Source organism: Microcebus murinus, chromosome 18, assembly GCF_040939455.1.
Source record: "Microcebus murinus isolate Inina chromosome 18, M.murinus_Inina_mat1.0, whole genome shotgun sequence".
Lineage (NCBI taxonomy): Eukaryota > Metazoa > Chordata > Mammalia > Primates > Cheirogaleidae > Microcebus > Microcebus murinus.
Window position 1 is genome coordinate 7,436,138 of NC_134121.1, and position 287,253 is coordinate 7,723,390.

Sequence of the window (287,253 nt, forward strand, 5' to 3'; positions counted from 1 at the left end):
CCTTCCACGGCCCCAGGGAGCCCCGATCCCCGGAGGCCGCGGCTCAGCCAGGTCCGGATGTGTGGCCTCTCCCAGGACCCAGAACACCCACAGCCAGGTCGCGGGCCAAATCTGGGAGCCCGGCCGCAAGCCCCTCCCCCTCTGGGAAAATTTTCCGACCTAGGGCCGGAGCCGGGCCCTTTCCCCACCCAGTCCCTGCCCACACGGACATCCGATTCTTCCAGGGAAAAGACCAGGAGAGAGGGATGTTCAGACATCTGGGGGCAAAGAGCAAAGGGGCACGGGGGCTGAGTCGAAGCAAAAATGGGGCGGAGGCGGGAAGCGCAGGTCCCAGAGACAGTCAGGACAGCGAGAGACGCAGGCTGAGGCCGAGACCCAGAGACACACAAGGCCAGAACCAGCGCCAGCGGCAGGAGGCAAGGCCAGGCACAGGCAGGGGGTGGCGTCTGGTCCGAGGATGCGTCGGACTGAGGCAGAGCGCGACTGGGGCTGCAACGGAGGCCCAGTCAGGGAAGCCGCGGCTGAGGACGGAGGGACCCAGCGGGGAACGCGGGGGGACGCTGCGCCCCTCCCCCACCGTCCCCCACCTCCCTCCCAGCCTCGCTTAGCCGCGCCCCCACCGCGTCCCTTCGCCTGTGCCCCCACGGCGCTTCAGCTACGCCACCCGGCGCATGCCCCCGGGCGTCCCCGCACGCAGCTTCAGCCGCGTCCTCCTCCCGGCGACTCCCCAGCCTCACGGGAACCCCTCACTCCGCGCCTCGGCCGCGCCCCCTCACCCCTCACCGCCCCCCGACCGCCCTCCCAGCCTCGCCTAGCCGCGCCCCCACCCCGTCCCTTCCTTAGTCCTCCCACCGCGCTTCAGCTAACCCCCCACCCGGAAGCTCCCGCACCGCGCCTCGGCCGCGCCCCCCACAGCTGCGCAGCCTCCCGCTCCGCCCCCACCCCGCGCCCCCGACCGCCACCGGCGAGGCCCCGCCCCCTGGCCCGACGCGACGAGAGTCTCCGCCCTGGACACGCCCTCCCGGGGCAGGTCTGGGCCGCCTGTCCGGCGCCCCCTGAGGGATCCCGGGTCTGGGGTAGGGGCACCGCCCGGCCTCGTGTCGGACGTGGGCGCCGCGCTCCTTTCGCCCCTCTCCCCTCCCGAAGTCACAGCAGGACAAGTGAGGGTGTCAGGGCCTGTGGCCTCGGCCGCCCCTCCACCGGCGCGGGTGGGACACTGGAGCACCTCCCTCGGCTGGAGGGGCCCTGGGGCAAACCTGGCAGCCCGCGCGCGCTGGAGCCGCGAGCCAGTCTCTCTAGGGACGTCGTCTTTTTTAATCCTTACCACAGTCCTGGGAGGTAGATCCTATTGTTATCTGCATTTCGGGAAAGAAGAAAGTCAGGGAGGTAGAGTAGTGACCCGCTTGCTCTAGATGCCGGCACAGTTCGCGCGCGGTGGCGGAGGGATTTGAACCCGGACAGTCTGATTCCTATAGACTACGCTGTAGTGCTCTCTTCTTTTTACCTTCCCATCTCCTTCCATTTCTTTAAAAACTCGGGTTTATTGTGGCATAATTTACATCCTTTTAGGTTTTTGAAAATTTACACTCTTAATTTTTTTTAAAGTTTACACCTTTCTAAGTGTACAGTTCAAAGAATTTTGACAGGCGTCTACAATTGTGTGACCAGCACCACAATCGAGATACAGAGCATTGGCTGGGTGTGGTGGCTCATGCTTGTAATCCCAGCACTCTGGGAGGCCAAGGCGGGAGGATCGCTTGAGCTCAGGAGTTGGAGACCAGCCTGAGCAAGAGGGAGACCCTGTCTCTACTAAAAATAGAAAAAACTAGCGGGACATGGTGGCGCATGCCTGAAGTCCCAGCTACTTGGGAGGCTGAGGCAGGAGGATCACTTGAGCCCAGGAGTGTGAGGTTGCTGTGAGCTCTGATGACGCCATGGCTCACACTCTACTCAGGGCAGGGAGTGAGACTCTGTCTCAAAAATAAATAAATAATAAAAATAAAATGAGACCAGTCAGCTTAGTGGTGTGATTCCCCCCCACCTGCCCCCCAGCAGTTGGGCGCATACAGGCTTGGGTTTTGCCAGGCATGAAAGGTGATCATCCAAATTGGGTCAGTCTTGTCAGACTCAGCAAAATCAGAGTTGAGAAGCCAGGGGGGGAAAGTGCTCAGGCCACATGGCATCTGCTCCAAGAATTGAATTTTCTACAAGCCCAGCTGCAGAAATAGCTTGCTGTAACCCTAAGACCAGTTTTACCTAGTAGCTGCCGAAATGACTGGTCCTGACTTTGACTATTCTCACTTACTACCTGTCACTCGCTATCAGAGCTTGCCAACTCCCAGAAGCTTCTCTAGTACCAATGAGCTTTCTTTCAAAACAGTAGGTAACCTTTCTCTTTCTAATACAACCCTCAGCCTTTTTGGCCTGGCACGGTGGCTCACGCCTATAATCCTAGCACTCTGGGAGGCCAAGGCAGGCAGATTGCTTGAGGTCAGGAGTTCAAAACCAGCCTGAGCGAGACCCCATCTCTACCAAAAATAGAAAGAAATTAACTGACCAACTAAATATATATATAGAGAAAAAATTAGCCGGGCATGGTGGTACATGCCTGTAGTCCCAGCTACTCCAGAGGCTGAGGCAGATGGATTGCTTGAGACCAGAGATTGAGGTTGCTGTGAGCTAGGCTCACACCACGGCACTCACTCTAGCCTGGGCAACAAATTGAGACTCTCGCTTTGTTGCCCAGGCTAGAATGAGTGCCGTGGCGTCAGACTAGCTCACAGCAACCTCAAACTCCTGAGCTTAAGCGATCCTACTGCCTCAGCCTCCCGAGTAGCTGGAATTACAGGCATGTGCCACCATGCCCGGCTGATTTTTTCTATATATATAGATAGATAGATAGAAAGATTATAGATAGATAGATATAGATTATATATATATGCATATATATATTAGTTGGCCAATTAATTTCTTTCTATTTTTTTAGTAGAGATAGGGTCTCGCTCTTGCTCAGGCTGGTCTCGAACTCCTGACCTCGAGCAATCCGCCCGCCTCGGCCTCCCAGAGTGCTAGGATTACAGGCGTGAGCTACCATGCCCAGCCTGAATCCATTTCTGTATCTCTAATCTATAGATGAGCCACCTCGCCCGGCCTTGCAATGTTTTTTATTCACTGATAAACTAAAGCTCATTTTTCGATGTTTCTTTCCTCACATATGTTTCATTTGTTTTATTAGTAAGCAGAGCCCTGTAAGGAAAGACTTCCCCTGGTCCTCAGACTCTGATCCATCTTCATCTTGACTAATCTGGAAGTAACAAAGCTCACAATTCTCCTTATCAGATGCAACCACTTGAAGCCAATCACGAAGATTGTTCTTCTTAAGGTATTTCTTGGTAAAGTATTTCAAGTACCTTAAGGCCAGGCACGGTGGCTCATGTCTGTAATCCTAGCCCTCTGAGAGGCCAAGGCGGGTGGATCATTTAAGCTCAGGAGTTCGAGACCAAGCCTGAGCAAGAGGGAGACCCCCTCTCTACTAAAAAAATAGAAATAATCGGCCGGGCGCTGTGGCTCACGCCTGTAATCCTAGCTCTTGGGAGGCCAAGGCGGGCGGATTGCTCAAGGTCAGGAGTTCAAAACCAGCCTGAGCAAGAGCGAGACCCCGTCTCTACTATAAACAGAAAGAAATTAATTGGCCAACTGATATATATATAAAAAAAAAAATTAGCTGGGCATGGTGGCACATGCCTGTAGTCCCAGCTACTCGGGAGGCTGAGGCAGAAGGATCGCTTCAGCCCAGGAGTTTGAGGTTGCTGTGAGCTAGGCTGACGCCAGGGCACTCACTCTAGCCTGGACAACAAAAGTGAGACTCTGTCTCAAAAAAAAAAAAAAAAAAAATAGAAATAAATTAGCTGGACAACTAAAAATACATAGAAAAAATTAGCCGGGCATGGTGGCACATGGCTGTAGTCCCAGCTACTCAGGAGGCTGAGGCAGGAGGACTGCTTGAACCCAGGAGTTTGAGGTTGCTGTGAGCTAGGCTGACACCACAGCACTCTAGCCCGGGCAACAGAGAAAACAAAATCAAGTACCTTTTAGAGAACTGTTTCTCAGAAACAACTGTGATTTTATTCTTGAAGTGTTCAATATGAACATTCCCAAGAGTTCTGGTTTTTCCATTGATTTTAACCTTCTCCTGTAGAAACTGCTCAGAATTTCCAGAATCAAAATTTCCATCGTCTACTGGATGAGTAAGGTCCAAATGAAACTTTCAGGTTGACCTCTGAGGATTCTTGTCTTTCTGAGGGGCCATCTTGAAAGCATGCCATGCAATCAAAGAGCAAAAAAAAAAAATTTCATATGAGGAATAATTTGTGCACAGATCTTGTGTTCACATTTCATCTTTTTTCCTAATTCCAAGAAATTTATCTCCATTGTTAAGGCTAGTCAAGTGAAGCAGTGGGAGTGGAGAAGGAACAAAGGAATCTGTAACTGGTTGTGAGCAATTAGCTGTAAACACCACTGCACTGGGGCCAGCCTATATTTTTTAAATACTTCCTCCTCTCCATTTTTATCTCTATCTTTCCAGGACTCCTATCACTTCTTTCTTTCTCATATCTCCTTTTTTTTTTTTTTTTTGAGACAGAGTCTCGCTCTGTTGCCTAGGCTAGAGTGAGTGCCATGGCGTCAGCCTAGCTCACAGCAACCTCAATCTCTTGGCTCAAGCAATCCTTCTGCCTCTGCCTTCCAAGTAGCTGGGACTACAGGCATGCGCCACCATGCCCGGCTAATTTTATATATATATATATATTAGTTAGCCAATTAATTTCTTTCTATTTATAGTAGAGATGGGGTCTCGCTCTTGGTCAGGCTGGTTTCGAACTCCTGACCTCGAGCAATCCGCCCGCCTCGGTCTCCCAGAGAGCTAGGATTACAGGCATGAGCCACCACGCCCGGCCTCCTTTTTTTTTGAGACAGAGTCTCACTCTGTTGCCTGGGCTAGAGTGCCGTGGCATCAGCCTAATTCATAGCAACCTCAAACTCCTGGGCTCAAGCGATCCTCTAGCCTCAGCCTCTCCAGTAGCTGGGACTACAGGCACGCACCACCATGCCCAGCAATTTTTTATATATAAATTTTTAGTTGGCTAATTCATTTTTCTATTTTTAGTAGAGACAGGGCCTCGCTCTTGCTCAGGCTGGTTTCGAACTCCTGACCTCGAGCGATCCCAGAGTGCTAAGATTACATGCATAAGCCACCACGCCCAGCCTCCTCTATATCTCTTAACTTTTATATTTCCTGTTCTTTTGTTCTTCTTCTTTTAAAATTTTTATTTATTTATTTATTTTGAGATGGGATCTCACTCTGTTGCCCAGGCACGATCACAGCTCATTGCAACCTCAAATTCCTGGGCTCAAGTGATCCTTCTGCCTCAGTGTCCCAAGTAGCTGGGTCTGCAGGTGCATGCCACTGCACCCAGCATTTCCTACTTCCTTTTTGGGAAATTTCTGTAATTGTAGTACACTGATTCATTCTTCAGCTCTATCTATTCTGCTGTTTATTCAATCATGTGTGTTCTTTAGTACAACTGTATTAATATGTTTTCAACTTAGCATTTTTTTTTAGTTCTTTTTGGTGTTTTTGTGTTTGTTTCATAGTTCTAATATCTTCTTTATGTCCTTTCACATGTTTATTAGGCTAATTTAAAATTCTTGTTCTGAAGATAATATACAGTTTATGGTTTTTCTTTTGCCGTCTGGGCACAGGTGGCTCACATCTGTCATGCCAACACTTTGGGAGACCAGATAGGAGGATTGCTTGATGCCAGGAGTTTGAGACCAGCCTGACCAAAATAGGGAGACCCTTGTCTCTAAAAAAAAACCATTATTAAAAGCCAGGCACGGTGGCTTGGGAGGCTGAGGCGGAAGGATCGCTTGAGCCCAGGAGTTAGAGGCTACAGTGAGCTATGATCAGACTACTACACTCCAGCGTAGGCAACAGAGTGAGACCCCGACTCTAAAAAAATTTAAATTAAAATTTAAAAATAGATTTTCTTTTGGAAGTGGTGATGCTCTTGAAATATCTTGTAATTGTGGCCTTGAAATTTATTTCCCTGGGGGATTTTTTCTGTTTGGTCAGGCAGGCCCCCCATAAGGTCAGGGCATGGGGGTACCTGAGCTCCAGAGCACAGCCAGTCACACCTCACTGCTTGAAACAACTCCTCAAGTCAGGTTTCCACACTGTGCTCTCCACACCTCTCTGCTTAGGAGGATTCACCCCTTAAAATGTCACTCTCAGGCCTGGGTGTTTGAAACGGGAGGGATGAGAAGGCAACTGCTGGAGTCAGTCAGTCTCCATCTGTTTTTCTAAGCATCTCACAAACACAGGATGTCTGGGCCGCCCTGATTTGCCTGCCAGTGAGCCCAGAGCGAGAGATCTGAGTCATTGCAGATGCAGCCCGTACTGTCTGTTCCAAAGCGATGGTGCAGAACCTCCACTGCTCCATTTTATCTTCCCAATTCAAAACAGCACACCTCTCCCCATCATCCCAAGAGATGTTTTTACACCTTTCCCTGCTGGAAAAGCCGGCAGTTGTGCTAATTCAGCGTCTTGTTTGGCTCTGATGCGGAGTTGTATTTATCACGCTGCCACGTTGCGTGTGCCTGTTGACTTGCCTATCGCCCTCTGTGACTGAGGGCATTTATCTGGTAGCCTGAGCACTTGGCACAGGATCAGAAAGACCAATTTTATTTCTGCAAATAGGTTTTAGGGTAAGGCTTAGAAGAACATACTCATTTACTCAGTAGTATTTTGGACCCAGATTCTGACAGGGAGCTCACTCCCCACACAGAGCTGTTTGACCCCACCTTTCAAGAATGGAAGGGGTGATAGTTGCCTGTTGTGGGCGTACCCAAAGCATGACCTGAAGAAAGTGTGCGTCTCCACTTGCCCCCCTCACATTCTGTGGTTTGAGGTCACCCAAGAGAGCCTGCTCAGTGTCATATTTACTTTGTGATGTATCTTCAGGTACTGCCTCTTATTTCATTATAAATTTCCATATTAGAAGATCTGTTTCGGCCAGGCGCAGTGGCTCACGCCTGTAATCCTAGCACTCTGGGAGGCCGAAGCGGGCAGATTGCTTGAGGTCAGGATTTCGAAACCAGCCTGAGGAAGAGCAAGACCCCGTCTCTACTATAAATAGAAAGAAATTAATTGGCCAACTAATATATATATAGAAAAAATTAGCCGGGCATGGTGGCACATGCCTGTAGTCCCAGCTACTCAGGAGGCTGAGGCAGGAGGATTGGTTGAGCCCAGGAGTTTGAGGTTGCAGTGAGCTAGGCTAACTCCACGGCACTCACTCTAGCCTGGGCAACAAAGTGAGACTCTGTCTCAAAAAAAAAAAAAAAAAAAGAAGAAGAAGATCTGTTTCAGGCCCTGCTCACTTGAGCCCGTGGGACACAGCTTGGGGCCACACTGTGTTGCTCTGGTCTGAGATACAAATGGAGGGGACAAAGCTGAAAGTGAAACAAGTGAATTATCTTAGGTGCATGAAGTCAGTTTGCAGAGGAGCAGCCCCTTAGAAGAAATCAGCACATTACTGGAAGCTTTTGAACAGCACTAACCTCAGTGCTGTGGTTTTGAGAAGAGACTGCAGAGGTATCAGCTGCACAGCGGGCAGCTGAGGCCTGGGACCTTGAGGAGGAAGAGACATGCTCCTATCCACGCTTCTCCAGACTCTTCTAGCACCCACTTTTGCCCCTTCAACCTCTGCCTCCTTGTCTCTGGAGGTCCAAATTTTTCCAAGCTCCCCTGGCGGTGTCCTTGGCTGGCTCTCCCTTCTCAAGGTCTTGGCTGAGTGGGGGCAGGAGCTGTATTGTGCCAGTAAACCCTGCCAGGCTGCTGCCAGGAAGAACCCAGTGGGAGGGAGAGGAGTGGTCAATCTGAAAGGCAATCCAAATTTCCGTATCAAAGTGTTGGCAGCAAAAGAAGAGCAGGCTACTTCAGCTTCTAAAGCAGATTGCGCCCAGGCCTGCGGCTCACTGGCGCAGCTCTCACGGGGCTGCTGCAGGGGGTCAGTGCGTGTTGGAGGACAGTGGCTAATCCACAAGTGGGGGCGGGCCCTGGGTCTGCGGAAAGGCTGCCTGGCACACGGGAAGATGGAGCCAGGCCTTTGGCACACACGCCCTGAAGGCCCTTTTCTCCCTTCTGCTGGACGCAACAGTCAGTATTTTCTACTCTGACTCAGGGTGAGCTGAGCGGTTCTGAAAATCGGGAGCATTCCCTACATTCCTCCAGGCTGGTTTCTGGGAGGCCTGGGCTGCACACTGAAGGAGCCGGAGGAGGAGGGCTGCTGCGCTCCTCCGTGCCTGGCAGAGCCAGCTGGGGCCAGAGCTCCTCAGCGCTCTTGCAGCAACCAGTTCATACCCGTCGCTGCGGTAGGATCCAGGCCAGGCTGGTGGATGCTGCACTGCTGCTGAGGTTCACCTTTCTTCAGGCACCTTTGCACAGCAGAATTTCACCTGGTGCCTGGACCCTTACTCCAGTTCCAGGAGCAGGAAGGATGGGTGCAGCTCAGGGATGACGCAAGGAGCTAGCAAACACCACCAAACTGTAGAAATACACACTGGTATGGGTGGGAAACAGTGTAAAAAGATGGGGCTGTATCTTAAGGATCCTGGAAAACTGCCTGAAAGTCCCATAATAATGAGAAAATTCCTGAAATTTTAAAACTCAACCACTAAAAAAAAATGCATATCTGAAGCAAAGGATTAACGTTCTTGACATATAATGAGCTCTTCTAAATCAGTAAAAGACAAGTGAACAGAATTTTTAAAAAATTGAGCTGAGGGTATGGACAGTTCACAAAAGGAAAAAAAAATGAAAAGCTGCTAAACCTCACTCATCAAATAAATGTGAATTTTTAAATTATTTAATAGGTAATACCTGCGGTTCATAAGACATTAAATAGTGAAAAGGATGTATCTCCTCCCACTTCCTTTCTCTGAACCAACCATTGTTAGCAATTTTTTATGTATCCTTCTGAAACTATGCTATGTGTATACAAAGTCATTGGTATATAAATATCTCCCTTTTCACATACCTGGTACTACATGTACACACTGCAATTCATATTTAGGTTGTTTTGAGTGTTTTTCTATTATTAACAATATAGCAATGAACATCTGTGTTCATACTTGTTTCTTCGCATCTGTAAGAATATTTGTAAAATTCGTAGAAGTGGAATTGTTGGATCAAAGGGTAGGGACATTCAAGATTTTCATAGCTACTTACCCAACTGCCTTCCAAAGAGGTTGTATCAGTTTACACAGACCAACAATGCATCAGGATGTATTTCTCTATGCACTTGGAAATAGAATATTAACAGTCTTGTTTTACCTTTGTCAATCTGATAGATTAAAAAATGCTATGTGCAGTTTACTTTTTTACATGTGCAGTTTACTTTTTTAGATGAAAAAAACAAAAAAGAAAAAAATGCTTTCTCATACCTTTATGATCATTTTTCTTACAATAGGTAAAGCTGCACATCTTTTCATCTATGTAAGAACCATTTTCTTTTCTGTGAATTGTTTACTCCTGTCCTTTGCCCAATTTTCCATTAGGTTATTAATCTTTTTTTATATATTTGTAGGAGCTATGTGTATTTATATATTGAAGAAATTGGTCCTTTATATGTGTTGTAAATATTTATTCCTAATTTGTTATTTATAAAGTATGTGAAGAGATGCATTTATATAGGGGCATGTCTTTTCACAAAAATGTGAAGAGAGGCCGGGCACAGTCCCTCACGCCTGTAATTCCCAGCACTTTAGAAGGCTCAGGCAGGAGGATTACTTGAGGCCAGGAGTTTGAGACCAGCCTGGACAACATAGCTAGACCCCATCTCTACAAAAACTAAAAAAGTTAGCCAGGCATAACGGCACGTGACTGTAGTACTAGCTACTCAAGAGCCTGGGTCACAGAGGGAGACCTTGTCTCTAAAAAAAAAAAAAAGTGAAGAGATACATATATACAGGAATTGATCATGGAGTTGTTTACAAATGCCCCATTAATATAGGTTAGATAAATTATGATACATACAGTAGAAAGCTATGCAGCTATTTAAATGAAGATTTATATTTATTAACATAAAACAAGACCGGGTGAGGTGGCTTACACCTGTAATCCTAGCACTCTGGGAGGCCGAGGCGTGTGGATTGCTCAAGGTCAGTCTCTACTATAAATAGAAAGAAATTAATTGGCCAACTAATACATATAGAAAAAATTAGCCGGGCATGGTGGCACACGCCTGTAGTCCCAGCTACTCGGGAGGCTGAGGCAGGAGGATCGCTTGAGCCCAGGAGTTTGAGGTTGCTGTGAACTAGGCTGACGCCACGGCACTCACTCTAGCCTGGGCAACAAAGCGAGACTCTGTCTCAAAAATAAATAAATAAATAAATAAAACAATATGAATAGTAAGTAGAAAAAGTAGGATATAAAACAGAAACCATTATAGATCCCCTTTTAAAAATAATCTGTGTTATCAGTAGGTTCCTCTAGATGGTAGGACTTCAGGTAATTTATTCAGGTAATTTTACTTTCTTCTTTTTATCATTGTAGATTATCTAAATTTTTTAAAATGATGAACATGTGTTGTGTTATTCTTTTTTACCTGGAGAGGGTATCACTATGCAGCCCGGGGTGGAGTGCAGTGACTGAGGTTTGATCACAGCATGCTGCACCCTCTAACACCTGGCTTCAAGGGATTCTCCCACCTCAGCCTCCTAAGTAGCTGAGACTACAGGCATGCCACTGCACCTGGTGTGTTGTTCTTTTAACATGACAAAAAGTATGAAACTGCCTACACAACATAATGAGAACCCATCTCTACAAAAAATTTAAAAATTAACCAGGTATGATAGCATGCATCTGTAGTCCTAGTTACTCGGAGGCTGAGGCAGGAGGACTGCTTGAGCTCAGGAGTTGGAGGTTGCAGCAAACTATGATCACACTACTACACTCTAGCCTGAGCAACAGAGTGAGACCCCATCTGTAAAAAAGAATAAAAATAAATACATAAATAAAATGAATCAACTATTTCCATTTTGAAAACATAAAAGTAAAAATTCAGTCCCAAAACATCAACAAGGAGATAACAAAATTTATCAGTTTGACCAACAAAGAACTGCACTGTTCCCTCTAAAATGTTGATATGAATCCTAAAGCATATTTGTTGTAGCACCCTCATATGTCCTCAGTGTTTATAATGTCATTATAGGTATTTGAAAGTCTTGCTATTTTTAAATGTATTATAAACTTATAAAGAAGCATGGGACTATCACATGGGTAGTTAACAATTATAACAGTGTTCAGTATGCTTGGCAAAGTATAGTCATGTGATATAAAAGACATCTGTCAAAGCCACTATTGACTCTGGGGTTAAGATAGGCATTCATGGCCGGGCACGGTGGCTCACGCCTGTAATGCTAGCACTCTGGAAGGCCGAGGCGGGAGGATCACTCAAGGTAAGGAGTTTGAAACCAGCCTGGGCAAGAGCGAGACCCTGTCTCTACTAAAAATAGAAAAAAATTAATTGGCCAACTAAAAATATATATATAAAAAATTAGCTGGACATGGTGGCACATGCCTGTAGTCCCAGCTACTCGGGAGGCTGAGGCAGGAGGATCACCTGAGCCCAGAGTTTGAGGTTGCTGTGAGCTAGGCTGACGCCACGGCACTCTAGCCCAGGCAACAAAGTAAGACTCTGTCTCCAAAAAAAAAAAAAAAAGATAGGCATTCATCAGTAGAAAGTTAATGGCTCCAAAGAGTCTCTCTGTCACTGGTCTGTTAATCCCTGAAGGGAAAAAGTACTATTAGGGTTTGGGAGTTGTGGGAGGCCAGGTTTCTTCTTCCTGCAACATCCTTCCCCCAGAAAGGTGTAGAAGCATTAATATGATCCTGTTGTTTAGAAATATGTGTTATTAATAGTTATCAACAAGTCTTACACCTCTGTTTATTTCTCTGACCCAGAAGTCATAAAGAAAAAGATTGTCAGATTCTTTTTCAAATTGAAAACTTCTATTTTTACAAAAGACATCATGTACTAAAATTGGGCAAAGGATATGAACAGATAATTTGCAGTGCAAATTAGTGTCAAATAAACATTGAAAAAGTATACAATCTCACAAGAAATCAGGGACATACATGCAAATTAAAGCAATACAGTGTTTTTGCCCCTCAACTTGTCTAAAATATTGCAATGATTTATAATGTATAACATTAATGAGGGTGTGGAGGATTAGGTATTCTTATGTGGTATTGGTGGGAATTTGTATAGTCTTTTTAAAAATTGTGATCAAATCACAAAAATTGTGATCAAATATATGTAACATAAAATTTACCATTTTAGTCGTTTTTAAGTGTGTAGTTCAATGGCATTTGAGTACATTCATTGTCGTGTAACCATCACCACCACCCATCTCCAGACCTCTTTTCATCTTAATCACTAACTCCCCAGTGTATCCTTTCCTAGCCCCTGGCAACCACCATTCTCCTTTTTGTCTCTATGAATTTGACTACTCTAGGTTCCTCATATAAGTGGAATCATACAGTCATGTCTGCCTGGTTCATTTAGCATACTGCCTTCAAGACTCATACATGTGGTAATATGTGTCAGAATTTCCTTTCCTTTCAAGGCTGACTAATACTCCCTTGTAGGTGGTACTTTTTGAAGGGCAATTTTGTAATAATTACAAAATTTTAAATGCCATATTCTTTGATAGAGCAATTCCACTTCTAGCATATCCTGAAGAAATACCTGCACATTTGCAACAAGGCACATTTACAAGGATAATCATTGCAGTATTGTTTTAATGGCAAAAAATTAGAAACAATCTAAATATCATTAGGGAGATGGGTAAAATATGGTATATATCCATACTATGAAATATATTGCAGCAGTCCGAAAAGAATGAGGTATATCTATATGTATTAGCATGGAAATATCCCCAAGAAAGATGGGTATGTTCTGTATGGTTCTATTTCTATGTAATTATAAAAGCATACTTTTGTATAACACAAACATATGTAGACACATTGAAAACAATCTGGTGGTAAATACACTTTTACCACGTGGCACTGAAAAAGATGTGTGGGAAGAAGAGAGCTGAGGAGAGACACTGAAAAAAGACTTTGACTTTCAGGTTTTACTCTACATAGGTACCTGTTGATTCAGTCTTTACAACTGGATTGAATTAAGGTTATTTTTGTTTTGCTTTGATTTGGTTCTTTGTAGAGACAGGGTCTAGGTATGCTGCTCAGGCTGACCTTGAACTCCTGGCCTCCCAAAGTGCTGGGATTATAGGAATGAACCACCGTGTGTGGCCTTCTTTGTTATCTAAGTAAAAATTAATACTGGGAAAATAGGAAATATGTCAAACTGAATATACTTGGATTGTAGGGCTAATAGTTGCTTTCCTTTTCTGTATTTCCCAAATTTCCTACATTGAGAATTATTACTTTCATAAAATAAAATTATTTTAAGGAGAAAATGCTATCTCTACTGTGAGTTACTATGCAACCATTAACAAATTAATCAATATATGGGGACATTTATACACATATGCATGTTTGTATTGGCCTAGAAGTCCAGAGGGACATCTACAAATGTGTGTCTTTATAGCATCCGTATGTACCAATAAACAATGTTCCTATCATCTCCTTGATTTAATTTCACTCTACTCTTCCTTGCTCAGACAGTTCCTGCTGCACAGGCCATCTTCCTCTTCATTAAACTTAACCTCCCTTCCATCCCAAAACCTTTGTATTCATTGTTCCCTTTGCCTGGAACACCCTTCCCCCAGATATCAAGGCTTGTGGCCTCATTTCCTCCAGACTTTTGCTCAAATGTCATCTGATCCCTAAGGCCTTCCCTCATCACCCTGTATTCTTTATTCTGCTGTTTCACTATAGTATCTTCCACTAAAATATGACCTATTATTTGTCTGTCTCTCCTCCTCTATACTATAAACTTCATGAGCGCAGATAGTCAGTTTTGTTCATTGCTGCATGTCCAATGCTGGAAGCACAGTGTAGACACCTAATAAGTATTTGTTGAATGAATAAATAAATGAAAAAAGACTGTTGTTAAGTGGATTCCTCTCGGGGCACGAGGAGAGGTGAGAGAGTTTTCACTTTTTACTGGATACTCCTTATATATCATTAGATATATTTTTATCAAGAGCTTGTATTACTTTTGTATTTTACAGATAATTCTTTTAAATCACATGTCCAAATTTGGCTATTAATTAGTCTGGTAACACTTGCTTGAAGACAAGCTGTAGCAGGCACCAACTGATTAAGATAACCCAAAGAGGACAAATTTCACCTGAAAAAAGCTTTATCCATATGTATTGCTCTAGTTTAGCAGAATATCCAGGCCCAATCTGTGGCATGCCTGGAATCCACAGCAGCACATTGCTGTCATGAGAGCCCAAGGACCAAGCGCAATCAGCAGTACTAAATACAAAGACAGGGACAGGGTATGGCTTGAACACTGTTAAAGTGTGAGGGTTATGAACTGATTGAAAAGTAAAACAAATAGTGAAAATGAAAATTGGAAAACATTGGATTAAACACTGTTAAACCAGTTCCTTTAAGGTAGCACTTCTGGGATACTTAAACGTGCTTATGTACATTTTAAGTCTTCAAGAGGGAGATAACAAAGATTCCTGAGCTTCTGTGACCACAGCATCCTTTTCCACAGTGGTTGTAATGTTTGGAGGACACAGTTTGGAAACAGTGACATCAGAAATTTCTGAAGTCATAGGTGTTCTTTAAGAGGCATCCTGGTTGGTGCATGGTTAGATTGTGTTCTAGAGTAAATTATAGGAGCTGCCCAGGATCTACAGCAGAATGAACTTTGCCATCCAACTTTTGATGACCAAAAAAGAAAGTGGGAAGGATGGAATCAAGAAAGTATGAAAAGAGGCCAGGCGAGGTGGCTCATGCCTGTAATCCTAGCACTCTGGGAGGCCGAGGCAGGTGGATCGCTCAAGGTCAGGAGTTCAAAACCAGCCTGAGCAAGAGCGAGTGTCGCGCCCGCCTCGCCAGCAAGGAAGACGCGGCAACAGGAGTCCTTCTGACAGTGCTTTATTGGGGGATCCCTTAGGCTACATTTTACGGAAGACCCAGAAAAGGGGAAGGGCAGTTTCTTATATACACTGCAAAGCAGGAAACTCATATCATTGGTTACATTCGACACACAGGCGCAAAGCTTGTTTACCAGCGGGAGAAGCAAGGGCGAGGCACCGGATATCAGCGCCATTTTTTAATGGCGCTGCCACCGCGCCCAACAAGCGAGACCCTGTCTCTACTATAAATAGAAAGAAATTAATTGGCTGACTAATATGTATAGAAAAAATCAGCCAGGCATGGTGGCGCATGCCTGTAGTCCCAGCTACTCAGGAGTCTGAGGCAGGAGGATCGCTCGAGCCCAGGAGTTTGAGGTTGCGGTGAGCTAGGCTGGCGCCAAGGCACTCACTCTAGCCTGGGCAACAAAGTGAGACTCTGCCTCAAAAAAAAAAGTATGAAAGGAGAAAACTCAAAACATATTTATCTGTTAATATTGCTGTTCCTTTTGCATGATCCTTTCCCAGAACTCAGCATGGGTCTACAGCTTCCATTTAGAGTTGGCTTGCCCCTGCGATTCTTTTAGGAATAAGCATAACTAAGATGAAGTGTGTTGAGGTTCAGGAAGTCTCTTGAGATAGTTTCTAGAGGCCTGAGCCAGAGACTTGTGCAAAGTGTCTACTTTACCCAATTCAGAAACAGTCTGACTTCAGAATTACATTGCTGGCTCTTGGCCATGGGGTACTTGTTGTGAATGATGCTGATGCTATATAGGTGGCAGATTTGAAAATATCAAAAAAGGGGCTGAAATATGCCTCCCTTCATGACCACTCTTCCATTCTGGAGCAACAATTGTTAACCTTGGCCTATGCTTCTTTGTGCTTATGCACACACACATACAGTTTTCCTATAGCTTTTACCACTCTATTGAATATTGCTCCATGACAGTTCCTATTGCCCTCATTGTTCATTATCGTAATCTAACTACTCTCTTTTCATAGGTAATTTCCAATTTTATTACCAAAAATAGCATAGTAAGCACCAGGCATGTTTTTACATTGTTTTAAGCACTCCAGATGTAATCATAACTGCTCTGGATAGGTATAATTAACCTCAATTTAATAGATAAGGAATCTGGGCCGGGTGTGGTGGCTCACCCATGTAATCCTAGCACTCTGGGAGGATCGCTCAAGGTCAGGAGTTCAAAACCAGCCTGAGCAAGAGCGAGACCCGTCTCCACTATAAATAGAAATTAATTGGCCAACTAAAAATATATAGAAAAAATTAGCCTGGCATGGTGGCACGTGCCTGTAGTCCCAGCTACTCCGGAGGCTGAGGCAGGATCGCCTGAGTCCAGGAGTTTGAGGTTGCTGTGAGCTAGGCTGACGCCATGGCACTCTAGCCAGGGCAACAGAGTGAGACTGTCTCAAAAAAGAAAAAGAAAAAGGAATCTGATGTACTGACAGGATAAATTAGTTGCCCAAGGTTACAAGCTAGTAAATGGAGCCAGATTTGAACTCAAGTAGTCTTTTTTTTTTTTTTTTTTTTAATGAGACAGACTCTCTGTTGTACGGGCTAGTGCCGTAGCGTCAGCCTAGCTCACAGCAACCTCAAACTCCTGGGCTCAAGCAATCAATCCTACTGCCTCAGCCTCCCAAGTACCTGGGACAACAGGCAAGTGCCACCATGCCAGGCTAATATTTTCTATATATTTTAGTTGGCCAATTAATTTTCTATTTTTAATAGACAAGGTCTCGCTCTTGCTCAGGCTGGTTTCAAACTCCTGACCTTGAGGTCACCTCGGCCTCCCAGAGTGCCAGGATTACAGACTACAGACGTGAGCCACGGTGCCCAGCCCCAAGTAGTCTTGTATCCACAGCCACACTCAAATCGCTATATTAGACTGCAACCTTTTTACAGAGGGCATATCAATCTTTTAATTTGAATACATTTAATTTTATGTGAAATCCACCATGTTAGTCTCATTTTTCTTATTTCACTGAAAGCTGGCAAAAATTGGCATCAGGCTATAGACCAGCACCTGGAACCTACTTTCACTTATACCAAGCAAGTAGTCTTTAACACACAGGTGCAAGCATTCGTTCATGAAAGATCACAAGAAATAGATTAACAGAAATACTTTTAAGGCCAGGCGTGCTGGCTCACACCTGTAATCTTAGCACTCTGGGAGGCGAAGGCCAGTGGATTGAGTTTAGGAGTTCCGACCAGCTTGAACAAGTGCGAGACCTCGTCTCTACTAAAAATAGAAATTACTTGGACAGCTAAAAATATATAGAAAAAATTAGCTGGGCATGGTGGTGCATGCCTGTAGTCGGGAGGCTGAGGCAGGATTGCTTGAGCCCAGGAGTTGGAGGTTGCTGTGAGCTAGGCTGACGCCAAGGCACTCGAGCCCAGGCAATAAAGTGAGACTCTGTCTCAAAAAAAAAAAAAAAAAAAAAGAAATGCTTTTTTAAAAATCTAATTCCCAAGTAGAACGGAAACACTGAGGATTACAATTAGGGGTGGTTAAGTGGCAGCTTGTTCTGCAGTCTCTGGAATCTCAAGGCGCATGATGTGTAATCCAAGTAGGTCTAATAAATACATGCAATTTGTTCTTCAGAGAAAGCATAGGTCCAAAATACAATGGGTTTAAAATATATTGGAAAAAAATAAAAAAAAATAGATTATTGGTATACTGATGCATATACATCTGGGATACCAGCCTCACAAGTCACTAAGGTCCCACAAGCAACCCTCTGATGCTATTTGTAGCATTGATTCTGAGGTTTATAAGGGGAAGAAGAAATTCCAGAGAAGACATTTCCTCAAGGGCAGACAGAAGTATTTGCACCCAGGGCTATATAAGAGTATGTTTTTTCTTCCCATGGGCCCTTTATTATCTGGACCAACACTGCAATCAATAACTATGTTCCTGGCAGTTAAGAATCTAGCTGGACAATGAACCTTAAGTTGGATAGGACCGAGTTATCCTGGAAGCAGATACCCGAACAAATCTTTTTTTTTTCTTTTTTAGCCATTCGAGAAAGCAGGAACCGAACAAATCTTTATCAACTCTCCGAACCCTCCTTTAGGCCGTACCAAAGTAAAACTCCACCTCCTAGTGGTATTTCTCTAAGGTATTGCTGGCACCTCATCAGCAATCAAAAGTGAACTTAGACCACAAACTACAATTGACCTCTATTTGATTCAGTGTAGAGTAGGGTTTGAGGCTAGAGTGTCAAACCCAATTCCAAAAATTGATAGCATAGGCTTTTGAAACCTTGCTCAAATTCCAATTTGTGTGCCAAGTGATTTGCTGAGATTCATGAAATCTTTATGGGATCCCTATGGAAGAGATATCCCAAAACAGAACTAAAATCAATAAACTAAACTTTCTTACTGAGGAATTCACCAGACTACAGAATTCACCAGCTTGTCAGCTCAGGCAGTATTTGGAAGAAAGAGTTTAGGCCCTATTGCCCAAAATATGAGTCTAGTTTAGCAATTCAGTGAAATGCTTTCATTCTTCAGATTTACAATCAAGAGTTTGCAGACTGGGGGTGGGAGGTCTCATTATGCTGCCTAGGCAGCCTTTTAACTCCTGACCTCAAATGATCTTCCCCCCTTTACCTTCTGGAGTAGCTGGGACTACTCACAACTTCAAGTAGAAAATATAAAGAACTAATCTTTAAAATTCAGCTTTACTAGTGAAAAGCTGATTTTAAATCAGCTTAATGAACATTCAGCAAAAAGCCTGCTGAAAAAGCACTGGAAACATCTGCAGGGTTAGGAAATTCATAAAACTTCATGGGTAAGTCGTCATTGAGTTGACAGTCAGGACATGGATTCCAGTTCTTAAATTGCCCCTAATAACAATCAGGCTTTCGTCAAGTCCCATTCAAGACTGAATTCCTAGTCCAAAATGCTAGGAATGGAGAGGATGTTATCCTCCAATCCAATAGTGAGATGTATTCCCTTAAGGCTAAGGTTTTCTGGGGTTTTTTTGTTAAAGGTTTGATTTCTCACTACTACCTCCAAGAACTGTTTTCTCTTCTAGCTGCAGTATTTTACTACTCCAAGGAGTTGAAGCATTAACTCCCTAAAGAGTGTAAAATGGCCTAATATCTTTACAAAGTATAGAAAATCTCATTTGTCATTGCAGACTCTTCAGTAAAAGAAAATCGTTAGTCATTAAGAAACAATTGTGTGAGCAACCACTTTGATACCTGAACTGACGAAAATGAGCAAGTGTAGATCAGTATATCCTTTTAACCCTTAAATGCTTCCAAGCTATTTTTCTCCTCAGCCAGTCTTCTTTCAAACTTGTGATTAGTGCTCCATTTGCTTCTTGGCTCAGCAGTTAACACACATACAGCAAAGAAACAGGATTATGATTCTTTTTTACTACCTAAGGTTAAACCCTGGTGTAACACAAAAGCGATCAATAAAAGCACATTCACAGCAGATAACCAAGCAATAATTAGAAGACTTGGAAGCACTTACCACCATTCAAGCAGTCTCAACTAAAACTTACAAGTTTGGCTATTGCTGTCTAGCAGTCTTTGATTTGTTTAAGTCTAAGAAAGTACATTCGCTTACCCTCAATTTAAAGAAAATGCCTTGATAGTCAACACACTTCCAAAATGGCTCACCTTTAAACCAGGATCCTAATTTTTAAGTGACTTGGAGCAAAGAAAGCTTACACCTCAGCACTAAGTGTATATAAACTGACTTAATTTTGGTCACATTCCCAATTTTAAGTTAAATTCCTTGACATAATTGTAAACAGTTAAAAGAGTATTCATTACATTACAGAATTTCATGACGACAGACACCAAATATGCTACCATGCAACAAAACCTTTATTAACATTTTGAACAGGTTCAGCTACTACTGAAACCGGTAATTTCTAAACTTAAATTGGGGCAAATGGCTATAGTGCAGAGTAACGCCATCGTTGGGCACTGTGAATGTAAGACTGAAGAATTAACAGCCACCCCTCAAGCGGAGGACCAGGTGCAGGGTCGACTCTTTCTGGATGTTGTAGTCAGAAAGAGTGCGGCCATCTTCCAGCTGCTTGCCTGCAAAGATGAGCCTCTGCTGGTCAGGAGGGATCCCTTCCTTATCCTGGATCTTGGCCTTCACATTCTCAATGGTATCACTGGGCTCCACCTCCAAGGTGATGGTCTTGCCGGTCAGGGTCTTGACGAAAATCTGCATACCACCTCTCAGGCGCAGGACCAGGTGCAGGGTCGACTCTTTCTGGATGTTGTAGTCAGAAAGAGTGCGGCCATCTTCCAGCTGCTTGCCTGCAAAGATGAGCCTCTGCTGGTCAGGAGGGATCCCTTCCTTATCCTGGATCTTGGCCTTCACATTCTCGATGGTATCACTGGGCTCCACCTCCAGGGTGATGGTCTTGCCGGTCAGGGTCTTCACAAAGATCTGCATACCACCCCTCAGGCGCAGGACCAGGTGCAGGGTCGACTCTTTCTGGATGTTGTAGTCAGAAAGAGTGCGGCCATCTTCCAGCTGCTTGCCGGCAAAGATGAGCCTCTGCTGGTCAGGAGGGATCCCTTCCTTATCCTGGATCTTGGCCTTCACATTCTCGATGGTGTCACTGGGCTCCACCTCCAAGGTGATGGTCTTGCCGGTCAGGGTCTTCACAAAGATTTGCATTTTGACCTAGTTTAAAAGTAAAACATCGTATAATCTCAGGATCTTTACTTCTTACTTTAACATTTAATAAATTCTTGAAACCGAAAGGTTTCTTCCAAAATGCCTACAAACGCGCTAACATTTCACAAGCCTCCTTCTATCTTTACCAGACTTAAAATCCGCAACTTAATAAAAAAATTCGTTAAAGTGTAACAGCTAGAAAATAAACGCTTTCTAAACTAGCTAAACCCAGAGCTTTCTCTCCTGACTGTTCCGGATATTTAACTCTCCCCTTTCCCCCGACGCCGCACTAAATTTCCAAAAATCTAAGCACACTGGTAGATAAACCGGAAACAAAACCGAACCCCCAAGACCCATGAAGTAAAACTTCCCCTTGAAACAGAAGAGGACCACATTTCCCACATTGGGATTAGAAATTTACAGAAGCCACACAGACTACCTCTTTTCTGCCTTCCCCATCTGAAGTAAACGCGACGGAACTTCCATCGGTTAAGTGTCCGTTAGCTTCTGTCCGCGCTTGCGCCAGCCGCCCCGCTCCCCCCGCCCCACGTAAACAAGGCCGACTCCTCCCGAAAAGCGGGCGCCGCGTCACTTCGTCTTCCCCTCCCCCCACGTACTTCCCCCAGAGACCCACCCAGCCCGAGTAAACCGACAACTAGACCTCTGTGAAGCCCTCTCTACAATCCTCCCAGATCTCCAAGGCTGCGGGCCAGTACCTGTTTGCAAACGCGAGGACGCTACGAATCGCCGAACACGGCCGGCCGCCTCAACGCCAGAAAACAACCACTCCACAAATTCAGTCGCCGCTGAATACTTCGGTTCCGCGGCGCTGGAATTTATGCAACGTCTGTTACGTAACTGATCACTCCTACGTAGCCGCCGTCTCCGTGCGCCACTAAAAGTAGTTCGCTCTGCCCAACCTCCTCAACACAGTTATGCTTTTCGATTGAGCCCCAAATTTCTCACAGCTATAAAAAAAGGTTCCTAAAAAATTAGCTCGCTTATCCTCTAAGCTCTCTTTTTCCTCCTTTAGGAAAATATAGGAAAATTATCAGGCGGATGAATTCGAGTTAAAGGGACCTTCCTCGAAAGCTCTCGAAACTTCCTTGCAGCGCCGGCGATGATTGGTGGGGCGTGTGACGGCCAGGCTGGCGCTGATTGGTAGGATCGCAGCGGGTTCGTTGTTGCTAGGCTCTGGCGGGGGTGGCTAGGCGCCGTTGTTGCTAAGTTACTGAGTGCGCGTGCGCCACAGAGGCGCGCCTGCCTGAAAGAAGGTATTTCCGGCCGGAGGTGGAGGCGGGGGTCTTTCGCTCCCGCCTTCAAAACCCAGGTTCCGTACGTTCCGCCTTTTTGCGCGGTAGGCCGGCAGGAAGCGGGTTATGTGGCGAGTTTCCCGGGCAGGCCGCCACGGCTCGAGTTTGGAAGTGCCTAGATCGGGGCGGCGCGGTACCTGGTGGCTACTGTGAAGCACAGTCCCCCATCCCGTCTTAAAGAAGGTGCGCACCTCACGCACTGGCCGGGGTTTATTTTTTATCTTGGTTAGTGCAGGGTTGTGGAGCTTGAATCACGCTTCTGTGGTATGAATGGTCTTAGTTGCTTTGTCTTACTCAATTCTCATAACTGCCTGAGGACAAACTAAATCTGGACTTTGAAGTGGGACCCTCTCCGTTGCGGGGGCCCTTTGTCCCCAGGCCCAGGGAGGCGAGGCTCGGGCTCAAGGTGACACGGTGGCCAGGCTTAGCTCTGGCTCCGACAACACATGCAAATCCCTCTCACTCTGTTCTGTTTCTCCAAACTGGTAGTAAAAAAAGCGGATTAGGGAGCTGAAATCCCGCTTCGGGAAAGGGGAAATTGCCAGAAAACAGTTATTGCTCCCATTGACATGCTTGCTATGCAAAGGACAAGAAAGGTGGGGACCAGCTAGGACCACGCGACTGGTCTCCCTACACCCTGGGTGTGGCCACTCGTTCCCCAAGGAGATGACTCAAGGAAACTGAGTAAGGTAGAGGGGTTTGGATTCACGATGCCTCGGGGAGTCTTGGGGTTGGGGTGTAAATAAACATGAAAATGACTTTTTCACGTGACACAAACTGTCTTAAAGGTGGAAGTCTAGAAATTTGCATATTAATACAATTAGGCGAATGTCACTTAGCGACCAAGGTCGCTAGTCTTTAAATTTCAACATATCTGAGCATAACATTAAGAAACTATGTCTAGCCAGGCGCGGTGGCTCACGCTTGTAATCCTAGTACTCTGGGAGGCCGAGGCGGGCGGATTGCTCAAGGTCAGGAGTTCAAAACCAGCCTGAGCAAGAGCAAGACCCTGTCTATACTATAAATAGAAAGAAATTAATTGGCCAACTAATATATATAGAAAAAATTAGCCGGGCATGGTGGCGCATGCCTGTAGTCCCAGCTACTTGGGAGGCTGAGGCGGGAGGATCGCTTGAGCCCAGGAGTTTGAGGTTGCTGTGAGCTAGGCTGCCGCCATGGCACTGGCTCTAGCCTGGGCAACAAAAAGAAACTATAAACAAGCAGGTCTATTGGATTGACTTAACACCTAGACTGCTTTCTACTATGACCTACTACCTACTGACTTAAATGTGCAGCAGATAGAAATGAACAGTTTCTTTAAGATAATTTTGGAAATGAATTCGAAGGATTTTGAGATAGCTTATAAAATGTCTGCTTGACGAAGTACGAATTTTTATTTTTGTTAGCCTAACAGTGAGTCCGAGTTTGTTTCAACCACGGGGAACTCCTCCTGAGTTGTACATGTTGACGGGTAGATTGAGCGAGAATGCAGGTGTCATGACTGGTATGATGACCTCACTGTGGGTTCTAGTAGTTGCCAGAACTAAGTTAGTCATACAGCCTCGTGGGTTAATGTTTTCCCAAAATAGGTCATTTGGTAACCTCAACACAGCAACATTGTTTCAGAAGGAAGGTATATGTTGTCCTTGAACAATAAACAAGATGAATTTTGTTAATGGTCTGTTAATAACCGGAACTTTTAGTAATAACACATCATTTCTCGTAATAAATTGTAAAAGGAAATTTGTAAACAAAGAATAGCACAGTGAACTTTCTAAGGTCAGGAATTTGATACAATGCTTGGCACTGTGCTCAATAAATTTTTTTTTTTTTTGAGACAGAGTCTCACTTTGTTGCCCAGCCTAGAGTGAGTGCGGTGGCATCAGCCTAGCTCACAGCAACCTTAATTTCCTGGGCTCAAGCAATCCTACAGTTTCAGCCTCCCGAGTAGCTGGGACTACAGGCATGCTCCACCATGCCTGGCTAATTTTTTGTATATATATTCCTAGTTGGCCAATTAATTTCTTTCTATTTTTAGTAGACAGGGTCTTGCTCAGGGTGGTTTCGAACTCCTGACCTTGAGCAATCTGCCCACCTCGGCCTCCCAGAGTGCCAGGATTACCTACGTGAGCCACCACGCCTGGCCAGTAAATTTTTATTCAATGAATAAAATGAGATTTTCCCTTCTGTTCAACTGAAGGAAAAAAACTGCTTAAAACACAAAGCAAAAAGGTGTATAGCACTGTATTTTCTTTTTTCTTTCTTTTATCAGCTCATAAGAATCCAAAGCACTGTATTTAATCTCCATAGGCAAACAGTTGTTTTTTTTTTGAGACAGAGTCTCACTCTGTTGCCCAGGCTAGAGTGCCACGGCATTAGCCTAGCTCACAGCAGCCTCTAACTCCTGGGCTCAAGCAATCCTACTGCCTCAGCCTCCCAAGTAGCTGGGACTATAGGCACGTGCCACCATGCCAGGCTAATTTTTTCTATATATATTAGTTGGCCAATTAATTTCTTTCTGTTTATACTAGAGATGGGGTCTTGCTCTTGCTCAGGCTGGTTTCGAACTCCTGACCTCAAGCAATCCACCTGCCTCGGCCTCCCAGAGTGCTAGGATTTTTTTTTTTGTTGTTTTTTATTTTTGAGACAGAGTCTCACTTTGTTGCGCAGGCAAGAGTGAGTGCCGTGGCATCAGCCTAGCTCACAGCAACCTCAAACTCCTGGGCTCAAGCAATCCTCCTGCCTTAGCCTCGAGAGTAGCTGGGACTATAGGCATGTGCCACCATGCCCAGCTAATTTTTATGTATTAGTTGGCCAATTAATTTCTATTTATAGTAGAGACGGGGGTCTCACTCTTGCTCAGGCTGGTTTCGAACTCCTGACCTCGAGCAATCTGCCCACCTCAGCCTCCCAGAGTGCTAGGATTACAGATTTGAGCCACCGCTCCTGGCCCAGAGTGCTAGGATTACAGGCGTGAGCCACTGTGCCTGGCCTAAATTGTTTATTTTTTGAGGAACCACTATACTGTTTTCCATAGCAGCTGCACCATTTTACATTCATACCAACAGTAAAAGCATCCTTTTATGTATATCCTCATATATATAGGGGTGGGTGCGTGTCTGTGTGTGTGTGTGTGTGTGTGTGTGTGTGTGTATAAGAACACCTCTGGAAAATATATCTAGAAATAGAATTGTCGAGTATCTTCAACTTATTAAACTTTCCCAAATACTGTAGTTCTCCAAAGTGATAGTACTAACTTGACATTCTTACCAGCAATGTAGGAGAGTTCCTACAGTTCTGTATTCTCAGCGGCACTTAGTATTATCGCATTTAAAAATTTTTTTCCAATCTGATGGGACATCTGTCTTTTAGAAAATAAGATTGATAAAATCCCCTTCAAGCTGGGCTCAGTGGCTCACTCCTGTAATCCTAGCACTCTAGGAGGCCGAGTTGGGAGGATCCCTTGAGGTCAGGAGTTCCAGACCAGCCTGAGCAAGAGTGAGACCCCTTCTCTACTAAAAACAGAAAAATTAGCTGGGTGTCATGTTGCATGCCTGTAGTCAGAGCTATTTGGAAGGCTGAAGCAGGAGGATTGCTTGAGCCCAAGAGTTTGAGGTTGCTGTGAGCTAGGCTGGTGCCCTGGCACTCTAGTCCCAGGTGACAGAGTGAGACCCTGTCTCAAAAAATAAATAAATAAAATAAAATCCCTTTCAGGTTTTTCTGGGCTTTTTCTTTTTTTTTGAGTTAGAGTCTCACTCTGTCACCCAGGTTAGAGTGCAGTGGCATGATCATAGCTCACTGTAACCTCAAACTCCTGGCCTCAAGTGATCCTCCTGCCTCAGCTTCCTGGGTAGCTGGGACAACAGGTGTGCACCACCACGAACAGCTAATTTGTTTTATGTTTTTGTAGAGATGGGCTCTCATTATCTTGCCCAGGCTGGTCTCCCAACTCCTGGCTTCAAGCAGGCCTACTGCCTTGGGCCTCCCAAAGTGCGGGGATTACAGGCTTGAGTCACAGCGCCTAACCTTCGGTTTACTTTGTAGATATGAGTGTATCTTTGTTTTCAGATAGGATTTGACAATAAAGAGGAAGACACTATTGGGGCATATCTGACAAGTTGGTAGGTCTGGCCATCAGAGGCCTGTTGGTATGAGGCTCTCAAGAGCCTCTTGGGAAGAACTGTAAGAAGCGGTGAAATATGATATACACCGTTAATGTCAGGGTGTATGAGTAGGAAGGAATGTTGGGTTAGTTCCTACAAACAAATTGCCTTTTAAAATCTTGCGAATATTTTTTAATTTAAAAAGTTGGCAATTATGTCAAATTTATTAATAAAGCCTTCTAGGAACATAAGGCTGTGTTGCAGGGAAAAAAATATGAGATTTGAAATCAGACACAACTATTAAATATATTGGATTCCAGCTTGCTTTCATACCAGCCCTGTGACTGTGTATCATGGGGTTGTTTTTTTTGTTTTGTTTTGTTTTGTTTTTTGTTTTTTATTTTAAGAGACAAGTCTTGCTATGTTGCCCAGGCTGGCCTTGCACTCTTATGCTCAAGTAATCCCCCTGCCTTAGTCTCCTGAGTAGCTGGGACTACATGTGTACAATTTTATTTAATATTATTAGCCTTAAGTTTCCATATTTGTAAACAAAACAATGTGGATTAGGTGTCACCTGCTTTATCAAATTAAGGTGAATCTTAAATCTAGGTAAATCACGTGTAATTTAGTTCTGAGCAAATGTTATTCCTGTCCTTTTCTCTTTTGCTTAGTTTCCTTTGCTCTTTTCATAGCTACCCTTTGGAAAGCTGGTATTTTCTTTTCTCCTATACTTTTCTTGGAAATTGTCAAGCCTAGTCAACAAATCTGAGAATCAAAAAACTGAGGCTTGCTGTACCAATTTGCCAAGCTGTTAGAAAGTTGTATTAGGTACCCAGAACTGATTAGGTCGTAATAGCTATTATTTGCTTGAATAAATAGATTTTTCATCATTCTCTAGACCTCAAGAAGTTGTTGCAACATCCTGGTTACTTATTTTCTAACAATTTCATGTTTATCCAATCCATTATTTCATTGTTTCATTTCTTTTTGTGATCACCATTGACAGCTTCCCAATTTGTTTTTAAAAGGGTTATGAACTTATTCTGAGATTTATTTTTATTTTTTATTTTTTGGAGACACGGTCTCACTCTGTCGCCTGGGCTAGAGTGCCGTAGCATCAATCTAGCTCACAGCAACCTCAAACTCCTGGGCTTAGCGATCCTCCTGCCTCAGCCTCCCGAGTAGGTGGGATTATAGGCATGCGCCACTATCCCTGGCTATTTTTTTTCTATATATTTTTAGTTGTCCAGCTAATTTCTTTCTATTTTTAGTAGAGACCGGGTCTCACTCTTGCTCAGGCTGGTCTTGAACTCCTGGGCTCAAACGATCTGCCCGCCTTGGCCTCCCAGAGTGCTAGGATTATAGGCGTGGGCCATGGCACCTGGCCTATTCTGAGATTTAAATTGTACTTTAAACTTTTCTATATTGTGTCTGATATTTGCTGTTGAGTGAAAGAATAGTTAGACAAAATTTATAGGTGGTTTATAAGTTGATGTGTCAGTTTTGTTGGCTGTGTTGCATTTAGATGCAGATTAGACTTCTTATGGGAGTTGTCCTGAAAGCAGCCCTTTACCCTTATTTTGTCAGAGGAATTGGTTAGTACATCTTCTAATATATAATACAGTCTCTAATACATAGATGAATTAATCTCACATTTGAAATACAGTGAACATACATATTATTACAAATCAGCCTTTATATTATCAGTTCTCATTGGTGTGTGTTTACTACAACACATTCATAATCCATTATCATAAATCTCTCCAATCAACTGTTATCAGCCATTGTATACTCTTGAAGTTTGAATCCTAGGCCAAGAGAAGCTACTAGGTCATTCATTCATTCAGCAGGCATTTGTTGAGCATCTTCTGGGTGTGGGAGGCATTGCCATTGATGACTGGGACAGGATATAGGCCTCGCCCAAGAGAGCCATGATCTTAGTAAGGGCAGCTGTGTAAGGACTAAGCGTATCTACCTCAGAGAATTATTGGAGAACTCAGTGAGTTAATTCACATCAGGTGTTTAAAAGAAAGCATGGCACATAGTTAGTGCTTAATAAATGTTAGCTATTATCAGCCTTGAAAGACAATAGAGTTTAGTAGTTAAAGTACAAGTACAAACTAGACTGTTTGGGTTCTAACTGGCTCTGTCAGAGTTTGTGCAACCATGGGTGAATTACTTAACTTCTCTGGGCCTCAGTTTCTTCATCTATATGATAACAACAGTAATAATACCTAGCTCATGGAGTTTTTGAGGATTTTCTTTTTTTTTTTTTTTTTTGATACAGTTTTACTCTGTTGCCCTGGCTAGAGTTCCATGGCATCAGCTCACAGCAACCTCAAACTCCTGGGCTCAAGTGATCCTACTGCCTGGGCCTCCCGAGTAGCTGGGACTACAAGCATGTGCCACCACGCCCTGCTAATTTATATATATATATATATACATATATATATATATATATATATATATATTTTTTAGTTGTCCAGCTAATTTCTTTCTGTTTTTTTTTTTTTTTTTTAGTAGAGACGGAGGTCTCGCTCTTGCTCAGGCTGGTCTCGAACTCCTGAGCTCAAATGATCCACCCTCCTTGGCCTTCCAGAGTGCTAGGATTACAGGCATGAGCCACCGTGTGTGGCGGTTTTGAGGATTAAATGAATGGTTGAATTAATACAGGTAAAGTGCTTAGAACAGTGCCTGGACTTAGAAAGCCCTCGATAAATGTTAGCTATATGAAAAAGGAGAGGTACATACAAACTTCAGTGGAGGCGCAAAGGAGGAAAGAGCAGTTTAGCTGCCTGGAGTAGGGCAGGAGGGGAACCAGAAGGTTTCAAATAAGGTAGTATTTAATATTTAGAGACCCAATCACATGATGGTTAGGATTGTCCAGGCAGGAGGGCACAGGTAGAGAATGAGATGGCATAGGTATTGAGGAAATAGTGGGTAGCTATTCATGGCTGGAATTTAAGGTGGCTGCATGTGGGCTGTGGTTTGGGGAGTAGGCTGGAGAAGCAGGCCAGGCTCAACTCTGGCAGCCTCACCACTTCCAGCTGTGCTGGCCACCTGTAGTTCCTGGGAAACACCAAGCTTTTTCCCACTTCCGGACTTCACTCTTGATGTTTCCTTTGCCTAGAACTCTTCTTACAGCCATTTCTGTTTCATGTTTTAGGCAGAGTAAATGTTGCCTCCTTCAAAAGGCCTTCTCTGCCATCCACCTCTGCTCCTGTGACTCAGTCACAACACCCTGGTTATCTCTTTCATAACAATTTCATGTTTATCCAGTCCACAGTTTTGTTGCTTAATTGATTATTTATCCTTTTGCTTCCCCCCAGCTAGGATGTAAACTCCATGAGAGTACAGGCCATGTCTATCTAGTTTATCACCGTATCTCCACACTTAGCCAGCTAGCATACTGCCTGATATGATACATAATCAGCACTTAGTAAATGTTTATTGAGTGAGTGACTAACGAAGGGCCCTGCCTTGCTATATTAAGGACTTTAGACTTCTTCCTGTAAGTATTTTGCATAGGAATGACATTATCAGTTTTCTAATTTAGAATGATAACTTGGTGACATCATAGCAGATGAATAGAAGGGGGATTCGATTAAAGCATTTAAGACATTGTGGCACTTGTCAAAGTAGGATATGATGAGCTTCTGTAAGTCAACAAAAACCACGATCCCTAAACAAAGCCGAAAGAAGGAATTGATAAACCAAATAAAAACAGAGCATATTTATTTGTACTTGGTCCTTGCTCCAGAAAAGATGCAAGATGACTGGCTTAAGGGTGTTTAACAAAATAAAATAAAAAATAGATGGATGGGGAACATATACAAAGGAAGAGGAAAAAAGGAAATGAAGTTAGGAGTAAGATTAGCTTACAAAGTTTGTCTTTAAATTCTGTCCTTTGCTAGAGGTGGGCTGTAGATTTGATGAAGTTTTTGGGGATTGGGTTTTTTCCTCCAGCCAATATAAGAGAGAGGCACAGTCGGTTACATGATTCATAAGCCATGTGATAAAAAATGAACTGTGGCATATCCAATGAAATACTACTCAGCAATGAAAAGAAATGAACTATTGATACATATAACAACATGTGTGAATTTCAAAATAATTGTGTTGATTAAAAGAAGCTAGACCAAAAAAAGAGCATAAACTTTATGATTTCATTCCATATCAAATTCTAGAAAATGCAAACTAATCTATTGAAAGAAAAAGCAGATCAGTGATCATTTGGGGATGGAGGTGGGGAGAAGGAAGGAGGTGGGATGGGTTATAAAAGGCAGCAGAAACTCTTGGGGATATGGAAATGCTTATTATCTTGATTGTGGTGATGCTTTTATAGGTATAAGCATATATAGAAAATTATCGATTTATATACTTTAAATATATGCAACTTATTGTACATCAGTTACACCTCAGTAAAGCTGGAAAAAATTAAATTAGAAAAATCTCTGGCAAAGCAATCTCAGAGATAACTCAGATAAACCCTTGGTAAGCATGAAGATATCTCAGAAAGTAAAAATAAACTGACTTCAACAATAAAAATTTTTTTTTTTAATTATTTTTTTGAAACACAGTCTTGCTCTGTTGCCCTGGGTAGAGTGCAGTGGCATGATCATAGCTCACTGTAACCTCAAACTCCTGGGCTCAGGCAATCCTCCTGCCTCACCCTCCCAAGTAGCTGGGACTACAGGCACGCACCATGACAACCAGCTTATTTTTTCTATTTTTAGTAGAGATGGGGTCTTGCTCTTGCTCAGGCTGATCTTGAACTCCTGAGCTCAAGAGATCCTCCCGCCTTGGCCTCCCAGAGTAGTAGTATTATAAGCGTGAGCCATCACACTGGGCCATAAAAAGATTTTTAAAAGATAAATATCAGAGTCTTTTTTGTAAAATAGATATTTACCTAATTTGAGACTTCTTAAATTATGCTAATGTACCAGACATTAGCATCACCATAATGTATCCTTTTTGTTTGTATTTACTTGACGCCAAATTGAAGCTAAAGGACAGATTCCTTAATTACTTTGGAATGAATTGCTGCCCTTTGTATCTAAACAGATACACTGTCAGAGGATGTGTTAGACGACATCAACGGTAATGACCCGGTGACTTTGAAGGGTGTTGCATCGCAAGTGTCTCAAGCAGGATACACATCTTTACCATGTCTTTCTGATCCTGTCAGACCTATCAGATATTTTACCTCAGTATTCTGAGGGAGAACCTCCTGAATGCAGATATAATTTTCACCATGGCAAGTTTTCCAGAGAGTCTTATCTGTGGGGTGTGTTTAGCAGATTTTATTTTTATTTATTTATTTATTTATTTATTTTTTATTTCAGCATATTATGGGGGTACAAATGTTAAGGTTATGTATATTGCCATCCCCCCTCCCCCCTTGAATCAGAGCTTCAAGCGTGACCATTCCCCAAACGTTGCACATCTCACTCATTATGTTTCTATATACCGATCCCCTCCTCCCCCCTCCCACCCGATAAATGTTACTCCTAAATGTCCACTTAGGTGTTGATCAATTAATACCAATTTGCTGGTGAGTACATGTGGTGCTTGTTTTTACATTCTTGAGATACTTCACTTAGTAGAATGGGTTCCAGCTCTATCCAGGAAAATACAAGAGGTGCTATATCACCATTGTTTTTTTAAAGCTGAATAGTACTCCATGGTACACATATACCACATTTTATTAATCCACTCACGAATTGATGAGCACTTGGGTTGTTTCCACAACTTTGCAATTGTGAATTATGCTGCTATAAACATTTGAGTCCAGGCGTCTTTTTCATAAACTGACTTTTGATCTTTTGGGTAGATGCCCAGTAGTGGAATTTCTGGATCAAATGGTAGATCTACTTGTATCACTTTAAGGTATCTCCATATTGCTTTCCACAGAGGATGAACTAGTTTGCAGTCCCACCAGGAGTGTAGGAGTGTTCCTCTCTCTCCACATCCAGGCCAACATTTGTTGTTTGGGGACTTTTGGATAAAGGCCACACCCTGTATGATGAGTCAATAGGTGCCATAATAGGGTGTCCAGAATGTCCTCCCTGTCAGTAGGTGGCGCTTGCTCAGAGGAACAGGCTCCACTGTTGCTTTTGGGTCTTGTGTCCAGTTCTTGTTCCTCTAGACAGGCACTCTAGTGCCTCAGGTGGTGGGTGGGGCCCTGGGACTTCTAGGTGTGTCCTTATTCTCCACCTCAGTGAGGGCTGGTCTGGAAGTGAGTCTAGGGGGAGCTGGGTTGGGTAAGCCTACCCTCAGGCACCGTGAATGCCGTTAGCAGGGGTCAAAGTTCTGTTCTCTGCTTAGGGGAATAGCTGTCTGGGAGGCTGGAATGGCCCCGCTCAGTCAGAGAGCCTGTGTTTGGGGTGGTGCCATCTGAGACCCAAAGTCTGGAGCAGGCCTTGCTCCTTTCTACCCTCCCCAACTCCGCAGCTATTCTTGGGCCTCTGTCAGCAGGCCAGACCTCATGCTACCGGGTCTCCCCTGGCTGGATGCTGGCTGGGAGGTTCCTTGTGCAGCATCACTGCCTGGGCTGAGCACACGGCCTCCCTTTGGGAGGAGGGCTGCCCTCTAGGACATTCATCTGCCCCTGAAGGCACACACACCTCAGCAGGCTGTTCACGTTTATCCCTTCTGTGTCCCAGGCAATGCGAGACCTCGGTGTACAGGATCTGGTCCGCAGGTCTGACCTCTGGGCCCCAGAGTTCAATCCCTATCCCCACCAGGGTGAGGAGTGCCTGTCCTAATTCACTCACAGGGAGCCCAAGCTGGGTGGATTTCTCTCAGCCTCAGGGTCTGCCCTGTTCTCCTGGGATCACCATGCCAGCAGCACCTGGGAGGGCTGGCGGGTAGGGAGCTTACCATCTGAGTACCCCTCAGTCAGCTGTAGGGCCCCAAAAGGGAAGGTCCCATTCCCTGGCGATGCCTCCGGCTGGTGGCTATATTGTCTCTCTTGGCAGCCGCAGTTGGGGTCAGGGGAGAGGAGAATGTAGCAATATGGCGCCTGTTGCGCGGCTCAGGTCTGTGCACAGGGAGGTGCCCCGCGGGAGTTGGGAGCCTGGTGCCGTGTCTGCTACTGGCTTACTGCTCAATGGCTGCGGCCATCTCTGGCCTGGTGTCCACAGGTCTCTCCACCCGCTGGGGAGCCCATCAGCAGTCCGAGATGCAGGGGAGGGGAGAGTTAACCGCTCAACCTACCCTTGCCGCTGGTCTCCAGGCTGCTCCGGAGGTCTCTGCTTCCAGTTCTCCTCTGCAACCTCCTCCCCTGGAGTCTCCCGTGGTCTCAGGTACCCCTCCCTCCGACCCTCGTCCAATGTATGCTCATCTGCTTGCTTCTTTCTTCTAATTTCTCCTGGAATCTGTCTTTTCTGTAGAGACACTCTGTCTGGCAGTGTTTCTCATCTGCCATCTTGCTCCACCGGGCTTTATTTATCTTCTTAATAGAGACGGGGTCTTGCTTTTGCTCAGGATGGTCTCGAATTCCTAAGCTCAAGTGATCCTCTGAGTTGTTCTCCCAGAGTGCTAGGATTACAGGCATGAGCCACTACTCCCAACCAGTTTAGCAGATTAAAAAAAATAATAACAATAATGGCCGGGAACGGTGGCTCACACCTGTAATCCTAGCACTCTGGGAGGCCGAGGCGGGTGGATTGCTCGAGGTCAGGAGTTCGAAACCAGCCTGGGCAAGAGCAAGACCCCGTCTCTACTAAAAATAGGCCGGGCGCGGTGGCTCATGCCTGTAATCCTAGCTCTCTGGGAGGCCGAGGCGGGCGGATCGTTTGAGCTTAGGAGTTCGAAACCAACCTGAGCAAGAACAAGACCCTGTCTCTACTATAAATAGAAAGAAATTAATTGGCCAACTAATATATATATATATATATATATATTAAAAAATATTAGCGGGGCATGGTGGCGCATGCCTGTAGTCCCAGCTACTCGGGAGGCTGAGGCAGAATGATCACTTGAGCCCAGGAGTTTGAGGTTGCTGTGAGCCAGGCTGATGCCATGGCACTCACTCTAGCCTGGGCAACAAAGTGAGACTCTGTCTCAAAAAAAAAAAAAAATAGAAAGAAATTAATTGGCCAACTAATATATAGAGAAAAAATTAGCCAGGCGTGGTGGCGCATGCCTGTAGTCCCAGCTACTCCGGAGGCTGAGGCAGAATAATCGCTTGAGCCCAGGAGTTTGAGGTTGCTGTGAGCTAGGCTAACGCCATGGCACTCACTCTAGCCTGGGCAACAACGTGAGACTCTGTCTCAAAAATAAATAAATAAATAAATAAAACAATAATCAATGTACACAATTCTCAAGTAGAAAATTTGTGTCAGTCTGTCTCAAGAACTGGAAAATAGCAAAGGTGTGAGGAAAATGAGCACACAAAAATGCTTACCATAAAGTGAAAATGATTACATTTGGGATGTGTGTTCAGGCCTTATGCTTAGCAATGTATTCCTTATTCTTCCCAAGAAAATAACTCCCCAAAGTAAATGTGATTATGCCCATTTTATACATTATTACTACTTTGAAAAAGTAGATAATCACCTATAGTTCATATGGCTAACAAGTAGCAGAAGTGAGATTTCAACCCAGGTTTGCCTGACTCCAAAGCCCAAACTCTTAATCATTATACTGGTTGTCTCCAGTGGTCCTTTATGATTACTGGAAATAGGCTGCAAATCTAGCATTAAGCCACCTTATGTGACCGAAGCAAAGAGGGACACATGATTAGACATATGTCATGCCATTTCTAATATCACCCTCTCCCTAATATACAGCCAGATTGATTGTTCAAGAAAAATGTAACTTTTTCTGAGAGAAATGACTCACATAGCTTTTTTTTCCCCCTAACATAGGTTCTTACAGAGTATGCTCTGTGATGAATGGATAAAGCCCTTAGGCACTGCATCCCTCCAGGGTGGAGAATCAGGAATTTTACTATAGCTGTTTCCCTTGGTGGCCTTCCATGTAGAACTGTGCTCCGCTGTTTTGTGAGATTCTAGCCCAGTTTGTCTAATATCTCAGATGGTATGGCTTGGAACAAGGGTAAAAATATCTGTACAGGCCGGGCGCGGTGGCTCACGCCTGTAATCCTAGCACTCTGGGAGGCCGAGGCGGGCGGATTGCTCGAGGTCAGGAGTTCAAAACCAGCCTGAGCAAGACCCCGTCTCTACCAAAATATAGAAAGAAATTAATTGACCAACTAAAAATATATATACAAAAAAAGTTAGCCGGGCATGGTGGCGCATGCCTGTAGTCCCAGCTACTCGGGAGGCTGAGGCAGGAGGATCGCTTGAGCCCAGGAGTTTGAGGTTGCTGTGAGCCAGGCTGACGCCACGGCACTCACTCTAGCCTGGGCAAGAAAGTGAGACTCTGTCTCAAAAAAAAAAAAAAAAAATCTGTACAAATAGATGGATCACATGACCTTGGTCAGTCTACTACCTGTGTCTCAAAAGCAGTCTTTGTTAAAGATGGAACAGCAAGGAGTTGTCTCCAGGAACGTATCCAGAGTAGCTAGCAATACAGGTACACATCACCACGCCAGCTAAATTTTTAATTTTTTATAAGATGGAGTCTTGCTATGTTGCCCAGGCTGGTCTTAAACTGCTGGCCTCAAGCAGTCCTCCTGTTCCTGCCTCCCAAAGTGTTGGGATTACAGGTGTGAGCCTCAGTAACCAGCTGGTTTTTTCTTTTCTTTTTTTATAAAGGTTAGGAAACACTATTCTTTTTTTTTTTTGAGACAGAGTCTCATTTTATTGCCCGGGCTAGAGTGCTGTAGCGTCCGCCTAGCTCACAGCAACCTCAAACTCCTGGGCTCAAGCAATCCTACTGCCTCAGCCTCCCGAGTAGCTGGGACTACAGGCAAGTGCCACCATGCCCAGCTAATTTTTTTTTCTATATATTTGTAGCTGTCCAATTAATTTCTTTCTATTTTTAGTAGAGACGGGTTCTCGCTCTTGCCCAGGCTGGTCTCGAACTCCTGAGCTCAAACCATCCACCCACCTTTGCCTCCCAGAGTGCTAGGATTGCAGGCGTCATTTTTTTCTTTTAAGTAATTGGTCTAGGAAACAAAAATTTTGTGTATTATCAAGATAATTTTTTATGCTTGATATTGTCTTTTATTAGGTCTTTGATTATTTAAGAAAACTAAGTTTTCTTAAATTCATAAAGCTAAGTTTTTTTTTGTTTTTTTTTGAGACAGAGTCTCACTCTGTTGGCCAGGATAGAGTGCTGTGGTGTCAGCCTAGCTCACAGCAACCTCAGTCTCCTGGGCTTAAGTGATCCTTCTGCCTCAGCTTCCTGAGTAGCTGAGACTATAGGTATGCACCACTATATATATATATTTTGTTGTTGTTGTTTTTGTTGTTGTCCAGCTAATTTCTTTCTATTTTTTTTAGTAAAGATGGGGTCTCGCTGTTGCTCAGGCTGATCTCTAACTCCTGAGTTCAAACGATCTGCCCACCTTGGCCTCTCAGAGTGCTAGGATTACAGGTGTGAGCCACCACATCCGACCAAAAGCTAAGTTTTTTTAATCACAACTATGTAACCTTTCCTTTAAAACCTGTATTGTTTCTGTGAAGATAAAACATGAGGAGAAAAAAAGAAAACTTTTATTGTCACTTTGATTAAATAGATAACCAAGATTGTATTTAATCGAACGTTTTACACTTTTGACATATTTTACAAACTTCCCCAAATCAAATTCTAAATTAAATCTTTTTGATCTCTAATTAACTTTGGAATTTTCCAGTTTGGCCCCTAGAAAAAGTTGAAGGTTGTGTTCCTCACCTTGTAAAAGAGAGATTTTAAACTAATTAGGCTTATTTGGTATATTAAATTATATGGAAAGCATTGCCAAATAATAAGTGATGCTAAACCATAAATTATATTTATGGGTATGTTATTGATATGGATGTTCCAAAAAATTATATGAGTTTCCTAGAAAACTGTTATCAGTTATAATTTTGGTCATTATGTTAAAATGTTATACACCACAGAAATAACCAAATTTCTTTGTCAATTACTGGTTATACTGAACTCTCATCAGATATTTAACCATGGCCATCCTAAGTCTTTGTCATTCAGTTATTGTTTTGATTTCAGTCATGAGGCAGTGAAATAGTAATACAAACTCACTGGTTTATTACCACTTTATATTTTTATCCAAATTATGTTTCTGACAAAAATGAAACAAGGTTGCCTACTTAATAAAGGCCAAAACCATTTACCAATATTTGTGAAGAAGGCTTTTAAGATTTTTTTCATTTGCCCAATTTCCAAATAGTTCCTTTTTTTTTTCTTTTCAGCACCAGGTGCTTGCTTTCGAGGGGCCCTTGAGTCCCTTGAGAGCCTCCAGTGGAGGGTAGGGGGCCTGAAGTCTAAGTGACTGAGGGGTTGGAGTGGGAAGGGAAAGGGCCTGGCAGGGGTGGACAGAGTTGGCAGAGCACATAGGCAGCTCGGGTTTGAAAAAAGGGGTGTCAGGTGACAGAGAAGTTCCCATGGGAGAATCGAGATCCAATAAAGAGACCAGAGAGAAGAGAGAGAACAGAGAAACTTCACAGAGAAGGGGAAGAAGGATTTCCAGCTCAGGGAGTCAGGTGATAATTCCCACTCAGAAAGAGCCAGGAAGAAGAGACTTCCAGACCAGCAGGTACCTTTCTTTTTTCTTTTTTTTTCTAATTTCAGCATATTTTGGGGGTACAAATGTTAAGGTTACATATAGTGCCCATGCCGCCCCCCCGAAAGTCAGAGCTTCAAGCGTCATTATGTATGTATATACCCGCCCCCCCTTCCCCCCTCCCATCCACCCGACACCCGATAAATGTTATTCCTATATGTCCATTTAGGTGTTGCTCAGTTAATACCAATTTGCTGGTGACAGCAGGTACCTTTCGAAAGAAGCCTGGGACTCTAAACGCAGCTTCAGAGAGTATACTCATACTTTAGGAATTACCAGCTTCAGTGGACATCTTTCCAGAGCAGTGGTTCAGGAGGCTGACTGACCACAATGGATGCCCAGTCAATCAGGAGGGAAGACAGAGGCTTCAAAGGCATGTACTTGGGGTCCTAGGTGAGAGGCCTGGGGGTGCAATGATGAATCTGATCCTGTCCAAGTCATGGCACCGTAACTGTTAAAAAATTATTCAGTGATACTTGTTAAAGCATGGTAAGGAAGACTTTATTCAGGATCATTATGATAGGTGTAGGGACCACTGCAGTGGAGTCTTGCAGTTTGGGAGAGAGGTTGGGCTCAACTCCTAATTGGGCCTGTGGGAGTTGGTAGCCAAGGAGCAGGGTGGAGGTGGGGGATGGAGGGTGGAAATGACTAAGAGGAGACATGAGGGTGAGGGGATTCTGGCTAAACGGACCTAACAGGATTCTTGCTGAAGACAGGCTACCCAGATACCACCTGGGGGATGGTGGAGGATGAGGTATCCGATCAGATATTGAGGGGAGGGGGTTCTGCTAAACTGACCTAGCAGAGTTCTTTTGCTAAAACTGAACTTTATAAGGAAGGGTGCAAATGGACCTAACTGAAAATTCAGAAGCCAAGCAAAGAATCTTTGTCACTAAGCACTCCTACGAGTTACTCAAGTCTGGGTATTCCAATGTGCAAGTACAATGCATGTACTAATAGTTTGTTTTTCTCTTGTTAATTTGTCTTGGGTTAGTCCAATTTACAAGGCCCTAGGTGGAGGCCCTGAGATCCGATAAAGGAAAAGATTTTTTCTCTCTTAACAGCCCAATAAACCACATCTATAAGTCTTCAAATAAGCTGGAATAAGGACGAAAAAATATATATAATAATATGCCCATGCCCAGTCCAAAACTATCCTTAAAAAAGATGAAGTTGAAGGACTTACCTGATTTCAGACTTACTATAGGCCGGGCACAGGGGCTTACACCTGTAATCCTAGTACGCTGGGAGGCCGAGGCAGGAGGATCCCTTTAGGTTAGGAGTTCAAGACCAGCGTGAGCAAGAGCGAGACTCTGTCTCTACTAAAAATAGAAAAATTACCTGGCATAGTGGCGCATGCCTGTAGTCCCAGCTATTTGGGGGGCTGAGGCAGGAGGATTGCTTGAGCCCAGCAGTTTGAGGTTCCTATGAGCTAGACTGATGTCATTGCATTCTAGCCCAGATGACAGAGTGAGTTTAAAAAAAAAAAGACAGTGGGGTGCTGGCATAAAGATAGACCTATAGATAAATGTAAGAGAATACAGAGTCCAGAAGTAGACCTTCCCATTTATGGGCAATTGATTTTCACCAAAGGTACCAAAGAAATTCAGTAGCGAAAGGATAGTCTTAAATGAATAGTGCTGGAACAATTATTGAGAATAGTAACATAATAAAAACAAAATAAACTTAGACCTTTTCCTCACACCATGTAGAAAAATCAGCTCAAGATGCATCATAGACTTAAAGGCAAGGAAAAATTATAAAACTTCCACAAGAAAACATACGAGAAAATTTTTGTACCCTGGGTTAGGTCAAGGCCTCTTAGTTATGACACTATAAATATAATCCCTAAAAAAGTATTGATAAACTAGAATTAATTAAAATCAATCTTCCCAAACTCTCATATAGAAATATGATGAATGATATATTTGCAGATAGGACTCCAAAATCATTATGTGTTTAAATATTGCTCCTGGGAAATCTGTAGGGATTGTGGCCAGTTTGGATGGAGTTTTTATTATAATGGATAAGAACTAGCCAAATGCTTCTCAGACTTTAGGTGGCTGTGGTTGCAAGTACCAACTTAGAGGTCTTGCCTGAGTTTTTTCAACAGCCTCTTGATCATTTGTCTGGTCTTTTATTCATTCAATAAACTTTCTAAGTTCCTCCTGTGTTCCAGGCATTGTCAAGACCCTGAGGACTTAACAGCAAACAAGATGAGCAGAGTTCTTGGTTTATGGAACTGGCTTTCTAGTTGGGAAGGCAGACAAACACCAAATACTTTTTAAGAAAAATTCTTTTATTTTAGATACAGGGTCTCACTCTGTTGCTAGGCTGGAGGGCAGTGGCACAATCATAGCTCACTGCAACCTTAGACTTTTGGGCTCAAGCAATCTTCCTGCTTCAGTCTCCCAATTATCTAGAATTATAGGTACGAGCCACTATGCTCAGTGAATTTTTTTATTGTTTGTAGAGACAGAGTCTTACTGTGTTGCCCAGTCTGGTGTACGAACTCCTGGCCTCAAGTGATTCTCCTGTTTTAGCTTCCTAGGGTGCTGGGATTACAGGCTTGAGCCACTGCACCCAACCCAAATATTTAATATGTTAAGTGATGATGAGTGTGGAGAAAAAGCAAGAGTGCTGCCACTGTTTTAGAGAGCATGATGGCCTCTTTGAAGCAGTGATTATTTGAGTAAACACCTGCTTAAAGTGAGGGAGCCTATTGTGCAAATATGGAGGCGAGCATAGTGGGTGGATTCCAGCAAAACCATGGAAGAAGAATGCTGGATGAGTTCAAGGAATGGCAGAGAACTGTGTGTCTGGAGCACAGAGGGAGAGAGAACAGTGGAAGATGAGTTTGGGGCGGAGGAAAGTAGAAATCATGTGTGGGTTGGTTTGTAGGCTATGGTAAAGAGTTTGAATTTGATGGGAAGCTTCCTTGTCTGTCTTGATTACCATTGCATCCCTGAGGCCCTGAACAGTACCTACCAAAGAGATATCAGGTTTTTGCAAATCAGTCTAAAGATTTAATGCATCTCCAATCAAAACTAAAACAGGGGCCGGGTGCCGTGGCTCACGCCTGTAATCCTAGCTCTCCAGGAGGCCGAGACGGGCGGATTGCTCAAGGTCAGGAGTTCGAAACCAGCCTGAGCAAGAGCGAGATCCCGTCTCTACTATAAATAGAAAGAAACTAATTGGCCAACTAATATATATAGAAAAAATTAGCCGGGCATGGTGGCGCATGCCTGTAGTCCCAGCTACTCGGGAGGCTGAGGCAGGAGGATTGCTTGAGCCCAGGAGTTTGAGGTTGCTGTGAGCTAGGCTGACGCCACGGCACTCACTCTAGCCTGGGGAACAAGTGAGACTCTGTCTCAAAAAAAAAAACTAAAACAGGATAATATAAGAAACTTAAAGAGCAAATCTGAGGTCGGGCGTAGTGGCTCACACCTATAATCCTAGCATTCTGGGAGGCCGAGGCGGGCGGATTATTTGAGCTCAGGAGTTCTAGAGCAGCCTGAGCAAGAGCGAGACCCCCGTCTCTACTAAAAAAAAAAAAGAAATTAGCTAGACAACTAAAAATATATGTATAAAAAATTAGCTAATCACTGTTAGGATGACCTTAATAAAAAAAAAAAAATTAGCTGGACATGGTGGTACATGCCTGTAGTCCCATGTACTTGGGAGGCTGAGGCAGGAGGATCACTTGAACCCAGGAGTTTGAGGTTGCTGTGAGCTAGGCTGATGCCACGGCACTCTAGCCCAGACAATAGAGTGAGACTCTGTCTCAAAAAAAATTAAAAAAATTAAAAAAAAAAAAGCAAATCTGAAACTTATGTGGAAATGAAAAGGGCCATGAACAGTCAATATACTCCTGAAGAACCACAATATTAAGCCTTTATTACATTATCAAGTTATAGTAGTTAAGACAGTGTGGTTGGTGCAGGATTAATGTGATGGAATAGAGAACTCAGGGAAACAGCCATGCACACATAAAACCTCATACACGAAGAATGAGGAAAAGAGGGACTGTGGTGCTGTTAGTTGGAAAAAACGAAAATAGGTCACTACTCTGTACCACACCCCAAACTAAATTCTGGGTAGACCTAGGCCTTAAATGTGAAAGGCAAAATTTTATATGCTTTTTAGAAGGAAATATAGGCAAATATCTATTAATATGACCAAAGTAAAGAGGCTTGATAAATCCTTGATAAATTCAACTACTTTAAAATTAGGGACTTCTGTTTATCAGCATACCTAATAAAAACAGTGATAAGACTGGCCACAAACTTGGAGAAGATACTTGCAACACATATAATTCACAAGGACCAGGAACTAGAATGGGGCTGTCTAATTGAGCATTCTGCACTGATAGAAATGTTCTATATTTATATTTCTGTCCAATAGCTACTAGCTACATGTAGCTAGTGAGTACTTAAATATGGCTAGTGAAATTGAGGAACTTAATTTTTTGATTGAATTTAATTTTAAATTTAAATAGCCACATATGGTTAGTGGCTGCTGTATTGGACAGTGGAGATTTAGACTATATAAAGGACACAAAAGAGAAAATAAGAATAGAAGAAACATAAAAAGTTGGTCAACCAGATTAGTAATCAGGAATATTCAAATGAAAACCATAGCAAGATCCCATTTCACTACCTGCAGATGGGCAAAACTCAGACTATCAAGTATTGGGTAGGATGTGGAGTAGCAGGAACTCTCTCACATTGCTGGAAAGACTATAAATGAGTACGACCCCATTAGAAAACAAAATTAAACATGTGCATATCCTAGATCCAGAAATCCCCCTTCAGTTATTATAAAAGAAAATTTGTTCTAAACCTGGCTTGGGGCAAAACCTGTTTGGGTGATGTAATTTACAACCTCCTCTGAGAAGACAGAATAGCATTACTAATAAAACATTGAAGCAATTTTGTGATAGATAGTAACCAAATTATTATCTGTCTCTTTTGAGAAACTAAATACCCACTAAGATGACTGTCAGCTATCAATCAGGAGTCTAAAGAAGTAGGCCAGGTGCAGTGGCTCATGCCTGTAATCCCAGCACTTTGAGAGGTCAAAGTGGGAGGATCGCTAGCCTGAGGCCAGGGAGTACAAAACCAGCCTGGGCAACATAGTGAGATCCCTGTCTCTCTAAAAACAAAAAAATTAGCTGGGCATCATGGTGCGCCTGTAGTCTTAGCTACAAGGGAGGCTGAGTCAGAAGCTGGAGCCGAGGAGGTTGAGGTTCCAGTACTACAGAGCAAGCATATAGAGCAAGAACCTGTCTCTTAAAAAAAAACAAATAAAAAGTCTAAAGATCTTTAATTAGACATTTTTTTTGTATCTGGTCTTAACAGTGATTAGTCAGTTTTTCCCCTTTAAGTGTTTCTACCATGAGAGAAATCTTTGACATGGTCTGTTAGAGGCCTTTATTACAACAAGCTTATAATAAAACTTTGGCACATGTTCCTAATTAGATTGTCTGAAAAGATTTTTAAACACTTCATATCCTAGAGAATCTCTATGTATGTACCAGGAAATATGAACAAGAATGCTTGTATCAACTCTTGTTCAAAATAGCACAAATTGAAACATATGTTCTATCAACAGTGAAATGGACAATTGTAGAATGTTCATATAATGGAATACAATGCAACAGTGAGCACATACCAACCCGAGCATACACCTCAACATGGATGAATCACAAAAGGAAAGTCTCAGAAGAATACATGCAGTATTAGTTAAACTTACATAGAGTTCAAAAACAGACATGACTAAATAATGTTATTTAGATATACGTACATGTGTGTGATAAAGATTAATACAAAAGTCAGGATGGTGGTTACCTCTTGGGGAGCAGGGAGGGGGATGCCCGGCCCATCAGAGATATTGGTAAAACTCCATTCCTTGACATAGTTGAACATTGCTTTTATTATTTGAACTGTACATATACATTATACACATTAGTATTACAATAAAGAGTTTAAAAAATCACTCTTGCTGCTGTGAGGGAGTAGGCTGGGAGGAGGTGGTTGGAGACTGGTAAATCCACTGCGTGTGGGAAGAAGTCTAAGGCATCTGAGGTCATTTGTCATGAGCTCTAGCTCTTGCTAGCTATGTGAGTTACTTACGCTCACCCATTTTCTCATCAAGAAAATGTGGACAATAATAGTGCCTGCCTTTCTGTGAGAGGTGCAAGACAAGATATGCAAAGTGCTTCTCAGCACAGTGCCTGGTACTTAGTAAGCACTCAGGACCACCATATAGGGTACACAGGGAGAAGGAATGTCTTTTTCTAATTCACACAGAAGCATTGACAAAGACTCTTTGCTTGGCCAAATTTCAGTCAGGCTTCTGAACCTCATCCTAGGCCCATCTGTGCACTTCCTTGTAAAATGGAGTCTTAGCAAAAAGCCCTGCTAGGTCATTTTAGCAAGAACCCCTCATTCTGGATAGCTGGTCACCCTGAGTATCTGCTCGGGTTCCTCATCCGCCACCATCTCCCAGGTGATGTCTGGTCACCCTGGCCTGTCTTCAGCAAGAATCCCCCTTACCCCAATGTTAACTCTTAGTAATTTTCCACCCAATGACCCCTGCTCTACTCCTTAGCTATAAAGTCCCACTTGCCCTTGTTGTTTTCAGAGTTGAGCCCAATCTCTCTCCCTGACAGCAACATCCCATTGCAGTGGTCCTACACCGATGGCAATAGTCCTGAATAAAGTTTGCTTTACTGTGCTTTAACAAGCATTGTTGAAGAATTTTTCCTTTAACTGCATCAGTCAGCTTGCCAAGTCCTCTGCCTACTGGGTTATGTCTGCCCAGGAGAGACTTCTTTTTCTAATTACCACAAGGGTTATTGGGGCCTTTGAAAACTCTGGGAAAATAGCATTTACCACAGGCATGTTGATAGGAGAGATATAAGAAATGAGATAAATAATACCATCAGGGAAAGAAATAAGGCCGGCCATACAAGCTGAGAAATTTGGGTACTCCTGCTATGGTTGAAAGAGGACAGCCTGCCAGTCCCCCCTAACCTTTGTCAAATTCTTTTCCCCCTGGCAGGTAGCTGAAGTAGCTTGCAGGCCTCTCAAGCTTGAGGGCACAAAATCGTGTCCCTTAATTATATTAACTTATTATATTATATTATATAATATATTACATATATTATATAATATATTATTATATTAACTTAATTATATTAACTCCTGGCCTGTCTGTATGACGCAGGGCCTCCTGCTCCCTAGTGGCTGTTGAGGATTCTGCACACTCTGGAGCTAAAACAGAACTGTCTGGAGATAGCCTTACCAGGTACTAGTTATCTCAAGTGCAGACAAATCAAATGTGAAAATTTGCACATGAGGGTACTTCATTATTTACTCTTATATTCTTCTATATTTCTAGCAGTCCTGGCTCCAAAAATAGGCCTTAAAGAGCAGTGCTTTAGAGAAAAGCAAATCAACCACACCGTACCATTTTCAGATTCCCTTTTCTTAAAATCCTGCACAGATTTGCCAGGATTTTTTGTTTTTTCCCTTTACAGTGTTGCATCTGTTCTCCTTCTGTGAGAATATCATATATTGGATCGGTTTCTTCATATCTTGAGTCACCAGAGACCTCATCATGTTGGTTTTAGACACCTAAGCTAGAACCAAAAGTACCTACTTAAAATAAGTTTTTTAATTGTGGTAAAATATACATAAAATTTATCATTTTAAGTGCACAGTTCAGTGCCATTAAGTACATTAACACTGTGCAACCATCACAACCATCCATTTGCAGAATTTTTTTCATCTTCCCAAACTGAAACTCTGTACCCATTAAACACGTCCTGATTCCCCCACTCCCCAGGCAACTACCATCCTACTTTGTCTCTGAACTTGACTACTCTCGATACAGAAATGGCCACTTTTCATGTTCATTTATGGGCCTTTGTATTGTGAATCTGCTGCCATATTATTATACTTCTACAATGTGCATTTATGGGAATTTTTTTAATTTGTACTTTAAAATCCAGGAAGAACTTTTTATTGTGGTAAAATATATACTATATAACATAAAATTTAGCATTTTGACTGTTTTTAAGTGTACAATTCAATGACATTAAATACATCCAAAATGTTGTACAACTACCACCACTATCCATTTCCAGAACTTTTTCACCATCCCAAACAGAAACTCTGTACCTATTAAACAGTAACTCCCCGTTCCCTTCTCCCACAGCCCCTGGAAACCTCTCTTCTACTTTCTGTCTCTATGAATTTGAATCTAGGAAGAATTTAATGTCATTTCTGGTGGGGAAAGTTGCTCATATTATATTGACTACAGATAAATAAAAGCATATTTAAATAGAAGTATATTAAGTAGAAGATATGGGCCGGGCGTGGTGGCTCACGCCTGTAATCCTAGCACTCTGAGAGGCTGAGACGAGAGGATTGCTCAAGGTCAGGAGTTTGAGACCAGCCTGAGCAAGAGCAAGACCCTGTCTCTACTAAAAATAGAAAGAAATGAATTGGCCAAAAATATATAGAGAAAAATTTAGCCGGGCATGGTGGCGCATGCCTGTAGTCCCAGCTACTCAGGAGGCTGAGGCAGGAGGGTCTCCTGAGCCCAGGAGTTTGAGGTTGCTGTGAGCTAGGCTTATGCCACGGCACCTTAGCCCAGGCAACAGAGTGAGACTCTGTCTCAAAACAAACAAATAAATAGAAGTTATGAAGATATTATAGATATAGAAGTTAATAGATATTATAGAAGTTATGATTTAGTGAGTCTTATCAAAATCTAGCAAAATTCATGAATGCTACAAAGAGGGTATGATAGAGATGATGAAAATATTTTCCAATTGAGGACCCAAGAAAGCATATAAAATCCTGTGATAAGTCTTTCGAGTTTATTCTGTTTCTGTAGTTTTATCTTCTCATTTCTAATGTATAGATGTATATTTTGTTTTTTCATTTCTTCTCTATCAGGTTTGGCAGGTGTTTATCTATTGACACCCAGACAGGAGTGATAAAGATACACACATCCTGGCAAAATTCCTGAATTCCATGGGTAAAGAGAGAAGTATACAAGTTTTTCGCATTGAAGGAAGAGGCTGTTTTTTAAAGGAAAGCAAATAAAACTAGCATTAGAATTCTAATTTGCTATACTGAAAATTAGAAGACAATGGAATGACACATCTACAACCTGAAGAGAAAAACTGCGATTAAGAGTCAAAAATTCTTTTCCCAGACAAAATGTCATTCATTCTTTGTGCCCAAAGAAAGACAACTTTAGACACTTAAGTGCACCCTCACTGAGGAAAATACTCAACGTTCTCTAATCAATTGATAATTATATTGGAAAAGAGATCTCAATATTGGGTAGATAATGAGTACAGTACTTATGAACAACTAATTTTGTAATAAATACGGTTATTTCTAAATGAATAGTTTATTCGTTCAACGGATGTTTTGAGTGCCTGGCTTGACCAGTTCTTAGAACTGTGGACACAAAAGAACAAAATTCATCAGCAATTCTTGGAGCTGACATTATGGTTATGATACTAATGAGATAAGAAATGCATAGTGTAAGGCTGGGCGCGGTGGCTCACAACTGTAATCCTAGCACTCTGGGAGGCTGAGGTGGGAGGATCACTCAAGGTCAGGAGTTTGAGACCAGCCTGAGGAAGAGTGAGACCCCGTCTCTACTAAAAATAGAAAGAAATTAACTGGCCAACTAAAAAATATATATAGAGAAAAAAATAGCCGGGTATGGTGGCACATGCCTGTAGTCCCAGCTACTCGGGATGCTGAGGCAGAAGGATCGCTTGAGCCCAGGAGTTTGAGGTTGCTGTGAGCTAGGCTGATGCCATGGCACTCTGGCCCAGGCAACAGAGTGAGACTCTGTCTCAAAAAAAAAAAAAAAAAGAAATACATAGTGTAAATGTTCAGGAAAGAGTCTTCAATTAGAAGGTACACTTATGAGGGGCTGAACATGGGGTCAGTGGGAAAATGAGGAAGTTAAATCTCAGTTTCCAACATTTTCATCTAGGTGAAGGGTTGGGGAGTGAACAGGTAAAATATTTTGGGAAACATGTTTATTGATCAATTTCACATTGCTAGAGGAATACAGGTTTCATCGTAACTAGTAGATGTGGGAAGGTAAACACCAACGTTATAGAAACAAACAATAGAACTTCCAAATCAACAGGAGGGCAAAAAGGGAATGAAGAAAAACATTTCTCAGCTAATATAAAGAAAAAGAATCAACAACTAACTAGGCAAGATATAAAATAAACATAAACTAATAGAATAAAGCAAAGAGATTACAAGTTGATAATTGTAAAAGAGCTCAATTCTATTAAAACAAAGAGAAGCAGGCCCAGCACAGTGGTGCATGCTATAATTCTAGCACTCTGAAGGGCCGAGGAGACAGGAGGATAGCTTGAGGCCAGGAGTTCAAAACCAGCCTGGGTAACATAGTGAGACCCCATCTATACAAAAAATTTTTAACAATAATTAGCTAGGCATCGTGGCCTGTGTCTATATTCTCAGCTACTTGGGAGGATGAGGCAGGAGAATCACTTGAGCCCATGAGTCTGAGGTTGCAGCAAGCTATGATCACACCACTGCATTCCAGCCTGGGCAACAGAGTGAGACCCTGTCTCAAAAAAAAAATATAAAGTATAAAGTAAAATAATTTATTTTAATAAAATAAATATTTAATAAAATAAAATTATTTAATAAAATATACACATATATAATGTAAAATAATATACATTTCCACACTTATAATTGAAATTCATAGTTATTCATACTCCATGAAGACAAGAGTCATAGGTGTTTATGCAGTAAACATGGCCAAACACATATTAATTAATTTATATTAATGTTAATTCATGTTCAGACTTCAACAAATTAGGGAAAAACAAGCAAATAATAGAGGAATTGAATAATACAGTTTATAAGCTTGCTTTAAAGCAATGAGACCTTTATTTATTTATTTATTTTTAAGACAGAGTCTCACTCTGTTGCCCAGGCTAGAGTCCTGTGGCGTCAGCCTAGCTCACAGCAACCTCCAACTCCGGGGCTCTAGCAATCCTTCTGCCTCAGCCTCCTGAGTAGCTGGTACTACAGACATGCACCACCATGCCTGGCTAATTTTTTCCATATATTTTTAGTTGGCCAATTAATTTCTATTTTTAGTAGAGATGGGTCTCATTTTGCTCAAGCTGGTTTTGAACTCCTGACCTTGAGCGATCCTCCCGCCTCAGCCTCTCAGAGTGCTAGGATTACAGGCGTGAGCCACTATGCCTGGCTGAGAACTTTATAATCTACAGAGAAAATATACCCTTCATGTCATAGAAATCAATTATGTGTCTGGCCATAAAGAAAATGATAATAAATTCCACAAAAAGATTTTATAATCCAGAAACTTTATAGCCCAATTAGAAACCAAGCACAAAAGATTTTTTTGAACTTTGCTTAGGGATTAAGAAATAATCTAACACTCAGATCAAGAAGGAAATCAAAATTACTAGGACCAAGAAGTGACTATAGAAGGCCAGTAGATATGAAGTCAAAAATTAGTTTATTTCTATATACTAATAGCAAACAATTAGAGAATGAAAATTTAAAGTACAATAGCAAAGTGTCAAATATTTAGAAATGAATTTAGTAAAGTAGGCATTATATTTATTATAAAACATTGTTGAGAGAAATAAGACTCCATAAATGAAGACATTTAGCATATTTATGGACTGGAAGACTCAATGTTAAGTCAATCTTATTCATGTTGATCTACAGATTCAATGCAACTGTAGCCCAAAATTCCAGCAGGCTTTTTTTGGGGAAAGGGTTATAAAAATATCATAGTAGGCTTTTTAAAATAGCCAAAGACCAGAAACACTCAAATGTCCTTAAACCATAGAGTAGATAAAATATGATGTAGTCATATAATAGAATACTACACAGCTATGAAAAGGAACAAACCATGGATACATGCAACAACATGGATGAATCTCACAGATGTAGCGAGTAAAAGAAGTCAGACACAAAAATACATATTGTATGAATGCATTTATGTGAAGTTGAAAATCAGCCAAAACTATTTTGCGGTGATGTGAGAGTAGTGGATATCCTTGGGGAGGACTGACTGGCAAGGAGGACAGAGGACTTAGATTCTAAGATGCTAGAAATGTCATATACGGTATCTTGATCTGGGTGATGGTTAATGGAGGTGCGTGTCTACATAAAAACACTTCAGTGTATGTAAGTAAGGCTTGGCTCAATTTGGAAATGAAAAACATGAATTAGGCTTTTATTTTAAAGACATCATATTGTTAAGTTGTGGTGAAAACAATTGAATAGTTACTACAAAAGCCTCAAATTCAAGAAGACAATTTAAAATGCACGTGCCTAGAACAGTCTGACTCTAGGAATGAAGTTGACTTGACTCAATAAAGGAGTTGGAAAATCAAGAAGTAACTAGTGGCCGGCTCACGCCTATAATCTTAGCACTCTGGGAGGCCGAGGCGGGCAGATTGCTCAAGGTCAGGAGTTTGAAACCAGCCTGACCAAGAGTGAGACCCCGTCTCTACTATAAATAGAAAGAAATTAATTGGCCAACTAAATATAGAAAAAACTTAGCCGGGCATGGTGGCACATGCCTGTAGTCCCAGCCACTTGGGAGGCTGAGGCAGTAGGATTGCTTGAGCCCAGGAGTGTGAGGTTGCTGTGAGCTAGGCTGACGCCATGGCACTCACTCTAGCCTGTGCAACAAAGCGAGACTCTGTCTCAAAAAAAAAAAAAAGAAGTAACTAGAGTAAGATGAAAAATATTTATTTGTTTAACTCTTAGAAATGTAGTCATGAAAGACGGAATAGAAAAGGAATGAGATTAAGGCTATCAAACTGGAAGAATTGAGAGATTTTCATAGGAGTATGGTTGATACATCACAGCAGAGATTTTTGTAGAAATTAACAGTTGATTATTTTATGTGGACATGCTCATGACTTGAAGGGCAAGGTAGTCTTGAACAACAAAGTGGGAGAACTTGCTCTACCTGATTTCAGAACTAAGGAATTAAGCTAAGTAGTTAAAACAGAGTGGTATTAACGTAAGGATAGGTAAGTAGATGGATGGAACAGAATAGAAGATTGAGACATAGACCCACATGTAATGGATCACTTGATTTTTGACAAAAGTGACAATGCAGTTTATTGGGGGGAAGGTGTATCTTTCAATAAATGAGGATGGAACACAACTGGATATCTGTATGGAGAAAAAAATTAAGCCTGGTCTCTACCTCACACCACATGCAAAAATTAATTTGAGATGGATAATAGACCTAAGCATGAAAGCTAAAACTGTAAAATTTCTAGAAGAAAATCTTCAGTGGTCTTTGGGATACACAAATATTTTTTTTCAATGTGACATAAAAAATACCAGCTATAAAATAATCATAAATAGAACTTCATCAAAATGAAAAAATTTCACTCACCAAAAGACAGTATTAAAGAAGTGAAAAAGAAAGCCACCACTAAGAGAATATATTCTCAGTATATATGTTTGACAAAGAACTAATTTCCAGACATAAAGAACTCCTACACATCAAACATCCCAACTTACAAAATGGACTAACTCTCAGAGAAGAGACATCAGTCACCTCACAGAAGATATCCAAATGGTCAGTCTTCACTGCATGCCCATCAGAAAGGCTAAATTTTAAGACTGATAATACCAAGTGTTGTGAGGGTGTGGGGCAACTGTAACTCTCATATATTGCTGGTGGAGTATAAAATGGCATAGCCACTTTGGAAAACTGTTCATTTCTTATAAAAACATAGTGCTAACCTGTGACCCAGAAAGTCCACTCCTATGTATATCCTGACAAAAAATGAACCCTCAAAAAGACTTGTACACAAATGTCAATGCAAATAGCAGCCTTGTTCATAATTGCCACAAATTGGAAACAACCCAAATATCCATTAACAGAATAAATTTTGATATATTCATAAATATTACATAGCAATTAAAAAATCAATATACAGGCTGGGCGTGGTGGCTCACGCCTATAATCAATCCTAGCACTCTGGGAGGCCAAGGCAGGAGGATCAATCAGGGTCAGGAGTTCGAAACTAGCCTGAGCAGGAGCGAGACGCCGTCTCTAATAAAAATAGAAAGAAATTAATTGGCCAACTAAAAATATATAGAAAAAATTAGCCAGGCATGGTGGTGCATGTCTGTAGTCCCAGCTACTCGGGAGGCTGAGGCAGAAGGATCACTTGAGCCCAGGAGTTGGAGGTTGCTGTGAGCTAGGCTGACACCACCGTACTCTAGCCCAGGCAACACAGTGAGACTGTCTCAAAAAAAAAATATATATATATATCGATATACATAACATGGATGATTCTCAAAAACATGCTGAGTGAAAGATGCCAGACAGAGTACATGCTGGGTTTTTTTGTTTGTTGTCTTTTTTGAAGACAAGGTCTCACTTTGTCACCCAGGTTAAAGTACAGTGTCATCATCATAGCTCACTGTAAAATTAAACTCCTGGGTTTGAGTTATCAAACCCTTGGCCTCCCAAAGTGCTGGGATTACAGGCATGAGCCACTGTGCCTGGCCTACATACTGTTTTTTTTTTTTTTTTTTCCTTTTTACTTTTAGCTAACTACAGTGAAAATGAATACATACTGTTTTTAAATGATGTTCAAGAACAAGCAAAACTAACCTATGGTGATAGAAGTAAGAATAGTGGTCACCTCTGTTTTCTCTTGCCTGTGAGAAACTCTGGTGTGCTGGAAATGTCCTAAATATGAATTGGTGGTGGTTACATAAGTTGTACATTTAAGATATGTACACTTTGCTGTATGTAAACCATAACTCCAATAAATAAAATGGCAAAAATGGAAATTACAGATTATCTAGAAAAATTTAAGAACACTTCATATAAACCCTAATGGATACAGCTAAAGCTATACTCATAGAAAAAAATTATAGCCATTAGTATTTTGATTATTACAGAAACGACTGAAAATAAACTTTGTATTTAATTCAATATACTAACGATAAGATAAAAAAGACAGAATTAATAAAGAAGAATGTCGAAGTTAAAGAAATAGAAAACAAAAAAGTAAAACAAGAGTAAAAGGAAATGCCATTTCTTTGAAGATATGAATAAAATAGAGCAATTAATGGGTTTAGGGATTATCTGGGTTCCAGCAGTGGTTCTTGTCTTTCTGTCTTTAAATTTTGGTGTTGTGTTCAGCAAAACCATACTAATGGAATTTGATGCAGAGTTGATTCATTTAATTAAAATTTTAAAAAATCTGTTGACCATAGATATCCTCAAGACATTGTTTTATAATGTGACAGAAAAGACAAAGTTTAAGAATTATGATTTTGGCTGCTGTTTATCCAGCAGTTAGCAGGTGCTGGGCCGTTTACACAAATTAGCTCATTTTAGGTGCACAATGGTTCTTGCAAGGTAGGTACTGTTCCGCATTTTGGAGATGAAGTTACCCCAGGCTGCCCGCTCACATGTGCCCATTAGTTCAGGCTTGACAAGGCCCCTCCATGTCCGGTAGGTACCAAGAAGCCCTCTGGATTCAGAAGGGGCAGAGGCGCCTTCGCAGGGCAGGTGGGTTCCGGGTGTCCGGGAGAGAAGGCCGAGGCGCAGTCCCGTTAGGCCTGCAGGACGGAGCTGGCAGGTGCCGGGGGCGGCCGGGCGTGCCGCGTCTCCCTCCTGCGGGCAGGCGGCGAGCAGCCAGGTGCGCGGCCGAGCGGGGCAGCCGGGCGCAGCGCCCCCTGGGCCTGAGGGCTGGCGGGCGGCGGGCGCGCGCGGGCCGCGGGGGCGCGCGGCGGCGAGGCCTGCGCGCCGGGCCGCTGGAGGCATGCGGCGGGCAAAGAGCGCGGCGGCTGCCGCCAAGCCGCGCGGGCAGAAGCGGTCCGGGACCCCCGCGGCCGCCGCCCCGGCCCCCAACACCAGCCGCGCGCGGCGCTCGGCGAGCCAGGCCGGGGGCGGGGAGCAGGCGGCGGCGAGGCGGCCGTCGCAGAAGCGGCGGCTGAGGAGCTCGTCGCCGCGGGCCCAGGAGGCGGGCCCCGGGGAGCCGCCGCCGGAGCTGGCGCTGCTCCCGCCGCCGCCGCCGCCGCCGACTCCGGCGACCCCGACGTCCTCGGTGTCCACGCTGGACCTGGGCGAGCAGCGGGAGCGCTGGGAGCTGTTCCAGAAGCGGCAGAGGCTCACCTCCGAGGGCGCTGCCAAGCTCCTGCTGGACACCTTGTGAGTGCGGCGGGCCGGGCGCGCGGGCGCGGGCGCCACGCGACGCCCCTCGGCGCGGAGTCGGGCTCTCCGCCCGCGCGTCTCTGTCTGCGTGCGGGCCTCGGCCACCCGTGTGCCCTGCGTGTCCCGCGTAGCGTAGCCGACACGTTTCCCGCGGGTTCCCGGGTTGGTCCCTAATTCTGAGGCGCGTGCCTCGGTAGGGCAGTGCGGCCCGGACTGGAGGGGCTTTGTCCGGAGCGTGTCTGAGGGCGCGCGGCCGCCCGGACAAAGGGTCTTTCCCGGCCGCGAGCGTCGTGCTCGGGGACGTGTCTTGTCGCCCGAAGAGTGCGGGGGCCTTTCCGAGTGAAAAGGAGAGAAATCCCACCACCTTCCTATCCCCGCATCTCTTTTTGTGTTTCCACACGTGTTTTGGGGGGTGGGAGGCAGGGAGAGGGGCTGAGAGAAGCGTGAGTAGTTTCGAACCGGCCGAGAAGCCAGATCCCGTTATTGTTCCCGGCACTGCCGGGCGGCCGGGGAGGGGCGGTTATTGACCCCCGAGAGAAGCGCGCGAAGAGACGCTCGGGGCTCGCGCGGCCGCGCGGCGCCCGGGGAGGCTTCTGTGTTCCCGCCAGCCGGTGCCCCCGGGGCTCCCTCGCCTCGCCCCGGCCTCTCGGATGGCCACGGGAGCGTTTCAGGGTGTCCGAGATTTAGAAAAGACCTGTGACTCTGGCTAGAGCTGCCTTCTGTCCCCCAAATGTGATCTGGATTCCTGCCGCGGAGAACTAATTGTGCTACAGAGAATTATTTTAACACCCTGATAATATATCTTAATGTCAATTATTTTATGAATTAAAAAGAACAGTCAAAACACTAGGAAAAAAACCAAGACAAGAATAACCTAACAATTGCGTAACAACCTGAGAATTACTCCTTTTCTTGAACGAAAAAAAAATGTTCCTTTGTCCTTGTTCTAGAAGAAATTTCTCTTAGGATGAATCTTCCTAGAAATGCAATACGTATTTGGTTTTCTGTGTCCTTCACTTTTTGACTTACCACCTCAGACTATAAACTGAACATTTAAAAAAATATCCATCAAACATTTGTTTGAGCACCTATGGTGTGCCAGCTACTGCTAGGTAAAGAGGATATAAAGATCCTTAGGAATGTAAACTCATATCTGAGGTAAATTTTTACTTTAAAACAAACTGATAAAGGATTAAGAAAAATTTCTTAAAATGCTGACATAAAAAGATGAGAAGTTTTTCACCCATCAGGTACACTAATTATTTTTTTAAGTCCACTAAATTATATGCAAAAAGTGTGTATAACACTGTACCATTTTTGTTAAAATATTGTATAGAGAAAAAGTTTGGAGGAATATGGAATTTATAGCAAATAGTTAATTGTGGATCCCTCTGGGTGTAAAGATGACAGACTTTCACTTTGACACTGTCAAATATTGTAATGTTTGTATTTTTTACAATAAACATTATTTATGTGTCCAGAAAAAATTTTTAAAAAGATTAACTTACATTCAGTCTTAATCAAATACGTGCAAATTATGACCACAGTGAGCTGTTTTTCCTGTAGTTATTGCTCGAAAATGTATAGTGAAATGTTTTCTCATTTATTGAGTGTATTCAGTCCTTTTGGAAGGTGATTTAATGATATCTGTCAAATCTTAATGTTTGGTTATGGGCTTGGCTTATATATACGTTTTAAAAGGATTAAAATTACATATAATATGTATTACAGCTATATAAAATGTGTATGAAAAATACTGGAGGGGAATACAGCAAAATTATAAGATCTTTGTTACCTTCTCAGGAGGCTTTTCTGAACTGTGGGACTCAATTGGGTGCCCCATCTTACTTTTCCAAAGCAGCTTGTACCACCTTTTTTTTTTTTTTTTTTGAGACAGAGTCTCGCTTTGTTGCCTAGGCTAGAGTGAGTGCCATGGCGTCAGCCTAGCTCACAGCAACCTCAAACTCCTGGGCTCAAGCGATCCTTCTTTCTCAGCCTCCCAAGTAGCTGGGACTACAGGCATGAGCCACCATGCCCGGCTAATTTTTTCTATATATATTAGTTGGCCAATTAGTTTCTTTCTATTTATAGTAGAGACGGGGGTCTCGCTCTTGCTCAGGCTGGTTTCAAACTCCCAACCTCGAGCAATCCACCCGCCTCGGCCTCCGAGAGAGTTAGGATTACAGGCGTGAGTCACTGCGCCCGGCAGCTTGTACCACCTTTAAGCACAATCATAATTAAATATTATTTGGGTAATTCAGTGGCTGCTTAAGGTCAGTAAGGGCAGCAACCATGTCTGCTGTATTTTGTTTACTGCTCTCTCCTTGGTGCCTAGCTCATAACAATTTTTTGGTAAGTATTTGACATATAAATAAAAATGGGCGGTAGGATTAGGATCCTCCTCTCCCCCCACATTTTCTGAAATTTTTGAATGTTCTATTTTGCAGTTTAATAAAATTTAAGAAATAGGGACAAAGACAACACTGAATCCATTCTTTTATGCAGTTGACAGTGCCTTCTTAAAAGCAGAAATGCTTTTGGTTGTCATGTAGAAAATACTTTTGTCTTATCTTCTTTCTTTCAACAACAAAAGAGAAAGCAGGAGTCCGACTATTCAGAAATCTTATCTTTCTGATTTTTGTTTCATTTAGTGAATACCAGGGCCTGGTGAAGCACACAGGAGGCTGCCACTGTGGAGCAGTTCGTTTTGAAGTTTGGGCCCCAGCAGACTTGCACATCTTTGACTGCAAGTGAGTATTTTTCTCTTCCTAAATTGGCTTAGAAGAATTTAAGAGTCAAAATGTAGTGCTTCAAAATAATCTGGGGAGTTGGGGTGTACATGAAACAACATTGGCTACGAGCTGATAATTGTTGAAGTCAGGTGATGGATACATAAAGGTTCATTGTTCTATTTTTTTTTCCTTTTGTGTGGCTTGTCAGAGAGCTCCTACAGCACAGGCCCAGGCAACACAGAGTAGGGTCCTCAGGGGTTGCAGCTGGCTGAGTCACCCTTTAGACTGACACTTATGTGGAGGCAGGGGTGGTTAGCTAGAGGTGGGCCAGGCAGGGCACTGAGTGCAAAGCCTTGGGCAGAATCTTTGTAGGATTCCAGAGTCGGGGAGAGATGGGTGGTACGTGAGTGGAGGGCGAGTATACTTGCAGGCTCCCCATGCTCTGTCCTCTCACTCTGTTCTTTGGATGAAGCAGATAGTGCTGCCAGGGTCTGTGGAAAGCCTGTTTCTTAGCACTGTCCCCAGCACTATGTTAGAACAAGGACAACAGGCTCTGACTTCCGGACCAATAGTTGGTGTGTAGCTAAGATTCAACAGTATCTCGTCCTTTTCGCCCCTAGGTATAAGAACTATATATGAATAATAAATAAGTAAACAAATACAGTGGAGTTACTCAAATGGAGAGCTGACCAGGCTGCTAACAGTAGAGTCCAGATTGGGAAAGAAGCACTGTGGGATAACTTGCTAGAGGAGTCTATACTAAATTAGAATTTTTTAAAAAGATGGCCTGAAAAAAGAGGACTTTGACTTAATTCCAGAGATGGTAATTCTGGGGACCTGTTTTACTTGGAGATGAAGAAAGAAGGAAACCTAAGCTTCCTTGTCCACTTTTGGTGTGGATATCTGAGAGGCATAAGATTGTACCAGTGTTTGAAATTTATTTTCTGTGTGTCTCTGAAGTCCATTGTTTCTCTTCACTATAAAGAACTGGGGGTGGGCAGCAGAAATGTGCTTTTTTGGGTCCTGGTTTTCTGAGTGTTGCAATGGCCTCCACTGCTGGCTTTGGGGCTCATGGGCTCTACTCCACGTGCAGAGCCAGGCCATCTGCCCGAGTTCCCCCTTTTTTGGATGGCACTCAAAGGGGCTTAATCTCTGGGGTCAGCTGGCTCTTGGATCATATTGGGCTTGACCCCTTGGACACACAGAGGTTGCAGAGGGACTGCTCACAATCTAGAATTCGTTTTGTCTTTTTGTAGCTGCAGCATTTGCAAGAAGAAGCAGAATAGACACTTCATTGTTCCAGCTTCTCGCTTCAAGCTCCTGAAGGTTAGTGCTTAAGAGCAGGGTCAAGGAGTGCAGAGCCCATTGGTGAGAATTTACAACACCTGCCCCCCCCCATAAGCACGGCGTACACACACACACACACACACACACACACACACACACACACACACACACACACACACACACACACACACACACACACACACACACACACACACACACACACACACACACACACACACACACACACACACCTTGCCCTCTATAATGTGTGAGGGGTCCGGAATATGACAGGGCCTCTCACAGGATTTAGTTTCCCTGTTTCCCTAGGTTTTATGTTTACTTTTAAAGGGTAATGTTATTTTTTCCCTTTATTTTGTGGAGGCCTATTTGACATTATTGTGTACACATTTTCAAATTCAGAGAATCAAAAAGCAAATTAATAAAATCACCCAAATCCTATCAACCTAAGGTAGCAGCTGTTAATATTTGGTGTGTGTCCTTGTGCATTATTTTCTACACAAATACATCTAAACCTATTCTATATTTTTATCAAAATTGTATTTTACCATTCTTTCTGTTGATAACCTACTTTCATCATTTCCCAATGAAAAGCTTACATAATTTTCTTATTTTTAAGTTTAATTGTCTTATTTTAGGGAATTTTTTATATTTGGTACAAAATTTGAAAGGTAGAAGAAAATATGTATGTACACAATGAAGAGTCTTCCCTCCTCTGTCTCCAGGCTGCTGGTCACCCCCTACCCCACAGCCAACTTCATAGTTTATTTATCCTGTCATCTCTTTGTCTGTATTATTGGATTTCTAGGTGAGTCCAGTTTGTTTCTGATTATAAACAACAATGTGATGAACTTTCCTGTGTATAAATCTTTGAAAATTTAGAAATTGCTTGAGCCCAGGAGTTCAAGGTTACAGTGAGCTATGATCATGCCAGTGCACTCCAGCCCAGATGATAGAGCAAGACCCTGTCTCTAAAAGCAATTAAATAAATAATTTAAAAAATTAAAAGATTTTTAGCACATTATGGGAAATGTAGAGTGGGGTAGGGCTTTAATTCCATCCTTTGTTCCTGTTTCCCTTGTGAAGGTCTGACAGAGCTCTCCATGCCTGTATCAGTAGTTTTGGTGTAATTGTCTGTTTCTTTTACTACACTTTGAGTGTCCCCAAGGCAAGGTAGTAAGATTTAATCCCAAATGCTCTGGGTCAGTCTGTCTCTTCTTTGCCTTACCCTTAGTTCTTGAACAGCACATTGCTTGCTGTGGGCGTGTGGTAGAAGAGGTAGGCCAGGTGGGCAGCCCACCTGTCCCTTATGTTTCCCGTAAGCAAAGTACCCATGTGTGTCCTCCGATGCCTGGTGAGGCTTTGCTCCTAAGCACCTGTGACAGATGGTTTCTGGAGACACCACCAGATCTAACCCTGGGCTCTTCAGTCTCAGAGTTGTTGCTCATACAATTTTCTGATCCTCCTTGAGTGTGTTGACCCACACGTCTTCCTGGTGCTCTGCAGCACCATTTTCTTCTCAGCCCCAGCCCACTAAAGAGAGTTTTCTGCTTGTTTATTTTATGGGCCCAGCACCCTTCCACTGTCCTACTCTGCTACTTGCTTGTTTATTTGAAAGTAAGTACAAAAGTATTCATTCATTCAAGTATCTATGAGGCAGCTGCTTGAGCCAGGCACTGTTCTACTGAAACACAGCAGTTAACGTGACAGACACTGAGCTTACATTCTGTAGGTGGGGAGACAGATAAATAAATAAGAAAAAAATCTGATAGCGTAGGTGCTATAGAGAGAGAGAGTAGAGCGATATGCAAGATAGTAGCCAGTACTTCTGTAGATTGGTTAGGGAGGATCCCTCTGTGGTAGTTAGAACCGACTGATGAGGAGGGCTTGGGTAGGAAGGGTGTCATAGGCAAAGGGAATGGATAGTGCAGAGGCCTTCTGGGACTTACGCTTGGCATGTCTGAGGAGCCAAATGATGGCCATTGTGGCTGGGAGTCTCAGAGGTGGGGAAAAGTGGACTGAGATGAGGTTGGAGAGATGGCAGCACCAGGGAACGAGACAGATTTTATGCTTCATTTAGTGAGGCCCATGGAGGGTGTTAAGCAGGGTAGTGACAAGATCTGATTTAATGTTTTAAAAGCTCATTTGGGCCGCTGTGTGGAGAGTGGATTGTAAGGAGGTAAGCATGGAGACAGGGAAGCAGACAGGGAGTTGTTATGGTGGGCCAGGAGAGGCAGTGGGAGCTTGCATTGGGATGGTTGTCATGGAAATGGAAAGAAAATAGATAACTGGACGTGTTTTAAAGCCGTGGTTCTCAAACTTTAGTATGTTTACGATCACCTGGAGATCATTTTAAAACAGATTATCTGGCCCAACCCCTGATTCTGTAGGTCTACAAGTTCTCAGGTGGTGCTGATGCAGAGGACCACACTTGGGGATGCACTCTTTCAGAGCAAGCATAAACAGAAGTCTAGAAAGCATTGGAGTAGAAATGAGGAGAAGAAAGAGAAGTCGAAGTTACAGATGTCGGGCCTGCGCAACTAGTCATATGGAGGTGCTAGATCCTAGGGGAGAAGCAGGAGTATGTGTTGGTTGGGGGTGGGGGTTGCTGAAATCAAGAGTTCTGTCCCATTCAGCAACAGCGGGCTAAAAAAAAAATTCTGTCCCAAAAGTGAAGTTAAAGGTATCTTTTGAACATTCCTATAGAGGTGGGAAGTATGGAGTTCCAGAGCAAGATCAGAGCTAGAGCTACTACCTTGGAAGTTGTTGGCGTGCTGATGTTGCTTAGAGCCGTGGGACTGACAAGGTCAGCTGGGGAGATGGTGTAGCCAAAGAAGGGATCAGGCTGAGGTCAGCCCTGGGGCTCACAGACCTTCATAAAGAGTGAACAGAAGAGGAAGAGGAGCAAGCAGAGGGCCTGGGAGCCGTGTCCAGTGGAAGGAGGAAGGACAAGACAGTCAGAGGCCAGTGTTTCAAAACAGAAGTGCTACTGAGAGGTTAGGTTAAGAAGAACCCAGCATCCAGAGAAGTGAGCATTGGATTTGTCAACATGGTGGTTTTCAGTGATTTCTGGCTGGCCAAGAAGATGGAAGAAGTGACCAAAGAAGTTGAGTGTCGCAGAGTTTGATGATAGGCTGCGAGTTCTAGTGGGGAGGAGGGGGCATGGGGTCAGGTTGGTGGACCTGGGTGCCACTGGGTAACCTCTTGTAATGAATGAGGTAGACTAGGATGTGAGGTGCCTCCTGGTAATCCCTTGAGAGAAAGTGAATATTCAGGTAACCCTGGATGGTTTGGGACTGCTTGGCAGTTCTTTGCTGTGTCTATGTGGTTTGGTGGCTGTGGAGTAAGAAACGCCCCTCAGGGAACTGTTTTTATATGAAGCACAAAGCTCTATGAGGGTCTTTCTTTCCTGTGGCAGTGGGTGGTGGTCTGGTGCTGGGGAAGTATTAAGAGACTTAACAGTGATGAGGAACCTCCACTCCCCCCAACCCCTCCAGCCACTTAGTTTCCCTTTCTAGAAGTAAACCACTGTTCCTTGCATACCTCTTCAAAGGTACATATAAGGATATAGCCTTTTTTAAAAATTAAAATTGTACTATATTACACACATTGTTTTACACCTTGCTTTTTTTATTTTGTAACCTTGGAGGTTGTTCCATGTCAGTATTTGTAGAGCTGCCTCATTTTTTTCAAAAGTTACAGAATATTCCATTTTATGAGTGTCTATAATGCTTTAACCCATCCTCTATTGATGGACATTTTCTCAATCTTTAGCCTTTATAAACAGTGCTATAATATCTATATATCTATGTCACTTGAGACATCTGAATATGTTTGTAGGATAAATTTCTAGAAGTGGAATAGTTTGCTAAAGCAGTGGTCCCCAACCCCAACCAGAGACTGGTTTCATGGAAGACAAGTTTTACATGAACCGGGTGTTGGGTGGAGCTCAGGCAGTGATGCGAGCGACGGGGACCGGCTGTAAATACAGATGAAGAGATGAAGCTTTACTTGCTCGCCCACCACTCACCTCTTGCTGTGCAGCCCAGTTGCTAACAGGCCAGGAACTGGTACCCGACCGTACATGGCCCGGGGGTTGGGGACCACAGTATTAAAGGATACATATGCTTGAAAATTTTGGTAGATGTTGCTAAATTTTTACTAGTTCATATTCCCATGCCTGATACATGAGGGTGCATATTTACATACTTATCAATGCTGTGTTAACCAACTTTTTGATTTTTGCCCACCTGACAGTGAAATATATCTCATTGCAGTCTATCAGTGTGAGCGTCACTTCCTAGGTTAAAGAACTTTTTTCTTTTTTTTGAAAAAGAAAAAGAATGTTTTTCCTTTTCTCTGAACTGTTCCTTCATGTTCTTTGCCCAGTTTCCCTTTGATGTATCTATTAAGGAAATGAGCCTATTTATGATGTCTAGCAAATATTTTTTTCCTGGTTTGTCCTTTGTAAATTAATTCAAGTACAGTCAACAGTTTTCTTAAAGACCTTGAGCAGTACTGTTTGGGGACATGGAGAGCCAGTCCTTCGGGTGAGCTTCTCTCCATGGGAAGTAGACATTTCACTTCCCAATGTTGACAGGATCATGATCTTGCCGTGGGTCAGAGAAAGCTCAAGGCTGAGTTGTTCTGTGTGCAGTTGACCTAAGGGAAGCCATGAATTGTCACGTTCCACACTAACATGTCTCTGGACAGTGTAGATGGGTCCCTGTCATCAAGAAGCTTCCAGCCTTTTGTGGGACATAGGACATATCCTCATAATCCTGAGAGCCCTATCAAATAACTCCCCCCATAAAGTTAAGATTTTTTTTTTTTTTTTTTTTTTTTTTTTTTGAGACAGAGTCTCACTTTGTTGCCTAGGCTAGAGTGAGTGCCGTGGCGTCAGCCTGGCTCACAGCAACCTCAATCTCCGGGGCTCAGCGATCCTACTGCCTCAGCCTCCCGAGTAGCTGGGACTACAGGCATGCGCCACCATGCCCGGCTAATTTTTTGTATATATATTTTTAGTTGGTCAATTAATTTATTTCTATTTTTGGTAGAGACGGGGTCTCGCTCAGGCTGGTTTCGAACTCCTGACCTTGAGCAATCCGCCCGCCTCGGCCTCCCAAAGTGCTAGGATTATAGGCGTGAGCCACCACGCCCGGCCTAGATTTATTTTTTAAATGACATAAAAAATAATCCCTTTGTAAAAAGAGAACACCTGTCTCTTTTCATCTAGGGAGCTGAGAATATAACCACTTACACGTTCAATACGCACAAAGCCCAGCACACCTTCTGCAAGAGATGTGGTGTTCAGAGCTTCTATACTCCTCGCTCAAACCCTGGAGGCTTTGGTGAGTAAAAGGGTTGGCCTATGAGCTCTGGGGGACACAGAGGCTGTGGTGGTCTGGATTAAAGTTCTGGTGGAACAGGTGGGGTGCCCCCTGCCTGGCTTGGCCCTGTCCCATGCATGTCTTAGAACAGGGCTCTTCACCAGAGCTCTTTTCAAGTGATAGAACATAAGACTGGCTCTGGCCAAACTTATCTAAGTCCCTTAATCTGAATATGGCAAAATCTGATTCAGAATCCATCCAGATGGTGATTCTTACTGGTGCTGCTAGCGCTGTGTGTTGATGACATTGAAGGGCAGAGAGGACAGGTGGGGAGCTGGGCTTGTGGGGCCGGAGGAGGCAACTTTAATAATGACAGGTTAAGGGAGTAAAGCAAGAATGAGGAACATTTATAATGCCGTTTAAAAAATTTGCATTTGTTCAAAAAATGAGCCCCTCTCAGGTCCTGCTTGGTTCTCGGGGTAAATAAAACTAAACCTTGGACTGTTGTCCAGAATAATACCACTCTCAGCGTGAATTGATGGGGAAATTAGAGGTGGAAGATGTTCCCGAGGACTCTTGATCCCTGTATAAATGCAGCCTCCAGAGCTGCAGGGGCGGCTGTGACTGTCTTTTGCCTTATTGGTAGGGAAGGGCATGATGTTATCCTCACGCCCCCGCCACCACCATTTCTTCAACAGCTCCTGTTTGTTCCGCATCGGTCCCATGGAGACCCCTTCCTGCAGGGTTTTGAAAAGTATAAAATCCTGTACAAATGGGGGCATTTAATTCTTAGGAAGTTATCTATCTAAACATAGAAAAGGCCTATGACTTTTTCAGGCTACCAGTCAGAAATTGCTCCAGGCTGAGCCTCTCTGCTATTTTATACTCTTGATTTGGTGTTGAATGGTGTACAGCCTTGGATGTCTCTGGTTCAAGGAGTCTGATCCCCACTGGCAGAGGAGGAGAGAGCCAGAGCCTTCCTGGGTGTCAGGCAGCATCATTTAAGTCATAAGCTATAGTGTGTCAGTCAGAAAGCCTATGTGTAGTACAGTGGTGCTTACAGGTGGGGATTTGTCCAGGAGCCAGTATAGCATCTGTTCTCACCCATACTTGGGCCCCCCTTTCTCTGTGCTGCTTCCTCATAGGAATTGCGCCCCACTGCCTGGATGAGGGCACCGTGCGGAGTATTGTCACTGAGGAGTTCAATGGCAACGATTGGGAGAAGGCTATGAAGGAGCACAAGACCATCAAGAATATGTCTAAAGAGTGAGCTTCTCCCTATCCCTTCCTGAAAAGGAGGAATGATTGGGGCCAGCAGCCGTGCTGTCCCTGCCACACCTGAGTGTTGCTCCTGGATACGGCCACCCCAGGCTGCTGGCTTTGCTGGCCAGCAGCCACCTTGATCTGTGCAGTTTGCTACAGCTACCAGTTTCTTTTAGGCAGCTCTTTGTCTTTCCTTAGCCCAGATTTTGATGTAGGCTAGTTGACATTCTTCCTTTTCTTCCCAACTTTTGTGTGATCTTATAGGGAAAAAAAATAAATATTTTTAACATTAAAGCAGTTACTATGGTTTATCATTTCTTTTGCACTGTGGTTTTGCTTCTAAGGCTAGTCAATTAATAGCAGATATTTATTGAGCACAAGATGTTTACAACCAAATTATGAAGAAGAGATAAGACAGATGAAGCACAGTGATTAAAAAGAAGATTGTGAAGTCTTATAATCCATGTGAGCTGCAAAAGTGATATGAGCTCTAGGAGTTCAAAGAGGAGAGAGCGTGGGCCGGTCAAGGAAGACGTGGGGAGGGTATGATTTGATTTGAATCTACTTCTTTTTTAAAAGGGGAAACAGCTTTTAATTCCTTAATTGTGGTAAAATAGATACAACATAAAATTTACCATCTTAAGCATTTTTAAGTGTATACTTCAGTAATGTTAAGTACATTCACATTGTTGTGCAACCATCCTCGCTGTCTCCAGAACTCATCTTGCAAAACTGAAACTCTGTACACCTTGCAAAACTGAAACTCTGTACACCTTGCAAAACTGAAACAACAGCGTTGGGCCTGTTTCTAAGAGAAGCAACATTTAAGCAGATAGAGGGGAGAAGTGACTGTGAATAGAGGTACAGGTACATGCAAAAGCCAGGTTGAATTAGAGGCTTGGATTTGAAGAAGTAATGAGATGTGAAAGGTATGTTGAAGCTGGACTGATCTTGGATAATAGTCTGAGGACTTTGGCCTTTATTTTATAGGCATTGGGAAGCCTTGGACAGGGTGAATGAAGTCTGACCTGTTAGCCTTCTGATGGGTTCCCCTGTCTCCCTCTTTACTTCATTCACCTTGCTGCATGTCACTATCGGTAACTTTCCTAAAATATTCCTTTCATTACCAAATACTGAGTATTTGTCACACATAATGGTCAATACTTAGTAAATATTTGCTCTTTGCTTTAGGAAAATTAATCATGAAATGATTTGAAAGGTAGACTAGACAAGGAAAAAGAGCAGAGAGGAAATAAAGATGGCCAGTTCCTTGGTTTACTGGTTCTGCGCAGTCACTCTTCTGGGTCATCAATAGCCACATTCACACTCTAAAGTTGGGAGAAGCTGGGCAACCCACAGGACCTGGGTTTTCAGGGACAGAACTCTAGATATTCTTACATTTTTTATTTTATTTTAAAATTATACAGGTAAAACATGAATATATCCTCATAAGGTGAAATGTCCCCTCTTGTCTGCCATTTCTGTTGTAATATTATATAAAAATACATAGTTTGTGTGTCTTAAAAACAAAGAGCATCATACTATACCTTTGTTCTGCACTTTGCATTTTTTATTTAATAATGTCTTGATCTTTTCATATCGATATGTCTGTTCTCATACATACATGTATAGAATTGCATAGCATGGGTATAGTTTTTCTAACCACTTTTTTCCATGGAAATTATGGTTCTTTCCAGTTTTTTGGTATTATAATGAACATCCTTTTAAATATCTTTTATTTATTTATTTGAAATGGGGTCTTGCTGTTCCCCAGGCTAGTCTCGAACTCCTGGGCTCAAGAGGTCCTGCCTCAGCCTCCCAAGTACCTGGCATTACAGGTGCACCACCCTGCCTGGCTCCATACCACTTTATACATAGCGTATGTTATTTAAGAATGTAGAAGTGGGTTCGGGTGCAATGGCTTGTGCTTGTAATCCTAGCACTCTGGGAGGCTGAGGTGGGAGGATCACTTGAGCCAGGAGTTTGAGACCAGCATGAGTAAGAGCGAGACCCTGTTCCTACTAAAAATTGAAAAAATTGGCCAGGCATGGTGGCATGCGCCTATAGTCCTAGGTACTTGGGAGGCTGAGGCAAAAGGATTGTTTGAGCCCAGGAGTTTGAGGCTGCAGTGAGTTGTGATGACACCACTGCACTCTAGTTGGGGTGACAGAGTGAGACTTTGTCTCCAAAAAAAAAAAAAAAAAAGTAATAAGTGGAATTGCTGGGTTGAAGGATATTCATATTTTAAATATTAAAAAGCTGCTAAGTTGCCCTCAGAAAGGGTATGCTAGCCTAAAGTTGCCATCAATCCTGTATATAGCACAGTAAACTCAATTACACATGGTATTATCAGTGTTTTTCCGTTTTTTTCCCTTTTGTTTCCTTTACTTCAGTAAGCTGGTCTAGTTATCCAATATCTTTTTTTGACCAATCTGTTGGGCAAAAAGTTTGATTTTTAAAAATTCTGTTACTGCCAGGTGCAAGTAGCTTGAGCCTGTAGTCCCAGCAGTCAAGAGGCTGAGGCAGGAGGATCATTTGAGCCCAGGATTCAAGGATGCAGTGAGCTATGATCGTGCCACTGCACTCCAGCCTGGGTGACACAATGAGACCCCGTCTCTAAGACAATAAATAAAATTTTCATTATTCTGATCACTTATGAGATTGAGGACCTTTTCATGTTTTTTGGTCATTTTTACTTCTTGTTGGTTGCTTGATCATGTCCTTTGCCCATTTTTCTTTGAGCTGTTTGAAAAAATTAGCAAATAAGCGTATTAGTTAATACATTTTTGGAGTTCTCTATCATGTTAAGGATGTTAATCCTTTGTCGTATATTTTGCAAATATCCCCTTTTAATCTGTAGCTTGTTCTTTGCTCATAGGGTTGTTGTTTTTTGTTTTTTTTTTGAGACAGTCTAGCTCTGTTGCCTGGGCTAGAGTGCTGTGGCATCAGCCTAGCTCACAGCAACCTCAAACTTCTGGGCTCAAGCAATCCTTCTGCCTTAGCCTCCCGAGTAGCTGGGACTACAAGCATGCGCCACCATGCCCGGCTAATTTTATATATATATATGTATATATAATTTATTTATTTATTTAGTTGTCCAGCTAATTTCTTTCTATTTTTTTACTAGAGATGGGGTCGTGCTCAGACTGGTTTTGAACTCCTGATCTTGAGCGATCCTCCTGCCCCAGCCTCCTAGAGTGCTAGGATTACAGGCGTGAGCCACCATGCCCAGCCTCTAATTTCTTTCATGATAATGATTATGACACCTTGCGTTTCTAGTTTTAGACTGCTAGATTTTGATAAAGTCTTTATTATGTTTAAGTTGTTTTATCTCTTTTTTTTCTTAAAAGTTATTAGGAATAGTAGCTGTGTTTTGTTATCTTTCAAAAGTATCTATAAATAGAAGGATGTGTTTTTTCTTAATTTGTTTAAGTAATGAGTTCTATTGATGGAATTCCCAAAGGGGAACCATTCTTGCATTCCTGGAGTAATACGCTACTTGGTTATGGAGTAGTGATTCTTTTGATGCACTGCTGGATTCAATTTGCTAATATTTTCTTTGACATTTTTGCATCTGTATTCACAAAATTGTCAGTAGTTTTATTTTTTGTAGTACATTGTGTTTTGTTATGTCTGAGTCAGAGCACTTTTCTATTTTATGCTTTAAATAACACTGAAATTATCTTTAGATAGCTGTAAAACCATCTAGGCTTAAGAACCTTTTAAAATTGGCACAATTACCTTTCTAATTTCTCCTGTGGTTATTGGGTTTGTTCTGTTTTCCTTCTTTAAATCTTCAAGTAAAACATTAATATAGGCCGGGTGCAGTGGCTCACACCTGTAATCCTGGCACTCTAGGAGGCTGAGGTGGGAGGATCACTTGAGGTCAGGAGTTGGAAACAAGCCTGAGCAAGAGCCAGACCTGTCTCTACTAAAAATAGAAAAAATTAGCCAGGCATGGTGGTGCACGCCTGTAGTCCCAGCTACTCAGGAGGCTGAGTCAGGAGAATCACTTGATTCCAGGAGTTTGAGGTTGCTGTGAGCTATGATAAGGCCATTGCACTCAAGGTGGGGCAACAAAGTGAGATCCTGTCTCATAAAAAAAAAAAAAAAAAAAGAAAAGAAAGAAAAAGAGAAAGGAAAGAAAAAGAAAAGAAAAAAGAAAAATTGATATAGTGCACTGCCATTGGATATATAATCCTGTTGTCCATGGGCACCTGGTCTCTGCTTAGTCCTTGTCTCACAGGCGGGTAGACTGGAGCTGTTACTGGGGTGTGGGGGCGGGACCAGTTAGTTGGGGACTTGCTCCGTTTAATGACAGAATTTTTTACTTTGCAAGGACTCAACAAAAGGAGCAGTCTGAAGCTGTGCAGTGGAAGACCACTACCATGGCAACATCAGTCTGTCCTGGGGCCCAACCCCTGTACAAACCCTGGCTCATCCGTCTTTCCTCCGACCCTGGCTAGCGGCACGTCCACCCCCGCCTTGCAGTCGGTCCAGAGCATCATCCTGCACAGGTTTCCCTCATTCTCTCCTAAACTTGGCCAAGAAAGCACCACAGCTGCCTGCGCAGGAAATCCGGATGGGGCAGCGCCTCCTGCAGGTCTTGGATGCACGTGCTTGATGCCGAGGCCTTGGAACATCAAAAGACTGGGTTGCTGCGCCGCGCTCGCTCGCTGGTAGGCCCAGCCAGCTACCCCGGAGGCTGAGCAGGGAGGATCGCTAGAGCCCAGGAGCTCCAGGCCGCAGTGCGTGATGATCGCCCTGTGAATAGCCACTGCGCTCCCGCCTAGCGAGACCACACGCACGCACGCGCACGCGCACGCACACGCACACGGTTTATGTTAATCTTGCAATAATGCCACCATACAGTTTATGGAATTGAAGTGTTTCGACCTTGTTCATTATATTGTGGTAGAGTTTTGTGGTCCTGTATTTGCTTAGGAAATCATCCATTTCCTCTAGATTTGCAATTTTGTTACCATAGAGTTGTGTATAATCTCTCATCATTTTTTCAGTCTTTTCCATTTTGATGGCTATGTGTCCATTCTGTACCTAATAACGACACTTTTATTTTCTCTTTTCTTAATTAGACTTACCATGTGTCTGCTTATTTCATTTTTCAAAGATTTATTATCCTTTACACTATTTTTTGGTTTCACTTATATTATCTTTCATCTGTATTAAATCCTTCCTATTGGTTTATATTTTTTATTTTTTTAAATTGAATCATGCAGTTCACTTATTTTCAATCTTTTTGAAAATAAAGCATTTAAGACTATAAATTAAATACAGATTCCACATAAAATAAGTAATTTTTATTATTTTGTAGAAATTTGTAATATCAATTTTGATTTCCTCTTTGATCCAGGGGTTATTTAGGAAGGGTTTCTTGGGGCTTTGGGGGTCTTTTTAGAGACAGGGTCTCACTTTGTTGCCCAGGCTGGAGTGCAGTGGCACCATCATAGCTCACTGTAACTTTTAACTCCTGGTCTCAAGGGATCCTCCCACCTCAGCCTCCAGAGTAGCTAAGACCACAGGTGCATGCTACCATGCCCAGCTAAGTTTTTGATTTACTTTTTCTTGTAGAGACTGGGTCTCACTATGTTGCCCAGGCTGGTCTCCTGGTCTCAAGCAACCCTCCCACCTTGGGCTCCTAAAGCACTGGGATTACAGGCGTAAGCCATTATACCCAGCCCAGTAAGGGGCTTCTTGATTTCCAAGTAGGGTTGTTCTCCTCCCCTTTTAGTAATTTTATTATTTATGTGCACATTATCTGATCATGATTTAAAAATGTGGCCTGCAAAATCTCTATGATAGGGGGAATTTATTAAGGATTTCTCAGTTGCCAATAAACAAATGACTTTTGCAAATGTTCTATCACATAAGATGTGAATGTTTACTTTATTAAAATGCTCTATGTTTTTACTTTTTGCCAACTTGATTTGCCAAAATTCTGGAAGAATATTAAAGCCTCCTACTATTACTGTGTTTTTTTTTTTTTATAAAGATCTTATTTTTCTGGGAGGTTTTGTTTCATATATCTGGCTACTGTGATGTTTGGTGCATATCGTCTCATGGAGTGAACCTGTTTCATTATAAAATGCCCATTTTTGTTTAGTTTCATGCTTTTTGATGTCATATTCGGCTTGACCTGGATTTATAGTGTTGCTCTTCTTTTTTGTTTGCCTCCTGTATGGTGTATGGCTCATCCTTTATTTTTAGTCTTTGTCACTTTTAGATGTAGCTAGATTTTGTTTTCTAAGTTAACTTGATGGTCTGTTTTGGTAGGGAAATTTAGCCCATTCATATATTTTTAAAGTAATTATCTGATTTTTATATTTTGTATTAATCCCATTATATTTATTACGCTTTATACTTTCCTTCCTCTTTTCTTTCTATTCTTTCTTTGTCAACTTTTAAATTTCTCTTCACTTTCTGCTTTCTCCTCTGTTAATTTGGAAGCTATAAGCTTTTCAGTTCTGTAGGCAGTTACCTTGCAATCCCTCACAATTCAGACTAAACTCTGTGAACTAAAATAAAAGTTTGAGCCCCCTAGCCAACTGAACAGACTCCTTCTTGCCCAAGAAAACTCCAGAAATACCCTAAAGCTGAGTTGCTGGCTATGAGAAGGGAGGTCAGACTCGCCTTTCCATGCTCCCTCCCTTCTTGGAAATGTCCTCTGTAACTCATTAACAGGCCCAAGGCTATGCAAGATGAAACATGAAACCACACCTCAATTTACTCATGAGTCTATGTCCCTGACTTGTCTCTGATTAGCAGACTTCCTTATCTTAACTTAAAACATTCCAAGCCTTTAATGGTGGCACATGCCTGTAGTCCCAGCTACTTGGGAGGCTGAGGCAGAAGGATTGCTTGAGCCAGGAGTTTGAGGTTGCTGTGAGCTAGGCTGACGCCACGGCACTCACTCTAGCCTGGGCAACAAAGTGAGACTCTGTCTCAAAAAAAAAAACATTCCAAGCCTTTAGACAAAGCTTCATTTCTTTAACTAATTACAAATCAAAGAATCTTTAAACCCACCTATAACCTGTAATCCCTACCCCCACTTCAAGATGTCCCACCTTTTGGGGCCAAACCAATGTACACCTTCCATGTATTGATTTATGACTTGACATGTAATCCCTGTCTCCCTAAAATGTATAAAACCAAACAGTAACCCAATCATGGCAAGACCACTTGCTCAAGGTGTCTTGGGTGTGGCTCTAGGCTGTGGTCACTCATACTTGGCTCAGAATAAACCTCTTTAAATTATTTTACAGTTTGGGTTCTTTTCTGTTGACAAGATAGCACCCAATGTGGGGCCCAGAACCTCTCAAAGCAGTAGCTCAAACTCAGCAACAAGTACTGGCATGGCCTCCTTTGAGCTTCTCCTTGGTCAGAACCAATAAGTCGTCTGAGCTCTGGACCTCACATTCTTGGTTGATGGTCCTGGTTTATTCTGAGCTGTTGGTCCTTTTCCCATGAATGTGTTGTTTGGGCTCCTAATTTTGATTTGGAGGTACATTTTAAAGGGTCTTCTCCATTGCCTCTTCCTCCCAAAATTAATCTCAATTGGCTTTTCTTCATATTTTTGAAAGAGGAAACAAAACTGTAACCCAGCCATGGTAAGTTCACTTGCTCAAGGATTCCTGGGCATGGCTCCAGGCCATGATCATTCATACTTGGCTCATAATAAAACTCCAAATTATGTTACAGAGTTTGGGTTCTTTGCTGTTGAAAACCCTAAATAAGTATACTTGTCCACTATTTGTCACCCTGCACCATGAGGCTCTACCTCCATAGCCTCTCCTTGGCCCCAGAGGAGACCTTTAGAATTCTTTCATTTCTCTCCTCTCACTTGGAACTGAGGAATTTCATAGCATATCTGTGTATTTTTTAAAAATATCAAAGCTGCTTAGGATGTGGTGGGCTCTTGCAACGTGCTGGCTCAAGTCTCTTTCAGATTATGGAATTTCTCCTTTATTACCCCCTCCCCCATCTGTAGCTTTTTCTCCTTCTGGAACTTCCATTATTCACATTAGTTTTCCTGGATGTATTTTTCATTCTTTTCCACCATGATTGCCATTTCTTAACTTCTTCCCCTCTTTGTTCTGAGATATATCTTCTAGTTGATATTACACATTACTGATTTGGCCACCACTGAGATGCACCCTTTTTTGTGTGGGCTGGTGCCTGAGCTTTCATTATTGCTTTTGATAGTTTCTTCGGTTAACTGCTACTTGAGTGAGATCTGTCTGCTCCAGGGAATGGAACTCCCCTCCTTCTGAGCCCCCTCAGGTAAGGGTTCCCTTCTTGGTTTTTGTGTTTCCTTAATGGGTCAGGATTCCTGAGTAGTGGCCAAGTCGGGGGAGCTGGCAAGCCATGAGCCCTGTGCTGAGGAGGGGGTGGGCATGGGGGACTCTACTAACCTCAGCACCCTCACCCCACGGCCCTCCTAGGACTCTAAGCAAGTGGATACAGTCCCTCCCAAGGGGATTCTTAATTGAGATCTTTTTTGGTGGGGAGGGAGGGTTTCTTTCTCTGTTTCTTTTTTCCCATGTTCCTTCAAGGAACCATAAAATTCTGATCTTTGCTCTAGGCTTCAAGGCTGCTGCCTAGTCTTACAGGTTGTTAACTACAAAAGATTAATCTGGCTAAGTGGATGCTTAATTCTGTGCCCCTCTGCCAGGCTGTGCCCTGGGGCGGGAGTGTGTCTGCCTGGAGGAAGGGCTGCTTTTTCATAATTTCCACAGGGACATTTTTTTCTTGATAAGACAAGTGTCCCCAGGGCTATATTCCACCTGGAGGGTACTTTTCCTGCCAAGGCATTGCTAGTGGCTGCCCTACAGGCCTCCAGGGACTTTCTTCCCTCCCGTGCTGCTGTCCCTTGGCTCTCTCCTGGCGCCAAGGAGAGCCTAGCGCTGTTCCAGACCCAGAGTAGACCTGAAGCCTCAGGTGCAGCCACCCTCTGAGCATGCTCACTGGCTGCTGTGTGCCGCCCGAGAAGGTGCTAGGATGGAGAGAGGGCCAGTGGGATCTTGCCCTCAAGCACATCCACCTGGCATTCAGTAAATAGAAACACTGGTTTATTTTTAATTAATTTATTACTTAATTAATATTTTAATTAATTTGTCTTTTTAAAAAGTTGGAATGTACAGTAGAACAAAGGTAAAGAGGCAGAAAGTAGGTCTCAAATCTCATAACCCAGAAGCAACTATTGATAATTCTATACATCTTTCTAAACCCAAAGATTTAAAAATATTTTGAATAGGTAATGTATGGACATGGTAACAAAAATTCAAAAGGACAAAAAGTTATCCATCCCCCTCCTCTCACCCAATTGCCTTCTTCAGAGGCAAGTGCTGTTTGCAGAGATATCCTGTATGTCTACACATGCATGTTTACACATGCATGTGTAGACATACATCTTTTCTCACAAATTGTTGCATTCTCTAACACTGCCCTGCATCTTGCTTTTTTCACTTAACAATATGCCTTGGAGATCTTTCCATATAAGTGTATTGCTTTATTTTTTTAAAATAGCTTTATGGTATTTTACTGCATATACTCACAATTTATTTAACCAATCCTTAATTGATGGAAATTGGACTGGTTCAGTATTTTCTATTGTATTATAAACAGTGTTTCGATGTCTACCCTTTTCTTTTTTTGAGACAGTGCGTCTCGCTCTGTTGTCCATATTAGAGTGCAGTGGTGCCATCGTAGCTCACTGCAACCTCCAACTCCTGGGTTCAAGTGATCCTCCTGCCTCTGCCTCCTGAACAGCTGGGACGACAGGCATGTGCTGCCACACCCAGCTAATTTTTTATGAGACAGAGTCTCACTCTGTTGCCTGGGTTGAGAGAGTGCCGTGGCATCAGCCTACCTCACAGCAACCTCAAACTCCTGGGCTCAGGCGATCCTCCTGCCTCTGCCTCCCGAACAGCTGGGACGACAGGCATGCCACCATGCCCAGCTAATTTTTTCTACTTTAGTAGAGACAGGGTCTCGCTCTCACTCAGGCTGGTCTCGAACTCCTGAGCTCAAATGATCCACTCGCCTCGGCCTTCCAGGGTGCTAGGATTACAGGCATGAGCCACTGCGCCCAGCCAGCATTGTTTCTTTATATAATTGAAATCACACTGGCTATACATGTTTTTTAAACTTCACATTATATCAAAAGTATTTCTCAAATCAAAAGTATTAATAAACAACAATAAAAAAATCCTTTAAAACTATAAATGTTCATTGTCGAAAGATGACCTTTAGTTAGTATTTACCTTTTGGATATATATCCTTTGATATATATATATGTGTGTGTGTGTGTGTTATATTTGTACAAAATGTACATTCATTTAGCAAAAATGGGATTTGTACAATTCCGAACCTGCTTTTAAAAATTTAAGATAGTGCACTGTAATCCTAGCACTCTGGGAGGCTGAGGCAGGTGGATCATTCAAGGTCAGGAGTTCGAAACCAGCCTGAGCAAGAGCGAGACCCCTGTCTCTACTAAAAATAGAAAGAAATTAATTGGCCAACTAAAAATATATAGAAAAAATTATCCGGGCATGGTAGCTCATGCCTGTAGTCCCAGCCACTTGGGAGGCTGAGGCAGGAGGATTGCTTGAGCCTAGGAGTTTGAGGTTGCTGTGAGCTAGACTGACGCCACGGCACTCACTCTAGCCTGGGCAACAAAGTGAGACTCTGTCTCAAAAAAAAAAAATTTAAGATAGTGCAAACATTTACATTTTTCCTTGTTTCAAAATACAATTGCATCCCTGGATTTTTCCAGTTTTGCTATTGTAAGTAATACTCTCATGATCTTATACTGTGTGTATCATTTTGACTTTCTAAATATTCCCTAGGTCATAGGGAATGCATATTTAAAAAGCTCTTAGTACACATTGAGAATTGCTGTCCAGAAAGGCAAGGTCAGTGTCTGCCTTCCCAGTAGCAGGACAGAAGTCAGCCTGTCCTACGACACTCTAGCCAGTGTTTGTGACTTGCTTCTGGTCACACTATATGAAGGCTATTAGGAGCTGTTGACAGTTTTTAAGTAGACAAATCAATAATCAGATCTGCATTTTCGATTGCAGCGTCAGGGCCTAATAGCTCTGTCAGTCTCCTGTGGTCCCTAGGAGGCGTTCTAGACAATGGCGGCACTGAGCAGAGCAGAGCGGGTTTGGGTGGAGAGGCTGAACAAGCAGGTCTCTAACTGCTGCTATGGAGAAAGCAATTCAGGGCTTCCTCTAACAGAGGGAATGCTCACTGGGCAGTGCAGACCAGCCCCTTTCTTACGCACCTTCATGACTCCTCTAGTTCAGTTTTCTGACGTTGAGACTGCTATGATTCTCTCTCATTTTGCAGATGAGAGAACTGAGGCAGAGAAAGGTTCAGCACCTTGCCTATGGTTACGTCGCTGGTCATTGTGGCTTCGAACCCAGGATCACCAACCTGTGCTCTTCACCACTATGGGTCCCTGCCACAGGCCACTTCTGGGACCATTAACTGGACTCTAAGAGTAATTTGCAAGCCAGACCTTTCAGAGAGCTTCTGTTTACAAGACAATTTTTTTATTTTTTGAAGACAGGGTCTCACTCTGTTACCCAGGCTGGAGTGCAGTGGCACGATCATCACTTAATTCCTAGGCTCAAGTGATCCTCCCACCTCAGCCTCCTGAGTAGCTGGGACTATAGGCATACGCCACCATGCCCAGCTAATTTTTTTCATTTTTTTAGAGATGGGTCTCACTAAGTTGCCTGGCTGTTCTCAAATTTGTGTCCTCAAGCAATTCTCCCACCTCAGCCTCCCAAGTTGCTGGGAATACAGGTGTGAGCCACCATGCCCAGCATGTAGGACAATTTTAAGACATCAGGTTCTTGAATGTTAAAAAATGAAAAAGTTCCAAATTTCTCTTCTTATTTCTTACTTCCCCAAAAGACTGAGAGCTGAGAAATTGAACTGTAAGCTCTCTGAGGCAGGCCCATGCAATCGTCTCTGTATAAACCGTGCCCCCTCAGTGCTCTGCACATGGATGCTCCGGTCAATGACTGTCGAGTCAAACAGAGCAAGTTTTCCTTGGATAAAAGTTCTGATAAATAGGCCACAAAGAAAAATTAAAAGAATTATGGTTAAACTAATTCTACATAGACTATTGCATTTTGTGTGTGTGTGTTTGGTGAGCCCACGTTAGAAACTATGTAAAAATCACATCTGTGAAGTGTTTTTAGGGCACTTTTACACTCATTTATGATAACAGTGACCTGCCCAGGCTCTGTGCTAGGTTTTCAACATACACTGTGCCATCATGCAAATCGTTTTCACAAGGACTTGAGACGCTAGCAGGGTACCTATTATTATCCTTGGGTTGCTTTGTTTTTGGTTCTTTGGGTTTTTTCCAGAGGAGGAAGCTGAGGTCTGGACAGCGCCCGGCCGCCATGGGCTCCCTTTTGCAGAGGCTGCTCTAGGTGGGCTCTCCTCTGGCTCAGGCAAATACGCCAGCGCCAGGCCAGGTCCCCTGTGCTTCCTGGTCTCTTTCCCCCTTTGTTCCTTGAATCTGAAAACTCTTCAAGGCTTCAGAGGAAGTGCAGTGAGTTGATTCTCATGTACCGGGAGAACAGAACATAGAGGCGGCGGAACCAGAGGAGCTGGCTGCGGTGGCAGGACATGGCTCTCTAGAAGAATCAAAGAGAACCAGTTATGGAACACTTGCACTCGAGCTGTTTCCATTACTTTCAGTTCTGGCCTCCTCACCTTTAATCCTTCCTCCCACTGAAATACTTTATGCCTTATCCTTATATGGCTTCTTCCTATAACCCAGGAGCCCTCTGGACTGGCCTCCAGTCACCACCTCCCTTTCCCATCCTGCACGTACTTCCCTGGGATTACAGCAGATGATGCTAACAGAAGCCAGAGCACTCATCCTAAGACACCGGGAAACTGGCAGAACAGTCCTCGCGCCCATCTCAACACTAACAACCCAGTAAGTTAAGTACGATTAGTATTGCTTTTTAAAAAATAAACAGACGAGGAAACTCATCAATCTCAAATAGCTAGCAGGAAGTAGAGCTGAGACTGGAACTCAGAGCCTGCACTCTTAATCACTTTGCTCCTCCCCACACGCCCGGACACATCCAAGCAGCGTGTGTCACGCGAAGCAGCCCTGGAGCACCGTGCCCAGCTCCGCCGCGCCAGGTAATCCGGGGAGATACAGCCACCACCCGGAGAAGAAGAAAAGGAATGGCACGCAGGTATGGGCTGCACTTCCCACTCCGTGGGGGAGATGTATATTGTCATTCAGACTTAGTATAGTTCTTTTTTGAAGCAGAATACATTATAGCAACTGATTTAACTAGTTTAAGTTGCTGATGGCTAACAAACAAAAAAGCTCCCCAAGGGATAGCCTAAAAATAAATAAATAAATAAAATAAAAGGTTGCTGCCTGTCTTTCTCTAAGTATTAATACCATAGTTAAACAGCCTCTCTAAGCTAGTATCATTGTGAACTTTTATGTAAAGAACTCATTTTATATTTACTGTTAGAACATACATGACTTTAGAGATATGAACACCTGTAATGACCAAGCTTTAACTGGTAAAGGGAATTCGGGCAGAACTATCACCACAGGAAATACTCAGGCAAAACGCTACACAGCATTGTTTCCACAGGAAATACAACTGAAAAGTTTAAATCAAAGATATTGTCAAATAAAATGGGTTTATCAACTGACAGAATGGTGTTAAAATTTTAAAGACCATAATAAAAATTAAATGTTTAGCAAAACATTGACAGAAGGGATGAACTCTGTAGTCCAAATCACACTTGATTTTTCTACTTGTAATAATTACCAAGTGGCAAGGGTGTTTCATATCATGCTATCTACTGAGACCCCTCATCTTTCCATGACTGTCAGCACTTATTCAATAAGATGGGCACTTACAGAAATTATCTGTTGCCAACGTGGATTTTTCCGAGCTATATTTTTCTATTAATTTTTATTCATATTTTCCAAGGGACTAATAAAACATACCAAATTTTATGGGCGATTTTGTATTTCTGCTTTTTCCCCTCTTTTGAAGCATTTTCACTACATATCCTTCAAAACTGTGATTTTACTGGTTAGATAGTACTGTATCCTTCAGTTCCTATTTTAGCTATTATAAATTATTCTAATGATCATCCTTGCACATATATTTCTGGACATATCTTTGTTCATTTGCTTAGGATTAAATTCTAGAAATAAAAATTATTGGGTCAGAGTAGGTGTGAGTCTATTAAATTATATAAATAATACATGATTATCTTTTAAAATGTTTAAAGATTAAAAAGAAAAAAATTAAACTCACCTAAAGTCACACCATCCAGAGGTAATTAGTTTCTTTGATTTTTTTTCATGTATATGTGTATGTGTAAAATGTATTACATTATATATACATTGCCCTATAACCTGTTTTCACTTAATGTATCAAGAATCTCAAAAAATAGGAACAATTTCTGAGAAGACTTCTACCATTCATTACTATTGCATCCCAGAAAGGCTGTAGCAAGTTTCATACCTATTTCATTTAAATCTTAAACAGGGGGGCATGGGCAATATACGTAACATTAACATTTGTACCCCCATAATATGCTGAAATAATAAAAAAAAAAGAAAAAAAAGTTTAAACAATGGGTTCTATTAATATCATTTGATCCTTTCCACTTTGCTCGCAAAAAGTTATTTTATTTTATTTTCTTATCCTCAAAATAATTCCATTCTTCTGACATGGTCAAGATGAGGCAGAGAAGTCATGTGTTCTGTTCTAAACATACAGCAATGACACCAATATAGACACAACAAGAAAGGCATGAGCAGCTCAGAACTCAGAGCAGCAGCACCCTGAACCCCAGGGACACTAATCTAGGTGTGAGAACGGCCGAGATGGAGGGTGCGTGGGCGGGGGTTCTGCCAGAGAGGGTCCCCACACTTGAAGCTTGGGTCCTGCTAGAACCAGGGTCTCCGTAGCCTCTGAGAAGAGGCTGGTGAAGAAATGCTGTCCACTGGGCGGCCAGCTGCAGTGCACGGCCAGTCCGATGCCTGAGACCGGCACTGAGCCGAGCTACCTACTGGCTCAGAGGCGGCCGGGCCTGCTGTCAGAGGATCCGACTCTGGCCTTCCAGCAACTGCAAACTCTCAGCACAGAGGAAGAGGGTAAAAACGTCCCAAATTCAACAACCAAAAATATCTTCCCGCTCATTATAAAAATTACTAAAGGAAATGCATCAGCAAAAAGTGAACCCAGAGGAAATGTGTGGGACACAGGAACCATAGGGGGCCAGGAGTCCCCTGTGCAACAGTGACAATACTGTGAGCCACAACATCAATGGCAGGTGGTCACGTGCAGTTAAAACACATAATTTCTTGTGCTAAGGAGGACGAATACCGAATAACTCTATACTTCGAATTTTATAGTTATGGATGGTATTAAAATTTTAGCAGTCACACAAACAGCAGGGAAAATGAGGAAGAGGGGCCGTGCAAAACCTGACCAACCCAACAGAAGGCAGGAAATGGGGGAGAGGGGAGAAATGGTTTAGAAAACACAAAATTAGATAGTAAATGTAAGTCCAAATACTAAATATACTCCCTATAAGATATTTCAGAGCAGGATTTTAAAAAAATCCAACTATATGCTACTTTCAGAAAACACAACTAGGCCGGGCGAGGTGGCTCATGCCTGTAATCCTAGCACTCTGGGAGGCCGAGACAGGCGGATTGCTCGAGATCAGGAGTTCGAAACCCGCCTGAGCAAGAGTGAGACCTCCGTCTCTACTATAAATAGGAAGAAATTAATTGGCCAACTAATATATATAGAAAAAATTAGCCGGGCATGGTGGGGCATGCCTGTAGTCCCAGCTACTCGGGAGGCTGAGGCAGGAGGATTGCTTGAGCCCAGGAGTTTGAGGTTGCTGTGAGCTAGGCTGACGCCACGGCACTCACTGTATCCTGGGCAACAAAGTGAGACTCTGTCTCAAAAAAAAAAGAAAACACAACTAAAAATCACAACAAAAGCCTTCAAAATTATGATTTTTACCAGTTATATTGTACTGTATCATTCAGCTCCTGAATATTACTTCCTAATATTAAAGGATTAAAGAAACAAAAAGATAAATCATGCAGATACTACCTAAAGAAAGGTAGTATAGCAATATTATTAAAATAGTATGTAAGTCAGAAACCATTACTAAAGAGAGACATTATAGGGTAATAAAGGGAATAATCTGCTAACAAGGTATAAGAGCTTTGATTTTTTTTCTGCACCTAAAAACACATTAAGTAAAAATTGATAAAGACAAATGGACACATCCTGATTCAAGATGGGAGATCTTTACATACTTGTATCAGAAAGTAATAAATCAAAAGGTAAAAAAAAAGATGCAAAAGTTTTGACCTGTAAGGCTGAGGTGGGAGGATTGCTTAAGGCCAGGAGGTTGACACCAGGCTGAGTAACATAGTGAGACCCCATCTCTACAAAAAATACAAAAGTTAGCCAGGCTTGGTGATGCACACCTGTTGTCCCAGCCACTCAGCAGGCTCAGGTGGGAGGATCGCTTGAGCCCAGGAGTTTGAGGTTGCTGTGAGCTGTGATGATGCCACTGCACTCCAGCCCAGGCAACAGAGTGAAACCCTGTCTCCAAAAAAAGTTTGGACCAACACTAAGCTTGATCTACTAGTTATATCTAGAACCCAGAATGCAACAAGTAGAGAACATATGTTCTTTTTAGGAACACATATTAACATTTACAAAAACTAATCATAAATTAAGGCACTAAGGAAATCTCAATAAATTTTTAAAAATCAGTATTATGTAAACCACATTTCCAGACCACAAAGCTATTAAATTATAAATCAACAACCAAAAGACCACATGCACACAAACATCTATCCAGTCGATTGTCACTATTTGTAGTAGTTATGTTCTATAAAGGCACTGAGGACACTGAGGGAGTGGCTACTAAACCATCGCTCCTAGGGGAAACACAGGGCTGGGTTCTTGTAAGCCTCTGGCCACATTTTCATCAACAGATCAATATCGATCAACATATGACTTTGTTTTATGTGTTTCTACTTCAAAACTTCTTATGTAATATATATTGTTGATTCATTAGCATTGAACTCATGGCCAATAGCACCATGACTCATGCCTAAATGAAGCTTATCAAACACATGTAAGCCTCTTGTGCTTAGGAACACAAGACAACACTTTAGCACCATTCTTAGAGGCCATTTTAAACAACAAAATTTTTTTTTTTTTTTGAGACAGAGTCTCACTTTGTTGTCCAGGCTAGAGTGAGTGCCGTGGCGTCAGCCTAGCTCACAGCAACCTCAAACTCCTGGGCTTGAGTGATCCTTCTGCCTCAGCCTCCCGAGTAGCTGGGACTACAGGCATGCGCCACCATGCCCGGCTAATTTTTTATATATATATATCAGTTGGCCAATTAATTTCTTTCTATTTATAGTAGAGACGGGGTCTCGCTCTTGCTCAGGCTGGTTTTGAACTCCTGACCTTGAGCAATCCGCCCGCCTCGGCCTCCCAAGAGCTAGGATTACAGGCGTGAGCCACAGCGCCCGGCCCAAACAACAAAATTTAAAAACCCACAAAAATGAGAAAAATGGGGCATTAAATATACCAGGAAAAGGACGTCTGTTTACAGCATGAGAGCTGAAACAAGAAGGCGAGTGTTGCCTATTCAACCTTGCTTGGGAGCATGCACGTGTGCATCGTGACTCAGGTTTTTCACTGCTCTGTGTCTGTGAGTGACCACAAAAGCATCCGAGAGTATTGATTTTGAAGTTATAAATGAATTTTAGCAAGTATAGGCACACTCACGAATATGGAACTATGAACAATGAGGACTGACACACACTTTTTTTTTTTTTTTTTTTTTGAGACAGTCTCACTTTCTTGCCTGGGCTAGAGTGAGTGCCATGGCATCAGCCTAGCTCACAGCAACCTCAAACTCCTGGGCTCAGGCGATCCTTCTGCCTCGGCCTCTCAAGTAGCTGGGACTATAGGCATGTGCCACCATACCCAGCTAATTTTTTTCTATATATGTTCTTAGTTGACCAATTAATTTCTTTCTATTTTGGATAGAGACGGGGTCTCGCTCTTGCTCAGGCTGGTTTCAAACTCCTGACCTTGAGCGATCGCCCATCTCAGCCTCCCAGAGTGCTAGGATTATAGGCATGAGCCACCTCGCCCAGCCCATTTGTAATCTATAAACTACACCCCTAAAAACCTCATAGATTAAATAGGAACTCACAATGGAAACTATAAATTACTTATAACTAAATGGCAGTGGGAGAACCATGAAACTTGTCAAGTGTAGCTAAAGGAATACCTCCAGGGAAATTAATAGTATTAAAGTGTATTTTTCTTAAAGATCAAAAATGAAAATGAAGCTAACCTTTCAAGTTCAAGAGATTTAAAAAAAAATAGAATAAAACATAAATGAAGACAGAAATAAAAAAGCACAAAATTAATGAACTATAGAGGAAACGAGAATATGAGATGGGGTGGGGGTCTCACTTTGTTGCCCAAGCCAGCCTTGAACTCCTGGGTTCCAGCGACTGTCCCACCTCAGCCTCCTGAGTAGCTGAGACTACGCATGCACCACCACGCCTGGCTCAGCTCTCAGTTTTCCCTCCCTGCTCCCCTTTCCTCAGCGATGGACTCATGTCCACTGGGGTTGCACCTGGAGACAAACTGGGGAACAAGTCTCCTGCGCTTGCCGTCTCCCTAATGATGGTGGCACTCAGAGCCACCGCCCCACTGACAGCTGAGAGTGTCCCTAGCAGGGCCTCCCTGGGCCCAGCTCTCCCGCAGCTGGCAAAGCGGCTTCTGCGGGCTGCCCCCTGGCTCTCCACAGAGCCTCCCACAGCTCTGAATCCTCCTGGGCTCACGCTGGGAGCACTGCTCTGTGTGTAACAGTGAAAAACTGGTAAATCAACTGTCCGACTATAAGGGATTCGTGATGTATTTTATGGCACAGCCATACAATGGCATAATAGGCAGCCAATATAACTCGAATACTTAATCACACATGAGAAAATGTTCATAACATATTGTTAAAGCAGGTTTTAAACAGTAAGCACTGTGTGATCGCATTTAAAAAATATATATATATATAGCATACATATTAAAAATGCTCAACATCTCTAATCATCAGAGAAATGCAAATCAAAACCACAATGAGATACCACCTAACCCCAGTGAGAATGGCCTGTATCAAGAAATCCCAAAACAACAAATGCTGGCGAGGAGGTGGAGAGACAGGAACACTCTTACACTGCTGGTGGGACTGCAAATTAGTGCAACCTTTGTGGAAAAGAATTTGGAGATACCTCAAACAGCTAGAAACAGAAATACCATTCAACCCAGCAATAGCATTGTTAGGCACCTACCCAAAAGAGCATAAGACATTCTATTATAAAGACATCTGCACCCGAATGTTTATGGCAGCACAATTCACTATTGCAAGGACGTGGAAACAACCCGAGTGCCCATCAATTCATGAGTGGATAATCAAAATATGGTATATGCTCACAATGGAATATTACTCAATTCTAAGAAACAACAGCCAGCTAGCACTGTTTATATATCCTGGATTAAGCTTAAGCCTGTTATCCAAAGTGAAGCGACACAAGATCAGGAAAATGGGCTCCACGTGTACTCGCCATCAAATTGGTGCTGACTGATTGACACTATGGTGCTCACATGGTGGTGGTGCTCACCAGGGATTCGGGGGTGGGAGGAGACCACATCTGAGGGATGTGGGGAGCACTGTGGAGGGGGAGGGCTTACCTCTAACCCTTCATAGGGAGAGGCAAAGATATGAAATGTAACCAAAATGTCAAAAAAAAACAAAAAACGTTTATGGGGGGGCGGGAGGGGAGGGGGGAGGGGAAGGGTGTATACCTACATAATGAGTGCGGTGTGCACCACCAGGAGGATGGACACACTTGAAGCTCTGCCATGGCGGGGGTGGGGAGGGATGGCAAGGGCAATATATGTACCCTTAACAATATTTGTACCCCCATAATATGATGAAATAAAAAGGAAAAAAAATATATATATATATATAAAGAGTAGGATGTAGCCCACTATGTTAACAATGATTACCTCTGAGTGGTGGGATTGCAGGTAATTTTTCTTATTTTCATTTTCTTCCTGATGCTTTTATGTAGTTCTAGATTGTCTACAATGAGCATGTGTTATTTACTTTTTAAAAAAGCATATTATTGTTATTATTATTATTTTTTTTTTATTTCGGCATATTATGGGGGTACAGATTTTAAGGTTTCAATAAATCCCCTTTTCCCCCCTCCCCCCACAAGTCTGAGTCTCCATCATGACCATCCCCCAGATGGTGCACATCTCACTCATTATGTATGTATATACCCGCCCCCCTCCCCCCTCCCACCTGCCCAATACCCTATTACTGTAGTACTTATGTGACCACTTAGGTGCGTTATTATTTTTAATTGAAGCAGATCTTGCTATGTTGCCCCGGCTGGTCTTGAACTCCTGGGCTCAAGCAATCCTCCTGCCTCAGCCTCCTGAGTAGCTGGGACTATAGCCATGAGCCACCACGCCCATCTTCACTTTCATAATCAGAAAAGAAGGCCAAAGTCATTGAAAATCTATGTCTCCCAAGGTCCAGCCTGCTCCTCACAGTCAGGCACAGACGCTGAGCCACCATGGAAGGCCTTCGCTCCGGGCCTCTGCAGGGCAGGGCTTTGAGGAGCCGGGGGTCTGGGGCACGGATCTAAGTCGAGGTGACCAGGAATTTGCCATCCTCACCTTGGCCCGTGCCACTTCTGCGCTGGTGAGCACGAAGAGGACGTCCCGGGCGTGGAGCAGGGACCAGGGCAGGTCCAGGAGGGAGAGGTACTTGCGCAGCACATTCACAGACTGCAGCGTGAGCACGGAGCACCCTGGTGGGAGGGCGGGGACAGTGAGGAGCCTGGTGGCCCCAGCCAGACTCCCCCCAGCACCCTCCCTCTCCCCTGTGGCTCAGAGAAGGGCAGGCCGGTGGCCGCAGGGTTGCCAGGTGTCGCCATGGCACCAAAGCTGCTCTTTGCCCATCATTCCCGGGGCCAGGAAGAACAAAAGGGCCACTGAAGACCCGGCTGGCTACCTGCCACCCGCCACGTGCCCTCACAAGAAGTGGCTGGTTGCTCGGGTTGGGATCTGGCTACCTCAAGGCCAAGGGAAAGGTGATGGGGACAGGAATTGCTGTACCGGGAGGGCAGAGACCTGGCTGCAGCTCTGTCACTCAAGGACTGACGACAGACTTGACATTGTCCCTTAACCACTCTGAGCCTCAAGTTTTCTTAATCCGTGAAATGGTGTTGACAGTGTGAGACCTGCCTGTGTCACAGGGTTGATAAAAGAATGAAATGGACTAGTCACGTTTTTAAGGACCGTACAGTTTGGCGGGCTCAGTCGGCCCACACAGAAAGGGCACATACTACGTTTTCCTACATTGAATCATCAAATCGCTCCTGCGGGATATGACAGACCAGAAACTGGCTCAGAGAGGCTAAGCCTGGTGTCAATGCAGTGAATGGCAGGTGGGGTCAGACACCCTCCCGAGGGTTAGGAAGAGTCCCACTCAAGCACATGAGTCCATCAAGCACCTGTCAGTCATTTACAACCTGGCTAATTAATTGGGGGATGGGACGTGAGTTCGGGGACAAACAGGAAGAATGCCAGGGGTGGAAAAGACCTACCCCGGGAGAGAGCTTGTCGCGAGGGGCAAGCCCGGCTCCCTGGTCATCGGAGGCAGCCCTGCTGCAGGCACGTGCCCGGGACCTCCCGGCCTCTGCGCGGCCTGGGACAGCCCTCTGCATGTTTGCAAATTTCTCTCGGGTAAGTTTTTAGAGGGAGAAAGTGGCAGCCTTTAGAAAGAGGGACAGGCCTTACCTTTAGGTAACTTCCCTTCTGAGTGCAGGGCCCTGGAGGAGGGAAAGGGCAGAACAAGAGAGTGAGATCGCAAGGGGTCTGTAGGGAACAGAGGGGCCGTGGCGGAGGCTGGCCCTGCCCGTGGTCCCCTCCACAGGGGCTCCCAGGTGGTTTCCTTCCCGTAAGTCACCACACAGACTTCCAGGACTCCACACCTCTGGCTATAGCTGAGGGGCCAGGTGGGCACCTTGCCCAAGGACAGCCAATCGGAGGCCGGTCTGTGGCTCCCGGCGCCCTGGTCCCAGCTTCGCCCTTAGAGGATGGAGGTAGCTACTTGGGGCTCTTCAAAGTTTTTCTCTTGAAATTGCGAGTATGGTAGGGGAATATTTTTGAACTCCTGACCTTGAGCGATCCGCCCGCCTTGGTCTCCCTGAGTGCTAGGATTACAGGCGTGAGCCACCGTGGCCAAGTAGGGGAATATACTCTTTCTTCCTGATATTTCCTTTCTCCTTTCCACCTCCCCACTCCACCCTTCTGACAGGGCTGGCCATTCTGCCTGCAGGGGGCGAGGCGGGCGCAGGCGCTGAGGGACAGCTGGCAAACTGTGGAACCGCCTGCCCGCACAGCCTGAGAAGTGGAAAAACCTGCAATAGGTTTCTGGGACCCTGAGAGTGACCTGACTTGTCCCTCACTTTGGGCAGAGCCCTGGGGCCATTCTGAGTATGAGCTGGTCAGGGGACCCAGGAGAGGGGCAGCGCTGGAGGTGCACGCCCCGAAGTCACCCTCCCGGCCCTTAACGCCCAGAGGACTCTGCTCCAAGAAGGGTCAGGTTGGGAGCGTGGCGACCACATGGTTGGGGAGACCACGCGTGGGCTGCCCCATTTTCCCATGCATCTCCACAGAAAACTGCATCTCGCACTGTGACTGGGGGTGTGTCTTTCCTGAACGTGAAGGGACCCGATGCCCTGAGCAGCACGTCTCCTCCACGGCTGCGGCCTCTGGCTGGCCGGGAAGCGGGCAGTCTTTACAAGAGGGGACAGCGGTCTGGCCTGCCCTAATCCCACGGCAGCGGCACAGAGAGCCGTCTGGAGGGACCACATGGGTGACCATTTCCATTCATAGCACCTTCCACTAGGCGATGTACAATTTAGGGACAAGACGGGAGGGTCCTCGGGTTGGACTGGTCACTCGCATCTGACAGAGTAACGAGCGGAGAGCCAGGATGCCAGGGTCCCAGTGCTGCCGCTGCCATCGCTCAGCCGTGCCGTGCCGGGCAGACACGCCGCGGCCGCAGTACGGGAGGTGGTTGGAGCTCCCGGCGGGTGAGGTCCTGTCCAACTCCACGTGTCACCTGCTCTAGCCTGAGAGCATCGGGCCTGTTTAGAAGAAGGTGTCCGATAGGCCCTTCCCTTCAGGAGCCAGGGCGGCCCCCACACCGCTGGTCAGGGGCCCAAGAGAAGCACTTCACTGGAGGACAGGAGACATGGTCCATGTCTGTGTGACCCTATGTCATCACTCAGTATTTTGGGGTTCCATTTCGTTTTTACAAGTAAAACGTACATAACTATCAGTAGAATAGGGTGACTGTGAAGAACAAATGAGATTTCATGTTATCTGTGTATATACTCCTTCTCCAAAGAAAGATTTGAGGTAGTGAACAAAATCCATAATGGAAGATGATGCAATAAGTCATCTTATGGGAAGGGGAAAGAAGCCGGGAGGCAACCGAGTCACAGAACTCATTTGTCAAAGTCTCATCCATGGGCTACAGGAGCTGCAAACGTACCCCATTTTCAGTGTCCAGAGGGTAAAAACAATTCAGCTGCATAGGGGACGGGCCCTCCCGCCAGGACTCGAGAGAGATTTCTCGGACAGGACGTGGTGAGACGTAGTGAGCAACTGGACAATCCCGCAGTGACTTTCATGGGGCTCAGGGAACACGAGGGAAAGTGCTCTAGAAACCGGGAACCCTGAGCAAAATGAGCCACCCATCACCAGAGAGCCATACCTCACAGCCGCGTACAGGGCCACGTGGTTGCTGTGGCCGCTGACTCCCCCTGCGTCGAAAGTCACCACCTGCGGAGAAACACAGGCCCACTCGTGACTGTCTAGGGCTTTCTCCACCGCCCGCTCCAGAGCAGCCCTCCATTCCCTGGGGAGGAAAGGAGCTCGCGGAACCCTGAAACTTGTCACGCCGGGCACACCCGAGCTGACTGCCGAGCAGCTCGGTGGCGCGCCGCCGTTGCTTGGTGATTGCGTGGAGACGGCTCCTGTGGGTTTGGCTGTCTACTCTTGCTCCTGCAGCGGAGCACCTGCAGTTCAGCAAAGGCAGAAATGCGGGGTCAGGTGTCTTTGTTGCTTATCTGCTTGCCGTTTCTCAGCACATTTGTGCTCCTGGCTGGCGCCGCGTGAACTCTGTTCGTGCTCACGTGGCCTGATTTATTTGGTTTCTTTCCCTCATGCCATACAAGGGCACAAAACCTTTGAGGGACAATGTCCACCACACCCCCAGGGTGAGTTCATGGAAAAAGCCTATTATTCAGAGACTGCCTCTTTTTCCATTTTCACAGACTTATCAACATATTTTATTAACCACAAGCTCAGTCTAGGTTCCAACATTTCATTTCTGCACAGATGGATTAAAAGAACCAGGCCGGGCGCGGTGGCTCACGCCTGTAATCCTAGCTCTCTGGGAGGCCGAGGCGGGCGGATTGCTCAAGGTCAGGAGTTCAAAACCAGCCTGAGCAAGAGCGAGACCCCGTCTCTACTATAAATAGAAAGAAACTAATTGGCCAACTAATATATATAGAAAAAATTAGCCGGGCATGGTGGCGCATGCCTGTAGTCCCAGCTACTTGGGAGGCTGAGGCAGAAGGATCGCTCGAGCCCAGTAGTTTGAGGTTGCTGTGAGCCAGGCTGACGCCACGGCACTCACTCTAGCCTGGGCAACAAAATGAGACTCTGTCTCCAAAAAAAAAAAAAAAGAACCAAAGCATAGTTTAAATAATAATGATAATGGTAATAACAATAATAAGTATAACTTGAATAATAAAAGAAATCTAAGACAGTAAACAAGGACTCATGAAAAGAAAGGACGAAGGAACCTGGAACTGGGGTTGGATAGGCTGGGAAGGGATTCACTCGGTCCATTTTCAAACTGTAAAATGTGTCACCTTCATGCATAGGAAATCCCGTGTGATAATAAGAGCAGTGACACTTGCCGAGCACAGGTCCAACCCCCTCTCACACGGCGGAGGCTGAGGCCGCAGAGGCCAGAGGCCGCAGAGGCCAGAGGCCGCAGCCGGGTGGCCTTGCGGGGCGCAGGGGGCCGCGGGAGAAAGCGCGCTCGCGCATCGGCGCCGCGCACGCCCCCTCCGACGGCGGCTGGTGGCTGCGTGGGTTCAGACAAGCCGCCTCGCCCGGGGTCTGGACGTCCCCTCTGTGAGGCAGTGGCCTGGGTGCAGCCACGCACGGGCTAGCAGGGTTCGCACGAGAGCCACGTGGGCCCCAAGTGAAAGGACAAGAACACAGTTGACGTCCTCGTTCGTGGCACCAAACGCACACGCCCGTTTTTAGTCATGCAGAAGACACTTCAGGGTCCTGTCATTGCGCCTCAGCGTCCCCGCCGTGACCCTCAGTGCCCGCCAGCGTTCTCGCCATGACCCTCAGTGTCCACCACAGGTTCCCGCCGTGACCCTCAGTGCCCGCCACGTGTTCCCGCCGTGACCCTCAGTGCCCGCCAGCGTTCCCGCCGTGACCCTCAGTGTCCCCCACACGTTCCCGCCGTGACCCTCAGTGTCCCCCACGCGTTCCCGCCGTGACCCTCAGTGCCCGCCAGCGTTCCCGCCGTGACCCTCAGTGTCCACCACAGGTTCCCGCCGTGACCCTCAGTGTCCAGCACGCGTTCCCGCCGTGACCCTCAGTGTCCCCCACGCGTTCCCGCCGTGACCCTCAGTGTCCCCCACGCGTTCCCGCCGTGACCCTCAGTGTCCCCCACGCGTTCCCGCCGTGACCCTCAGTGTCCCCCACGCGTTCCCGCCGTGACCCTCAGTGCCCGCCACGCGTTCCCGCCGTGACCCTCAGTGTCCCCCACGCGTTCCCGCCGTGACCCTCAGTGTACCCCACGCGTTCCCGCCCTGACCCTCAGTGTCCCCCACGCGTTCCCGCCGTGACCCTCAGTGTACCCCACACGTTCCCGCCGTGACCCTCAGTGTACCCCACACGTTCCCGCCGTGACCCTCAGTGTCCCCCACGCGTTCCCGCCGTGACCCTCAGTGTACCCCACACGTTCCCGCCCTGACCCTCAGTGTCCCCCACGCGTTCCCGCCGTGACCCTCAGTGCCCCCCACGCGTTCCCGCCGTGACCCTCAGTGTCCCCCACAGGTTCCCGCCGTGACCCTCAGTGTCCCCCACGCGTTCCCGCCGTGACCCTCAGTGTCCACCACGCGTTCCCGCCCTGACCCTCAGTGTACCCCACGCGTTCCCGCCCTGACCCTCAGTGTACCCCACACGTTCCCGCCGTGACCCTCAGTGTCCGCCTCGCGTTCCCGCCCTGACCCTCAGTGTACCCCACGCGTTCCCGCCCTGACCCTCAGTGTACCCCACACGTTCCCGCCGTGACCCTCAGTGTCCACCACGCGTTCCCGCCCTGACCCTCAGTGTACCCCACACGTTCCCGCCCTGACCCTCAGTGTCCCCCACACGTTCCCGCCGTGACCCTCAGTGCCCCCCACGCGTTCCCGCCGTGACCCTCAGTGTCCCCCACAGGTTCCCGCCGTGACCCTCAGTGTCCCCCACGCGTTCCCGCCGTGACCCTCAGTGTCCACCACGCGTTCCCGCCGTGACCCTCAGTGTCCGCCACGCGTTCCCGCCCTGACCCTCAGTGTCCCCCACGCGTTCCCGCCGTGACCCTCACGCGTTCCCGCCGTGACCCTCAGTGTCCGCCACGCGTTCCCGCCCTGACCCTCAGTGTCCCCCACGCGTTCCCGCCGTGACCCTCAGTGTCCCCCACAGGTTCCCGCCGTGACCCTCAGTGTCCCCCACGCGTTCCCGCCGTGACCCTCAGTGTCCCCCACAGGTTCCCGCCGTGACCCTCAGTGTCCACCACGAGTTCCCGCCGTGACCCTCAGTGCCCGCCAGCGTTCCCGCCGTGACCCTCAGTGTCCACCACAGGTTCCCGCCGTGACCCTCAGTGTCCACCACGCGTAACCGCCGTGACCCTCAGTGCCCGCCAGCGTTCCCGCCGTGACCCTCAGTGTCCACCACAGGTTCCCGCCGTGACCCTCAGTGTCCACCACGCATTCCCGCCGTGACCCTCAGTGTCCCCCACGCGTTCCCGCCGTGACCCTCAGTGTCCGCCAGCGTTCCCGCCGTGACCCTCAGTGTCCCCCACGCGTTCCCGCCGTGACCCTCAGTGTCCCCCACGCGTTCCCGCCGTGACCCTCAGTGTCCCCCACGTGTTCCCGCCGTGACCCTCAGTGTCCCCCACGCGTTCCCGCCGTGACCCTCAGTGTCCCCCACGCGTTCCCGCCGTGACCCTCAGTGTCCCCCACGCGTTCCCGCCGTGACCCTCAGTGTCCCCCACGCGTTCCCGCCGTGACCCTCAGTGTCCCCCACGCGTTCCCGCCGTGACCCTCAGTGTCCCCCACGCGTTCCCGCCGTGACCCTCAGTGTCCACCACGCGTTCCCGCCGTGACCCTCAGTGTCCCCCACGCGTTCCCGCCGTGACCCTCAGTGTCCCCCACGCGTTCCCGCCGTGACCCTCAGTGTCCCCCACGCGTTCCCGCCGTGACCCTCAGTGCCCGCCACGCGTTCCCGCCGTGACCCTCAGTGCCCGCCACGCGTTCCCGCCCTGACCCTCAGTGTCCGCCACGCGTTCCCGCCCTGACCCTCAGTGTCCCCCACGCGTTCCCGCCGTGACCCTCAGTGCCCCCCACGCGTTCCCGCCGTGACCCTCAGTGTCCCCCACAGGTTCCCGCCGTGACCCTCAGTGTCCCCCACGCGTTCCCGCCGTGACCCTCAGTGTCCACCACGGGTTCCGGCCCTGACCCTCAGTGTCCACGAGTTCCCGCCCTGACCCTCAGTGTCCACCACGCGTTCCTGCCCTGACCCTCAGTGTCCACCACACGTTCCCGCCCTGACCCTCAGTGTACCCCACGCGTTCCCGCCCTGACCCTCAGTGTACCCCACGCGTTCCCGCAGTGACCCTCAGTGCCCGCCACGTGGGCGGCGCTGGCAGAAGGGGGTAATGGAGGGATTTAACAACAGAGTGCTAGAATTCACTCGAGTCTCCTTCTAGTGACCAGTGTGGTTATGTTTCTGTCCCCAACCAGATCACCCTCACGTGCTCATCAACGGAGTTCACATAGGGATAAATGACAATTTCCATGCTTCTACCACTTCTCACCTTCCAAACTCTTTCATGCCCACTTTGTCACCTTGCCCTTGGGGTTCCTGGGAGACTGAGCGGGGACGGGGAGACGGCTGTCTCTCCTAGCGACTGCGCTAACAGACGTGATGTGAGCTACCTGGCGTTACGGAGCGGGCGCTGGAGTTAAAGCCGTACTCACTCCCCTGTGATGGCAGAACGACGTGCAGTACCCAGAGGACACGCGAGTGGACGCGCTGTTGATGTAGCTTTCTCCAAAGCAGTAAACAAGCGTCCTGCCAGCCGAGCTCGGCGTGGCCGCTGCACTCACCGCCACGCGCAGCCGCGGACGCAGGGCGGAGACTTTGAGGAGTCAGGGCTGGTCCAAGGCGCCGGCCCTGCTGCACGGGCCCCTGCTGAACCGGGTCAGGCCGACACCCGCTGGCCTAGCAAGGCCAAGTGTGAGAGGCAGAAACAGTGGAACCACCACCAAACACACGGTCCAGTCGCCAAATATGCACTGGGCACCAGTGCGCTGCGGCCGTGGGGAGACCGGCTAGAATCTGCCTGCCTCGAGATTTGGGAATCTTTGGGAACATCACAAAGAGCCAACACCAACTCAGGTGAACTCTGGGTAATCTCAAGGCGGTCTCGCGGGGACAGAGAAGGGCTCTGCCATGGGAATGCCCCTGCGTTAAAACCGAGCAGCTCTCGACAGAGCCCCCGCCCTTCCTTCTGTCTTAGCCGTGGCTGCAGAGTGTCCGTGGATCACGTGCGCCCCAGGGCCGCAGCCAAAGCTGAGCTTTACTACCAGCATGTGTCTCCCTCTCACCCGGCACCTGCCGATCCCTGCCCTGTCCCTCTCAGAGTCCCAGCCCTTCAGTGCAGAGCTCAGTCCCAGTTAAAAAGTGACTTATCCTTGGAGGGCTGTCACCTCGGTGTGAACGAGGCTCCAGAGAAACATTTCTTGGTAGGATGAATGATCCTCCCCTAAATGTGTCCTAATCACTGGAACCTGTGAACGCTACCTCACGTGGCAAAGGGACTTTGCAAATGTGAGTTAAGGATGCTGACGTGGGGAGATTACCCGGGGTTAGTTGGTGAGCCTGATATGACCCCAGAGGTCCTTATAAGAGGGACGTAGGAGGGTCGGAGTCAGAGGAGAACGCAATGTGACAACAAGCAGAAATTGGAGTGACACGTTCTGAAGACTGAGGAAGGGGCCACAACCCAAGGCACACAGGCAGCCAGGAGACGCTGGAGCTGGCGAGGGAACTGGCTCTCCCCGCGGAGCCTCCAAGGAGCGGCTGCCCACACCCCGATCTTAGCTCAGATCGGGGTGTCCTTGGCAGAACTCTGAAGCAGACTTTGGACTTCTGCCCTCTGGAACCATAAAAGCATAAATCTGTATTGTTTTAAGCTATCAGGTTTGTGGTATTTTGTTTTAACAGCCACAGGAAACTAATAGAAGGAGAAAAACTACCTTGGAGATGAGGTTTGGGACATGGCAATGTCACCAACCTTACAAATCGGTCTAATATTTGTCAACTTCCTGCTCACATAGGCCTTCCGCACACCAAACCATTCAAAACCCATTTTGTCTGCTTCTAAGTGACAGCCTTCCTCTTCAACTACATCCATGGCTCCAAATACTCCATCGCTTGATAGATTTCTAAAGTCATAGGTAGGAATACAAAGAATCGTTGCACCTCCATTTTGCAGTCCCCTAGTCCCACCTGGGCTTAATCCTGTCACCCTCCTTTTTTTTTTGAGACAGTCTCGCTTTGTTGCCCAGGCTAGAGTGAGTGCTGTGGCGTCAGCCTAGCTCACAGCAACCTCAAACTCCTGGGCTCAAGCAATCCTACTGCCTCAGCCTCCTGCGTAGCTGGGACTACAGGCATGCACCACCACGCCCAGCTAATTTTTTCTATATATATTAGTTGGCCAATTAATTTCTATTTATAGTAGAGATGGGGTCTCGCTCTTGCTCAGGCTGGTTTCGAACTCCTGACCTCAAGCAATCCGCCCGTCTCGGCCTCCCACAGTGTTAGGATTACAGGCGTGAGCCACTGCGCCCGGCCCGTCACCCTTCTTGCTCTCGACTGCAGGCTGACCCACCTATAGTCAACTCCCGGCCTTTTGAAGGCTCCACCAGTAGGAGCAATGACACCCAGCGTGTTTACAGTGTGTTGTCCTTGGCAGAACTCTCTCCCATCCTTACCCATTTGGTTCTTACAAGGCTCCTACGAGACAGGCAGGGCAGACGTTACTAAGCCAAAATGACAGTATAAAAAACAGGTCCAGAAACTGAGCCCTTGCCTGAAGTTTCACACAAAGGGCCACCCTGGAGACTAAAAAGCATTTTTAGCTGCTACCCTGTGTCCAAGAGGGTTTCTGGGTGAGAAGGACGATCGCACTTCGCCCCGCTCCACCCCTCTAGGCAGCCTGACCGTCCAGCCATGCGAGAGAGGCTCTTCCTTTCTGCGGCTCCAGGCTCTGAGACGATCTTCCAGGCTTCCGGGCACGACACTGCAATTCTCATGGAACCAAAATGCAACTAAACAGAGAGGTTTTTTTTTCCTACCCAAGTCTCCCCAAACAGGGGAATGACAAAATCAAATCAAATTCATAGAGACCATATAAAAATTATTTATAAAGCAGCTTCAGCTTTTTAAAAAACCTCCAAGTTCTGCCCAAAAGCCAGGTGGGAGTCCCTACTTGTTCCTGTACCATCCCTATAAGTCGCACTTTTGAGAAAGATACCAAGGACATTCCGAATGCCAGCCCTGAGCCTCAGCAAACCCGTCATGACAATATTGAACTCACTTTCTTGGTAAAAGGAAATTAAATGTTTTAGCAAGACAATTGCAACATAGAATGAAATAAAAACATTTCTTTTTAGAAGGTAACTACTTGCAGCGATTTCCTAGCTCTGCCCACTGAAAAGGCCTAGAAACGAAGTTCAGTCTAACCGCGATGAGCGTCCCGCGTGCCCACATCATGGTTTTAGAAATACTGTTTCTCACCGAAAGGAACCAGGGCTCCTTGGAGCGACGGCTGCCTCCAGATTGGGGCAGGAAATGTGTCAGATGAACCTGAACATCTTGTCACACGTGAGGACAGCAAGGAAACTACCAAAAGCTACCTGAGCAGTATCAGAAGGACTCGGGAGCTGAGGTGCCCACTGGCAAAATATGGGACAATGTGAGCAGCAATAAAGGTAATAAGTGAAGGAGACGGCAGCCCCTCAAATATGCTTAAATTCTACTATCATCAATAACGATAAAAGATCAAAATATTATTATTGTGTTTGAAATAATTTTTCTTTTTTAGAGACGGGATCTTGCTCTGTCACCCAGGCTGGAGTACAGTGGCACAGTCAGAGCTCACTGCGGCCTGGAACTCCTGGGCTCAAGCCATCCTCAGCCTCAGCCTCCCGAGTAGAAGGGACTACAGGTGGGCCAACATGCCTGGCTATATTTTAAAAAGTTGTTTTGTAGAGATGGGGTCTTGATATATTGGTCAGGCTGGTCTCAAACTCCTGGCATCAAGCCATCTTCCTGCCTCAGCCTCCCAAAGTGCTGGGATTATAGGCATGAGCCACAGCACCCAGCCTCAAAATATTATTAATTGATCACTATGGCGAGACTAGGCAACCAACTCAAAATTTTGAAAGAATCAATTTTTTTTTTGTCAAGACTGTATGATAGTTGGTATTGTGCTCTTCCACCAAGAAGTACACAAGGAATCAGGCATTTAATTTACCTTCCCTATGCAAAATGTGTCAGTGGGCAACTAAAGGGCAGTTGAGGGTAAGTTTCTCTTTATAGAAATATTCCTGCTAATAAAAGAATAAGTGATAGAAGTGTTATAGCCCTAATGAACTGATATACTTAGGGACTGATCGTCAATGGCTGCTAACATCACCCAAAGACAGAAAGCCAGCCATTATGCACCTCCTAGTGGGAGAAGGCACTACCTATGAGAGAGTCTTGTCAAAATAAATCTGATCAAGTTCTAAAGCAGATCCAACTACCAATTTATAGGAAATACAGAGAAGGGAGCATGTTAAACTACATCACAGAAGATGCCTTCAGCAAAATCCAGACCCTGGGACTCTTCTCAGAACAACCTGGTTTCTTCAACAAATTAATTGCAAGGAAATAAAAGAGATGTGTGTAGGGAGGTGGGGTTGGCTATAGATTAAAAGAAAATCTAAAGTCCTGTCAACTGATCTTGATTCAAATCATAAAAATAACATAAAAACACATTTATGGCATGAGATAATTAGAAATGTGAAACAGTGATATTAATGAATTATTAACTTTTTAGGTGTGATAATGGTACTGTAGTTGTGTTAAAAAGAGTCCATGTCTTTTAGAAATGCACACTGAACTATTTAAATATGAAATATGATGCCAGGGATTTGCTTCAAAATAATGCAGGAGGTGAACAGGTGTTTAAATAAAAATAATGTTGACTATGATTTGACAATTATTAAGGCTGAGTGATTGGAACAAGGAGGTTCATTAAACTATATTTCTTTACTTTTATATGCTCAGAATTCCCTATAATAAGAAACTGAAAAAAAAAAGAGTTAAAGACTTATAGAAAGCTAATCATATAACAGTGGGTGCATTTGTCAAAACTCATAGAACAGAAACACAAGTGAACCCCGGGGTAAACCATGGACTCTGGGTGATGATGCGTCAAGGCAGGTTTGGGATTGTGCCAATGTCCCACCTGCTCCAGACGCTGATGATGAGAGGGGCTGGGTGTGTGGAGAGGGGGTATGAGGGAGCTATTTTTTGTTCAGTTTTGCTTTGAACCTGAAACTGCTCTAAAAATAAAATCTATTAACAAAAAGTTAATTGCATAACTGAAATACCTGGTTTTGATCCCACTCTTGCATGCAACACGATGGGGGCGGGGTGGGGGGACCAAAGTCTCTTATGTCTCGCACTAGTTAACTGCAGCACCCAGGCGAGTCACAGAACTTTACCACCAAAGGTTACTTACTTCCCGCTTGGAATGTCTTGGTTCCTCATGTGTGAGATCAGGAAAGCAATACCTGCCCTACTTTGCTCGCTGGCTTGAGGTGAAGATAAAATGAAATCACGTGCAAGTGTTAAAGACTGTCCTGCAGTAAGTGCTGGAGTGTCAACTGCAAGCCCATTGCCACCGGATGATTATCAGAAGGGTGCTGGGGGCACGCCCGCCCGGCTAAGGGATTTGGAGCCAACGGGAGTTCAGCTCAGTCCCTTTTGAAACTCTCCAAGGCCTTGGTTTCTTCCTCGTCCCACCTCCTCTCATGATCTCCCCCTTTCTTTCTGTGGCAAGCAGGGTGGAGCTGAACTGTAGCCAGCTCTTGGGCTTGTGCAGACGTGTACACGACAACGGCAGCTGTAGGTCTTTACAGCGGCGGTCCCCAACCTTTCTGGCACCAGGGGCCGGTTTCCTGAACATGATTTTTCCAGGGGTGGGGTGGGGGGCTCCGGTGGTGCTGCGTGGCCAGGTTTCCAGCAGGCCACCCACGGCGGGGGACGTTGGACGACTGCCACCAGGAGGTTGGGTGGGGACCTCGGCTTCTGGGAACTGCACCCACTTGTCTGTTGTCCTAACCTGCAGAAGTCTTTGTTCAAAGGAAATCTGACCCAGACCCCAACAAATCAAGGAGGCAGTGGGAGGACTGCTCTGGTTTGTGGGGCTTTGGTTCTCGCCTGGGGCGGGTTTGCCTCAGGGACCTCTAGTGGCGTCTGGAGACACTTTTGGGGTCGCGACCGCAGAGGGGTTGCTAGTGACACCTCATGGGCAGAAGCCGGGGATGCACTGAACGCCCACAGCGCCCAGCGCTCAGCCCCCACGCCTCGCCCGCCCGCTGCAGCTGCGCCGGGCTCCAGCATGGGAGAGGGGACTGCGCGCGGCCGCCCGGCTCCCGCGGGGGAGAGGGGACTGTGCTGCCGCCCGGCTCCCGCGGGGGAGAGGGGACTGTGCTACCACCGGGCTCCCGCGGGGGAGAGGGGACTGCGCGTGGCCACCGCGGCCCCCAGCGCGCGGCCGAGAGGGGACGCCCCACGGCGCTGCCCACAAGTATCTCCTGAAGGCTGGGGGTCCAGGCTCCAGCCTGCTGGTCACCCGGAGAAGACACCGCCGAGCGCCTCCTTGGAGGCGGCTCTGAGCCTTCTGCGCCTCGTCGCGCCGGCCGCCCGTGGCCCTCACGGCGCCCCGCAGCGCGCAGGGCGGGAGGCTGGGCGAGCCGGCGGGGTGGCACCGGCAGGCAGCGCGGTTCCGGCGCAGCCGCAGTCGCAGTGCGGCGGCTCCGAGCGCTGTGCGCCGCTCTCCCGGCACCGCCGGGCGCGGGCCTCTACCCGGGCCGGGCTCCGCGCCCTCCGCGGTCTGCGCCTCCGCGCCGCGCCTGCCACCTCTCCTCGTCCGGGCGGGACCTCCGGGCCGGTGGAAACCGTGTCGGCGTGACGGCCACGCGCCGGCACAGCCCTACACGTCTGGCGCGGCACTGGGCGCAGGCGGGGATCCCTCCCGTCCGCACGCGACGACTCGAGTTCCCTTACCCACAGCGAGCGCGGCGCGAGTCATCTGTTCCGCAAAGAGCTGTTTTAAACGGTTTCCTTCCTCGCAGCAATTACCTCGACGCAAGCCTCCTGACAGCAAGGTCCCCAGTCACTCAGTGAACGTGAGCGCTCGGCGGGGCGGGAGAGGCCGAGAGCTGCGGCACTCCTGCAGGAGCACTCCTGCGGGAGCATCGTCTCTCCTGCGGGAGCACCGTCTCTCCTGCGGGAGCACCGACACTCCTGCGGGAGCATTGTCTCTCCTGCGGGAGCACTCCTGTGGGAGCAACATCTCCCCTGCGGGAGCACTTCTGCGGGAGCACCGGCTGGACCGCTCCAGTTCTTGGAGGTGTAAAGGCGGCAGGCACAGTCCTGGCCGTGCGGACCTGACAGTCTAGTTGGTACGGCGTGCTCTGCACTTTAAAGGATAAATAGCAACACCAGCCCTGTGCGTGTGCTCTGAGCACGTGCTGTGGGGATCCCAGAGGGCTGAATAAGTCAGGGAAGGCTTTTTGGAGAAGGTCTTGAGGTGGGCCTGGACCACAAATCACTCCTCTGAGACCCAGATGTGGGAGACTCTTCTGAGAGCAGGACTGGCACGCAGAGCTGTCTGTGCCCTGAGGTTCCTCCCATGGATGCTCAGGGCCGAGAAAGGGACCCAGACCCTCATGAAGGACCAACGCACCAGCAGCGTCCAGGACTTAAGGAAGGGTCAGGTCAAAGAGGGCCTTGAATTCCAAGTTAAAAAGATCTTATCCCACAAGCCGGAGTAACCGAGGAGACCAACAGTTCTTACGCACTGAAGTAGGGGAGCAAAGAGAGCATTTGGGGACTGGCCCTAGGAAACCACTACCGCTGTCATGTCCAGACCCTGTGGGGAGGGGAAGTGGGGGGTGTGGGCCTGCAAGCTGCAGGTGACCATTTTCCCCACTAGGAAAAGGAACGAAGCCAACACGCGGAGCAAGATGGAGAAGAGTCCCGGCGGGGTCAGGGCCCTGAGCCCCAGCTGTGTCTCAGCCTGTATGGGATTCCCGGCGAGCCAGTTAGGGGCTCGTTTTGCCCGTGTGTACTAAGTTTCTGTTGTAGTCTGTCATTAGAAAACAGAAACAGTCTGATTTAATATATCAGTGAAAATTTGCTCTTAAGAAAGATCTAACAAATCAATTCATTCAGTGAATTTGTCACTGATAAAAGCCTAATATGTTCCTTTGCCAGCAGGATACATCTTTTAATGAAGATTAATCAAAACTTAAACCAAATGAGTGGGGCTTCAAATGGTGGAACTGTAGGTAGTAAGGCAAGAAGGATGATTATTATGCTTTTGTTAGAGGTAGACAGTAAGCCTCTTTGGCAGCTTTAGGGTTGACCATGGGCTAAGTCCAGTCTTGATCCCAGAAGAGCTGGGGTGGGTGCCACTAGGCTTGTCCACTTTTGCAAGTAAATGCGAACCTCTGCTATTGCTCTAATTGCCACTAAAATTTTCTTCCTGTAATGGGTATGAATTCATCTTTGTGTTTTTCTGGAGTAAAGAAACTGAGGCTTAAAATCCCAGCTTCACCACTTGCCTGCCTTGGGCAAGCTACTTGGTCTCTGGGAAACCTCAATTTCCTCAATGTAAAATGAGAATTATAACAACATTTACTTCTTCTTATTTTTTTTTTTTCAGAGACAGGGTTTTGCTCTGTCACCCAGGCTGGAGTGCAGTGGTGCGATCATAGCTCACTCCAGCCTCAAACGCCTGGGCTCAAGCGATTCATCCATCAGCCTCCCGAGTAGCTGCAATCACAGGTGTGCACCACCATGCCCTGCTACCATTTACTTTTAAAGTTAAAATGATACTCCAAATGTGAAAATGCTTGGTGAAAGGTGAAGTTCTGCACAAATGAGTGCCACAGTGTCGGCTCGTGGGGACCTGGGTTTCTAGGTGCAGGACAGAGGTGGGAGTGCAGGGGGTGATTACAGAGGACACAGTTTGGAAAAAACCTCTGCCTCTACCTGAGCAGTGATAATCCAAAAGAGCGAGAAGACGCTGAAAGGCGTGTCGGCTCCTCAGTAGGCTGAGGGGAGCACTGGGTGGGAGGGGCCACAGGAAAAGTTGCACAAACTGTGTGGTGTGACGGGGACCAGGACCCCGGGCTTCCCATTCTGGGACGTGTCCCCTTACCAGGTTGATGCCACTTGCTTCTACATGCTGGAGGAGGATGCTGCCCACGAGCTCTGTGTCCCACTGCACTCCTGGGTCATCTGGGAAATCCCTGCAAGGGAGAGGCATGACTTGAACATGTTTTCTCATCAGGCACAACCTTCTTCCTAAGCTCCAGTAGGTCGGTGCCCAGTTTTGTGACAATAATTATATTGAGGGTGGGTCCCAACCCTTAAGGTACTCAGATTTCAGTTAAAGAAATAAAATTTAAGCCGGGTGCGGTGGCTCACGCCTGTAATCCTAGCTCTCTGGGAGGCCGAGGCGGGCGGATTGCTCGAGGTCAGGAGTTCAAAACCAGCCTGAGCAAGAGCGAGACCCCGTCTCTACTATAAATAGAAAGAAATTAATTGGCCAACTAATATATATATACAAAAAATTAGCCGGGCATGGTGGCGAATGCCTGTAGTCCCAGCTACTTGGGAGGCTGAGACAGGAGGATTGCTTGAGCCAGGAGTTTGAGGTTGCTGTGAGCTAGACTGACGCCACGGCACTCACTCTAGCCTGGGCAATAAAGTGAGACTCTGTCTCAAAAAAGAAAAAGAAAAAAGAAATAAAATTTATAGGCTAGATGCATTGGCTCATGTCTGTAATCCTAGCACTCTGGGAGGCTGAGGGAGGGGTGGGGGGGGCGGATCATTTGAGATCAGGAGTTCAAGACCAGCCTGAGTGAGAGGGAGACCACATCTCTACAAAAAATAGAAAAAAAAAACTATTAGCAGGGCATGGTGGCACATGCCTGTAGTCTCAGCTACTCAGGAGGCTGAGACAGGAGGATTGCTAGAACCCAGGACTTTGAGGTTGCAGTAAGCTATGATGATGCCACTACACTCTAGCCAGGGTAACAGAGTGAGACTCTGTTAAAAAAAAAAAAAAGATAAAATTTACAAACATGAAACAATTAGAAATCAATGCACAAACATATACAACATATTTTTGGAGCTTTGTGTTTGTTGCTGAGAGGAAGAAACAGTATCAATGAGATAAGCCTTGGTCCACAAGTTGAGGAGACAGATGTGTTAACAATGAACCTGAACACAAGGCAGGATGATATGCACTTTATAACAATAATAGTAATAGTGCTTTAATAAAAAGTACAACATAGCAAAACCCCCTATCTACAAAAAGTAATTAGCCAGGCATGGGGGCATGTGCCTATAGTCCCAGATACTTGGGGGGCTGAAGCCAGAGGATCACTTGAGCCCAGGAGTTTGAGGTTACAGTGAGCTATGATCTCGCCACTGCATTCCAGCCTGGGCAACACACTAGATCCCATCTCTAAAAATTAAAAAAAAAAATTATAAAAGTATGATACTTCATTTAAACATGTGAACATCTTTTTAAGGAGCCTTTACAGATGAAGTTAAGTAGCTGCTTGCAAGGTTGTTAGAGTTGGATTTGAACCTAGGTTTTCTTTTTCTTTTCTTTTCTTTTCTTTTTGAGACAAGGTCTCACTTTGTTGCCCAGGCTAGAGTGAGTGCCGTGGCGTCAGCCTAGCTCACAGCAACTTCAAACTCCTGGGCTCAAGCAATCCTCCTGCCTCAGCCTCCCAAGTAGCTGGGACTACAGGCATGTACCACCATGCCTGGCTAATTTTTTCTATATATATTAGTTGGCCAATTAATTTCTTTCTATTTATAGTAGAGACGGGGTCTCGCTCTTGCTCAGGCTGGTTTCGAACTCCTGACCTTGAGCAATCCTCCCGCCTCGGCCTCCCAGAGTGCTAGGATTACAGGCGTGAGCCACTGGTGCCTGGCCTGAACCTAGGTTTCCTGACTGCAAAGCCAAGATGTTGTAGCCCTGGGGAGCCAGCTACGCCCCTCCCCGCCATCGGGAATGGGGCCTGCCACACGTCAGGAGCAGAGTCTCTACCAGAATAATCTGCAACTTTTCCGTGTCTTCACCTGGCCATTCCACAGGCCCATCTCCTTCTCCCACCTGCTGAAATCCTTCCTGTCCCTTTTTTGCACTTTGATCTATGGTGTCAGCTGACATGAGGCCAAGGCCTCAATTTGACCCTCTTTTTGGAAAATATTCACAGTCTCATAAACAGATAACCGACTCTCTCCGTTCAGGTCCTGCGGCAACACCCACAATGCTGAGAGGACATGGGCTCCCTTTGCTCCTACCAGGGAGGCTGCTGTCACCTCCCTGTGGACAAAGGTCATTAACTGACCCTCATAGGACTTGGGCAAAGGAGAGTCACTGGGCGTTTTTCAGCAGGAAAATGACACCAGCCTCAGCACTAACTAATGCTGTTATTTCCTTCCCTCCGTTGGCTGCTCTGCTAACCCCTTAGGCTGCTTCTGCAGAGGGCGGCTTTGTGCTTTTCAGAGCCCTGACTGTCAGCCACTCCATGCGGTTCTCATGGTGCTTGCAGCAAGCAGGACAGACAGCCCGGCAAGGGGGGAGGGACAGGGAGAAAGGGATGAAGTAGGACCAGGACAGAGTCCAGGCTTGTTTCCTGGAATGGAGCTGAACGTGGTGTGTAAAACATGACCTGCTGTGCTCACATGGCTGAAGGAGAAACAGATGCAGGAGCCACAGAAAATTCCCTGGAGTGACAGTAGCTGCATACATACTCCTGCCTTGGGTGCGCCACATACACGGGCCAAGGCATGGTTTAGAAGGGAGCACACCGGCGATATTCGCGTGGAGCTTCAGCACGCAAGAGAAACGGGGAGAGAGGCGGGCGGAGCCTGTTAACGCTCGGTCCTGCAGCGCTGACAGTCGAGCCCCAAGGAGCAGAAGCCGCTGGCTGCTCCATCTGCCCCCAGAGAGCTGGGATCTGCTCTGGGCGGCGGCGGGGAAGCCCCTTGGAGCCAGGCCCACAGGGGCAGGGGCTGCCCCGCCCCACACAGGCGAGGCCAATGTTTGGGGACTGCGGACTGTAAACATCTGCTCTGTGACGGGACACTGCTGACCAGGCAGCTCTGCGTCTGTGACCAAGTCCAGACTTCTTGGTCAGGCATCCAAGTTTTCCCCAGTCTACTGCCTGTTTTGATACACTTCATTTCTCTTCATTTGAGAGAGCAAATGAGATAAGGTGGGTGAGAAAGCATTTATAAACTGTAAAGCGATGTGCAAATGCCAAAACAGTGGCTGTTACTGCTGCATTAGCCTAATTTAAGCCCCTTTAAAAAAATAAAAAATAAAGAAAGAGTTCCCAGTCCTCCTTTCCTGCTCTGGAGTCCCTTGCAGAGCTCTTTGCTGGCCGCCTCTGCCAGCAGCCAGGGTTCCACAGTGGGGATTAGGCATCCAGGAGATGAGTGAGGCGATCCACTGAGGAAAAGAAACCACTGGACTTTTTATTTACATGCTTTTCTATCTGTTAAGTTTCTATTTTGTAGCTATAAGGTGTCATATACTAACAGGGTTTCACATGTATACACTTTAAATAAATAAGCCCATAAATACGAGGCACATTACTCAAATTTTGTTTGTTGTTAGGGGAGTGTGATAAAAAAATGTTTGGAGATCACTGGTCCAATCTACTCCCTCTGCATTTTATTTTTTCCTGGATGTTTTAAACACAACTTTATTGACATAATTTACATAATATATAACTTACCTATTTCAAATGTACAATTTATTGATTTTTTTCCATAAGTGTATGGAACTTCTACACTTCATTTTACTAGTGCTTTGCATGTGTTTAACTCTTGACTCTCCAACCTATCTTAAGTCCCCTGATGGACGGACAGATTAGCCACTTACCAAGGTCCAACAGGAAAATGGAAGCCACCAGGTATTTAAGAAGGAATTTTATACAAGGTCTCGTTTACCCACTTGACAGGAAGAGCTGAGAGGCCAAACAAGGAACAATGAAACAGCCACAGACTGGCAACAGTGGGAGGGCACTGCCGCCTCTAGGATGGGACACCAGGGCCGTGGAATGGGAGTGACGGTGGGAACCAAATGGCAGGAGCTAGCGTCACAGTAAACACCATGTGGCTACGGGACATGCCACCCAAGGTGCAGGGAGAGGGACGTGCCCTGGTTTTCCCCTCCTTGACCTCCCAGTTGTCCATCACTGCCATCTGTTGGTTAAATCTACCCAGAAGCCAATTGGCACAGGAGCCTGAAAGTGTAGTTTCCATTGGTACAGAGCAAAGGGGTAAGATATCAGCCATGTCTTGCTGATGGCCAAGGTTCATGGATATTTATTTTCTCTTGCTGCTTAATATTGGCCCTAAACCTTCAAAGGGATGATTGCTGGATCATACATGGTTCTATTTTTCGTTTTTTGAGGAGCCCCATACTGTTTTCCATAATGGCTGTACTAATTTGCAATCCTGCCTACAGTGTTCAAGTGTTTCCTTTTCTCTCCATCCTTGCCAGTGCTTATCATTTGACTTTTTGACAACAGCCATCCTGACAGGCGTGAGGTGATTTCTCATTGTGGTTTCAATGTGCATGTCCCTGATGAGCCATGATGGTGAGCTCTTTTTCATACACCTGTTGGTCATGTGTATGTCTTCTTTGGGAAAATGTCTATTCAGGTAATTTGCCCACTTTTAAATCAGCTATTTGTTTTTTGGCTAATAAGTTGTATGAGTTCCTTATATATTATTTTCCTATTGGATACATGATTTGCAAATATTTTCTCCCATTCCATAGGCTGCCTTTTCATTTTATTGATCGCTTCCTTTGCTGTGCGGACTGTGCGGAAGCTTTTTAGTTTGATGTAGTCTTATTTGTTCCTTTTTGCTTTTGTTGCCTGTGCTTTTAGAGTCATAATCATAAAATCATTGCCAAGACAAGTGTCAAGGAGCTTTTCCCCATGTTTCCTTCTAGGGTTTTTATGGTTTAGGTTTTACGTTTAAGTCTTTAATCCATTTTGAGGTCATAAGCAATTTCTAGGTAAAAGGTAGGAGCAGAGCTCTTAGACAGTAAATAGTGTTAGGATGGTCAAAACCAGGCTACTGAAATCCTGTCTTCTTTATTTTACCACAGATCAGTCAAGCTTCCAATATTTATAGAGATCTGTTTATATTTTCAAATTTTCCCATTACTGTGTACCTTGCACTTAGAATAGTACCTAAGAGGCACTTATTAAACATTGTTTTCCCTTAACATTTTGTAGTGTTTTCTTCACTATTTCCCTCTGGTAGCCAAGAGTGGGAGGGACTATTCACCAGTGTTAGGAATAATACTGCTTGATTTTAGGCTAGTGCCACTCAGCAGCTGCTGATTTGTGACCCTAAAAAGGGCTGAGCACATATAGATGTTCTCTCCAAAATTCCCGTGCCATCTAGCTCTGTCTGTGGCAGACTCTAATACGACCAGCACTCCCAGAAAGATGCAGACATTGAAGTCAGAAAACAGAGCCTTCTGCTCAATGCCCTGGATCCTCCCTTCTCGTGGCATGCCTGCCTCTGTCCTCCGACAGCTTGGGACTCCTCCCTGCTCTTCCTTCTGCCCGGCCAAATCCAACACATCTTCTGGGGCCTAGCTTCAGGGCCGCCTCCTCCAAGATGCCTTCTGCAAGGAGTTTAGGGCCAACTGTGAAATTTAGAAGGCACAATCCCCTACACTTCCCTCATTTCTGACATCAACTGCAAGTTCAGGGGTTCCCCAAACCCCCTTCCCACTGAAAGCTGTGTGTTATAAGCATAGTTGCAGTGTATATCGGGGAAAGGAGAAAGAATAAAATCAGTCAAAGGAAGAGACACACAGCGCAGAGTCCAGGGCTCCCCACGCAGCGGATCCGTCGTCCTCCCCGTGGAGTAGGGACACGTCACTCGTGCATCAGCGTGTGACTGCACGAGGAGAAGTGCCAGCCAGGGAAGGTTGCCTGAGCTTCGGTGTTCGGAGTATCTGATGGGGCTCGTTACGTAGGCACGGCTAATTGACTGACTGATTGTCCATGGTTGATCTCAGCCCCCAGGTGGACTGACACTGCATGGCCCAAAGCCCCCACCCCAGACAAAGACACTGGTATCAGATGTGACAGAGGTCACCTCCAGAAGCCCAGGGCAAAGGCCAGACTTCTCCGTGGGCAAGGCCAAATTCTTTACTACATTCCCTCCTGGTATTTAGGGGCCTTCGCTGAACCCCACAACCAACTGTGACCCTGACCACCCCACTCAACACCTAATTAGATATAGTATTCTATTACTTTTTTGTTGTGTTTTGTTATGTCTCCTTATCTGAAGTCAAAATATGAGCGTAGGTCTGTGTCTCACTCTTCTATTTCTCAAGCAGTTCTTAGTCTAATTCAAGTCACAGAACAATTTATTTAAATAAACAACAACAAGTAATGGTGCTTCTCCCACGGGCAAGGCAGCGTGCCGGGCAGCTTCACAGCACTAGCTGGGCGACAGAAGCAGCGCGGCTGAGCCGAAGGCAGTCACACCAGCCTCTGGGGCTTATGCCTGCAAGCAAGGGGCTGGAGGACGGCAACTTTATACAACAGGAAAGGGAGAAAGGGGGAAAAGGTATGGGGGAAAGGGTATGGATTGGGTGGGGAACAGGTATCCCAATGGGACCCCTTCTCCTCAATGTAGGAAAATAATAAAATTTGATACTGGGAAATGTCAAACAGACAAATGTAGAAAAACCTCCTTTAAGACCAATAAACAACCTGAGCTGTCCTTTGCCTAAAGTTCAGCCCTAGTCGGTTCAAGGCCCGGACCCGAGTAATAACATTACATGGTTTCTGTCTTCTCTGGCAAAGTTACAGCCTGCCCTAGACAAACGCCTCGGCGGCACGTAAACAGTGTTGCGCGTCAGCCTTTGACCCTTCCTGAGACAGCTGATGAGTGACCTTTGCCGGGTCCCTCTTCTCGCTGGCGGGAACCGCACATGGTGTCCAGAACCGGAGTGACCGCCTGGGTCCACGAAGTAATCCTGGGCATGAAAGCCACGCAGCAGAGTGGCCGAGCGCAGGGAGCCAGGCCCCGAGGCTCCGGGGAGCGCCTGACCGTGCTCCTCCTCCCGCCACGGCCCGCGCGGGCCTCCCGCTATCTGCAGCAGACCCGAATCCTGCTTTGCAGATGCCCTAAGTTCTAAAGCCTCCCTGTGACTGCTCAGGCTGTTTCTCATTTCTACTTTTGTCACAAGGTCGTAACAAGCATCCTTCTACGTAACTCTTTGTATGTATCTCTCAATATTTCCTTGTGATAAAATCATATAAATGTAACTGGAAAGTCCACAGCAAAGTGAAAAGCACAGGTGTGGGTCTCTCTTGGAAGAACCGTTATGAAGAATAGATGGAACTGTGTTAACTCACAAGGAGTGCAGCAGCAAGGGAGTAGGTTTTTTTTTTTGAGACAGGGTCTCACTCTGTTGCCCAGGCTGGAGTGCAGGGGTGTGATCATAGCTCACTGCAGCCTCCAGCTCCTAAGCTCAAGTGATCCTCCCACTTTAGCCTCCTGAGTAGCTGGGACTACAGGTGTGCACCACCACGCCTGGCTCATTTTTCTTATTTTTTTTAGAGATGGTGTCTTGCTGTGTTGCCCAGGCTGGTCTCGAACTCCTGGCCTCAAGTGATCCTCCTGCCCCAGCCTCCCAAACTGCTGGGAGAAGGTAGTATTTTTAAAAAGGAGTGAGAGAGACAGAGAAGGGGAGAGAGATTTGTGCATTTAATAGGCTGAAAGGAAAAACTAATAAGTATAACATATTAAGTGCTCTGTTCCTGCTATAAAATCTTTGTACTTTCTTACCCTTATAAGCCCCCAGAAAAGTTCAATTCATTTACTTCCTTTGACAGTTGGAAAGACCTAGTTAGAAGAGAATTACTCAGTTTAAAAGTCCAGGCAAAGAAGAAAAAAAGAGAATTACTCAGTACACATGGAGTTAGGGCTTATATAGGCACTGAGGGGGCTGCCCGGGAACATAACAGAATACATATGGGCAAAGAGCACAGTTTTATCTTGTTAACTGGCACTCCTCCTTGGAAATCACATTATGTAATTCAAAGCCAATACGAAGTGGAGGCCGAGCCCCGGAGAGGAGAGCAGTCAAGCTTTACACTTGAAGAACGGGCGTCGCCTCCCTGTGTGCCGCGGCTCGGCCCCACGATGGGCTTGCCCGCCGCAGACAGGTGTTCCACAGCGTTCCCTGCCCGCGTGCTGCTGTCCAAATCTAGCCCTTCACAGGCCTACAGGGAATGGTAGTAAGTTATTGAGCTTAGCGTTCCTCGAAACTTCCATTAATTATTAGCAAGGTCCTTCATGGCTTTTACTGCAATTTTAATGAAAGAGTATGGACATTTCTCAGGCGCTGATGTGTGCAGAGACGTCAAGCCGAGCAACTCTGACTGAAACAGGTGTCCATGCGGGAGCAAGCCAAGTTCTGGCCAGGCTTTGCCCAAGTGAAGCGGAGATGACAAATCTGAAGAATGGAGCTGGACAAGGGAGCGTCAGGGTACGAGCATGACGAGGACCGCACCAGGCGACTGCGGAGTCCTCCTTGCTCGACGTGCGCTGTCCTTTCAGGACTCCAGTCCACAGCTCCGTCTTGCCTGGCGCTCTGGGTTCAGAAAGGATGACAGGCGAGCTCTGAAATACCCGCAAGGTTGTATCTTGCTCGACGTGCGCTGTCCTTTCAGGACTCCAGTCCACAGCTCCGTCTTGCCTGGCGCTCTCGGTTCAGAAAGGATGACCGGCGAGCTCTGAAATACCCGCAAGGTTGTATCTTGCACCTAGACTTCAAGTTCGGAGACCTGTGGTCTTTGCACTCCGTGACTTTACATCTCAAAGCAATCAGGTGGTGTGTCCTGATAAGAAACCAGCGAAGGAGAACTGGGAATAAAAGGCAGAACTTCCAAGGCTGTTCATAAAGGAAGTCTGAGGACTATATTTTATAGAACATTAAAAACACATTTTTAAAGAGTGTTTAAAGAAAACAGGAACTTACAAAGGTAGAAATGCAAACTGCCAATGTATATTCTTTCCACTTCTCAGGAAGAATCAAATAAATCCAAGATTAAAGCAAGACGTGTGTTTGGAGAAAGGCCCAGGAAGGTGCACAGTACCTACTGCTGGTGTGAGTTTGAACTGCTGCATCTCAGTAAGAAGGCAGCTTGGCTCTATGCAACTATTCGTGCCCTTTGACCCTATATTTCTAGAAATTTATCCTAAGGAAATAATTAGAGAAGCCTAAAGGCCACTGTTAGCTCAGGCAGAGATATCACTTTCACTGGAATCAGAGCAAAAAGAGGCTAGCAGTTCTGTGGCTCTGCCACCAGAGAGCAATTTATCCAACTTCCTGAAGTGTGTCTCATGAAAAATGCTAGGATAACACAGAGTTTTTTGGGCATGTTCAGAGTAAAAGCAAAGAAAGCACAGATACACCCGAGGTAAGGAATGTCAATGTACAACAGGAAAAACAAAACAAAACAACTCCAAGTCACTAAGCTTTTTTTTTTAATTTTAAAAATTCTGCCCCTTGTCAGTGGGAAATCACTAAACTGTAATTTTGTTTCTGACTTCTCAGTCAAAAAGAATGAGACTCATATGAAAGAGGGACAGAAATATATTGAAAGGAATTGAATTTTGAAAACAAAATAAGTCTGTGAGAGAACTTCTAAATAAAGGGCTGTGAGTGTATTCAACTCTCCAGATGTCCTAGCCTCAGTTCCCCAGAAAGCAGAGCCCTGGACGAAGGCCTGAGCTTGCCGCGTACTTTATTGGGGGCGGGGTGACTGCAGGGAGCAGGAGAGAGGCAGGGAAGCAGGGGGCTTTCCTGACTTGGCCTGACTTACAGGCACTGGCTCCATCCCACAAGATGTCTAAAACCGTAGGAGAAGCATCTTGGAACTGCCACCTGTCCAGGGGAGACAGAGGGACGTGCTTCTGTCCACAGGTGCCAGCGCCCACTACTTGCGGGCTGGGCATGCGGGCCGCCTGCGACTGGCCACGGCGGGGAAACGCTGGGGCGGGAAGCAAAGGGCCTCGGGCCAGCGAGGGGCTGTGGGATGGATCGGCCTGAGGTCAGGCGCAGGAGGGTCTGGAGGGTGTGGGACGACACCAGCTGGGGCTCTGAGCGAGGAAATTACCGCACACTGCGGTGATGTGGACCGCACACCGTGGCACTTGCAACCAGACACGGGGCCAGGTTTTAGGGACACAGACATGAGTACAAGCGGGGTCCCTTCCCGCGGGGAGCTCGGGGCCTATGGGGGGAGGCGTGGGCGACTGCCTTGGCCGTAGAGCTGTGAAACCTGTGGGGTTGTCGGTCTCTTGGTCACCAGATGGAAAGGAGAGAGAGGGCCGGGGAGGAGGGGGTCCAGGCGGGGGCGGCAGCGGGGCTGCTCAGGGCGCTGCCACCGCCAGTGGGTGTGGAAGCCCCTCGAGGAGGCGACGGCACTGAGCCTGGCTCTGATGCCCCGAGGAGAAAGGGACTGGCATTTTGGACACTGCCCCACACAACAGAGGAAGGGGACTTTGGCCAGCCTCTCCTAGGACGCCTATAGCCTGACAACTCCCCCCCACCCTGGGGTGTGTTTGGCAAATACAGTGTGAACACTGCTGGAAAAGGCCCCAGATCTCAGCCCCACCCTACAGTGTGCTCAGCACACAAGCCAGGCCCTCGCCTGTGAGAGTTCATAAAAATAACATTTGCTGAATATCCTCAAACTCTGACCTTTCCTACATATTCTAACGCTTTAGAACCGGGTAGGAACGTCATGGATAAGCTTTGCCAAAATCTGCAGGGTTGCAGGTCCCTTCGGTCACCAGACGCTGGCAAGGGGAGCCCCCTTCCCGCCTCCCCTGAGCTGGGCAAGCCCATGGGCCCAGGTCCCCCCAGACCCAGCCCTGCACGCGGGCAGTCCCCGCAGCCTCTGCTGCTGGAGCCCAGCAGGGCTGGGCGATCGCTTAGCTCTCTGAAAACCCAGCCCCACTTCTGCACACTGCGCTCTGAACTTTAACACCCACGGAGGCGGCTCACGCGCCTTATTTGGTCTTGTGGCTTGTACAGCCCAGGCTAGAAGGTCAGTTGCCCCTCCTCCACCCACCGCCAGCCCTCTCCTAAACTCCATTACTTCCTTTGTCATCCAAAGCAGGCAAAGGTCAGCAGCACGTTAGACTACCTGAGGCCCTGCAGTCCCAGGGGCCTCAGGCCGCTAATGCAGCAGCCCCAGGGCCGCTGTGGGAGGCAGTGACAGTCTCAGGTCCTGAGGCCCAGCTGCAGCAGGGCTGCTGACGTGCAGCTGCCACACGGCGGAGTGCGAAGGAATGAGGCCTAAACTGCTTTGGAGCAGGGCATCCCAAGCAGGGCCCAGCAAGGTCGGGGGTCTCTGCACCACCCAGGACTAACCCAGGAAAACACAGAGAGGGAAAGAAATGGGGGAAAGATGAGAAGGGGAAAAGAGAAGACAATCTGAGAAAAAGAAAGAGAACTGAAAAAAGAGGGATATAAAAATCATAAAAGTCAATCCAGCCTAGCAAGGTGGCTCACACCTGTAATCCCAGTACTTTGGGAGGCCGAGGCAGGAGACTTGCTTGAGGCCAGGAATTTGAGACCAGCGTGGCAACACAGTGAGGCCCTGTCTCTACAAAAAATTTTAAAAATTAATCCACTTTTATTAAGTATCTGCTGTGATAAGGGTGTCCTCCTCAAGCAATTTAGGAGCTCAGACATAGACTAAATTCCCCAAGAGACCCTTGTCTCAAGCCCCCAAACCTAACCATACAATGGATTTTTTCATTTCTCATATGACATAAAGGGAATTAGCAAATCATTCGAGTGTTAGGAGGTATTATACCAAAATCAGTTACTTGCGCTCACCTTTCTCTGAAAGATGCATTTCATATTACTGCAAAAAATAAAGTACATAAAGTTTGCAAAGTTCTTGTTAGAAATCTTTCTTCAAAAATTTCCAATCCCAGCTTGAGCAAGAGCGAGTTCCTATCTCTTAAAAAAACAGAAAAATTAGCTGGATGGTGTAGCAAGCACCTATAGTCCCAATTAATCGGCAGGCTAAGGCAGGAGAATCATTTAAGCCCAAGAGTTTGAGGTTACAGTGAGTTATGATGACACCACTGCACTGCAGCCCAAGCAACAAAGCAAGACCCTGTCTCAGGAAAAATAAAATAAAATTGCCAATTTGCTGTTTAATGTGGCTACTGAAAAGCAGAAAAGAATCTGTTCACCGGACTCATTTCAAAGAGGTCACAGAGTTCTGCTGGCCCTTACAGTCCCAAAAGGGTGGTTTACAAGGCAGATGTCTGTATCCAAACCCCTCTGGCTCTTTCCCGCCGCCCCCCACAAAGACAGTGGTGGTGGGAATGGGTTTGCAAGTATTGTTGGATGTATGAAAACAGGGAAAAATCTCCAAGCAGAAGGCTGTGTAATATTATTTTGAACACAGAAGAGGCAGTAGCATAATCTTTTGACTGGTCTCTAAGTCTTGTGATGCCCCAAATTTCTGCCTCATTCTTTATTTTAAAAGAATTGAAATTAGAGTTATCTCAGAGAAGGGGTTCATCTGTGATTTTGGCAAGCACCTGAAACACGGTCATAAGCTGAAGAAACAAGACAGAAAGCAGTGAGCAGCGGCTGTGGGTCGCCAACTGCTCAAGATAAGCCCTGCCGCCGTTCTGGTTGCTAAGTGCCCGCGGGACCCCCCAAGAGAGCAGAGAACTGAGCGGAGGCCAAAGCGGAAATGGTGCTCTAATATTTAGGTCCCACCAAGCTGCAAGGCACGGTGCGAGACGATATCAGGGACGCAAGTGGACGGTGGATCAGACAAGCCTCAAATAACAAAATCCAACACAAAAGGGACTGTAAGAAAAAGTCAAACCAACTGCTACGGGCTCAGAGAAGGAAACCATAAAGTTCCGCGGTGTGGATCAAAGACCACAGGGCTGGATCGGGATGCACAGGTGCAGGGCGGGGTCCGGGCGGAGCAGAGCAGCCGAGCCAGGTGTGCCAGGGTGAAGGCCGCCAGGCTGCGGCTGCGGGAAGCTCGGTGGCTGGGGAAGACGGCACCTGCCCCCTTGCGGAACACTGCTGCACCACGCGGAGTCACCCAGCGCTTCAACAGGGGGCTGGGGGTCAGGTCAGCTTAGGAAACGGACCTGGACAGAGTCTGAGGGACGTGCTGGGGGAGAACAGTGGCAACCCCAGCAGTCCCGCCCAAAGGCCTGCTGCGGGATGGAGCGGGGAAGCAGCCAGGGTGTTATTGAAGATGCTGCCAGATTCAGCAGCTAACTGGATGGCACAAACGCTCCAGTTTTCACCATGAGGGAATTCCTGTTTTAGAGACACTGCATCCCTTCAAGGTCAAATGCTGTCCCTCTATTTAGTGCTCGCCTGGTAAAACCATCCGAGCCCCAGCATGGGCACTGACGGTGGTGGTGCTCAGCTATAAAGAGCTCGTCCAGAGGCTACTTTACTCTGTTGGTTTAAGGTCATCGGAATTAAAACAGCACATCTAAAAAATCCTCATAAAGAAGTTGTGGCCACAGAGACACTATCTGGGAATTGCCTCAGAGCGCAAAACCCCAGGTGGAAAAACTCCTACCTAAACAGGGACTGGGAGGATGGGGCGTTTAAAGACAACAAAGGGTGAGGTGAGATGGGAGCGGGGGCGAGGGGTCGGCGTGGTCAGCAGGATCAGCCTGCCAGGAGGTGGAGGACACGAGTGCTAAGACTCGGCCGCTGCATTTCACCCTAAGACATCGTCACCAGTGGCCGCTGGACGCAGGGCAGGGAGTGGGGGAGGAGGAAACTCAACTACTGGACAGGGAGGGGCTGAGAGCGAGATGAGAAAGCAGCACCAGTAAGTGCATTCGAAGTCTGGGAGAGATGCCAGGCATGGTGGCTCACGCCTGTAATCCCAGCAACTGGGAGGCTGGGGTGGGAGGATCCCTTGAGCCCCTCAAGGGAGTTTGAGGCTGCAGTGAGCCATGATCCGTCCCCATCATGGGCACTCCAGCCTGGGCGACGGAGGGAAACCCTGTCTCTAAAGAAAAAAAAGTTGGGGAGTGATAAGAAATCGGGAGACAGAATGGAAGCCTAAAGGAAGTTTTACAATCTTGCGGATGTTTGAAGATTGAGGCAAAGGAGTCAGTAGAGTTGGGTGAGGACAAAGCTACCTGAGGGGCGAAATAGCAGAGACAGACGAAAGGAGACACTGGCGAAGGTGCGGGCGGTTTGTGGCCGTGGGAGGGACGTATCAAGCAAGGAGCTACAGCTTTACCCGGGCTAACTGCTCCCACTTCGCCAGGCTGCTGGGAGGATCAAATGGACAGCATTTGAAAAGCACTTAGAAAGGAGCCTGCATGTGGCAAGTGTCCAATAAATGTTAGCTATCGAACTGATTCGTGAGTGGAAGCTACTTCAGCGTGGGAACAAAATGAGCAGTGGGCCATGAGACTTGACAAAGAAGCTGTCAGTAAACAGGTGACAGTCCTATGTGACTAGATGGCAACTGTGAAGGCGAGTAGAGCCGGGCCATGACGGGCCTTCAGGACTCTGCTAGAGTGATCAGACTATTGCTGGGCCCAACAGGACTCAACAAGCCTTCAAGGCTTTTTGGGGATTCAATCTGTGTTTTATTTTTATTTATTTATTTAGAGACAAATTCTCACTCTGTTGCCTGGGCTAGAGTGCCGTGGCATCAGCCTCGCTCACAGCAACCTCGAACTCCTGGGCTCAAGCAATCCTACTGCCTGGGGTCAGCCTCCCGAGTAGCTGGGACTACAGGCATACACCACCATGCCCTACTAATTTTTTCTACATATTTTTAGTTGTCCAGCTAATTTTTTTCTATTTTTTTAGTAGAGACAGAGTCTCACTCTGTTGCTGGGGCTAGAGTGCTGTGGCATCAGCCTCGCTCACAGCAACCTCAAACTCCTGGACTCAAGCGATCCTCCTGCCTCAGCTTCCCGAGTAGCTGGGACTACAGGCATGCACCACCATGCCTGGCTAATATATATATATATATATATATATATATTTAGTTGTCTAGCTAATTTCTTTCTATTTTTTTAGTAGAGATGGGGTCTTACTGTTGCTCAGGCTGGTCTCAAACTCCTGAGCTCAAACGATCTGCCCGCCTCAGCCACCGAGAGTGCTAGGATTACAGGTGTGAGCCACTGTGCCTTGCCTCAATCTGTGTTTTAGAAAGACCTCTGGAACAGGCCGATGAGGGACAAGTCTCCCAGAAGTGCACAGAGGGGGTGGCGAGGGCCTGAATTAAGCTTGTGGGAAGGAGAAGACTGAGACGAATTGGGAAATGGTACGGAACTGGACTCCACATGACGAGAAGTGGGGCAGGCTGAGCCAGAGGACCCGAGGCAGCCGCTAGAAGGACTGTGAGGAGGGTGGTGGCACTGGCAGCCTAGATGTGACAGCTGAAACTGACTAGAAGGGGCTTAGACAGTGCTTTGAAGATCTGCAAAGAAGGAGCTGGCAAAGACAGGAGCCGGCAAAGGAGCCTGAGAAGGAGCCGTCGGAGACGGCCCGTCTGACTTGCCGAGGACACCACGCGATGTTCCCTAGACGCCACCAGGGCGCTGGGGACTGGGTGGGTGCTGGGAACTGATCATAACGCGTGCAGGGCCCGACGCTTTATAGAGCAGCTTTCCTGAGCAATGTCCTGGTGGCCATCCAAGTTCTTGGTGAGGCAGATGCAGGACGTGTGTCCCTCCCGCAGCTATGAGGAGGAGAGTGCAGAGCTCACCGTGAGTTTAATGGCCGGCCAAAAGCAACTAGTGGGTAGTGACCGATCTACTGAGGATCCCTGACGTAGGGCCAAGAGTGACACAGAAGCTGTGGCTGATCTGCAGGGAGTCCTGAGGCAGCCCGGGCAGGCCTGGAGCGGGCTGTGAGATAGGCTTTAAGCTTGCTCAGTGGATTCTGATGGAACTAAAGTGGAGTCTTACTCGAATTCAACAGCGTTAATAATAATTGCTAATGCCTTAATAATTCAACAAGAGCCTTTGTATAATGGGTGATCTAAAGATTATTACAAAATCTTCACACTGTTTCGTTGCTTAATATAGATTAACATCTCTTCCAAGAGCAGTGAGTCTTGAATGAGAGCTTTTGCTCCCCAGAAATACCTTCTGAAGTAGGCATTATCCACTGTTCCTAGTTGCTGGCCCATAATGGAAGCTAAGTCCTATGACCAGCGTGGACGTCTTGCCCAGCTTCTTGCCAACATCAGGATCTCTGCACAAGTGGCGTTTTGCATTGACCATTCCACCAACTTAATGAACACTCTGGATCTTTAATGTTCTTAAAAACAGTGGTAGTTTGGACAGGTATACCTTCCTCCCAACATGATTATTGCTGATTCATTAACCAGAGAATGTAGGCGTCAGAAGGACTTTAGCAGCCATCTAAGCTGTTAGAAAGAGTCAGTCTAGGGCTCTTTTACAAGACCATCACCAAATTTGTACGTTTGGGAGGTAAAATGGCTCGCTTTTCAAGGGGTCTAGGTATGGGTATTTAGGTTACATAGTAATAGGTATTTTCCACACTGGTATTGACTGTCTGATGAAAAAAACCCAGACCAGTCATCAACTCTAATTCCACATTCCATTGTGCCATCTCTCTCCTAAAATGTGGGCTTTTCTGAAGTTGTACAGAACAATAATATGGATTCTTTCTACCTCCTGCACTATGTCTCTGAGCCCCTGGCTGTGGGGGGCGAGGAGGAGACTAAGTCAAAGGACCCTCGGCCATCCCCCTCACACCTAGAACAGGGAGGGCTCTCGGGGGACTGTGGGCAGACAGAGCAGAGGAGAATTCGGGATATGCGCTCTTCCCAGGAAGCCCCTGTCTGCCGGTGGTCAGACAGCTCCTGCAGGGTGAGTTCTTGACCAGCAGCGGTCTTCAGATCAGAGGCCTCCACTGCTGTGAGCTACAGTCCTGATCTGATGATCAGCCCATCTTAGCATTGCCTGTCCCTCCCTCCTTCCTTTGGGGCAAAAGCCGAATCTCTGGGGACGAGCGCCTGCAGGTTTTCATTGCTCTGGTCCCCCTGGCTTGCTGCTTCCTGCCACATCCTGCGACACCACACGGTGTAGCAGAGCACGCCTGCTCTTGCTTCTGCTCTAGGTCTAGGCCAGTGTCTCCCCTAGTCACGGAAGATTCTATCTCAGGCCCCCTTCTTCTTCCTTCTCCTTTAGCCAGTCCTACAAAAATCACCAATACCCACATCCAAATCCTTTTAAAATACTTACATAGGCCAATAACTATAGATTAAATATTGCAGCAGACAATTCACACATCTACAAGATTAGAGATTTATAGGGAAAATATATAAGAGAGAATCCAAATCACTTCAAAATCATTCCCAATTGCGTTGATTCTATTTGGTGTAGTTACTTAAAAGTATAAATACAGACACACTTGCAGGAAGCTAGTCTTAGTTACTCTGAACTTTGTATCTGGCTTTTTAGAGAGCAAATGCATAGACACATTCTCAAGGATGGGATGGCGTTTGTTTAACAATCTTTTGTACCCAGTCTTGGAAACATAAAAACAGCTGATGTTCTCTCAGAGAAATTAAAAAGTGTGTTGACTTTTGTAAGACAAGGCAGAACATTCCTAGAATTAGCATCTAAAATGTGTTAAAATTTAACTCCTCTTGTAAAGAGGAGTTAAAAATAAACTATTGTTCTCCAGCAATGTTTCCAAATGAGGTTACAAATCCCTGACAGCCTGGGGCTAAAATCTCAGGAGTCCATGAGTTCTTAGAAAAATGTTTTACTTAGATAACAATCTGAAAAATGTCATGATCATTTCCTTGACAACTTAAAATAAACACATTCCTGTGATTTTAGCACTTGTATTTACACATGTGGGGACACAGAGTCTTCTCAGAGTACCTGAGATTTTTTTCATTTAAAGACACCCAGAGTGAACCCTAATGCAAACTTTGCACTTTGGGTGACAATGACGTGTCAATGTAGGCTGATCAAACGTAGCAAAGGCAGCCCTCCTGTTAGGGATGTCGATAGTGGAGGAGGCCATGCTGTGTGGGGCACAGGGTGTTTGGGAATCTCTGCATCTTCTGCTCAGTTTTGCTGTGAACATAAAACTGCTCTCAAATATTAAACCTATTAAAAAGAAAAAAATGCCAAAAAGGACCCAATACTATATGTAAGCTAAACATAAACAGAAAATTAAATTAGAAGGAAAAAATGTCCATATATCACTCAAAGCTAACAAATCCTGCTCCTGTTTTGTGTTGGAAACCAGCTGCATTCTCTAGGCAACGGAGGCTCGGCCATCTGTGCTGACCCTCTTCCTCCAGCCCTACAGGGGTTAGCCCCCTCCTTAGCCCCCTTGTGTGGAGTTGACATGGCCCATGCAGGTGCCACTTGGTGGGACTCATCCCCAGGAGCAGACAAGGCCTAGAATTACCAACGTGAAAGCATATTTTAGACTCAGGATCCAAAGGACCCACGGTGAATCTCAGGCCTCTGTGAGTCTTTCCCTCGACAACGCCTGTGGTTTTCCAAGTCCACGTGCCTGGGCTTCTGCCTCGATTCACTTGTCTGTTCCTTTACTGAGAATGGAGCCGGCCCCGGAGGTCAAGACTGTAAAAGCGTCTGGCATGATCGCACATTCAAGCCTGGTACTTGACTCAGTGTTCTCTCCTAGATGCTGGCTATGGTCTAGCTCCAAACAAGGTCAACCCAGAATCACAGCAGGGCCACTTGCCTGCCTTTGGGCAACTCGTTAGCTAGAAACACTTGCTGCCACGGCTTTACTACTAGACTGGGCCTCCCTGGAAGCAGACACCAGTGCACTTCAAGCTGGCATTTGCCCATTCCCAGGCTACTATAATCTGATGACTGACTCACTGGCCTGTGCTGTTGAGGTCCCTGCAGCACCTCTGGCAGACATCTGTCTGAGATATCACAATCTGGAGAGAGAGAGGGACAGTGGGAACTGAATTTAGATACAATAGGAGTAACATTTGTTTTTTGTTTTTGAGACAAGGTTCCACTCTGTTGCCCTGGCTGGAGTGCGGTGGTGTCGTCATAGCTCACTGCAACCTCAAACTCCTGGGCTCAAGCGATCCTCCTGCCTCAGCCTTCCAAAGTGCTAGGATTACAGACGTGAGTCACCACATCTGGTTGGTTTCCTCTTGACTTTCACATGAACCTGGCTCAGTGGGGCACCGGTGTTTTGTAAACAGCCTCAATCATAACTACAGAATGTACATCAAACACTGAAAACCATATGCTTGGTGAAAATGAGGGTGAAAATGAGGAAAGGACCTGAGATAAAACCTTTGGCATCCGTCCAGGACGAGGCAGATGAAATAGAGAGGCTGAAGGCGACAGACGCAAGTGGCCAGGGAAGGCAGGAGGCAGGAGGCCACTGGGGCCAGGTGCTGTTACAGAAGCCAAGAGCAGCCTCCAGGTAGGGGAGGGGTCACCACTGACCAGAGCTGCTGAGAGGCCCAGTAAGATGGGGACGGAAAGTGTCCCCCTCATTTCACAAACAGGAAGTTGCCAATGACCCTGACAAAGAGGAGCTTCAATAACAGAGGAGGGAGGACTGCACGAGCCAGATTTGACGGCCTTGGGGGATGCATGGAGATGAGGGCGTGGGACCGTGAGTGTCGATAATACTTGAGTGTGAGGGACCAGAGAGAGAAGTAGGGCAGTAACGGGGTGGGGAGGGTTAAGTGGAGGTTTCTGTTTGTGTCTAATGATGAGAGAATCTCAAGCAAACAGATTCCAAAACAATGAAATAAGAACAAATAGAGGCAAATGAAAATCCCCACCCAAGCGTGCTGTGGGTGCCGCAGGCTATACGGCCCGGGTCAGGGTCGCTGACGAAGCGTCAGTAACGAGGCTGTACGTACGTAGCAGATGCCAGGCGCAGGCCCGGCAGCTAGTCCTAGAACCAGGTTGTTGGCAACCACGCTGACTGAATTCTGGGGATTTATTTCACAGGTAAGGCAATGGAGTAAGCCCAGCTTGATATTCACAACCTGTTTCAGGCTAAGGATAAAAGGTCACATTAGGAAAGTAGTGAAATTGGCTTTCACAAAATGAGATAAAAAGCAATAGTTTTAGGGTTAGAATTGCCAATACTAGATGCCAGTTAACATTTCAGATGAACAATAATTTTTTAGTATAATTATGTCCCATGTGAAGTTTGGAACATACTTAACATTTAAAAATTAATGTTTACCCGAAATTAAAATTTAATTTGGCATCTTGTATTTTGTCTGTAACCCTATTCAAGGTACATACCTTTTTGCAGGGCAATTATGGTTTACTGACTCACAAAATGTTAGTTGTGGAAAAGACCTCAGGGACACTCTCACGCGGCTCTCTGACGCCGAAGAGAAGCCTGAGTGAGGGTGAGCGCGCGGTGCCTGCCGGCCGTCCCAGGGCGGAGCTGGGCGATCACACACCCGCCAGGCTGCTACACAGGAGTAATTCCCAGTTCTATTTCCGAGTACAGCTTCAGGAGACAAAGTGAAATTCTCTAAGAGGCCTTATAATCAGATTAATTTTAATAGACTATTTAAAAAAGAAATATATATTCATATATTACATGACTTCTCTGGGAGCTACTGAGAAAAGGTACATTGTTAAACTGAGCGATCATTCATAACATATCCCAATTACAAAATACTTTACCCTGGAAGTAAGTCCAAGGCAGAGGTTATGTTTACTTAAGTTTTCGGGGTGACATCTAGCATGCTTGTTGGTAGGAGGCTGATAATTATCTAACGAAACAAAACTGCGTATATCCTTCTCAGGGTTATTTAGTAATCTGAAACTACTTGCAGGATCACGGAGGATCCGTCCAGGAAACCACGTGCGAAATCGGAACCTGGGCAGGATGCTGAAACTGGCGCAGGGATTCCACGGGGCATTGTAGGCAGGTTGGAGAGTGGCAGCGAAGCTGGCACCTGATCAGAATCTTAAAAGTTTAGACTCGTGCTAAGGAAAACTGCTGGGACATGGAATCAGCTCTGTAACTTTGTACAGACTGATGAACGAAACGCAAGATTATGAGGATAATGTTGGTTGAATATTTGGGAGATGCAGTGACTCATTCTTTACTAAACAAATCCCTGCTTCCTCTGTCTGCCAGAAAGCTCAGGGGCCTGGACGAGCAAAGCAAACGCCGGCCACGCTCGCTCGCCAGCCCCAGTTCCTTAGGTCCCGTCTCCTGGCTCTGACCCCCCAGCCCTTCCTGACTCCCCTGAGTGTCAGCCTTGGGTTTCCTTCACGTTTCAGGGCTCCGAGTGCCTCTGGCTCTGGCCTCCCTGACAGTCCCCGCCCCGCCCTGCCCTGCAGAATGCGTTGCAGCCCCACCTGGGGGCCGAGGGATCACAAGTGCCCACACTGTCACCTACCGCACCACTGCTCCCTGCGCTCTACAGACACTTCTGCAGGCTGTGTCATAGGAGTGTCGAGACGTTTAGATTCTTCTTCAGCTCAGCCAGGATCAGTGGAAAAGTGTCTCCATCTCTTACATTACAGATGCAGGGCTTTTCTTTGGGAAGTAGTGATTTCCAAAGTTAAGGATGACACTGGGCTGGAGGGTGAGGAGAAAGAAAAGTGTCCGCAGAGCAGCGCTGTGAAAAGCAGAGGAGCTGCACTCTCCCCGTGAGGCGGGAGGAGCTGAGACGGGCCTGGGCCAGGGGAGCCCGACCAGGAACCAAGACCCCAGAACCCGCGGCCGCTTCTGAGGTCTCGCAGGAAGTAACTGCGGCCAGAGCTAAGGTTATATTATTCTGTACACTGGGTAAGGGGGTGGCATACTTTGGGGTACACGCAGACGTTTCCCCCCAGAACACTGGGTGCCAAGAGATTCCTAGAGAAAGGACTCACCCGTACAGCCCTTTTTTTTCCCCTCTGAGACAGTCTTTCCCTTTCGCTGGGGTCAGAGTGCAGTGGCATCGTCATAGCTCACTGCAACCTCATACTCCTGGCCGTAAGCGATCCATTTACCTCAGCCTTCTGAGTGGCTGGGCTACAGGCATGCTCCCCCACGCCTGGCTAATTTTTGATTTTTTGTAGAGATGGGTCTCACTCTTGCTCAGGCTGGCCTAGAACTGCTGGCCTCAAGAGATCCTCCCACCTTAGTCTCCTAGAGTGCTAGGATTACAGGCATGAGCCACTGTGCCTGGCCCCCACAGTCCTTTCTTAGAGAATCTGCCCTGGCCTTCTCAACAGAAAACTTGCTCCCATGCCTGTTCTCCTAAGCAAAAGACCAAATAATGTTGCCATCCTAGGCCAGCTGACCTGTTGTTCACTCCCGTTTTCTCTGCAGGAATGTGGAATTGCACCTCAGAGACTCCAGCCCAGAGGTTCCCCAAACGTCACTGTGCCTCAGGTTCGTCTGGGGAGTTTGTAAAACAAATTCAGATTCTTGGTCACCCACCCCGTTAGATTCAGGATTGCAGTGGTGCCGCAAACGCCCCAGGTAATTCCACTGTACCAGCCTGCGGATCGACCCCTGTGATTTACAAATACCACTCTAGTTAGTCTGGACGGAGAGTGACCAGGTGAAGCCAGGGCCACAGAGGCCACCTGTCGGCTAACGCAGAGATGAGAGACCACATGGCCCTAGATGTACCTTGGACAAGTTACTTAACCTCTCCCTGACTCAGTTTCCTCATCTGTAAAATGGGAGTAATAAGAGCATCTACTCAAAGGACTGAGAATTAAACAAGTTAATAAATTTGAAGCAGGTAGAATAGTACCGGATACAGAGTAAAAACCGAATATATGTCAGCTATTATCATTTTTAGGCTCCTGATAAGCTTTCACTTAAAAGGGGACAAGGAAGTGGCAACAAAAAGGAAATGGCTCGGAAGAGGTGAAGTGCTCCGTTTCACACCGCTGCCCCGCTGTCGTGCCACCACCCGAGCAGCCACACCACAGCTTGCGCCCCGATGCTTGGGGTTTCTACCTGCCATGCTCCGCTCCCGCCTCTTCCCCAGCCGACCTTCCACGCGCTCAGTCGTGGCTCGGGGCCCACGGAACAGTCAGCACTGTCAACAGGACTTTCCCTAAATCTCGGGCTGGTGAAGGACCTCTCTTCCGAGACCTTCCTCCGCACGCCCCTCGCGCTCTGTCTCTGCCCTGACCATGGCATGGAGACATTTATGTCCTCGTCTCTCCCTAGCCCGGGAGCTCCCTGGGGGCTGTCCTGCTTACGGCCAGCCCCGCTCTCAGCACAGGCCGCATAGACGTGAGCAAAGCAGAAGCGGCCTCCCCCAGGGCTGCCTGGGCCACCTCACCACGGCTAGCCGCGCAGGAGCCTCTGAGCCCCCAGCTGGAGCCCTGGGCTGGCTCTCAGTGACGGTATTGAGTCTGAACTTGGGGTCAAAGAAAGACTAATTGCCAAATTAGAAACCATAAATTCAGATTAATTCCTAAGACCTGAAGGCCAAAGAACTGCCCAGGCTAGAGTGAGTGCAGTGGCGTCAGCCTAGCTCACAGCAACCTCAAACTCCTGGGCTCAAGCGATCCTCCTGCCTCAGTCTCCCAAGTAGCTCGGACTACAGACATGCGCCACCATGCCCAGCTAATTTTTTTCTATATATATTAGTTGGCCAATTAATTTCTTTCTATTTATGGTAGAGACAGAGTCTCACTCTTGCTCAGGCTGGTTTCGAACTCCTGACCTCGAGCAATCCGCCCGCCTTGGCCTCCCAGAGTGCTAGGATTACAGGTGTGAGCCACCGCCAGGCCAGTCAATGAATTCTTATCAAGGGATAAATCAAAACAATGAACTGAGGAACAGATAAACCACAGTAAAACAGACTGATCATACTTCAGCTAATTCAACACAGGATTAACAGTTGTGAAAATTAAACAGTTGTGAAAATCCTGGTTTTTTAAAAGAAAACGTCATAAACCTTGACAGGTTTCTGGGAAGAAGTCCAGGTATGCTCACTTCCTTCAGGCATTCAGTAGAAGTGAGCAATCTGAAACATGGCTGACACCACCACCACCTCACTAACTGTGATCTCAGAACCTTCCATTGTTTTTTTTTTCTTATTTTTGGACATATTTTTTTAGGAATTAATCCATTGTAATTGAATTAGATAGAAACATTTACTGAAGTTTATCTCAAGTTAAAGTTACTCATGTTCACTTCAATTTTTTTCAAGTAACATTCAATTTGATTTGTTTTATTAACTGTATAGCACCTAGGATATTTTTCCATTTTTCTAAAATTATAATTAAGAATTCATCTATATCTTTACGTGCAGATATGCATAGAAATGTTAGCACTGGATATTGACGATTATTTCCAGGTGAGAGGATCTAGATGGTTTTTACTTTCTTTTTCCTACTTTTCATAAGTATGTATTATTAAAAATTAATTATTAAAAAACCATGTACAAAATCTTTTTCCTTTTTCCTTTAAAAAGGGAAAAGGATATTCCTTTGTTTTTAAAAAACAAATATAAAGGCTAAAAAAAATTATAAGTAATATATTTAAAAATAAACCTAGGCCAGGTGCGGTGGCTCACGCCTGTAATCCTAGCACTCTGGGAGGCCGAGGCGGGCGGATTGCTCGAGGTCAGGAGTTCGAAACCAGCCTGAGCAAGATCGAGACCCCCATCTCTACTATAAATAGAAAGAAATTAATTGGCCAACTAATATATATATATATATATATAGAGAGAGAGAGAGAGAGAGAGAAAATTAGCCGGGCATGGTGGCACATGCCTGTAGTCCCAGCTACTTGGGAGGCTGAGGCAGGAGAATCGCTTGAGCCCAGGAGTTTGAGGTTGCTGTGAGCTAGGCTGACGCCATGGCACTCACTCTAGCCTGGGCAACAAAGTGAGACTCGGTCTCAAAAAAAATAAATAAAATAAAATAAAAAATAAAAATAAACCTAATAAAACCTTTGTTTTACAACTAATGTACATTCACTTTCAAAACTATGGAAAATAAAGTGTAAAAAAAGTATATACTCCTTTTTAAAACTGAACATTATATCATGAACATCTGGGTTATTAAATATGCACACAAAACTTGGAATTATGGTTTAGTGTTCTGGACTAGGGTGGGGAACCTGTAGCCTTATGGCCACATGTGGCTTTCTAGGTCCTTAAGTGCAGCCTTTTGACTAAATCCAAATCTCACAAACGAATCTTTTTATTTTTATTAATACACATTTGTTCATCTTATATCTTTTATTTTTAAAAGGAACATATTTAAAATACCAAAGAATAAAATAAGCTTCAACAAAATAATTCTCCCAGATTGACTGGCACAATTAAAACATTAGTAAGCCATTTGGGCTAAATTGACGGCTGCTACACTCATGCTTTAGTTCTAACTTCCCCGCCTGACTGGCGCCACTACCGCATGAGGATGGTTAGCCAGAGTTTAAGGGGTCAAATACGCTATTCTGTTATCAGGTTTTGACACCGGTGCACTGTGTTTCTGTTTGAAGTGGAATTTGTGAATAGTTGCGCAGCTCAACAGTATTTTTTTTTTTTTTTTTTTTTTTGAGACAGAGTCTCGCTTTGTTGCCCAGGCTAGAGTGAGTGCCGTGGCATCAGCCTAGCTCACAGCAACCTCAAACTCCTGGGCTCAAGCAATCCTGCTGCCTCAGCCTCCCGAGTTGCTGGGACTACAGGCATTCGCCACCATGCCCGGCTAATTTTTTTTATATATATATTTTAGTTGGCCAATTGATTTCTTTCTATTTTTATAGTAGAGACGGGGTCTCGCTCAGGCTGTGTTTGAACTCCTGACCTTGAGCAATCTGCCCGCCTCGGCCTCCCAGAGTGCTAGGATTACAAGCGTGAGCCACCGCGCCCGGCCTCAACAGTATTTTTTAATTGTCTGCTTAACAGCCCATCATGTCAAAGGTGAGGAAGAGATCACTGAAGGAAGAAGATTTTTAATGAGGATTGGGAATTGCAATATTATCTTGTTTCTGTTAAAGAATATGATTTGTTTGCTCTGTGATACTGTAATATCAACATTAAAGAAACTCATCAGCATTATAACACTCATAAGGACCACAAATATTTTAAATTATAGAGGCACAAAAGATTGCATTGCAGAAATTAAAAGATGAAGAGCAAAAGCAAAGACAATTCTTTCAAGCAGCAATAAGACCTGGAAATAATGCCACTGAAGGAACTTATAAAGTAGTTTATACCAGTATACTTGGCGGGGAAAGGGAAGCCATTCAGTGATGTAGAAATTGTGAAAGAACGCATTGTCGAAGTTGCAGGATGCTTAGGTCCCGATAACATTTCAAAGTACAAACAACTGCCTCTTTCATGGAGAACCATGACTGATCAGCAGCATGAAATAGCCTTCAACCTAACAGACCAACTTCATGCAATACTTCAAAAGGAAGACAGATACTATGCAATCGCTTTGGATGAATCAACTGATACTAATGACTCGGCACAGGTTTTATACTTCATTCGGGTCATAACAGAAGATTTTCTTTGCTATGAACAGTTACTGCAGACCTCCATGCTGCAACCAAATATTCAAATGCTTTCCAACAAAAAGCAGACAAAGTCATTAAAAGACTAGTAAAAATTAAGATTAATTTAAAATTAAAGTTTTCATTTTTTTGCAATTATTAAATACATAGTAGTTAGATTTTTACAAAATAATGTACATTTTTAAGTATTTCTAATAGAAGTTTCTTGAATGTAGCCTTATTTTATTACAACTAAATTAATGCAGCCTTCCAACATGAAAGGTTCCCATCCCTGATCTGGACTATGGCTACATATCATTATTCACCTACTGCTAGTGCTGAAATGACTATCACAATACACAAAGTCACCCTGAATCCTATTTCTGTGGTATTTGCAAACCTTTTCCAAGCAACCTCTTCCAACAAGTAGTACTGGCCACAAATGCATGCTCTGCTAATGCCACCCCTTCTAGTCCCACTTTACTTCTTTTGCACTGACCCCTCTAGTTATGTTACTTGAAGGCCCAGACTCCCCTCAGTTCCCAGAATAAATTTTTTTTTTGAGACAAATTTCACTCTGTCACTCAAGCTAGTGTACTGTGGTGTGATCACAGCTCACTATAACCTCAAACTCCTCGGCTCAAGTGATCCTCCTGCCTCAGCCTCCCAAGTAGCCAGAATTACAAGCACGTGCTACCAATCCCAGCCAATTATTCTACTTTTTGTAGAGGCAGGGTCTCACTATGTCACTCAGGCTGGTTTCGAACTCCTGGCCTCAAGCGATCCTCCTACCTCGGCCTCCCAAAGTACTGAGATTACAGTCATGAGCCACTGTGCTAGGCCCAATAATCTGACCCTGAAGTAGCATTAAAGCAGTTTTCAGGTTCCACGTACTAGCTGCATATCAGCTGGTTCCACTTTGGTCTCCTTCCCTGGTTTCTTTCCTAGGAAACAATCTTTTTTTTTTTTTTTTTTCCAATTTTTTTCTTTATTTAATTTTAATTTATTTTCTTCTTCTTTTCTTTGTAAGTGCTATGAAGTTGTAAGGAAACAATCTTGTCCTTTGCACCCTTTGGCAGGACTGCAGTCCTGCCTTGCCCTTGCCAACAGGGACTGGAACTATGCCCTTGAGTCCCAGCCTAGTCACTTCTTTGTGTATCTGGAGAAAAGTGCAGCAGGAGGCTTTATTTTAATCTCTTACGGTGAGAGGCCACCTAGTCAGATCCACTTCGGCAGCAATACTGGGAGGCTCTGTGGCTTTTCTTTCACTGTATGATTCACATGGATTTATTGGAAAACACAAAGACTTCCAGGAACTGCTAGCAAGCCAGGCTCATTTGTGTTTCCTAGTAGCTATTGGATTCTATCTCCCTGTTCAGCTAAAATTAGTCTGTAAAAGTCTTGAGTTTTTTAATGCCACAGTGATGTCAAGATAAGCGCTGGGAGAAATGAGATTTTTATTGTGCTGAAACCTTAAGACAATAGAACCAAAATCTATAGAATGACAAAATAAATAAATGTAGTAAAATGCTTTCAAACCAAAGTCCTCATTTAGAACTTTCCAGAAGGTTAAAACGATGCAAGTCAAGGGTTCAGACTTTAATTAAAGAAAGTGAAATAATTTCACCTAAGTCTCAGAAATTGGTTTGCTAATCTCCATTTCTGGGTAAATGAAGAAAAGGAAAGGGGGTTGGATAGCATAGGCATCATTAGAGTTCTCGAGAGACTACACTGCAGAAGGATCAAATCAGGCTAACTGACATATATATCACCTCAAATATTTATCGTTTCTTTGACTACAAACAGCTTTGAGGCCTTGCAAGTTTTGCCAGTCAGTCAGTCATCAGGCCCCAAAGCACGGGCACGGGCTATAATTGGCGGATCTCCTTTGTTCTGTTTCATCATGATCAGTCCTCTGCTGAACCCTCCACTTCCAGACAGCACGGAGGGGCCGTGTCCCGGCCCACCTCCCACTCATCCTCCAGAATGAGGCCCATGAGAAGACCACAGTGTTTATAAAAAGACTTAAGGGCTTTGGTATCTTCTGAAGGAACTCTGTTGTATGTTTTGAACTTATCAAATCAAATATTATCAAATGTACACAGAATTATTTCTAATCTAGCATTCACTTGAATGGATAGAGCGTGAGTGGAGAGAGGGGAAAGTTTTATTAACTATGTGGGATAATCTTTTATTTATTTATTTATTTATTTTTATGAGATAGAGTCTTGCTTTGTTGCCCAGGCTAGAGTGAGTGCTGTGGTGTCAGCCTAGCTCACAGCAACCTCAAACTCCTGGGCTCAAGCGATCCTCCTGCCTCAGCCTTCCAAGTAGCTGGGACTACAGGCATGTGCCACCATACCCGGCTGATTTTTTCTATATGTTTTTAGTTAGCCAATTCGCTTCTTTCTATTTTTAGTAGAGACAAGGTCTCTACTACTACTGTTTCGAACTCCTGACCTCAAGCAATCCGCCCGCCTTGGCCTCCCAGAGTGCTAGGATTACAGGCGTGAGCCACCGCGCACGGCCTGGGATAGTCTTTTAAAACAAAACAAAATATGTATGTATAATTTAAAAGTGTGGCTGGGCGTGGTGGCTCACGCCTGTAATCCTAGCACTCTGGGAGGCCAAGGTGGGTGGATTGCTAGAGGTCAGGAGTTCAAAATCAGCCTGAGCAAGAGCCAGACCCCATCTCTACTAAAAACAGAAACAAATTAGCTGGCCAACTAAAAATATATAGAGAAAAAATGAGCCGGGCATGGTGGCGCATGCTTGCAGTCCCAGCTACTCGGGAGGCTGAGGTAGGAGGATTGCTTGAGCCCAGGAGTTTGAGGTTGCTATGAGCTATAGGCTGACACCATGGCACTCCAGCCCAGGGAACACAGTGAGACTCTGTCTCAAAAAAAAAAAAGTGACATAGGCTTCCTAAACAAAGTTGCACAGAATTCTGTGGAATTAAAGTGATTGTCCCTCTTTCCTTGTCCTAATTAGGCAGCAGCTACAGTTGAAGAGTCTGGTATGTGTCCTTTTATTTATTTTTTTTGAGACAGAGTCTCACTTTGTTGCCCAGGCTAGAGTGAGTGCCGTGGCATCAGCCTAGCTCACAGCAACCTCAAACTCCTGGCCTCAAGCAATCCTCCTGCCTCAGCCTCCCGAGTAGCTAGGACTACAGGTATGCGCCACCATGCCCGGCTAATTTTTTCTATGTATATATATATATTAGTTGGCCAATTAATTTCTTTCTATTTATAGTAGAAACGGGTCTCACTCTTGCTCAGGTTGGTTTTGAACTCCTGAGCTCAAACAATCCGCCCGCCTCGGCCTCCCAGAGAGCTAGGATTACAGGCATGAGCCACCGCGCCCGGTCGTGTCCTTTTAGAAATTATCTATGCATGCAGAGATGTGCGTTTCTGTATTGTTTTGAAATATAAAAAATTCTATAGATTCTTCCTACTATGTTAAAAAGCCCAAAAGCAACAAATGAATCCTAAATCTGTAGGTTGCATTTTCCAATCACATACAATTCCTAAGTAACCCAGGAAGGGTCTCTAATCTCCCTCCTAGGGCCTGACCTTTATATGTGCACAGTGAAATCACTGTCCACAATGCAGCAGTGAAGACTGTCATGCTCAGACCTATTATTCGTCTCCTATACCTTTAACTGTGTTTCTCTGTCTAGCACAGTGCCATTCCAGGCATTTCATAGGCGTCTAAAAACATCTGCAGAACATGCATTTTAATATGACTCAATAAATTAGTAGAACCTTATAGACGGTAAGAAACTGGATAAAGTTATCAAAAATACTCATTTAGTTGTCTAATGACAGATTATGCCTTCTTTTCTTGAGAACTAAATCTTTTCCCCCTCTTTAAGGGATTAGATACGGGGCTTACTTGGGTGAGCTCCTCAGGTTAAACGTTTTGCAATGAAGCTCAGAACAATGGGAAGAAATAGCTGACCATACACGATGCCAACTAAATGTACTCTTAAACCCACCTCGGTCTTTCAAATACAGTAACAAACTGGTGACCTACTTCCCTGAAGAAAGTCAAGAATCAATTGTCTCTCCCTTTCGGTTTCTGAATCCTAGCACTGCCATTTATTAAATGTGGGACCTCAGAGATTCTCTTAATCTCTCTGAGCTTAGTTTCTTCATGTGAAACAAGAAAAGATAATCAAGCCTGTCTTTGCGCAGTCGCCTTTGTGAAAGTGCATGTCAGGCATGCAGCAGGCAGAAAATCCAGGGGTGGAGCACACGCTCTGCAGCCAGACGCTCAGTTCGGCTGCCAGCTCTCCCACTTGCTGGCTAGATGACCCTGGGCAAATTGCCCAGCCTCTCACTGTGCCTCACCTTCTTACTGTAGGATGGGAAAAATCATTGGCTTGAGGATTAAGTATGACTGCATATTCAGGATGGTTTTGGCACTGAAGAGTAATGGTTTAATACACATTTACCATTATTATTATGGGCATAGGTCCTGTATGGAACTTCCTTTTCCCTTCTTCCCCTTCATTCTTCTCTTCAACTCATCTAAATAACATAAAGTAAGATTCCAAAGGTCTGCTTTTTCTGGGTTATGAAAGGAGAGGCTGAAAGGCGGAGGGTTGCATGTAGCTATGGACTAATTGTGATTCCCCCAAATTCACATTAGGTTGAAGCCCTAAACCCAAATGTGACTGTATTTGGAAAGGGGGTTTTTAGGAGGTACAGTAGTACCCCCATGTCCGTGTGAATATGTTCCGAGACCCCTAGTGGGTGCCTGAAACTACAGAGAGTACCAAACTCCATATATACTATGTTTTTTTCTATATATGAATAACTATGACAAAGTTGAATTTATAAAGTAGGTACAATAATTGTGATGGTTGTCTTAGGTGTCAGCTTGACTGGTTGGTAAAGCATTACTTCTGGGTGTGTCTACGAGGGTGTTTGCAGAGCAGACTTGGTGTGTGAATCAGCGAACTGAGAGGAGAAGCTCCTCCCTCATGTGGGTGGCACCATCCCACCTGCTGAGGGTCCAGATAGAACAGAAAAGGGATTTTTCCTCTCCTGGGAGCTGGGATACAATCTTCTTTTGTCCTTGGACACCGCAACTCCAGGCTCTCCAGTTTTGGGACTCCAGGACCAGTGGCCTCCCAGGGTCTCAGACTGAGGCCTTTGGCCTCAGACTGAGAGTTACAACATTGGCTTCCCTGGTTCAGAGGTCTTTGGACTTGGATGGACCATGTTTCCGGCAACCCAGATCCCAGGATCTCCCGCTTGCCGAAGGCCTGTTATGGGATTTCTCAGCCTCCAAAAATCACATGAGCCAATTTCCCTAAAAATTCCCTCTTATTTCTCTCTCTCTCTCTCTCTCTCTCTCTCTCTCTCCCCCTCCCTTCCTCCTATTGTTTCTGCCTGAAGAACCCTAATAGAGTAAGAAATTAACAATAATAAAATAGAACAATTATAACAATATTGTTTTTACAGTTTTATGGCTAGAAGATTTATTCTTACTATAGATCTTAGCAACTATATATAATTTCTTTTCATTCCTCATTAAGTCAAGAACTTTTACCTTTTCACTTAAAGGAAGCACTTTAAGGCTTCTCTTTGGCACATCTGAATTGCTAACATCACTACTCTTGCTATTTGGGGCCATTATTAAGTAAAATAAGGGTTACTTGAACACAAGCACTGCAATACTGTGACAGTTGATCTGCTAACCCAGATGGCTACTAAGTGACTAATAGGTGGGTAGTGTCATAGAACAGAGATGCTGTAGAGGGATGACTCATGTTCTGGGTGGGCCAGGGTTGGACAGGGTGAGATTTTACCATGCTAGTCAGAATGGCACACAATTTAAAACTTATAAATTCTTTGTTTCTGGAATTTTCCATTTAATATTTTGAGTCTGCGGTTGACCATGGGTAACTGAAACCACAGAAAGCAAAACCATGGATGGCAGGGGTGCTACTGTAATTAAGGTTATATGAGGCCATGAGGCTGGACTCTAATCCAATAGAACTGGTGGCCTCACAAGAAGAGGCAGAGGGGCAGAGATCTCTTGCTCTACCTGTGAGAACACAGGGAGAAGGTGGCCATCTGCAAGCCAGGAAGAGAGTGCACATCAGAAACTGACACTGCCAGATCTTGATCTGGGACTTCCAGCCTACAGAACTGTGAGAAAACCGGTTTCTGTTGTTTAAGCCACCCAATCTATGGTATTTTGTTATGGTAGCCTGACAGACTAAGATGCATTTCCCTTGAATCTTCAAACTGGCTTCTAGAAGTACTTATTTTTAACAAATTTACTACCCTTCCACTGCAGCATGTCACAAGTAGGGGATGGATGCTGAAGCTGCATGATTTTCACAGGATATATAAAAAATGTAACTTCCTGTGGGGTCATGTCCCGATAAACCCATCCTAAGTTGAGGAGTGTACTGAATGCAAATCACTTTTGATCAGAGTGCAGACTTGATAACCGAGGTCTTTGGCTTGACCACTGGCTCTCACGAATCAGCTCTGGCCTGAAAAGCACCCCTGCGTTGCTGGGCCAGAGCAGACACACAGGCAGGAGCCTGTGCGCAAACAGCCGCCTGAGCAAACCCCGCTGGCATTAGTAGTAGTGAGGAAACAAATCACAACAATCATTTCTTTCACACATTGGCTCAAAACCATGTGTCTTCCAAGGTTTACAGAGGAGGAGGACATTTAGGAAGAGACATTAAGTAACTTGCCGAGGTCACCCAGCTAATGACCTGGTGAAGCTGGGGCTCAGCCTGCTCTGCCTAGATCTGTGCTCTCCAGAGCCTCACAGCCCCACTGGCACGGACGCAGAAGGAATCCTGCTTCCAGTAGTCTGCCCTGAACTGAGTAAGACCGAGAATAAACCTAAATTTTTCCTTATCTCTTTGTAACTTACTGAAATGCCCCCTCCCCAAATCTAACACAACGAACATCAATTCCCAACAATGCCTAATATGAGAAAGAATATTTTTAACCAGCAACAAGTGTTAATGGTCAAACACTAGATGTGCTCCCAATCAAAGCATATCAAAAACAGATAAATTTGCTGCTTTTACCACTTTGTATAACATAGTTTAAGTAACTCCACCCAAAGCAGTAAGAAGTAGAATAGAAATAAGAGGTATTATTTACAGAGAATAAACTTCAGAGAATCAACAGAATACTGTTAGGCTTTTTACAGATGTTTCATAGTGATGAATATAAAAGATATACAAAAGTGTTGCATATATAAGAATCAATAGGCTGGGCACGGTGGCTCACGCCTGTAATCCTAGCACTCTGGGAGGCCGAGGCGGGCGGATTGCTCGAGGTCAGGAGTTTGAAACCACCCTGAGCAAGAGCGAGACCCCATCTCTACTATAAATAGAAACAAATTAATTGGCCAACTAATATATATAGAAAAAATGAGCCGGGCATGGTGGCGCATGCCTGTAGTCCCAGCTACTCGGGAGGCTGAGGCAGGAGGATTGCTTGAGCCCAGGAGTTAGTTTGAGGTTGCTGTGAGCTAGGCTGACGCCATGGCACTCACTCTAGCCTGGGCAACAAAGCAAGACTCTGTCTCAAAAAAAAAAAAAAAAAAAAACCAAAATATTATTTGCAGTGATAACAAAAAATAAAATGAATCAAAATTACCTTTGCAAGCACTGTTTAGTATCTTGATAAAGAAAACTATAAGAGGTCCTATACTTTCACCTAATAATTCATCATCTAGAAATCTACTTACGGAAAGAGTCAGAATCTCAAAGATTTGTTAATAAATTTTTAAATACTTAAATATTAGAAAGATTTAAATATTCAATAGTAGGAGAATGTTAAATAAGTTATGGCACATTTTTATGATCAAATCTTTACAACCACTAAAGTCTTTTAAGGATCATTTAATGACATGAGAAAATGCTAAAAATACTGTCTAGTGAAAAATAGTAGACAAAATTTCTTATACAATTTGATGCTTATTTTATTTAATACTAGGCAGATAATTCTCATTTTCCTCATAATTTTCTAAAGTATTCTCACCTCCGTGTGTCAGTTTACATGACACCAAACTTGTAATTCTTCTCGTTTCGGTTTGTGATTCTCTTCCTCTGATGATGCGCTACTGTGTTCCCACTCCGGCTAATCTATGGGCAGTTCCATTCACTCCAGAGGCTTTAATCCTCCCACATGCTAAAGACAACTAATCTGTTATCTCCTCATAACCCAATTCTCCTCCTTTCTAAAACTACCCTAGCCAATCTTTATCCACCTAAATATCTAGGTGGGCTTCCATTATCCCAAGTTTCTTCTGTTCCTTGAAATCCTGCCATTTCAACCTCTTAAATGAGACTTGAATTCATCCTCTCAGCTCCATCCCAGCTGCCGCTACTCTAAATTGAGACATTCTCCTTTCACCAGGACAAACGCAGTAGACTAACTGGTCTACAATCTTGATCTCCTCAGTCCATTCTATCATCAGAGCGATGCTTCTAAAGTACAAAACTTGTCACCTCTCCTCACTATTCATAGTTCATGTTGCTGTGCGATGTCACGAAGGTTCAAACAGGAAGAGATGCACATTCAGCTAAGGCTAATTCTCTCACAGCTCACCTAAACTTTTTTCCCTATTGCAGGAGAAAAAAAGCAGCTAACTAAAGCAGATGTTGAAATGAAAAAGGAAACTCTGGGAGAATGACTGAGCTCATGGACAAGGCATGGAGCCAATCTAAGAGTAACAACCTAGCGGGGATTCTTCTCACCAAAGTGGTCTTCACTGGCTTAGAGCCACTGACTGCTTCTTCCCACCCCCAGGCTCTGCTGTGGCCCCTCTACAGGCGCCAGGCGGTATTCCAGGTGCCGCCCACAGAGCTCACTCTGCCTTTCTGACCTGCTTTCCTTTGTTTACTTCTGCTCAACCTACCTTGTGTTAAACTCTGCCATGGATTTGACTTGAAATGCACCTCCTTGCTCTGTATCCTAAGCAGTTCTGTACCTAGGACCCAGCCTAGGCCAGCCCCCTAAGCTTACTTACTAACATAACTGAAGAAAAATATAAGTCCATGTCGGGTATAAAGCATACAGGCTTTGCAACACAACAAAATAAAATAAGCATGTTTTTCCTGCCTATAGCATTCCCAACACTGCTGGCAAATGTCACCTGCCACCACAAAAGCTGAAAATATGAGATCGTGGTTTTCCCAGTACCTAGCAGCTTCGGTGGTGGGACGGTGGTGGAGGTGGTGGTGGGAAGCCAGGCGGGGCAAGAGACCCGAGAGAGTCTGCTGGGCTTCTGTTTTTTCTCCGTAATAGAAAGCAATGTGAGGAGGAAAATAACCCCGCTCTTGGCAGAACGCGGTTGTGTCTGTGACATCTGGACCTGCTGCAGTCACTCGGAACCGTGAGGGGAGGCATGTTGACACGATGAAAACAGCTACACAGAAAGATGGGAAGGATCTGGGACATTGCTGAGCCACCCTGGAACCCTCTTGCTTCTGGATGACTTCACATATGAGAGCGCAGATCTTACTGTTGAAGCCACCTAAACAGATCCAGCAGACTCAGCGCCCATTTGTAATTTACTACTCACCACGTGTGGCTGTGGCAGTAACTCCCTTCTCTCTTCTACTAACGTACTGGTTCTGAACTTCTAAGAGCAAAAAACAAAACCCTAAAAAACCAAAACCAATTGGGACCGAGTTTGTTGCAATGACATAGAAAATAAAACAAATATAAACAAATAGTGAATGAGGGTGGTGGGGACCTTCTTTACGTATGGACTTGGCAGCCTCTTATTTGACAGCTCTTCCCTGGTCCTTAGCTGAGTATCTAGAATCTAGCTCATGGAAACCACTTTCTAGACACATGAGCCGTGTCTTCCTCAGACTCCTCTTGTATGTCCCAGAGCCTAAAGTCAGCTGTTTAGGTAAAGTTATCAGTTTATCTTAGAAATTGGCTATTGTCTACCTACTTGTAGATAGCAACACTATCCAAACTGGGGTTAGTCCCTGGACAGTTTCTGAAAACTGTGACATTACCAGATGTAGGTTATAGTAAAGATATAACTTCTTTTTTTTAGTACTTTTGTCCTATAAAAATAGCAGAGAAAAATTTTTTTGGTTTTATTTTGTTTTTTGAGACAATATCTTGCTCTGTTGCTCAGGCAGTGACACAAACACAGGTCACAGCGACCTCAAACTCCTAGGCTCAAGTGATCCTCCTGCCTCAGCCTTCCAAGTAGCTGGGACTACAGGCATGCGCCCCCACACTCAGCTAATTATTTTTATTTTTAGTGGAAACAGGGTCTTGCTATGTTGCCCAGACTGGTCTCAAACTCTTGGGCTCATGTGATCCTCCCACCTTGGCTTTCCAAAGCGCAGGCTTTACAAGCCTGACCACAAATTTTGTTTTCAGCAATGAACTGAAAAGTAGCAAAACTACTACTTTGGCCATTTTTGTATATTTAGGGTGATGCTTTTCTTTCTTTATCCATATTAAAGGGAACTTGTCTCTTTATTATGTTTTAAGTTGTATTATTAACTTCTTGCATATTACCCAATAATAGAACAGGACATCTCAAAAAAAGCAAGTACAAACTCACTTATAAAAAACCCCAAATGCTATGTTGCTGGTAAGGAGCATATTTTTAAGCCCAAAAGGTCATGCAACTACACACCCCAGATGTCTGAATTTTTTTTTAATTGAAGAGGCAAGTCAGTAAAATATATTCATATATGCCAGAAAATAGTAGGAGGAAGGCATGTGGTATGGCATTTAAAATTGGTTTTATTATAAAAATTTTCATACAAACACATACCTTCCACCAAGTTTCAAATTGTTAATATTTTGCCATTTCAGGTTAATCTATGTAGGTATATATATTTTTTCTGAATTATTTTAAAGTAAATTGCAGGCCAGGCGTGGTGGCTCACGCCTGTAATCCTAGCACTCTGGGAGGCTGAGGCGGACAGGTTATTTGAGCTCCAGAGTTTGAAACCAGCCCGAGCAAGAACGAGATCCCATCTCTACCCAAAATAGAAAGAAATTAATTGGCCAACTAAAAATATACAGAAAAAATTAGCCGGGCATGGTGGTGCATGCCTTGTAGTCCCAGCTACTCGGGAGGCTGAGGCAGGAGGATCGCTTGAGCCCAGGAGTTTGAGGTTGCTGTGAACTAGGCTGACGCCACAGCACTCTAGCCAGGGCAACAGAGTGAGACTCTGTCTCAAAAAAAAAAAAAAAAAAAAAAGTAAATTGCCGGTATCATGATCAGTCATATTATATTTACTCTTGTTTTTTGATATCTGCTATTCTCAGTAAAGATAATATAGGTCCCTTCTCATACATGTTTTATGAAATTCTTAAAAAGATTAAAGAAGAAAATAACTAATTATGTTTATATTGTTGGAAACTAAGACTTTCAGTGTAAGAAGAAAGAGATTCAATTATAAAAATCAGGCCAGACATGGTGGTTCATGCCTGTAATCCCAGCACTTTAGGAGGCGAAGGTGGGAGGACTACTTGAGGTCAGGAGTTAGAGACCAGCCTGAAAACATAGCAAGATCCCCACCCCATAAAAAAAAATTAAAAATTAGCCAGGTCTGGTGATGCATGCCTATAGTCCCGACTGCTTAGGAGACTGAGGTAGGAGGATTGCTTGAACCCAGGAGTTCGAGGCTACAGTGAGTTATGATCATGCCAGCTTGGGTGACAGAGTGAGACCTTGTCTCTAAAAACCACAAAAAACAAACAAACAAAAAATAAAGATGTTAAGTAAAACGACTATAATATTAACTTTGAATTAGAATTATGAGGATATATTCGTGATTATTTTTCTTCCTAAAAAAAAAACAGATACAATTGGCCAGGCATTGGTGGCTCATGCCTGTAATCCTAGTACTTTGGGAGGCCAAGGAGGGGGGATTGCTTGAGGCCTGGAGTTTGAGACCAGCCTGAGCAATTTATCAAGACCCCATCTCTACAAAAAATAGAAAAATTAGCATGGCATCATGGCACACACCTGTAGTCCCAGCTGCTTGGGAGGCTGAGGCAGGAGGATCACTCAAGCCCAGCAGTTTGTGGTTGCAGTAAGCTATGATGACATCACTGTGTTCTATCCTGGGTAACAGAGCAAGACCCTATTTCAAAAACAAACAAACAAGCCAGATTCATCTTAGGTCTGTCCACTATAAAGGTCAAGTGACAACTAGAAATAACACTGTAGGGTGAACAGTCCTAGAGCACTGGTTATGGTCTCTAAATACCATTTCTTACTGAGACAAACCAAGGCTTGTTGGAGAAATGGCTGATTCTAGAACTGTTGCAGGCAAGTAGACAAGACGGTACTGGAAAGTCTCCTTGTCCTTGAAAGCAAGGCAATCACCAAGACTATAGCAGTCATATCAAAAGGACATATAAGGCCGGGCGAGGTGGCTCACGCCTGTAATCCTAGCACTCTGGGAGGCCGAGGTGGGCAGATTGTTTGAGCTCAGGAGTTTGAGAACAGCCTGAGCAAGAGTGAGACCCCACCTCTACTAAAAAAAAAAATAAAATAATAATAGGAAGAAATTAGCTGGACAACTAAAAAAAATTATATATGTGTGTGTGTGTGTATATATATATTATATATATATACACACACACATATATATATAATTAGCCGGGCATGGTGGTGCATGCCTGTAGTCCCAGCTATTCGGGAGGCTGAGGCAGGAGGATTGCTTGAGCCCAGGAATTTGAGGTTGCTGTGAGCTAGCCTGACACCACGGAACTCTATCCTGGGCAACAGAGTGAGACACTGTCTCAAAAAAAAAAGGACATATAAGCCAACAAGAAGAGGCTCACTGGCCAAAGATGAGACAATTTGCTTATCAAAGAACAAAATGACTGAACCTGAAACACCTAATATATAAAAATACATAAGTTCCTAATGAAAGTAAATGGTGCCCTCTTCCATCTACGAAACAACCAACAATGGATCACAACTAGAGGTATGCAGTACACCAACTGTTTATTCTGAAAATGTCAATTACAGGGGAAGAATTAAGCATCTGTCCTGTCTTTCTGGTTCAAATTATATAGCAGGGTAATTAAACAGCTCCAATTAGTAGGGAAAGTTATACTTTATGAAAGAATTACACAGCTGGTATATGTAGAATGCATGAGACAATTAGAAACTCACCATTTTGCAACTTCTAGTTAATTAATGATTCAGGCAATTATCATAAAAACATTACATGAAAGCTTGATGGGGGTTTTTTAATTAAGGGAGCAGCCGCTGCCATCTGAATGCACCGATCAATGGCAGAATCACCATAGGTCAGGCAATCAGACAGCACAAGTCTCCTGACCTGATGCAAAGTACATAGTACAGCCCATGAAGTATTCTCACCTCCAAAAGTTTGACCTAACTCTGTATTTCCAGTGTGCAAGAAATGTGGAAGATAGAAGAGCAACTTAGACAATACCCTGAGGAAGCAGAGAAATCCAGAATGTGGGACATTCTATATGACAACTAACTCCATTTCTTCAACAAATCCATTTATGAGTGGAGGAAAGGGAAATTAAATGCAGAATAACAACCAATTATAATGTGTGGACTTTATTTAGATCCTGATTTGAATAGGCCAACTATAAAAAGACATTTTTGAGTAACTTAGAGAAATTTCAATATGGACTGGGTGTTAGAGGACACCAAAGTATTACTGTTATTGTTAATTTTGTTAGATGTGATGATAAAGGATAGTAGCTATATGAAAAATGTCCATCTTCTTAGAGCTGCATACCTAGGTACGCAAGCAGGAAATAACCTAATGGCTGGGGTTATATTTCACACACATGAAAGATGTGAAGTGGGGACAGATGAAGCAAGTGCTGTGTAGCAAAGTCTTGATAATCACTGGGTTTAGGTATTAGGCATGTGGCGGTTTGTGATACTGTTCTAAATACTTCTGTGTATTTTTGAAATTTATAATAAAAATGTTTAAAAGATGTACATATAAGAGAAGTAACTATGTCTAGACAAAAAACCTGAACAAAAATTGAAAAATTTTCATTATGCTGTCATTTAAAAACAAATGTGAAGCTATTTTAAGTAGACTTTTCAAATTAGATATTCTAATCCACCCACATTAGTTTTTTGTGTCTTTCGAGTATACCGCTGCATATTTATTGCCAGTGAATTTCTATAATGTTAAAATAAATTACCTGTTGTCAATAATCATTACACTGGAGGGTGGAATCCCCAAAACATCACAGCTCTGCAAAAGTTCTTTCTTACGAATCTCTCCTTGATTGTAGTAATTTCCTGAGGATAACAAATATATAGCGGTAGATTTCTTTAACAGTGGAGACCTATCTATTCATTCATTCTTATCCCATTTTGCTCCCTAAAGGATTTAAGCTACCTGAAAATGTGTGGTTACAATAAAGGGAGGAATAGAAATGTAAGAAATAACAGTTTCCTTATACATTGTCTTGGTCAGACAACATCTAGAGAGCATCTAGAGAGTAGCGTTGGATTCTAAGTGCCACTTGGCCCTCAGAGAGAAGGTTGGCTCATGTTAGGCTCTGCAGTCCATTTGGTCTCTGTCTCAACTAAATTCTGTGGTTGTAGCACAAAAGCAGCCATAGATATGTTAATAAATGGATATGGCTATGTTCCAATAAAGATTTATTTATAATCTATTGTAGGACTTTTATCATCCACAATTATTATTTCACTTTGATTCTTCTTAAACAACAGTTTGTGGTCAGCTGCAGTCTAAGGTTTGCTTTTCTAAAAAAATGTTATGGAAAGAACTAAAATTTTATATATATATATATATATATATATATATATATATATATATATATAAAATTTTTTGTTTAAAACATTGCTGATTCTCTTGCTTTGTTTTCCAGGGACTATTCCCTGCTATTAAAAGTACAAACATCCTCCTCCTGTGGGCAATCAGTCCTTTTGTCATCTTTCATTTCAACTTCCTCACCTGCTCTCCACACTTACTCGCCAGCAATTGACCAGCAATTGAGCTGACCGGGTAGCTTCTTAGGGAATGTATAGACACACACCTTCCTGAACCTCAACCTTTGGATTTAAAGAGACAGCAACACTTACAGCCTGGAGACTGGGTCTTACTCACAGATCTCCTGAGACACACAGGCCCCTGACAGCCCTTATAGAAGGGTCCTTTTCAAGTAATTCTTACCACTCCCACTATAGCTAAATGTCTGAAAATTCCATCCTGGATTCATCTCTTGAGGCTGAAGCTACAGATCCTCCAGAGGGGCCTTCTTCCACCTGCTGCAAACTCGCTGAGAGTCTGCCAGCCCATCACAGATATCAGACTTTGACTCACCTGACAAAAAAGTTCAGAACTGTGAGCTTTAATATGGTAAACGTGTATATATACATACATACATACACACACACACACACACACACACACACGGCTTCTTATTGCCCTTCTCCTCTTCTTTGTACTTTTAGTATGGCTCTACGAATGTCACCACAACACAGCTCACATACCAGGCTGATCCTGCTCATGCTGGGAACCTCAATGATAATCGTGTTTTTCACACTGTAGTGTAAAGCCACTACAGGCTTTACACAAACTCTCTCTTTGCCTACAGTCCAGGAGGCCCTACAATATCTCAAAACTGTGGACCCTTCCCAGTCCTGCTTCTACTCTCATTTTTAAAACCAGCTGTTTTCAACCTCCTCTCCCTTCATAACCCAAATGAACTCTCAGCTCAGGTAGGGGAATCTTGACCTCCAAGTCCAGCAGCAAGCAAATACAGAAGATGAGATGTCCGCCCATATTCCCCAGATTTTGAGTCAGTAAACAGAATTTTTTTTTCTACCAAAGAGAGAGGGGAAATAAAAGAACTGTCTCAGGCCGGGCATGATGGCTCACACCTGTAATCCTAGCACTCTGGGAGGCCGAGGTGGGCAGATTGCTCCAGGTCAGGAGTTCGAAACCACCCTGAGCAAGAGCAAGACCCCGTCTCTACTATAAATAGAAAGAAATTAATTGGCCAACTAATATATATAGAAAAAATTAGCCGGGCATGGTGGCTCGTGTCTGTAGTCCCAGCTACTTGCGAGGCTGAGGCAGGAGGATTGCTTGAGCCCAGGAGTTTGAGGTTGCTGTGAGCTAGGCTGATGCCACGGCACTCATTCTAGCCTGGGCAACAGAGCAAGACTCTGTCTCAAAAAAAAAAAAAAAAAAAGAACAAAAAGAACGGTCTGTCATCAAAAATTTACTGTCTGTAAAAAGGTTTTTTTTGAGTATTGTTTAAACAGCCTTGAAAAGTTCCTGAGCGGACAGGAGTATGAACTTTCCCTGCTTCCTCAAAAAGAGAGGGTACCAGATGCCCCCGCTATCAAGAAGAAAGAAGAAACTTATTCCTGTTATCAATCTGCTACATGAGAAACAGAAAAGGCCAACACAGCAATTTCTCAGCTGTCTTCTGCTAATTGGGCTACAGTCATAACCACTCCCTCTTCGGCCTGCCCTAATACAGAGTCAGAGTCCTTTGGCCTCAGTGTCAGCACCTCTCTTATTTCTGGTGCTGTGCCCTCTCTCTTCTCTCTCCATCTCTCTCTTTTCTTGGAAAAATGAATAACCTTTTACTTCTGTATATCCTAATCACTGTCTGCAAATTCTTCTCACCTATGTATGGACTTGGCACCCTAACACACAGGAACCCAGCCACCAGGCTGTGAGGAAGTCTAAGCCACATAGATACACCTGGTTGCTGACTTTCTGATTGACATTTCTAGCTAGATCCCCAGCTGACAGCCAGACATGTAAGTGCATGAGTCTTCAGGTGATTCAGTTCCTAGTCTTTGGGTCCTCTAATAAAGGTACTAAACATTTTGGGGCAGAAACCATACTCTGAAATCATGAGAGAGAAAATATTATGTTTTAAGCCACTAAATTTTGAAATAATATATTATATAGCATTAGATAACTAATATACTTGGGTTTGGACCCTGAATTTACACTACTTCTGTGGCCTGAAAAATATCAATCTAAAATTTTAGAGTGATCTCAAGTAGGCAGTGCCTTTAGCTACCTGGCTAAAGCAAATCATCAAAGTATTACCATGGATATGATTAAAAAAAAAATCACAAAATACACATGGAAACAAGTCACCCAGAATGAATTATGAGAATGAAGAGCAGAATCAGATATACAGACTGCAGAAATTAGAATTACTAGAAGGAGGTATGTTTAATATATTTAAAGAAATAAAAGGATAGCAAAGTAAGAGAAAGTAACAGAGACTATATTTGCAAAAGGAACCCCTAAAAATGAGAAACACATTAAAGGACAAAATTACATAATCATTATCTCAATTCATACATAATACCTTAATTATAAAACTATTAACACACATTAAAGGACAATATAAATGAGGAGGCATACTATAAAATCATAGATGGAAAGACCTTATATTATAAATATGTTGATTCTTATATTAATCAATAGAGTCAGTGAAATTCCAATAAAAATGCCACCAAGGTTTTTCCTTGAACATGACCAAGCCAGTTCTAAAATATATTTGGAAGAAAAAGGTCAAAAACAAGGCCGGGCGCTGTGGCTCACGCCTGTAATCCTAGCTCTTGGGAGGCCGAGGCGGGCGGATTGCTCAAGGTCAGGAGTTCAAAACCAGCCTGAGCAAGAGCGAGACCCCGTCTCTACTATAAATAGAAAGAAATTAATTGGCCAACTGATATATATATAAAAAATTAGCCGGGCATGGTGGCGCATGCCTGTAGTCCCAGCTACTCGGGAGGCTGAGGCAGAAGGATCACTTAAGCCCAGGAGTTTGAGGTTGCTGTGAGCTAGGCTGACGCCACGGCACTCACTCTAGCCTGGACAACAAAGCGAGACTCTGTCTCAAAAAAAAAAAAAAAAAAAGAAAAAGGTCAAAAACAGCAAACATACCCTGAAGATCAGAGGGCTGTTCATACCAGATAATAGTGCCATAAAAGCAACAGTAATTAATACAGAGATGTCAAACTGACTAAAGGAACAAGTATATAGACCAGAAATACATGCAAATCTGGCAGTGCAATCTAGAGGGGATAGGATGGGCTGAATTGGTTTTCTTTTTTTTTAATCCTTTTTTTTTTTTTTTTTGAGACAGAGTCTCACTCTGTTGCCCTGGCTAGAGTGCCATGGCATCAGCCTAGCTCACAGCAACCTCAAACTCCTGGGCTCAAGCAATCCTTCTGCCTCAGCCTCCCAAGTAGCTGGGACTATAGGCATGCGCCACCATGCCCAGCTAACTTTTTCTATATTTATTTAGTTGGCCAACTAATTTCTTTCTATTTTTAGTAGAGACAGGGTCTCCCTCTTGCTCAGGCTGGTTATGAACTCCTGACCTCGAGCAATCCTCCCGCCTTGACCTCCCAGAGTGCTAGGATTACAGGTGTGAGCCACCGTGCCCGGCCTGAATTGGTTTTCTTGACTCCAATTTTTCCTTCCACGCCATTCCCCATATTGCCGCCAGAATGAGCTTTCTAAAACACAGAACTGATTATGTTATCTCTCCAACAAGTGTATTTAATGACAAACTACTATCTACAATATGCATATATTATTAATAATAGGTATTTCAGTGGTTACATAAATTGGAAAAATGCTGGGCAAAAAATATTTTTTTTCTTTTCTCTTCCCCTTAAACTGGAGATCTAGTTAGAATGAATTATTCGTACAAATTCAAGACTTACTGATGCCTTTGCTACTGCCTAGAATGACTTCCCCTACTTCTTCTGTACCTATTCCTATTTTTAAAGCCCTGATCAAAAGAAAACCTACTTGGAGCTTTCCTTAATCTAAAGCCCTGAAAAGGGAATTAATGTTTTTCTCCATTTTGTGTCCGTAGTATTTTCTCCATCCTACCATTATAACTTTCATTAATAATTATTAGCTTCCTGTTTTTTATGTTAGAACGTTAAGTCAGAAGTGTGAGGAATGTTTAGTCCATACGTTTTTGAATAAGTTGGGAATTTTAAAAGGTACGAGAGAGAACAATTTAAAATGGCAAGTTGGATTTAGAGGAAATAATGAAAGACAACAATAAAAATATTAAGTGCCTGCTGGCACTGTGGTTTACACCTGTAGTCACAGAACTTTAGGAAGCCAAGAAGGGAGACTCACTTGAGGCAGTTCAAGCCTTTGTCTCTACAAAAAATAGAAAAAGTAGCTGGGTGTTGTAGCACACACCCGTGGTTCCACTACTCAGGAGACAGGAGGATCACTTGAGTTTAGGAGTTTGAGGTTATAGTGACCTATGATGATGCTACTGCACTCTAGCCCAGGAAAAGAAAAGAAAAACTTAGGTGTCAAGTGGATTTTTTTTTAAATTGTGATTTCAGGTCCCTAATTTTTATGAACCTATTGAAAATGAGAAATTTAGTAAAGAACAGAATGCACCTATATTTTTACAAATAAAATCCAGGTTTCTCTTGCAGATCTTGAAACAAACTTGATTATAATTTGACTCCCATAATTGTAGTATAAAATATAAATAAAATTGAAAGCAAAGAAAAAATGGGGCTATTACTTGCAACTATTTGCAATTAATATCCTTAACACACAAAGTGAGACAAAGTGAGAAGTCCTTAGACTCAAATTCTCACTAAATACAAAAGATGGTTTACTCCTATTGGTGACAAAAGATTTTTCTGGGAAAAAAAATTAATAGAGAAATTTATAGACCAGCCTGAGCAAAAGTGAGACGTCATCTCTACTAAAATAGAAAAAATTAGCCATGTGTGGTGACCTGCACTTGTAGTCACAGCTGCTTGGGAGGCTGAGGCAGAAGAATCACTTGAGTCCAAGAGTTTGACGCTGCAGTGAATTATGACAATGCCACTGCACTCTAGCTGGGTTGACAGAGTGAGACCTTGCCTCAAAAACAAAACAAAACAAAAAAACCCAACCCTCTCCCAAACCAGTCAAAACTTAGAGAGGGTAATATATTAAGACAGATACTCACATTACTGCCAGTAACAATATAAACTGGTATGTTTTGGGGAATGTAATTTGTATGCAAAGCCTTAAAACAGCCAATTAGAAATTAATCCTAACGAATATGAAATAAAGATGTTATTTGTAATGGACAAATAAAGTATTTAAAAAAAACCCTAAGTATACATACAATAAAAGACTAAAAAGACTAAAGGTTTATCTTGATGAAACAATTTAAAAGGCTATATATTTAGCTCTTATTAGCATGAGTAAATTTTTTTTTTTTTGAGACAGAGTCTTGCTTTGTTGCCCAGGCTAGAGTGAGTGCCATGGCGTCAGCCTAGCTCACAGCAACCTCAAACTGGACTCAAGCGATCCTACTGCCTCAGCCTCCCGAGTAGCTGGGACTACAGGCATGCGCCACCATGCCCAGCTAGTTTTTTCTATATATATTAGTTGGCCAATTAATTTCTTTCTATTTTTTAATAGTAGAGATGGGGTCTCGCTCAGGCTGGTTTCGAACTCCTGACCTTGAGCAATCTGCCCGCCTCGGCCTCCCAGAGTGCTAGGATCACAGGCGTGAGCCTCTGCGCCCGGCCAGCATGAGTAAATTTTTAATTTCAAGTTTCATTAAGACACAGACCTTGGCCGGGAGAGGTGGCTCACGCCTGTAATCCTAGCTCTCTGGGAGGCCGAGGCAGGCAGATTGCTCAAGGTCAGGAGTTCAAAACCAGCCTGAGCAAGAGCGAGACCCTGTCTCTACCATAAATAGAAAGAAATTAATTGGCCAACTAGTATATATAGAAAAAATTAGCTGGGCATGGTGGCGCATGCCTGTAGTCCCACTACTTGGGAGGAGGCTGAGACAGGAGGATCACCTATGTCCAGGAGTTTGAGGTTGCTGTGAGCTAGGCCGACGCCACAGCACTCACTCTAGCCTGGGCAACAAAGTGAGACTCTGTTTCAAAAAAAAAAAAAAAGACACAGACCTTATCTAGCTTGTTTTTACTGTTGTATCCCTAGAGCACAGAATAAGACCTAGCACGTAAATGTTAAATAAATATGTGCTAAATATATGAAAAGGTAATGTTAAGTGAAAAGCATATAAAATTTCATAAAATGTGATTTCTGTGAAAAATCTATATAGAAAAAGAATTGGAACCACACACAACCAAATGGGAAAAGATGTCATGGGAAATTCTTAAAAACAGCTTTATTGAGGTATAATTTGACATACCATAAAACTCACCCATTGTATGTGTACAGTTCAATTACTTCATTTATACAATTGTGCAATTATACAATAATCCAGTGTCATGGTCAATATTAGTTTTCTGATTTGTTCTTTTCTATATTGTAAAGAAAGACCTATTCTTTGAAACTTTTACTTAAAGTTGACTGCAGTTGAACTCTAAAATACCTACAAAATCACTGTCTAATCTTCTGAGTTTACTTCTTCACTTTGATACTTGCTAGCTCAAACTGGATTTGAAAAGCAGCAGGGAGGCCATTTGCTATCATTAGAAGTGAAACTTTAAGGCTAGAGCAGGCATGATACTGCACAGATTTCTGTTTGGTGTGCTATACAGTAAGATCACTGTTCTTGATCCTTCCGCAAATAAACGTTGCACAGAATAACTAGTACAGGCACAGTTCCCAACGGAAATGCAGGTTCTGAAGGCCACCAGCTGTGAGCAACTGCTTTTCTGCTCCTCAATTCTGCTAGCAGAGAGTGCAGTGTAAGAGCTGCAGAGGTCCCCCAACCTGCCAGGGAAGCCGGCCGCTTCTGTCCCCGGTCTGTGAGGGGTCCAGAAACAAGGCCTTCCATGTATTCAACTTAGCTCTCTAAAAGAGAAAACCCTTCCAGAAGTGGACTGAGATTGGTTAGCACCTAAGTCCCCTTCACAGGCCCGGCTCCCAGTGCCCCGCCTACAGCCTCCTACCTGCAGAGAAGCAAAGCAAGGACACCTGGTGCCTTAGGCGGGCCAAGCCTAGCACCGTGGGAGCAAAGAACATGGCTTCATCATCGGGGTGCGCGATCACCAGGAGGGTCCGGCTTCCAGCTCCCAGCAAGCCTGCCTGCTCCTGACTCTTCGTTCGTTCTGAGGAGTCCCAAACCCAGAAGCCCCAAGCGAGGACCGCTGCTACCACACATGCGAGACCGACCACTTCCATGCTGGGTAAGTGGCGCTGCGCCTGCGCACTAGGGAAGGCTGCCGCTGACCCTAATTCCGGCGAGAAAACTGCGCCCGCTAACTTTGGGTTCCGCCTTTAAGTCCGTCCCGCCGACCTGCTCAGGAGGCTTCACACTTTAAAAGCAGTTTCTCTTGGGGCTTAACCCAGAATCCTCTCATCACTTCTTTATCGAGCTCTCGCCACTTTTTGAAGCATTTATGAAGTGTTGTGCCGGTTTCAGGGCTGATCCAAGCCTATGTCCAGTTTTCCTAGTCCTACCTTACAGTACAATAGGTACTGTGCTTTTCTTTTTCCTTCTCAATTTTGGGATGTGCAGTGTGGCTTTTCTAAAAGTACGCGGTAACAAGGAACTGTCTAGTCATTTCAATAAAAGAGTAAGGCTGAGGGTGCACTTCGTAGTAGCAGGGCCACAGGCTCCTCTTGCAAGTTACTTTAGATTAAGGAGCGACATCGCATTTCAGTGAGGTTTTGGTCGAATTCCAGCCACCACGCCCTGCTAATTTTTATTTTTTGCAGAGATGGAGTCTCACAATGTTGCTTAGGCTGGGGCAGGGAGGTGACAGTGGTGTGGGATTTCTATCCCAAACTATCAGACCACATGTGCAGGTGTGCAGGCGGCATATCGGCAAATCAAACGCCAGGACAAGGTGATGACAGAGCTGAAGTCTGTGTGAGAGGAAGGCCCTGCCCCACCCCCCACCCGTGCATCAGTCATCAGTCCCCTTCCCATGGCTGGTGGGTGCCTCAGCCCTGCCTTTCCTCTGTGTCAGGTGACCCGAGGGCTGTGCTGAGCCCCCCAGAGCCTCCCATCAGAGCCTGGAGTGGCCTCTGGCCTCCTCGGGAAGCAGGACCCTGCCTGACATCTCAGCCCCTGGACCTGAGTCAGTGAGTTTGTCCAGCAGAGGAATGGTGACAAAAGACACCCCTGGTGGATCTCATATAGAAAATCCCTCCATGCATGTTGCAAAGATAGATAAAAAAAATATATTTTTATCTACTTTAAAAATGAGTAGAAGGCCTGGTGCCGTGGCTCACACCTGTAATCCTAGCACTCTGGGAGACTGAGGCGGGAAGATTGCTCAAGGTCAGGAGTTTGAAACCAGCCTGAGCAAGAGTGAGACCCTGTCTCTACTATAAATAGAAAGAAATTAATTGGCCAACTAATATATATATAAAACATTAGCCGGGCATGGTGGCGCATGCCTGTAGTCCCAGCTACTTGGGAGTGGTAAAGGGTCTCCTAGAAGTGACAACAGCAGTGGGGACCCATAAGCACATATAAATATGAAGAAGGGGAACCTTCCCCCCAATCAGAAGAGGTGTGGTCCCAAAAGAGTGGGGAAACCCCCGTAGCTATTTTTCTTCTCTCTGTTCTCCTGTCACCTGACCCTGGGTGATGGTACAGTTGCAAGAAGTGTACATCAGAGTAGGGTCAATTATACCTCAACTTTCTGGCTGGAGGAACAAAAAGGGGAAAATGCCAGGGAGCTAGAAAGCACTGAGGGCTGGGTGCGGTGGCTCACGCCTGTAATCCTAGCACTCTGCGAGGCCGAGGCCAGAGGACCGTTTGAGCTCAGGAGTTCGAAACCATCCTGAGCAAGAGCAAGACCCCATCTCTACTAAAAATAGAAAGAAATTAATTGGACAATTAAAAATATATAGAAAAAAATTAGCCAGGTATGGTGTCGCATGCCTGTACTCCCAGCTACTTGGAAGGCTGAGGCAGGAGAATTGCTTGAGCCCAGGAGTTTGAGGTTGCTGTGAGCTATGATGATGCCACGACACTCTAGCCCAGGCCATAGAGTGAGACTCTGTCTCAAAAAAAAAAAAAAAAAAAAAAAAGGAAAGCACTGAGGACATCAAAGAGGGAGAGAAGGTCAGGAATGTAACCCCAAAATATTGTTTGTAAGATCTGAGCCTCACATCTCCACACAAACAGATCAGATCACAAGCAGACTACCAAAGACTGAGGACTGAATTATGATAGGCCACCACCCAGGTCCCATACTGGCCACTGGGGGGCACGTGCATAGGACAGAGCCAAATAGCATTCCAAAGGCCTGGGAAAAAGAACTGGCCTTGAAAATACAACATTGGAACTTGTAGCCTGAACCCAACCAGTCAATTGTTTAATAAAACAATAATACCAGCATTCTCCATAGGATTTAAATGAAATTGTCTCATAACATAAAATATTCAAAATATTCAAGATACATACAAAATTGCTCATTATATGGAGGCAAGAAAATCTCAACACACATGGGAAGAGACAATAGGTACCAATGTGAAGATGGCACAGATGTTGGAATTATTTGACAAAGACTTTGAAGGAACAATTAGAAAATACTCCAATAAGTAAGGGCAAACACCATTGAAAATCTCAGGAAATAAACAAAATATAAAGAAGAACCAAATGAATGTTTCAGAACTGAAAATAAAATAAGTTAAAAAAATTTTAAACTCACTGCATAAGCTCAATGGCAAAATGGAAATGACAAAGGAAAGATTCACTGAATCTGAAGATAGTTCAATAGAAACTATGAAATTTGAATAACATAGACAAAAAGATTTTAAAAAGTGAATAGAGCCTCAAAGACATGTAGGATAGTACCAAAAGGTATAATATTCATGTCATCAGAGTCAAAAAAGGAGAAGAAAGAGCATGGTGCAGAAAAAAAAGTTTTTAAAGAAATAATGGCTTACAAGTAAACAGACGAGGAAAAAAAAGAAATAATGGCTTAAAACTTCTTAAATTTCATAAAAGACATAAATCTACAGATTCAAAAATCTTAGTAAATGACCAACATGATTTACAAAAAAGATCCTCTCCCAGGTGTATCACAATCAAACTATTAAAAACCAAAGCCAAAAACTCTTGCAAGCAGGCAGAGAAAGGCAATGCATTTCCTATACAGAAACAACAATTCAAATGACTGCAGAGTTCTCATCAGACACAATGGAGGCCAGAAGAAAGCAGAATAATATTTTTTGAAGTCCTGAAAGAAAATAACTATCAGAGATGGAATCAAGATGGCCAACTAGATGCAGGTAGTTTGTGCCTCTTTCATGCAGAGGAACCAGAATGGTAAGTAGATATTCATATTTTGAATAGATCCTCTAGGGGAGAATAGTAGGAGTCACCAACGCAGTGAGGGGAAGCACCAAAGGTAAGTGAGGCGAGGGTCAAGGCAGCTTGCACAGCCAAGGACTGGGTGAGAGCTGGGGGAGGTTCCTGGATACGGGGAACAGTAACAAAGAAACCCCCAAGTCTCCACACTCCAAAAAGGCTTTTAGGATCTTGGCTTCGGGGAAACCCCTCAACCCACACAGGCCTCGGGGCTAACATAGGGAGCTGCCCAGAGATTGCACAGAGACATTGTCCCAGAGGGGAACTCACATGGGATGCCACAGGCATCTGAGCCTAGAGCAGCTTGAGCTGCGCCCCACTCTGAGAGCCTAGAGGCCAGAGACCACAGCTGCAGCTGCTGCCACCGCGGGGCTCTGAGGAGGGAGAGGGGAGACTGGGCGCCCCCAGAACCCCCGGGGAGGGCCCCACCGCCCTGATGCAGGCTCTGTTGACACTGAGATGTGAGTCAGCTGCACTCCCCACAGCACCTTGCCCACACCGCTTGCCTGGGAGAGGGCCCACCCTCTCCAGCTGCAATCCCCAAGGTGCCATTTTGGGAGTTTCATGCTGGGCTGCAACCCGTCCTTGAGGCAATTTTGGGCTGACACAGCTGCATCCACCTCCTGGCCAAGGAGGACAGGGGAACCAGGCTCTCCAACACATGCCTAGGACAACAGCCACTGCACTGGAACGGGCCACTGTGAGACTGAGATTCATGTGGACCACACTCCTCACAGCTTCTTGTCCATGCTGCCTGCCTGAGAGGGGCTGCACCCTCTCTGGTCACAGGCCCACAGGCAGCACCATTTTGAGAGTTTACTGCTGTGCTGCACCCACCCTTGGGCTGAGTATGAGGTGACTCAGCTGTAGCTGCCACCCACTTGGGAGAAATGGAGGAGGCCAGGCTCTCCTAAGCACACTTGGGACAATACCACTTCCCTGCTGCAGGTGCTGGCTTTCTTACACCTACACACTTCCTCCTCTGCACCTCCTCCAATCATGGCATCAGAGAAAATAATTTTAGCTTGGCCTGGCTGGTAGCCATGGCTCCTCCCCCCATTGCAACAGCGAGACTTCACTGAATCAAGAAGCTGCTTCTCTAGGCCGGGCGCGGTGGCTCACGCCTATAATCCTAGCACTCTGGGAGGCCGAGGTGGGTGGATTGCTCGAGGTCAGGAGTTCGAAACCAGCCTGAGCAAGAGCAAGACCCCGTCTCTACTATAAATAGAAAGAAATTAATTGGCCAACTAATACATATAGAAAAAATGAGCCGGGCATGGTGGCGCATGCCTGTAGTCCCAGCTACTCGGGAGGCTGAGGCAGGAGGATTGCTTGAGCCCAGGAGTATGAGGTTGCTGTGAGCTAGGCTGACGCCATGGCACTCACTCTAGCCTGGGCAACAAAGCGAGACTCTGTCTCAAAAAAAAAAAAAAAAAGAAGCTGCTTCTCAATGGCAGGTGCATGTTCCGGCTGAGCCCCCCACTGAGAGTGGGGCTGCCGCAATTTGTGAGCTTTCTGCCTGGAGGCATTTCATGGGGTTGTGCACAGCTTAGATAGGTAAGCTGGACCAGGTGCCCACAGACACCAGACACAAGAGTGGTGCAGGGAGATGCAGGGGAGAGGTTTCAGTCCCAGACTTGGGTGGTGAGGAAGCCCTTGTGGACATATCTAAATGGGGAAAGAAGAAGTCAAACTATTGCTCTTTGCTGACAATATGATCTTGTACCTAGAAAACCCTAAAGATGCTGCCAGGAGACTCCTGGAATTGATAAATAAATTCAGCAAAGTCTCAGGTTACAAAATCAATGTATGTAAATCGGTAGCATTCATGAATGCCAACAACAGTCAAACTGAGAACCAAATCAAAGACTCAATACCTTTCATAATAGCAACAAAGAAAATAAAATACCTAGGAACATATTTAACCAAAGAAGGGAAAGACTTCTACAGGGAGAACTATGAAACACTTAGGAAGGAAATAGCAGAGGAAATAAACAGATGGAAAACCATACCATGCTCATGGATCAGCAGAATCAACATTGTTAAAATGCCTATACTACCCAAAGTGATCTACAAATTCAATGCAATCTCTATTAAAATACCAATATCATTTTTGCGAGTCTAGAAAAAATAATTCTACACTTCATATGGAACCACAGAAGACCCTGTATAGCAAAAGCAACCTTAAGCAAAAAAAAAAAAAAAACAAATTGGGAGGCATCAATTCACCAGACTTAAAGCTATACTACAAAGATATAGTAACCAAAACAGCATGGTACTGGCACAAGACTAGAGACCTAGACCAATGGAACAGAACTGAGAATCCAGATATAAAACCATCCTCATACAGCCATCTGATCTTTAACAAAGCAGACAAGAATATACACTGGGGAAAAGAATCTTTATTCAATAAATTGTGCTGGGAAAATTTGACAGTCACATGTAGAAGACTGAAATAAAATCCACACCTCTCACCACTCATAAGATTTAATCCATGATGGATAACAGACTTAAACCTAAAGCATGAAACTGTAAGATTATAGAAGAGGTTAGGAAAACTCTTATAGATATCAGCCTAGGCAAAGAATTTATGAAGAAGACTCCAAAAGCAATAACAGCAAGGAAAAAAATAAATAAATGGGACCTGATTAAGTTAAAAAGCTTCTGCACAGCTAAGGAAACTATCATCAGAATGAATAGACAACCTACAGAATGGGAGAAAATATTCCCATGCTTCACATCCGATACAGGTCTAATAACTAGAATCTACATAGAACTCAGGAAAATCAACAAGAAAAGAATCAAACTACCCCATTAAAATGAGAGCAAAGGACATGAACAGAAACTTTTCAAAAGAAGACAGACTAATAAATATATGAATAAATGCTCAACACCTCTAATCATCGGGGAAATGCAAATCAAAACCACAATGAGATATCACATAACTCCAGTGAGAATGGCTGTTTATCAAAAAGTCCCAAAACAACAAATGTTGGCATGGATGCAGAGAAATGGGAACATTCTTACACTGTTGGTCGGACTGCAAACTAGTATAACCACTATGGAAATTAATACGGATGATACCTCAAAGAACTCAAAGTAGAAATACAATTTGAGCAGGGTGCGGTGGCTCACGCCTGTAATCCTAGCTCTCTGGGAGGCCGAGGCGGGCGGATTGCTCAAGGTCAGGAGTTCAAAACCAGCCTGAGCAAGAGCGAGACCCCGTCTCTACTATAAATAGAAAGAAACTAATTGGCCAACTGATATATATATGAAAAAATTAGCCGGGCATGGTGGCGCATGCCTGTAGTCCCAGCTACTCGGGAGGCTGAGACAGAAGGATCGCTCGAGCCCAGGAGATTGAGGTTGCTGTGAGCTAGGCTGACGCCACGGCACTCATTCTAGCCTGGGCAACAAAGCGAGACTCTGTCTCAAAAAAAAAAAAAAAAAAAAAGAAATACAATTTGATCCAGCAATTCCACTACTGCACATTTACCCAAAGGCAAAAAGACATTCTATAAAAAAGACATCTGTACTCAGATGTTCATAGAAGCACAATTCATGATTGCAAAGATGTGAAAACAACCCAAGTGTTCATCAATACACGAGTGGATTAATAAAACGTGATATATGTATACCATGTAATAGATGTACTTCTTTTCAGTGGGTTTTTTTGTAATAGATGTACTTTCGGTGTGTGACAGCCATTTACAGCATGGGGCCATGAAGTAGAGGGAGTGAGCCTGGTATTTCCTGGGGTCAGAGAAGAAAACACTACAATACTTAACCATGTTATTTTTTAAAATATTTTATTATCTTTTTTTGGTCTATAGCCTACAATATATGTAGAATAATAATAAAATCATTCAGACATGTAGCTATTAAATAATTCTACATATATTAGTGGTATGCTCAAATAGTATTTAACTTGTACTGGATTGTGAACCAACCTTAAAATATGGAGGCCATTGAGCCTTAAGTCTACATTCTCCTGGCGCTTCTTTTGAGGGAAACACGGCAGCAGATTCCAACTGAGCAGAGGGTACAGATGTGTGGTTTTGGCAACTACAGGTAGCTTAGTTCTGGCAGTTGAGATCAGTAAATTCTTTTATTAGATTAAGAATTTTGAGGGGATGGGAGGCCGAGGCGGGCAGATTGCTCCAGGTCAGGAGTTCGAAACCAGCCTGAGCAAGAGCGAAACCCCGTCTCTACTATAAATAGAAAGAAATTAATTGGCCAACTAATACATATAGAAAAAATTAGCTGGGCATGGTGGCGCATGCCTGTAGTCCCAGCTACTCGGGAGGCTGAGGCAGGAGGATTGCTTGAGCCCAGGAGTTTGAGGTTGCTGTGAGCTAGGCTGACGCCACTGCACTCACTCTAGCCTGGGCAACAAAGGGAGATTCTGTCTCAAAAAAAAAGAATTTTGAGGGGAGACGCTGCTGACAGGGCAGGAGCACAGAGGCGCGCCTGGGAGCGGACCTAACCCGGCAGCAGACAGAGAAGACAGAGAAGCTGCCGTGGTTCTGGCAGCAGCGAAAACTCCGTGCAGGGAACCCCACAGCAGGACAGGGAGTGGGCCCCTGAGGGAGTGCAGGGCCCTCCCCAGATTGGGCCTGGATCCTTCTCAGACCAGCGGGCCACCTCTCCCCTAGAGACCAGCAGCCCCATTCCCCCTGCCCCTGGGCCTCTATTGTCCCCAGCCTCCCAGACCTCACTGGGCCTGACCGGCTTCCTCTATGCCCCTCTGCCCTCAGGGGGTCAGCTTCCCTGGTTTCCTTCAGCAGCGTCAGTCCCCAACCATCGTTCCCAGCTTGGTTACTAGAGTGACGTTCCCCAAGTCACACGGGATTCCACTGTGGACGGTCTGATTTCAAGCTGCAGGGACAAGGGTCGAGGGGCAGGAGCTGGGGCTGCGGGAGTCCGCAGGCGCTGGAGGGAAAGAGATGGGAGACTTGCAGGGCCCGGCCCTGGAGTGGAGCTCGTTCTCCCAGAGTGCAGGGCCCAAGGCAGCCCAGGCCTCCAGTAGGAAGGGCCCAGATATGTGGCCTTGGCAGGCCAGCAGCTTCCTGGACACCCACTTCCACTGCGAGGGGCCCTCATCTCCCGAGTGGTGCTCACGGCACCAGCTGCTTTGCCAGGTGGGCACAGGGCTGCAAGGGTGAATGAGAGGGCTCCATGAGGAAGGCTCCCTGCCTCGCCCGGCCTTCATACCCTCTCCCCACAGCTGGCCTCGGTCCCACCTCTGCGTGATCCTGGGTCCAGACCAACTGTGGCTGAGTACTTGCAAGATCAAGTCTGGGGTGGAGGAGCTGCTCCTGTCCTCAGGAGGACCCAGGGGCTCTGGTTTGACTGGCATGGCATGACTGGCAAGGCCTCCGTCTCTCACCAGTGCTGTGAAGCCTGTGACCCTGGCCACTCGGCCCCTATATTTCCTCCTCCCATGGCAGCTCTGTTGGGCCCAAGGGTTTGAACTCAGCTTTGGCATGGATGGGAGCAGAAGCCTGGGGTGGTTGAGACTGGGAGAGGCAGACAGCCAGGTGGGGCTCGGGAGCCTGCAGGGGCTCTGGCCAGCTGCTCACCAGCATCAGGGACATGGGCATGCAGTGCAGAGGGTGGCACTGACACCCTGCTACACCCAAGTCGGCTTCCAGCCCACCCCTGCTGGATGGCTGACACTGGGCACCACCTTGCCCACCCTCTCCCTGTCCCCTCCTGGGCCTCAGTGTGTCCCAGATCACAATGGTCTTGAAGTGTCCCTGAGGGGCCTGTGCGAGAGTCCAGCAGAGGATAGAACCGTACTAAGAGTGAGGCGTGTCTGGGAGGGCCAGAGGCCCGGGAAGGGGTCGGGGGTGGCAGACTTGGCAAAATGTTAACAACCACACAGCCAGATGTCAGCTGAGGGCTGAGGGTCTGCCCCACCCCTGTGCAGATCCCTACATCCGGTCCCGAGAGCTGCACAGTGTCCTTCTAAGACCACTGCAGGTCAGCACCTGCAGAGATGGCTTCCTCCTCCCACCCGACCGTGCTGACCTGAAGGGCAGCCTGCCCACGGGCTCCCCGCGCACCAGGCCCTCCACCAGCCCACCTGAACTGGCGGTAAGGATTCCAGCGGGCACTGAGACCCCCTCCCTCAAAGTCTCTTCTGATGTCACTAGACTTGGTAAAGTTAGGCCTGGTCACTTTCCTACCCTACCCTGGGGTCTCCTGTTCCCCCAAACCCAGAGGTTGGGCTTAATTGCATCCCTGAGGGCCACCCCAGAGCTTCCTGCCCCTTTAGGAAACTCCCCCATTGTATCCTATTTGACTGTGGGGCAAACTGTGACATGGCCAGGTTTTAAACCACTGGGAGCTCCTGATTATTTGATAATTGCAAGCATTTTACTGAAAACTAACTTTTGGCTGGGCGCGGTGGCTCACGCCTGCAATCCTAGCACTCTGGGAGGCCTAGGCGAGTGGATTGCTTGAGGTCAGAAGTTCGAAACCAGCCTGAGCAAGAGCGAGACCTCGTCTCTACTAAAAATAGAGAGAAATTAATTGGCCTACTAAAAATATACAGAAAATATTAGCTAGGCATGGTGGCGCATGCCTGCAGTCCCAGTTACCCGGGAGGCTGAGGCAGGAAGATTGCTTGAGCCCAGGAGTTTGAGGTTGCTGTGAGCTAGGCTGACACCATGTCACTCACTCTAGCCTGGGCAACAAAGTGGAGACTCTGTCTCAAAAAAAAAAAACACAAAAAAAACCTAACTTTTGTGCAATACTGAACCTCAAAGGCCACAGGGAGGAAAGAATTGGATGAGACTGGTAGAATCTGTGGGAGAGAGCACTTTAACTGTAAAGAGATGGTGGCAGGGGTGGGGAAGGAACTATGACCAGGCCCCTGGGGAGGGAGATGGCCCCGCACTCAGGCCCCGACCCATCCGGGCTCCCCAGCCTCTCCTGTCAGATGTGTGAACCCTGCTTCCCATGGCCCCTCTCCCCTGGTCAAGTGTCTTTACTCCCCTGGGAAGGGAGTTTCAGTGGGCAGGGCTGTGCCCGCTCCTTCTCTCTTTTGCACAGGTGTCCGATGGGACTGCCCAGCTCTGCTTCCAAGCTGGCAGCCAGGTGCTGGAGGGAGTGAAGACCTGGGGTCCTTGCTTCGGGCCTGGCCTCCCTAAAATCTACACACCTGTGCATCTCTTCATTTCTTGGATCCAAGGTAGGGTCTTTTTTTTTGAGACAGAATCTCGCTTTGTTGCCCAGGCTAGAGTGAGTGCCATGGAGTCAGCCTAGCTCACAGCAACCACAAACTCCTGGGCTCAAGCGATCCTCCTGCCTCAGCCTCCCGGGTAGCTGGGACTACAGGCATGCGCCACCATGCCCGGCTAATTTTTTTTCCTATATATATTAGTTGGCCAATTAATTTCTTTCTATTTATAGTAGAGACGGGGTGTCACTCTTGCTCAGGCTGGTTTCGAACTCCTGACCTCGAGCAATCCACCCGCCTCGGCCTCCCAGGGTGCTAGGATTACAGGTGTGAGCCACTGCGCCTGGCCCAAGATAGGTTCTTAAATGTCTCCTTTGCCACATCAGCCAACAGGCGCCCATGGGCCTGCCCCAGGACAAGACAGAGGAGGTAGTGAAGGTTGTCAGCCTGTGCAGTCCTGGGTTTGAATCCTGACTCAGCTACTTATCTGCTCCTGTGATTATGTCCAAGTTACCTCTGCTGTCTGAATCTGTTTCCTCTTCTGTAAAAAGGAGATGTCTTCAATTATTCATCCCTTCAACAAGTTAGTAGTTACCGAGTGTTTATTATCTGCCAGGCTATGAGGGTACAAGATTGACATGGTCCCAGAACTCATAAAACTGGCAGTCTGTGAGGGAGACAAGCATTAGCCCAGATTATGAAATAACAAACATGCAAATACAAACTATGGCGAGGGCTAATAGGCACTGGATCCATGTGTTCAGCTGTGACTTATTCAGGGCAGCCAGAGAGTAACCGTCATTTGAAGAGGGCCTTAGCAGCTCCCTGGGTTCTGGCCATTGACTCCCCTTAGTGCTGGCTGACTGTGGGGCCAGGGGCTGTTTCTCCGTGGGCCTCAGTTTCCCCAGCTTCACAATGAGGCGTGGTGGATTGGATGTAAGTGTTCTTGAGGTTCCTCAAGTTTGTTTAATAAATTTTTTCTCTGGCTGGGCACCATTGCTCTCACCTATAATCCTAGCACCCTGGGAGCCTGAGGCAGGAGGACTTTTTGAGCTCAGGAGTTCCAGACCAGCCTGAGCAAGACCCCGTCTCTACCAAAAACAGAAAAATTAGCCGGGCGCTGTGTCTCTTGCCTGTGATCCCAGCACTCTGGGACGCTGGGGCAGGAGGAGCACTTGAGATCAGGAGTTGGAGACCAGTCTGAGCAAGAGAAGACCCTGTCTCTACTAAAAATAGAAAAATTTGCCCGGTGTGGTGGCATGCACCTGTAGTCCCAGCTACTCCAGAGACTGACGCAGGAGGATCACTTAAGCCCAGGAGTTTGAGGTTGCTGTGAGCTATGACACCACCGCACTCTAGCCAGGTGACAGAGCAAGACTCTTGTCTCAAAAAAATAAAAATAGAACTTTTTTTTAAAAGTCACAAGGACGCACCCCCTCCACCTGATGCAAGCTGCCTGGCCCCAGCTGGGGACCCTCCTATGAGCACCGTGCCTGCAAGCTTTAGCCGGGGCAGCTTCCCCACGCCATCCCCACGCCCCCGCAGGGACACAGCGCCACCTAGTGGCCGAAGGGTATTTTAAACACGGCTTCCGGCAGGCTTGAGTCATGGGCGTGTCTCCCCGTGACCCCGCTCTTTTCGTCGCCGCGCGTCGGGGCCGAGCAGGGTCGAGTCAGAGTGGACAGACGGCCCTGCGGGCGTAACTGGCTGCGGTGGGCCGGGTCCTACCCCACCCGTCAAGGCTGCCGCCCTAGGTCTCGCGGAGGGTCCTAGCAGCCCCAGACAGGGGTGGGGCGCGGAGCCCCGCCCCGCTAGGCCCCGCCTCTCACGCGGTTCCGCCCCTCCTGGCGGGGCCCACTGACTGCGCTTGCGCATTGCCACACACGCAGGCAGTAGCTTTCGCGAAGGTGTAGCTGCGGAGAAACGCGTCCCGCGCGCCACGCCGTCTGTTTCTAGGGCAACCCTGGCGCCTCTTTAGCAACCGCGCTCGGCCTAGGCCGGTCTTTCGAACCCCCAACCCTCCATGGCGGCCGCGGGTCCTAGCGTTTTCCTACTCATGGTCAACGGGCAAGTGGAGAGCGCCCAGGTAAGCGGCTGTGGACCCCGCCGAGGCCCGCCCCCCAGCACCCTCCAGGGGCCTTTCCCGTAATCCCCTGGGCTGCTGTGTGGTTCCCGGAGAGCCATGTCATTCCTCCGTGCCTCGGTTAGGCGGGGGAGGGGAGCAAGCGTTTGAGAGGCTTGGCGCGAGGTCGCTGGGAATCGCTAGCCTCGGTGGGCAGGTGTGGAAACAGACCTAGCACGGAGATCACACTCGGCCAAGCCTGTGGCCCTGGCTGTTATCGCGCCCACTTGGTTGATTCACGGGCCAGAGCCTCCCGGGTGCAGCAGGAGGATCCTCGCCGCATGCCCTGCGCAGGGAGTGCCCCGCGCTCAGAACCCCCAGGGTGAACTAGAGTTAGAATCTGGATGCCTAGGTTAGTCAGATGCAAGAATTGTGTGCGCGTGTCCAACCATACCCACTCTCCATCCTCCTATGCTTTATAAGAACCACTTATTATAAGTAAATATAAACTAGGCAAGGCTCAGGGCCCCTGTAATCCCAACACTTTAAGAGGTTGGAGGCAGGAGGATCACTTGAGGCCAGGAGTTTGAGACCAGCATGGGGAAGATAGCAAGACACCATCTCTAATGACAACAAAACACTCAACATTCAACAAGTCCTTGCTATGCACCAAACTCCATGCTCAGCACCTTTTATCCAATCCTTACAATAGCCTTGTGCGGTAGGTATCACTAACATCCACCTTTCACATCTGGGAAGACTTCCCCAAAGGAAGTGGCATAGCTGGGAACTGAACCCAGGTCTGTCTGACCTCAAAGCTTTGCTACACTGTCCTTCCAGGCTACTGGAGATAGTGTTTATTATTTATATTATTGTGAGGATTAACTTAGTTCAGGGACAGCTCTGACAGGGCCTTATGCTTAGTAGGTGTCTCCTGCTTTCCTGTTTCATCAGGCGTGCAGCCCTGTGCTCCCCCTCCTCCTCTGCCCTGGCCTCATGCCTCAGACCATCTTCCCCTTTTCTCCTGCTCTATACCATTAGGGGCTCTCATCTGGGCCGGGTCACATGCGTCTGTGCTCTCAGCACCCCACCACCACACTCACACACACAGTTCCTTCTCCCTCTGTGCTGGGCCCCTCCCTCTCTCCAAGCCCTCAGCTCCAGCCAAGCATGTCCTGATGGCTTCCCAGGTTCCCAGACCTTTCACTTCAGCACCATTCCCTTAGTCTGTGCCCACCCTTGTGCAAGGCACTGGGGACACAGAAAGGCATCAAACCTGTTCCTTGTTCACAGTCTAGTAGAGCTGACAGACATAAACACACAGGCAATTAGTGTGTTCATGGAAGAAAGCACAGGGGCTGACAGAGCCAAGAAATAGCCCTTAAACCAGCCTGGGAGTTGGGGCAGGCTCCCAGCAGGATATGTCTTGAGGGATGAACAGGAGTCTTCCGGATGAAGGGCATATCAGACAAGGCTCAAGCCCAGGGGTGGCGGCAGCTCAGGACTCTCCCACATCCGGGTCCCCAGCCCCTCCACTAAACTCCATGTCCGCATCCCCAGCTGTCTCTGAGACGCCAGCCCAGGTGCCTCATGTTCAGAATTGCTATCGGCTGCTAGCAGATGGGCTGGCCTCTGCATGAGTACCAGTAAATAGAATCCATGTATGCTTTTCCCACAGTTTCCAGAGTTCGACAACCTCTACTGCAAGTACTGCTTTGTGTACGGCCAGGACTGGGCCCCCACAGCGGTAAGCTGGACTCTTGGGCCTTCATGACTTGTGGTTTCCAAAGGTGTTTATCACACCCTTCCTCTCTGCGTTCAGAACCCATTGGAGGTAGACACCAAGTTCAGAGGGAACCCAAACCTTAGTTTGTTCCTGGTAAAGCTAGAGCATAGAGCACAGCCACTGTGGGGCTCCCCAGTCCGTCCCCCAAGACTGCACTCACTCACATACCCGATCCTGTGAACTTACGTGTGGCAGCAAAGAAGACCACATGGCCAGGGTCTCCGGGAAGCAGCTGGGCTGTAGACACTCCAGGCCAGTCCCCTCACTGTTTGGCCTCTCCTCACCCGCTGAGGAGGGCGCTGGAGAGTCAGAAGGCAGAACAGGCACTCTCTTGCTGAGACTTCCCAAGGGGCAGCCTGTCTCCACAGGAGAGGGACGGTAGTGCCACTTTGGCCAGCACCACACATTACTATTTGCAAAGCGCTTATTTAATCCTCACGTCAGTTTAAGAAACCGAGGCTCAACTTATTTAACCTCCTGAGCCTCAGTTTCCTTACTTGTACAACTGAGATGATAATACTTATTTTCCCTTCACCCATTCATTGACAGACTGTTGACTGAGAGTCTTCTGGGTGCTGGGGATACAGTGGTGAACAGCCAGACAGAAGTCCTGTCTTCCTGTGGTCTGCTTTCTCTCTTGTTGGGGGGAGGGGGCAGATAATCAATAGCTCATATTCTAGTATTTAGCTAATAAGAAGTGCTGAGGGGAAATGAAGCCAGGAAGCAAGAGGACTAAAGGGTAAGATGGAAGCTGCACTCAAGGCAGCCAGAGAAGGCCTCACTGAAAATGTGACTTTTGAGCAAAGGCCTGAAGGAAGTGAGGGAACAAGCAAGTGGAAAGAACTTTCCAGGCAAAAGGAGCAGAGAGTGCAAAGGCCCTGGGGCAGGGAGGCACAGGGTGGCAGATCCTGTGGGGTTTAGAAGGTCAAAGTAAGGACCTTTACTCAAGGGGAGATGGGACCTCATTGGAGAGTTGTGTTTTTTTTGTTTTTTTGAGACAGAGTCTCACTCTTTTGCCTGGGCTAGAGTGCTGTGACATCAGCCTAGCTCACAGCAACCTCAGATTCCTGGGCTTAAGCGATTCTCCTGCCTCAGCCTCCCGAGTAGCTGGGACTACAGGCATGTGCCACCATGCCCAGCTAAATTTTTTTTTTTTTTTTTTTTTTGAGACAGAGTCTCGCTTTCTTGCCTAGGCTAGAGTGAGTGCCATGGTGTCAGCCTAGCTCACAGCAACCTCAAACTCCTGGGCTCAAGCGATCCTCCTGCCTCAGCCTCCCGAGTAGCTGGGACTACAGGCACAAGCCACCATGCCCGGCTGATTTTTATATATATATATTAGTTGGCCAATTAATTTCTTTCTATTTTTATGGTAGAGACGGGGTCTCGCTCAGGCTGGTTTTGAACTCCTGACCTTGAGCAATCTGCCCGCCTCGGCCTCCCAGAGTGCTAGGATTACAGGCGTGAGCCACCGCGCCCGGCCTAAATTTTTTCTATATATTTTTAGCTGGGCAATTAAATTCTTTCTATTTTTTAAGTAGAAATGGGCTCTCGCTCTTGCTCAGGCTGGTTTTGAACTCCTCACTGTGAGCTGTCCTCCTGCCTCAGCCTCCCAGATTACTGCCTCATTGGAGAGTTTTGAACATGGAAGAAAGTGATCTGACTCATGTTTTAAAAAGATCCCTCTGGCTTTTGTGCTGAGAATAAATTGCAGGTACAAGGGCAAAAGCAGGACCAGCTGGCTGTGACAGCAGCACATGTGGGCGGAGCAGGGCGGCAGCAATGGGCGGTGAGGGGCGGTTGGATTGCAGGCATACTTTGAAGATTGAGCCAGCAGGTTTTCCTGTTGGACAGATGTGGGGTATGAGAGAAAGCGGGGTTACAAATCACACCAAGGTTTTTAGGCTGAGCACCTGGAAGTAGAGAGCTGCCTTCAGTGAGACGACTATGGATAGAGCAGATTTGGGACAGCTTCCTAGAGCTCAGCCTGGCATAGGTCATGGTTGAGATGCCCACTTGATATCCAAGTGGAGATGCAAGGTTGGCAGTGGGAGATGAGGCGATGCTGATCTGGAGTTCAGAGGCGAGGACCAGGCTGGAGACATGAATTTGGGAATTGTCAACTTCTAGACCACATTGAAAGCTGTGTGATCAGCAAGACAGGTAGAGGAGCCGCCAGATATGCAGCCTCAGGACATGCAACGCTGAGAAGGGACTGGCAAGAGCGACTGAGTAGGAGCCAACTCATGAGGTAGAAAGATCTAGAAGCAAGGGAAGAAAGTGTATCAAGAAGCAGATCAGGCCGGGCGTGGTGGCTCACGCCTGTAATCCTAGCTCTCTGGGAGGCCAAGGTGGGCAAATTGCTCAAGGTCAGGAGTTCTAAACCACCCTGAGCAAGAGCGAGACCCCGTCTCTACTATAAATAGAAAGAAATCAATTGGCCAACTAATATATATAGAAAAAATTAGCCGGGCATGGTGGCATATGCCTGTAGTCCCAGCCACTTGGGAGGCTGAGGCAGCAGGATTGCTTGAGCCCAGGAGTTTGAGGTTGCTGTGAGCTAGGCTGATGCCACGGCACTCACTCTAGCCTGGGCAACAGAGCAAGACTCTGTCTCAAAAAAAATAAAAAAAAGAAGCAGATCAAATCAAATCCAGAAGTGATCAGCTGTGTCAGATGCTTCTGATGAGTCAAAATGAGGACAGAAATGACCGTGGATATAGCAATGTCAAGGTCATTGGTGTTATTTGAAAAACCCCTTTGGTAGAGTGGGGGAGCCAGTAGTCAGATTGCAGTGGGTTCATGAAAAAACAGCAGAGGAGAAATTGGAGCTGGTGAGTGTGACAACTCTTTTGAAGGGTTTTGCCATAAAGGGGAGGAAAGAATCAGCAGGCAGGTGGAGGAGGAGGTAGAATCAGGAGAGATCACTTGTGATTGAGAAAATCGTATATACGTGTATGACAAGGGGGATGCCCAAGTGAGAATGGTGGTGTAGGAGGGACAGTGGAGACAGTGTCGGTGCCATTGCCTTCAGTGAGGCAAGAGGGGACAGGATCTAGTTCCTGGGAGAGTGGCTGGCCTCCTGCATTGTCACGCTTTGATAAGGTAATGCATTAAAGTACCAGACTAAGGGGTGCTCTGTTACTTCTTAGTCCCCTTGTTTTGGATGTCTTGGTAGAAGGTAGCTGAGGAAACAGCCCTGGCATCTGCCCACCCAAGACAAGGGGGGGAGCCATGGCAGCCTGGTGCTCAGACACCAGTTGACTCTGTCATTGTCCCCACAGGGTCTGGAGGAGGGCATCTCACAGATCACATCCAAGAGCCGAGATGCATGCCAAGCACTGGTGTGGAACTTTCCCATCGACATCACCTTTAAAAGCACCAACCCTTTTGGCTGTGAGTCTGCAGAGGCCCTGGGGGACAGGGGCCCAGAGCTTGCACGCAGCACTCCCAGGGCAGCCTCTGCCTCGTCTCACCCCCCAGTGTCCACATTCATGTCATCACTACCTGTTATCTGGGCTCTTGCACCAGCCTTTGATGTTCTCTCTCTGGCCACCTGCCCTTTTCCTTCTTCCCAATCCCCACTCCAGCCCAGTTTCATCTTCTTTTTTTTTTTTTTTGAGACAGAGTCTCGCTTTGTTGCCCAGGCTAGAGTGAGTGCCGTGGCGTCAGCCTAGCTCACAGCAACCTCAAACTCCTGGGCTCAAGCGATCCTTCTGTCTCAGCCTCCCAAGTAGCTGGGACTACAGGCATGTGCCACAATGCCCGGCTAATTTTTTCTATATATATTAGTTGGCCAATTAGTTTCTTTCTATTTATAGTAGAGACGGGGTCTCACTCTTGCTCAGGCTGGTTTCGAACTCCCGACCTCGAGCAATCCGCCCGCCTCGGCCTCCCAGAGAGCTAGGATTACAGGCGTGAGCCACCACGCCCGGCCTTAGTTTCATCTTCTAAATGCTGTGCTGCTGGCCTCATGCAAGTTCAAAGTGGATGAGGTCAGGCCCCAATGGACACCTTTGCTAGTCACTGTGCCAGTGAAGGGCAGATCCCTGAGCCCAGTGTAGAAACTGGGCTGTACATAAAAACATGATAACCAGGCAGCCATCTGGCCTAGAGATGTGACGCTGTGGCTCTTGACTTCCCATAGCCTGTTGTGTTCCAGCCAGACCCTAACACTCTGCTCCTCCTGTGCTAGGCCTCAAGTGCCCTTTTCTGAGTCTTTGTTCATGCTGTTCCCTCTGCCCAGATATACTTCCCACATCCTACCTCCTACTTCCTTCCCAAGGACTTCCTTGATTGCAATGTTCACCTCCTACTTTAGTCATTATTCATCATTCTAATTGTTTACTTTCACTTAATAAGTACCTACTATATGCAAACCTTGGGGTTAGGCTCCATGGGGGCTATGAATACTTTAGGTGGACTTGTCCAAGCTTCCTAGTCCTATCTGGCAGACAGACTTCTCTCCATTTCTTTTCCCATCTTGGGAAACTGAGACTCAAAACTGGTATCACTTGCCTTCTGCTTTCTAGCTAGTAGCCGAGTGTGGATTTGAATTCAGCTCCATCTTATTTCATAGTCCAGGCCTTTCTACTTCATGTGGCCTGGGTCCAGGTTCACCAGGGTGCTGAGGTTCTGGAGCAGGGGCTTCCTGTGGTCCCTCTGGGCAGGGATGTCCACCCTGCTCTCATCATCCCTGAGTAAGAGCTTTGGTAGACTTCCTGGAACAATGCACCAAGTGATAGGAACAGCCTGCTCCTGTTGAAGGCAGCTAAGAGAAGTGAATAAAATACTAAAAACAAAAACAAAACACAACTACCTTGAAGGCTTCAGAAGTTAGCAAAGTAGTGGAGATCTACCAGGCAAGATCCAGGAGAACAGAAATCCAGAGATGTGACCCCAGTTGCATCTCCCCTAAGAGTGTTTGCTGATTCCAACAGAGGTGACTGGGAGACTGATCAAGACCTTTGACAGCCTCTCTAGGCCCAGGGGACAAAGACTAATGTTCAGAACCCTTCAAGGGGTTGGTGGGGCAGAGGGCCTCAGGGAAATCTTTGCAACTTGGGTTAAGGCCTCAAAGAGCTGCCCTAGAAATAAGGGGGAGATGGGAATAGAGCAGCCTCACGGGGATGGCAGCCTGGCCTCTGATCATTTCAACCCCCTGATTTTTGGATTAAGCTCCAAAACTGTTATAGCCAAGCCACCTGGAAAAAGCAAACAGGAAACCTCAAATTGCTATATTTTTTCAAATATAATGTCTGGCATATATAATAAGAGGCACATCAAAATAATATGAAGGATAACCAGCAAAAATAAGGCAAGAGACAAACAGGAACTCCAGATGCTAGAATTGTCAGATACATTCTTACCATGACAAAAAGAGATATAATATTGACAATTATGGCAGAGAACTAGAGTATCTGACATTTTTATAAGATTCTAATAGAAATTCTAGAACTGAAAAATATGATAACCAAAAGTAGCTCAGCAGATTAGACATAACTGAAGAGATAATGATACACTGAAAGCCCAGTCAAAGGAACATATCTGCAGTGAAATACAAGAATAGAAAATATAGATGAGAGAGCAGGAGACAATATATTAATAGTAAGTCTACAGTATGTGATTGGAATCCTAGGAGAGGAGAGAGAACGAGACAGAGGCAATATTGGAAGGGATAAATAGCTGCAGTTTTCCCCAAAAATGATGAAAGACATTAAGCCACAGATTCAAAAAGACAAACCTCATCCAGGCTAAATGTAAGAAATCCATGCCTAGATGCATAATAATAAAACAGTTGAAAACTAAAGATGAAAAGAAAATCTTTAAAGCAACTGGATTTGGGTCACACTGGTGTGTGTATTTGTCAAAATCCATTGGATAGTATACTTAAGACTTGTGTGTTTTGTTGTGTGTAAATTTCATCTCCAGAACTATGAAAAAATGTTGAGCTCTAGTTAATGATATACATAGTGAAGTATTTTAAAGAAAGTGTACGCTGGCTGGGCAAGGTGGCTCATTCCTAGCACTCTGGGAGGCCAAGGTGGGAGGGGATCACTTGAGGCCAGGAGTTCAAGACCATCCTGAGCAAGAGCAAGACCCCATCTCTACAAAAATAGGAAAAAAATTTAGCCAGGCTTGGTGGTGTGCACCTGTTGTCCCAGCTTGGGAGGCTAAGGCAGGAGAATGGCTTGAGCCCAAGGGTTTGAGGTTGCTGTGAGCTGTGATGAAGCCGTTGCATTCTAGCCTAGGTGACAGCTTTGTGTCAAAAAAAAAAAAAAAAGTACACATACAACTATTATATACCCGTAAGAATTAAAAAAAATTTTAACTTAAAAACTGTTTTATTATTTATTTATTTATTTTTTGAGACAGAGTCTCACTCTGTTGCCCTGGCTAGAGTGCCATGGCGTCAGCCTAGCTCACAGCAACCTCAAACTCCTGAGCTCAAGCAATCCTCCTGCCTCAGCCTCCTGAGTAGCTGAGACTACAGGCATGCGCCACCATGCCCGGCTAATTTTTTCTATATATTTTTAGTTGACCAATTAATTTCTTTCTATTTTTAGTAGAGATGGGGTCTCGCTCTTGCTCTGACTGGTTTCGAACTGCTGACCTTGAGCGAGCCACCCGCCTCGGCCTCCCAGAGTGCTAGGATTACAGGCGAGAGCCACCAGGCCTGGCCTTAAAAACTGTTTTAAAGAGAAAGTATACAGATATCTGCAACTTTGAAATTCCTCACAATAAGTAGGATAGATTGAAGCATGGAAAGATACGTGCTAAAGCTAGCATAGTCAGTCGTTATGGTAATCTAGGTAGTGAGTAATCAAGGATTCACTGGGAAACTCTTTCACCTTTTCTGGGGGAGTGGAATATTTTCTTTGGCCATAGTGAAATTAAGTTAGGGATCAATAACCAAAAGTTAATGAGAAAATCACCTTATGTTTAAAAGATAAGAAAATCACTTATAGGCCGGGCGTGGTGGCTCACACCTATAATCCTAGCACTCTGGTAGGCCGAGGCTGGCGATCGTTTGAGCTCAGGAGTTTGAGACCAGCCTGAGCAAGAGCGAGACCCCATCTCTACTAAAAATAGAAAGAAATTACTAAAAATATGCATAGAAAAAAAAATTAGCCAGGCATGGTGGTGCATGCCTGTAGTCCCAGCTACTTGGGAGGCTGAGGCAGGGGGATCACTTGAGCCCAGGGGTTTGAAGTTGCTGTGAGCTAGGCTGACGCCATGGCACTCTAGCCCCGGCAACACAGTGAGACTCTGTCTCAAAAAAAAAAAAAAAAAAGAAAATCACTTATAAGAATAACCCATATGTCAAAGAAGAAATAATAATAGAATAATGGAATTTTGAATTGAATTATGGTGAAAGTACTTAGGCTATTTAAACTTGTAGGGGACAGTTAAAATCCTGGTTACAAGGAAATTTTGTAGTTTTAATTGCATATGTTAGAAAAGAAGATAGGCTGGAAAATTAGTACTCTAAGCACCATCTTAAGAAATTAGTAAGGGGGGAGGGGAGTATGAGCAATATATGTAACCTTAACACTTGTACCCCCATAATACGCTAAAATAAAAAAATAAAAAGAAATTAGTAAAATAACAGCAAATTAAACCCAAAGGAAGTATAAGAATGAAAAAGAGCAGAAATTAACAGAAAGCACATTTACATTAGAGAAGATGAAAAAGACAGGTTACCTTCTCACATCTCGATTCAAAAAAATAAACGAAAAAAGTTGTTTTTTACAATTGAAATGTGCAGGTTAAGATGATCAATAAGAGAAGACAGAAATGGCAAGAATGAAAAAAGGGACATAATCACAGATTTTGCAGACAATGAAAAGATATTAAGAACAGCTATTTGCTAAACATTTGGCAAGTTAGAAAAAATGGTCAAATTCCTAGAAAAATATAACTACCAAAACTGACACAAAAAGAGAATATGAGTAGTCCTGTATCTATTAAATTGAATCTATAATTTAGCAATTTTCTCACAAAACTCTACGCCCAAATGTCTTTTTAGTGAATTCCAGTAAATATTTAAGGAAAAAATAACACCAGGCTTACTTACACAAAACTCTTAGAACCAAAAAGATTAAACATTCCCTAACTCATTTTTTTAGATCAGCATTATTTTGATTCGAATGCCTGTTGAAGATATTAAAAAGGAACTCACTCATGAACACTTCCAAAAATCTCAAACAAAATATTTACAAACTGAATCTAGCAAGATATAAAAAGGATAATATATCATGAGAAGGGTTTATTAAAAAAATACAAACCTTATATGACATCTAAAATCAACCAGTGTGATTCCCACATTAAAAAGAAGAAAAGTCATGATCATCCCCATAAATGAAGAAAACACATGATAAAATTCAACATCCATTCATGATAAAAGCTTAGTAAACTAGAAATAGAAGCAAACTTCCTTAATCTGATAAAGGTTATCTACAAAAGCTTAGAGCAAATACCACTTTTACTAGTAAAATGTTGAAAGATTTTCTTCTGAGATGAAAATGCTTGTTATTACCACCAACATTGTACAAGTAAATGCTATAAGAATTAGAAAGGAAAAAAAAATAGTCATTATTCACATATGACATAATCATATAGAATTTCAAAAATAATCTATAGCTAAATTATTAGAATTAATAGAACAGCACGATTGCTGTATAAAAATCAATTGCTTCTTGTATACCAGCAATAAATAGAAAATATTTTCAAAATACATATGTTCTTTACAATAATATCAAAATATAACAAGATATAATAATATCAAAATGTAAAATATGTTCTACCTGCTATCAAGGTTTAGTTATAAAGCACAGTAATTAAGACAATGTAGTTTTGGCACAAAGAGATCCATAGAGACCCCCAAGACAGACCTAAGCACGTGTTGGTTCATGACAAAGGTAGCAAGCAGAGTAGGTTATAGAAAGGAGGGTCTTTCCAGTAAATGGTGCTGGGACAATGGGATAAAAAAATGAAGCCTGACCGCACATATATAAGTTAGTTTTTTGCATGCATATGTAAGTCCAAATGTGAAGGACAAGATGATAAGCATCAGGAAGATAGTGTGGGAGCCTATAGCATGATATCAGAGTAATGGAAGATTTTCTAAGGACTCCTTAAAGGAGAAGATAAATGAAGTTGACTGTATTAAAATCAAGGGCTTCTGTTCATCCAGAGATGTCATTAAGAGTGAAAAGACAAGTCACAGGTCATGCGCACGTACGTACATACTGAAAAGCAACAAGAAAAGCATCTAGTAGAAAGCTGGGCAAGAGACGTGAGCAGGTTCTTCACAAAAGAGGACAGCCAAGTGACCAAGAAACAAGAAGAGGTCTCAACCTTATTTTGTTGAGAAAAAAAATTAAGGAATGCATATTAAACCTACAGTGAGCTACCACTATTCTCTCATTAGAATATCTCAAATTTGGCCAGGCGAGGTGACTCACGCCTGTAATCTCAGCACTCTGAGTGGCTGAGGCAGGAGGGCTGCTTGAGCTCAGGAGTTCGAGAGAATATAAAAGCAAGAGCTGAGCAAGAGCAAGACCCCATCTCTACTAAAAATAGAAAAAAAATTAGCCAGACAACTAAAAATAGAAAAAATTAGCCAGATGTGGTGACATGTGCCTGTAATCCCAGCTACGTGGGAGGCTAAAAAAGGAGGATCACTTGAGCCCAGGAGTTTGAGGTTACAGTGAGCTAGGCTGACACCATGGCACTCTAGCCTGGGCAACTCTGTCTTAAAAAAAAAAAAGAATAACTCAAATTTAAAAGATTGATAATGCCAAGTTTTGACAAGGTAGAGTAGCAGGAGCTCAGATGGCACTGCTGGGGAGAATGCAGGTTGGTGTTTGTTACCTTTAAGAAGGGAACATAGACATGCCCTGTGCTACGATGCCCTTCTTGGGTGTACACCCAGCAGAGAAGTGTGCCAAGAGCCTATGCAACAGAGCTCATCACCTCACTGTGTGCCACAACCCCCAGAGGAGGGACAGACTACCTGTCCCTCAGCACTAGAGTGAATGGTTACTGTGGCATATTTTGATGGTAGAATATAATACAGCGTTGAAAATTAGCAAACCCCTGTAGATGAAGCCATTTGAGTGAATCTCACAAACGTAATGTTGAATTAAAGAGGCTAAGTACAAAAATATACATACTACATGTTTCCTTTTTTTTTTTTTTTTTTTTTGAGACAGGGTTGCACTCTGTTGTTGCCCATGTTGGAGTGCAGTGGTGTCATCATAGCTCAGATTCACAGGCTCAAGCCATCCTTCTGCCTCTGCCTCCCAAGTAGCTGGGAATACAGCTGTGCGCTACCATGCCTGGCTAATTTTTTTTTTTTTTTTCTGTAGAGACAAAGTCTCACTATGTCGCTCATGCTGGTCTCAACCTCCTGGCTTCAAGCAATCCCCAACTTCAATCTCCCAAAGTTCTGGGGTTATAGACGTGAGCCCCTGCACCCAGCCTATGATTCCTTTTATATAAAGTTATAAAAACATGGGTAAAACTAAAGTACCATGTGTGGGATGCATTCTTTGGCAGTGAAGCCTTAAAGAAAAGTAAAGAGTTGGTTTCCTGCACTTAAGAAGAGTGGTCACCTTTGGTGGGGTCTAGTGGAGGGAGGTGAGAACCTGACCCTAATATTTCATGAGCGCTTACTACTCATAGGCTGCATGCCAGGTGTTTCAGAGATGAGGAAACTGAGGGGCAGAGAGGTTAGGTAACTTGCCTGAGGTCACACTGGTGGCAGGATTGGAGCCTGGCAGGCCACCTCCGGGCTCTTCCTGGGCCTCACTGCCTCACCTTCCACCTGGGACAATGATCTCTCTCCTACATGTAGAGGACAGAGAAACCAGTGAGGTGAAAGCACCTAATGTGACCTGGTGTTAGCAGGAAACAGGCGTCATTGTTAATTTTTAAAGGCAGCCTCCCAGAAGGTCTTCGTTTTCTCTCTAACTTCTCTTAGACACCCCCAAACCAACCCCCTCGCCCCAGTCCTGTGAGCCTGTCTGGTGCGTGTTTGACTGTGACCATCTCTATCAGGAAGGAAGCTCCCAGAGAGCAGGCAGGCCCTTCATCTGCTCTGATCACTGCTAGGGACCAGTGCCTGGCACAGGGCCTGCACAGAGTAGGGACAACATTTTGGTTCTGTCTCCCCAGCTGTGAGAGGGGTGGTGGAAAGTGCCTGCCCAGGCAACACTGTAGGCACGGGCGGTACCAGGGTGGGCAGAAGCCCTTGGTGCAGTCCAGGTTCCCACATCTGTTCCTGCCTTCCTTCAGCCTGCAGCCCCAGGGCTTTCAGCACCATCCTGTGATTCAGCCCAACACCCCCTATTCTCTGCCCTGCACCTTCCCTATGTGTCCCCACCTGCCAACCCCCTGCCTTGTCCTTCCCAAGGGCCACAGATTGTGCTCAGTGTGTATGGACCAGACGTGTTCGGGAACGACGTGGTCCGAGGCTACGGGGCGGTGCACGTGCCCTTCTCACCTGGCCGGTAGGTCCTCACTCTGACCTGGTCGCTGGGCCTCAGCCTGTCTCTCCCCGGGCCATGCTCACCTGGGACCCAGGCACCCTCAACAGGGCATGTCCTAGGGACAGGCATCACCCCATCTGTCTCAGGTCAGGCTGGGAATCCTCTGGGGCCCCCCAGGGGCCTGGGCAACTCGGCATGGATGGTGGGGGGGTGCAGCCCAGATCTGGGAAAAAATGCACGCAGGTGGGTGGGGAGGCTCATGCTGACAGCTGCACACCAGGGGGCGGGGAGGGAGTGGGCCCTGAAAGAAAAAGACCCTCACGGACTCTGACCTTGGTGAGGCTGGGCCTGGGCTGGTGATGGTCACTGCTGTCTCCCCGCGCTCAGCCAGCGCAGGTTAGATTTGTTGGCATTGACCTTGACTCAGCCAAGCGGCGGCTGCACGGGCCTGATCTGGGAGTGTTGCTGCTCGCTACTGGCTGGAGGCTCAGCAGCTCTGTCCTTACCTGTTGCTCTGCATCTGTCTGCGAAAACGTTTGTTTCAGACACAAGAGGACCATCCCCATGTTTGTCCCAGAATCTACATCTAAACTGCAAAAGTTTACAAGGTGAGTTTTCTACCCTAACCCCTAGCCCTCTTTCTGATCTAGAGGAGGAATGGGTGTCACATTCCAACCTTCTTTGTGTCCTGGTCACCTCCTCAGATCTTCAAGTTGCTCCATTGAGTGTGGACAACTAGAAACAGGTCCCACGGGGGTGCTGACAGTCACTGGGCTCCCTACAGCTGCTGTTCTGGCAGCATGTGTCCACGTAGTTTTACTCTGTGCCTTGTTAAAAATCTTTGTGTTGGATGGAGCAGAGGAAACACTCTTGTCTAATGGAAAAATGCTCATGACATATTGTGACATTAAAGGGTAGTAAACAGGATACAGCAGTATGAGCTGAACACCTTAAAACAGTAATAAGATAATGGGGAGCTTTTCTCAGTAAGTCACTAAATGCCTTTACATACGGGGTCTCTGGGAGGAGCTGACATTTGAGCAGAGAGACTGAGTGGGAAGATGGGGGTGGGGGAGAACATGGCGGGCGCAGGGAACAGCATGTTCCAGGCCTTGAGCTCAGTGTGGGCCTTGCATGTTAGGGGCAGCCAGGACGTCTGGCCGGTGAGTAGTGAGCAAGGGGAGATGTGGGGAGATGCCAGGGGAGGCAGGCAGGGCCAGGACATGAGGGCCTGCCGGGAGGCCCAGGATGTCTGGAGGCAGCCCCAGGGGAGGGCGTCTTACCCCTTACCATGTCCAGGTGGGGATGGGGGGTGGGGGCAAAGGAGCCCTGGGCCTGCCCAGTACTGGGTGAGACCTGGCCAGAGCCCTGCTGGGCAGAGGATGGCATCAAGCCTCAGCGCTGGGGCCGCCTCACTGAGCTCTGAGGCCTATGGCGGGAGGTACAGCCGTGTCTCCATTGGCCTCAGCCCAAGAATTTAGGTTCCCATTGCCCCTAGGAGCCCCTCTGGGAGGCTGCTGTGTGGGAAGAGACTTTTTTACCAGATGCCTTGGGCCAGTGCCACCTGGAGATGACAGCACCCACCCCACAGGGCTGTCAGGGACGCAATGGAGCAGTGCACGTCTGTGGGCTTGGGGAAGATTAAGGAGCTTTGAGAGTCTCCATGGCCGTCCTGGCCCACAGAAGCGCATGGGCCTGTAGGTGGGCGCTCTCTGAGGAGAGGGCTCTGTACCCACAGAGGCCTATGGCCTTCAGAGCAGTGAGGTTTGTGCTGGGCCTGAGGGACAGCAGCCCAGTGCAGGGGCGTCTCCACCCCTTTTGAGGACGCTGCACAGCTCTGCTGGGGGCTCTGCCTGCTTCCCCAGCCCACTGGGCCCTTCCTGCCCCAGGCCCTTGCCTGGAACATGCTCCCGGTCTTGCCTCTCACACCCCGGTCCGCGGGCAGACCGCCCTGGTGGAGCCCAGGGAGAATCAGAAACGCAGGGAGCATGGTAGCCCGGTGTATTAGCACTTGTGACCCGTGGGGCTCAGTGGGGACTGCTCCCGGTGCCTCAGTCCTCACAGCCACCTGAGGCGGGTGCTGCCAGAGCCCTGCCCTAGGGTGGAGTCGCAGAGAGAGGCTCTGGCCCGCCCAGCCTGTCCCCTTCTGGAGTGGCATCCAGGTGTTTCACTCCCAGTTCCCTCCCTCGAGGCGCTGCCCCGCCTGGCTGGGAGCCCTCCCCTCCCCTCCCTGCCGGGACACTCTCACACTCTCCCCTGCCGGGACACCCTCCCCTGGAGCCTGGGCCGGGTGGGCGCTGCTGCCTGCCTTCAGGGGCGCAAGCCAGGGCTGGCCCTTGTCAGCGGAAGGGCTGGCCGGCGGCTCGGACGGCCATGCGTTGTCACGGTTACCAGCGGCCCGCCCTCCCCAGAGCCCCTCCCGCGCTGGAGCCTGGTGCGGGAGGAGGGGTCGGTGTCTCCGCGGGGAGGGCGGCCGGCGAGGGCGGAGCTGCGGAGCTGAGGGCGCCGGTTGCCCGCGAGTCTGTCCTGGTTGCCCGCCAGGGCGAAGCCCGCGGCTGCCGGACCCACCCGGCCGGGAATAGTGCACCGTCTTCTTTCCGGCTCGAGTGGGTGTGTCGGAGGCGTGGCCTGGACGCCAGTCCCTGGAGCCGGCTCCGCAGGGGTGTCCCAGGCCCTCGTGGCTGAGGGCTGTGGCTTAGCAGGACGGCCTGTGGAGTCAGATGACAGTGTGTCACCTCAGAGCATCCCAGGGCCACCGCCTAGGTAGGAGGGGTAATGTTTTATCTGGCTGTTGACAGAGTGCCTTCACCCCACCGCCCCATGAGGTAGGTGCCATAGGATCCCCATTTCACAGCTGGCAAGATTGAGACTCAGAGATGGGAGGTGACTTGTCCTAGATCCCAGGCTACTAAGAGGAAAAGCTGGGGTCCCAGATCTGGCCCTCTGCCCAACTCACAGACTCTTGAGCCTCCTTCCTTGGGAGGCTGGGGGGGGGGTCACTGTTCTCTCCCCTCCCCCACTAAACTACTGTCACCTTTCTGGGATTTCCACCTAGGTTCAGGCTGCACCCCCACCCAGCCCCAGATCCCTCAGTTTGCAGCCCCCAGTGAGTCAAACCCATGGGAGACTGGGATAGAAAAAACATGACACTGCAGCCGAGGTGGCGTGTGGGGCTGCAGAGACCTGAGACCTGGTGGATGCCCTGCCAGGCCTCCACTGGCTGTGTGGAGACTCAGACGAGAGACGCTGTTAAAATGAGGGCAGAGGGCGGGTGGGCTCGTGAAGACAGACCCTGGCAGAGTTGGGCGAGTGATGCAGGGTTCTGAAACAAGAAGAGCTGGTGTCTGAGGCCAGGAATACCCAGGCTGGGGCCCTGCTCACCCATGTTCTCCTGTGTTCCCAGCTGGTTCATGGGACGGCGGCCCGAGTACACAGACCCCAAGGTGGTGGCTCAGGGTGAAGGCCGGGAAGGTAAAGCATGATGCCCCCCACTGCACAGGCAGGTTGGAGCCTGGGTGGGACTAGGTGGGCTCAGGGCCTGGGACCTGCCCAGCACCTGGAGCTGGCCTAGGAACTTTCCCAGATGAGGGCCTGGTGGAAGAACAGAGGGTTTGCCATATCTGTTTGTCTGTCTGTCCTTGTTCCAGCCCCTTTGCCTTCCAGTGAGGGACACAGGCCAGGCACTGTCATCCTCATTTTACAGAAGAGAACACTGAGGCAGAGAGATTCCCAAGGCAGCTGGGGTCTGTCTCTGCCCCAGCCCGGCCCACCTGACGCTGACCTTCTGTCCCCAGTGACCCGCGTCCGGTCTCAGGGCTTCGTCACCCTCTTCTTCAACGTGGTGACCAAGGACATGAGGAAGCTGGGCTACAACAGTCGGCCTGCAGACACACAGAGCGACCCCGGGCCCAGCATGCCCCAGGGTACCCCTGGGTGAAGGCACTGTCCCCTCTGCCCCCACCCTGAGTCTGGCCGGGCAGGCCGAGGAGCTCTCAGATACTGAAGGGCTGTCTCTCCAGAGTCGGCCGCTGCCCCATCAGCCTGAAGCACAGCCTGTGGTGGGGCTGGGGAGGACAGAATAGTTTTATGTAATAAAGTGCCACATTTTCAGAGAGCCCAGGCCTGGGGCTGCCTCTTTCCCCTATAGTACCTCCCCCATGGGAGCAGGCCAGTGGGGCCGCAGCCTTTGCTGACCCAGCCTCCAGGGTCCGCCACCGCCCCCTCCCTGCCCCGCACACGCTGGGCCACTGTGCGGGGTGGAAGCTGTCAAGAGGCCATGCAGCAGGACGGCCAGCCAGGACGTGAGCTCTGACATAACCTGGTTCTCCTGCTCACAGCTGCGTGGCCTTTCAGCACCTCAACGCCCACGTCCCTGGACCAGGCACAGCACCCCGCCCAGGATTTCAGGGCCTGGCCCCAATCCTGCCAGCCGTGCTCTGTGCCCACCAGCACCCCTCAGCAGGAAGGAGAGAATCCTGTTAGCAGAGCTGGATGGCGAGGTGCCCTGGGGACTCCGGCCTGGGCAGGGTGGGAGGCTGCTGGCTGGCTTTCTGGCAGGCCGGCAGCCCGGCCTCTGAGCTGCGCCTGGCCCCTCTGGGAGCCAAGCGCGTTCACACTACTGCGGGAGGCCCAGGGCTGGACCTCCTCACCTGCTCCATGCAAAGGCCCTGGCACGTCACATGGCACCTCAGGTGAGCCCTCCCTGCCCTGCCACAGAGCTTTCCTCAGCAGACGTGCATTGGCCTAAACACTGCGCTCGTGGGGTTCACGGGAAGCCATGGTGTGTCTTGCCGGGTCCTGGGCTCCTGCCAAGCTCCCACCTCCCAGCCTGAAGACCCTCAACCTCAACGCTACACGCTGCCCTGGCTGTCACAGAACTTGCTCTAAGACTATCCAAACTGACCCTTTTCTGCCTTTTATTATCTCACTTTTAGGGCACTCCCATCTCCTGCCCCCAAATCACTGCATTCTGGAACTCTGTCCTGTCATCAGCAAAATTCCTATGATTAAGACCATTTTCTCTGAATGGTGCCTGGCCCCAGACACCAGCTGCGGGCTCCTCGTTTCAGCAACCTGCGTCCCTCCCCCTTCCCTCTACCTCTGGCCTTACCGAGACCCACGCTCTCCCTTGCAGCCCTTTTAAGAAAGTCTCTTTTTCTTCCCACACCCAGTGTACCGTGGGCCTGGGGGTGTCCCTGCCCCCACTGCATTTCCAGTGCCCTTATCCTTCCCACCAGCCTCCCGCAGCAAAGCCATCACATCACACCTCCCTGTCAGCGTCCGCCACAGCCTTGCCTGCCTTGCTTGCTTACTGTCCTGCTGCAGCCGTTCTTGGCAACACTCTGTCCACAGTAGGATCCTTCCAACAATGTGGCCTCTTCCTCAGCCTCTCACCTGCAATGATCTTGACCTCTACCCCTTGCAGCCACCCATCCCCATGGTCTGTCCATTTCTTGTTCCTGGTAACTATGCTTCCAAGATCTGGACCCAAGCGGCCCCTCCCCGCTCTGGCAGTGCATCGCGCCACCAGCACCACCAAGCCCCGGCCCAGGCCCCTTCCTTGTGTGGAACTCGTGGTCATCGTGTACACTGGCTGGCCGCTAGACGTGCTTGGCGCCCGTGCCCTGCCTGCCTCTACGCTCGCCTGGCACAACCTCAGCGCCCGCCTGCTCTGCTGGCCGCGGGGCCTGTGGCCTGGCCCGTGTTGGATCCGTGGCCAGGTCTCGTGAGGCCCCCAGCTCTGCCTGGAGTCCACTGCTTCCTTAGACTGCTCCCTCCTGCGTTCTCGGCAACCCCTTCCACACCTTCTGTCTCTTCAAACCTCCGCACCCTCCCTGCCCCTCAGCTGAAGAGCTCCCTGCGGCACGTGGAAGATGCGACATCTGCAGGGCCTTCTCCCTCCTTCCTCCGTCTTGAGTCTTCCTCCTCCGCGGGACCTCTCTCCTCAGCCTTGGCTGAAAAGCAAAGGCCCTGCGCCCAGCGCCACTCCAGTCCTCTGCCTCGTGCCGTGTCCTCCCCACCCAGGCCGCTGCCTTCCTCGCGTCCCTGCCCTGAAACCTCCGGCCTGGCACGTCCGCACTCAAGCTTCAGGCCGCACTTGCCTGGCCTGTCAGCAGCAGGATGTGGGTGGTTCGCACTCTTCTCGTTATGTTTAATCATTCAATTTTTCCCAACATTAAGATGCTTAAACACAGATAATTTTACAGTGTACACCACATACCCACCACCTAGATTCTGCCAGTGACCACTCTCCTATTTAGTACGTGCATTTGCACATCTACCCCATTGTTCGTCTTCCCAATCCATCCTGTTTTTAGTGCATTTCACAGTAAACCACAGACATCAGGAAACCACCTGTGTTTCAGCACAGTTATTAACTAGAGTTCAATATTTGTCTTTAGTTATAGCTTTCTTTTGGGGGGACATTTACAAACAACAAAATGCACAACTCAAGCACTGTGCCGCGTTTGGAGGAATGCACGGCACGTCACCGAACGCTCAGCAAGCTCCTCGCCCCTGCTCAGGCGACAGCGCCTGCAGTGAGCACTGGAGGCCAAAGGCTCGTGTGCGACGGGGAAGTGGAGAGCAGGGTAGACACGTGGGACCATCCCACGTGAAGGAGTCACAGCATATAGCCTCCATGTCCATCTCCTTCACTTGGGGTCCATGCTGTCAGCCACCGTGACAAAGCCATGTGTTCACTAGACTATTTTCTCCTGGACACATCAGAAGACTGCACCTCCCAGGGCCCTTGTATCTGTGCTCGTCCCTGTGAGCAGTTTTGAGCCATTTTTCCTTCTCCCACGTGCGATCGTCCCCACTCTTGTCCACCACACACTTTGAGGCCAGGTGTCGAAGGTGGCAGCATCGCAAGGGAGAAGGGTGGATCCGAGTCCCATCTTGAAGGAGAGCTCCCAGGAGCATCTCCACTGGGCTTTTGTGAGAAATACATTGTTACTGTGTTCAGCCATAGAGAGTTTGGGGTTATTAGTTCCTGCATAGCCTATTCTATTCTGACATGGAAATTGGTACTGAGGACTAAACTCTTATCTTTTTCTTTTGCTAAAAACTTTCCTAAGGAGGCCAGCTGGGTCAGGCTGACAAATGGTAAATTCCTACTAAGCGGCTTTTGTTAACCAAATAAAGCAGTGGTTTACTTCCCAACCTGATTCTGGTATGGCATTAACATCACCTAAAAGATAGGAAGCCCCTGTCTTAACTCAAGCATCCTAGCAGATGCCTATCATAAATTTAAAATATCTTAACTCAAGCATCCTAGCAGGCACCTATTGTAAATTTAAAATGTCCTACTGTCTGGACCTCCCAGAGTGCTCATACCCTTATCTTAAAGTAAGCATATCCTTTCTGGTCTTCTAGATAAAGTCTAACTCTCTCAGCCAATTGCCAGCCAAAGAATCTTTAAACTCACCTATAACCTGTAAGCCCCCGCTTCGAGATGTCCCACCTTTTTGGGCCAAACCAATGTATGCCTCTCATGTATCGATTTGTGACTTTGCCTGGAACCCCTGTCTCTCTGAAAACGTATAAAACTGAACTGTAACCCAGCCAGAGAGAGTCCACTTGCCCAAGGCCTCTTGGCAGTGGCTCCGGGTCATGGTCCTCAAATTTGGCTCAGAATAAATCTCTTTAAAATTATTTTACAGGCCGGGCGCGGTGGCTCACGCCTGTAATCCTAGCACTCTGGGAGGCCGAGGTGGGTGGATTGCTCGAGGTCAGGAGTTTGAAACCAGCCTGAGCAAGAGCGAGACCCCGTCTCTACTATAAATAGAAAAGAAATTAATTGGCCAACTAATATATATACAAAAAATTAGCTGGGCATGGTGGCGCATGCCTGTAGTCCCAGCTACTTGGGAGGCTGAGACAGGAGGCTTGCTTGAGCCAGGAGTTTGAGGTTGCTGTGAGCTAGGCTGACGCCACAGCACTCACTCTAGCCTGGGCAACAAAGTGAGAGTCTGTCTCAAAAAAAAAAAATAAAATAAAATTATTTTACAGAGTTTGGCTTTTTTCTATCGACAGTACCAGAAGTGGGTTTCTGCTCTAACCACAAAAAAGAAACACAAGAATGCCTGTGACACTGGCTTGGCAGTTGTGTGGCAGGCAGGAGGAATCCACAGCCTGGACAGCAGGTCTGTGTTAGGCAAGAACAAGAGACTAGCTAAGATGCTCTCGTACTAACTTGGGAGGCAGGTTACGTGCCTGCTGAGCCCACAGCTCTAAGGGAAAGGAACAAACAGGATTGCAGTGTGTGCTGGCTACTGTTCACTGCATTTTGGAAAGCTCTCGCAGTAAAGAGATGAGCTCAGGAAAGGACTAGCCAGTTTGCAAGCAGAAATTAAATGGAACAAAGAGAATCTAAAAAATTTTGAGCATTAAAAGATTGGAAAAGGAAACTTTCTAGAACTCAAATGGGAAGAGGTAAGATTGAAAATTGCTTTGAACAATAAAGGCTTAATAAAACTCATGTGAACATAGTAACTCAGGCTTCTGTTAAATATGGGGTTCAGGGGCTGGGCGCGGTGGCTCACGCCTGTAATCCTAGCACTCTGGGAGGGCGGATTGCTGGAGGTCAGGAGTTCGAAACCAGCCTGAGCAAGAGCGAGACCCCCGTCTCTACTATAAATAGAAAGAAATTAATTGGGCAACTAATATATATAGAAAAAATTAGCCGGGCATGGTGGCGCATGCCTGTAGTCCCAGCTACTGGGGAGGCTGAGGCAGCAGGATTGCCTGAGCCCAGGAGTTTGAGGTTGCTGTGAGCGAGGCTAACGCCACGGCACTCACTCTAGCCTGGGCAACAAAGCAACACTCTGTCTCAACAACAACAACAACAAAAAAATGGGGTTCAGGGGGTGGCCTCCCCATCATGATCCCAGATGGCCTCATGGTAGCTACTATGAAGTTGAGAGGAGCATGGGGGTAAGGCAGACGGAAATAAGGCGGGCTTATGTCTAGCAAAGGGCCTTTCACATGTGCTTCCATCATCTGTTGCTGTGTCACAAATTGCCAGAATACTCAGTACTTTAAGACCACCATTTATTTATCACTCACGATTCTAGGGGTGCCTGGGCTCAGCTGAGCGGTTCTGCTCCACGTGACGTTGGCTGGGGCTGACTCCTCAAGATGGCTCATGTGGCTGGCAGTTGTCTGGGAGCTCAGCTGGGGCTACCGACCAGAGCACTTCAGTTCTCCCCCCAGGGCCTCTCCAAGCGTCTGGACTTCGCACAGCATGGCAGCTGGGTTGCCAGCAGAACACGTGAAGGGGACAAGCCCCATGTACAGGTGTTCACTGAGCCCCTGCTGGCACCATGCCTGCTGACATCCCACTGGCCCATCTAGTCACAGCCATGCCCAGAGTAGGTACCAGGGAACACACTGGGAGACAAGGTCCTCTCGGGCCCCCAAAGGAGCACTCGGGCCAAAATCACGTGGTATTGTACACGAGCAGACTGGAAGTCTTGAGGCCAGTGGATGGCCCACGTTTTTGATGCAATTGTGTTTCCACAGGATCTATGAGCCTAGACTAGACTAAAGCCTCTGACTCACCTAGAACAAGTCTTGGCCTAGAACCATCCATATGCAGCGGCAGGTGAGAAAGCTGAGCCGCCCCAAGGAGCTCATTCGCTAGCACTCACCTGGGTGCAGCCAAAAGGACACGAGAAAGGCTGTGCCACCTAGAGGACAGAGCTCAGGGCAGGGCACCATCAGGTCCTCACCCTCCTCGGGCAGGGGGACCGCACAGTCTGCGCCGCAGGGTTCCAGCACTGCCCAGGGCCAGCCGCTGCCGGGGGCCTTCCACTTGCCCACCCCAGGGCAGACGGACCGCGGCCGCCCACCCTAGCTATTTGTTATTGTCAGGGCAGCACGGATAATGGGTCTTTACAGCCTGGCTCTGCCTTGCAGGAAAAAGCTCTGGGCCCCACAGGTGAACTTCACCCCAAACTTCAAACTGGGTGCAGAGACAAGATGGGAACTTATGGTCTATGTGTGAAGAGCAACTGGTGGCCAGAGGGCCAGCTGTGGCAATGACCGACGATGTGTTAACACCAAGCCCATTTGCCACTCCCTGGCCACAAAGGAGTCTGCACTTCCCCATTCCTGCCCAGCGGTGGCCTTGGAACACAGTGGCACCAATGCACTTCCAGGCCTGGCCTGTAAGAAATCTCCCACCCCTGCCCCTCCCAGGCTTCCCTTCCACAGCAACCTTCAGGGTTATGTCAAAGACCACAGTCTCAGATGACAGGGGCTTGGGTCCCTGGTCACCAACTTTGTAAGAAACAAATTCCTGTTAAGCCACTGAGGCATGGGAGACCTGTAACTGTAGTGTAGCCTAAAGCACCCCCACACCCCTCTTCCTCTCCTGTCACCTGCGCTGAACATGGCACCCTCGGCCCCAATCCTTGACCTCTTGAGTCAAGCTTGTCTGCTCATCCCTGGTGGACCCTGGGAGCCAGGTGCTCGAGCAGCCGCCACACCTGCTGGCCTCCTCCCAGGCTGTCGCAGGGCCTCTCCGCCGCCTCCCCACCCGCGCCTCCCCAGCCGCCCCGCCTTTGCCTCACGTGCTCCTACAACTGGAACACCTCTTCCACCTGGAGATGCGGTCTGTCCTCCAGGAACTGGGGGGACGTGGGCCCTTTGTACCAGCCAGCTTTGCCACGACGAAGCTGCACAGCAAGCCACCCAAAAGCCAGTGGCTCCAGCAAGCACCTGCCCTGGGGATCTGCAGCGGGCTGGGCAGCTCTCTCCACGTGCTCCCTGGGGGGCCCCGGCTGCCAAGGCGGCAGCTCTTCTGTGGCGTGGGCGAGAAGGGAAGCAGAACTCGGAGGCCTCTGGGGACGCCGCCTTGGCACACAACACTGCCACTTCCACCTCATTCAAAGCAGGAAGGGGTAAAGGACTGTGGCCAGCAGGTGCCTGACACACCCATGCAGACTACCTGTCGCAGTGTCCACCAAGGGCAGCCTCCACCCTTCCCCTGAGGTTCGGGCACTGGAACCAGGCCGGTGGCCATATAACAGCAGGCCAAGCCCCTTGTCTGCCCACCCTCCCCTGAGGCACAGGATCGATACAGATGGGGCAGGGGAAAGACACAGCCAGAAACCGCATCATGATACAAATGATAAATTATATTTATACAGTAAATAAGTATCAACAGTCAACACAAGTTCAGAACCAGCTGCCGGCCCCTGGTGGCTTCCTCCCTCACGGTGCCAGTCAGGAGGGAGCACAATGGCAGTGGCCGGTGGCTTCATGATCAGTGCAGCAGGCAACAGGGACAACGTGCGCTCAGGATGGCCTGTGCCAGGAGCTGGGGTGGGGGCGGTCACGTTGGGGCCTCAAAGTCTCGTCAGCAAGAGCTCTTGTCTGTTTCAAAAGAATCACTGACCCCAAGAAGTCGAGTCTGGTCTACTGACCGGTAAGGCTGTTCTGGGCCCCGCACCATGTGAGGGAAAGCACCTACCTGGGCAAGCACCCTGTCCTGCGCCCGCCCGCACCGCCCACCCTCCCCCGGCAGGAAGAGACCAGCCACCAGCCCTCCTGAGTGGCTGGCTCTGGTTCCGGTGGAGGAGCGGCTCCTGGGCCAGAGCGGACAGCCGCGGAGCAGCACAGCTGGAGACCCTGCGTGTCCTCCTGGCAGCCCAGAGACCATTTTAGATCTTAAACCTCCCTGTGCCGGTACGAAGGGTCAGATCTCCTTCAGGAACCAGAGAGGGGCTGGCAGGTGGTCAGCTGCCCTGGGAGCTGGAGGTGGGAAGTCCACACGGTGGAAAACGAGCCAGAAATGCCCGGCAGACACGCTACCGGGACACAGGATTGGGGGAATGTCTTTGCTGGGGAGAAGCAGGTCTTTTCTGGTCTTTAATTTGTGACTTAATACTTTTTTTTTTTTTTTTTTTACAGTGGTGGGTGGGGTGAGAACAGCAGAAGGTTGGGAGAGGGAGGTAATATTAGTGCATGTTTGTTAAAAAATCTTATCCCATGTGAGAATGATTTTTTTCTACATCTCCAAAATGAGAAATGATTATTTTTAAGTCTGCAATTTAAAAACAAAGGAGTTATTTAGCAGGTAGGTGGATCAGGGCCAGCCCTGGTCCCTCACCCCCGTCTCAGCCTGGGGACTGTCCCCTGGGGACCTGTGGGCACAGAGGCACCCCCCACCCCAGAACAGCTGCCATTTCCACATTATCCCCATCTTTAACCCGAGCGTGGACTGAGACAGAGGGGAGCAGACACACAGGTCAAGACGTTTCTTCCGTTTCAGACTCCACTGTAAACAGAAGTGCTCGTTAATCCCTGCATGCCTTTAATTCACAAAAGGAATTAGTTGATACAAATTGGTGAGTCACATTCATATATTAGATTTTTTCTGTAACTTTCAAGGTGTTGGTGTATCAGTAAGAAAAATAGCCTCTCTCTCAGGGTCTAGCCAAAACGGCTGAAAGTCAATCAGTTTAGTAATTCACCACAAAAGGGAGTTAAAGAAAGGAAAAGGCAACTGGAGGCTAGGACTTTTTGTTGCTGTTGTAGTTTTTTTTTTTTTTTTAAATAAACATCATTTATGTGTAATCAAATTCCCATATTTTTCCCTATAAAGAATTTGTTTTAGTTTTTCCATAAGGCATTTTTTTGTCATCCAAACGTCTCTTCTTTTTAAAATTTTCTTACAGAGTTAAAACCATAAATAAGAGGATTTAAACCACTAAAATGACACGTGCCAATATCTTAATTCAGCCAGACCTGGTAAATTCTATCAAAACTAGACAGTTAAATAAGAACCACGTTATAAAAATATTAGCCAAAAAAAGACTATTAGATAATTCTGCAAACTCAAATATGAAACTGTACTAAACAAAATATGTGCAAACGTATACAAGCATAGAGCCATGTGGCAGGGTTATGCTCAGATTAGTTTTAAAGCTCGCTCTAGTGGATTTAATTCAAGAGTTGTCCACGGTGGTGTTTACTTTGACTCACACACGAGTCAAAGAAAAATAAAATATGCACAACCACTTCCCCAGAAGGTCAGTGTCTCATGGAGCCAGTGCTTCGTCCCGTCCACACCTGGGACTGCCTGGGCTGTCCCTAGGGATTGGGGGCAAAGACTAGGAGACCGTCCCAAGTCCTGGCCAGGCAACGTCCCAGAGACCCTCGGGCTGAGGCTGGGGGCAACACTGACAACTCCACCTCCTCGTCCAAGGCCTCAAAGGAGCCCTGACAGGACCCGAGCACTTGGGAAGAGGTGGCAAGAGCAGGCCAGGCTGGGGCAGGTGAGTGGGCCTGCCCCGGAAGGCGAGGACCTCGTGTGACACTCTGTGTCAGAGGGTCGGGGCTGTAAAGACAACCCTTTTATCAGGAAGCTGGAACTGAAAAGCCCTAACACCCCCCACCCCAAACTCTCAAGCCCCATCCCACAAACAAGAGTCCCTGCTCGGTGTCCTCTGGCACAGGTGCTCTGGATGTCCCTCTGGGATGGGTCCCAGGCCCAGGGCACTAAAGAAGGAAAGGATTGGTCGTGCCGGTGGCCTGAGCTGCCGATGGGGGCATGCCCACGCTGCCCACCATGTTCATCGTTGCGGGGCCCAGTGATGTCAGAGAAGAACCACTGGCCCCCAGGGCTGAGTTTGGGGCCGTGGAGGTCATGGAGGCCACAGCCATGGGCTCCACCCCAGGGCCAGGCCCGAAGGACATGCTGGTGCCCAGGACAGGGCTGCCCCGCAGCTGGTTCAGCGTCAGCGGCTGGGGCTGGTTCACCTGGAAGGGGTTGACAGGGGCCGAGGCGGCAGCTGCACCTGGGGAGAGAGCAGGAGGGGCAGGGCTGAGCAGCCAGGACCGCGCCGGCCCCTGCCACAGGCAGGGCCACGGACGTAGCTCTTGAGCTCCCGGTCAGGGATCCTGCGCGTTCTGGTCTCTGCCGCACCCTCAGAGCCCTCAACAGTTTAGTAAGTCACCAAAAATGGGAGTTCAAGAAAGAAAAGGCAAGTGAAGGCTAGAATTTTCACATTTCCCCCCAAAGGAGAGGGGGTGTTGGCAGCAAACCGTGGCTCCTCCTCTCCTGGCAGCCCACCCTCCTGCACCAGGCCTGGAACTGGCAACTCCCTACCTAGAGGGTCTTCCTGAGGGGACACCAGTCAAGGGCAGCTTCTGCTTGGTGGTCTCAACTGAGAGGAAAGGGGCTGTTTCCCACCCCCTCCTCCCTCAACTGAGCGCCCTGAGGCCCTGGCGAGGCAGAAGCGCTGCTCCCGGAGCTCCTGGCGACTCTGCTGCTTCCCAGCCACAGGAAGGGGCCCTGACGCCTGCCACACACACATGTTCAAGCAGAACAAGCAGCCAGATGACACCCCGGGACGCAGGCCTACCTGGTGCCAGGAAAGGGTTGAGCGACTGGGCTGGCGGGGCGGGCCTGGTCACCAGTGAGTCCAGGTTTACGAGGGCCGCGTTGGGGCCAAGGAAAGACTCAGGTGTTTTCCGGGCACTGCTGGACTTGCTCGAGGCAATGGTCACAGGCTGAGACTCAAAGGGGTCAGGGCTTGTGGTTCCATTGTTTTGGGATGGCAGCGAGGCCACAGATTCAGCTACAAGACAAGGACGCACAAGCGCATGGTGAGTGTGAGAGCATGGCCTGAGACTGGGCACGTAACGCAAACACAGACATTCCCGAAGCCACAACTCCCCAGGGACACGCGTGCCTATGCACAGATGGCGCGTGCACTGCAGTGCTGTTTCAAATAGCCTGAAGTGAAGACACACAGCCAGCCATGGGGTGGCTAATAAATAAATAAACCACATGTCCATATAACCAAACACCAAAATGCAGGGACAGAATGCTTAACGATGAGCAAAGAAAGGTTTTATCAAAATATTAAGTGAAAAAAGCAGGTTAAAAAACAGTATGTATACCCCAATCCTCCAAAAAACATTAAGATGTTATTTTGGACCCAGCCTAGAATCTTGTACCCTGCAAAACTAAGTATTGTATACAAAGGAGAAATCAAGACATTCTCAGATAAGCAAAGACTGAGGAAATTCCAGCTCTCCAAGAAGTACTCAAAACTGTTACTGAAGGTCACTATATAATGGTGAAAGGTACAGTTCAACAAGAAGATGTAACAATTCTAAATATGTATGCACCCAAGTCAGGTGCACCCACATTCATAAAGCAAACTCTACTTGATCTAAACAAATGGATAAACACTACCACCATAATAGCCGGAGACTTTAACACCCCACTGACAGCACAGGACAGAGCCTCCAAACAAAAAATTAACAAAGAAATAATGGACTTAAACAAAACTCTAGAACAAAGGGGCCTGGCTGATATTTATAGGATGTTCTACCCAAAAACCACTGAATATATGTTCTTCTCATCAGCTCATGGGACATTCTCTAAGACTGACCATATCCTAGGACACAAAGCGTGTCTCAAAATTTTTTCAAAAAATAGGCCAGGTGCGGTGGGTCACGCCTGTAATCTAGCACTCTGGGAGGCGGAGGCGGGCGGATCACTCGAGGTCAGGAGTTCAAAACCAGCCTGAGCAAGAGCGAGACCCTGTCTCTACTATAAATAGAAAGAAATTAATTGGCCAACTAATATATATGGAAAAAATTAGCCGGGCATGGTGGTGGATGCCTGTAGTCCCAGCTACTCGGGAGGCTGAGGCAGCAGGATCACTTGAGCCCAGGAGTTTGTGGTTGCTGTGAGCTAGGCTGACGCCACGGCACTCACTCTAGCCTGGGCTTTATAAAACGAGACTCTGTCTCAAAAAAAAAAAATTTTTTTAAAAAATAGAAATTATACCATGTATTTTTTCAGACAACAGTGGAATAAAAGTAGAAATCAATCCTAACAGGAACTCTCATTTCTACACAAAGTTGTGAAACTAAACAACCTTCTGCTGAATGATCACTTCCTAAATGAGGAAATCAAGATGGAAATCAAAAGATTCTTTGAACTAAATGACAAAGGATCAACTCCTAACTTGTACCTAAAAAAAAAGCCCCACCCCAAAAAAACACACTCCCAAAAAAACAAAGGAGACACAGTTATCAAAATCTGTGGGACACAGCTAAAGCAGTCCTGAAAGGAAAGTTTATTTCCATAAATGCCTATATCCAAGCGTCAAAAAGATCATAAATAGACAACCTAATGAATCGACTCAAAGATGGAAAAAGAAGAACAGACCAACCCCAAAACCAGCAGAAGAAGTGAAATCATTAAGATTAAATCAGAACTACATGAAATTGACAACAGGAAAACTATATGGAAGATAAATAAAACAAAAAGTTGGTTCTTTGAAAAAATAAACAAAATTGACACACCTTTGGCTAGACTAACAAAAGGAAGAAAGAAAAGTCTCTAATAAGCTCCATCAGGAACAATAAAGAAGAAATTACAACTGAGGCCACGAAGATACAAGATATAATTTATGAATACTACAAAAACCTTTATGTACACAAACTGGAAAATGTGGAGGAAATGGACAAATTCTTAGAAACACACAGCCTCCCTAGGCTCAACAAGAAAGAAATACAATTCCTGAACAGATCATTATCAAGTACTGAAATTGAAACAGCAATAAAAAACCTTCCTAAAAAGAAAAGTCCCAGGCCAGATGGTTTCACATCTGAATTTTACCACACCTACAAAGAAGACCTGGTGCCTATTCTTACTCCATCAAGTGGATGGAATCCTCCCCAACACATTTTATGAAGCCAATATAACCCTGATACCAAAACCAGGAAAGGATCCAACAAAAAAAGAAAACTACTTATGAATATAGATGCAAAAATTCTCAACAAAATCCTAGCTAACTGAATCCAGGTGCTTATCAATAAAATAATCCATCATAACCAAGTGGGCTTCATCCCAGAGATGCAGGGATGGTTCAACATACGCAAATCTATAAGTATAATTCACCATATAAACAGAAGCAAAAACAAATACGATTTGATCCTCTCAATAGATGCAGAAAAAGCATTTGACAAAATTCAACACCTTTTTATGATAAGAATGCTTAACAAAATAGGCACAGATGGGGCTTACCTAAAAATGATACAAGCCATATATGACAAACTCACAGCCAACATCATACTGAATGGGGAAAAATTGAAAGCATTCCCACTTAGAACTGGAACAAGGCACAGTTGTCCACTATCTCCACTTCTATGCAACATAGTGCTGGAAGTCCTTGTTATAGCAATCAGACAAGAGAGCGGAATTAAGGGCGTCCAAATGGGAGCAGAAGAGATCAAACTCTCACTCTTTGCTGATGATATGCTATTATATCTAGAAAACTCCAAGGATTCAACCAAGAGACTCCTTGAATTGATAAATGAATTTGGTAAAGTCTCAGGATACAAAATCAATACACACAAATCAGAGGCACTCATATACGCCAACAACAGTAAAAGTGAGAACCAAATCAAACACTCAATTCCCTTCAAAATAGCAATAAAGAAAATAAAGTACCTAGGAATGTTTTTAACTAAGGAGGTAAAAGACCTCTACAGGGAGAACTATGAAACACTGAAGAAGGAAACAGAAGAGGATGTAAACAGGTGGAAGACCATACCATGCTCATGGGTTGGCAGAATCAACATTGTTAAAATGTCTATACTACCCAAGGTGATCTACAGAGTCAATGCAATCCCTCTTAAAATACTATTATCATTTTTCACAGATATAGAAAAATAATTTTACGCTTCGTATGGAACAAGAGAAGACCCCGTATAGCAAAAGCAATCCTAGGCAATAAAAACAAAATAGGAGGTATCAATTTACCAGACTTCATACTATACTATAAGGCTATAATAATTAAAACAGCTTGTGACTGGCACAAGAACAGGGACATTGACCAGTGGAAAAGAACAGAGAACCCAGATATAAAACCATCCTCATATAGCCATCTAATCTTTGACAAAGCAGACAAAAACATACACTGGGGAAAAGAATCCTTAATCAATAAATGGTACTGGGAAAACTGGATAACCACATGTAGAAGACTGAAACAGGATCCACACCTTTCACCTCTCACAAAAATTAACTCACGCTGGGTAACAGACTTGAACCTTAGGTGTGAAACTATTAGAATTCTAGAGGAAAACATTGGAAATATTCTTCTAGACATTGGCCTAGGCAAAGAATTTATGAAGAAACCCCAAAGGCAATCACAGCAGCAATAAAAATAAATAAATGGGACCTGATCAAATTAAAAAGCTTCTGCACAGCCAAAGAAACTGTCACAAGAGCAAACAGACAACCTACAGAATGGGAGAAAATTTTCGCAAGCTACACATCTGATAAAGGGCTGATAACTAGAATCTATTTAGAACTCAGGAAAATCAGCAAGGAAAAACCAAACAACCCTATCAAAAAGTGGGCAAAGGACATGAACAGAAACTTTCCAAAAGAAGACAGAATAATGGCCAACAAACATGAAAAAATGCTCAACATCTCTAATCATCAGGGAAATGAAAATCAAAACTGCAATGAGATATCACTTTATCTCCAGTGAAAATAGCCTTTATTAACAAGTCCCAAAACAATAAATGCTGGCATGGGTGTGGAGAGCTAGGAACAGTCCTACATTGCTGGCGGGACTGCAAACTAATTCAACCTCTGTGGAAAGCAATATGGAGATACCTTAAAGCGACACAAGTGGATCTACCATTTGATCTAGCAATCCCATTACTGGGCATCTACCCAAAAGAACAAAAGACACTCTATAAAAAAGACACCTGCACTTCAATGTTTATAGCAATATAATTCACAATTGCAAAGTTGTGGAAACAACCCAAGTGCCCATCAATACAAGAGTGGATTAATGAAATGTGGTATATGTATACCATGGAGTACTATTCAGCTATAAGAAACAACGGTGATATAGCACCTCTTGTATTTTCCTGGATAGAGCTGGAACTCATTCTATTAAGTATCCCAAGAATGGAAAAATAAGCACCATATGTACTCACCAGCAAATTGGTATTAACTGATCAACACCTAAGTGGACATATAACAATAACATTTACCGGGTGTCAGGCAGGGGCAGTGGAGGGGATGGGTATATACATACATAATGAGTGTAATGCGCACCATCTGGGGTATGGACACGCTTGAAGCTGACTGGAGGAGGGAGGGGGTGCAAGGGCAATATACATAACCTTGACATTTGTACCCCCATAATATGCTGGAAAAAATAAACAGCAACAGAAAAGATGTTATTTTGGGTTGGTTACTAGGTATGGGTAAGTTTTTTACATTTTCATTTTCTTACTTTTCAACAATGAACATGAATTTCCTTTTTTTTTTTTTTTTTTGGGACAGAGTCTCACTATGTTGCCCAGGCTAGAGTGCCATCGCATCAGCCTAGCTCACAGCAACTTCAAACTCCTGGGCTCAAGCAATCCTCCTGCCTCAGCCTCCCAAATAGATAGGACTATAGGCATGCGCCACCATGCCCGGCTAATATATATATATATATATATATTTTTTCTTTTTAGTTGTCCAGTCTGTTTTTTTTTAGTAGAGATGGGGTCTCGCTCTTGCTCAGGGTGGTCCTGAACTCCTGAGCTCAAATGATCCACCCACCTTGGCCTACCAGAGTGCTAGGATTACAGGTGTGAGCCACCGCACCCGGCCTCCAGAATTTCTTCAAAGTAAGAAGAAAGCAAATTGTTTTTTAAAATTCAGCCACAACAGGGTGTGCTGAGATGGGCTGGTGGGAGTGGGACTGCTTTGCTGGGATGCAACGTGGCCGTGGGGACATAGGTTCTTAAAAACAGTCATGTGCTCACCCAGTAGTCCCATTTCCAGGATCTGGTCTAAGGAAATAATGCAAAACATGAACAGGGATGTGAGCACAAGGATGTTCACAACAGCATTATTTACTTTAGCTAAATCTAAAATCAACCTAAAGTGTCTTCCTCCCAAATTACTAAGTAAATTATTGCTGAACCACACAGACATACCACACAGCTACAAAACACTTCCTAGTGAATTTCAAAGTCTTCTCGAGAAATGCCTTCGATCTGTTAATCCATAAAAGTTGAGGCAAGGAATAAGGGGGCGGGACTCAACTGTATCTGACAGGTGAACAAAGAAGACTGTAAAGCAGAGGCCCCCAACCTTTTTGGCACCAGGGACCTTGCATGAAAGACAATTTTTCCATGGAGGGTGGAGGGGCAAGGGAGCAGGAGGTGATGCGAGAGATGAGCTGTTGTAAACGCAGATGGCGCTTGGCTCACCTGCCCAGCCGCCGCTCACTTCCTGCTGTGTGGAGCACCTGGTTCCTCAGTTTCACGGAAGACAATTTTTCCAGAGGTCGGGTGTGGGGGTGGCAGGGGAGGCAGGGAGGTGTAGACCTGTGGCCTGGTTCCTAACAGGCCATGGACTGATACTGGTCCACAGCCTGGGGGTTGGGGACCTCAGCTGGAAAGGACAGGGTCAGAATGCTGAGGTGGGAGGATCCCTTGAGGCCAGGAGTTCAAGATCACCCTGGGTAATACAGCAAGACCCCGTCTCTATAAAAAATAGAAAAATTATCCAAGTGTGGTGGTGTGTGCCTCTAGTACCAGCTACTAAGGAGGCTGAGATGGGAGGATCACTGGAGCCCAGGAATTCAACATCGCAGTGAGCTCTGATCACACCACTGCATTCCAGCCTAGGGGACAGAGTAAGACCCTGTCTCCAAACAAACAAAAAAAAAAAATTAAGGAAAAAGAGCTCAGGAAAAAATACTGGAAAGAATATAGTAGCTGAATATAGGTGGAAGGATGATGGATAGTGTTCGTTTTCTTCCAGAAATTTTTCCAAATTTTCTACAATTTAGAAATTCCAAATTGTGCAACTCCAAATTTCCTATACAGTGGGAATACCTCTATAATCGGGGATAAATATTTGACAAGTCAACACATAACAATGGCCAAGCTGCCTTCTCGCCAAGGCACAGAGGGCAGGCAAGACAGGTTAGGTTGTACTTTGGCCTGCAGAGGAGACACGTGGAATCTTGTTTTTTTAATGCAGCAAAAGAAACACCCTGAAGACCAGCTCGTTGTCAAAGCCGCCTTGGTCTCCTGGCTAGGAGCCCAAGCTGAGAGGGGTGGAGGCGGTGGTCCCCACAGGAGCATGTGCAGAACACATCCCAGGCCTGCTCCCTCCTCCCCTCCAGGCCCACCTCCGCCCCAGGTCCCACCTCTGGGCCCACGGGACATCCTCCCAGCCCGAGGGCACACAGAGGAGGAAGCTAGGTCTGGAGACTGAGCTGTGGGTCCAGGAGCTACCACCTGGTCACCTGGGGTGACGGTGTGGGGCAGAGACTGACCCACACATGCCCAAAGGCAGGGCTGTCTGGGAAAAGGAGGCACCTCTGGGAGTGGGAAGGTGGTGGGAGGAAGGTGAATGGAAACGTCCCATCAGGCTGGGAGTGGGGTCCACGCTGGGCTGGGAGGCCAAGGTGGTGCCATCTGCAGGCAGCAACGGGGGCTTCCTGACCCGGAGACGCGGCCCCAGGGAGAGCAGGCATAGATGCAGAGGTGATGAAACATGAAACATGGGGCTCAAATTGAGGAAAAGTTGAAAGAAAAACTTAACCTCATGACTTTTCACTGTCAATGTGTGAATTTCTGGAATTAGAAGCTTTAGGGTCCCAGAATCCAAATAAGAAAATGCATGAAGCTAAAGGCTTTTGAAAGCTGATTATTCCTACTACAGCTGAGTTAGTCACATGCACAGAATATTACAAAACCCACCACCACCTTTACATACCTGTTTTTTTTGAAGTTCGGAGGTTGTCAAATTCAGAGAAGTCATCTTTAACTGTACCATTCAGATTACTGAAGAGCTCAAAGGACCCTGGGCGGACACAGATGCCAGTGACTGCAGGCACAGGGCACACACAACTCGGCAACCCAGCTGCCCGGTACACACCCTGGGGGTGGGCTGGCAACGGGGTCTTCCCCTCCTACCACACCTCATGGGGGAGAACTCCGAGAGCCAAAGCAGGCAGGGCGAGCTCAGGCGCAGTGTGGGGTGCCCGCCTGCCACCGCGTCCACCCCAACAGAAGGAGGTGATGGCAAAGATCCGTGATGCTGGGTCTGGATGCGAGGGTGAGGGGCTCTCGGCATCACCCAAACGAGTGCCTGGGGCCAGCCTGCCCGGGGCCACCAGGGTGAGGACAGGACCCCCTCCACTTGGGCCCAAAGCAGCCTCCTCTCTCAACGCCCACTCAGGAGGCCCCTGGGGAAGGAGATGCCTAGATCTGGGGACCTTGGGATCTGGGACAAAAGATAAGCGGGGCAGGGAGGCAAATGAAAGCAGAGTGAGAGGCCCAATGCCAATGAGCCAGGAGACAGGAACGGCTGTGGGGGCCAGGCCCTGAGAGCTCAGGGAGGAAAGTGAGTGAGGGTCTCACCAGAGGCAGATACTGGCTTGGTGGCTGAGACTGCGCTCCAGGTGTCAGAAGTTGTTTTCCCAGCACTGGGGGCAGGCTGCTGTGAAGCGGCCCACGGGTCTGAGCTCTTAGGGACAGAGTGTGTGCTGGCTCCAGCAGGCACTCCCCAAGGGTCGACAGAGGCGGCTGGCTTGGCACCTGTAGGAAGGAGGGGTCAGGACTCAGAAATGCCCTCAGAAGGTCTGGGCAGCTGGGGTGAGAAGGGAAAGGATGCTGTGGTCCACACCATGGTCTGTGCCCTGTGCCAGGCATGGCAGCCACCCGAAGGGTCCTGTCCAACGCCTGCAAAGCTGGCCAGAGCTGGAGCCCAGGACAACCACCCAGGGAAGGGAGAGTGCAGGGCCAGGCCCGCCCAGGACAGCACCCCCATCAGGGAGCAGAGAGGAACAGCCAAGAGTAGCCTTCTCCAAGCTCCCACCACACAGGGTCTTGCAAAGGGCTCCCTGAGCTAAGCCCCTCTTCAGTGGACGACACCAAGCAAGGCTGTCTCCCACCGAGCCCGGCCCAGCATCCTCTCCCCACTTGCTTTGAGTGGTTTCTGCTTTCTGCCAGAAGAGTGGATAACATGGATGAGGCCCATATAAAAGCAGAATAAGAAAACAAACAGGCCAGGCGCGGTGGCTCACGCCTGTAATCCTAGCACTCTGGGAGGCCAAGGCGGGTGGATTGCTCAAGGTCAGGAGTTTGAAACCAGCCTGAGCAAGAGCGAGACTCCGTCTTTACTATAAATAGAAAGAAATTAATTGGCCAACTAATATATATATATAGAAAAAATTAGCCGGGCATGGTGGTGGATGCCTGTAGTCCCAGCTACTCAGGAGGCTGAGGCAGTAGGATTGCTTAAGCCCAGGAGTTTGAGGTTGCTGTGAGCTAAGCTGATGCCACGGCACTCACTCTAGCCTAAACAACAAAGTAAGACTCTGTCTCAAAAAAAAAAAAAAAAAAAAAGAAAGAAAGAAAACAAACAGTTCCATACTTACCACCCAGCTTAAGCAATGAAACATTTTTCAAACTGTGACAAAATCAACTTAGTATGTCATAACTGTTTTAAGTACACAATAGAAAATACTTAAACGGATTTCTGGAGTAGAGAGGGGGAATGAGGAGCTTGCTCCATCCACTCCACACACAGACCTGGCATTGCAGTACCTCCAGGAATGGTGTACAGTAAAAAAAAAAAAAAAAAAGAAAGAAAGAAAGAAAATTCTTAAGTTTACCCAATGTTAAGTTCAACCCTGCTATATTCATCTTCCCGGCACGTGTGGATACTCACGTGCCTGTGTATACAGGCGTACATACAAAACATGCATCTCCTTTCTTCTGGTGGAACACCACCGCCACCTCTCAGGGACCAGAAAGTGCCTCCCAATGTCCCCACCTTGGACCTCCCCTCCACTGTGAGCTGTGTACCAGCCATTCTCCTGCCTTTCCCTCTGGTTTGCCATGAAGGGATGTCCCTAAACAACATACTGGTTAGTTGTGCCTATTCTCTGAACATTATAAAAATATACTGTACACATTCTTTTGTGACTGGCTTTGTTTACTCCAAATTTTATCTGAGAGATTCATCTGTGTCGAGGTGTAGCTGAAGTTTCATTTATCTGTATAGTATTCCATTCTATGGGGGGAAAAGTCACGATTACTCTGTTGAAGGACACTGGTTTGATTTGGTTTGGGTTTGCTGCTTGTGTGCACGTTCCCTCGTTCACACGCATACACGAGAATTTTTTGGTCACAGGTACCTTCACCTTCACCCAGTAATGCCAAAACCATTTCGCAATGTTTCTGCCAGTTGTAGACTCCCTCCAGCGGGGGAGGCAAGTCATGTTGCCCTGGGAGTTGCCTGACAACTCTGATGCTTAGTGTCATCTTACTTTCCCATTTGTGCCAACCTTGCGGGTGTGAAAAGTTATCTTTTTGTGGTTTGGTTTGCATTCCTTGTTCCTTAATGATGCTGTGCGTCTCTGCTTATATTCATGGGCCATTCATGATTCCCCTCCAGTTAGGTGCCTATTCAAGTCTTTTATCCACCTTCCTCCAGGGTCCCCCTTTCCTTACCAACTCCACCCCGAGGTGTGGCCGAGAGCCCGTCTCCCACTGCATCGTGGTCGGTCTTCACCTATTTGTTGCCGGGCTCCCTACTCACTGCGCCCACCCACGTACCCATTTGCTTATCCTCACAGACACCGTGCTAACCCTTGACCCCTGGTGCAGCAGACCCCAACTTGTTTTGGCTACTCTTGGCCCTCCACTCTTTCACAGTCATCTTAAAATCATCTTACCATGTTAAAAAAATAATAATAAAAACAAGAAGTAAAACCTTATTGGGATTTTGACCAGAATTACATTGAATCCTAGATCAATTCGTGGAGAAGTGTTATCATAATAGCAAGTTTTCCAAACCAAAACCGCATGATATCTCTGCATTTACCCATCTTCTTCAATATTGCTCAGTGAAATTTAATCTTTTTTATTTTATCCTTTATCTCCATAAGGAATTTGTATAACTTTTGTAAAATTTACTCCTAGAGACTGTTATCTTTTAAAATTTTCATTATCTATTTACTGTTACCCAGAAAAACAATTTAATTTTGTATACTGTTTTTATATCCAGCAATACTATTAAACTTTTATTTTTTTATTCTCAGAGCTGAAGAACAAAATGCATACTCTTTTATTTTATTTATTTATTTATTTATTTGAGACAGAGTCTTGCTCTGTTGCTTAGGCTATAGTGCCATGGTGTTAGCCTAGCTTACAGCAACCTCAAAACATTCCTGGGGCCGGGTGCGGTGGCTCACGCCTGTAATCCTAGCACTCTGGGAGGCCGAGGCGGGCGGATTGCTCAAGGTCAGGAGTTCGAAACCAGCCTGAGCAAGAGCGAGACCCTGTCTCTACTATAAATAGAAAGAAATTAATTGGCCAACTAATATATATATAGAAAAAACTAGCCGGGCATGGTGGCACATGCCTGTAGTCCTAGCTACTCGGGAGGCTGAGGCAGTAGGATCACTTGAACCCAGGAGTTTGAGGTTGCTGTGAGCTAAGGCTGATGCCATGGCACTCATTCTAGCCGGGGCAAAGTGAGACACTGTCTCAAAAAAAAAAAAAAAAAAAAAACCATTCCTGGGCTCAAGTAATCCTTCTGCCTCAGCCTCCTGAGTAGCTAGGACTACAGGCATGTGCCACCACACCTGGCTAATTTTTTCTATATATTTTTAGTTGTCCAGATAATCTCTTTGTATTTTAGTAGAGACGGGGTCTTGCTCTTGCTCAGGCTGGTTTCGAATTCCTGACCTTGAGTGATCCTCCCATCTTGGCCTCCCAGAGTGCTGGGATTACAGGTCTGAGCCACCATGCCCGGCCCAAAATGCATACTCTTAATTCTAATAATTGCAAGTCATTCTAATTATTGATTCTAATAATAATTCTAAGAACATTTTTTTTGAGACAGAGTTTTGCTCTGTCACCTTGGCTGGAGTGCCCTGGCATCAGTCTAGCTCACAGTAACCTCAAACTCCTGAGCTCAAGCAATCCTCCAGCCTCAGCCTCCCAAGTAGCTGGGACTACAGGCACTTTGTTCTATTTTTAGTAGAGACGGGGTCTCACTCTTCCTCAGGCTGGTCTCGTATTCCTGACCTCAAGAGATCCCACCTCAGTCTCCTCTAATAACTCTTAATTCTAATAATTTATCTGTAGACATTTTTTTATATTCTTTATACATGATCAACACCTACAAGTGATGACTGTTTAGTTTCTTCTTTCTAATCCTTTATACTTTCTCTTTTTCCTGTCTTACTGCACTGGCTAGGACTGCCCACTACAACAGTGTGAACTAAACTAAAATTTTAAGGCTCACCCCCACATCAGCTGACTAAATGGACCCCATCCTGGCCAAAGGAATATCCTAAAACTAAATTGCCTGCCAGGAGAAGGGAGGTCAGACATGCCTCATCATGCCCCCCTTCCCTATTGAGGACATCCTTTGTAGTCCATTAACAGGCCTAAGGGGATGCAAGACAAACCTGCAGGTCCTCAATTTACACAACAAATCTATGTCTGCTGGCTTATCTCTGATAACAGCTCCTTATGTTGAAACATTCTAAGTCTCTAGACAAAGCTTCATGTCTTTAACTAATTACAAGTCAAAGAATATTTGAACCCACCTATAACCTGTAAGCTCCTGCTTGGAGATGGCCCACCTTTTCAGGCCAAACCAATGTATGCCTCCCATGTATTGATTGATGACTTTACCTGTAACCCCTGTCTCCCTGAAACGTGTAAAACCAAACTGTAACCCAGCCACAGTGAGTCCACTTGCAGAAGGCTTCTTGGGAGTGGCTCCCAGTCATGGTCCTCAAATTTGGCTAAGAGTAAATCTCTTTAAAATTATTTTAGACCTTGGCTTTTTTTCCGTTCACAACAGAAAGCAGGAGTGCTGCTAAGTCAGTATCCTTGTCTTACTCGCCATCCTCCACGATCAATCTTCAACATTTCACCACTGAGCACAGTATTAGCCACAGGCTATTTTCCTTTCAGAAGCCCTTCATCGGGCTACAGAAGTTCTCTAATATTCCAAGTCTGCTAGGAATTTTGCAATGAATGGCTAATGAACTTTATCAAACTGTTTCTGCCTCTATGAAGATGATCACGTTTTTTTTTCTTTTAACCTGTTAATATGGTACATTAATAAATTTTCTAATGGCTTGGTCCTTGCAAACAAAGTTTTTCATGATGTACTACATCTTTTTTTACATTTTCCTGGTTTTGCAATTGTTTCTTTCCTTAGATTTTTGTATTTCTAGTCACAGGTGAGACTGGCCTGTTTGTTCTCAGGCTGTACTGTCTTTGTCAGATATTGGTGTTAAGGTTATGCTAGTCTCATGCACCTAAGTCTTTGGATTTGTAAGCACTGAGTTGACCAAATAGCCTCCAATTCAACATTAAATCTTGGCAGCACCTGCAGCTGTGTTGTTTCGTTACTAATACTGTTGGTGCCTTTCCTCCTTGTGTTTTTAAAATTAATCATGCCACAGATTTGTCTATTTTATTACTCTTTTCAATGACTGACTTCTTTGTGGGTATAATTATGTATTTATGTTCTATTTCATTAATTCCTACTTTTTATCCTTATTCTTTCCTTCCACTTTATGTGGGTGTAATGCTATTCTAAGCTTATTAATTCTCTGCCTTTTTTCTTTACTAACGTGAACAGTTAAAGCTATAAATTTCTCTATCACTTCAATTTTCCCATAAATTATGATATGAAAATATTTACATTACTTGGTTCTAAATATTTCTAATTTTTATTATAATTTTTTGACTCAAGAATTTAGAAATGTTTTAAAATTTCAAGTGTATGAGCTTTTCTACTTATTTTTCGTTACTGATTTTTTTTATTTATTTATTTATTTTTTAAATTTCATAGGGGTGTAAGTTTTAATTTAAGCTCTATGCTTAGGGAGGGAGACGAACTTCTGCTTGTGAATAAGCGGTTTATAAGAAACAATCTATTATATCTCGTTACTGATTTTTAACTTAAGTGTATTGTGATCAGAAAATGTGTTCTATGTGAACATTTTTAAAATTTATTGACTAGCTTTTTTGTCTACTACATGGTCAATTTTTTACAAGCATTCTGCATGCAACTGCAAAGAATGTGTATTCTCCAACTGCTGTGAACAACTAATTCACAAGCTTATGAATTGTGCTGCTCAAATCTTCTTACATTCTTACCACTTTATAAATATTCTCCCACATTATTCCATTTCTTTCACAATTACAGGACAACGCCTATTTCTAGGTTTTCTACCGTTTCCAATGATCTTCATCCTGTTCTGAAGATCTGAGTTTTTTCCAACTGGTTTTCTCTCCCATGTGCCTGAAGAGTTTCTCTTAACCTTTCTGTCATCCAGACGTGCTGGCAACACATTCCCTTAGTGCTCGGTGACTAGGAGACGCCCAGCATTTCACATTCACTCTTCAAGAATACCTTCACTGGATACAGAATTGTGGAGGTTGACAAGTTTTGGTGTTGATGTTTCCAAATTTAAAATACCCTTTTTTCATCATCATTCTTGGGAAAAAGATGGATTTGCTAGGAACGGATTTCTAGGTTGCCAATGTTTTCCTTCAGTGCATTTAAGAAGTTATTTCCACTGTCCCCTGCATATACTGCTGCTACGAAGTCAGCTATCAGTTTAACTGCCACTCTGCTGTAATGGATGGCCTGTTCTCTGTAGGCTTATTTAAGGTATTCTCTTTCTCTGGTGTTTTGCAGTTCCTGAGGATGTGTCTAGGTGGGGATTTCTTTTCTTTATCGTGCTTAGATTCACTAGGCCTCCTGGATGTGAGAAGCAGCATCTTCCCACAATTCTTGAAAGCCCTCAGTCATTATCTTTTCAAATATTAGCTCTTCTGGAATTCCAAACAGATACATGTTAGATGTCCTCACTCTGCTTCCATGCTCACCCCGGGCACACTGACTCCCTAGTGCTCCCCAAACACACCAGGGCAGCTCCACAGCCTGCACTCTGGGCTCCCAGCCCTCCATCTTTCACCTTCTTTTCTCACCTTCTCCAACCCTTCTGGAACCCTCCACGCAGCTTTCTTTCAGACTGCTCATCATATAGCACCATAACTACTGTTTAGCTCTGAGTATGCCCTGGACCGTTAGCTGGGGTGAAGGATGTCTCCAGCCTCAGCACCAGACATGAGAGTGGCACCGAGCAAGCCTGTGACACCCTGGCTGAGTTCTGGGGCTCAGAGAGGGGCAGAAGGAGGTGGCAAAACCCCACCAACCTTAGAAGAGACCAGGGAGTGCTCCCCCGAGCCTCCCCACAACCACTCCCAAATCGCCCTCTCTACAGCCCAAGCTCCACTGCGCAGGGCCAGACACGTGGGTACGCGACTCTTCGGCTTCCATAAAGATAGACTCACACAGAACTCTGTCATTCTACCACGTGGCTTTATGCCTTCTAGTCTCTCAAATTCTGCATGTCTTTAGCAAGGGCCAATTAAGTCCCACCTCCACTATGCTCACAGCCTTTTTAGGCCTCTTTAACTTTGGCAGGGCTCAGCAGCTGGCTACCCGGGCATCACAGGGCAGGGGAGGAGAGTGCTGCCTCTGTTCCCACCAGACTTGCCCCGGCCACTACAACCACGAGCTGTGCAACCGGCCAGGCCAGAGCAGACACTGATCGGCAAACTTCATTCCCAACAGCCTATGGACAATCATGCCTTTTGATTCCTTGTGGCCTGTCCACCTGTGTTTGCGCTTAGGGATTCTACTGCTGCTGCCCCAGAACCCAAAACCTTCCAGAGGCTCTAGAAACACCCATCTCTGTCCAGAAGCTCCTGACCTCTACTCTTGGCCTTCGGGCACAGCACGAGGAACACCATCCCCCTGGGCTGAAACTGCTCTCCCCAGGCATGACGTGACAAAGAGCACATCAGGAAACTGAACCTGGCCCTCACTGGAATCCCACCATGGGGACAGGCCCTTGCTCTGCCCCCACCACAGGGTGCATTGTGGGGTCTAGGCTGTCCAGCCCAACTGGAGGGAAGGGATGTGGCGGACACTGTGCATCAAGAAGAGAGCAAGACTGCAAGTCACACAAGCTGCGATGTGTCTTCAGGGCTGCCCAGAAACAGAGAGGACGTGGGATGACCTGGGACCTTCCTCGCCTCCCACTGATCAGCAGCACCTGTGGAATAAGCTCACCCAAGGGGGAGCGCCTGCTATGGGGCACACCCTCATAGCTCAGCTGTACCTGGATGGCATGGGCTGGGGAGCCTCACCTCTGCTTCCGCCACAGCCCTGACCACAGCGGGCATCTTCCCCTGGGCAGACTGCTACTATCCTGTCCTTCTTGCCTCTGTCAGGGGACATACCCTGGTTACTTCCACACTCCCTACCCCACTCCACACCCCACCCAAAGAATACCCCGATTCTCCTTGGGAGAATTCTCAGCTGCTCCCAGTCATGGCCTGAGGGGGACAGGACCTGCCCTGGCAACAGGGGAGGCTTCTCACTGGCTAAAGTCAATCTGCAAAGTCCCCCTAACCCTAATCCCCCACTCCCAAATCCCAGAAGTGGCACAGGAGCTGCAGAGAAATCCTGTCTATCCCCTGGGCTGTGTAGACAGGGACCGTGAGGTTAGGCACCCAAGGCAGCCACCGTGCTTGCTGGAAGCAGAGCCTTGAGCTTCTGAGGCGGGTTAGGGGACACCGGCTGGACTGCAGAGCAAAGGAGATCTGAGTCTTGGTGATCCCCACTGGATCACGCTGAAGGCACAGCTAACTGTCTCTACCAGTGCTGCCTGCAACGCCACGTCCTGACCACACTGCCTTCTGACACTCTGTGCATGGTGCCTGCTGGGAAGGTCCAGCCCCCAGCCTCCATGCCGGCCCATCACACAGGCCCCACCCAAAAGCCCCACGAGTGCTTACATGAGACTCGAGAGCATGTGCTCCAAGAGGACAGGGGCTGGGCCCACCTTGGGACTGAACACGAAGTACGTAGGGGCTCCATCACTCACTCAGGACTGAGGGAGGAGAGGAGGGATCCAGGCCACCCAGGGCTGGAGTAGATGTTGCAGTCCATCTGCTCTGACCCCTTCAGAGTTCAGCATTCAGGGACCACCTCTTCTAGCAGGTTGCAGGTACATGCCTGGCCCAGGCCCTGGGCACCCACGCAGAGGAGAGCTGCCCTTCAGCTCCACCCGGCAGACTGAGCGGGATGCACTTACCATGTGCTCAGGGGCCAGTGGTTCTCAACCATGGGTGTCCTTGGGAAACTCTCAGGGATTTAATTAATAGTAAACTGACACCCCCTTCCCCTCTGAATCTTGAGGTGAGCGCTGAGCACTTGGATGTTTAGAAGCTCCTCAGGTGACTTGAATGGGCAGCCAAGATGTGTGAGAACCACTGGGCTCAGGTGCGCTCAGGCCCTCACCACATGCTCCGATGGCCCAGCTCAGACACACAGGGCTGAGTGGCAGACGGCTGGTGGGGACAAGCCTGACCTCCCACGGAGTCATCTTGTCCTACTCAAGCAAGATTTGGTCAGTGGTTCCCAGGCTCGCCCTCAAGAGGGTCCCAGCCTGAGAGAGACAGAAGCCACAGCACTCGGTGAGGCAACCACACACAGCCAGCCATGGCAGGGATGGGCAGCAGGCATGCCCGAAGACAGGTGGCCACATCTCCCTGAGAAGGGACATCTGAGCCGTGTTTTCAAGAATAAATGGGAGTTTGCCAGGCAGACAATGAGACACGGCATAAAGAGGAGGCATTTAAAGGGAACAGCCAGCATAACTTTCTTCTTCGCTGTGTGCTAGGGAGTCATTGGAGGCCACAGGCTGTGACACCTTGCTTTCTTCAAATGTGACTTGGGGACAAATAATGTTCCTTCCTCCTCCTTTGGGAGTGGGGCCAGCGCAGGGGCTCGGGCACAGCTGGCCTCGGGGAGTGCCGCCGGGGAGGCGCTGGCGTGCCTCTCCATCAATGGACAGTAGACGCACTGCAAGGCTTCTCTGTGCCCTCATCCCCCCATCCTCGGCGGGGGCCAGGCCCTGCTACACACCCAATAAATAAATGCCTGTTGAAAGCTCAGTGAATGAGAGGAAAGAGGATGGAACCAAGGTTAGAAAGATCAAGCAGCTTCCGGCCTCATCCTCTGTGGGCCCATTCACAGAGAGCATGTGTCCTGGTCGCCTCACCCCACAGCCTGGTTCACCCCGAGCCTCATGGATGAATATTTATGTGCACAGGGAGGCAGTCAAAACTCAGGGGTCACAGAAGAACTAAGCTGTGCGGGGGTCACCAAGAAGCCAGCAGCACCACCTGCTGCTGCTGGGGCGGAAGATGGCTCTGTCCCAGCCCGGGCGGTGCGTGGGTAAGCCGGCCAAGACCTTCTGAATCACCAGGCTGTGAGCCCTCCTCAGACCAGGTGGCTGCTTTGTGTCTGCAACAGAGGAGGAAGTGCCCCGCTGACCTGGCAGGCTCCAGCCTCCCTCCTTTCAGCCCTGAGCATTTCCTCCCAAGGCCACTTGGCCAAGCTGCCCCCCAGTGCTGTTTGGAAAGAACCGGAAATGATAGGGCTCACTACAAATGGTGGCTTTCAAAACAGTGTTTCTTTCATCCAGAGAGTACAGCTAACAGTGCTATGGGGAGAGACTCCAATCTTTCTAATTCATGAACACGTCTCAGTGCAGAGGGGTGGCCCTGAAAACGAGTAAATCTGACACCACACTCTTGCTACAGGGCTATGTCAACAGAACCTGGAAGAAAGAGTCTGTTAACATGCTTCAGCAAACTCAGGAGCTAGCGTAGGGCCATTCTCTTAGAGAGCTGGTTAACACCACCACTGAGAATTCTTACGAGAACACTGTGATTTTAATGTCTTTTTCTATCGAATGCAAAGTCCTGGAACTGCAAAACCACCTCTGTGTACAACACGGGCTGCTGAGTAAATGATGGTACAGCCATGTATGATTTGAGTAGAGCCATGTTATTTAGAGTTTCTACTGATGCCTGGAAATGCCCATGACATAGTACAAATTGAAATATATATATACATAAAATTGTATGTACAATACAGCCTCAACTAAGTAAAAACCTAATGCCCAGAAGAAGCCACGAAGCAAATAAGCTAACATTTCAAAGATGGCTATTTCTCAATACTGCAATTTGTAGTAACTTTTCCAGGGCATGCCATGGCCACAGAACACCTTTGCAGCAGTCCAGGAAGTGTGACAAGTCTAAGATGTAGTGTCACAAGCACTGAGCCTGCCCCTAACTTGCTGTGTGACCCCAGAGGAATTAACAGTCTCCCTGGGCTTTGGTGGCTTGTCTCCTTCCTCCTCAAGTCCCTGGTAAAATCAGCAAGTGCATCAGAACCAAGGGGAAGACCCAGGGTTGGGCAAGTGGCAAGAGACAACAAATTGGTGGTCCACAAGTCCCATGTGGACACCCTCAGAGAGATTTTGATTAGCCCTAATCATGTTCTTAATTTTTTAAATGTACTGCCAACATTTTAACATTAACAGATTTCAAATATTCAGGTTTTGATTTTTTTCTTTTAAAAAACTAGATTCATAATAGCCCAAATGTGGAAAAACCCCAAATGTCCATTAATTGCTGAACAGATAAACAAAATGTAGTACATCCATACAACGGAGTATTATTCAGCCATCAAAAGGAAGGAAGGACACATGCCACAAAGTGGATGAACCTTGAAAACAGGATGCTAAGTAAAAAGAAGCCAATCACAAAAGCTCATATATTGTATGATTCCATTCAGACGAAATGACCGGAACAGACAAACATAAATCCTGAGAAACAGAAAACAGATCAGTGGTTACCTGGGGCTGGGTACAGGCTTTCTTTCTGGGGTGACAGAAATGTTCTAGAATTAGACAGCAGTGACAGTCGCACAACATTGTGAAAACGCTAATAACTTCTCAACTGTCCACTTTAAAATGGTTAAAATGGTGAATTTTACCTCAATTTTTTAAAATTTGGAAGAGCAGACTACGTGCATGGCACCCCTCTCCTGCAGGCCCTCCTCCCTGTGGCCTCCCATGAGAACCCCAGGCCCTCCTCCCACCCACCACGGAGACCCCCAGCTCAACCTAGAAGGCAGGTCCCAAGCACAGCCTTGTCCACTAGCCAAAGGAAGGGCTGGGCATTAACTTGGTCAATTAAAGAAACTAGATATTTTGTCTCTCCTGACCAGGAAAAACTCACCCCTGGTAAATATTAGTCAAACAGTATAAAAAGGTAAAGAAAGAGTAAAAACGAAGTCTTCCTCCTACAACCCTGACCCTCACCCAGCACTTCCCCCAGAATCAACTGCTGACTCAGCAGAACCGCATTAAACTCACCTGGCTCCTGATATGACCACTTTCTTTTCTGAGCACTGAGAAAATTACTCATCAGTTTAATGATCCATTATACAACTTTGAAAGGGATCGAACAGTCTTTCCTAAAGAACATCCAATCCAATCCAAACTTAAAGTGGCCATTATTTTACAGAAGAATCACTTTTCAGATTTAAAAATAAAGCCAGCCCAGCGTGGTGGCTTACGCCCATAATCCTAGCACTCTGGGAGACCGAGGGAGGGGGGGTGAGTCGTTTGAGCTCAGAAGCTCAAGACCAGCCTGAGCAAGAGCAAGACCCGGTCTCTACTAAAAATAGAAAGAAATTATCTGGACAACTAAAAATATATTAAAAAATTAGCTAGTCATGGTAGCACATGCCTGTAGTCCCAGCTACTTCGGAGGCTGAGGCAGGAGGATCACTTGAGCCCAGGAGTTTGAGGCTGCTGTGAGCTAGGCTGATGCCACAGCATTCACTCTAGCCAGGCAACAGAGCGAGACTCTGTCTCAAAAAAAAAAAAAATCTATAAAAACATAAATAAATAAAGCCAAAGCCACTGTCTGGAAGGCCTGCTGTCCCCAGGGTACCCCTGTCCCTGTGAGCGCTCAGCAAGACTGTAACCACCACAGGCTCCCTGGGGCACAGCACACAGGCGATGAACTATGAACACCAATCTCCTTAGCAGCCCTGGAATTGGTCTTCAGTGAGGGAAAATCATGGGAAATTTTGCCTGGGGTTTGCCCCAAGGCTCAGAGGGCTCCTGCTAAAGCAGGTATGAGGCTGTGCCTGGTCACAAAGGCCAACAGCAGCACCAAAGGGCACCTGGGGCTGATGCTGTCTTCCAGACCAAGTCTAGGCACTTGGCAAGGCTGTGACCTGGGCCCCCACCCTTCTCCACTGGGGCCTGGTTTACACCAGGCAGGTCGGTGCACCTACACCCACTCCACCATTCTGCACCCTCCTGCCTTTGCACACACTAGGACTCCTGCAGGGAACCCCCTGCCTCTCCGTGCCTGGCCACCTGCTGTTCCCTGGAGACTCAACAGAAGCAGCCCTCCTCTAAGATGCTACCTCACACCCTCTGGACTCCTGGGCTAAGTCTTGCCCAGGATGCTTTCAAATGACCTCCACTGAGGCCTGGACTACACAGCACTGCTGTTCCACTGTGTTCCTGTCCTGTCTGCACCTGACCAGGGCCTTGAAGGCATGGGCCGTTACCTGTTCGTCTCAGGGCTTTCTGCACAGCAAGACAGGGCCTGGCATCTGGTACACTACAGCAAACACCCAGGGATCCAAGCTGAATACGAAAGAAGGTTCTAGTAGGGGAAACAGAGACTCCAAGAGGCACAGGCAAGAAGCCACAAAATACACTATGCAAAGTTCCTAGACACAGAGCCTGTGGGTCAGTCTGGCCAGCAGGATTCAAAGCAGCTTGGAAGCCCTCACGAAGCGTGGTAGGCCAACCTCCCACTAAGCAATTAAGAAACTCAAGGGCCCAGATCATTATCCAGATCAAACTTGTTGTATCATGCTCATGTTTTGAATTTCCACAAATTCTCTTACATTTTGCACTAAGCAAAACTTTAAAATACTCATTTAGCCTATTAAAAACTGATTTTCTATTACTTTAACAAGTAACAAGAATTACAGCAAATGTATCCTCTGTTCATTAGCAGTGGTGGTAAGCACATCATAATTTCCAGCTAATTACAGCAACTTGATTTGGATGTTTCATGCTGTGTATTACAGTTTCTTAAGCTGGGGTGCTGGCTGCAATTCTGAGGCTAAGAGAGTTGAAATGTGTCCAGAGAAGGGACGAGTCACTTCTGATACATGTGGTGTGAGACAGAGAGGAAGTCAACTTTCCCTCTACCAAAGCAGAAAACCATTCAAAACAGAAAGAGAGAGAATGCTGTGCCACCATCCTCAGAGAGGAGGGCAGGGCCTGTAGGATTCCCATCGAGGACTGCAGGAGCCCGGACACCCACTACAGTTGACCAGACCTGACCAGGTGAGAGACAGCAAAAAGCACTGCACGCCCCCCTCACCCACCCAGCAGGCAAGCATGGGAGACCAAGGACAGGGCCTTTACCGAACGATGGCCAGGGATCCGAAGTGCTCTCGGGAGCCGCTGACCCGCCCCATGGGTTGGTGTGATTAGCCGAGGCTGACGAGCCCCAGGGCTCTGCCTTCTGGGCAGCAGGGCCCGAGCTGGGGAGAGCATCCATTAAATCCAACAGAGTGGTCTGCTGTGGGTGGGAGCCATGCTTTAAGACAAAGAGAAGGGGACAGGTTTTACTTAGCTACAGTTACCACAAATACCCAGGCACTAGTCCTAAATATTGCCCACGCCTCTTCCTATACTGAGGCCCCTAGGAAGGGCAGAGAGTAACTCGGAAACTGAGCCACACCCGCTCCTGCCCCACCCTGCCAGCTTCCCCAACGTTCCAGTCTCCCAGGACCGCCCAGGCTCCAGCAGCACCAAGCCATTTACTGTTTGCCAAATGCTTTGCCACTGGCTTTCACACTGCCCTCGGGGTCTGCAAACACCTCCAGGCTAACGTGGGCTTTTGCTGGGGCTAGAGCCTCCCTCCAGAACCCACCAAGGTCAGCTGGAGGGCCCTCTCTCCGGGGGCTGACCCGCCCTCTCCGCATCCCACCCCCCAGTGTGAAGGGGGCCTGTCTCCTGACTGGACCATAAGGTAACGAGCTTGTCGGGAGTGCCTGGTTGCCTCTGTGTAAAAGCAGGAAGCTGCGCCCACGGTATGGAGATGACAGCAATACAGACCAGCACTTCCGGGTGTGCCTTTCCAGGGACATGCTCCAAAGCACTTGCATTCTGCTTATTTACCAGCTGCCCGAGCTGCAGGGCTGCCTTTACAGATGAGGCCAGCTCGGGTGTGCTTTCAGACAAGATCAGGCGCGTTCAGGTTGGGTGTGTTTTCGATCGCAGCCTCACCTCGCTGTTGCTCACCTTGGGCGTGCATGTCACTTGGGGAGATTGGGGGACTCACCGTGCATCCCCCCAAGAGGCAGGTTAGGAGGGGGATGTTTCAGCAACAACTAAGACACAGCATCAAACAAGCTCTTACCTCTTTCTTTTTTGGAACTTTAACTGTGTCCCTTCGGCTTTCCTCCAGGGCCATCTGCAATCTGAGGTCATCACCCCGCCTGAGGCGTTCTTCCTGCACAGGGACAATGCGAGCTTGAAGCTGACGGTAACTACAGTAACATCACTGCACAGAACAAGTCCCGCTGGCCAGCAACAGGAAATGCACATCGCATCGTGCGTTATTTCAAAGGAAGATTTAAAAACAACTTGTAAACACAACAACTTTCCCATCCCGAACGAGTGGAGTCACAGGCTATCTGCTCACTGTGCCTCCTGTGACCTCAACCCCCTGGGGGTCATACCAGGGAGACTATGCTTCATCTAAAATATTTTTTTCTCAAAATGAAAATGAGTTTATAATTCTTTCTACTTATAGAAACAATATGTCTCCTCATAAAACACAACTCTGACAATCCCAAAAGGAATTAGGAAGAGGGTGAAAACCGCGTATCATCCCGCCTCCCACTGTGCTTCCGGAAAATGGCTACATATTTCTATGATTCCTAACAGAAGTGAATCATTATATTTATTTAAGGCAAAGTCACCATATGCAAAAGACAGGGTTGTACTAGCTTTTATATAATATAATGAATATAAATAAATATATTCCTTATATTTTATTATAAATATTAACTAAAATGGTCTCAAACCACCCATTCTTCTGTGTGTGCTCAGTGGACACTCCCATGTGCCTTACTCCTAGGTGCTGGCCCCAGAGACACAAGGACAGAGTTACTGTGCCAGTTTCCCACCGCAGGGACAGAGAAGTCATGAATGAAGCTGTCCATTGTTACTGAGCCTTAGGATATTGCCAGTTACAGACACACAGCCTTTCAACACTCAGAGCTAACTATCCCTAATATTTCTCTCTGAAAACCACCTTCTAAATGGGAGGAATCCGAGCCTGGCTCCGTCTACCCTTTTTAATGAAAGGTCAGTGGAGACAAATCTGACAAATGCAACCAAAGGGATATTTTTACAGTCACTTCGATCACTCCTTTCTCTCCTCCCCGTTTTAAAGTAACACATGCTTAATAAAGAAAAATGGGAACTGAAAAAAATTAAAAGTACACATATTCTGTCATCGAAACATAAGCACTCTTGTTTCCTGGAGCGTTTCCTTCCAGCCTGTGTTGTTCTGCGCACCTCCTGCCGCAGCTCACCCAAGAGCCTCGGCAGGCGTTGGCCACGCCTGCCCATGGGCCGCACCCCAGCGCCCATCTCATGCACTGCCCTTCAAGAAGCGCGTGCGCTCAGCTCACGCAGGGGGAGCCCAGACGCTGCCTGGGTCTGCACAAGTATTTCTGAGACGAAGCTCTGACTGGTTTCCTCCCCTGGCAACAACTTCCTGAAAAATCTTTCTCAGACATAACTTTGCGTGGGACCCCTTCCTGACTGGGGGCAGTGTGTGACAAGAACACACTTGTGGCAACACAGAGTGCCATCTTGGCAAGCACATCCAAAACATTTTGAAGACCGGGCAGGGTGTGCCATCATCCTCCCTAGGAACCACCCTCCCGCCCCCTGGCGGGCGGTCACTGTGGTGCAGACCTGCCCAGGGCGCTGACCTGCTCGGCCACTTCTCTGCTCATGGCAAGTGCCAGCTGCAGCTGAAGCTCCTCTTCTCCGCTAGTCTGGGGCCGGGCTTGCTCCAGCTCAGAGGACACCCTCGGGGAGGTGGCTGTAGGAGAAGGCAAAGTTACCATATGCAAGAGACAGGGTAGTTCCAGCTCACACCCAGCAGTTCACTGGTCAGACCACACCCTACTCCCGTCTCAACCCACAAGTCTGGCAATAGCCCACCAATGCAGGCAGAGGATAGGAAAGGTATATAAGTATTTCACGGTTAAAATCAAGTGACAGTAAAATGTGGCTTCACAACTACATAAGCCACATGCTGCCGACTGAGAGAAGATGCCTTTGGGTATGCAGCCCTCATCGAGATCAGAACCTCAGTCTTCACTGCAGATCTGCACTGTTCCAAAGAGAGGAACTAACTCAAAGACCCAGAGTCTAGTTCTTAAAAAGCTGGACCAAAGAGCATCCTTCACACAGTGCAGGGAACCTGGCGTCCAAGGACTCCATTAGGACGCAACTACATTTAAGAGTTGCACTTTGCTCTCACAGTGTTAAGGATCCTGGAAATTTGCCCACTCATGTCTGCAGTGGCCCTGAACACTTCTGTTTTGTAAGTCACATTGTATACGGACTAGAAACAAATGCAGACAAAAAGGCAGACACACATGCAGACGATTTTGCTCTAAGTGCTCAGCTAGTAGTTTATAAGCAGCTCCTGGAAAGACAGTTTTTTGTTTTTTTGAAGGGATGAGATGTGAATTCCTATCTAATGTAACAAACCCCAAATGAAGGAGTCTTTACTATCACACCATAATCCAGGGTGGGCCTCTCGCCACAGGAAAATGCTGGGGTTTACACAGCCATTAGGAAGTTTTATGGATCAGGGAATCTAGATGACTCCAGAAATTAGATGTAGAGTTTTGGGAACATGTGCTAAGTGTGTGCCCACCTCTCCCCTATCCCAAGAGAGTGTCCACAGCTTCTCTAAAATTCTCAGAGCAGGGCCTGCCCTCTGAAGAGATTTGGAGCCACTGCTTTGGATGGTTCCTCCCTCTGGGCCTTTGTGTATGCTGTTCCCTCAGCTCACCCACCCCTTCCTCCTCAGTTTTCAGAGCTCGGCTTTCCCTGCCTGGTCCTCCAGGACAGCCCTCCGCCCTGAGGCTAGGTCAGACTCTGGACCTCCCCCTGAAGCAGTCACCTCTGGCCGGCAAGTCCCTGTGGGTGGATGCTTGCATGCACAGACAGATGCAGGCATGGATGGATGGATGGATGGATGGATGGATGGATGGATGGATGGATGGATGGATGGAGAATCCAACTGTGTGGCTAATGGGTAGTTGTTTTAAAATGTTCTAATTGTGTATCAGTCTACTTCTTGCATTACATCCATTCTAGCAAACCTAATATCAGGATTCACTCAGCTAAATGTTGCTTATGCCTACTAAATCACCAATCTAAATCTGTTTCTTAAGGTTCACCTCTTTGGGAGAAAGTAAAAGACTGGGAATGATTCCTGACAAAGGAGGTTTCCAGATGGCTAGGCCCTGGCTCCAGTGAATTAAACAGGAGAAGAGGCCTAAACACACCACAGGCCACAGAAGTAACCCATAGAAGAATTGGGGAGGCGGAAAATAGCTGCTTCTGAGCACAGGGCTGAGTTGGGGCGGGGCAGGAGACTGGGACCTTCTCTATACTGAGACATTGCCAAAGCAGAGGCATTTTTTAAATTTTTAAATGAAATTTTTAAAAACACACAAAACATTTAACAAGTTTCATTTGGAACAATCCTGTGGCGTGAAGCACAGTGTGTTTGCTATGATTTATTGTCATCCAAAGAACCATCAAAAAAAATAAATAAATAAAAAGCCAGCAACCAATTGCCTCATGAGTCTCTGCCAATCTGCAGGGATAGGTCAAAGTGCAAAAACAGTGCTGCGGTTATTTTTCTAAATAAAATCAAGTCAAATCCCATCCTAGTGCATCATCCCAATTACATTTTCCAAAGCATTTCTTTAGAAATAAAGCTAGATGGCAACGAAAGTCCTCAAATCCATCTTAACAATTTCTTAATAATTCACCAAAACAAAAAAGTATTTTCTTGCTGTTGGTTTTGTTCCCTCACCTATGCCAATCAGAATACTCAGTTTGGGCTTTCTTGTGCTCAAGAAGCAAAGATGTCGCCATCCACATTAAAGGGAACAAAGGAAGCCAGGCAGTTTGGGGGACTCTCCCTTCCAAAGCATTAACCACTACTCCAGCCGGCTGTTCCCAGCTTCATTCCTGATAAAGAATCTCTGAGGCTTGGTTCCCAAGGCCCTCAGTCTGTAACAAATACAGCATCTCTGACTGACATCCTCCATTACTACCAAAGGAAAACCCAGAATGAATGAAGTAGAAGGCCCTAATATCCTACACCCCATCCCACAAAAAGTGCTCTGGAAAATGAGTCTCATTCCCAGCAGGGAAGCAGCTACCGGCTTCACTGCCACGGCGATGACCCAGCCGGGCTGGGAGGGGACGGCATGGGCTCTGTGCAGGGCCTGCCTGGGAAGGGGCCTCCAGCTGCTGGCCAGACTGGCTTCAAATGCAAACGCACGCGCTTGTGTCTGCCACACCTGACGCTGTGAGAACCGCGCGTAGCCAGCCCAGCGGAAATAGCTCACCACATCAATGCGGAAACCAAAGACAAAGGGTATTCCCCTGAACGCTGTGGTTTTTATAAACGGATGTACAGCTCTCAGTTCCGCAGACGGCAGAATTCACAGCCACCAGCCCTGAACATCGGCTGAGAGCTACACAGCGGGTGGGTCTGAGCTTCGAGGCAGGGTTCCAGCACAGACATTCTTGCCTCAGTGACAGCAACTCAGGCCACAAAGGGCCTCTTGTGCTCACGCACATGACAGTGAACACAGATGTTGTTGTGAGATGGGCCTGAATGGGTCCTTCAGACCACCTGAGCCTGGCCCTGGCCCTGCTCTGAGGATATGAAGGTTCACAGCTCACAGGGACCAGGAAAAGCAAGTGCCCCAGGGATGTGCCACTCTGTCCCAGCCACTCTCTGGAGGGAAGAACAGGAATTGTCAGCTCAGGCTCATCACTAAGTAGCATCAAATGCACACAGCGTTCTCCCACCACTAAGGCACCTCTGTATTATGAAGCCCACTGGAAGAGCTCCGAGTCTTCACTGCTGTGGCCAAGAACTCTAACCACGGTGGGCTCATCTCCCCCTTTCCAGTCTGTTACACTGGCCGATAGAAAGCCTTGGGAGTGGCTGTGCAAGGCAGCCAGAAAAGCCCAACATCTCCCTCAAAATACAGCCCAACAGGAAGACCAAGAAAGTCCTCCCAGCTCAGACAGACGAGGGTCTCCCCCGTTCAACTCCGCACTGCGCTCCTGGGACTGCCCTGTGCTGGAGGAGGGGCCTCTTTCCCAAACATGCTCCTAAAACAAAGACCAGAAGATTCTCTAATAAAGATGCTTCAGCAGGCCGATTTCAGGTAATCTAAAGCAAGGCAATCAAGTTGGTAGAAAAACAGGAAATCGCTTATTATCAGCTACACTGTGCAGTTTTCCTAGAAAGTACTGAAGCAGCATCTGCCAATCACATCACAACGATGAAAGGGACCAGATAGAGTACATAGGACATGACTTTACCATCAAATGGCTCTGTGCAGAGAGCAGCATGACTTCTGGTATTCGAGCCTGACACAGACCCCGTGGAGGCGGCGGCCGGGGGCCTGGTCTGGAGGCGTTGGGCACGCAGGCGTGTCTGGCAACCCAGTGAGGATGCAAAGTTGCGGGGCCTGGGGCCCTGAGATGGCCCCACGTGGCCCAGGCACCGCTGCCACCATGCATGCCATGCATGCCGTGTGTGTCGGCTGAGGGGAGACTAGGTGTTGGAGAGAACACCGAACGGACAAATCCTGTCTTCATCACTGACCAGCAGTGGGACATCTGACAGCCTGGCCTCTGTGACATCTGCTGCCACATCCGTGAAATGGAGACAGCGGGCTGTGGGAGGATGTAGCAGCTGACCTTTACAAGGGGCAGGAGTGCAGGGACGCAGCTGCCCGTCCCCCAGACTCCAGCTCTGCCCCCAGTCGGTCACCCTGTCCTCCGTCAGGGACACCAGACCACCTGGACCTGGAGGGCACCCCACCTTCCACCTCACACACAGAAAACCTGGCCCTCCCGGGCCTCTGAGGCACAGGCCCCCACCCTAACGGGGGGGCTGGGGAGCACCAAGCCCAGGCCTGCTGAGGGCCAGCTCTCGCCATCCACGCTCTCCTGTCCAGCCAAGTGCCATCCTCGTTACTGAATGGCAACAAAGCACATATTGGGTCTTCCTCAATGTGGTGACATCTTTCTGTGGTTCCCTGGGCCGATCCCTGAATCAATGATGACCTCAGCCACCTAGGACATTCCTGCCCAGGAGCTGTGGCCTGAGCTGGGCAGAGGCTCCCGAGCACAGGAGACCCTCCAGGGCCTCACTTCTGGGCCCACGGGGAGGGGCAGAAAAGACTGCTTTTAGTCGAATGAGGTAAATTATGAGAAAATAAGCTCAGATTATCTAAAAAAAAAAAAGGAATATAAATATATGGTGAAAAGGCCAAAAGGGTACAAAATAAGAAAGGCACCAAAGCACAACCAGAGCACTGTCCAGCTGCAAGGCAGATGTGACTTTACAACAGGGGGACCTCAGAGCCAGCTTGTGGTGTGGCCAGCACTGGCACCACCATGGTGGGACATCATGCCACCACCCATGACTGTCCCAGCAAAACACTGATGTGCATGGAATCCAGGCTCTAGGTGTAATTCCTGGTTCACAGGAGTTCAGGCCAAGGCTCGGGCTGAGCACGGCAAGAGCGGGCAGATGGACAGCCCCGGGATGCTCTGCAGGGTGACTGGCCCAGTCCCCGTAGTACATTAGGGCCCTGAGGAAAAGGGAAAGCGTGGCACTGAGACAGACCACAGGGGCAGGATGACCAGACACAGCCCCACGGTCCTGGGGTGCTCTTGCCTTAGATCGGCAAAGAGACAATTCAGGACAGCTGGCACAATCTGACTGGGGCCTGGGTATTGTCTTACTGGTACTGATAATCACTGATTTTGTGAGGTATGACGGTGTGATCTCCAGGAAGAGATGTACACTGAAGTATTTAGGGGTGGAATGGGATGATGGCCACAGTTTATTCTTAAATATTTCAGTACAAAAGGGAGCAAAAGCCACTTGTCTCACTCCGCCCCAGTGCCTTGCCCAAAGGAAACAGCTGTTTACATTTCCTTGTGCTCCTGTGTGTGGGTACAGTGGCACCCCCCTGACATTCTTCTACTACCTGGGTCTCCCCCAGGCTGGGTGGTGTTGGCCTGAGAAAGGCAGCCCCATGTGGCAGGTGAGAGCGCAAGCCCTGCGGTCCCCACGCCTGGGCTTAAATCCAGGCTCTTGTTATGTGACCTTGGCCCAGGTGATTAAGTCCTCGGTGCCTGTTTTCTCACCTGTAGAGTGGAGAGAAAATACCTGCCTCCTCGGGCTACCATGTGAAAACCACATGGCACCTGTACGACACTCACTTGTCTCTCAACAAGCCCCCATCTGTGAGGGTTGGGGCCACCTAGACAGGGAGAGGTGAATCTAACCCTGAAGGTCTTGCTCTTCATGATCAATCTTCTCCACAGATGAGGGGACCAGGCTCAGAGAGGTGAGCGGTTTGCTGCTCAGAGCTGCCCCATGGCAGGATAAGAACTTGGAGTCAGGACCCAGGACCCAAATCCCACACTTGCTCACTTTAGCCCCTTAATCGGCTACACTCATGCACACAATCCCACGCAAGGCCTCCTCTAGGCACAAGGTAAGTCTCTGTTCTCACGAGCTTGTGCTCTAGTAAGGAGAGCCCATAAACAAATTTAAAAGGGAGGGACTGGCATGAAGCAGCAGGGTGAGGAGAGCTTGCTGGGCTGTGTCTGGCAAGTGACAGGAGACGCTGGAGCCCTGGGGAGCCGGGGAGCGTGGGGGTGCTTCTGCTCCAGCGGAGGGTGTCCAGGGTGCATAATGGAAGCAGGGGGCGGGCCTCGCTCAGGGAAGGTTTAAGCAGAGCAGCGATGCCATCTGCCTGGGCCAGAACAGTAGCTGTGACGGAGATGAGAAGCAGCCAGAGTCTGAACACATTTACTGCAGATCCTGTTACACCTGGAGATGCTTCTGAACCACCTGGCCGGCTCACAGGTCCCGCACAGCAGGGGCGGCGCTGTGGGGGTGCAGACACACCACCTGCAGGGCTCCCTTCTGACTGGGTGTTGTGGGCAGAACTGGCCCCCCCAAATATGCTGAAGTCATGACCCACCTCAGAACATGACCTTATTTGTAAATAAATGTAATCAGTCAGGATGAGGTCATACCAAAGCAGAGTGGGCCCTGAATCCAGTACAACTGGTGTCCTTGTAAGGGGAGAAGGGACTCAGGGCCGCAGACACAGGCAGGGGGAACACAAGGGACCGTGGAGGCAGAGACTGGACAGAGACTGCCGTGACACAGCTGCCAGCCAAGTAACCCCGGACCCTGCGCGCCCTGCCATCCCCCATCACCTGCCAGGCCGCACACCAGGCTCCTTCCTGCCTTGGGCCTTCGCCCACCCCTGCTGCTCCCTCGCCTGTGCACTCTCCCTGCGGTCCTCACCTGGGGAAGAGAAACGCATCCTCACCCCCAAGTGTCAGCTCAATGCCACCCTCTCAAATGTGTTCTCTCTGGCTGTGTGGTCAGGCCGGTCTCTGACCAGAGTGGGGCTCCACAGGGCAGGGGACTCACAGCCCCTGGCTTGTGGCACTGCAGCAGGCCTGGCACACAGCAAGTGCTCGGTGGGGCAGCTGGGCAGGCCTGGCCTACAGCCTTCGTCACCTGTGACTACAGGTTGACACTGCTCTCCTGCACACAGCTGCTGCCTCCCGCCTGGCTGTAAGCGCTAGGAAGGCAGGGACCGTATCAGCTTTGCTCCAGGCACAGAGTGGGCCCTCTAACATCTACCGGCTAGCGTTCACGTTTAGTTTCTGGCTGTAATTTCCTCATCATCACTCTGTCATCTGGGTACTGCTGACTCAGTTTACAGACAAGGAAGCTGAAACCCACAGAGAAGAAGGCAGAGCCCCAACACTGTGGCCACATTTAAACCCCAACACAGAGCTGGTGACGGGGATGGGGAAGGGTAAAGGTAAAGCAGAGACCAGAGGCAGTCCTTACATTTGTCTGCATGATTCAGAAATAAAAATGCAAGCTTCTGCTGTTCTCTCTGGGCTACAGATTAAACTCTTTTCATTGTTAGAGCACCAGTTTGTTGAGGAAACAGATAGCTTGACCAAAACATTAAGAAGCTTTTTTTTCCACTGCCACTTCCCCAGGGTCCTCTGGTTCCTGATACTTCTGTCCACGGTGACAGTAACAAAGCTACAGTCTGTCCTGCTCTGGGTGCAGCACTGGGGCCCAGGCCCACCTGCAGCCTCCCTGGAGCCACCCCCAACTCTCCTGGCAGGAACAGAGTGGGTAGCTTCAACAAAGACATTTATCTCTTTTTAATCCAATCATAAACTCAAAATAAAAGTATTTAAATGCCTATAGCAGTTTCTTAGAATACACCAAACAAGAAACTCATTTTTAAAATGAGTATTTTGATAGTAATTTCCATCTATAAAATAGGCAATAATCATTTCATTATTATTATTATTTTGAGACAGAGTCTCACTTTGTTGCCCAGGCTAGAGTGAGTGCCGTAGCATCAGCCTCGCTCACAGCAACCTCAATCTCCTGGGCTCAAGTGATCCTCCTGCCTCAGCCTCCCGAGTAGCTGGGACTACAGGCAAGCACCACCATGCCCAGCTAATTTTTTGTGTATATATTTTTAGTTGGTCAATTAATTTCTTTCTATTTTTAGTAGAGACGGGGTCTCACTCAGGCTGGTTTCAAATTCCTGACCTTGAGCGATCCGCCCGCCTCGGCCTCCCAGAGTGCTAGGATTACAGGCATGAGCCACCTCGCCCAGCCAAGCAATAATCGTTTCAAAAGGGCAGTGCCCACTACGGGTGCAGGGGCTACCAACTGAGCCCCCTCGCCACCTCCGGGGCACAGTCTGTTTGGAAAGCATCTCAGTGCTTCAAGGATGGAACGGCATCCATACACTCTTCCCATTAATCTCACTTCTGGGAATTCTACAATTCTACATTGAAGAAACAAGCCAAAGAATCCTTTAACAAAAAAAAAAAGCTTTCTGCACAAAGAAGTTTGCCACAGCGTCACTCACAGTGGCGAGAGGCTGAGAATCTGCCGGTGGAGTGGCCCCTGCGCGAGGCACGCTAAGCACACATCAGCACACGTGAGCCACACCACGACCCGGGGAAGACACCAGGCTATGCCCCTCTTACAGTAACCTGCCAGGGTTTAACCTTCAAAATTCAGTTTAACTTTGCAGCAATACAGAAATGCATATAGACAGGTAGATTAAAAAAAAGAAACAGAGTGGGTAACTATCTATTTCTCGCAGGAATGCAGTCGTGAGCAGCCAGCTTCGAGGCACCCTCTGTGGCCAAGCGCACAGGAGCCACTGCCCCGCCACACAGCTCTGCAACAGCTGCCCCGCCACTCCACCCAGCCCCCACGGAGCACCCCGTCTTGTGTCTGCCTCTCCTGAATGGGCCTCGCCAAGGACAAGGTCTACCAACAGGCCCTCAAAGCTTAGGGGCTGGCCCTGACACACACAAGCACAAAAAATGAACAAACAAATGAATGTTTCAGAAAATATGCTTTGCAAATGTCACATGGTTAGTGTCCATAATGCTGTTATATTTTCTGTGTAACATAAGACGTTGGATCTGTTGTGTTTCCATGGAACACTGTTCAGAGCTGTGATGCAGACTGGTCCGCGCAGTTGCCTTCTGCGCAAGTGGGTCTTGCTCGAGCCTCCAGTTCCTCTCCAGATTAAGAACCTGCTTGCTTTGCTCACAGAAAGACCGCCACGACAGAACTGCACAACCTAGAGGCTCGTGACTGCCTATGGTCACAGTCTGAACAGCCAGGACCCTGTCACCAAAAACTGCTGGGCTGTTCAGTATAAACACAAGGAGTAACTGGCAGCCCAGCGGCAGGGCAAGGATGAGTTAGTAATCTTTCACCAGGGTGAAATGCCATGTGTAGCTGTTAAAATGTTTACAAGGTTGTACAGGAACCATAGAAAATGCTTCTGACACAATGTCACCAGACAGAAAGCAGGGATGGAAAGTTATGTTTACAGTGTGAAAATGAAAGTACTCAGGAAAAAAGCCCGAAGGAAATACACTAATCAAGTGAACAACAGTTGCCTCGTGTAATAAGATTATAAGATATTTTCTCTTCTTTTTTTTAATTTTTTTTGCATTTTCTAAACTATCATGAATGGAAATACATTACTTTTATAATGAAAAACAGCAGAATTACTGATTCATGCCCACACCACACTCACCAGAGCTGGAGGAGCGAGCAGATCACTGAACAGACTCATGGCAAGGGCGCTGGCTGTCCCCTTGAGAGCTGGGTTAAGCTTCCCGTTAGCAGTCAGCAGAAGACTAATTCAAATTATAAGATCAATTTCCAAGCCACTGGAAGTAGGAGTGTCGCCTGCTGCCTGTAACTTTGTACAAGGGCACTGCTAATGGCCATCAGTTGAAGGGAGGGGAGAAGAATCCTTCAACTGAGTAAGGCCTGACCTGGTACCTCCAGCCCCCAGCACACTGCAGTCACCACCCCTGTGCTGCCCAGGGCCACCCCAGAGGTTCCAATTTGAGAGGTGTGGTCAAGGTTGTGGCTCAGGCTCTGGGACATTCCAAAGCTCCTGGTCAGCAAGCTCAAGAGTCAGTGGCTTAGGGAAAAGAGAAAAGGCAACTAGTGGCCAGGTGTGGTGACTCACGCCTGTAATCCTAGCACTCTGGGAGGTCGAGGCAGGAGGATGGCTCAAGGTCAGGCATTTGAAACCAGCCTGAGCAAGAGTGAGACCCTACTAAAAACAGAAATAAATTAATTGGTCAACTAAAAATATATATAGAAAAAATTAGCCAGGCATGGTGGCACATGCCTGTAGTCCCAGTTACTTGGGAGGCTGAAGTAGAAGGATTGCTTGAGCCCAGGAGTTTGAGGTTGCTGTGAGTTAGGCTGACGCCACGGCACTCTAGCCTGGGCAACAGAGTGGGACACTGTCTCAAAAAAAAGAAAAGAAAGAAAAGAAAGAAAAGAAGGAAAGAAAAGGGAAGAAAGGAAAAGGAAAAGGAAAAGGAAAAGGAAAAGGAAGGAAGGAAGGAAGGAAGGAAGGAAGGAAGGAAGGAAGGAAGGAAGGAAGGAAGGAAGGAAGGAAGGAAGGGCAGCTAGCAAAATAAGGAGCAGCATTTTATTACTAAACAAAACAATTGTGAACTACAGTGTTGCTAAACACATTTTAAAGAATCTAGAACCACACAAATATATTAAATGTTCCTATAATTCTGGAAAAGCCCTCAAAATGTATTTTTAAAAGACTAACGCTCATGCCTGGGGCAGATACCAACAGAGATGAGCACATCACATGAAAATACCACCATATGGCCAGGCGTGGTGGCTCACGCCTGTAATCCTAGCACTCTGGAAGGCCAAGGTGGGAGGATCACTTGAGGTCAGGAGTTCAAGACCAGCAAGAGACACTGCCTCTATAAAAATACTAAAAACATTAGCCCAGTGTGGTGGCATGCCCTGTAGTCCCAACTACTCAAGTGGCTGAGGCAGGAGAATCACTGAGCCCAGGAGTTTGAGGTTGCTGCGAGCTAGGCTGATGCCACGGCACTCTAGCCCGGACAACAAAGCCAGAGAATCTGTCTCAACAACAATAACAAAAAAAAAACACCACAAAAAAGGAGAGAGAGAGAGAGAGAAGAGTCAAGGTTTACTCAGCACCCATTCATCCTGGCAGTGTTACGAGCACCTCTGCTGGCTCCACACAGTGCTAGGGACACTAGGGACACAGCGCTGGGTGTGGACAGGGTTCCTGCTCTAACGGGTTGTTTTAGCGCAGGGAGACAGAAAACAAAGTAAACAAGATAATTTCAGATAGTGAAAATTACTCTGAAGATAATAAAATGGGATAACATGAAATCTAGAGATTATATTTAAATTATTAATATACGGTCTATTTTTCCACAGAAAGAGAAATCTATGTTTATACCTTTCCCCCTATTTTTATTCATGTAATTTTTTTTTTTTTTTTTTTTTTTGAGACAGAGTCTTGCTTTGTTGCCTAGGCTAGAGTGAGTGCCGTGGCGTCAGCCTAGCTCACAGCAACCTCAAACTCCTGGGCTCAAGCGATCCTTCTGTCTCAGCCTCCCAAGTAGCTGGGACTACAGGCATGTGCCACAATGCCCGGCTAATTTTTTCTATATATATTAGTTGGCCAATTAGTTTCTTTCTATTTATAGTAGAGACGGGGTCTCGCTCTTGCTCAGGCTGGTTTCGAACTCCTGACCTCGAGCAATCCGCCCGCCTCGGCCTCCCAGAGAGCTAGGATTACAGGCGTGAGCCACCGCGCCCGGCCTATTCATGTAATTTTTAAATGCCTCCTGAAGTTGGCTATTTGAAGCTGGCAAGTGCTGCCCTGAGCATCCATGAATTAAAGACACTGTCAGCAGCTGTGACTACGTTATCCAACACCTCCTTTCCCTACTGCACTTGCCGACAACTTATGAGCAGTAATTTGTTTCCCTACATACCGGCGCAGTGATGCTGATGCCTCTGGCTGTCCCCGGCAGCAGCGCAGCCACCCAACAGCCTTAAGAAGACACACTGAAATCCTACTTAAGTCCCTAGCCTTGGGGCAAGAATGAGCATCTTGTCTATCTGACACTTGCATAGATGTGTTAGTAAAACTGCCACATTCTTGGAAGTGTTCACATTACTGATCCAGTATCCTCCATGATTCCATTTTCCATCTGAAGAAATTAACTCTCTCTAGGGTACGGTTGTTCTCCCCTACCTCTGCCCCAGGACTGACTGCCCACCAAAGACAAAGGGCTCCGGTCACTTACAAAATACATTTGTTCCAGCAAAATACGATGCCAAATGAGTCTCATCTCTCCACCAAATTCCTGGTCCATCCCCAGAGCCAATGGAAGGCTGCTGAGGGCTGGACACATCCCTCTTCGGTTGGCTGTCCCTGACCTTTCCTAATGCCAGGAAATACCCGGCTGGAAGGCACCAACCACCTCTCACCCCTGGGCATGCCCCGCTGCCCCCTGACAGCGTCACTCCGCTCTGCAGCTCACAGCTTTGCTACCTGCCACAACCTCAGGAGTCCCGACTAGCCCAGGCTCCTTCCAAGTGCTTCTAAGGGATATGCTAGCTGGTTTTGTTTTTTTGTTTTTTTTTTAAACAATTTGTGTATTTTCCCATATCCTTGAGTTTTCAAAAATAGACTAGGGTAGGACTCCCTTTTTTAGATACCTACTTCTTATCAAAACATTCTCTTTCATGTGTACACATGTTTCTGTATGTACATGTGTCCTGTGAGTGTTCCAGCTCTACTCACAGAGTCAGGCCAGCAGGGCTGGGGGCATGCGATGCTGGTTTACCCCAGAGGTCCCCCTGCTGTGGAGACAGCTTCCCTGGACAGTCCTCGGAGAGCCACTGTCCCTGGGCACTCCTCAGACACGTAAGCAGTGCACAGGAAGCTTCCAAATTCTCCAGAGTTGCTACTGGGTTCAAGAATGGCTGCTCACCGTGGAGGAAACATGATGGCCATGCCACCTCTCCACTCTCCGAGAGATCCTGAACTCCCCTTGGATTCCTGCCAGGCCACTAGAAAGTGGAGGCACGGCCTGAAGGACTCTAGGCTCAGGCGTGGCCGGAGCGCAGCGGCTGCAGGGTAGGGGATGGGGGGCGGGCCGCTCTCAGGCCCTGCTGCTCCCACCTACTCAGCACAAAGCCAAATTTGGATCCATCTCTAGCAACTATGCAAGATACGAGTCTGGCTTTATTTTATTTTCTCACCCTTATTTTCCTTTTGCCCCAATTTCTTCTGGTATCTATTTAATCCTGTGGTACTGCATGTGTTCTGTAAGCCAACTCAAATCCTTTCTAGAGCAAAGCAGGGCAAATAAATTAAATGGTCATAATCTCTAGTAATCACTTGGTAAACCACTGCTGGCTGGTGCGTGAGGGGAGCAGCTCTGCCACGGGGGCTCCCAGCCCAGAGGACAGTGGCCTGAAGAAACCCCTGCCATTCCCTGGGAGACCTGAACCACCCCACAGCCAACTGCTCTGTCCCAGCTAGAGTGCCGAAGATCACCAAGGGGGGAGCCAGGGGGAGCCCAGCAGGACAGTCCTGGAAGCCCTGGTGGCAGGTGCCTGCACATACCTGGGCACCTGAGAGGTGGACCTGCCATCACCTGGGGCGAGGGTGACTGTGGGTACAGCAGGCTGAAGGGGCAAAGCCCACCACTCACTTCGGCTCCAGGACTGGTTCTGGTTCATGTGAGCATATTATGAGGCGAAGAGGATTTTTTTTCTCTGCCTGCCTGCCTTTTCTTTATTTTTTAAGAACAGGAATGCTGGCTAACAAACTCCCACTGAGAAATCCAAGCCCGCAGGCCACAGGGGACCTGTCAGGACGGCTGCAACTCTGGCTCTGGAGACGGGCTCAGGAGCTCAGCAAAGGGGGCTGAGAACACGGGGCTGGGCACTCCCTCCTTCCCTCGCCAGCCCTCAATGGAGGAGAGACAGGCAGACGCAGGAGAACTGGCCCTGAGCTTAGAGTGTCCACAGCCAGAGGACAGCAGCAATCCGATTTTTTTCCAGGCCTCCACCTTGACTCATAGAATAATTTCCCATGCTCATCTGCCACTGATGGCAGAGGTTCCCAACATCCCAAGAACGTCTGCAGTTTCTCCACAGCCTGTTGAACACTGTGGCCTGGCCAGTCCTACAGAACAGGAGAAGGTGGAAAGAGCCTTGGTGGGGTAACGGCGGGCTGCTCACCCCCAGGCTACAGTGCAGGCTGGCTGCCATCTCTGTGATCTCAGGCAAATCCCTCACCCTCTAAGCCTGAGAGGTCTCCTCCGGGCCACACAGCTTCCACCTACACAACAGTCCCAAGCACCAACTATATGCCAGGATCATGTGCAGACAGCAAACACGGGTTAACCTCAGGGTGCCCCAGCCTTGGGTGGTGCCAGGGATTATAAAACTATGAAGTAAACACAAGTGCCAGGTAAGACCATAAGCACCATCCATGCCCCGCCTACTGCTAGCATACATCCCCAGCCCAGAACTCTCACCTTCAAACTCTAGATTCTGGGAACTTCTTGACACCCCCAGTGCATGTCTGGCAGACACCTGACACCCTTCAGTCTGCTGCACCCACAGTCACCCTCACCCGGGTGATGGCAGCCCCACCTCACCGCAGAGCTGGCCACAACTCCTCTTTCATCCGTCCGGTCCTCCAGCAAATCCTGCTGGCTCTTCTTAAAACGTAACCTGGCCACTTCCCAGACCTCCAGCAGCCCCGTCCGGGTCCAGGCCCCTGTCATCCGCCGCCTGGATCAGGACAGTGGCCTCCTAACTGGGCTCCCTGCCCTTGCCCTGTCCCACACAGCCACGGGGATCCTCGCAACCCTCCTCCGCATCCTAACTCAGTCAAGTGCTCCCTTGGTTAAAAACCTCCCGTTTCCCTAACTAACTCTGAGTGGAAGTCAATGACTTCCACTCGGACTTCTCACTCAGACCCAGAAGGCCTGATGACACCAGCCTACAGAGCTTGTAGTCTGTCCAAGGCAAGTATAGACCGTGAGGGAAACTACTTAGAAAATTTATAGCAATTTGATGTTATTACAACATTCGAACACTGGCACAGAAGGCATCCCTCTGGATGGACTAGGAATTCAAGGCATGCTCCCAGCCAGAGGTGGTCTGAGAGGCCCTGCCCCACGCTTCCACCAGGCCCAGCTCTGCCACGCCCCACCCTGCCCCACCTGCCACACTCCCTCACTCAACGCCAGCCTGGCCTGCAGCCTTGCCAGTCCTCAAACGCCCTGAGCACATCCCACCTGGGGCCTGTGCATTGCCACTCCTCTGCCCAGAGTGTTCTTCTCCACCTCCACACAGCTACTCCTCCTTCAATCCTGGCTCCATTAGTTTCACAAACCACCCGCCTGACTCCCCACAAAAACACTCGGCAGGGCTGCTTTTGTTTTGCTGTTTCCCAGAGCACTCATCACATAGTGTATAATTCATTTGTACTGTGTTCTCCTGCCCCATTACCACAGAGGGCAGGGGGCTCTGCCCTGTGCTTAGCACACAGTGTCTGGTGCACTGGAGCTCAGGAAATTCTTACAGTGAAGGGAACGTGGAAGCCCAGAGCTGGCCCTGCAAACAGACATCAACAGGCCTGACCACGTCCAGAATGTGCTTCTACAGGACAGGGGGACCCCGAGGACTGGGGCACAGGGCGACTAAGGTCCACCAGGGAAGGCTTTGTCTGCCACATCACCGGCTCTGGGATGGACCAGCAGGGAACCCTGGCATCTAACAGGGCTTTCCGAGACCCAGGATCAGAGCGTCCTCTGTAAACATACAGGGGCACAGCCTGGGAGAGGCCGACAGCACGGACATCAGTGAGAGGACTGTGCTGGATTCGGGCCAGGGAATGAGATGAAGGACAGAATTTGAAGCTTTCCGAGGTCAGATTTACAGATGTATGCGGGAGCTGAGGTAGAGGGAGAAGGCATGAGGAGGGGTACAAGAGATATGGCACAGGAAAGAAAGCTCCTGTAATAGCTCATGACCACTGGTGACCAGGACAACAGCGAAAGTCACAAGAGGCCTTCCCGGCGGTGGCTGCTCTCGTTTGAAGAGGGTTTCTCAGTGCCTGCCTCCCCTGCCTTGTGGGGTCTGGGGTCCTAAGTGCGTCTCTCACAAACGTCTCTCCTGAATCACAGCCTGCATGTCACCAGACCGTTTTCTGAATGACCGGCATCATTCTGACTCCTCTGCTGCTGTATGTCAAGCAGGTGTGCTCCAAGCAAGCCCACCAGTGTGTGTATGTTAAGCACCACCTTTGGCCGAGCGCGGTGGCTCACGCCTGTAATCCTAGCACACTGGGAGGCCAAGGCAGGCGGATTACTTGAGGTCAGGAGTTCGAAACCAGCTATGAATAAGAGCGAGACCCCATCTCTACTATAAAGAGAAAGAAATTAATTGGCCAACTAATATATATAAATTAGCCAGGCATGGTGGCGCATGCCTGTAGTCTCAGCTACTCAGGAAGCTGAGGCAGCAGGATTGCTTGAGCCCAGGAGTTTGAGGTTGCTGTGAGCTAGGCTGACACCACGGCACTCACTCTAGCCTGGGCAACAAAGCGAGACTGTCTCAAAAAAAAAAAAGCACCACCCTTACACTGAACACTTTGTAGGCACCAAGAAAGAACAGAAAAGAAACATGGGCCGGGCACGGGGGCTCACACCTATAATCCTAGCACTCTGGCAGGTCGAGGTGGGTGGATCACTCAAGGTCAGAAGTTCGAAACCAGCCTGAGCAAGAGCAAGACCCCATCTCTACTAAAAAATAGAAAGAAATTAATTGGTCAACTAAAAATATATAGAAAATATTAGCTGGGCAAGGTGGTGCATGCCCATAATCCCAGCTACTCGGGAGGCTGAGGCAGAAGGATTACTTGAGCCCAGGAGTTTGAGGTTGCGGTGAGCTAGGCTGATGCCATGGCACTCTAGCCCAGAAAAGAGAGTGAGACTCTGTCTCAAAAAAAAAAAAAAAGAAAGAAAGAAAGAAAAAAGAAAACAAAACAAAACAAAACAAACATGGGGCAGGGCCCCACTGCCAACAGTCCCCTACCCCGTGATGGGGAGGGTATAAGATGTAGAGAGGAATGCACACACCAAACATTTAAAGGAGGAATTCAACTCCACGTAACACTTGTTTACTCCAGACTCTTCTAGGGCATGGGAAACAGTCAAAGAAAAAAACCACTTATTTTTATCATTAACTCATACCAGAGCTGAAGGGGAGGAGAAAGCCACACAGGCTGTGCACCCTGAGCAACTTGCCAGATTGGGGGGCGAGGAGCAGGGGGTCCCAGGCAGAGGGAAGGGCAGGCACAGGCAAAGGAGCAGAGGCAGGCCCTGGACTGGCCACAGTGGAGGAGCCGGCCAGGCCTGATGGTAACGTGTAAATGCCGGGGACAGCCAGCCTGCCAAAAGGAGAGCTGCAGGGCCAGGTGAACAGAAAATTAACCTAAAAACAGACACTGCAGTTACTGAATGGGTAGCACACAGAGAAAAAAAAAGGGGGACCCCCATGGAGTTCTATAGGAACCTGCCAGCACAGCCCCTGATTATTTGGGGAAAGAAACTGGCATGCCACCCTAGAGCCTTTGGGTTACCCTTCTAAACATGCTACGGCCAGTTACAGTCTTCACAGGGCAAAGCTGGTCAGTTAAGAAGCCAAAATCCTGCATAAACTGTTAGGGGAAGACAGGGGCATGAAGGGAAATATCCCAGAGCTAAATATAGTGATCACACAAATACCCAAGTCAAACAAGCTGTAATATTAATGAGGCATGAATGAACAGTAACTGTTTCCAGGGCTAAATAAAGGCGGGCCACCTTATCAGGGAAGTGGCACAAAAGCTGTCTGTTGGTGCCCCTTCTAGTAAGAGTAGAAGAGAACAGACAGCTTTCTTCTCTGCAGCAGGGACCCCACTTGGGACCGAAGGTAGATTAGACTGAAAGCATTTTTTTGCAGGCAACAGTGAAAATCTGTTTCCAGTTTAACCTGTAACAGTTGTAGGCTCTAACCAGGATACATTATTAATTAGTCAAAAGAGAAGCCCCATTTTTAGTTACCCATTGAATTAGGTATCTTCAAACACCGTGACCTAAAATTGACAGTACAGCTAACTCTCTGTTTACCATGGTAATTGGGATTTTAGGAAGGACAGTAGTTAATTGGGAAGCAAAAACAATCCTGCTTTATGCTTGGCAAAGCATGTAACACTGCATTAAGGATGATGCTTCCAATCACCATCCACTGAGGATCTCGTATCTGCCAGCATTGTGAGATTTAAATAACACATTTCCGGTTCAACTAGCCAAGTGGTATGACCCCACCACACGGGTGGATGTGGCAGGCAGCAGAGCTCCTCCTGTTTGTCGGTTTGGGGGCACAGGGAAGCACAGGCCATCATCCCATGCCTCACCCAAATAGCAGCTCCCTGTTAAACCTTCAGAGAACTTCTAGCAAGTGGCGTGTGATCACATGAGGGGAGCACAGCCAGGCCACAGCCCCTGGGAGAGAGGAAGAAAGAGCTCCTAGGTCCACTGGTGGCTGGACCGCTAGGCCCAGAGGAGACGGGGAGAGAGTTGGCTGTACTGGCACGGCAAGCACGTCCCCAGCAAGCTGCCCAGCATTTCTAGGAAGGAGAAAAGCAAACCGCCGTCCCACCTCGGGCTGCGCGGTCACAAGTGAGGCAGGGCTGGGACCAGTCACCATTTGGGCGGGAGGCCAGCCCCATGTGCGGCAGGAAGGGGTGGCGCTGGCTCAGTGGCTGCAGCTCCTCACTCTGACCCAGCGGGGCCCCTGTGCGGTGCTGGGGGCACAGCGAGGCCTCGGGCGCTGTTGGGCAGGGACACACACACACATACACACAGAGAGAGACATGCCATTAGAGGATACACAGCAGCCCCGCAGGAGTCACAGGCCAAGGCTGCCCAGGGGCCTGCCACACCCCCTCGGCCCTCTGTGCTAAGAAGCTGTGAAAAGCCTGCTGACCACAATCTGACCCTGAACATGCAGCTCAAGCTCCAAGTCTGAAGGAACTAGAAAATTTCAGAGCTGGGACCATGGTAGCATCATTCAGGACTTGTGGCCGGAGGTCACAGGCTTGCTGTGAGGATGAAGGGCCCAGACAACCAGGCTCCTGCACCCCTCCCGTCCCACTTCTGCACCAGAAAGGTTCCACAGACCACGTGTGGAACAGGATGCTGTTTCAGCTCCACACTCTGCATCCTCTGGTTTCTTGGGAATAACGACTGTGGAAGGTTCGGGAAGAGAAGAGCAGGTCCCCTCGGCTGTGCATCACTACCATGGCCACACGTGATGGAGGAAGCCAAGGCAGGTTGGGACCAACTCAATCCAAGGGGAGCCATTCTGGGGGTTGGTGAGAGGGTCCTTGAAAGAAATAAAACAATTTCACTTCTTAAAAGGCAATCTTCATTTTTTGGTGCAACGTAACCCTGAGGGAGACCTCTAGAGACTAAGGTTAAATTGTTTTAAAGTGGCTTCACCAAAGTCACAACCTTGGCTTAAGCAGAGCAGTTCAAACTTAAGGGGGAAATTATAACTAGAAATGGGACAAGAAAATGCTAACCTGCTCCATCCTTGGTAATAATTAAGAATTCCTAGAGGCAGGAAGTCTGACTTTAATATGCAAATCTCTGATTTGACATATTTCTCAAAATGCTGGTGGTGGCAGTACAATGTCAAATTGAAACCTGCAAAAGCAGGAAAGATTAAAAGCAGTCTGCACTCTAGCCTGGGCAACAAAGTGAGATTCTGTCTCTCTAAAAAAAAGGAAGCGGTCTGGTAACTGAACCATCGACTAAGCAAGGGTTGACAGGCTATAAACAACTTCCTTTAGAAAAAAAAGTTTTCTGTTATGCTGACACTGTGTTACTGATTCCAAAAACAAAGGGTGTGAGGATCTGTACTTTTGTTTTTACACCCAGAAGATATAATTTCTGCAACCCCCATCCCCATTCCCACCCTGTCCCCTAAGGGCCACAGGGCTTCCTGTCCAAGTGTAGGGTCCACTCCGTGGCTGGGCAGAACACTGTGGAGATGGAGGGTCCCCTTTCAGTGAATGGCCAGGTTGCCAGCTTGGCTCACAGAGACCAGCTTACCTCAGGCCCTGAACTCCACTGCTGATCCCTGAAATCTCTTCTGAACATAGGGCAAAACCCCCAAATCATTCAACACACAAAACCAGAACACAGACCAGCCACACCCAATGCAGACCCAGCCATGTAACCAAATCACTGAGAACTCCATTTGCATATTTGAAAAGGATGTCTTGGCTCATGCTAACAACCTGTAGAGGTTTGGTTTTGTTTTTTGCATTTTTCCCCTCTTTAAGTGAGAGAGACATCCAATCTCCACCCTCTGTGATGCTGAAGTAGAAAAATACACTGAGCCATTCAAGAGACCTGCAGCTCAGTAAGCTGAAAAACATTTAATACAAGATTAAAGAAACCAGATTATCAAGAAAGAGCATTCATTTCCTCCCAGCTACCAGAGTCAGCTCCCCATTGAACACGTGGCAGGACAGTCCCTTTGCTACCAGACCTTCTCTGAGGAGGAAGCAGGTGAGACCTGCCTCTGTGCCCACCTTCTCCTAAGGACTCAGGGAGTCACGAGAACCAGCCCTGCCCAGATGCACAGAATGAGACCCACAGAGCAGCAAAGGACTTCAGAGACCTCCAAGCCACAGCAAACATGGGACCAAAAGTCACTTTGTAACCAGAACTCAAGCCAGAATAAGGGCAATGTTCTCTATGTTCTCTGGGCTGCCAAAGGCTAAGAACTGAGGACAGAGTCAAGCTCTGTGGTGCCGCCACTCCCTAAGCTGAGGGCACCCCCCTCGCTGCCGCCTGGTGCTGCTGCACTGGCAAGGGGCGGGGAGCATTTTGATTACTCACAGCCATGGTAGGAGGCCGGTGATCCCCCAGCCTTGCCGTACTCCTGCTCTGAGTAGCTGGTGGAGAGGTTGGGCTGGCTGGAGCCACGCCCGAAGGTGATCTGGTTGCTGCCCATACCAGTGGCAACCTGGGCCATTCGCTCTTTGGTTTTGAGAGCCTGGGCCCTCTCAGCCTTCAGCCGCTCCTCATCCTTGAGAAGGGCCACCAGTTGCTTTGACTTCTCACGCACATTGATGCCCTGGTCCTTGCCGTCACGGTCAATGTACTGGAAGTCCTTCAGGGTCTGGATGGCAAAGATATTCTCTCGACACTGCTGGGCCACCCGCTCAGACCCCGTCTTGATGAGATAGTCCAGCAGCGTCAGTGCCTTGTACACATGCCGCCAGTTCTTGCCATGGTCGTTGAGCCGCTTCCACACCATGCTCATGATCTCCGAGAAGGCCACCACATTGTAGGTCAGGTCAGCGATCTCGGTCATCAGAGAGCTGGACGGGCCCCATGGGTCATTAGAAGTGGCTTCCCGGACTTTGATTTCAGCCTCTGAGTAATTGTTCACGATGTTTTTCATCTGCCGTCTGATAGAAGAAGTCGTCATCTTTTTTCTTTGTTACAAACTTAAAGCCCTTCAAAGAGAGAAACTTCCCCGACCGTGTTAAGTCTGCACCCTAGGAAGGTTCAGTTTCTGTAATCAATCTAGAGCAAGATCCCTGAACGGTCATTTCCTCCTCTGGAGCCCAAGATCCGAGAAGCTGGAAGCCATGACCTAGAGAGAGACAGAAAACCCACTCCGTTGTGATGTGAGTGCCTGGGACATGGGAAATTCCAGCCTAGACACTTTTGTGAACAGCAGGTGTTAGGTATAACTGGGAGGGAATGAGTAGACATACCCCAGTCTCCTTAAGATGAAACTAACATAAGGTCAATATCCTCATTTAAATAAGGAATAAAATTTAAACTCAAGTTTAAGCCTTTAGAAGAAAGGAAGTAAAACATTAGGACCATTATTCTATTTTCAAAACAGTACCACTGGAGTGGCTATTATGCAGGTTGTATTTTCACTGTCTAGCAAAAGCCAGCTGTGGAAGAATCAGAATGTTGGGGGAAGCTGATCCTTGCAGACTTAAAATTACATGTTAGGGCAAGAAAACACCTCCTTTCAGGTCTATCTTAACCCCAAAATGCCTGCCTATATTTTTGAAATTGTTGAACATTTGGCTTGGTCCACCATGTTTCTGACAGCCCAGGAAGTTCTCCTTGAGAACGACTTTTCCCCTAACCTCCCCTGCTCAAAAATTTATAAAGGTTCCTGCCTGCTCTTACAGAGCAAGGTGAAAGACCTCTGCTCGGTTTTGTAAACTAAAAATAAAACCCTAAGCCCCCCTGCCAACTGAACAGACACCGCTCTTGGCCAATGGACCCCAGAAAACCTTAAAACTGAGGTCCCAAGCCAGGAGGGAAGGGAGGTCATGCCTCATTATACCCACTCCCTTTTGTAGTTTAAACACAACTGACTAGCATTAATGATGAAACAGAAATCTTTATGACAATAAGATATTAAGTTATTAACAGGACCTAAGGCCATATTAAAGGTATATGCAAAGGTTAAATCACATCTGCTCAGGCCATCTGTCTGCTTAACAGATCACTTGAGTAGGTATATTGTGGCTTGTCTCTGTTAACAGACTCCCTTAACGTACAACATCGCAAGCTCTCAGACGGAGCTGGCTTGCTCTGTTGCCCAGGCTCCATCACAGGGCACAGCAACCTCAGACTCCTGGCCTCAAATGATCCTCCTGCCTCCCATGCCTGTATGAGCCACTGAGCCTAGCTAAAGTTTATTTCTGGAACCAATTACAAATCAAAGAATCTTTGAACCCACTTATAAGCTATAAGCCACCCCCCTTCAAGATGTCCCAATTTTTTGGGTCAAATTAATGTATTGATTTATGATTTTACCCATAATTCCTGTCTCTCTAAAATGTATAAAACCAAACTGTAACTCAACAGCCTGTAGACCACTTACTCAAAGCTTCTTGGGTATGGCTGCCCAGGCTGACAGTTACTCATGTTCAGTTCAGAATAAACCTCTTTAAATTATTTTATAGAGTTTGGATTTTTTTTTCCCCCATTAGCAGCTTTCAGAAGCCTCCAGCATCTGGCCCAAGCTAATACAGACTTAAAACTAATCTGGTTATAGCCCAACTTCCTCATTTCATGGAGCAGAAAATTGAGGCCCAGGGCTACACATTAACTAGCTCCAAATACATCATCTATCCCCTTTTTCTCCAGATGAGACACACTCACCAGGCTAGAGTGAGGTCCGCGTCTGTGACACTGGGCTCTGGTCCACACGGTTGGTGACCTCCATCTGTCTCATCACCAGTGAGCAGCCAGCACCTAGCACTGTGCCCAGCTTGGAAATAAATACTGTTGAATAAACGGATGTTACAGATTAAAAACAGTGTCCCTGTCCTCAAGAAGGCCACAGTCTGGCAGGAGATGGAGGTTTCTCTTCCATAAAATGAGAAAACTGAGGCCCAGAAGCCCCAAGGGACTACCTCAAATACAGCAGCACCGCTGACACCTGGACAGAAATCAAGGGGCTCCACCCACCTCCACTGCCACCTGCTTGGCTCCTTTGGGTCCCTCAGTAAGGGCTGATTATTCTTCCTGGTAAGGATTATTCCTCCCAGGTCACAAGGTCAGCTAAGGTCATCTAGCCAGGACTCAATTCCAGTACTCTTGCACCAACCCTCTCCCTGCAGCCCAGGACCTGCCACTCTGCTCCTCCTGTGTGGTCTTTGGATGGCCCCACCTTCCACATCTAAAGCCTCAGGCAGGCCGGGCGGGTGGATTGCTCAAGCTCAGGAGTTTGAGACCAGCCTGAGCAAGAGCGAGACCCTGTCTCTACTATAAATAGGAATAAATTAATTGGCTAACTAAATATATATATATATAGCCAGGCATGGTGGCGATGCCTGTAGTCCCAGCTACTCGGGAGGCTGAGGAAGGAGGATTGCTTGAGCCCAGGAGTTTGAGGTTGCTGTGAGCTAAAGCTGATGCCACGGCACTCTAGCCCGGGCAACAGAAGTGAGACTCTGTCTCAAAAAAATAAAACAAAAAAAAACCCTCAGGCAGGCAGTGGGCACATCAAAACAATAAGTTAACAAAAGGTGTCAGGAAGAGGGAAAAGCCGCAGGAAATGGAATGATCACTCATCACACAGAGCCATACAAATAAGAAGGGTGATACTGTGAAATATATATTTGGTCTCCATCCCTATTTCCTGACATACAACTCCCTAAAATCCTTAGAATCCCCAAAGCAGTCTTTTTGGGTGCTACTGACTGACTGGTGGCTGACAGCCCCAAAGCAGCTTCAGGATGGGGACTGGTCACAGAAAGACCAAGGCAGGATTAGAGGATTGGGACTCTCAGCCTCACCCCCCAACCTAAGCAGTGGGGAGGAGGGGCTGAGGGTTAAATCAATCACCGATGGCCACCAATGGTTTAATCAGTCATGCCTACAGAATGAAGTCTCAAAAAACCCCAAAGGACGGGGTTCTGGGAGCTTCCAGATGGCTGAACATGTGGAAGTCTGGCCAGAGGCACACTGGGGAAAAAGCTCTCTGTCCCTTCCCCATACCTCACCTATGCATCTCTTCATCTGTATCCTTTTGTAACATCCTTTATAATGAACCAGTAAACTTAAGTGTTTCCTAAGTCCTGTGAGCCGCTCTAACAAATTAATCAAACCCAAAGAGGGGGTCATGGGAACCCCAACTGGAAGCTGGTCAGTCAGATGTTCCAGAGGCCCAAACTTGTGAGGGGTGGGAGCAGGGTGGTCTTGCAGGGCTGAGCCCTCAGCCTGTGGAATCTGGAGCTATCTCTAGGTAGAGTGTCAGAACTGAACAGCAGGCATGTGCTAGAGCCGATGGCTTGCTTGGTGAATGGGGAGAAAACCCCACACGTTTGGTCACAGAAGTTTTCTGTGTTGATTGTTGCTGTTGAGTATCGAGTGAGAAAACAGGAAAAGGTACTTTGTGTTTTTCCACACAAAAAGGGGGACAGCTCATAAAAGTTCACCTTGGTGACATTCCACACCTCTGCTTCAGCCAAGGAAGACTTCTCTCCACCCTCGAACATGCCAAGGATTGTCTCTATCTGAAGCCAAAGAACTGGGCGTCGGCGGAAGGCAAGCATATTCTGCTTCTGCACTGATTTGCCGTAAATCCTCTGAAGCCTATCAAAGGACTAGGGATAAAAACTTTTTCACGGTGACCCGCACATTCAATTTAATTAGGCAGAGATAGGATGGGCCTCCAAAAGGAAAAAAAGACTGATGTTTAATAGTATTTCCCAGCTCAAAGTGCAAATACGTGTCAAAATCAGTAGTAATATTCAGGTACTTAATGTCCAGGGCCCTGCAACTTGCCAGGCACCACCAGGTACTTCCATTTGTTAGTACATCTGGTACGCGGCAGGTATAACTGTCCAGCTTCTCAGAGAAGTGGGTAGAGCTGGCATTCACCACTAACGAGGCCCTGGGCCACCTCCCTCCAGGTCATGAAGCAACTGAGTTTAAGCAAGAGAGCAAAGGATCCTGGTCAAAAGGTCTCAAATGGCTAAGAAGGAAAAAAGAATGGCTAAGGAAAAAAGAACACTTTCCTAAGGGAGAAACAATGCCTTGGGCTCTGCTGCCCTCCTCTATCTGGCCACCTGGGAGGCGGAGGGGTTGGGTTACCTCCAACTAGGCCCGGTGTCCTCCCTGGGAGGCCCAGTCATGGCTCCCACTGAGCCCCCTAGGCCTATGGCAGCAAAGAAAAGGCAGTGACTCCTATGAGCTAGGGCCGGGGTGCCTCTGCCCTCCCAGACACAGGCTGGGAAAAGAACCCCAACAATTTAGAAACCCAGGTTGTTGACCAAGGCAGGGCTTTCTCTAATAGGCTCGACTTGCAAAGACATCTGTCAGTGATACCTTTGAAATACTTAGGCTTCAGAAAGAAGGAAAAAGCTAATAAAATATTTGTTATAGTCAAAAGAAATAAAATAAAGTCTATATAATATGCATAGCTGTCTGCTATTTCCTTAAAGCTTATAGACATGAGCAGCTTTCAGGACCTGTGGCAGATGAGAAGGGAGAGAGAACTGGAGATAGGAAAGGACACTAGAAGTGCCTCCAAGAAACCATTTTCCAGGCCAACCAGGCTACATACCTCACCTGACTTTGGACTTTGCAGACCAAAACTTCTGACTCCAACCATGAGAGAACCCACGACCCACAGGCCAGGCAGCAGGACCCTGGCATTGCCAGCAGGTGCAAAGCTCTGTGCTGCTCTAGCTGAACACCTGAACCTCCATGGCTCTGTTGCACTTGGCCATGTACACCCCAGACCCCGGCATTTCCCATTCAGAACTTCTCCCGCTCGACCTCAGACTGTCTCCTCCCCCAGCGAACACCTGCCAGGGCTCTGTCCCACGAGCAAGCCCTCAACAACAGATCCTGTTATTCCTAGAACCTGAGTTTTGTTTTGTTCTCACTCTTTTCGGATAGTTTGCATGCTCCACTTTCCAAACTTTCCTTCTCAATTTGACAATTTTCCTCCATTTCCAGCTTGCTGAGGCTGAACTAATGCATGTGCTAATGCAACTGAAACAGATCATTTGTTACTTTCTAGGTTACTCACTCCAACCTGAGGAAGTGTGTCAGTTCACAATCATTTCTTACAGACCTCCAGGCCAGAAATGGGTGTGTCTCGGGGCAGGGTGGGGACAGGAGAATTGTCAAAATAAGAAGGAAAAACAAACTTTCTTCAAAGTTTAGAATAAAGATAACAACCTAAAAAAGTGGAAAAACTTATTTTCATAAATTACATATTGACAACTGAAGAGACCACTGCCATGAGAACATCACTAACCAGAAATACCTTTAGAAATCCAGTTCTACCAGCAGGTATTACTTAGAACTGTTTTATGCTAAGTGGTAAATGAATACCTGAATTTGTACAATTCTGTTACAATCTTAAATATTTCTCAATGGAGGCAGCAAAGTGTGAAGTAAAGTGGAATTTATTATTCAAAGCAAACAAATCTTTCTGCGCCTACCAAGAGAACTGTTACTAGGGCTGGGCCAGCCCACAGACAGCCATTGTATTTTCTGGATGAGCAGACAGGCCGTGGTTCCCAGCCACCACCCGCCACCATACCTCCTCACTCCAGCTCCAGCCCTAAAGAGCCCATGTTTTGAAACTGTACTAATTAATAAATCATTTTATTAACAATCAGGGTTGCTGATGCACATGAGATAACTACTAACCACGCTGAGTCAATAAAATTCCAACCAATAGCAAAGAAACGGAACACACAGCTAGCTGGTCTGGGGAAGTGGCACGATGGGCAATGCAGAATTGCAGAATTTGTCAGGCCTTTTGAAAGTCTTTAGGAGCTTCAGAGACAAAAGCCATATGTATTCAGTAAAAAGGAAATGCTCACTTTTCTACAGTTAATTTCCAGACCTAGGGAAGGTTCTTTAAGCCAAATAATACTTTATTTCCAATATATCCCCTTAGAAAGAGCATCTAGACATGCAACTCAGGCCAGGCCAATCAGCACTACAGCCCCCTGCCATTACAGTGGCTAGATCAGGTACATGTTGACAGTCCAGACTGGGCCCCTGGAGATCTCTCTGGATGGTCTCTGAAACTTGTGGGAAACCAGTAGGGTTGTTAAGATGCTGGAAGACACCATAGGGCTAGGTCCAGAGTTTACCTAAGACTGATGCAGACACAGAAGAAAGCAAGGAGCCCAGGAGAAGAGAAGGAGCAAGATACACATCACATGGCTTGAGCCTCTGGGTCCACCTGTACCTGAAACCATTTATCCCCTGGACTTCTCAGCTATATGAGAAGTCATCCATAACCTACAGCAGTGTGTGCTTTTGAAACCAGCATCTACAAGTCCTGGGCAGGAAGTACTTGAGAAGACCAGAGAAGGCAAGGCAACAATAGCCAAACAGCAAAAGGACAGCACATGCCCCATCCCTGTCCCCCCAAAGAGGCCTTAAGTAGAAGTGCAGAGACATCAACCAGGCTCTCTGCAGCTGCAGCTGACTTTCATCCCAGGACTGATCAAGAGGGGCTGCAAACTTCCCAGGGAGGCTCCATACTTTCCAAGAACACGCACCCCCAACCAAAGCCCAGGATCATCTACTCTTTTGCGAAGGTGACTTATGGTAGGGACCATAAAGTAACACCTGGATCCCCCCATATGGCAGGGCACAAGCTGGGGGAAAAAATTCTGGCATACTTGAAAACACAATCAAAATTCAAATGACAGTGGAGACTGGAAAGAGACTAAATAAAACAGCAAACAGAACAAAACTGGAAAAACAATTCCAAGGCTAGGGTGATGCCCCTGGAGGCAAGAAAAATTCCATAAAAATGTGCTCCAAGGGCTTCTGAAGCTGGGTGGGGAAATCTTTCCAAATCTAGAGTTCCCAACCATGGGAGACTGAGAGGCTGTTCCTGGTTCCCAGCAGCCCAGGCGTGCCCACAGCGTCTCTCTGCCCCTCGCGTCTGGGGCACTGCTGGCCTCATGCTAAGCAGACGCTCACCATTAGTTGGGGTCTACATCAAATCCCTCAGGAGATTTTGGGTAGTGCCTTTTCAGCTGCAATCACAGGGATCAAGACCAGCTGTGAGGGAATTGTCTCAACCTTCCTCCCCAAACCTGAGAGTCACAGGTCAGTCCGCACTGACTGTGACAATCCAGTCCCGATCTATAAATACTGAATGAACTGATCTGTACATCTTCACCTCGCAGGGCAGCTCTAACTATGTGCATCTGGCAGCCTCCTATGACTCTATACATACTTAATTTTTCTAAAAACAGATGACAGAGAGCTTGGAAAGGGGGCACACCCCACCTTGCCCACAGTGTCACACCAGCACAGTCTACTAACCAGATACATCGGAACCTCCTAGAAGCCTGCTCAAAAATTCAGAGACAGAGTGACTAGGGGCAGAGCTGAGAGAGTGCCGCATTCTTAACAACCCGCACGGTGACTGCCGTATGCTACAGTGAGTCCCACGGCGCCCACGGTGTGACACCCGTGCGCAGCAAAGCATGTGTGCGATACTCTGTAATCCTCAGTTACCTGGTTCATCTTTCCCGTGTGGCCGTCCTTGAGGCCACATCTCCACCCTCCCTGGGGAAAAGGGCACAACGGTCACTACAAGGCCGCCAGTCAGCAGGAGGCTGAGACCACAGCTCGCATGACTGAGCCACACGGGCTCCCCAGAAGACAACGAGCCAGTCAGGACAATATGGACAGTGCCACATTCTTCTCAACAGTCATCATTTCAGCTGAGAGAGAAAGGACTATTATGACCCAGCCTTCGCCAAGCTACCAATAACTTAAAGCCTAGTAACTACTGCTCGTGCAGAGCAGGAGAAATCCCTTATTGCCCTCACACAAGAAAAGCAGATTCAGACAAAAAAAGAAATGTCTTCACTAACTGAATATGGGCATCTCTATTCCAATGACTTCCTGTTCATTAGAGAAATCAAACTTTGTATCAGTATCCAAAAAGTGGCAAAAGAATTACATTGATATACTTAAAGAATTTTGAGGGAAAACAAACATGTAAGACTTGTCTTCTAAATCACAAAGCAGGTAAAGCTAAACTGCTCGTGCGCTTTCCTCTCTCCCCCGGGACTTTCTTGTAAGGAAAGAACCCCACGGCTGTTAGTTAACCCACCTAACCTGCTACCCACCAGAGACCTGCAGGGTGACTGCACAGGGACGCAACCCCCAAGCGGGTCCACACCACCCTTCGGCGAGGAGGACGCCCTCCCACAGGAGCCCCCTGGGCAGCTTCTCCCAGGACCCAACAGCCACTGGAACAGGCACAGGAGAGCCCAAATCAGACGTCAGACAGCCTCCTAGGACTTTAACTGTCCTTAATTTATTTTTTTATTTTTATTTTTTTTTGAGTGTTGCCCAGGCTAGAGTGAGTGCCATGGCACCAGCCTAGCTGCTCACAGCAACCTCAATCTCCTGGGCTCAAGCAATCCTTCTGCCTCAGCCTCCCGAGTACTAGGACTACAGGCATGCGCCACTATGCCCGGCTAATTTTTTGTATACATATTTTTAGTTGGTCAATTAATTTCTTTCTATTTTTAGTAGAGACAGGGTCTCGCTCAGGCTGGTTTCAAACTCCTGACCTCGAGCAATCCGCCCACCTCGGACTCCCAGAGTGCTAGGATTATAGGCGTGAGCCACCGCACCCAGCCTGTCCTTAATTTTTCTAAAAGCAGAAATCAAGTGCCCAAAACATGCACAAGGAGTTTCAATTTTCTTTACCAACATGTCCCTACCGTTTAGTCTCTCTGGGAAGAGCAGCCCGTGGGGCAGATTATAAGGTGGATGGTAAAGTCATTTTTAAAAACTGTGTGAAGCACGAATAGAGTCAGGAGATCTGATTCTGGCAGCTGCTGCCGATGCAGGAAACGGGGGCGTGAGGCGCTGCGCTTCTCTGCCAGGGCGGAGGATCAAACACCTGACCACTGCGCCAAGGGGATGCGGCAACACGCCATAAAAGCAGAAGAACATTCTTTAATCCTCCCCACCTCTCTTCCACTCCTCAAGGCAGTTTTGCAAATAACCAAATCATGGACAACATTCTTCAAAACTCACACCAAAAAGCAAACAATGCGGTTTCTGTTGGCCTGTGGGGCTCTGTGGTGGGCTAAAATACAGGGCTTCCCTTTGGTCTCTGAAGTGTGAAGAGCAGCCCTCAGAATCCTTCCCTCCTCCAAGGAAGGCAGCTTGTGACCCCTGTGCATTTTGCTTCTAACACACTGTGACTCTGCTAGTGGAAACAACCACTGACACACACACCCAGGGATGGCCACCTCGCAATGGGGGCCTTTGATGGCTTCACCCACCCCCACCCCACAGGACAGGACAGGCTATTACCATTTGATCAGCACAAATTTTCCAGCTTGAGACATCCGAAAAAAATGTAGAACTCCATGGGAAAATCTACATTCCCATGATGTCGTGCTTAAATTAGACCTAGCTGGTGGCTCTGGTGGCCGTAGGTGCTGGGCTGTTGCCATCTCCCAAGGAGCTGGCAAGTGTGTAGAAGCAAAAGAGGGACCCGGAATCCCTCAGCCAAGTCCCCAGAGACTTTTGGTCTCAGGCACAGCAGTGACATGACACTCTTCTCAAAGGGAGCTCCAGATGCTGGCCAAGGAACAGGTATTTTCACACTGTGTACGTGCAAGACCACAGTCACGAGAAAAATGAGCGGTGTGCTCATCTCTGCCCTCCAGCCAGCGCTCCTGGCAGTCGTGTCTGACTCTTCCCTCAGCAGCTGCGGAGGTACAGGCAGATTTCTGTGGGTGGTGAGGCAGTGGCTTGCACAGATTTCTGGCAGTAATGGCTGACGTTGCTGAGCCTCGCCCGCTGGCCACAGCCCCACCCCACCCTGGGCAGCACTGGGGTGTGGGGTGAGCCGGGTTCCCAGAGACCAGAGGACAGGCTCAAACCATGAGGCAGGGCATCCTCAGTGTGAGCCCTGGGGCGCCCTGGGAAGGACACGCCATCAGGGGGGCTCTTCACATGCCACCACGTGCTCCGCTCTCTCTTCCAGTCACTGTCCTGCCTGCGTTCCTCTCACCTGCCATCTCCTCCACCCGGGGCCCCTCCTGTACCTGTCACTGCATAGGTTCCTTGTCACTCGGGTCTCAGTTTAAACATGGTCTCCTCAGAAACCACCAGGCCACTCTCTATCACGTCACCAGCTGTCATGCTGAGCAGAGCCCCTCCTCTGCCTGACCGCTTCTCTGCGCCTGTTCCAGCAGTCTCTCTCCTGCGCTCGCACCACGCCCTCGCCACCGTCCGCAGGTGCCTGGAACAGCACCTGGCACGCAGTGAGCCTTCAATAAATACCTACTGTGTGAATGACACAAAGGCGAAAAATAAGGAAATTTACAGATATCCATCATCCCACCTCCTCAGACCGCCAGAGTTAACACTTTGAGGCTATTCTCCCAGTTCCTGTTTCTCTTTTGGTTGCTATCCCTTGAGTAAAAAACAGCTGCTGCACTGTCTGCTCAACAGTAAACTGCCTGGGAAAAGCAACAGTCACACCTGGTGCTTAATAAATGCTCATTACACAAACAAACAGCCACTGAGGCCTGGGCCCCACGGGGCTGCAGTACCAAGGCAGCCGGGCAGCGCCTGAGAACCCACCCAGCACCCCTTACAGCGGGCCGGGGCAGCATCCAAGGGCTCCCCTGGGCAGTGCTCACTCCAACCACACGCATCCACACCTGGCCTTTCCCACTGCGTGGCCTCAGGCCAGTCACGGAGCTTTTCTGCACCTCTACTTCTACCGCTACCAAACAGGCTACAACAGCTGCTGCTCAGGGATGCTGCGAGGGTTGCCAAGAGCAGGACTGGCAAGTAATAGGTGTCCAGATACCTGCCTCCTCGACCCTGCCCCGCCCAAGGTGCATACGTCTACTGGGATGTTCCTCAGCAGGTCCCTGAGGACTACTTGGCAGGATGTGACAGCCGCGGAGGCATCTCTGTGAGAACATGCTAGGTGGAAATCGCCCACCGCGGTGGGTGGCACTGTCCACAAGCATCTCTTTCCAGACCACACACACAACCCATTAAACACCATCACCAATCCTGCCTGCTCTTCTCTACAGCTGGCATTTCCAAAAAAGTCTCAGATGGGCTAACTCTTTGGTACTAGTAACAGAATATAACTAGAAGAGTAACAGAAAACAGGGCTCTCTCTAAGCAGAGGCTCGGGACACTAACAGAGCCCTCCCTATAGGCCAAGCACTGCTCTGAACACTTCATGTGCCTATGCACTGAATCTTCCTAGTGGTTCTATGGGGCAGTTACTCTTCTCATCCCCATCTTACAGACAAGGAAACTGAGGCATGGAGCAGATAAGTAACTGGTCTAAGTCTGCACTGCTAGCAAGTGGGAGGACCAGGATTTGATTCCAGATTCTAGTTTCTGGTCCCATCCTCTAATCCCTATTCTTATTCCTTCTGGCTTTACACAAATCCAGTGCTTAAATTCAAAAGAACAGAATTTTTCCTTGCTGAGTCTGCAGACCTAGAAAGGTCCCTCTCATCTCGATGTCTGATGCTAAAGATGGCAGAGAAGCAACGGTGTTCCCACCCGGTTTCAGTGAGCCACCACAGGAGACCACGCCCCAGCCACCCACCTAGCTGAGTGAGCAGGAGCAAAGACGGCAGAGGTAGAAGGGTCTCAGGACTCCCTGGGTGCAGATGCCGGGTCCCAGAGCCAGTTAGTGCTGTGTCAGAATCAGAACCCGGCGCTCCCACTTCCTTCCAGTGCAGCCAGAAAAAGGAAAGGATTTAACGCTCTTCAAAGAAAGTTCCACCTTGACATGTGAACGGTTCTACAGAACTGGCAATACGATGAAATCAGTCAGGACGGAAGCACGAAACACCACCACAGACACTCAACACTATTCTTAATAACATGTTCTCCAGACTCACAGCCTTAAGAAATGACGCCTCTTTGGCTGTAACAGCGTCTTCTAAATCAGTCACGCTGACTTTAACACCCTGAGAAGTGTGCACGGCTCCTCTGAAACACCACTCAGAAAAACTGGGTCTCTTAATGCTGAAAGGTAAACTTCCTTTTTTGGTGCAGAATAAAAATATTACTTCCCTCTTTCCTCTTCTGCTGGAGACATTCCCAGTGTTTTATTTACTCTGCAAACAACACTGATTGGATACACTGGGAGGAAATGTTCCTTCCTAACTCTTAAATGTCAGAGTCTGCCCCAGAAAAGGCATGAGCCAGCCCTAATAATGTTTTCTTGTTTCTCCTCTGTTTTCTTAAATGTTTTATTATGTACCATTGGGCACATATAAGAGAATATGTGCAAACCACATTTGAAGCACAAAATGAACCCCTAGAACCCCCTCTGAAGGCCTGGAACATGACAAAAACGGGGTCCCTTCCCTTCCTTACCTCCTCTACCACAGGGTCAAACAGCCCAGGTTCTGAGTTTTCAGTCCCACCACCCCTTTTTTCAGACAGAGTGTCACTCTGTTGCCCAGGCTAGAGTGCTGTGGCGTCAGCCTAGCTCACAGCAATCTCAAACTCCTGGTCTCAAGCGATCCTCCTGTCTCAGCCTCCCAGGTAGCTGGGACTACGGGACTACAGACATGCACCACCATGCCCAGGTAATTTTTTCTATATATATTTTGAGTTGTCCACCTAATTTATTTCTTTCTTCTTTCTTTCTTTCTTTTCTTTTCTCTCTTTCTCTCTCTCTCTCTCTCTCTCTCTCTTTCTCTCTTTCTTTTTTTGAGACAGACGTCAGCCCAGCTCACAGTAACCTCAAACTCCTGGGCTCAAGCAATCCTGCTGCCTCAGCTTCCCAAGTAGCTGGGACTACAGGCATGCACCACCATGCCCAGCTAATTTTTTCTATATATATTAGTTGGCCAATTAATTGGTCTCGCTCTTGCTCAGGCTGGTTTCGAACTCCTGACCTTGAGCAATCCACCCACCTCAGCCTCCCAGAGTACTAGGATTACAGGTGTGAGCCACCGCATCCGGCTTTTTTTTTTTTTTTTTTTTTTGGGACAGAGTCTCGCTTTGTTGCCCAGGCTAGAGTGAGTGCCATGGCGTCAGCCTAGCTCACAGCAACCTCAAACTCCTGGGCTCAAGCAATCCTGCTGCCTCAGCCTCTCGAGTAGCTGGGACTACAGGCATGTACCACCATGCCGGCTAATTTTGTCTATATATTAGTTGGCCAATTAATTTCTTTCTATTTATAGTAGAGACGGGGTCTCACTTGCTCAGGCTGGTTTCGAACTCCTGACCTTGAGCAATCCACCCACCTCGGCCTCCCAGAGTGCTAAGATTACAGGCGTGAGCCACCGCACCCAGACTGCCCAGCTAATTTCTTTCTATTTTTAGTAGAGATGGGGACTCGCTCTTGCTGGTCTTGAACTCCTGAGCTCAAACAATCCACCTGCCTCAGCCTCCCAGAATGCTAGGATTACAGACGTGAGCCACCACACCCCTGGCCTCTACTAGTGCTTGATACGATCATTTTCTTTTGTATAAAGCATGGTGGTGCATGCCTGTAGTCCCAGCTACTCGGGAGGCTGAGGGCAGGAGGATCGCCTGAGCCCAGGAGTTTGAGGTTGCTGTGAGCTAGGCTGACCCCACGGCATTTTAGCCTGGGCAACAGAGTGAGACTCTGTCTCAAAAAAGAAAAAAGAAAAAAAAAAAAAACACTAGTAGAACTAAACAATATACGGTCTTCCACAACTTGCTTGTGTCCTTCAGAACGCAGTTTGTGAGAGCCATCCTGCTGCCGTGTGCAGCATGCTGCTGCAACTCAGCCACCTCTGCTGCCGCACGGTATGTGACAGTGGGGACGCTAACCACGCGCCTGCCCACACTCCTGCCCATGGACATCTGGGTTACTTCCAGATCTCTGCTGTTGTGAAGAGTGCTGTTGTGGCCATGTGTGTCTCCTAGAACACACAAGCCAAGTTTTCTTAGAATGTTCCCAGGAGAACAACTGCTCATTCGTAGGGTATACAAATGCTATCTGCACCATATTTTTAAAGTACTTTTGCCATCCTCCTTTACAACATCATTTTGTCATTACAGAGATGTATTAACAGTTTAGTTGACACCAGGTTCGACACGTACTTCTCACGCACTCACTGTGTTTAAGGACGGCGACCCCAGCAGGCACGGGGATCTGGGGAAGTCCATCCAGTCTGGGCTGGGGGACAACAACCCCACATAGGACAACAAAAACAGACTTCAAACTGGGTGCTCCAGGTAGCTCCTAAGAAGATGAGGACAGGCTGTGGGGCATCAAGGGCATCTGAGGCAATGTCCTTAGGAATGAGAGGGAACAGCAAGTGGTCCAGGGAAGGAGGCCCTTGTAGGCAGAGTGGGAGCCCTCAGGGGACAACTGGGAGGCAGCCAGGGGGCCGGGAACGCAGGGTCTGCAGGGTACTGATACCCTCAGGCCAACAGGACTGGGCTGCACCACCAGGACCTCAAAAGGCACACTGAGAAATCTAGACTTGGCAATGTGGGTTATTCACCTTCAAGATTTTTGCCATCCCCTCCTAACAATAATAATAATAATAACACTTACAGAGCACTCATGATGTGCCAGCACTATCTTAGGAATTATCCCACTCAATCTTTACTATACTGCTCTATTGTTTGCTTAATATTTTCTCTTTAAATCAATTTACTTTTTTTTTTGAGACTGAGTCTTGCTTGCTCTGTCACTCTGGGCAGAGTGCAGTGGTGTCAATCATAACTCATTGCAACTTCCAGCTCCTGGGCTCCTGCCTTAGCCTCGTTAGGAGATAGGACTACAGGTGCATACCACGACGTCTAGCTAAGTTTTCTATTTTTAGTAGAGACAGTGTCTCACTCTTACTCAGGCTGGTTTCAAACACTGGAGCTCAAGCAATACTCCCACCTTGGCCTCACAGAGTGCTAGGAATATAGGCATGAGCCACTGTGCCTGGCCTAACTCAATTTACTTTTATTTTTTTTTTTTGAGACAGAGTCTCACTTTGTTGCCCAGGCTAGAGTGAGTACCGTGGCGTCTGCCTAGCTCACAGCAACCTCAAACTCCTGGGCTCAAGTGTTGCTCCTGCCTCAGCCTCCCGAGTAGCTGTGACTACAGGCATGCACCACCATGCCCGGCTAATTTTTTCTATATATATTAGTTGGCCAATTAATTTCTTTTTATTTATAGTAGAGACGAGGTTGCGCTCTTGCTCAGGCTGGTTTCGAACTCCTGACCTTGAGCAATCCGCCCACCTCGGCCTCCCAGAGTGCTAGGATTACAGGCGTGAGCCACCATGCTCGGCCTAGCTCAATGTTGTCATGGTTCATCCATGTTGCATTACACATCAGAGTTCTCCATTCTTTTTCATGGCTAAATAATATTCCATTGCATGTACATGGGCTGTACATTTTGTTTATCAACTCATCAACTGATGGACATCTGCATTGTTTACAATTTTCTTGGCTATTATGAATAATACTGATAGAAATGTCTGTGTACAAGTGTTTGTGTGGACATATGTTTTCAGTTCTTCCAGGTATATGCTGAGGAATGGAATGGCTGGGTCATATGTTGGTTATATGTTTAACTTTTTGAGGAACTCCCATAGTACTATGGAATTTTTAAGATAAAGAACTATTGAAACTAAGAACATTCAACAGCATATCATCTAAAATTATTCTGGGAAATACTGCTGAAAGCGAAGCTACTGAAGTTGGTTTTGTTTTGTTTGGGAGCAGGGAACAGACGTCAGAACGCTACTTCTGAAATCCTGATCAAGCAGCAGTGGTAGAGAGGACTGGGGCAGAGGGGCAGGATGACGACAGGAAGACCACTGAGGAGCCGCAACAGAAGCAATGAGAAGAGACTGGGGCCTGAACGCAGGTGCAGCAGGGAATGGAAAAGGCAGGAGACGGATAAAAACACAGCAAGCAAATGAACCCTGATGGCCTAATGTCAGTGTGGGTGGGGCAGGAGGGCTAGTGTAGCCACGAGGACGGAGGTGCCCTTCACAGAAAAGAAAAGAGGAGAGGAAACCAAGAAGCAGCATAGTAATTATAGTTTTACTTCAGACAAATATGGCTGGAGGTGCTGGGAGGACAAGCCTAGAGAATGGAGACGGCCAAGCGGCAGCTAGTGCAGAAGACAGGGGTGCAGGAGGGACACTGGGGTCCACATGTCATCTGGGAGGAGCACGTAAGAGGGCAAGGGGGGAGGTGATTGCAAGGATGAAAGTCAAGAGAAGGAGACTGGCCACCAGCAAAGTCCAAGAAAGGGCTAGAAGAAGCAGGGTGGAGATGCAGCAGAACCATTTTAGTGCCCGAGAAGCAGAAAGCAAAGAAGTCCTACTTTTGAACCTCAAGCACAGCCGAGCACGGTTGCAGGACGGTGCCTTCTTCCACTAATGACCATCATCAAACGGTTCAGAGGTCCTTGTGGGGGACCACACAGAACCCCAGACATTCTTGACTGTTGGCCCCTCCTCTGCAGCATGCCACCTTCTCCTCGAGTTTCAGGACAAGACTGAACTTACCATCTCCTATTCCCCACCCTTCCTCATCCCCTTCCCTCCAGGGATGCTCTGCCCAGGATCCACCACCTGCTGCCTGGCTGACCGCGCCAGAGGCCCTGAAGCTTGCCTGGGTTTCCGGCTTTCCCTCCACCCTCCCTCCTTCCTCCCACGACCTCTGGACTGCAGGCTCTTGGGGGACAGAGGATCCGACTGTCTTCTCACTGCTGCATGCCGGGCCTGGCACAGCGCCTGGCAGGCATCTGCTGCAGGAATGAATGAGTCCACAGGGCACCGAGTCCAGCCCCCACCTGCTCATGCTCTCCCCTTCCTTTCTCTCTCCCTCCCTCCCTCCCTCCGAGCTCTGATCTTCTCCACTCCCTCACCAAACCACAAATGCCCTTACTGAATATAATACATGGCCTAACCAACCAATTGATTGATTGACTGATTTAGAGACACAGTCTCACTCTGTTGCCCAGGCTAGAGTGCCGTGGCGTCAGCCTAGCTCACAGCAACCTCAAACTCCTGGGCTCAAACAATCCTCCTGCCTCAGCCTCCCAAGTAGCCGGGACTATAGGCATGGGCCACCATGCCCGGCTAATATTTCTATTTTTAGTTGTACAGCTAATTTCTTTCTATTTTTAGTAGAGACGAGGTCTTACTCTTGCTCAGGCTGGTCTCGAACTCCTTAGCTCAGGCAATCCTCCCAGAGTGCTAGGATTATAGGCGTGAGCCACCACGCCCTGCCTAACAGTTTTTTAAAATAACAACACAGCAAAGTGGGAAGATGGCTGCTCTACCCACCACCCTTTGGTCACCTCGATGAATCTTAGTTTCCTCATGTGTAAAACGGAATGGTGGCCTGCGAGGATCAGAGACAGCAGACACTACAGAGCTGCATGAAATGAGGCTCAATGTTCTGCTTGCACCACAGATTTCCCCACGTGTTTTTGAAGGGTCCCAATGGCCCCCTGACCATCCCCTCAAATGAAAAGCAAAATGGGAGCAAACTGACATCCCATCAGGAAGGGAATTTTTGAGTCTATTTCACACTAAATTTAACAGCATAAACAAACAGCAGTTTGCATACAATTTTTTTAAATTCTTAAAAGATCAGAAGTATGCTGCCAAATGTCAAAACATAAAAACCCAAGGAAATCAAATTTGTTATTTTCCTTTTGCTTTTTATCTCCAGTAGCCAAATGCTTTTGTTCAAACAATGTTTACACTGCCATTGTCCTGCTTTGTTTAGAAAAATAACAATAAAGGGGTGCATTTCTAGCACTGACAACTGAGTGCATGTGCAGATCTGCCCAGTTGCTCCTGTACCCAGAAATTGCTCTACTTTAGACACGGGTGCCAAGAGGCCAAGGAAGAACTGTTTACCAGCCCTCGGACTAGGCACTGGCCATGCCAGTGTCACCAACCTCCCTCCTCACTCCAGCCATCCTCTCCTTCAGCCACCACAGGGATACCGGGCCATGGGAATAGGACTGTTCTCCAGCACATTTATGCTCCACAAGGAAAACATGAACCCAAGGCCTTGGGAAAGCCAGGCCTGGTCGCTCAGTGACCACAGGCTTGGTTGCTGCCAAACGCACCAAGGTGACAGCTATAATTTACTGAGTGCCTACTACGTGCTAGGCACTGGCCCAGGGGTTTCATGGCACTAATCTTGCCATAGTTCTGCAAGGGAGGCATTTTGCAAGTGAAGAGAGAGACACTGAGTAACACAAGGCAAGTCACAGGGCTGGGGCGAGGCTCTGGGCTCTCTCTACCAAGCCAGACCTCACGTGAAAAGTCAGAAGAGCCTAAATCTAAAGCTCAGCTCCATTTCCTATTACTTCTACATGGCTGCCTCCCCACCCCCGCATCATCACACCCATCTGAGACGCTCCTTGGAAGATCTGAGGTCTTTCCACCAACCACCTTTTGAGGCCAGCCGTGTGATTTCTATCCTGGAACTCCCACCTTACTAATGAACCCTTTCCAGAGTGACCTGTCCACACAGAATCACTGTCCTGAGTCCCAGGAATGCCCACTTCTCTTCTCTAGTGTTAGTTCCACTCACCAAATACTTCCAGTTCACCTTCTTCTAGGGCTACAACAGAACTGCATTTTCCCGCCCCCTCTGCAGTCAACCACGGCAACAGAAGTGACACGCGTCACCCTGTCAAACGCTGTAAAGGGTGGGTGCCATTGTCCACATTCCCTTCCCTGTGGTAGTCACAGTGGGTGCCTACATCAAAATGGAGCCCCCTTATCTACCAAGAGAAAGGAAAGCATGTTCACACGCAGACCCGTGAGCAATGTTCACAGCTGTGTTACTCACAATCGCCAAGAGTGGAGACAAGTGGATAAACAAAATGTAGTCTATCCACACGATGGAATATTATTCAGCCTTAAAAGGGAGGAAGTCCTGATCTATGCTACAACATGGGTGAACCTTGAAGACATCATGCTGAGTGAAAGAAGCCAGACACAAGCCCACATACTATATAATTCCATCCATGTGGAATGTGGAGTGTTCAGAACAGGCAAATCCATAGAGACAGGGAGCAGACTGACAGTTGCCAGGGGACAGGGAGGGGGACAGCGGGAGGAGAAATGACTGCTTAATGGGTACGAAGTTCCTCTTTGCGGTAATGAAACGTTCTAAAATAATATTATACTGATGATTACACAACTCTAAATATACTAAAAATCACTGAATAGTTCATACTAAAAACCGTTTGCATGCTTTAAAGAGGTGAACCTTATTACACAGTACGTAAATTATGCATCGATAAAACTGTTAATAATAAGAAAAAAAAAGCTTGTGCCACCATCATCCTGGGTCCATGAATGACGACGAGTAGTGAAGCCCCGGAGCACACGTGCTGGACGCGAGGCATGAAGGAGAAATAAGCTCTGCTGTGTCCGGCCGCTGAGAGGTGCGGGGCTGGCTGCTCCCACAGCATCCTGCAGCCCACCCCTGTACAACACAGAGACACTCGCACTAGCGTCCGGTCACATTGAAAATGTGTCTGTGGCCAATTAACTTAAAATCCTGGAAAACAGACATGGTTGTGGTTCTGTCCCAATAAGGACCAGACTCAATCCCACGGCCACCGTCTGAATCTTTAAACACAAGGAAATAGGGCAGGAGGAAGCGGAGGAATGGAGTTACTTAAAAGAGACTGGCTACATCAGAGTAATTCCTAGCCTGAAAAAATATTTACAACCTAGGCCGGGCGCGGTGGCTCACGCCTGTAATCCTAGCACTCTGGGAGGCCGAGGCGGGCGGATCGTTTGAGTTCAGGAGTTCGAAACCAACCTGAGCAAGAGCAAGACCCCGTCTCTACTATAAATAAGAAAGAAATTAATTGGCCAACCAATATATATACAAAAAAAAATTAGCCGGGCATGGTGGCACATGCCTGTAGTCCAGCTACTCGGGAGGCTGAGGCAGTAGGATTGCTTGAGCCCAGGAGTTTGAGGTTGCTGTGAGTAGGCTAACGCCACGGCACTCACTCTAGCCTGGGCAGCAAAGTGAGACTCTGTCTCAAAAAAAAAAAAAAAAAAAAATATTTACAACCCATAACACAATGAACTAACCTTCCAAAAACATAAAGAGCTCGCAGAGGCCGGGCGTGGTGGCTCACGCCTGTAATCCTAGCGCTCTGGGAGACAGAGGCGGGTGGATCACTCAAGGTCAGGAGTTCAAAACCAGCCTGAGCAAGAGCAAGACCCCGTTTCTACTATAAACAGAAAGAAATTAAGTGGCCAACTAATATATATAGAAAAAATTAGCCGGGCATGGTAGCACATGCCTTTAGCCCCAGCTACTCGGGAGGCTGAGGCAGCAGGATTGCTTGAGCCCAGGAGTTTGAGGTTGCTGTGAGCTAGGCTGACGCCATGGCACTCATTCTAGCCTGGGTAACAAAGTGAGACTCTGCCTCAAAAAAAAAAAAAAAAAGAGCTTGCAGAAATCAAGAAATAAGTAAACAACAGCCCAAGAGAAACATGGGTAAAGAACCGTCCACAGAAAAATAAATGATCCTTAAATGTACAACAACATGATCAGCTTCACTTCAGAAAAACACAAATTGAAACTATATTGAGATACTATTTACACCTGTCAGGCTGGCAAAACTCCCAGCATTTGACTACACCTTCTCTTGGCAAGGCTCTAGGAAAACAGGCATCTGCACTGCTGGTGGGACTGCAACATGGAACCACCCCTGTGGAGGGCAATTGGGCACAATCTGTCAAAAATATAATACAATGTTTCCCCTTTGACCCAACAATGTCCCTATGGTATGCTACCTGACAGGACCACTGCACAGGTGGGAAATGATGCACGCATAAGACAATTCATGCGGGCACGTTATGGAACAGCATGTCAGAAACAACCCTTTCCTTAGGGGATGAGATTTTAAGAAGGGACAACTTCACAATACTACACAACTGAAAGAGAGAATGACAGGGATTCTCCATGTACTGATACGGAAAAATCTCTAGGATACACCGGCAAGTCAAAAAAATAAAACACAAGGTATAGGGTAGTGTACAGCACATGCTATCTTTTATTTAATAAGAAGGGAGAAATAAAACTATGCATTTGTGTTTGCATGCATTTGCATTAACAAACACTGGAAGGCTGCTACCACCAAAAGTGGTTATCAGGGAAAAGGGGGGACAGAACAGATGAGAACAGGAGTGAGGGACAAATTTTCTCAAAGCATATTTTAATATCTTTTCATTTTAGAACTATGTGACTGTAGGTCGGGCACGGTGGTTCACCCCTATAATCCTAACACTCCGGGGAGCCGAGGTGGGAGGATTGCTTGAGCTCAGGAGTTCAAGACTAACCTGAGCAAAACTGAGGCCCTGTCTCTACCAAAAAGAAAGGAAAACAAAAAACCCAGCTGGCGTTGCAGCCCACCGCTGCAGTCCCACCTACCCAGGAGGCTGAGGCAGAAGGAGTTGGAGACTGCAGGGAGCTACAATGACACCACTGCACTCTACCCAGGGTGACAGAGTGAGACTGTCTCAACAAAAACAAAGCAACTGAGCACACCTCCTCACAGCAAAAACAAAAAAAGAAAAGAAAAAGAACTGAGTGTACTAAGAATTTGGGTATTAAAAACAAAATTAAAACTAAATAAAAAGATAACTATTTAATTAAAAAAAGAAAGAAAAAAAAAGAACTGACTATATCACCTACTCAAAAGAGTATTTCACTAAAAAAAGAGTCTCATCTTTTTTTTTTGATAAAAATAAAACAAAACAAAAGCCAGAGCCACATCTCACCCAGGTCCACCTGTGTTCTTCCTGTGTTCTTTTGCCACCAACCTGTGTGAGAGCCAAGCACCAACAACTGTGAACCTGGAGAGCATGGGCCTTGGACCTTCCTGTGTCTGTGCCTTCCTTTCTGTGACTCCCCTCCAGCCCTCTCTAGCTTCGCACCAGGAAGGCTTTTCCACTGGCCAGTCCCCCATCCCACCTGCTATCCACTCTGATCTGAGTTATCCGTCTCCTAGTGCTCTCCTGTGGGCTGCCCACAGCATTATGCACAAACCGACTCAGCGTAGCCCTGAGCAGGTCTGTGTCCTCCCAACATAAGGCGTCAAAGGAGGCCGGGAGCAGTGGCTCACGCCTGTAATCCTAGCACTCTGGGAGGCCAAGGTAGGAAGATCATTTGAGCTCAGAAGTTTGAGACCAGCCTGAGTGAGAGTGAGACCCCACCTCTACCAAAATAGAAAAAGTTAGCCAGGCACGGTGGCACATGCCTGTAGTCCCAGCTCCTTGGGAGGCTAAGACAGGAGGATCACTTGAGCCCAGGAGTCTGAAGTTGCTGTGAGCTAGGCTGACACCACAGCACTCTAGCCTAGGTGACAGAGTGAGACTTGTCTTAAAAATAAAGAAAAGGAAAGAAAAGAAGAGGGAGGGAGGGAGGGAGGGTGGGTCAAAGGCTGGAAGAACAAGTGTTTCCTCAGCTCTTGCTACCAGCCAGGCACTGGGCATAGTGCGGGGGGATCAGATCAGACACAGCCCCGTCTGCAAAGAGCTCCGGTGACGTGGGCCGCAGGGAGTGAGGAAACGGGTGACACCCAACGACGGAAGCCTAAAGGACACAGTATAGCAGAGTGGGCTTTCTGGCCAGGCATGGAGTGTGCTAGGGGAGAGATGAAGTGGGTGAGCAAGAGGCAAAGCATATTACAAGCAAAACAAGGCAAGCAAGTGAAGAGAGATCACAGGCCAAAGCAGGAGAGTGAACACCATGACAAAGAACGTGGCCCCTCCCCTCTGGGCACTCAAGGGTGAGGGGCCACTCTCCCAGGCCCATCTGTGAACATAATCCACCCACCTTACTCTCCAGGCACCTCTGGCCTTTCCCCTAGAACCCAACAAGCATGGTCTTCATTATATTAGGGAACAGGGAAAGTGTAAAAAAAAAACAAAAAAACACGGAAAATGTAAAATAAAAAAACAAAAGCCACAAATAAGGATGAGAGGCTTTGACACCCCCCCCCCAAAGAGAAAAGATTTGGCTGTCTGGAAATTTCCTCCTGAAATGACCCAATGCTCAAAAGATGCCAGGTCAACGAGCTACTACTTTCACATTGGACAAAAACAACAGCAAAACCATGTTTCCATATCACCTACCAAAAGAAGAAAAACCTGAGGCTGACCTATTCCCAATTATATTTCCATGAGCCTCACAGGGCAGTTTAACAAAAAAACCTCAAATTTTCAAGAGCTTAATTGAACAGCTAGTGTCCTACAGAATTTTTCTTTTATTCATAGAAAACAGGTATTCCTCAAAGAACATTTTATTTTAAGAAAGATTGTTTCCCCTTTCCAGGCTTTAATCTGTTTTCTTCTTCCAAATGAAAAAAAAAAAAAGAAAATCCTACATAGTAGCCTTTAAATTTCTTTCTTTCTTTTTCTTTTTTTTTTTTTTTTGAGACAGAGTCTCGCTTTGTTGCCCAGGCTAGAGTGAGTGCCGGTGGCATCAGCCTAGCTCACAGCAACCTCAAACTCCTGGGCTCAAGCAATCCTTCCTGCCTCAGCCTCCCCAGTAGCTGGGACTACAGGCACGTGCCACCATGCCTGGCTAATTTTTTTTCTATATATATTAGTTTTCCAATTAATTTCTTTCTATTTATAGTAGAGAGGGGGTCTTGCTCTTGCTCAGGCTGGTTTCAAACTCCTGACCTCAAGCAATCCACCCGCCTTGGCCTCCCAGAGTGCTAGGATTACAGGCGTGAGCCACCGCGTCCGGCTGTAGCCTTTAAATTTCTATCAAAAGGATTTCTTAAATATCCAGTGGTTGGTAGTGTAACACAGCACACAAATGCAAACTTCCCCTTGGCAAGCCTGCCCTGAGCCATGCAGGTGGACGGCCCCGTGCTAGACAGGCTACACGGTGAGGACTGTGGCCCTCCTGGCTCCTGCAGTTGTGTGGATCTGCTCACTAGGGCTGGCTCTGTCACCGGCCAGGTGGCCCTAATACCACCGGATGGAGAAGCAGGGGCCTTTCCCAGTGTGGGAGCCCTGTTCATGGTGGCTCACAAATAACCCTTTTGACCAATATCCACATGCAGTGTCAATGCCAAGGGCCCATAAAAGGAAATTATTGGACATTGGCATGTCATGGATCACCCTGCAGTGACCTGGTTGACCTACAGCCTGGACTGGTTGCCCGGGTTGGATCGGAGTTTGATGTTGAGCCTCAGGCAAGCGCATTTCCTAAGGAATTGGCCTGTTGTCTCTTCTGGAGACTCCTGAAAGGAGAGGCAATAAGCCCTGTGGAGAGAACATGCTGATGCTCACTGTCAGCGTTCAAGACCAGTGAGAGTGACATAGTGAGACCCATCTCTCCACAAAATAAAAACATTAGCCAGGCATGGTGATGTCCACCTGTAGCCCCAGCTACTCTGGAGGCTGAGGCAGGAGGATCACTTAAGCCCAGGAGTTCAAGGTTGCAGTGAGCTGTGATGATGCCACTGTACCATCTAGCCCAGGCAACAGAGTGAGATCTTGTCTCAAAAATAAATAAATAAAATCTACCCTGCACTTTGTAGTCAGGTTACATCGTCATTTCTTGTGCTGCTTGCCATTTTCTTCTATCAATAAAATATATTCTTTTAAATCAAGAAAGAATGTTTTCTTTCATAATTTCTTGTTCCTTTTTAAGGCAGGGAGAGTGGAATTTTTTCTTTTTTAAAGCACAGGAGGGACCAGATTAGTTGCAAATGTTCTCTTTATACACCAGGTCTTCTCTATAATTACACTGTATAGCGAATGGTGTTAGGCATCAGTCAGGCTCCGGGCATGGGACTTGGGTCCTGAAAGGCCCAGAAGATCTTGTTACAAAGCCATACCGCCATCAGACAGGCCCACCCACGGGCTTCGCAGGGAAATCTCAAGTCACTCCCGCTCACCCTGGCCCCAGGAGCTGAGCTTCCTGTGGTTGTGGACAAGGAGAGGAGTCCCCAGAGCTTTCCCACGGGTGCCGCCAGCAAGAACACTGCTGGAACCTCCATAATCCTCTTTACTCAGCTTCTCTGAGATTATACCACTGTCCTTCGGTTCAGCTCTTCTCTCTGACTCCACCCTTTTCATTTACTTAGCCCTGCCTTCATGCTAAAAAGACATCAAATGGCCTGAAGCAGCAGTTCTCAACCCTGGCCACACATTCAAATCTTTGGGGAACTTTTTTTTTTTTTGACCTGGGAGACTCACTTGCACCTCAGCCTCCCAAGGAGCTGGGATTATAGGTGTAGGCCACCACCACACCTGGCTCTTTGGTGAACTTAGGAAACATATTTATGTTCAGGCCCCATCCCACAACAATTAAAACGGAAGGTGGTGGGGGCCAAGCATTAGCAGTTTTTTAAAAATCTCCCTAGGTGATACTGATTAAAGTACAACCAAAGTTGAGTGAGAAGCACTGGTTTCGAGAAATCCAGAGAACATAATGAAAAGTAAGGAAGTGAAGAAACCCAGGCAATAAGGAATGGGGAGAGGGAGGGCAAAAAAAAGACTGGACCAAAAAGGAGGTTAGAACCCAAAATATAGGCCACATTACAGCTGGGACAAATGACTGGCTCTAAGCTAAGCTTCCTGGTAGCCAGAGCAAAGAGGATTCACACTGTCCACAAGATGAAAAACCACCAGATTTTCATCTTGGTGGTTTTTCATCTGGTTCCAGGATAAGATTCTTCTTGTCCTGGAACCAGAGACAAACGCCTCCCTCAAGCCCTCCAAAAGAGGACATACAGCATGATGTAGTGAAGCCTGCTCCCCAACACCGTGACTGCAACCACCAAAGATGTGGCACAGGGCCACTTCTTACAGTGTCTCTCAAAGCACAGTTCCACAGAAGCAGCCCTTGAGAAGGGTGTCCACCAGTCAGGACTTGGCCACTCACAAGGGGCTGCCCACTAACTCCTAGCTGGAAACAAACTCCTAACTGAAACCAATGCCCTGCATATAAAACATACTACCAAATCCACTTCATTTTCCACATTAATAACCATGTATTCACACTGTCATGAAGATGCAAATATAAGACAAAGGCACAGACACTGCCTATTTCACTAAGGTATGTAATAAATAAAGGCACTGATCGGTATCCAGGAAAACAAGCTCTTCCACCAACAACTCTCGTGAAACACGAGTGTCCCCCATGGATTAGGAGTACAGCAAAGCCCCAGAGGCTGCTAGGCATGTCCCTCCACACCAGGGCTCCAGAGAGGCCACTGCCCACTCTCACACCTGCAGCTGTGCCTCTCAAGCCTAAGAAGGGAAGGGTCTGCCCATCAGACCAGCCTGTTAAGGACGCCTAACAGTCACCAAAACAATACCAGAAGAGGCCTCCGAGTCCCTTATGTACTAATGTTACATGCAGTATACTTCTCCGTTATGTATGTTGTACTTCAGACATAAGTTCTTTCAAAATGTGTTTACTGAAATAAATGGAATCGAGAACAAATCACTCTTGGCCCTCTCAAATATGACATTTTCTGCCCTCTCACATGTGACATTTTCTTTTTGATCCAGATACCACATCACCGCACTTCAAATTAAACAATGACAAGTTAAATTAAAATAGCAACTATTCACCATAGCCAGAGGTGGAAACAACCCAAATATCCACCAAGAGATAGAGAAATTGTGGTATATCCCTACAAAGGAATATTATTCAGCCATAAAAAGGAATGAAATGCTGATCCACGCTATACGATGGATGAGCCTGGAAAACATGCCAGGTAAAGCCAATACAAAATATACATTGTATAAACCCATTTATAGGAAATGTCCAGATTAGGCAAATCTATACAGACAGAAAGTAGGTTAGTGGCTGCCAGGATCTGGGGAAAGGGGGGAGCAACCACTTAATGGGTGTGGATTCCTTTCAGAGTAATGAAAAAAGTTCTGGAACTAGACAGTGGTGACGGTTGCACTACACTGTGAATGTACTAATGCCACTGACTTGTTCACTTTAAAATGGTTACAACAGTAAATGGTATGTGTATTTTACAATAAAAAGATCAAAATGCCAAAACTCTCATTGTTTTGCCCTAATGAGAGCCGCTAATAAAATTCAACCTAAATCAAGATTTTGTGTAAAGTGATCATTATTCCACAACTGATAAAAGTCAGCTTCAAAACATATGAAAATAAGAATTAGCAGGATCCTGCCAGAGTCTCCCTAGATGGCGCAGGAGGTTGATACTGTAACTGTCTACTAACTTGTTTCCCCTTCTCCCTCTTCTAGAACTGCAGCTGTCCGGGAAGGCAGGGCAAGCGACTCTGTCACATTCCATGTTGAGTGAGTGCCCAGCGTCCAGAAGAGCACACGGCACAGAGACAGGTCACACACTGTTGTGTGATCCTGACTTTTGATGAATATTGCTCTAAAGGTATATTATAAAGACTTGCTTTTCACAAACACCACTGTGAGACATAAAATGGAAGGCACCAGAATGTATTAGTGTTGGGTGCCAAAAAAGGAGGGGACGGGAGACAAGGAGTCATGGTACAAACAATCCCACCTAAAATAGCATCAGAGATGCTGTGGAATATAGTGCCCTGGGTCAGGGGGAGGAGGGCAGGGAAAGGAGAGGGGACAGTGTGTGCCAAGCAGAGGCAGAAGAAGAGGGTGCGGGGCAAGGGTCTGGGGCAGAAGTGGAGGTGGAGGTACAGGCGGCAGGGAGGAGGGCACCGGAGAGGCAGGCAAGCTCGACCACCCTGTACACGGGACACCACAATTAGCCTCCATGTGAGCCCGTGTCCCCAGAGCAGGGACCAGACAACAAGGGGAAATGAGCAGGCACCACAGGGAGGGCTGGGGACTGTAGAGAACTGGCACCCACAAGCCCCAACTGGAGATGGCGCAGACACTGGCTCTGACCCACTGTTGCCAGGCAACAGTGCAGGCCCCTGGCTGCCAAGTGTTCTGATTTGTCAATGAAGCTGCAAGTCTGGATGGCTATGTAAGATCTCCTGATTTTAATGTGGGCAACTATGGTTGACGAATAGTAACCTCCCAAAGATGCCTACATCCTAATCCCGGAACCTGTGACTATGTTAGGTCACGTGCCAAAGGTAGCAGACAGAACTAAAGTTTCTAATCAACTAGCTGTAAACAGGGAGAGTATCCTGGATTATCCCATAGGCCCAATGTAATCACAAGGGTCTTTAAAAGTGGAAGTGGAAGGCAGAAGAGTCAGGGTCAGAGTGATGCCATGTGAGAAGGATTTGGACCAGCCACTGCTGGCTTTGAAGATAGGAGAGGCACGAGCCAAGGAATATGGAAGGCCTCTAGAAGCTAGACAAGGCAAGGAAATGGAGTCTCCTCTAGAGCCTCCAGAAGAAACACAGCCGTGACTACACCATGACCTTAGCCCACGGAGACCCGTGGTGGACTTCCAGCCTATACAACTATGTTGTTTTAAGCCACTGCATTTACGGTGATTTGTGACAGCAGCCATAGGAAACTGATATAGCAAATAATTTCAATGTTTAATAAGAGGCACAGTACGTACAGCCCAAACAAGACACACCTGTGGGCTTGATCTGCCCAAGGACTACTTTCTAGTTCCAGATGGAGAAGAGGTGAGGCCTGGGACCATCTTCTCAGTACCCAGCACAGCGCCTGGCACAGTAGCTCTCTGACATGCATCCCTAGAACCCACGTGGTCATCAAGTTCTCCAGGGATTTTAGAAAACAGAGCTGCTTAACTGCAAGGAGTTCTATACTCAAGGGATTGTTTAATCACATAGATATTACCCTGGGGCCCAGAGAAACTGGCCTGGAGGAGGAACAGGAACACTTTCAACACCAACCTTCTCATTGCAAACAGAAAAAAGTGAGGACTTTTCAGGCCCTTGGGAGAAGCCTCTAGTCCCTCCCTTCCGGCCACCCACAGGCGCTCTCCTGCTCACCAAGGCACCTGACCATGTTAATTGCTTTAAACAGCTGAGGGACAGTTCTCAGATGAGCTTTCAGTTCCTCACTCTCAGCACAGAGCTGCTCTGATCGCAGGCGGGGCGGAGGACCCACAGCCCTGCCCACTCACCGCCAGAAGGCTGTGTGAAAACCACAGCCCACAAGTCAAATCTCACCATGCTCACCTGTCCTGCCTGGACAGCCGGGTCAGCCTGCAGCTGGGCCTCTGCCACACACACTCCATTCCTCCTCCGCACTCTCCGTGCTCAGCCCAGGCCTCTGCAGAATGCCACTCCCTCCGCCCAGGATCCTTTGTCTCTGTCTCCCAAAACTCCCACTTTTCCTTTAAGACTCAACTTACATGTCATTTCCTCTGAAGCGTTCCCCGATCCCCAGGTTCCATTCCCAGTGTCTCTGACACCATTTCCTAAACTTCTCCACCAGCTCCTCTCCCCCAAAGCTGATGTTACTTGCCCCTGAGTCAGAAGCCACCCTCTGCAGACCAAAAGCTATTTGAAGGCAGGAACTTAAATTATGCTCATCCATGTATTCCTAGCTTATAGCACATAATACATATGTGCTCAATAAGCATTAAGAACAAATGCATTGGACTAGAAATTCATTTTTTGGCTGAAATGCCATAAATTATAATGATATTGTGACATGTGTTAAATGTACCAGGTAAAATCTCACTTCTAATCTTTGTCTAATAAAGTGAATCTATCTCAATGAGGAACTCTACAACTATCTTTAATAAAACCACTTTAAAGAAATGTAATTTTAAATTTTACAAGTACTGTCTGCTGCAATCATTACAATTCAGGGTGTGAGAAGGAACCTGGCTGGCAAGCTTGAAAGCACAGATAAGAACCTGCTGTGCCTGCTCTGTGGCTAAAACTCAGGTCGAAAGGAGGATTGTCAAACAGGTGGATCACAGTCTCTTCTCCTGCCCGCCCCTTGTTTAAACTCTTTGCTAAGCTGTCCCCCTTTTCCAAACTAGATCAGAGGCAAACTTCAGCCAGGGTGACAATTTCACCAGCCCATCCACGGTTACTCTTCAATAGCTCGGCACCCCAAACCTCATCACTGCGAAGGCTTTCTGTTCTCTCTGGCTCCAACCCTTTCCGATCCCTGACACTCCCAGAGGCTCCCCTGAGCACACAGCTCAGCTTCTCAACCCACACAGACCATGAGAATCATCTGAGGCGCTTCTAAAAATTCCTGGCTCCCCCTTGATTGGTCTGGGGTGGGGCCCCATCACAGGCATTTTTTAAAAGCTTTCCAGGCCATGTGGTTTGCAGGTGCAGCCAGGGATAAGAACTATAGGCTCCCAGGGTGGCAAATCCAAACTGCCAAGCCAGCATTGAGGTCCCCTCCTCTCCCCAAACAGAACTAGACTCTGGCCTCCCTTCACCCTCAGCCCCTGGAACTGCAATCTAGCCAGTATCAGGAAGCCAGCCTGGGCCACACCCCCACCCCCAGGCCACTGCCAGGGCTCCCCCTTCCCAAACACTTGAGGTAGCACACACTTCTCAAGATCTACCCTGCTCCCTACAGCCAATAAAACCAAATCCCAGGCGTGGTGGCTCACGCCTGTAATCCTAGCACTCTGGGAGGCCGAGGCGGACAGATTGCTCGAGGTCAGGAGTTCAAAACCAGCCTGAGCAAGACCCCATCTCAACTAAAAATAGAAAGAAATTAATTGACCAACTAAAAATATATATACAAAAAATTAGCTGGGGCCGGGCACGATGGCTCATGCCTGTAATCCTAGCACTTGGGAGGCTGAGGCGGGTGGATTGCTCCAGGTCAGGAGTTCAAAACCAGCCTGAGCAAGACCAAGACCCCGTCTCTACTATAAATAGAAAGAAAATTAATTGGCCAACTAATATATATAGAAAAAATTAGTGCATACCTGTAGTCCCAGTTCCTCAGGAGGCTGAGGCAGGAGGATCGCTTGAGCCCAGGAGATTGAGGTTGCTGTGAGCTAGGCCGATGCCACCGCACTCACTCTAGCCTGGGCAACAAAGCGAGACTCTGTCTCAAAAACAAAAAAACTAAATCCCAAGGCTGCTGCCTCATCAGAGGCAGTGGCCATGTGGCCAACTCGGTGCCCCTGCTCCCGGCGTGCACAGGCGGAGCTGCTGCAGGAGCCTGCACACTCATGCACATGCCGGGCCCACCTAAGCTTTGCCTCCTGCTGGTCCCAAGACCCCAGACGCCTCCCACCTGCCTTCTGCTCTGAGATACTCTTAAGGTAACTGTTACTGGGGAAACTGTGGGATTAGGTACTTTCCTGTTTTTGCAACACCACCCCTTTCAGATACTGTTCCTTGTCCTTCAAGGTCCAGCTCAAACCCTATCTCCTTCCCTGATGCCTTCCCTGACTCTTCTAGATGTTTTTTCTCCTTTCTTGACGTTCTGACAAAGAATCAAAATCACAGCTCAACAAACTGCCAGCTTCTAATTGTCTCATAAATGTTAACTTTGTTTTCTCAATTAGACTGTTATTGGTGACAAGAAACATGGCATTTCACTTACACCCATCATTTTGACTCCAAAGACCATGTGTGGCATATTTTCCAGGCTGACACTGGTCTCAAATATTCTGCCGTATTTCATGAACCTGTCTTTGAAATGATGTCCCAGACTGCCTCTTATAAAGTGGCATAAAAATTCTTTCTGACCAGATGATTCTGAAAATTTTTGATCCAAAGTAGTCATTATATCCCAGGACAGCCCTGAGTATCAAAGTCACTCAGGGAGGACTTGCTTTCAAGAAAAAATGTGAAGGTTAGCCTGTCTGTATTCCTTTACTGCTATGACGCTGTGTTTGAGGAGAGGCCAGCCTTTCAACAGCAACATTTTGCTTACATTGATGTATTCACCTCAGAGCCTTAAAGAGTTTACAAAACAGGCCAGGCGAGGTGGCTCACGCCTGTAATCCTAGCTCTCTGGGAGGCCGAGGCGGGTGGATTGCTCAAGGTCAGGAGTTCAAAACCAGCCTGAGCAAGAGCGAGACCCCGTCTCTACCATAAATAGAAAGAAACTAATTGGCCAACTGATATATATATAAAAAATTAGCCGGGCATGGTGGCGCATGCCTGTAGTCCCAGCTACTCGGGAGGCTGAGACAGAAGGATCGCTCGAGCCCAGGAGTTTGAGGTTGCTGTGAGCTAGGCTGACGCCAGGGCACTCACTCTAGCCTGGGTAACAAAGCGAGACTCTGTCTCAAAAAAAAATAAATAAATAAATAAAAAAAAAAAGAGTTTACAAAACAACAAACTCCACTCCAAGCCTCCAGGGCCTCCCCCAGGTGCAGATGGGCGCTGACACAGAGCTGTTTACCATTCCTTGCTCGGGCAGTTTGCAAACCTTGGAAAAGTGCTCACGCCCTCCAGAACGCGTGCTAATTGCCTACTGAGAAAGGAGATACTTTATATTTTTATTTATATGTAACTTTTTAAGACTACCAAGTTCTGTATGAATTTGATCCAGTTTTAACAACAGCATTACCAGAGGGTTTTTAGTCCTTAGTAACCATGAATAATGTACAGAACCAGTACACTGAGCTTCAGGATTACAAAGCAAAAAGAAATGCCCCCTCCCTGAAAGAACAATTTGGCCAATTATTAGAACACAGCTTTGCAAACACAAAAACCCTTACCAGCCCACACAAACTTCCTCCGAGCCAAGCCAGCTGGAGTAGCCCTAGGTCCCTGTTGTATGCATGCAGGCAGCTCAGGGTCTTAGAATTCACTTCTGTGGTCCTCGACAAAGGATGCAGTGAGGCGTTGTCATAGAAACAACTTCATAAAGCTCCAAAACCAGACAGGTGTGGGACTGAATTCAGGTCCTACCAGCCATTGGTTGGGTGCACATGACAAAGCTGACCCCTTCTGAGCCTCAGTGCGCCCATCTGAGACACACCTATTTTGCTCGGGAGCAGTGAAGTAAGGGGAGCACCTAGCACAGCTGCAAAGTGAGGTAACAGAAATAATGTGGTTCTGAGTTTGACACAGGTGGCAGCAAATACCAGCTGGGGCACTTACTGGCCGCATGGCCTAGGGCAGGTTGCTGAACCCCTCTGAATCTTAGTTTTCTCATCTGCAGAAAGAGAAACGGTGACAGGCCTTACAGGATCACCCTGAAAATTAAATACTGTGCATAAAAGGAATAGCATAGAGCCTGGTACAGAGAACATATTCAAAAACCATCAGAGTTCACCCACATACACACACACATTTGGTTTTGATGGACAAGTTGATAATTACTACTGGAAGAAAAACAAAATTTCCAAACTCTAAACAACAAAGAAGATTAAATTTGAATTGTGGCAGGGAGGAAGAGTGATTTACATTAACACCACTGGTCCATCCCTAATAGCCCCATGGGCATCTGCTCGACCCAACACCACCACTCCCCCAAACTTTCCATGTTACATTTCTTTCTGTTTTGGTTTTTTTGGGTTTTTTTTTTTTTTGAGACAGACTCTCGCTCTGTCACACTGGCTACAGTGCAGTAGTGTCACTGTAGCTCACCACAACCTCCAACTCCTGGGCTCAAGCGAGCCTCCTGCCTCAGTCTCCTGAGTAGCTGGGACTATAGGCAAGCGGCACCACACCCAGCTAATTTTTCTATTTCTTATAGAGATGGGTTCTCACTCTTGCTCAGGCTGGTCTCCAACTCCTGAGCTCAAGTGATCCTCCCACCTTGGCCTCCTAAAGTGCTAGGATTATAGGCGTGAGCCACCACGCCCGGCCCCAAGTTACATTTCTAAAAAGCCTTGACAGCAAACATCTTACCCAATGTGAAGGAATGATGGACCTGCTTTTCCAACAGAATCTGAGACTGCCTTTCAAAGGCCACTGACATCTTCCATTCTCTTCATTAAGGAAAGCATCCCAATTAATCCACATAGTGACAATCCCTGTGACCACAGTCCAACTTATAGTCATGAAAGAATTAAGTGAAAACATCTCTTTGAGAACCCAAATTTCCTTTCCAAAAGTCACACCACCATCTTCAGAGCAATATTTAGAAGCATCTCAGAGACAGAAAGGAAGTGTCATTTTTGAGTTTCCACTACACAGCCAGCCGGTGCTAGACACCTTACGCAACTTCTCATTCAGTCCTCTAGGCCAAGGTTCCCAAATTTGGTCCCCAAGATGGGCAGCATCAGTAACACTTACAAGCTGGTTAAAAATGCACATTTGAGGGTCTCACCCACTGAATCAGAATTCTGGGGTTGAGCCCAGCACCATTTTTAACAAGTCACCTGGGTGATTCTGATGCACACTAGAATCTGAGAAACATTTCGTGAAGTGGTCATTACCAGCCCCCCTTTAGAGATGAGGAAACCAAAGTTCAGTGACTAAAATGCCCAAAGCCACCTAGCCAGGAGCCCCATTAGCACCTACACGTGATTCTAAAGCTATTTGCCACATGGCCTTTATAGCCAAACTGTCTGTACCATTTGGTGCTCTCAGCAAGTGAGCTGCTGCGACGTGAGGAAGACATTATCTAAGAGGGGTAGGAACGAGAGGAAGGATGAAGCCTGCACTCAGAAGTGATTAATTATAAATGCCTTTAAATCCACACCATGCATTAGCCCTAGATGATCAGCCATCCCTCAGGATGAGCCTGCTTTTCCCTGTTCTATTTATCAGGCAGGTTACCATAAAGAAAGATGGGAGTCCCTTAATTTATAGCCCTCCATGCGCTCAATTCCTTGTACTGCTTTGAATAGAAAGAGAATTAAGTTACCTGTCTCTAGAGGGCTTGAAAGTGCAGCAGACTCTGCCTAGACCAGGACCATCAGGAAACAACCAGGAAAGGGCCTTTCTATGCCCAGGAACAAAGCAGGCTCCAGTACCTGGGAACACTGGGAATGAGTCACCAGAAAGAATCCAATGCATGTACAGAGAGCATTTTAACAATGCTGCAGATCTGGTTCAAAGAAGGCAGGCTTTTTTTTTTTTTAATCAAACCCTAAATCAAGCATCTGTCAGCTAAAGTGGTCCATTAAGTTACTGACATTCAAGCCACAGTGCGTTCATAGATCCTAAGGTTAGCAAAAAGCCAGAAATCTCCTCATCCACAATCCTCAACCTTCTAAATAAACTTGGTGGTGATTTTCAGATCACAAATTTATCCCATAATTTAAGTGAATACCCATTACTCTCTGGGGCTTTCCACAGAGGCTGCTGGAATAGAAGGTACCAAGTCTGGGAATCACACAAAGGTCAGTTTGAATCCCGGCTGCACTAGTTCCTCACAGGTTACTTATTTAACCTCTCTCGGCCTCAGTTTTCCACTCAAAGATGGGCAGTAATCCCTATGTAATATGCTGATATGAAATTTTGGTGTTTGGTTTTTTAAAAAAACAAAAAGAAAAAGGCTGCTGAAACAGCTTTCAAGATTTCAAGACATCAAAAACGTAACTGCCTGACTGGAAACAGGTATCGTCGAACACATCCATAGATGGAAGTCGCTGAATACACCACTTAATTGCTCCTAGGCTTATTTCACAGTATTTGTTTTTCTAAGTTGCTATTTTTAGACACCTTGAATAAACCAATTAAGAAAGCAAATTCCATTGATGAACTTAACAGAAAGCTTGTCAATTTTCAAAAACTCAACAGATGGACATAAAGTCATTTTACAACTCAACTGACGAAAACAAAGTGTTTTTTCTTCCATCCTCAACTTCACCTTTACCATCCCGGTTACTCAGTCCGTTCCTAACTCGCAGGCCATGTCTTCAGCCCTGTGAGACTCGGCCCTCAAATGAAGTAACAACAGGAACAATAGTATCCTGGAGTCCAACACATCTGTTCAAATCCCAGCCTCATCACTTACTGGCTGTGTGACCTTGGACACATGATTTAAGCTTCTTGGGTCTCAGTTTCCTCATCGGTAAATGACGCGGACAAAACCTATGTGACACACACAGCTGTTGAACCAACAATAGAGGTTTTTGCAAGAGCAAGACAGAATAGTAGAACCTGCAGGAAGGGATCCCTAAAAATATGTTCCCCTGCCCTCGGGACTACTTCTTTCAGATCTTTACTGAGGCGTCTCTGACACCTACCATGTGTCAGAGACTGAGCTAGGTACTACAGAAGAAAGACAGGGTGACCATAGCCTCAAAGATGTCACAGTGTCACAAGAGCCCCAGATACACAGACAATGTGATAAATACACTAACAGATTGCATGGGGTGATGAGGCAAGGAGAGCAGAGAAAGAGGGGCCCAAACCTGGTGGAGCTGTCTGGGAAAGACTTGACAAGAAAAGTTGGTTAAATCAAACACATGAGTAAAAAATCCAGCAAACAGCAGACAGAACTAGGTCTTTTCATCCTCCCCAAACTCAAATTCCCCAAGTCCAAGCCCTCTACTTCTCCAAGGCTGGGGGTTACCAGGTACACATGCCATAAAATGACAACAACCATGATCATCACACCTCATCAACATGACAGGAAGGTTCTGGGGAGCAATAAGAACAACTGCCAGAAAGCTTAGAAAATTTTAATGCACTTCCTAAAACTATGACAATGACAATTCCATGTATGTAAATCTCTTAGCACTTTACCCTGCAAAGAACTGAAAGTTGCCACTCCTCCTGATATTTTGTTTTATTGCCCTGCTTTAAGTTCAGAAAAAGCCAAACCATTAAAACAAATCAAAGTCCCCAAAACTTTTCAACTAATTTTGCAGGATTCTTATCAGAATCCCAACTCTTGGGAAATCCGCACCTCGTTATGGAAGACAGTTACGTAAGAGGCAAGTGCATTTCCAGAGAGAACTTCTACAAGGATGGGTCATTTTTCAAGACTGCACACCTGATGCTAATCACTTGAAAGTTTTGCACTTCTTCACATCTCTAGCGCTTGGCCCAACATACCTTACTGGGAGAGTGCTCCACAGAGCTTCCCATCTGTCCAGCTCAGGGTTCAGAGGCAAAAAGCCCCTGTAAACCAGGGGAGTTCAGTACCTCCCAAACTTGCTCCTGGTCCAGGGACTTGTGGGAGGCAGTCCTGAACCATGCCTTACAGTAATCTGCACTTTACCAAATTCTTTAATAACCAATACCTCATTCAATGCTTACAAACTAGCCCTGTGACACTGGTAAAGATGACTATCCCAATTTTAAAACTAGGCAAACAAGCTTTAAAAATGTGAAAGTAAAAATACAGATAAATTAAAGATGAAAATATCTAGGTGTGCTTCCCCAACACAATCACTTGTCCCAAATACAAGCACTGGAACAAGTACCATTCAGAAACAAACTGTAGTCCCTTTAATATTCGTTTAAATACAGATGGAAAACTTAATTATCAGTGCAAACTCAATCACTGCTGTACAGGATTCAGTACAAGATTTTGTCGGCATCTATCATTCCATATCTGGATGTACCAGATGCACATGTTTTCTGCCAAATCTTCATTACATTATGTAATGAGGGGGAGCGTGGATAATTAAAATTCACCTTTTTCGATCATTTTAACCCCGTTTCAGTCCCTTCTGTCACAGGGTATTTTCTGGAGATGAAAAGGAACTCATACTTCTCATCTTTTTCTACCCATTTTCTTGTGTGAATGTTAAAAATAAAAGTGAGGAGGATCCTCTTAAATTTCATGGAGCGAGCCCTGGAGACCAACCTTCCAGTTCGGGCACTGACACAGTATCCCTGTGTGACCTTGGGCAAATTACTACATTTCTGGGCCTCAGTTTCCCCCATGTGAACCCTAATGATAATTAAACCCCTTCAGCTCTTCAAGCAGACTTCAAATGTGTCCCCATGCAACAGTGAAAGGGCTGCCCAGAGGGAGACCCTGGCGGAGGAATGGGCTTTCACAGGCCCCTCGCGGGGTTTTGGGGAGCTCACGCTGCCCCAGCAAAGACACACGGCCAACTTCGGGTCGCAAACAAAAACCTGTTGGCAGGGACTCCTCTAGGAAGGGCCAGCCTCTTCCAACGCTCCGGGCTCGGGGGAGCCGCCCCACGGGGAGAAAGAGGAAAGGTCTCTCGGAAGGAGCCAGCCCCAGGCACCCATTCGCCAAGCCCGACGAGCCCGCAGGACCGCCGGGCCGGGTCTCTGCCGTCCCACGCGGAACAAAAGGCAGCTGGAGCCTGGCTCTTCCGCCCCCGTCCCCGCTGTTCTGTGGGGGTGGGGGCTGGGGAGTGGGAACCTCGTCCCTGGGGAGGGAGGGGGCGCCGCTACAGCCCCGAGGAAAGGGGGACGGGCCAGGATCCTGGACACAGAAGGGGACCCCCCAACCGCACCCCCATTCCCGAAGGGATCCGGGCTGCGCTCTGCACGGGGACGGGCGGGAGACCGGGCTGCGCTCAGAAGCAGGGGCCCCTGGCCCGGGCAGGGGGCGGGGCTGTTGCCAGCTGAAGGGGCCCCCAACCCAAGACTGGAGCAAGGGGAGTCCCACACTCCGAGGATACAAAACGAAGCTCTCCCCGACAGGGAAATGGGGGAGCCCCTGCAACGGAAAGAGGGGTCCGACGGGGAGGGGGCCATGCTCCGGCCGGTGGGGCGGGGCCTGGTTGGAAAGAAGAGGGTCCCCCCGGCCTGGGGTGGGGACCAGCCGGGGCAACAGGGGTGCATGCTCGGGCGCGGGGGTTGCTAAAGTGGGGGGAGCCTGCGCTCTGGGGGCGTCCGCGCCCTGGGTGGGTGAAGGGTCGCGCCCCGGGGCCCCGCTCCGGCCCCCGAGCCCCCCAAGCCCTGGCTCACCTCCGCTCCTCCGGGTCCGGCCGCCGGTGGCGCTGGGGAGGCGGGAGCGACCGGACACCGCGGAGCCGCCGCCGCCGCCGCGTCTGGCTCCGTTTGACACCCACACACCAGCCAACATGGCGGCCGGGAGGGGGCGCGCCGGCTGCGTGCGCGCGCCCGCCGGCCCCGCCCCTCCGCGCCCGCCGGCCCCGCCCCTCCGCGCGCCGGCCCCGCCCCCGCGGCCCCGCGCGCCCCGCCCCGCCCCCGCGCGCCCGGACCCACGCGGCCCGCACGCAGCCTACGTCGGGAGCCCCCAGGCGCCCAGCCCCGAGCGCCTCGCAGAGCGTGGCGAGTTGACACCCGCGCCGTCGGCCCCGTCACCGAGACCCCGCACGCCCCCGGCTCCGCACGCACTCGCGGCCCTTCCCCGCGCGCCCCGCCCCGCCCCCGCGCGCCCGGACCCACGCGCCCCGCCCCGCCCCCGCGCGCCCGGACCCACGCGGCCCGCACGCAGCCCACGCCCGGGAGCCCCAGGGCGCCCAGCCCTGAGCGCCTCGCAGAGCGTGGCGAGTTGACACCCACGCCGTCGGCCCCGTCAGCGAGACCCCGCACGCCCCCGGCTCCGCACGCACTCGCGGCCCTTCCCCGCGCGCTCGCGCCCCGCCAGCCCGCACACGGAACCCAGCCATTAGAGCTCTGTCCCACGCCTGCTGTGTGCACTTGAGACTGCTCGGATGGAGCCTCTCCTGGGAGGCCGGCCTGCGCGGCCCGGGGCCTGCTGCGGCGCTGGTCGCCGTGGGTTTCTTAAGCTACGCGTGTGTTTGATTCGTGAAAATGCGCTGAAGAACACTGGAGGTTCCTGCACTTTTCCGCAGATGTGTTATATTTCAATAAAATATACTCAAAAACTACTCTGGAGCTGGTGCGGTAGCACGTCTACACCCTCAGCTACTGGGGAGGCCGAGGCGGAAGGATCCCTCGGGTCGGGAGTTCTAGGCCTGCGGGTGAAGCATATCTAGACCCCCATCTCAAAACAAAACAAAACCTCTGAGAGGGAGTGCACGGGATTCACTAGGCTGCTCCAGGGGTTCGTGGCACCAAAAAGTTGGAAGCCCTTGGCTTACCCGCACGCTGAAGTTCACCGACACCCTCGTGCGGGCGCGCAGCCTCATGCAGCCGCACTCTTACACTCGCACAGGGCAGCATGAACCACCTCTTCCCCTGGCTCAACCAGCGCCCGCAGGGCACCGCCTGTGTGCCAGGCCCTGCGCTGGGCACAGAAAGAGACAACCCCAGATGCGACAGCCCCTGGGGCCTGCCCTGTCCGGGATCACCACTGGAGGCTGCATCTCCAAGCTGACCACCCTGCCCGAGTCAGTGTGGGAGTCAGCAGAGACACCGCACAGCAGGGTCTGGGGCATAAACCAGGGCTTGCTATGTGGGCAGAGGGCACGACCTCTGTTTCTTGGGGGACATCAACACTATGCCAAGCTCTGGCTTCAGGGAAGCTGTGTCCAGAAGTCCAACTCTGACCTGGATCCCTGAGGGACCTTAGAAAAGTCGCCGTACTTGTCTGAGTCTCAGATTCCTCCTCCCTTTAAAGGAGCCAGATGGACAAAGGTATCCCTTATGGTTCTCACAAGCTGGGATCTAAAATTCCCTTCTCTGGCAAAAACACAATAAAAATGGAGGGAGAGAGGAGATAAGGAGAGAGAATGAGAGCAGAGCATGTACAAGAGTGCCTAACACATTTGCAAGCCCCCATGGCCACGTTTCCTTTGAAAAGTCCAACACTGGCAGTTCTACATGTCAGAAACCCCTCTCCACCGTTATCTGCCCCTCCCACTGCTCCGTGTCCCTCCACCAGGAGTGTGAATTATGCCTCCTGTACCTTCCAGCAGAAGCTGGAGCCTCCCATTTTGAACTTGGTCCACCCTTACCCAGGAGAATGACCTCAAATCAATCCAACACTCCTCCTGGGACTCAGTTCTTAGCTGGAACTTCAAGGAGAGCAGAACTTGCCTTGCAATCATGATCCCTGCCCCTAGTTTACAACTTCAGAAGAGTTATCACACATAGCCAATGCGCAATGCAGGCTTGAGTGCTTCCAAACCGGTGCTGTCCAATAGAACTTCCTGCAGTGATGGAAATGTCCTCTCTCTCTGCCAGCCACACATGGCCAGTGAGCACTTGAAATGTGGCTAGTGCAGCTGAGGAGCTGAGTTTTTAAAACTTTAACTTGCAAATTAATTTAAATGCACATAGCCACGTGTGGCTAGATGCTACCATACTGAACAGCGCTAGCCTAAAACCTCACCACAACTCCTTAAGGTACACATTCTTGCTGACCACATTTTACAGACAAAAAATTGAGGTTTGAAGAGATGTAGGGGCTTGACCACCCAAGATTTCTGCATACGGAGCCTACGCCCTTCACCGCCCAGCGAGCAAGTGTGTGTAGCCACAGAGATAAGATGCAAGCTTTGAAAGAGAACCAGGTAGAGATAAAGAGATGGTAGGCTAACATGTAGGACAGGAAGTGAGTTGGAGAGCCCGAGATTGGACCAGCCTTGGGAGGTGGGGGAGGGCCCGCAGAGGCCGGAAGACCACCACTCATGTGCACGGTCAGAGGGGACATTCCTGCATTCCTCCAAGTCATTCATCCTCCCCAACTGCCGGTGAAGCCTGTCACCTCCCTCACATTCCTCTCTCAATTCATGTTCATGAGGATCCTTTGAGGTCAGCAGCCCTGTGCCCATGTTAGATAAGGAAACAGAGGCAGCACACGGCAGTGCTGGGATTCGGTCTAGGTTCTGCCATGCCCAGAGTGCATAAGCAGTCTTGCCAAGGAGGGTGCAGGATAAGTTGGACATGCTCACCTGGCCTTCCAAGGATTTGGAGGTTGGTTCCAGATGGGAAACGAGGCAGACTGATGGGGGCTGGTTGGAGTGGCACATTCACAAGAACAGTAAGGTGGCTGTGCAGGTCAGGGATGTCTGTGGTTAGGGGAGGAGGGCTTCAAGAGGGCAAGGACTTTGAAAAGGGAGAAAGATTGGCAGACGGCAGACAGGAAGAGACTGCATGCTGTATGATTAAAACCCACCTAGTACAGGTGCAGACGGGGCTCCCAGAAGTCTCCACCAAAGACTTAAACTCTACATTCAAAACCATTTGTCCTGGCCAGGCACAGTGGCTCACACCTGTAATCCCAGTGCTTTGGGAGGTCAAGGCAGGAGCATTGCTTGAAGCCAGGAATTTGAGACTAGCCCGGGCAACATGGTGAGACTCTGTCTACAGATGTTTGAGGTTACAATGAACTATGTTGGTGCCCCTGCACTCCAGCTTGGGCAACAGAACAAGATCGTGTCTCCAAAAAAAGAACACCTAAATTCTTGTCCACCAACTTGCTGCTTGACATAGGCCATGTTGCTGCGCCCCCCCACCCCACCCCTGTCTCAAATTCCCCATCTCTGAAGTAGGAACAATAAGCCCTCCCACTTCATAGGATTGCATTCTGGTTCAGATGAAAAAGTAGAAGAGAGCTGGGCATGGCAGGCATCTATAGTCCCTGCTACTCAGGAGGCTGAGGCAGAAGGATGACTTGAGCCCAGGAGTTCAAAGTCCAGTCTGGGCAACACAGTGAGATCTCTGTCTCTGAAAAAAGACAAGGTAGAGGAGAAAATGCTTTGGAAACTGTAAAAGTCTTAGATGGGTGTTAGTGTCAGTTCTCTTATTATGACATAGAGACAGATGGAGCCATCCTGTCCTCTTTAAGGGCTGGAAGCCTAGAAGGACAGGGGAGTTATGAACTTGAGCAGCTTGAACATGAGCAGAAACTGAGACGCCACAAAAAGAATCAAGAGAAAGAGCTGTAAGAGCTCACAGGAGGAAGTTTCCTTATAGCTCATGGAGAGGGGGCAATCAGGGCAGACTTCTTGGAAGTGAAGGTGCTGGAAGAAGGAAATAATAAAAACAATGATGACAAAGTAGTGAGCATTGTACAAATACTTTGCATGGAGTATTCCATTTCCCCTTTTTAACATTTCTAAGAGGTTGAGACCCTCATTATCCTCATTTTATGGTTGAGATTCAGAGAAAGTCAATTATTTGCCCAAGATCACACAGCTAAAAAGTGGTAACTGTGGGACTGGCACCGTGGCTCACACCTGTAATCCTAGCACTCTGCGATGCCGAGGCGGGTGGATTGCTCACAGTCAAGAGTTCAAAACCAGCCTGAGAAAGAGCGAGACCCCGTCTCTACTATAAATAGAAAGAAATTAATTGGCCAACTAAAAATATATATAGAAAAATTAGCCAGGCATGGTGGCACATGTCTGTAGTCCCAGCTACTCGAGAGGCTGAGGCAGGAGGATCACTTGGGCCCAGGAGTTTAAGGTTGCTGTGAGCAAAGCTGACACCACGGCCTGGGCAACAAAGTGAGACTTCTTCTCAAAAAAAAAAAAAAAAAAAAAGTGGTAACTGTGGAAGACCCAAGCCTGCCTGATTCGGAAACTGAACTCTTCTTTTTGTTTTGTTTTGTCTTTGTTGTGGTTTTTTTCTTCTTTTGACTTAGCACAAAGGAACAAAACTAAACTCTTGAGAGGGATTTGAATAGGCTGAAGGGAGAGATTGCCCCTCCCTCTGAGCTCTACGGCTGAATCAGCCAGAGCTTTCTCTCCCCGGACACGAGGATTGGTTCAGGAATGGGCACATGATGCAAGCCAAGCCGATGAGACTCTAGCCCAGAACTTCTACAGAAACCATTGAAAAAAAGAACCTCTCTTCCCATGATGTTGCTGAGCTAGCAGGACGTAAGGCTGAAGCAGCTCCACTCTGGAGAGCCAGCCTGAGAATGAAGCCAACACAGACAGGGGCAGAGATGAGAGAAAAGGTGGGTTTCTGCTGATATTGACACCTCCAACCAGCTATGCCTGAAGCTTTCACCCTGTACTTTTCAGCACAAAAGCCAGTACTTCACTTGGAACTATTTCAATAGAAAACACTCAAACTGCTTTAAATGATAATTGGAATCAATCAGTTAATTTAACTAAAATCTCCAGAGCTATGTAGCTGTAGTCCCAGCTACTCAGGAGGCTGAGGCTTCTGAGCTAGGGCTTCAGGAGCAGTAAGATGAAGGTTCTGGCTCCATTTCTTCAGCATATGCCTCCCAGGGCTGGAGTGCAGTAGCATCATCATAGCTCCCTGCAGCCTCAAACTCCTGGGCTCATGTGACTCGAATAGTGAGGACTTACAGGCACGCACCAGCACGCCAGGCTAATTTTTCTATTTTTTGTGTAAATGGCATATCACTCCTGCTCAGGTTGGTCTCACAATCAGCCTCGATGTCTTGATTGGTGTAAACTGGCGATGGCAGATCCATGCCTCACATCTGTAGCCACATCACCCAGAAACAGACCATTGTCTCTTTCTTTTAACTCAGCAAACTAACATGCCCTAGGCTTGCTCTGATTGGAAGAATTTGGATTGTGGGAGGGTGGTGTGGAGAATTATGGTAATTGGCTTAGTCAAATCAGAGCTCACTCCTGGAGTTATGGGAGAAGAACAAGAGAAGAGTTATGGGAGGGGAACAAATGCTGGCAGGTGACCAGCAGTGCCCACCACGCTTATGAATTCCCTTTTTTCCCTCAGCCAGTTGAATTGCATTTTCATTAGTTAGTATGCAGATTCCTTACAATAACCCCATTTTCAAATAGTTTCCGTTTAATTTCTTGACAGTTCCGGGTTTTCGTACTTGCAGTCTTTGTTAAATCAATCAATAACTTATAATTCTGCTTGGGATTTACATAATGCCTTTTCTCCAAAGCTCTCACCGCTCCTCATAACTAAGGACGAGGCAGTGAACACAGGCAGCTTTGAAGAGCACCTCCTCATTATCATTCTCAGGGTTGGGCATATCCCTGGCTGGCCAATGAGAATGCCATATCTGCCTGGCATAGTGATTGGTTCAAGGATGGGCATGTGACTCAAGCCCAGCCAATAAGATCTTTCTCCAGGATTTTTGCTACAACCAGCAGGAAAGAGGCCCTTCGTGCTTCTGAGATCATGGACACTGAGAAGCATGGAAGCCTGGAGCTGCCAGGAGCTCTCTTTGTCACCCCATAGAAACAATTTTAACACCTCCTGTTCAGACTGGCTCAGGAGCTAGGGAACCAGAGCAGCGTGGGTCAGAGTGGTGTTACTGTAGCTTAATTAAAGCCTACATCCTTGTTGTCTCAAGCAAAATCCTCTGTTGAGAGAATCTCCAAAGTCTTTCCTTTCTTTTTCTCATCTTTCTTTTTTCATGTATTCATTCCTTCATTTCATTTTTTTCTATATATATTAGTTGTCCAATTAATTTATTTCTATTTATAGTAGAGACGGGGTCTCGCTCTTGCTCAGGCTGGTTTCAAACTCCTGACCTTGAGCAATCCGCCCGCCTTGGCCTCCCAGAATGCTAGGATTACAGGCGTGAGCCACCGCGCCCGGCCTCATTCCTTCTTTATTTTCATCTCTCTTTTTCTCTTGGTTTCTCTCTTTGTTTTTTATTCTTCTTTTTATGTGTAGTAAAGATATTTAAAAATAATTCTAAAAATATCTGTGCATATATTATACAACGATTCAAAACTGTCAAGGTCATGAAACACAAGAAAGACTAAGAGACTGTCACAGATTGTAGGAGACTAAGGAGACAGAAATGCACTGTGGTATGCTGGATGGGATCTCAGTAGAGAAAAAGGAGATTGGTGGAAAACCTGGTGAAATCCAAATAATTTCTGTAGTTTAGTCAGTAGTATTATACCAATGTTAATATCTTAGTTTTGACAAATGGACTATGGTGATGTAGAGCAATTAGGGGAAGCCGAGTAAAGTGTAAAGGGGGAACACTCAGTGCTGTCTTTGCAATTTTTCTGGAAATCTAAACTTATTCCACGATAAAGGGGTTTTTCTTTTAATGCATGCACAGAAAAAAGTTCAAATAGTGCATCAGGACATACAGTGAAAAACAAGTCTCCCACCTGCTGTTTTCTAGACTTGCTGTCCCCCTCCATAAAGGCAACCACTGTTACAGTGTAACAAGGATTCTCACAATCTCTTATGTATCTACCTGCCCCCTTCCAGGCAAACAAATATAACTCCCTTTACACACTGTCTCATGTTTATTTCAGTCAACAGTGTATCTCTTGAAGATACTTCCCCATCAGTGAAAAGAAGACATCCTGATTCTTAGCAGTCCCCAATCTTTTTGGCACCAGGGACCAGTTTCATGGAAGACAATTTTTCCACAGATGGAGGTGGGGGATGGTTTCAGGATGATTCAAGTATATTACATTTCTTTTTTTTTTTTATTTTTACAATATTAGTTAGGCAAAAACATTACATTTATTGTGCAGTCAATAATGATAATTATTGCTGCTAATGATAATCTGTATTTGTGGCCACTCCCCAGCGCTGTCATCACTGCCTCAGCTCCACCTCAGGTCATGAGGCATTAGATTTCCAGAAGGAGCATGCGACCTAGATTCCTTGAGAGGGCAGTTCACAGTAGGGGTTGCGCTCCTATGAGAATCTAAGGCCACCACTGATCTGACAGGAGGCGGAGCTCGGGCAGTGATGTGAGCCATGGGGAGTGGCTGTAAATGCAGATGAAGTTTCCCTTGTTCATTTGGCCAGTCACCTCCTGCTGTGCAGCCCAGTTCCTAACAGGCCATGGATCCACTTGTCCATGGCCCTGGGGTTGGGGACAGCAGCCTTCGTGTATTTAACCAGCCCCCAATGGATGAAGTATGTTATCCCTTGCATTCTGTTTCTCATATATGTCTTTGTACTCCTGTGCAAATTTATCTGCAGGGTAAGTCTCTAGAAGAGAAATTCCATGGTCGAGTCTATAGGTGACTGCTAGGCCAGGTATCCCCAATCTATATTGGGTTCTCACATTCCAAAGATAGGATTTAAAGAACAAAATTACTTCACATTCAGTGGGTCCCACATGGCAACTGTAGGTGAGATCTCTGGGGATTTGTATGCCCCAGCTACCTGGAGAGGTCCTCTGTTGGATTAACTGCCCAGCATCTACCCATTCCTTGAGGACCACCCACAGCAGTGTCATCTTCAAAAACTTGCCCATAAATTCTTACTCCTAAGATCCTGGAGCTGCCTTGGGTAGTGGCTTTTCCAAGCCTTGCCTTTGATTCTCTGAGCTATTCCACTTCTTTCCACTAAATCCACCCACCCCCTTTTTTTTCTTTTTGGTTAAACAGAATCCATTTCTGGTGCTTGAAACCAAAGAGCCCCATCTGATACCTTCTGCATGCACAAATAATCAGTAACATGTACAAAATCAACAAACAGCTGTCACCACACTGTTCTTCTATCAAGTCATTTATAAAAGTCTTACAACTTTGGCAGGGCGCAGTGGCTCATGCCTGTAATCCTAGCACTCTGGGAGGCCAAGGCAGGAGGATCGTTCAAGGTCATGAGTTCGAAAACCACCCACATGCTCAGACAACAGCAGAAGGGACAAGCCATCCAGCTGGGACCTGCCCCCCACCAGCAAGTGCAAGACCTGGTCTCTACTAAAAATAGAAAGAAATTAATTAGCAAACTAAAATATATAGAAAAAATTACCCGGGCATGGTGGCGCATGCCTGTAGTCCCAGCTACTTGGGAGGCTGAGGCAGAAAAATCGTTTGAGCCCAGGAGTTTGAGGTTGCCATGAGCTAGGCTGACGCCATGGCATTCTAGCCGGGCAACGGAGTGAGATTCTGTCTAAAAAAAAAAAATTCTTACAGCTTTGGTGGTCCTGTGCCCATTCTGAGTGCTTCTCTACTACTTCTTTATAGAGATTCAACTGTGAGTAAATCTTCACCAAAGTAAGGCTAAAATCTTAGTTTTAGGCCGGGCGCGGTGGCTCACGCCTGTAATCCTAGCTCTCTGGGAGGCCGAGGCGGGCGGATTGCTCGAGGTCAGGAGTTCAAAACCAGCCTGAGCAAGAGCGAGACCCCGTCTCTACTATAAATAGAAAGAAACTAATTGGCCAACTAATATATATAGAAAAAATTAGCCGGGCATGGTGGCACATGCCTGTAGTCCCAGCTACTTGGGAGGCTGAGGCAGCAGGATTGCTTGAGCCCAGGTGTTTGAGGTTGCTGTGAGCTAGGCTGACGCCATGGCACTCACTCTAGCCTAGGCAACAAAGCGAGACTCTGTCTCAAAAAAAAAAAAATCTTAGTTTTAGTCACCCACTGCTCTCCCAACCATCTTTTATGTGGAATAGCAAAGCCCTTTCTGCTTGTATTCCAAAAACACTGCAGAAATAGAAGACTTGCTGCCATGCTAGGGACTGTCCCTGACACCCCCACCACCATCACTCCTTGCCAGCATCTGTCAGGGTCAGCTGATCACTTTGGGCAAAAGTGCAAATCAGGAGTGAGCTGACAGGCAGCTCTCTGGGTGGGAGAGCTTGAAACTGGAAGTCAGAAAGCCAGGGTCAAATTCTAGCTCCTCCACCCATGAATCAATTTCACCTTCCTTAGCTCCTAAATTTTCCAACCTGTTAAATAGGATTTGTATCTTGACACCGTAGCCACCTTTGAGGTGTCTGCGAGAGTCCTGTGAATGAGGCTAGGGGAGGTGGTCAGGCTCCCTGGCTCTCTGTCCTCGCTTTTGGTTTTGAAAAGCCTCCGTTTCCTCAAGTATGAAATGGACGGAGTACTGATGACCCCTCTTTTGTCTGTGTTACATGGTGGCTGGGAGGCCCAGATCACACACACGGCATGCAAGGGTTGGCTAAGCAAGGAAGCGTTGCATGCACGTGCGGGGCCGAGTGAACTGTGCGCAGCCGCTTCCAGACAGACTTCCAGAGACACAGGGGCAGCCACGTGCTCACGGGGCGAGGCCCTGAGCAAAGTGTTCTCCCAGAAGACAAGAAGGAGGCCAGGCAGGGGTTACTGCTCCATTTCACAGATGAAAACACTGAAGCCCTAAGAAAATCCAGGACTTTTTGAAAGGGGAAGGGAATAGGATTGTCTGATATGCTGGGGAAATTGCTGGAAATTCTCCAGCCTTCCCATTTGTGTGCCTTTCTCTCTGTGTAGGCATAGCCATAATCTGGTTCCTCATAGAGGTTTATGCAGTGGTTGAAAATACAGGTTCCGGGAACAAGGAAGTCTGGGTTCGAATTCGGACTCAACCAGCTGTGTGATCTGGAACGAGACACTGTTCCTCTCTGAGCCTTGAGGAGCTTCCTGCTTCCTTATGTGGAGTTGAGGGATGGAAAGCACTTCCACAGGGCCCGGCATGCAGTAGGCGCCCATAACTCGCAACTCAGTGCTGCTAGAAGAATGCTGGGCTGCACTCCGTGCTGCTAGAAGAATGCTGGGCTGCACTCCGTGCTGGGAGGGGCTCTGGCAAAGCCGAGAAAGTGGGGAACCAGTGTCTACCAGTCCAGACCGGCTCTCCTGCCACCTCTGCCTCCCACTTACTTCTGCTCATTCGTGCAATCGCAGCTTCCTGAGTCTCTCCTATGCGATGCTGGGGACAGGGAGCTGGGGCAGGACCGTCCCAGGGGCCATCAGGCTGACACAGACACAGCAGATAAAGGGCCGAGGTGAAGGGGTCCTGAAAGAGACAGGACGCTAGTGACTCAGGGGTGAGAAAATGCAAAGGGCAGTGCTACTTTAGCACAGAAAGGCAAAAAACAATGTTTTCCCCAAATCTTTTTCTTTCTTTTGCCTCTTTCTCCCTCTTCCTCCCTGCTTTTCTTACTTCTTTCCCTCTATTACTTTTTATTTATTTATTTATTTTTTTGAGACAGAGTCTCACTCTGTTGCCCAGGCTAGAGTGAGTGCCATGGCATCGGTCTAGCTCACAGCAACCTCAAATTCCTGGGCTCAAGTGATCCTCCTGCCTCAGCCTCCTGAGTAGCTGGGACTACAAGCCATGTGCCACCATGCCTGGCTAATTTTTTCTATATATTTTTTTGTTGCCCAGCTAATTTCTTTCTATTTTTTTAGTAGAGATGGGGTCTCACTCTTGCTCAGGCAGGTCTTGAACTCCTGATTTCAAACAATCCTCCTGCCTCGGCCTCCCAGAGTGCTAGAATTACAAGCATGGGCCACCGCGCCTGGCCATTACTTTCTTTAATCCAAAAGAAATTCAAATTGAGGACATAAAGCAAATGTTGCTATCAATTTTTGTAAATGTGCTTATCTGAGAGGCACTGAGCAGAGAGATGGCAATGAAATTGCATCTCTGTTCTCTTCATCTGGACTGCTAGATACAAGCCACCCACATGCTCAGGCAAGAGCAGAAGGGACAAGCCAGGCAGCTGGGACCTGCCCCCCCACCCCCGCCCTCCCATCCCTGGCCTCAGTCTTCCTTGTGATACCCCTGATAGCTTGGGGGACTGAGCTCCGAAGGGGGCAGGGGATTGTCTCCTCACAGCTCCTCTGTGGCACCGCCCCCCTGAGGACTGCACGGTAACCCCAGCAATTGCCTGGGGTCCCTGGGACAGCCTCTGCGGGGCACATTCTCCCCACTCCCCTCCCTTGGCCCGGCTGACTGCTAAGGGCTTTGGGACCCAGGGAGGCAGCCTGCCCTGGGTGCCTTCTTCCATTGCCACAGGCCGAGCTGGGGCCTTCTCTGGCTGTCCGTCCTCCTAGCACCCACTCCCTGGGTGGCAGTAGTTTCGGCTCCATCACCCTGCGGTCCAGGTCAAGGGAGGGAAGGGACCAACTCTAACTCATGTGTGTGTCTTGCTCCTTCAAGGTTCCGGCCACAGAGAGCAACGCCTGAGCACGCGTGTCGAGTGGAGGCAGAAGACAGGCGCCGCGATGGGAGCCACTCCGCAGGCCGGGTAACGGAGCGTGCTCGCGCAAGGGGAGCCAGGAGCTGCCCAAGGCGCCTCCCGCACTGTCACACTGCGCTGAGGAGAGAGCAGCCCCCAGAGCTGGGTTCAAGCCCCGGCCCCTCCGCTGGGGACGTGAGACTTCAGACACGCTGGTGCTCATGAGCCGCAGCTCCCTCACGGCCACCCGGGGCCCCGTCCCTTGCCAGCGGGGTCACCGGGAAGACCAAATGAGACCGCGTTTCCCCTCCCAA

General features: G+C 47.1%; 5 protein-coding genes, 2 long non-coding RNA genes and 1 pseudogene across 14 annotated transcripts; 5 read left to right on the forward strand and 3 right to left on the reverse strand.

The window, feature by feature from the left end:
* Nucleotides 1-19,968: 19,968 nt before the first annotated feature.
* UBB (ubiquitin B) lies at nt 19,969-21,920 on the reverse strand. Of its 2 annotated transcripts, none has more exons than XM_012747870.3 (2): nt 21,517-21,920; nt 19,969-20,806 (listed from the first exon to the last, which is right to left on the reverse strand). In XM_012747870.3, the coding sequence occupies exon 2, from the start codon at nt 20,798-20,800 to the stop codon at nt 20,111-20,113; it is 690 nt and encodes a 229-aa protein (XP_012603324.2). In that variant the 5' UTR covers nt 20,801-20,806; nt 21,517-21,920; the 3' UTR covers nt 19,969-20,110. The 2 variants fall into 2 exon arrangements, with proteins under 2 accessions (XP_012603324.2, XP_020136852.1); XM_020281263.2 differs by lacking the exon at nt 21,517-21,920 and adding an exon at nt 21,240-21,329.
* A 153-nt stretch (nt 21,921-22,073) lies between these two features.
* LOC105861947 (uncharacterized) lies at nt 22,074-38,349 on the forward strand. The gene is made up of 3 exons (XR_012913009.1): nt 22,074-22,296; nt 36,632-38,001; nt 38,081-38,349. It is a non-coding gene; the product is annotated as an uncharacterized LOC105861947 (long non-coding RNA).
* Nucleotides 38,350-45,134: 6,785 nt separating this feature from the next.
* LOC142861906 (uncharacterized) lies at nt 45,135-47,339 on the forward strand. Its single transcript, XR_012913008.1, has 2 exons — nt 45,135-45,222; nt 46,881-47,339. It is a non-coding gene; the product is annotated as an uncharacterized LOC142861906 (long non-coding RNA).
* A 6,395-nt stretch (nt 47,340-53,734) lies between these two features.
* CENPV (centromere protein V) lies at nt 53,735-65,107 on the forward strand. Its single transcript, XM_020281259.2, has 5 exons — nt 53,735-54,177; nt 56,832-56,930; nt 58,169-58,238; nt 63,454-63,568; nt 64,693-65,107. Exons 1-5 carry the CDS (start codon nt 53,789-53,791, stop codon nt 64,815-64,817), a joined length of 798 nt encoding a protein of 265 aa, XP_020136848.2. The 5' UTR covers nt 53,735-53,788; the 3' UTR covers nt 64,818-65,107.
* Nucleotides 65,108-65,120: 13 nt separating this feature from the next.
* Nucleotides 65,121-150,445, reverse strand: PIGL (phosphatidylinositol glycan anchor biosynthesis class L). Of its 3 annotated transcripts, none has more exons than XM_075994051.1 (7): nt 150,167-150,444; nt 142,444-142,543; nt 101,855-101,945; nt 88,766-88,833; nt 86,779-86,810; nt 85,654-85,787; nt 65,121-67,552 (listed from the first exon to the last, which is right to left on the reverse strand). In XM_075994051.1, the coding sequence occupies exons 1-7, from the start codon at nt 150,396-150,398 to the stop codon at nt 67,484-67,486; spliced, it is 726 nt and encodes a 241-aa protein (XP_075850166.1). In that variant the 5' UTR covers nt 150,399-150,444; the 3' UTR covers nt 65,121-67,483. The 3 variants fall into 3 exon arrangements, with proteins under 3 accessions (XP_075850166.1, XP_012603322.1, XP_075850167.1); XM_012747868.3 differs by lacking the exon at nt 65,121-67,552 and adding an exon at nt 77,182-77,484 and having other exon boundaries at nt 150,167-150,443; XM_075994052.1 differs by lacking the exons at nt 65,121-67,552; nt 86,779-86,810 and adding an exon at nt 77,182-77,484 and having other exon boundaries at nt 150,167-150,445.
* Nucleotides 150,446-162,607: 12,162 nt separating this feature from the next.
* Nucleotides 162,608-180,186, forward strand: B9D1 (B9 domain containing 1). Of its 2 annotated transcripts, XM_012747871.3 has the most exons (7): nt 162,608-162,818; nt 164,473-164,541; nt 167,862-167,973; nt 175,997-176,093; nt 176,618-176,680; nt 179,476-179,543; nt 179,867-180,186. In XM_012747871.3, exons 1-7 carry the CDS (start codon nt 162,756-162,758, stop codon nt 180,007-180,009), a joined length of 615 nt encoding a protein of 204 aa, XP_012603325.1. In that variant the 5' UTR covers nt 162,608-162,755; the 3' UTR covers nt 180,010-180,186. The 2 variants fall into 2 exon arrangements, with proteins under 2 accessions (XP_012603325.1, XP_075850168.1); XM_075994053.1 differs by lacking the exon at nt 179,476-179,543 and having other exon boundaries at nt 162,630-162,818.
* Nucleotides 180,187-187,195: 7,009 nt separating this feature from the next.
* EPN2 (epsin 2) lies at nt 187,196-275,323 on the reverse strand. 4 transcript variants are annotated; one of them, XM_012747873.2, is made up of 12 exons: nt 275,176-275,267; nt 246,562-246,802; nt 238,148-238,270; nt 235,844-236,606; nt 233,592-233,762; nt 215,098-215,210; nt 213,510-213,602; nt 212,510-212,684; nt 198,498-198,674; nt 197,851-197,937; nt 190,448-190,663; nt 187,196-189,880 (listed from the first exon to the last, which is right to left on the reverse strand). In XM_012747873.2, the coding sequence occupies exons 4-12, from the start codon at nt 236,436-236,438 to the stop codon at nt 189,582-189,584; spliced, it is 1,926 nt and encodes a 641-aa protein (XP_012603327.1). In that variant the 5' UTR covers nt 236,439-236,606; nt 238,148-238,270; nt 246,562-246,802; nt 275,176-275,267; the 3' UTR covers nt 187,196-189,581. The 4 variants fall into 4 exon arrangements, with proteins under 4 accessions (XP_012603327.1, XP_012603326.1, XP_012603328.1 ...); XM_012747872.2 differs by lacking the exon at nt 246,562-246,802 and having other exon boundaries at nt 275,176-275,323; XM_012747874.2 differs by lacking the exons at nt 233,592-233,762; nt 246,562-246,802 and having other exon boundaries at nt 275,176-275,323.
* Nucleotides 199,536-199,707, forward strand: LOC142862213 (uncharacterized; annotated as a pseudogene).
* Nucleotides 275,324-287,253: the final 11,930 nt, after the last annotated feature.

Coding starts and splice junctions, on each gene's coding strand:
- UBB (XM_012747870.3), bottom strand. CDS start 20,800: ATGCAAATCTTTGTGAAGACCCTGACCGGCAAGACCATCACCTTGGAG.
- EPN2 (XM_012747872.2), bottom strand. CDS start 236,438: ATGACGACTTCTTCTATCAGACGGCAGATGAAAAACATCGTGAACAAT. Junction 212,685..213,509: donor AAGTTCCAAAAAAGAAAGAG/GTAAGAGCTTGT, acceptor TTTGTCTTAAAG/CATGGCTCCCACCCACAGCA. Junction 190,664..197,850: donor CCGAACTTCAAAAAAAACAG/GTATGTAAAGGT, acceptor CTTGTCTTGTAG/CTGAATCTGTGGCCTCGCTG.
- PIGL (XM_012747868.3), bottom strand. CDS start 150,398: ATGGAAGTGGTCGGTCTCGCATGTGTGGTAGCAGCGGTCCTCGCTTGG. Junction 101,946..142,443: donor GTAATGATTATTGACAACAG/GTAATTTATTTT, acceptor TCTCCCTTGCAG/GGATTTCCCAGATGACCCAG. Junction 85,788..86,778: donor AGAAGGGAAGTTACCTAAAG/GTAAGGCCTGTC, acceptor CCCTCCCACCAG/GGTGCTCCGTGCTCACGCTG.
- B9D1 (XM_012747871.3), top strand. CDS start 162,756: ATGGCGGCCGCGGGTCCTAGCGTTTTCCTACTCATGGTCAACGGGCAA. Junction 164,542..167,861: donor AGGACTGGGCCCCCACAGCG/GTAAGCTGGACT, acceptor TTGTCCCCACAG/GGTCTGGAGGAGGGCATCTC. Junction 176,681..179,475: donor AAACTGCAAAAGTTTACAAG/GTGAGTTTTCTA, acceptor CTGTGTTCCCAG/CTGGTTCATGGGACGGCGGC.
- CENPV (XM_020281259.2), top strand. CDS start 53,789: ATGCGGCGGGCAAAGAGCGCGGCGGCTGCCGCCAAGCCGCGCGGGCAG. Junction 54,178..56,831: donor AAGCTCCTGCTGGACACCTT/GTGAGTGCGGCG, acceptor TGTTTCATTTAG/TGAATACCAGGGCCTGGTGA. Junction 56,931..58,168: donor TTGCACATCTTTGACTGCAA/GTGAGTATTTTT, acceptor GTCTTTTTGTAG/CTGCAGCATTTGCAAGAAGA.